Raw genomic sequence first — 288358 nt, 5'->3', positions numbered from 1 at the left:
TGTAATTTCTGGTACAGCCACATAGAAAAACTGTTTTGCAAGTATCCACTAAAGTTAAACCGGATGTAGTCCCAGCCATTCTTCTGCTGCTATATACGCACCTGAAGTAAGTACTCATGTTCACCAAAAGCCATGTACCAGAAAGTTCATAGCAGCCTGATTCATAACAGTCCTAAACTGGACACTACCCAAATGTCCATCAATACTACAATGAATAAATAAATTGTGGTATATCCACACACTGGAATACTACAGTATATAAATAAATATATATAAATTAATAGCATGTAAATAAACCTACAGAAATTTTGAAATAGTACAATTAACAGCCATATGTCTATCCTTCATCTAGATTCACCAGTTGTGAACATTTTGCTACAGTCACTTTCTCCCTCTCAGTTTGACAACTCATCCCTAAAGGATATTCTGCTACATAACCGAAGTATCACTGTCAGACCTAAGAAATTTAACATCAATATAATATTATTCCACATATGGTCCATAATCAATTTCTCTAACTGCTTCAGAAATGTTCTTTATAGATTCTCTCCATTCCCCAATCCAGGATCCTGTCATGGACCCATGCACTGCATTTGGTTGTCCTATTTCCTAAGTCTCTTTCAATCTAGTATACCACTGTCTCAAAATGGTCTTTTAAAATTTATTTATTTTTGGTTTTTCATGACATTAACAATTCTGACCCAATCGGTTTTTAAATGTTCCTGACATGTGAAACCCAAAAGTCTACACACAAATGATTTCTATTTACTTAGTGTCTTCAATCTTTAGTAGAGCAGAGGAACTAAAATACTCTGTATCCTAACAGACTGTATGCAGGTGAAAAATAATGAGACAGGTTAGTTCAATTTCATACACAGTTTATGATCATTCTGCTGTAACTCACCGCTGAGTCTGAACAGGCCACGGGGTCTGGTTTGGTGTGGGTACTGAATTCGTGGGACTCATTAACATAGCACTATAGATATTGGAAGCGACCACAAGTATGCAGAGAAGTATGGGCCCAATGATTGCTCCTTCCAGGCCCAGGTAGTACGCTCCACCAGCCACTGCCAAGCCTGTCAAGTAAGGATGGCCACCTCTAGAATAAAGAGCACACAGGTTACTCATGACTTTTAACAAACATAAACCTTGGAGTAAGTCGGAAATACATTCTCTAACACAATGTTCATTCTGTAATACACCTGCCTTTTGATTGCATTATCAGCTTTCTTCAGATTACCTCAATGCAGATAACAAGATGCAAAAAGTTTCTTGCCTACATGTGTGACGTTTGCCTTTTTATAGGTCCAGCAACTGAAGGAGTGAAGTCAGCAATGTTAACAGGTACCATTACAGGGCTGTCTGAGGTGGGTTAATGTCAGCTTACGACTCGTTATATAATCTACCTGTTAGGTTTACCTCCATCTAGAAAAATTAAGTGGGCACAATTAAGTGTGTAGTTCAACTAATTATGCTTTTTTTATAAAGATGATAACAATACAATGACATCCCTGTTATTCATAAGTTAGACTTCTAGCAACCTCCTAAAATACAGATTTTAACACAGGTAGTGATAAAAGGCCTCATGAGGAAAATATTTGATAAAAAGCCCAAGATTTTTATTTCATAGGAGAGTCATAACTGTCTTCCAGCTTATCACAGTGTCACTGACATAACTGGAATGAAATAAGACACAGGCAGACCTCAGAGATACTGCAGGTTTGGTTCCAGACCACCATAATAAAGCCAAATCTCACAATAAAGTGAGTCACATGAAATTTCTGTTTTCCCAGAGTATATAAAAATTATGTCCACACTGTACTGTAGTCTTTTAAGTATACAATAGCATTACATGTAAAAAAAAGTACATACGTTAATTTAAAAATACCTGATTGGTAAAAATGCTAACTATCATGTAAGCCTTCAGCAAATTGTAATCTTTTTGCTAGTGGCGAGTCTTGTCTTGATAGTGACGGCTGCTGACTGATCAGCACGATTGGTTGCTGACGGCAGGGGCAGCTGTGGCAATTTCTCAAAACAAGACAACAATGAAGTTTTGCTGCATCCACTGACTCTTCCTTTCATAGATGATTTTTCTGTAGCATGCAATGCTGTTTGAGAGCATTTTACCCACCACAGAACTTCTTTCAATATGGGAGTTAATCCTTTCAAACCCTGCTTCTGCTTTATCAACCAAGTTTATGTAATACACTAGATCCTTTGTTGCCATTTCAACAATCTTCACAGCATCTTTACCAGAAGTAGATTTCATCACAAGAAGCCACTTTCTTGGCTTATCCATAAGCAAAGAAAATTAAAGTTTTATCATGAGACTGCAGTAATTCAGTTACATCTTCAGACTCCACTTCTAAATCTAGTTCTCTTGCTATTTCCACCACATCTGCAGTTACTTCTTCCACTGAAGTCTTGAACCCCTCAAAGTTATCCATGAGGGTTGGAATCAACTTCTTCCAAACTTCTGTTAATGTTGATATTTTGACCTCTTCCCATGAAATACGAGTGTTCTTAATGGTGTCTAGAATGCTGAATGCTTTCCAGAAGGTTTTCAATTGACTTCACCCAGATCCATCAGAGGATCTGGGTAAAGTCTTACATAATAAGACTTGAAAGTTGAAATTACTCCTTGAACCACAGGCTGCAGAATGGATGTTGTATTACAGGCATGAAAACAACATTAACCTCATTGCACATCTCTATCAGAGGTCTTGGGTGACTGGGTACATTGTCAAATAAGCCAAAGTATTGTTTTGTTTTGTTTTGTTTTTGTTTTTGTTTTTGTTTTTTGCGGTACGCGGGCCTCTCACTGCCGTGGCCTCTCCCGTTGCGGAGCACAGGCTCTGGACGCGCAGGCCCAGCGGCCATGGCTCACGGGCCCAGCCACTCCGCAGCACGTGGGATCCTCCCGGACCGGGGCACGAACCCGCGTCCCCCGCATCGGCAGGCGGACCCCCAACCACTGCGCCACCAGGAAAGCCCAAGCCAAAGTATTTTGAAAGGAATCATTTTTTCCTGACCAGTAGGTCTCAAGAGTAGGCTTAAGATATTCAGTAAACCATGTTGCAAATAGATGTGCTGTTATCGAGGTTTTGTTGTTTCATTTCTCGAGCACAGGCAGAGTAGATTTAGCACAATTCTTAAGGGCCCTGGGATTTTTGGAATGGTAAATGAGCACTGGCTTCAATTTAAAGTCACCAGCTGCATTAGCCCCTAGCAATAGAGCCAGCCTGTCCTTTCAAGCTTTGAAGGCAGGCGTTGAAAGTCCTAGGTGGCATCTTTTTCCAAGAGAAAGTTGTTTCGTCTACATTGAAAATCTGTTTAATGTAGTCACTTTCATTATTTCTCTTTAGCTAGACCTTCTGGATAACTTGCTGCAGCCTCTACATCAGCACTTGCTGCTTCACCTTGCACTTTTATGTTCTGGAGACAGCTTCTTTCCTTAAACCTTACGAACCAACCTCTGCTAGCTTCAAACGTTTCTTCTGCAGCTTCCTCACCCCTCACAGCCTTCACAGGGTTGAGAAGAGTTAGGGTCTTTCTCCAGATTAGGCTCTGGCTTAAGGGAATGTTGTGGCTGGTCTGATCTTCCATCCAGAATACCAAAGCTTTCTCCGTATCAGCAAAAAGGCTGCTTTGCTTTCTTACCATGTGTGTGTTCACTGGAATAGCACTTTTCACTTCCTTCAAGAACTTGTTCTTTACATTCACAACTTGGCTAACTGACTCAAGAGGCCTAGCTTTCAACATACCTTCTTCACTAAGTTTAATCATTTCTAGCCTTTGATTTAAGTGAGAGATGTCTGTCTCTTCCTTTCACTTGAACACTTAGAGGCCACTGTAAGGGTATTAATTGGCCTTATTTCAATATTGCTGTATCTCAGGGACTAGGGAGACCCAAGGAGAGGGAGAAGATAAGGGAACGGCTGGTTGGTGGAGCAGTCAAAACACATACGACATTTATCAATTAAGTCTGCCACCTTATATGGGTGTAGTTCATAGCACCCCAATACAATTACAATAGTAACATCAAAGATCACTGATCACAGATCATCATAAAAAACATGATAATAAAAAAGTCTGAACTATTGCAAGAATTACCAAAATGACACAGAGACACAAAGTGAGCAAATGCTGTTGGAAAAATGGTGTCAATAGACTTGCTCAACACAGCGTTGCCACAAACCTTCAATTTGTTTAAAAAAAAAAAAGCAATATCTGTGAAGCGCAATAAAGTACAATAAAATGAGGCATACCTGTAGATTACAGCAGCACAGCACACTGATAATAACATATGACCACTGACATAAGACGGACTTAGAAATAAGGTATATTTTGTTTGTTTCTAGTTTCTAAACACAGATGATTAGAACAATTTAGTGAAGGGAAAATAACTAAATACCTTGGAAGGATATCCTGTACTCTATTACAATTCAGTAACATTTAAGGTGAGCTAGTCTTCAGGAAGCCAATAAATTATATTTGTAATTTATTTGTCTTCTTCATTCCAAAAAGGATTTAGGGCAATATTCCATGTTACACTATGTAAGCAAGCATTTTCCCTAAACAATACATTTAAGGAAAATTTTTATCAAAAATGCTTAAAGCTTAAAAAAAAAAAAAGTGTGGGAGCTTTTAAATAAAAGCTTAATTTATTACAAAATAAAATAAAGCAAGTTACGTAAAATTTTTCATTTCCTAATCATGTTGGTTAAATAAGGCGTTACTTTATTATTAAGATAGAACTATACCTAAGTCTTAAATTCTAGCTAAAAACCCTGATATAAAATTTACAGCAAAGTTTAAAGAAATGAAAACACTTAACTATAAATCATGTAACTACTCTTATGGTTTAAATTTCAACTATTAAATGTTAGTTAAGCTCACTATGAAGTTCTCCTGTTATCTTTAAATTTTAGGCAAAATAGTTCCCCTAAGGCTTGCTGATGGAGTTGCTTGTTTCTTGTTGCTCTGGAACTTTGGGGCTTCTTAGTTGTTCTATATCATTTATTTTCTATTTTAACTTACTAGAGAGAAAACAAGGTAGCATATGACTGGTCTCTTCATAATTTCAAATTAACTGAAGGGTCCTCTTCCTGTAAACTTAGACCCTGTCTACGCTTATTGTGATGAGTTTTACTTAAAGAAAATTTAAAATATTAACTATTATAATAGTTTCAGTGGGCCATATTCTGAATTTGAGTAGCTAAATAAAATTCAATATTTGTCACATCCTAGATTGTAATAAGCAATGTTAATCTGGATACGTGACTAAATGAGAATCAGCTTGATTTACTGAATGCAATTTCTAAGAGACATCAAAACCTACAAAAACAGATATTTATTATATTGCCAAAGTTTGGCTTCTGCCTTAAATTTAATCTGCATTCATCATAGAACCATACTATAATATCTAAAGAAAGCACTGCTTGTCAGATACGAACTTGATGAGGTTTCATTTTACATGGAAATCCTCAAACTTAGAACCTAATAATGTGTTTCTCTGAAAGCAAAGAAGTTCTGAAAATAACTACTAACTTGTTATCGTACTTAAAATATTTTTATTTTGAAGTATGTACAGTAATTCTTTTTTCCTAGGTTAAATGTCACTAAACCAGAGGATTATTCACAATTTTTAGTCTCATGTATTGTAAATAAAACTTATAACAAAATAGCATACCTTGCAAATGATATTAATTAAATTAAACTTTGATTATATCAGTGGGATCACAAAAGATTACTTCACTGAAAATCCTACCACCAGTCCTTTCTCCCATGCCCAAAAGGAAAAAAAAAAATCTTCTTAAAAAAGGCCAAAGAGGGCTTCCCTGGTGGCGCAGTGGTTGAGAGTCCACCTGCCGATGCAGGGGACATGGGTTTGTGCCCCAGTCCAGGAAGATCCCACATGCCGCGGAGAGGCTGGGCCCGTGAGCCATGGCCGCTGAACCTGTGCATCCGGAGCCTGTGCTCCGCAACGGGAGAGGCCACAACAGTGAGAGGCCCGCGTACCAAAAAAAAAAAAAAAAAAAAAAAAAAAAAGGCCAAAGAAATTCCTGGATATCATTCATCACCAACTTCAGAAGTTCTGTGGAATACTTACCCTGATATATCAGAATAGATGGCAGTATCTACAAAGTATGTTGGCAAGAGATGAAAAACCAACAGTAAGATGGCTTTGCATCCTAAGCCTTGTGTAAGCCACAGGTCTAGAACTGCAGGTACTGCTGCCCAATATGTGCCTAGAAATGGCACTGCTCCAAGGATTGCTGCTAAAGCTAATAAAGATTAAAAGAAGAAAAAGCAACTTATCATCAGCAAAGCAATAACAAGACAGCAGAATCTAATCACTAGCTCCTACTACTTAAAAATTTCCACCAGAACAAGTTAAACAAATACAAACTCAAATTTTAGGGGAATGATATGCCCTGTTTAACTGAATTTGCTAGTTGAATGAGGTCCAAGATCTTCAAACTGGATCATGAAAATCTTTCTGAAGTGTGTGTTTACTTCATGAATCTGTTCTTAAGCAACAAAATTTTAGTGTCCCACAGTTGTTATTCTCAATCAATGGTTAGTTAATACGTATGCAGGTGGTCCTCCACATCCTCAGATGTGGAACCTGCAAATACAGAGGGCCAAAGGACCTGAGCATCCGCAGAATTTGGTATCCTCAGGGGGTCCTGAAACCATACCCTCAGGGATACCAAAGGACAACTGTACAGTCCTATAATATAACTATAGAGCACTGGTCAAATATTTGTACTGATTCCAAAGCCAAATCAGAAATTAGTTTCTAAATCTCGGATAAGAATGTATATTCTTTACCTTGCTTCTTTCTAATAAAAATGAAGTGTAATTTCAATAAAAACACCAAAAATAACCCTGCTAACTGAAGGACCTTACTTTACACTCATCCCTTTCCAGAACAGTATGATCAATTAACAAATAAGTATTTGTTATTTATGCAGTGCTTCCTATGTGCTGGGTATTGTTTTAACTACTGGGGATACAGCAATAAATAAACATTCCAGATCATATTTCTGCTCCTAATCTGGACTAGATTAGATCTCAAAATTTAGCACTTTAAATTTAAGGAAGCTGACAGTATATGTAAAATGGCTTAGTGTTCCTTAAATAGAGGACAGCAGAAGTTATGATACAGTTGTTACCTGATGGTATGAAGACAATATTGATGCCAAATATAGTATGAGTCAGCCAGGTGTATAGTCCGTAGAAGCCAGCCATTTTGAGGGAAGCATCAAACACCCCTCTAGAACGTCCAAAGATAAAAGGGAAAGAAAATAAACACAGTATCATACTGTGATTCAGAAAAATCAATATTCCTAGGCTTCTGGCTACTTTATCCAAATCTGATAATAGCTTCAATTTTTCCAATGGCCTGAGAATGCTTTTTTCATTTTATTTCAGAGAAACATAAAAATCTTGTATTGAAAACTTGAAATAGATTTACTAAACTGTTCTTTAAATTTCTCTAATGAAAAGATAACTGAAATAAAACACCTTAAAATACCCTATTCACTGAAATAACTCATCAACTCTTCACTTCTAAAGCAGATCGCTCACCACCAAAATAAAGAGAAAGAAAAATAAGTGTGAATATCTTATTTCTGAGGATGTAGTTAAATTTGGAGACATCCAGGCTGTGGCCAGCCCTCCCCTTTGGGAGGAGCAAGTGAGGAATACTATAGCCGGTACTTCATCAGTCCTTCTTCTCGTTAACAAAATGCTCCCACACATCTTAAACCATGCAACCCAACCTACAAAGTAACTTATAAAAATGCTATCAAAGAATGCAGGTCATTGGGTGAGAATTTACAAAAAAATCTTATTAATTCCGAAGTAAAATCAGAGAGGAAAATACAAGAGGTGTAAAAACAGACAGACATATTCCGTGATTAATAGGAATGAAAATACGCAATCTCAGGTACTTCATTTTTGCTTTTCAGTTGGAAGACTAAGGTAGTACTGTATAAGGAGGAGAAATAAGGAACTGCTCAGGGAGAGCACAAAGGCAGCAAATCTGAAGTTATCCCAAGGTATCACAAAGTTACAAAAAACAGGAATCTGTGGGGTGCACGGGACGCACGCTTATATACTCATGAGAGAAGGAAAAGCTGTTTGTGATTTAAAAAAGCAGAGACGGTGGCAGCAATGTAACACTGTACACACAAAAGGACACACCAAGATTTTCCAAAGCATCCCAAGAGGTGTACTGGGAGAGTAAGTCAAACTCTGGAATCCAGTGACTCAGTCATTTCATAGGGTTCTGAGACATGCATTTGGGGACAGAGTGGCTCTCAAAATTGTGAAACCTTGTCATACTGACCAGCAGCTTTCACTGAAAAAAGTGCCGTAGGCTCTCTAACAATAAGGACACAGGCTAAAGAGATACCAAAAGACTTAAAGTAAGGGAGATAGCCCACAGGAAATATAAAAGATCTGAACAGTAACTGATTAGAAGACATGGAGGAAAAAAAGAACACGAGAGATTCAGTTTTAAACCTGAGGGAGAAAGAATGGCAGTGTCTCAAAGTCATGGAGAACCCCAGAATGGGCGAGGACATGGAAGAAAAGGGAACATGTTTAGTTTGGGCAGTGTTAAGTCGAAAAAGGATGATGAAAATAAATACCCTGGAGGTAGCTGGAAATAAGAGACAAGGCTTAATAGCGACCTTGGGACAAGAAATTTGAGATACACCAAATAATCATAGGATAGGGTAAGATATCCCAAGGGGCAAGCCTAGAAAGAATGGGGCAATGAGCTCTGTTCTCATAAGGGACCTAAGGACAAAGATACACCAGCCAAAGAGATAATGAAATCATTTCTCTAGTAGAAAGAAAATCACTAGAGTACACTATTCCCAGAGAGCAAGGGAGAAGGAAGCTTTTGAGAATGAGGGAATAATAATATCAAATATCATGGAAAGATTAATGAGCACAAAGTCTAAGAAAAAAAGTACAGAATCTGACTAGAATGGGGAAGGGGGGCTGGTGAGAAAAGATATAGATGTGATATTTCGATCAAACTTACGGTGTTTTAAAATTTTTAAGCCAAAAATAAGTTGACATCAAAGTGCAATGGAAATGTAAGGCCAGACACTATCACATTCTTAGAGGAAAACATAGGCAGAACGCTCTATGACATAAATCACAGCAAGATCCTTTTTGACCCACCTCCTAGAGAAATGGAAATAAAAACAAAAATAAACAAATGGGGCCTAATGAAACTTAAAAGCTTTTGCACAGCAAAGGAAACCATAAACAAGACCAAAAGACAACCCTCAGAATGGGAGAAAATATTTGCAAATGAAGCAACTGACAAAGGATTAACCTCCAAAATTTACAAGCAGCTCATGCAGCTCAATAACAAAAAAACAAACAACCCAATCCAAAAATGGGCAGAAGACCTTAACAGACATTTCTCCAAAGAAGATATACAGATTGCCAACAAACACATGAAAGAATGCTCAACATCATTAATCATTAGAGAAATGCAAAACAAAACTACAATGAGATATCATCTCACACCGGTCAGAATGACCATCATCAAAAAATCTAGAAACAATAAATGCTGGAGAGGGTGTGGAGAAAAGGGAACACTCTTGCACTGTTGGTGGGAATGTAAATTGATACAGCCACTATGGAGAACAGTATGGAGGTTCCTTAAAAAACTACAAATAGAACTACCATACGACCCAGCAATCCCACTACTGTGCATATATCCTGAGAAAACCATAATTCAAAAAGAGTCATGTACCACAATGTTCATTGCAGCTCTATTTACAATAGCCAGGACATGGAAGCAACCTAAGTGCCCATCAACAGATGAATGGATAAAGAAGATGTGGCACATATATACAATGGAATATTACTCAGCCATAAAAAGAAATGAAATTGAGTTACTTGTAGTGAGGTGAATAGACCTAGAGTCTGTCATACAGAGTGAAGTAAGTCAGAAAGAGAAAGACAAATACTGTATGCTAATACATATATATGGAATCTAAGGAAAAAAAAATGTCATGAAGAACCTAGGGTTAAGATGGGAATAAAGACACAGACCTACTAGAGCATAGACTTGAGGATATGGGGAGGGGGAAGGGTAAGCTGTGACAAAGTGAGAGAGTGGCATGGACATATATACACTACCAAATGTAAAATAGATAGCTAATGGGAAGCAGCCGCATAGCACAGGGAGATCAGCTAGGTGGTTTGTGACCACCTAGAGGGGTGGGATAGGGAGGGTGGGAGGGAGGGAGACGCCAAGAGGGAAGAGATATGGGAACATATGTATATGTATAACTGATTCACTTTGTTATAAAGCAGAAACTAACACACCACTGTAAAGCAATTATACTCCAATAAAGATGTTAAAAAAAAGTAAAATATTTATCATAAACCTTGGACATAGTAAGAATTCAATGAATCTTAACTGATTCTAAAAAAAAAAAAAAGAAAGTGCAATGGAATACCACAACTGAATCACCCCTCTAGGTGGCAAGTAAGCAAAGCTCAATCCAAAAAGGACCACTCGTAGGAGAACAGTCTCCTTCTAGCTCTGGGAATATTGACTGTTGGTAATATTCTCACTAAGGCAACTTTTAAGTAATTTTGTAGACCCTAAATGCACTACCTATTGTTCGCAGTAACTAAACGTTTTCACGTATCCCAATGAGGGAAGTAAAGACAATATATTTCCCCTACCTTATGATCTGGCACACAGTTTTTTAGAAAGCAGAGAAAAATCTTCTAATAATTTACTAAGAGAATTTTTTAACTCCTTCAAATTCCTAGCCATTTTTTCTCCTCTCTTTCTTCTACATAAGTTTTATTGAACTATAATTTACCAACAATAAAACTCACCAACTTTAAGCATATGATTCCGTGGATTTTGACAAATGTATACAGTTGCCTAACTACCACCAGAATCAAAATATAGAACGTTAGCATCATTCCCAAAAAGTTTCCTCATGCCCTGTTATAGTGAATCCCTCCCTGAGCCCTGGTCTCTGACAGCCACTAGATATGCTTTGTCACTACAGTTTTGCCTTTTCTAGAATTTTGTACTAACAGAATCATACATTACGTACCTTTTAAAAAGAAATGTGGTAAAATATACATAACATGAAACTTACTATTTAACCGTTTTTAAGTGTACAGTTCAGTAGTGTCAAGTACATTCCCACTGTCATTACACAGCTTTTGGTGTTTGGTTTCCTTAACCTAGTACAATGCTTTTGAGGTTCATCCACACAGTAGTTTGTTCCTTTTAAATTGCTGAGTAGTATTCCATTATCTGGATATACCACAATTTGTTTATCCATTCACCAGCTGATGGGCATTTGGGCTATTTCCAGTTTGGGGCTATTGTGAATAATGCTGCTATGAACATTTAAGCACAAGTTTTGGTCATATGCTTTCAATGCTTTTCAGTAAATGCCTTAGAGTGAAGATGCTGGGTAATATGATATCTGTTTAACATTTTAAAGAAATGTTAGCAACTGTTTTTCTCTCTCCATTCACAGAAAACCTATAGTCTATGGACACCCAGCCAGAAGTTACTGCCTGCTACCTCACACCACATCTCCTCAAGGTGTAAGGCTTAAACTTCATACTTATAGTATTACGTGGGCGGATGCTGGCAGAAAGAACAATTCAGCTCATGAAAAGCTAAATGACAACGCATCTGGAGTCCCCAGTAACTGACCTGACACACACTTGGCGCTCAATAACAGTGGCTATTATTGGAGCTACTGTTATCAGGTATCAAGTTCACCAGTCTCATATGCATGTAGCATACAGTCTTCCTCCACTATCCACCTCAATCTTTTTTTTTTTTAATATTTACTTATTTAATTTATTTATTTGGCTGCGTCGGGTCTTAGTTGTGGAACACAGGGTCTTGGCTGAGGCATGCGGGATCTTTCGTTGTGGCGCACGGGCATCTCTCTAGTTGTGGTGTGTGGGGTTTTCTCTCTCTAGTTGTGGCACACGGGCTCCAGGGCATGTGAGCTCTGTAGCTTGTGGCACGCAGGCTCTCTCGTTGAGGCGTGTGAGCTTATTAGTTGTGGCGCACGAGCTTAGCTGCCCCGCAGCATGTGGGATCTTAGTTCCCTGACCAGGGATCGAACCCGCGTCCCCTGCACTGGAAGGCGGATTCTTTACCACTGGACCACCAGGGAAGTCCCAATCTTTTCTTTTGAGTGGAAGAATATCTGCGTGTGCTCCACCTTCTAAGACACCTCTTTTCAGTGACTCTTTAAAGACTGAGAGTTGTTCTCTAACTACATCTCCAGGCTTTCCCAGCACTCAGCAGTTGGAGAATCAAATTCAGAAGACTCAGGAGGCTCTTTTCCTCCCCTCTTTCGGTAGCTCAGTTAATCTGGCTCAGCAGGCCTGATTTAGCTCAACAGATGAGACTGACACCAACCCCTGAGCTGGAGGCTCCCCCTTTCTAACAAGGCCACATCCTCACTCAGAGACCTTCCACTGTCAGACAGTCCTATAGATGTTCCCCTGCCCCGTGCCATATGGAGACTGTTACAAGGCAGGGGTCCCCTCTACTGAAGGCAGGCCATAGCGCATCCCATCCAGTTAGGCCTCATCTAAGCATACCTCTCTGTGAATAAAAGTTCCAAGTTGATACACAATCAGCTTTTTGTCTAAGTGTAATTATACTTGTATAATTATGACACATAAAGGTTTGTGTGTCCCTGCCTCGTTTACACAACTACATATCTAACTCCTCTGTACCAGAGACCTAAATTGACTTCAAATGACTGGTTAGAATTTTAATTCTTAACCAGCGCTCTGCGTTTATCCTTTATAAACTCTGAGATGAAACTGTTGTTTTCACAAATTTTTTACTTCTGCTCTCAGCCCCCTCTCATTTCTGACCGAAAGAGTATTTGTGTTACTTTTCCAAACTGAGTGAGAGAGAACTAGCCAGCCAACTCAGGATTTCATCAGATGACTTGCTTTTAATGGAGTGAGACTTGAAGCAAGGACATGGGTGGGGAGAATGAAAAACCATAGTCAAGAAGCTCTGTGCCCTCAGGGTACACAGGGCCCTAGACCACAAACAAGTAGGAAGCACAGTCTAAGGGAAAAGAAAGAAAAGGAGAGTAAAGAGTCCACAATCAAATTCTGCCTACTCCTGATATTTCCTTACACTGGTTCTGCCCTCTTTTCTTTCTAAAGGTCAGACAGGAAGACTATTAGACTATCATTCCCCAGGGAACAACAGTAGTCTACCCTCACTGCCACACAGTGCACCTCAAGTAGAAGGTGGGCTAGTGGGGAGGGCAGGCATGTTCAGAGACCCCGTGTATAAAATGACCAATCAGGGATCCCTTCATTACAACCCCCTCCCTTTCCTGATTCACTAGCCACCCCAGAGACCCAGCTCCACAGTAGAAGGTACAGAAACTTGGTTGACACTGGATTTCCATTCCAGAGGGGAATGGTCACGCTGTGCACGCAGACCTAGCGTGCTGGTGAGGGGCTCAGGGAGAGCTGCTCCCACAGACGCCTTCCATCCCCACTGGAAATAACTGTGAATCACACACACAAGCATACGACTATGGCATCACATTAAATCGTGTGGAGTCCTTGGCAGCAGTAAATACTAATTCAATATTTTTATTTAATTAACACGTTGTTTTGTGTCTTTGACAGTGCCTACCGATCATGGATACTTACTCTAGTGCTAATTAAAAAAATCAACAAGAGGTTGTTTCAATTACATACGCAAATAGCAAACATTTGTATCTCAACACTAGTTGTATTATGAGCCTAAGTTCATTAAAATGAACTTAGCAATTTTTAAAGCACCACAAAGAGAAACTAAATACAAGACAAAGTTTTTAAAAGTCATTTCCCTTGGAAACTTGAAGCAAAGGTTTAAGCTTATTAAACTGATCTTTAATCAAGTAGGTTAAAAAGGCATTATATTTACTGACTTGGTTATTATTTAAGAACTCTACTAATTTTAATTTTCCCAAACATGCATAAGAGATTCTGCCTCTCTATTTCAGCGTTAGATCTCTTCAAATAAATGAAAATATATTTTCTTACAGCTTTAAACGCTTCCTTATACATTTTAATTTAAACAAATAATGTTTATAACCTTCAATCCACAAGAATTTCTAATGAATATTTAATATTTCCAGTAAAATCTGGAAATACTGATTTACTAAATGATCGACGCTGATTTTTTTTTTTTAACCCAAATACTTTTAATTCTGCAAAACTGGAGGGAAGCATGTTCACCGAAAATCTCACAGTACACACATTCTCCCATCAAATTCATCACTAGGACTCCCACCCACCGGCCCTGAAAAGCTGTAATCCCACAAGCAAGAGCCCTACCCGTGTGCATGCACTCATGTGAAAATATCACACACACTAAATTGCACTGAGGCCGTGACAACATGCAACTTAGTAATGTGCAATATCTCCACCAGAGCAAGCAGAATGGAGCATCGGGGAAAAAGGGTGTGATGCAAACATTCAGGACACAACATGCTCTAAGGGGAGGAAAATGGTTTAGGGGTAACGGATGCATGCCACTAACTCAAAAATTCATGAAATGAAAACCCAATCACAAATGTATTCGGTTTAGAAGAATACTCATTCAGAATGGAGAAAAATAACTAAGGTTCAGAAATTCAATGAGACAGTGATTATCTAGTAGCCACATATTTCAGAAGGCAAAGCTTGAAGAACAAAGACACTTTCACTGTCTGGACATGCAGTTAACTCCCAATTTCAATTCCACTTTTAACTTATTAATGGATCATATAAAATGAGTTTAATAATTCACTTAACTGCAACATTGATGACAACTAATGACTGATGCTTATAAAACCCGACATCACTGATAATTCACACACTAAACTTCAGTCTCAGGGCATTATGATAATATTTTCATGATCATTTGTATAATATTTTCCCTCTTAAAATCTTTCTCCATGAAGAAACATATTCCATCTTGAACATAATCCTTAAGAATGAAAAAACTGACAGGAGCTTGTAGAACTAGAACTCATTGTTATCTTACATATATGAGAAAGTTCTTCAGAGGTATCTATGTATGACTGTATATTTTAAGCCTTGAATTTGACCCAGTAAAGAAATAAAAAGCACTCAGGCTGCTAAAAATCAACCTGAATTACAATCTATAATTTATATAACTTGATATAGCTGTGGTTAGAAAAATGGCCCAGCCTATATAACAAGTTATCTCGTCTGTACCATATTTTTCAGACTCACAGAAATCTATCAATTTTGAGAACAATTAGGATTGTAGTGTTGGTTGTTAATTTTTTTTCTGTATTAAAAATAAGTCCTCTATGTGACTTTTACCACAATAAAAAAACATTAACCTTTGCTCTGCACCTGAAACTATCACAGCATTGTTAATCGGCTATACTCCAATACAAAATAAAAAGTTAAAAACAAATTTAAAAAAATAAGATAAAATGAATGGTTTTTGTACGAGTATACATTAGAACCAAGACATGGGCTATTCTTATAGTACATAATTAGTGTGTACAATCCCAAGAAGATAAAGCAAATCTAACCTGTGAAAAGACATATATTTCCTCATATCTATGTAGATGACTGTACGCTCTCTAACCTCAAACTCCTTCCTGAACCAAAGACCTAATTTTTTTAAATTTTTATTGAAATATAGTTGACTTACAATGTTCTGTTAGTTTCAGGTGTAAAGTGTACAGTTATACATATATAACAAAGTTATACAAAGATTCAGTTATACATATATATGAATATATATATTCTTTTTTACATTCTTTTCCATTATAGGTTATTACAAGATATTGAGTATAGTTCCCTGTGCTATACAGTAAGCCCTTGTTATCTATTTTACATACAGTAGTGTGTGTATTTTATTAGCCCCAAGCTCCTAATTTAACCCTTCCTCCAGCCTTGGTAACCATAAATTTGTTTTCTATTTGTTTTGTAAATAAGTTCATTTGTATCTTTTTTTTAGATTCTACGTATAAGCGATATCATGTGATATTTGTCTTTCTCTGCAAAGAACTAAATTTTTAGCTGCCAGCCTCATGTGTCCATGTGAGTAACAGTACCACGAATTTAATTCATCATCTTTTGTTCCAACCATCTCCTGGAAGAAGGCATCATGGTATGCCAGAAGAATGTGTGATCTCAATCAGCTGAACTTAGGTATAAATCACAGCTCTGCTTACCAGTTCCAAGGAACCATGACATTAAAGAATAATCTTTAAAACAAAGGAGGTGGCATATTTGGTATAAAAAAAAAATGACTCAATGACAGACATTTAGAGGATGGCCAGCTGTGCTAGTAAAGGTTACTTCAGGAAAAAGAAGTATCTTTCTTGAAGTTCTTTATGGACAAGCTAGATACTTTTCTGTAAGACTTGGCTTAAGTCACACTGACTAGAGGATTATGGCAGCCTTTGATATGGCTGATTCCATAGCTTTATCCTATTGGGAAGATAGAAAGTTATTTTTCCTTTTTGGTAAAGTATTTGCATAAACTTTTTTGAGACAGATGTCACTTAGATACACTAAAGTTAATCTATTGATAGATTAATAAAGATGAAAACCAATGGTCAAATAGGCTTAGAAGGGATGCTAAAGCCAGCAAGTATCTTTCCTGAAGACAACTTCACCCTGAAAGCTGTTACAGTAGACAATATACTCCCAAACCCAGAATATTTACATGGATGGCTCCATGTGGATACCTGGGAGCACCAAAGGGGATAAGAGCTTTTTTGGTTTTAATCCCACCTACTGTCAAATAAAGTAGGAGGAAAAACAGAAAACCTAGCAAAGTTTCCAGAGAAAATATATTTTAGGTGCATGCATGCTATTTGAATGTAACCAAGGGTTTTCCAAAGATCAAAGTGGTATCCTCACCAGCTGTTACATGAACACAGTGAAAAAATAAGCCAAAATCAGTCAGACAGAATTATCAGGTCAAATCAACATTTCTGTGGCAGACTAGTTTCAAGAAATTCCCATTTTCTTAAAAGTATGTGGAAACAGAAATGCCAGCCAAAGATTCACTATTCAAGAGAAGCTTTAGACCACCTAACAGCTTATTAGAAAAAGGAGCTCTAATGGATAACATGAGGATTTCATTTGAGTAGCTATTCGTAAGAAGTCAAAATGAAGTAGAGTCTTATTAATGAGTTAGAGCAATGAGGGACAAAGTTTTGGGAAGGAGCTGAGACAAGGCTGCAAAAGGCCTCTCCCTACCTGACATGATGAAGAGGAAAAAGAAAAAGGCATCAGTGACTTGGAAAGAGGATATGAAGAATAAAAGCTGAAGAATCATCTCATTCAGAAATCAAGCCTGCAATACATAGACCCCAGAAGACATGATGGAAATTTCTGGCTGGAACCTGCGATACACACAGAGCGCGTGACTTGGAAATAACCCCAAATTTTGCATTTCCGGTATCCAAACTACCCTCTGCAGAGGACACAGCCTGGCTGCAGAGCGACAGAGGAAGAAACAGGAAGGCCACCTACTCTCCTCCCCAAGCAAAGCTAGAATTCCTGAGAATACAAGGAGGGTTCTGAGAGAAGCTGAGGTGTATGTGTGGTGCAGGGTGCAGGAGGGGCTTCTCCCGAGCAAATTATGTGACGATTAGAAGCTGCAGCAAGGGCCTGGGGACAGGCCATTAGACCTTCGTACATCACAGGCTTGACAGTAAGATATTAAAACTGTTTTACATTATCCTCTCAAAGGAGATGTTAAAAATCTGAAAATACCAGGGGTTTCCCTGGTGGCGCAGTGGTTGAGAGTCCGCCTGCCGATGCAGGGGACACAGGTTCGTGTCCCGGTCCGGGAAGATCCCACATGCTGCGGAGCGGCTGGGCCTGTGAGCCATGGCTGCTGAGCCTGCGCGTCCGGAGCCTGTGCTCCGCAACGGGAGAGGCCACAACAGTGAGAGGCCCACGTACCGCAAAAAAAAAAAAAAAAAATTTGAAAATACCAGCGTCCCTCAATAGCTTAGCACTGAATGTTACCAGGAAGGCTCAAGACAGAAAAATGGGCCTCTCATGGAGAGCAGTTTCTGAAGGAAGTAAGAACAGCATAAATCTTTTCCCTACCTGATAGCTTCTTCCACAGACTGGCCAATAATATTAGAAGAAGGACCTGGCTGAGATAGTGGTGTCAGGCTTATCACCCACTTCACTGGCTTGTAGTACTCATCACTGGAACTTAACAGATAAAATAGTGTGGTCAGGAAAATTATCTGCAAAACAAAGGACAGTACCTCCTAAAATATCACATTTGGAAACTACAGGAAGGAAACATAAATGGAACCAAGAATATGCTTTACTGCAGAAGGAGTGTGACACGTACTCATCTGTGTGTACATACCAGAGACAGAACAAAGTTGAGGAGGGCAGTCCCGCTGTAGAAGAGGATGGCCAGGAGCGTGGTGACAGTGGTGAAGAGCAGGCTCACGTTCCGGCTCATCACGATCCACAGGGACTCTAAGATCTGGCGAGGAGGGAAGGCTAAATATGAGAACTCATCCTCAGGAAAGAAGTTTCTACAGCTGTCTAGTGTGCTCTCATGGAGTGTTTTACTACCATAAACTGAAACAACAAGAACTGAGTATTATTTTATCTGAAAACATTTGAATGTTGATTAGTAAGGAAAATGGTTAAGTAAATTATGGTGAATGTACTACAAATAATAACAGGCAGCCATTAAAACATCTCTATTGGGCTTCCCTGGTGGCGCAGTGGTTGAGAGTCTGCCTGCTGATGCAGGGGACATGGGTTCGTGCCCCCATCCGGGAAGATCCCACATGCCATGGAGCGGCTGGGCCCGTGAGCCATGGCCGCTGAGCCTGTGCGTCCAGAGCCTGTGCTCCGCAACGGGAGAGGCCACAACGGTGAGAGGCCTGTGTACCGCAAAAAAAAAAAATCTCTATTATAACACAGAAAAATATTTTGTGATACAATGCTAAGTTTAAAGAACAGGACAAAAAAGCTTATTTATAGCATGATTATAACTATGAAAATGGCACGCATAGAAAAAATACCTACAGGAGAATATGCCAGAATGCAACCTGTAGTTGTATGTAGCTTGTAGGACCACAAGCACAGGCCAAGAAATTCTAACATTAGTCTGATTAGCTATACCTCCCCCACCGACTGGCCATCTTCAACTTAGAACCAACAACAAACACAAAAGCGTCACTTCAATGACTTCACTAAAGTCACAATAAAAGAAATGAACAGATGGGGTCAGAGCTCTGCAGCTGAAAACCTTTCCTCAGACAGATAATGACCCTATATCAAGACCTATTGAGTTCACCTGATCCATCACCTGCAAATTCACTAAAACCAGATGTTAATACATGTTAAATATTACTGAAAGAAGATGTATAATATCTATAACACACCTACGTGTTTTCACGTAGGTGTGTTATAGATATTTCCTATCTCTTCATGAACTTAAAGTCCCATATGATAATGTCTGTTCTATTATTCTCCCCAAGAGGACTATCCTTCCTCTTAATGAAAAACAAGGAAGCAAGATGATCAGAAAAACACCTTCCATTATAGTTTTCAAAATGCTCACACAAACCTCACAGCAATGCAGCGAGGGAAGCAATGTAGATGATATCATCTTTATTTTACAGATATACAAACCGAAGCTCAGAGATTTTTAAAAACTTGCCCAAGGGCATGAAGCTAATAAGCGGAACTAGACCCAGGACCAGAACTCCTAATGGCTGGTTTTATTTTGCTGCCCTTTCCAAAAGAGAAGTTCTGTTTTTTGTCATATGCTCAAGTTATACCATCTCTTCCATGAAAGGCCTATCCATTCCTTTCCTACCTCAAATGTACCACTTATAAAGGCATATTTTGTTGTCCTCAGCATTTCTTGCAAACCTCAGCTCAGCCTTCATAAGAGGGCTTTGGCAGGCTAGTTTCATTTACAATAACTCCTTACATAAAATCTTGAAAATGCTTCATGATGCCTACAAAAATATGCATGATTGACTGTTTGACCTTATGGGATAAAGAATGAATGAATACTGCCACTGATTCTAAGAAACAAACCAACAATGCCCTTACTTGTGATTTTTACAAACATTCTTTTGGGGAATTCAGTCACTTTGGAATTTCTATCAAAAAAATTTTTTAAATAGTTTCTGGGTCATACTGATAGGAAATACTCTGTGGTAATTCTTAAGAAATTAACTGAATACATTAATTGTAGACTGGTAGTCACTAACAATCTAGTAACTTTTCTATGTACTCAAGGGATTAGGAAGAAAGGTTCAGAAAAGAAGAAAGAGATGCTGGGTATTATAAAACCAAAAAGTTCAATCAAGGTCTGACCTTGACAGTTTCTTAAAATTTGTTCTGATGAGATAGGTGGTGATATTAAAGAATGTAACTTTTTTTAATACTGTATAACAAAACGTGTCAATATTTAGAATTAGATATTAGTGAACCAATATTCCAAATGACCAGTGCACATTACAAAATCATGTAAGGGTAGAAGATCCATTCCTAGCCAAGATAGATCAAGGGACCTTAATATAGGGGAGTAGAAAAAGTTCACTGATACGGTTTCAAATTCTACACTGCAACTAACCTTTAAGAAATGCCATTTGTTGAGTTTTGGTGTAGTATCAAAGAATAGTCACGATGATCTGAAAAGGTTATTAAAAGACTACCCTCTTTTCCAGCTACATATCTGTGTGAGGCTAGATTTCCTCATATACTTCAACCAAAACAACATATTCCAACAGACTGAATGCAGAAACAAATATGAGGTTTGCAAAATTAAACAGGTTTGCAAAAATGTAAAGAAAGCCACTCTTCACACTAAATCATTTTTTTTGTTTTGGAAAACGGTTATTTTTCAGACATAACAAGCATGCCCTTCATGTCAACAAGTAACGTTATTTTTTAGTGAATTGATAAATATTTTTAAAGTTCTCAGTTTTTTTTTTTGTTGTTGTTGTTGTTTTGCAGTACGCGGGCCTCTCACTGTTGTGGCCTCTCCCATTGCAGAGCACAGGCTCCGGATGAGCAGGCTCCGGACGCGCAGGCTCAGCGGCCATGGCTCACGGGCCCAGCCGCTCCGCGGCATGTGGGATCCTCCCGGACCGGGGCACGAACCCGTGTCCCCTGCATCGGCAGGCGGACTCTCAACCACTGCGCCACCAGGGAAGCCCTAAAGTTCTCAGTTTTAACTGCGAATACAATAAGTATCAATAGAACCTACATCAGCAAAAGCTCTTTGGAGTCTTCACACCAAAATCTGAGAGCCACTGGACTACAGAAAACAGAGGGAAGGGATTATCAAAAACAACATTCTTAGAATTGAAGGACACGAATTTCTAGATGTAATTTCAAACTGTTGTAGCTACATTAGGCCATTGGGAGAAAGGGAAAATGTGAGTGCAGGGATGGGTGAAGGGACTGGGTGAAGGGACCAAAGGAGTCGTAAGAAAACCCCAAGGGAGCTGTAAGGAAGCACTGAGGGACTTGTATCTTCATCTTCCATGTTAGGAAGCCAAAAGATAATATTGTAAAACCAAGAAAGAGCAGCATAAACATTATTTAAGAAATTTAGAGGTAAATACACAGAGAAAGCTAAAAGAATTGAGAGCTCTTTTTGGAGAATGAGACTGAAGTGGGGAAGCACAGAGCAGGGTCACTGCTATTTTTTATTAAAAACCTTAAAACATTTTTGACCTTTAAGCTATGGTCATCTATTATTTTGATAAAAATTAAATTTTAAAAATATCTAGCACAGCAAACCTCCACTTTTATTAACATGATGAGAGTTACACGTTTATTCACAAGAGAAGTCTCCTCATCTCTGTGAAAAGCCACACACCAAGATACCTCACAAAGTAGGCTATGGAATGAAGAATAGTCGCTGAAACTTGGCAACACGGCAAGCTGTTCCTTGCTGCCTTTGATCCTTCGGTAAACAAGGCAGAGGTGGGTGGTGCATGAGGGAAGGACAGGTGGGATGATAATAAGCGAAGCCTTTAAACATCCAGTCTCTCTAATGTGACTGGAACCATATTTCTATCTGCCAAAGGGCTTCACCCACCAAAGGTGGCTCCCTCTCTAGTGGTCCAACTGGGAACATTCTGGTCAGCCTAGGGGACAAGGATACCATCTCAGAATCTGAGAGCCACAGCATTACGTGTGCTACCTGAGTCAGCATCTCTTGGTTACTCTTCAACCACAGAGGAGGCATCAGGGAGTTACACCTGAGGCCTATGGCTTTTGAACATCTTTCTAGTGCATTTCGAACTCTCCAAACTGTAAATGTCATGGCATTAAAAACAGGGTACCGAAAGGCCTTTCAGTGTGTGAAGAAAACTGGGAATTAGAGTTTCTGTTTTTGTTTCTAAGTCCAGTTTAACTATAAATACTATTTCTTACCGAAAGAAATGTCTCAATGTTCTCATGGACAAAGGAAGCGATATCCTGCCAGTCCAGAATGTCTCCCAGCCAGCTATTCTGACGACTTATGTGCATCTTGTGTCCTTTGAGCCTTCCAGAGTGCGTTACATTCTATGGAATAGAACAGTTCAGACATGAAATCTCCATCTTAACCTAAAGAATAGGAGGTAAAAATAGCCTATTTTGTTTTAGGTCCACTTGAGCAATTTAGTAAGTGCACAAAGGTGAAAAACTTTTTATTATTTAAGAAATCAACAAAGAACTCCACCGAAAGACCTGAAATATATTTTTCTGTTTACATTCTAGTTACTGTGTCTCATTCTAGCTTAAAAGCTTCCCTTCTAAGTACGTTCATGAACACACTTTACTCGTCAGTATGTTCAACTGAACAGGAACGCAGCAGATACTTCCATCTTATTTTTCCCTTTTAGCCCCTCTAACCTTTCTCTTGGTCTCCCAGTTTTGCTTTTTTCCTCCTTTGCTCATCTCTCTTATTACTCCTCCATACACGCTAAAGGAAGCAGAGGGGAAATATGAAAAAGTACAGCTAAAACCAATATAATGTTATATGTCAATCATATCTCAATAAAACAGGGGAAAACAAGGGTCGGGGGGAATGTAGCTTGTCTATCTGGAAGAGAATTACATTGGCAGAAATGCAGGAATAACAGATTTGAAAGAGTGATGTGATGTATAAACAAAGTGACTGGTAAGGTTAAAATTTAGAAATAGAAGTAGATTCTTAACATTCTTGTGTTTCCATTCTCGCACTTTTTTCAAACAGCACTGTGATGCCTGCCTTCATTATGCAATGAAGACATTAGATCCTAGTAAAACAGGTAAAGAAAGCAATGCACTTACCCACTTACAAACCTATGCTTTTAAAACACTGACCACCCTGGCCCATAAGTGAAGCTCAAAGGGGGTGAGGGACAGTAAAAGCTGTTTGTCTGTAAGCAGAAGCCCCAGAGTCAGCAGAAGAAGTGGATACAACCTTTCCAATAGTCTGGCTCTTCAGCAGATATCTACCCAGAGATCCCCCAGTTAGTTTTTTTTTTTTTTTTTGCGGTACACGGGCCTCTCACTGTTGTGGCCTCTCCCGTTGCGGAGCACAGGCTCCAGATGCGCAGGCTCAGCGGCCATGGCTCACAGACCCAGCTGCTCCGTGGCATGTGGGATCTTCCCGGACCGGAGCACGAACCCGTGTCCCCTGCATCGGCAAGCGGACTCTCAACCACTGCACCACCAGGGAAGCCCGCCCAGTTAGTTTTAACTCCCAGTTTTGGAAAGCCACAAAAACCATCACTGTTCCTTCGACTCCTCCTGGGGCAGGAGTACACAATGCCAAACAGGTCACTGAGTAACAAATTCAAATTTAAATCAAGCCCTCCTACCCCCAAACCCCAAGTTAAGAGATTTATTTATGTTTCTCTTCTGTTTAGATCAACCCAGGGAAAAACCAACCACGAACTCTGCCCCACTCTACCTCCTTCCCCTGGATGGGCATCTTCCACAGCACAGCTCCTAATGGCCCACAGGCCTTGCCAACGCAGTGTACAGAACAGCCTGGCACAACCAGCTGCTTTCAAACCATCATTTTTACATTTAATGAAAAATGATACTATTTTTCGTCATAAATTCTGAAATTGGAGTACATCAGCACAAGTAGCATTAAAGGTTTACTTAAAATAAAATAAATCTCTCTAAACTTTTGGATCTATTTTCACTTCCTCAAAGAGAAAAGTTCTTAGTCTGAAGCTGTATTGTCCCAAATAGTAGCCACTACCCACATATGGCTACTGAGTACCTAAAATGTGGCTAATCCAAAAATGGAAAAAATTATATATATAAAACCTCATTAATTTTTTTTATTCATTCCATATGGAAATGACATATATTCGGTATACTGGGTTAAGTAAAATACATTATTAAAATTAATTTCACCTGTCCTAGTTTTTTTTTAAATGTGGCCACTAGAAAAATTAACATGTATGACTTGCATTCATTACATTTCTACTGTACAAATCTGGTCTAGAGGATGGGATGCTGTTGATGGTAATGAACAGAGGATGGAATACTGATACACCAGAGACTGGTGGGTTCTGCCATGGAGACTAATCATCAATTCAAGCTGACTTTTAGTGACCTGAGGTTTAAGAACCTGCAGCTTGGGCTTCCCTGGTGGCGCAGTGGTTGAGGGTCCACCTGCCGATGCAGGGGACACGGGTTCGTGCCCTGGTCCGGGAAGATCCCACATGCCGCGGAGCGGCTGGGCCTGTGAGCCATGGCCGCTGAGCCTGTGCTCCACAATGGGAGAGGCCACAACAGTAAGAGGCCCGCATACCGTAAAAGAAAGAAAAAAAAAAAGAACTTGCAGCTTAAAAATGTCAATAAATAAAACCCCAATGTTAACACAATCCTACCTAGTCAATGAGCCCATAAAATAAAAGGACACTATTAGTTTACAACTGAAATCCTTAGCTAAAATAACTTACCTTTACAAACCAAGAATGATACAGTCTGTCCCAAAGTTCTAGCACCTGCTTTTCAATTACAGCAGTATTGTTCACCTTATCTCCAAGAATTTTATGAAGCTGGAAGAAATACAGATATAATCTGGTTTAATATTTCAGGCAACAATTCAGTAAAATTAATACATGCCGGGTCTTTATATTTGTACCAAATCAAACTAAAATGTTCCAGCCTATTTAATTGCCTCTAACCACATTATGTTCTTTTCTTAAACTCTACTTCTCAATATCCCCAGTAAATTTCCTCTCTCCCATCTTTTTGCTTCTTTTTTCTTTCCTTTATTCTTAGGTCTCTAAGAGAGCTTCTTTAGGTTTTAAGAGAATTAAGCCATGCTTACTGACTTTTCTGACCTTAAGTGCCCTCAGTCTTCTCTGCTAGCTTACTCCTCTGAGCTTTAAAAGCTTAAGTGCTGCAGGAATCTACCTTTGGTCCTCTTCTAGCTATATTCTCCCCTTAGGCCATGTTATGGGCTTAATTGTGTCCCCCGCCCCTAAATTCTTATGCTGAAGTCCTAACAGCCAGTACCTCAGAATGTGACTATATTTGCAGATAGGGTCTTTAAGGAGGTAACCAAATTAAAATGAGATCATTGGGGTAGGTCCTAATTCAATATTACTGTGTTCTTATAAAAAGAGGACATGGGCTTCCCTGGTGGCACAGTGATTGAGAGTCTGCCTGCCGATGCAGGGGACACGGGTTCGTGCCCCGGTCCGGGAAGATCCCACATGCCGCAGAGCAGCTGAGCCGGTGAGCCATGGCCGCTGAGCCTGCGTGTCCGGAGCCTGTGCTCCGCAACGGCAGAGGCCACAACAGTGAGAGGCCCGCGTACCGCAAAAAAAAAAAAAAAAAAAAAAAAGAGGACATTAGGACATAAACACACATAGAGGAAAGACCATGTAAAGACAAAGGCCATCTATAAGCCAAGCTGAAAGAGGCCTCAGAAGAAACCAATTCTGCTGACTCCTTGATCTTGGACCTGTAGCCTCTAGAATTGTGAGAAAATTAATTTATGTTGTTGAAGCACAAAGTTCATGGTACTTTGTTATGGCAGCCCTACCAAAACTAATACAGTTCATCTCTACCAATCACATGGGTACTATATGATATTCAAACTTCCATCTACAGCCCAGATCTCTCCTTTGAGCTCCAGCTATGTATGTCCGACTGCATCTCTACTTAAGATATTTAATATGCCCTGAAACAGAATTACCAATCTACATGCAACACCTACACCGCACTACCACCTCCAATTCTTTTCATCTAAGTGTACAGCTATCCTTCTAGTTGGACAAACCAAAAACTTCCTTCCCTTGCACTCCATAACCAATCCATGAGCAATTCATGTCAAGACAACCTCAAAAACATATCCCAAATATGACAATTTCTCTCAATTCCCACTTCTGCGATCTTAGTCCAACTCGTCAACATCTCACCTGGACTATCAGAATAATCTTTCAATTGGTCTCCCTGCCTTCTTCATTCTTGCCCACTCCTCCATAAAGCAGCCAAGATGAGCTTTCAATATCCTAAATCTGGTCATATCCCTGTTTTAAAGTCCTCTGTAGCTAAATTAAAACCCCAAGTTCTTTATGACCTCAAGGCTTGTCTCATCACCACATCCCCTATTCCAGCCACAGTGACCTTCCTTTCCCTCATTCAAGCTCCTTCCCATCTCAGGGCCTCTGAATTTTCTATGCCCTCAACTTGAAACATTCTTTTCGAAGACCTTCATAAATTGCCTCCTTCTCACCACTCAAGTCTTAGTGAAAACATTACCTTCTCAGAGGCATTCTCTGGCCATTCTAGCTAAAGCATCACTTGGAGTTACTCTCTACCACATCACTCTGTTTACTCTGGTCACAGCACTTTCAGATCTGAAACTTTTGTTTGCACGTTTAATGCTGGTCTCCTTTCACCCGGAATGTAAGGCTCTAGGAGAGCTGTAACTCTTTCTGGTTTATTGCTTTTCGCCAGCATTTAGAACAGTGCCTGACATGTTTGTGCACTGGCTGTCATCTTCTTCATTCTTGTCATCAGAGAAGGGACACAGGAAATGCACTCATTACTTATTCTCTTGCTGTATCAGGGCAGTATCTCTAGGTACAAATTTTAAAAAGAGAATACAAGTAGAAAGGATAGTTAAAGCGAGGATGTTGTATGACACAGGCCTAGAGCCTGTGCTCTGCAACAAGAGAAGCCACCGCAATGAGAAGCCCGCGCACAGCAATGAAGAGTAGCCCCCACTCGCCGCAACCAGAGAAAGCCCATACACAGCAACAAAGACCCAACGCAGCCAAAAATAAAAATAAAAAATAAATAAATTTTAAAAAAAGAAAAAGATAAGGTGACCATATGTACATGGGTTTATCTCTGGGCTTTCTATCCTGTTCCATTGATCTATATTTCTGTTTTTGTGCCAGTACCATACTGTGTTGATTACCGTAGCTTTGTAGTATAGTCTGAAGTCAGGGAGCCTGATTCCTCCAGCTCCAATTTTTCTTTCTCAACATTGCTTTGGCTATTCAGGGTCTTTTGCATTTCCATACAAATTGTGCAATTTTTTGTTCTAGTTCTGTGAAAAATGCCATTGGTAGTCTGATACGGATTGCGTTGAATCTGTAGATTGCTCTGGGTAGCACTGTCATTTTCACAATGTTTATTCTTCCAATCCAAGAACAATGTTTATTCTTCCAATCCAAGAACATCTCTCCATCTGTTTGTATCATCTTTAATTTCTTTCATCAGTGTCTTATAGTTCTCTGCATACAGGTCTTTTGCCTCCTTAGGTAGATTCCTAGGTATTTTATTCTTTTTGTTACAATGGTAAATGGGAGTGTTTCCTTAATTTCTCTTTCATATTTTTCATCATTAGTGTATAGGAATGCAAGAGATTTCTGTACATTAATCCTGCTATTTTACCAAATTCATTGTTTAGCTCTAGTAGTTTTCTGGTAGCATCTTTAGAATTCTCTATGTATAGTATCATGTCATCTGCAAACAATGTCAGTTTTACTTCTTCTTTTCCTAGTTGGATTTCTTTTATTTCTTTTCCTTCTCTGACTGCTGTGTCTAAAACTTCCAAAATTACGTTCAATAACAGTGGTAAGAGTGGGCAACCTTGACTTGTTCCTGATCTTAGAGGAAGTGGTTTCAGTTCCTCACCACTGAGAACAATGTTGGCTGTGGGTTTGTCATATATGGCTTTTATTATGTTTAGGTAGGTTCCCTCTATGCCTACTTTCGGGAGAGTTTTTATCATAAATTGGTGTTGAATTTTGTCAAAAGCTTTTCCTGCATCTGTGAAATTATCATATGGTTTTTATTCTTCAATTTGTTAATATGGTGTGTCACGTTGATTGATTTGTGTATAATGAATAATCCTTGCATTCCTGGGATTAACTCTACTTGATCACGGTAGATGGTCCTTTTAATGTGCTGTTGGATTCTGTTTGCAAGTATTTTGTTGAGAATTTTTGCATCTATGTTCATCAGTGATATTGGCCAGTAGTTTTCTTTTTTTGTGACACCTTTGTCTGGTTTTGGTATCTGGGTGATGGTGGCCTCACAGAATGAGTCTGGGAGTGTTCCGCCCTCTGCTATATTTTGGAAGTTTTGAGAAGGAGAGGTGTTAGCTCTTCTATAAATGTTTGATAGAATTTGCCTGTGAAGCCATATGGTCCTGGGCTTTTGTTTGCTGGAAGATTTTTAATCACAGTCTCAATTTCATTGCGTGTGATTGGTCTGTTTATATTTTCTATTTCTTTCTGGTTCAGTCTCGGAAGGTTGTGCTTTTCTAAGAATTTGTCCATTTCTTCCAGGTTGTCTATTTTATTGGCATATAGTTGCTTGTAGTAGTCTCTCATGATCCTTTTTATTTCTGCAGTACAGCTGTTACTTCTCCTTTTTCATTTCTAATTCTGTTGATTTGAGTCTTCACTTTTTTCTTGATGAGTCCGGCTAATGGTTTATCAATTTTGTTTATCTTCTCAAAGAACCAGCCTTTAGTTTTATTCATCTTTGCTATTGTTTTCTTCATTTCTTTTTCATTTATTTCTGATCTGATCTTTATAATTTCTTTCCTTCTGCTAACACTGAGTTTTGTTCTTCTTTCGCTAATGCTTTAGGTGTAAGCTTAGGTTGTTTACTTGAGATTTTTCTTGTTTCTTGAGGTAGGATTGTATTGCTATGAACGTCCCTCTTAGAACTGCTTTCGCTGCATCCCATTGGCTTTGGGTTGTCGTGTTTTCATTGTCATTTGTTTCTAGGTATTTTTTGATTTCCTCTTTGATTTTTTCAGTGATCTCTTGGTTATTTAGTAGCATCTTGTTTAGCCTCCATGTGTTTGTATTTTTTACAGTTTTTTTCCTGTAATCAATGTCTAGTCTCATAGTGCTGTGGTCGGAAACGATACTGGATATGATTTCAATTTTCTTAAATTCACCAAGGCTTGATTTCTGACCCAAGATATGATCTATCCTGGAGAATGTTCCAGGAGCACTTAAGAACACTAATGATGAAAAATTTGAAAATGAAATTAAGAAAACACTCCCATTTACCACTGCAACAAAAAGAACAAAATATCTAGGAATAAATCTACCTAAGGAGACAAAAGACCTGTATGCAGAAAGTTATCAGACACTGATGAAAAAAATTAAAGATAATATAAATAGATGGAGAGATATACCATGTTCTTGGATTGGAAAAATCAACATTGTGAAAATGACTCTATTACCCAAAGCAACCTACAGATTCAATGCAATCCCTATCAAACTACCACTGGCATTTTTCACAGAACTAGAACAAAAAATTTCACAATTTGTATGGAAACACAAAAGACCCCGAATAGCCAAAGCAATCCTGAGAGAGAAAAATGGAGCTGGAGGAATCAGGCTCCCTGACTTCAGACTATACTACAAAGCCACAGTAATCAAAGTATGGTACTGGCAAAAAAACAAATATAGATCAATGGAACAGGATAGAAAGCTCAGAGATAAACCCATGCACATGTGGTCACCTTATCTTTGATAAAAGAGGCAAGAAAATACAGTGGAGAAAAGACAGCCTCTTCAATACGTGGTGCTAGGAAAACTGGACAGCTACACGTAAAAGAATGAAATTACAATACTGCCTAACACAATACACAAAAATAAACTCAAAATGGATTAAAGACCTAAATGTAAGGCCAGACACCATCAAACTCTTAGAGGAAAACATAGGCAGAACACTCTATGACATAAATCACAGCAAGATCCTTTTGACCCACCTCCTAGAGAAATGGAAATAAAAACAAAAATAAACAAATGGGACCTAATGAAACTTAAAAGCTTTTGCACAGCAAAGGAAACCATAAACAAGACCGAAGACAACCCTCAGAATGGGAGAAGATATTTGCAAAGGAAGCAACTGACAAAAGATTAATCTCCAAAATTTACAAGCAGTTCAGGCAGCTCAATATCAAAACACCAAACAACCCAATCCAAAAATGGGCAGAAGACCTAAACAGACATTTCTCCAAAGAAGATATACAGAATGCCAACAAGCACATGAAAGAATGCTCAACATCATTAATCATTAGAGAAATGCAAATCAAAACTACAACGAGGGGCTTCCCTGGTGGTGCAGTGGTTGAGAGTCCGCCTGCCAATGCAGGGGACATGGGTTCGTGCCCCGGACCGGGAAGATCCCACGTGCCGCGGAGCGGCTGGGCCAGTGAGCCCTGGCCACTGAGCCTGCACGTCCGGAGCCTGTGCTCTACAACGGGAGAGGCCACAACAGTGAGAGGCCCGCGTACTGCAAAAACAAACAAACAAACAAAACTACAATGAGGTATCATCTCACACCAGTCAGAATGGCCATCATCAAAAAATCTACAAACAATAAATGTTGGAGGGGGTGTGGAGAAAAGGGAACCCTCTTGCACTGTTGGTGGGAATGTAAATTGATACAGCCACTATGGAGGACAGTATGGAGGTTCCTTAAAAAACTAAAAATAGAACTACCATACGACCCAGAAATCCCACTACTGGGCATATACCCTGAGAAAACCATAATTCAGAAAGAGTCATGTACCAAAATGTTCACTGCAGCTCTATTTATAATAGCCAGGACATGGAAGCAACCTAAGAGTCCATCAACAGATGAATGGATAAAGAAGATGTGACACATATATACAATGGAATATTACTCAGCCATAAAAAGAAATGAAACTGAGTTATTTGTAGTGAGGTGGATGGACCTAGAGACTGTCATTCAGGGTGAAGTAAATCAGAAAGAGAAAAACAAATACTGTATGCTAACACATATATATGGAATCTAAAAAAAAGTTCACGAAGAACCTAGGGGCAAAATGCGAATAAAGATGTAGACTTACTAGAGAATGGACTTGAGGATATGGGGAGGGGGAAGGGTAAGCTGGGACGAAGTGAGAGAGTGGCATGGAAATATATACACTACCAAAAGTAAAACAGATAGCTAGTGGGAAGCAGCCGCATAGGACAGGGAGATCAGCTTGGTGCTTTGTGACCATGTAGAGGGCTGGGATTGGGAGTGTGGGAGGGCGGGAGAAGCAAGAGAGAAGAGATATGGGGACATATGTATATGTATAACTGATTCACTTTGTTTTAAAGCAGAAACTAACACATCATTGTAAAGCAATTATACTCCAATAAAGACGTTTAAAAAAAAAGTGTATTCTGTTGTTTTTGGATGGAATGTCCTATAAATATCAATTAAGTCCATCTTGTTTAATGTGTCATTTAAAGCTTGTGTTTCCTTATTTATTTTCATTTTGGATGATCTGTCCATTGGTGAAAGTGGGGTGTTAAAGTCCCCTACTATGATTGTGTTACTGTCAATTTCCCCTTTAAGGCTGTTAACCTTTGCCTTAAGTATTGAGGTGCTCCTATGTTGGGTGCATAGATATTTACAATTGTTATATTTTCTTGGATTGATCCCTTGATCATTATGTAGTGTCCTTCTTTGTTTCTTGTAATAGTCTTTATTTTAAAGTCTATTTTTTCTGATACGAGAATTGCTATTCCAGCTTTCTTTCGATTTCCATTTGCATGGAATATCTTTTCCCATCCCCTCATTTTCAGTCTGTATGTGTCCCTAGGTCTGAAGTGGGTCTCTTGTAGACAGGATATATACGGGTCTTGTTTTTGTATCCATTCAGCCAGTCTGTGTCTTTTGGTTGGAGCATTTAATCCATTTACATTTAAGGTAATTATTGATATGTATGTTCCTATTCCCATTTTCTTAACTGTTTTGGGTTTGTTTTTGTAGGTCTTTTCCTTCTCTTGTGTTTCCTGGCTAGAGAAGTTCCTTCAGCATTTGTTGTAAAGCTAGTTTGGTGTTGCTGAATTCTCTTAACTTTTGCTTGTCTGTATAAAGGTTTTAATTTCTCCATCGAATCTGAATGAGATCCTTGCTGGGTAGAGTAATCTTGGTTGTAAGTTTTTCCCTTTCATCACTTTAAATATGTCCTGCCACTCCCTTCTGGTTTACAAAGTTTCTGCTGAAAGATCAGTTGTTAACCTTACGGGGATTCCCTTGCATGTTATTTGTTGCTTTTCCCTTGCTGCTTTTAATATTTTTTCTTTGTATTTAATTTTTGATAGTTTGATTAATATGTGTCTTGTCATGTTTCTCCATGGATTTATCCTGTATGGGACTCTCTGTACTTTTTGGACTTTCTTGACTATTTCCTTTCCCATGTTAGGGAAGTTTTCGACTATAATCTCTTCAAATATTTTCTCAGACCCTTTCTTTTTCTCTTCTTCTTCTGGGATCCCTATAATTCAAATGTTGGTGTGTTTAATGTTGTCCCAGAGGTCTCTGAGACTGTCCTCAATTCTTTTCATTCTTTTTTCTTTATTCTGCTCCACGGTAGTCATTTCCACTATTTTATCTTCCAGGTCACTTATCCGTTCTTCTGCCTCAGTTATTCTGCTATTGATTCCTTCTAGAGAATTTTTAATTTCATTTATTGTGTTGGTCATCATTGTTTGTTTGCTCTTTAGTTCTTCTAGGTCCTTGTTAAACGTTTCTTTTGTTTTTTGTTTTTTGGTTTTTTTTCTTTTTCGTTTCTTTTATTTTCTCCATTCTATTTCCAAGATTTTGGATCATCTTTACTATCATTACTCTGAATTCTTTTTCAGGTAGACTGCCTATTTCCTCTTCATTTGTTAGGCCTGGTGGGTTTTTACCTTGCTCCTTCATCTGCTGCATATTTCTCTGTCTTCTCATTTTGTTTAACTTACTGTGTTTGGGGTCTCCTGTTTGCAGGCTGCAGGTTCATAGTTCCCATTGTTTTTGGTGTCTGCCCCCAGTGGGTGAGGTTCGTTCAGTGGCTTGTGTAGGCTTCCTGGTGGAGGGGACTGGTACCTGTGTTCTGGTGGATGGGGCTGGATCTTGTCTTTCTGGTGGGCAGGGCCGCATCCGGTGCTGTGTTTTGGGGTGCTGTGAACTTAGTATGATTTTAGTCAGCCTCTCTGCTAATGGGTGGGGTTGTGTTCCTGTCTTGCTAGTTGTTTGGCATGGGGCATCCAACACTGGAGCTTGCTGGCCGTTGCGTGGAGCTGGATCTCAGTGTTGAGACAGAGATCTCTGGGAGAGCTCTCACCGATTGATATTACATGGTGCAGGGAGGTCTCTGGTGGTCCAATGTCCTAAACTCAGCTCTCCGACCTCAGAAGCTCAGGCCCGACACCTAGCCGGGGCACCAAGACTCTGTCAGCCACACGGCCAGGTATGTGGGGATTTTCTTGTCTTTTGGGAAGTCTGAGGTCTTCTGCCAGCATTCAGTATGTGTCCTGTAGGAGTTCTTCCACATGCAGATGTATTTTTCATGTATTTGTGGAGAGGAAGGGGACCTCCACGTCTTCCTCCTCCGCCATCTTGAAGGTTCTCCAATTCATCCATTTAAGTGTATAACTCAACAGTTTTTTAGTACATTCACAGTTATGCAACAATTACCAAAATCAATTTTGGAACATTTTCATCCCCGCAAAAGAAAACTCCATACTCTTTAGTAATCAATCCCCCATTTCTCCCCAATCTCCCTACCCCTGAAAACGACTACTCTACTTTGTTTCTGTAGATATGCCTCTTCAACACATTTTACATAAATGGATGTGGTCTTTTATGACCGCTTCTTTTACATAGCCTAATGTTTTCAAGGTTCGTCCATGTTGTAAAATGTATCAGTTCATCCTTCCTTTTTATGGCCAAATAATATCCCAGTATGTGGATATACCACATTTTATTTATTCATTCATCAGTTAATGGAAATTCAATGGTTGCTTTTAGATATTATCCCTGTGTCTTGCAAAGGAGGATCACAAATATTTTACAATGTTTCGTAGCAATATCATCTCTCTTCAGCTGTCTTCCCTTTCAGATTCTTGAGCAAAAGGTTTCAAACCTATCTTTTCTCTAAGTAATTTGAAATTTACTTCTTTAAAATCTAAGGCACATTTCTCCAGCTATCCAAATTCCCCTTCTTTATCCTTTTCCCAAATACGTAAGAATTCCAGAATAAAAATTTCTCCTGAACAGATAATTCAAAAATTAAACGCTATGCTTTCCATAGAATAAGTCAGGCATATATACATATAAAAGTCTAAAAGCTTCTGCAATGACTGGATCTTTCTTCTATGATAGTTCTAAGATGCATATCCACATACAGTGGACCTTTGACCAACACAGGTTGGAACAGCACAGGTCCACTTACATGTGGATTTTTTTCACTAAATATGTACTACAGTGCTCCACAGTCTGTGGTTGGTTGAATCTGAGGATGTGGAACCAGGTATATGAGCACCAACTGTAAAGTTATATGGGAGTTTTTTGACCACAGAGAAGGTCAGCGCCTCTAACCACCACATTGTTCAAGGGTCAACTGTACTTAACTTTCATTTATTCAATAAATATATTTTTTAAAACTTCCATGTGACAGTTGATTTGGTTATCTGGCATGGACGCAGGAAGATTAGTAACATATTTTTCTCTTAACTTTTAAGTTGACCACAATTCCATCCTCAGGTTAGCAGATTACTGCATGTACAATGTCATTTCCAAGATACCTTTTTTCTTCTGAGATTTTGTTTTTGAATTTTAAACAAGAAATCACACACTAATACTTTTTTCTGGCACACATCTCACTGCAACAAATCTTGTCAATCCCTAGACAATCCTAATTACTTCAATACATTAAAACTTCAAATTACCTTCATTTCCACAGGCAAAACTAGGGGGAAAAAAAAAGAGATATCCCAAATCCATATCATGGAGTCTGATCTTAGCTGTGATAACTGTGCCTTCTCCTCTGTCTTTCATCTCCCCTTCACTAAGCTTCAGCTTCCTGTCTCTACATCTTGGATCACATAAATACCCCTTCTTAAAATACACTCTTCCTTCTCTATATTCATCCAGGACCTATCATTCCACTCCTTCAAGGTTTATCTCAAGTGCCACATTAAAGCACTAAACTCAGTTCCAGGCACACACTTCTAGCATACCACAGTAGAAAGAGCACGGGATTTGGAATTACTCTTCAGTTTGAAACCAAGCTCTGCAATTTACTACATGACCATAGGGAATTTACTTAGCTTTGCTAAGTCTGTTTCCTCATCTATAAAGGGGATAAAATAATTCAGACTACAATAAGTTTCTTGGAAAGATTAAATGAAACAAATTGGAAACTGCCAAGCACAGTTATCAGCAAATAATAAAATATAATATGTGTTAATACTTTTTTCTCCACAAAGCCTTATTTGTCCACCCAAGCTTAGTGATCATTCTGTTCTAAAGCACAAATAATGAATCAGAACTATCTTGAACATGAAACAAAAGGCCTACCTCTCAGATTGTTCAGGCTATCAGCACTAATCAATATGATCATCCAGAATGTTTAATTTCATCGTATATTGCTTGTTGACTTGCAGATTTAAGCCTATCTCAAAAATAGAAATTGTTCTAAACAGAATCTCCATTTTTGCTTTATCAAAGCAAGAATTCACTACCAATGAAGACCCTGCAAAGAGAAAGCCGCAAAAAGAGGCTCTTCCCTTACCTTGTGGGTTATCCATTCTCGTCCATACTGATACACATTGTTAGCCGCGGAATTAAGGGCTCTTTGGACTACCTGAGCCTCAGGAAGCCAACTAATTTAAAATAAAGAAAGAAAAAATGAAAAACTAATATAGTGCACTGCACCAAACTCTTGGAACTCAATTTTTTAAACACCGATTAACTGACATCACACACTTTACAAATGTAATAATCTTATAGTATAATAATATGAACAGGAAATTTGGATCTCTAAATAGAGATGTGACTTGGGAGAAATTAAGAGCTTTTAAATTACTCCCGTATTTATAGATTCATTAGTGGTTTGAAGAGACTGTTGAATATTTTCAGTTACATGGTACTACATTTTAGGGGAAAATTATAACCTGTATTATTATTCAAAAGTGTGAAATTCACAGAGGTATCTGAATAGATTCTTAATGACTAACAAACATCTATTAGGCCTGATAAAAAAATCTTGCTGGCTGCTGTGAAAACACTTTGCCACTGTATTCATGCAGGTGTCCGAAGAGCAACAGATAAAGAGGAGCTGCTGTGAGGCCAAGTCAAAGGCTTTGGCTCAGTCCAGACCTCCTCACAACCAGTGCCCTCTAGGAGACATGGGGCCAGAAACAACCTGAGCAACCTTTGCTGGGACAAACTGGGACACACCTTGGTCTTATACCAACCACGGCCTCTAAACTGAGCTTCTTGCTTCAGATATTTACTACATCAGCCAATCACTAACTCTCCTAGCCTCAGTCAAAAGGTATCCCTCAGGTGAAACCAAGCTCCTACAATTAGGACTGGCCTACCCTCACCTTCCTGGGTAAAGATTAATCTCTATCACAGTATGACCTACCAAGAGAACAGCCCCAATTAAAAACAGCTTCATCTACTGGGTTCCTCCCAAGTAAGGGCAGGGCTAAGTGACGTTCAGTACCATCGTAGTGCCATCTCCTAATGCAGGTCCTGAGAATCAGCAGGCTTGAGACTAGTGAGTAGTAAGTAGAAAATGAGTTCTAGACTAACAGTACTGTCCAGGGAAAGAATTAAGAGGTGTTCCAACTTCAACTTCATTTTCTCTGAAGCTCTACTAGGCTGATCCTACCCTAAGTCTTTCTAATTTATACTTCAGCTCACCAAGCACATCCACAGGAAGTCGAGGTACCTATGCAGGGCACACAAAATGTGTACCACCCTGGGAGACAGTATATCTAATCAATTCTTAACTGTATCACCGCCACTAAGAGCACCCACGTGAATTTCCCACGAGGTCAACCGCCATCTTCAGGACAAGAAGCCACTGAGTACTGAGATTTGCAAGAAACTATTCATTCATGACCACCCCCCGAATCTGCTGCAAAAGAATCAGACCTCCCACAAATTACTGGAGTCTAAATAGCTTTTAAATTCTTTCCTGCATAGAATATTATTCAGCAATAAAAAGGAACTTGCTATTGCTACATACAACATCTTCAGTGGACTTCAAGGGAATTATGCTAAGTGAAAAAAGCCAATCTCACAAGGCTGCATACTCTATGATTAGATTTATGCATCATTCATCAAACAACAATATTATAGATACGGAGAACAAAATACTGGTTGCCAAGGGTTAGGAATATGTTGGAGGAGGAGGTAGAGGGTAGGTGTGGCTAAAAGGGGTAGCATGAGGGAGCCTTGTGGTGATGGAACAGTTCTGTATCTCGACATGGTGTTGATAGCTAACGGGAAGCATGATAAAACTGCAGAGAACACATATAATATACACGCACGTATACATACACAAGTGCATGTAAAACTAGTGAAATGTTGATTTCCTGGTTTTGATATTGTATAGTTATATAAGATGACAACAACAGTAGAGAAGGTGGGGCGAAGAGTCCAGGGGACCGCCCTATACATTTCTTTGCAAGTCCCTGTGAACTTTATAATTATTTCCACATTTAAAAACAAAAACAACTGGGTTTCCCTGGTGGCGCAGTGGTTGAGAGTCCGCCTGCCGATGCAGGGGACACGGGTTCGTGCCCCGGTCCGGGAAGATCCCACATGCCGCGGAGCGGCTGGGCCTGTGAGCCATGGCCACTGAGCCTGCGCATCTGGAGCCTGTGCTCCGCAACGGGAGAGGCCACAACAGTGAGAGGCCCGCATACCGCAAAAAAAAAAAAAAAAAAAAAACCAACTTTCTGAACTACTCTGATCTGGGGCTCCCCAGTTTGTGTGTGCCTTCAAAACAATAGTAGAGATAGTACTATTACAATTGAAAGCCAGTACAGAAGGGCTCTGGACTTATTTCCACTACAGAAGAATGACCACCAAAGAAAAAGAGCCCTCTTCTAAGGAGATAATTAAGGCTGCCAATTTTTTAACTTCACTCCAGATCACTCTCCTGAACTGTACACCAACATGACCAATAGCCTACTAGATGCCTCTGTTGACACTTACCATAAACACCTCAAACTCATCAGGTAAAAAGTAAGTGAATTAGTTTTCCCACCGTATCTGCTTCTCTGTTTCCTATCTTGGTGAATCCACCATTATCCACTAAGTTCCAAAGCTTGAAACATTAGAGTCACGCTAGGTTTCGTTTTCCTATAGCCAATTAATCACCAACTGACCCCCTTAAGATCTTACAAATCTGTCTGTCCTGTTCACTCCACAACAACGGTCCACAATTAAAGAGCTTTACTGCCTCTCACCTAGTCTTACCCTAGCTTTTAACTGGTCTAAGAGGCTCAAGTCTTGGAACACCTTCCACCTTTTCTCCACAGCACAGAGGGAGACTGTTACAGAATAAAATCTGATCAATGTTACTTCTTATATCCTTCACTAAGACAATGAACATACCTATCACTCTCAGAAGTTTCCCTGCGCCCCTCTGTACTCCCTCCCTGGAACCCACCCCTATCCACACACAGCCACTGATCTATCTGTCACTAGATTAGTGTTTTCTAGAACTTAACATAAATGGACTCATATCATATAGACTCTCTTCTGCTTGACTTCTTTCATTCACCATAATTATTCTGAGATTCACCCACGTTGCCGCATGAACTGACAGTTCATTTTTGTTTAATGCTAAGTACTATTCCCTTGAATGGATATACTACAGTTTGTAACTAATCAGACATGTTGAGAACAAGCACTGAGTATGCTCTGGGTAATAGGAGATAAGTGGGTAGAAATATAACAGAAATCCTTCTGAGAATATTTAAATATGATTCTAAACCAAGTTCAAGGAATGTCCTATGCAGGTTTTATATAAAGAAATAAAGTCAAGTCAAAGGAAAAAACCAAGTTAAATCTCAATTTATAATCTTAAAACTGGCAGAGTATTTCCTAAAATAAATTAGTGACCACCCTGGCGTTAGTAAAAAAGGTCATGTAATTTGTCATCAAGTTCAATTAGGTGAACAGCATAGTCCAGCTGAACACTCTCCACAAAGACATAAAAACCCTCTCACAGAAGCCAAATTAAACAAGTACACAAAGATATCCTCTAAGACAGGGGTTAGCAGATTTCTTCTGTAAAGGGCCAGAATGTAAACAAATACTTTAGGCTTTTCGGAACATATAATCTGTATCACAACTACTCAATTCTGTCTGCCTTTGTAGCCCTAAAACAGCTACAGACAACATGTAAATGAATGTGTATAGGTTGTTCCAATAAATCTCTATAAGAACAGGTGGCTGGATTTGGCCCTGAGCCACAGTTTGCAACCCTGCCGCAAAAACGATACAATATGGGAACACTGCTGACTGTGCCATGGGGGACTGTCACAAATTCCTTAGCCTTTGATCCTGCATCCTCATCTGTGAAATGGGGATAATCTCTTCAACCTACTGAGGAACACATAACACAATGTAGGTGAAAGCTTAGTTAAGTCACAAACACATGGAAAACTGTGAATCTCAATTCAAATATACGAACTCCCCCCTCCCCACCATCCCATTACATGCTATTCTTATGCAAAAATGACTACATTCATCAAAGCCTTGGCAAATTCTTTTCTCTTCCAAGGTAACTGTATCAATGAAGATCATTTCATGCAAACAGACATAGAACCTTGGCCAACCATCTCTATTTTTGTCAAAACAACATTCTTACTTTGCCCACTCAGGGTGATTTGCTAGAGTTTCATTAATCAAATTGCTTGTGACTTCAATCATGTGTACACTCTCTTGATGTACCTGTATTATGGATAAGAAGAGAAAAGAATCTCAATAAAAATTAAACCCAATTTAACATTTATTTTCTACACTATTATTGGAACAATGCTTTTAGAGTCAAGTAATTATACATCTTAGTTTCAATTAACTTAGAGCCCTCCACTGAATAGCCGCTATCCATAATGTCCTAGGACACAAACTATGGGAAATAAATTGTGCAGAACAGCTCCTTATCTTCAAGCTCAACAATGGGGGGAGAAATGTAAATAGATACAAATACTTCCAAATATATACAACATAAATATATAGATATATTTAGTTCACATAAGTGTATGTGTGTATAGTGTATGTATGTGTGTGTGTGTGTGTATATATGCAATATCAACACTACATGGGCTTTAGAATTATAAGGCTATGTGAGACATACAGGGAAATAATCAACCGAGTAAGGTCTGTGAGTAAAGTAACCCAAGTGAAAATGAATCTCAGAATTTATCCCCCTCAAAATGAGGGGGATAAAAAAGGAGAAGCCAATGTCAAGGAACATGTTCTATATGATTTTACTATTTTTAAAAGTATTAAATGGAGATTGGTTCAAGATGGTGGAGTAGAAGGACGTGCACTCACTCCCTCTTGTGAGAGCACTGGAATCACAGCTAACTGTTGAACAATCATCGACAGGAAGACAATGGAACTCACCAAAAAAATACCCCACATCCAAAGACAAAGGAGAAGCCGCAATGAGATGGTAGGAGGGGCAGAATCACAATAAAATCAAATCCCATAACCACTGGGTGGGTGACTCACAAACTGGAGAACAATTATACCACAGAAGTCCACCCACCAGAGTGAAGGTTCTTCACCCCATGTCAAGATTCCCAACCTGAGGGTCCAGCAACAGAAGGAGGAATTCCCAGAGAACCAGACTTTGAAGGCTAGCGGGATTTGAAAAGGACTGGGGGAAACAGAGACTCCACTCTTGGAAGGTACACACAAAGTAGTGTGCTCATCAGGATCCAGGGGAAAGCACAGTGGCCCCATAGAAGACTGAACCAGACCTATCTGCTAGTGTTGGAGGGTCTCTTGCAGAGGCAGGGGGCGGCTGTGGCTCACTAAGGGGACAAGGACACTTGTAGCAGAAGCTCTGGGAAGTACTCCTTGGTGTGAGCCCTCCCAGAGTCTGCCATTGGCCCCACCAAAGAGCCCGGTAGGCTCCAGTGCTGGGTCGCCTCAGGCCAAACAACCAACAGGGAGGGAACCCAACCCCACCCATGAGCAGACAATCAGATTAAAGTTTTACTCAGCTCTGCCTGCCAGTGCAACACCCAGCTCTATCCACCACCACTCCCTCCCATCATGAAGCTTGCACAAGCCTCTTAGATAACCTCATCCACCAGAGGGAAGACAGTAGAAGCAAGAACTACAATCCTGCAGCCTGTGGAACGAAAACCACAATCACAGGAAGATAGACAAAATGAAAAGGCAGAGGACTATGTACCAGATGAAGGAACAAGATAAAACCACAGAAAAACAACTAAATGAAGTGGAAATAGGCAACCTTTCAGAAAAAGAACACAGAATAATGATAGTGAAGATGATTCAGGACCTTGGAAACAGAATGGAGGCAAAGATCGAGAAGATGCAAGAAATGTTTAACAAGGACCTAGAAGAATTAAAGAACAAACAGAGGTGAACAACACAATAACTGAAATGAAAAATACACTAGAAAGAATCAATAGTAGAATAACTGAGGCAGAAGAATGGACCTGGAAGACAGAATGATGGAATTCACTGCCACGGAACAGAATAAAGGAAAAAGAATGAAAAGAAATGAAGACAGCCTAAGAGACCTCTGGGACAACATTAAACGCAACAACGTTTGCATTATAGGGGTCCCAGAAGGAGAAGAGAGAGAGAAAGGTCCAGAGAAAATATCTGAAGCGATTATAGTTGAAAACTTCCCTAACGTGGGAAAGGAAATAGCCACCCAAGTCCAGGAAGTGCAGAGAGTCCCAGGCAGGATAAACCCAAGGAGAAACACGCTGAGACACAGAGTAATCAAACTGACAAAAATTAAATACAAAGAAAAATTATTAAAAGCAACAAGGGAAAAATGACAAATAACATACAAGGGAACTCCCATATGCTTAACAGCTGATTTCTCAGCAGAAACTCTACAAGCCAGAAGGGAGTGGCACAATATACTTAGGGTGATGAAAGGGAAAAAACTACAGCCAAGATTACTCTACCTAGCAAGGATCTCATTCAGATTTGACGGAGAAATCAAAAGCTTTACAGACAAGCAAAAGCTAAGAGAATTCAGCACCACCAAACCAGCTTTACAACAAATGCTAAAGGAACTGCTCTTACTGGGAAACACAAGAGAAGAAAAGGACCTACAAAAACAAACTCAAAACAATTAAGAAAATGGTAATAGGAACATACATATCAATAATTACCTTAAATGTAAATGGATTAAATGCTTCAACCAAAAGACACAGGCTTGCTGAATGGATACAAAAACAAGACCCATATACATGCTGTCTACAAGAGACCCACTTCAGACCTAGGGACACATACAGACTGAAAGTGAGGGGATGGAAGAAGATATTCCATGCAAATGGAAATCAGAAGAAAGCTGGAGTAGCAATACTCATGTCAGATAACATAGACATTAAAATAAAGAATGTTACAAGAGATAAGGAAGGAAACTGCATAATGGTCAAAGGACCAATCCAAGAAGAAGATAAAACAATTATAAATATATCTGCACCCAACATAGGAGCACCTCAGTACATAAGGCAAGTGCTAACAGCTATAAAAGAGGAAATCAACAGTAACACAATAATAGTGGGGGACTTTAACACCTCCTTTAACTTACACCAATGGACAGATCATCCAAACAGAAAATTAATAAGGAAACACAAGCTTTAAATGACACAACAGATCAGACAGATTTAATTGATATTTATAGGACATGCCATCCAAAAACAGCAGATTACACTTTTTTCTCAACTGCACACGGAACATTCTCCAGGACAGATCATATCTTGGGCCACAAATCAAGTCTCGGTAAATTTAAGACAATTGAAATCATAACAAGCAACTTTTCGACCACAATGCTGAGATTAAAAATCAATTACAGGGATAAAAACGTAAAAAACACAAACACATGGAGGCTAAACAATACGTTACTAGATAACCAAGAGATCACTGAAGAAATCAAAGAGGAAATCAAAACATACCTAGAAACAAATGACAATGAAAACAGGACGATCCAAAATTTATGGGATGCAGCAAAAGCAGTTCTAAGAGGGAAGTTTATAGCAATACAATCCTACCTCAAGAAACAAGAAAAATTTCAAATAAACAATCTAACCTTACATCTAGAGGAACTAGAGAAAGAAGAACAAACAAAACCCAAAGTTAGCAGAAGGAAAGAAATCATAAAGATCAGAGCAGAAATAAATGAAATAGAAACAAAGAAAACAATAGCAAAGATCAATAAAACTAAAAGCTAGTTCTTTGAAAACAAAATTGATAAACCTTTAGCCAGACTCACCAAGAAAAAGAGGGAGAGGACTCAAATCAATAAAATTAGAAATGAAAAAGGAGAAGTTACAATGGACACCACAGAAATACAAAGCATCATTAAGAGACTTCTATAAGCAACTCTATGCCAATAAAATGGAAAACCTGGAAGAAATGAATAAATTCTGAGAAAGGTATAACCTTCCAAGACTGAAGCAGGAAATAACAGAAAATATGAACAGACCAATCACAAGTAATGAAATTGAAATTGTGATTAAAAATCTTCCAACAAACAAAAGCCCAGGACCAGATGGCTTCACAGGTGAATTCTATCAATTAACACCCATCCTTCTCAAACTCTTCCAAAAATTGCAGAGGAAGGAACACTCCCAAACTCATTCTATGAGGCCACCATAACCCTGATACCAAAACCAGACAAAGATACCATAAAAAAAAAAAGAAAATTACAGACCACTATCACTGATGAATATAGATGCAAGAATCCTCAACAAAATACTAGCAAACAGAATCCAACAACGCATTAAAACGATCATACACCATGATCAAGTAGGATTTATCCCAGGGATGCAAGGATTCTTCAATATATGCAAATCAATAAATGTGGTACACCATATTATCAAATTGAAGGATAAAGACCTTCAATCATCTCAATAGATGCAGAAAAAGCTTTTGACAAAATTCAATACACATTTATAATAAAAACTCACCAGAAAGTGGGCATAGAGGGAACCTACCTCAACATAACAAAAGCCATATATGACAAACCCACAGTAAACATCACTCTCAATGATGAAAAATGGAAATCATTTCCTCTAAGATCAGAACAAGACAAGGATGTCCACTCTCACCACTATTATTTAACGTAGTTCTGGAAGTCCTAGCCACAGCAATCAGAGAAGAAAAAGAAATAAAAGGAATACAAATTGGAAGAGTAAAACTGTCACTGTTTGCAGATGACATGATACTATACATAAAGAATCCTAAAGATGCTACCAGAAAACTACTAGAGCTAATCAATGAATTTGGTAAAGTTGCAGGATATAAAATTAATACACAGAAATCTCTTGCATTCCTATACACTAACAATGAAAGATCAGAGAGAAATTAAGGAAACAATCCAATTCACCATCACAACAAAAAGAATAAAATACCTAGGAATAAACCTACCTAAGGAAGTAAAAGACCTGTACTCAGAAAACTATAAGACACTGATGAAAGAAATCAAAGGTGACACAAATAGATGGAGAGATATACCATGTTCGTGGATTAGAAGAAGCAACACTGTGAAAATGACTCTACTACCCAAAGCAATCTACAGATTCAATGCAATCCCTATCAAATTACCAATGGCATGTTTTAGAGAACTAGAACAAAAAAATCTTAAAATTTGTATGGAGACATAAATGACCCTGAATAGCCAAAGCAATCTTGAGAAAGAAACACGGAGCTGGAGGAATCAGACCCCCTGACTTCAGACTATACTCCAAAGTTACAGTAATCAAGACAATATGGTAACTGGCACAAAAACAGAAATATAGATCAATGGAACAGCATAGAAAGGCCAGCGATAAACCCACACACCTACAGTCAACTAATCTATGACAAAGGAGGCAAGGATATACAATGGAAAAAACACAGTCTCTTCAACAGGTGGCACTGGGAAAACTGGACAGCTACATGTAAAAGAATGAAATTAGAACATTCCCTAACACCATACACAAAAATAAACTCAAAATGGATTAAAGACCTAAATGTAAGACCGGACACTATAAAACTCAGAGGAAAACATAGGAAAAACATGCTTTGACATAAATCACAGCAAGATCTTTTTTGACTCACCTCCTAGAGTAATGGAAATAAAACCAAAAATAAACAAATGGGACCTAATGAAACTTAAAAGCTTTTGCACAGCAAAGGAAACTATAAACAAGATGAAAAGACAACCCCTCAGAATGGGAGAAAATATTTGCAAACGAATCAATGGACAAAGGATTAATCTCCAAAACATACAAACAGCTCATGCAGCTCAATATTAAAAAAAAAAACAAACCCAGTCAAAAAAATGGGCAGAAGATCTAAATAGACATTTCTCCAAAGAAGACATACAGATGGTCAAGAGGCACTTGAAAAGCTGCTCAACATCACTAATTATTAGAGAAATGCCAATCAAAACTACAATGAGGTATCACCTCACACTGGTTAGAATGGGCATCATCAGAAAATCTACAAACAACAAATGCTGGAGAGGATGTGGAGAAAAGGGAACCCTCCTGCACTGTTGGTGGGAATGTAAATTGATACAGCCACTATGGAGAACAGTATGGAGTTTCCTTAAAAAACTAAAAATAGAACTACCATATGACCCAGAAATCCCACTACTGGGCATATACCAAGAGAAAACCATAATTCAAAAAGACACATACACCCCAATGTTCACTGCAGCACTATTTACAATAGCCAGGTCTTGGAAGCAACCTAAATGTCCACTGACAGACGAATGGATAAAGAAGATGTGGTACATATATACAATGGAATATTAGTCAGTCATAAAAGGGAATGAAATTGGGTCATTTGTAGAGATGTGGATGGACCTAGGGACTGTCATACTGAGTGAAGTAAGTCAGAAAGAGAAAAACAAATATCGTATATTAACACATATATGTGGAATCTAGAAAAATGGTAAAGATGAACCGGTTTGCAAGGCAGAAATAGAGACACAGATGTAGAGAACAAATGTATGGACACCAAGTGGGGAAGGTGGCGGGGCGGGGGGATGAATTGGGAGATAGGGATTCACATATATACATTAATATGTATAAAATAACTAATAAGAACCTGCTGTATAAGAAAATAAAGTAAAATTGAAAAATAAATAAATGTATTAAATGTATTGAGCACATGGTTGATCTTGGTCAGTATTCCATGTTTACTTGAAAAGAACATGATCCTGTTCTTGTCAATTAGGTCAAATACCTTGACAATGTTTTTCAATGTTTTATATCCTTACAAATTTTATATCTACTTATTCTGTCAACTATTCCAAGAAGAGTATTAATGAATCCCCAACTATAATCATTGATTTACCTATTTTTCCTTTTAATTCTGAACATTTTGCTTCATGTATTTTATTTTTTAAGATTTTTTTTTTTTTTTTTTTTGGGCTGCACCAGGTCTTAGTTGCAGCACGTGGGATCTTTTGAGGTATGCGGACTTCTTAGTTGCAGCATGCGAACTCTTAGTTACGGCATGCATGCGGGATCTAGTTCCTTGACCAGGGTTTGAAGCTGGGCCCCCTGCAATGGAAGCACAAAGTTTTACCCACTGGACCACACGGGAAGTCCCTGCTTCATGTGTTTTAGAGCTCTAGTGTTAGAACACACATTTGTAATTTTTTTATCTTACTGCAGTATTAACTTATCATTATGAAAAGTCCTCATTTGTCTCCAGTAATATTTGTTTTAACTACATTGTTTGATATTAATATAATCACTCCACATCTCTTATGTTTACAGTTTGCTTCGTATATTTTTTCATCCTTTTACTATCAATCTTTTTGGTTCTGAATTTAAAGTATATCACTTATAGATACCATTTAGTTGGAACTTGCTTTTTCGTATCCAGTCTGAAAATCTGCCTTTTGTTTAGTTGCCTCATATTTAATATAAGCACTGATATGACTGGACACAGATCTGCCATTTTGCTATCTGCTATCTGTCCCATCTCTACTATTCCTCTTTTATTGCCTTCTTTTGTGGTAAGCAATTATTTTTTTAGTATACTGTTTTATTTCCCCTAAAATTTGCATTATGTAGTAGTTGCTGTTTATCTTAACCTTATCATACCTTTAATTTATCACAAGTTATTTCAAGTTAGTATTGACTTACTTCCAGTAAAATATCTATAGGAAATTCATACCAGTTTAGTTCCATTTCCCAGTCCTCTGCTTTATGCTACGGTTATACATACGTAACTTATCTACATATACTATAAACTCTACAATAGTGTTATAATTTTTCTTTAAATAGGCACATGTTGTCCAAACAAACTGAAGGAGAGGGAAGAATATAACTTTTATATATACTTATATATTTACCAAGTGCTCTTCATTTCTCCCTTTGGATAGAGTTATTTCTAGAGTAATTTCTCTTCAGTCTGAGGGAACTCCTTTAGCATTTCTTATAGTGCAGGTCTCTTTATTAACAAATTCTCAGTTTCACTTTATCTAGAAACGTTTTTATCTTGCCTTTACTTTTAAAGAATTGTTTCACTGATTATAAAATCCTTAGTTGACCACTTCTTTTTTCCCCAAGACTTTGAACATGTCATTCCAATGCCTCCTCGGATTCACTGTTTATTATGAGAATTAACTCATTGTTTTGTTGTTCTCCAGTGTGTGATGTGTAATTTTTCTCTGGCTTCCTTCAAGATTCTTTCTCTCTCTGTTTGGCTTTTAGTAGCTTGACTATGATGTTTCTAGGTGTGATTTTTTGTTTCTGTGTATTTATTCTACTCAAGGTTTGTCAGGCTTCTTGGATCTGTTAATGCTTTTCATGAAACTTGGGAAGTTTTTGACCATTATTTCTTCAAGTATTTTTCAACTTTTTTTTTCTTCTCACTTTCTCAGATTCCAATTACGTGTCTGTTAGGTTCTAACAGAAACGTTGATATTGTCCCACAGATCTCTGAGGCTCCAATATTTTTAAAATTTTTGTTCTTCCGATTGTATGCTTCTACTGATCTTTCTTCAAATTCACTAGTTTCCTTTTTCTGGATTGCAAATCTGCTGTTGAGCCTATCTAGTGATTTTTCGTTTGTTATTGTTCTTTTCAGTTTCAGTTCAGTCTAGGATTTCTATTTGGTTCTGTTTTATAGTCTCCATTTCTCTGTTGAGTCTGCATTTGCTTACTCATTATTAGCATACTTTCCTTTAATTCTTTGAACATATTTACAATAGCAGCTTTGAATTCTTTGTCTGCTAAATCCAACATGTGGACCACTTAAGTGTCTAATTCTTTGGGTTTTTTTCCCCTTGAGTCACACTTTTCTGTTTCTTTGTATGTCTAGTAATTTTTGGTTAAAAATTGGATGTAAAAAAGTGAGTTGTAGGGACTTCCCTGGTAGTGCAGTGGTTAAGACTCCGTGCTCCCAATGCAGGGGACCCAGGTTCAATCCCTGGTCAGGGAACTAGATCTCACATGCATGCCACAACTAAGAGTTTACATGCCACAACTAAGGAGCCCACTGGCCGCAACGAAGGAGTTCACCTGCTGCAACTAAGGAGCCCACATGCCACAACTAAGAAGCGTGCCTGCTGCAACTAAGACATGGTGCAGTCAAATAAATAAATGAAATACATTTTTTAAAAAATGTGTTGTAGCAACTCTGGATTATGTTCTATACCTCTGAAAGCTGTTATTTTGTTTCAGTAAGCAAATAACTTATCTGTAATCAAACTGCAAAGTCTGTCTTCCCTGTCATTAATGTCTCTGCTCAATGTCTTTTATTTTTTGAAAAGTCTAAGGGTTTCCCCTAGATCTGAATAGCTTAACAGACAGCAAATAATTTTGGCAGAAGTTATGCTCAGACACTTCACACTAGGAAGCTTCATCCTCTGCAGCCTGAGATGTGTGAGAGTTGAGAAATACAATCAAAGGCACAACAAATTTGCAAACCTCCCAGGTTTTCAATATTCACAGGACTCCTTGAGGTCTCACATATACCAGTCTAGAATGTGTGATTTATTAATCTCAGCCCTTCTATGGCTCTCTTGCTTCCAGAATCTCCCCCCTTTAATTCACAGCTTCTCTGTTGCCAGCCCCAAACCAAATCCACCACCTCCCATAAGAAAAACTGCAGGTTTTTGCTGCTCACACCAGGCAGATGAGGATAGGGAACTCCAAGCAAGAAAGCCACAAACTACGTGTTTTTACCAGATGTGGTAGCAGTTTTTCATGAGCAAATACTCCTCAAATTATTGCCTAACTGGTCATTTTCCAATGCCCTGATATGGTGTTTATAGTCATTTTTATACCATTTTATTCTTGCTTTAGGTAGAAAGGAATTACCTAACATCCTCACCCTGCTATTACCCCAAGATATATCAGGAAAATGGAGGCAAAAAGGATTTTCTGACAGACTGGCTGTGGATATAAGAGAAAAAAAGTAGTCAAGAATGACCCTGAGGTTTTTCACCTGAGCAAACAGAATGAAGCTGTCACTTACCAAAATGGGAAGACTGTGAGAGAACAGACAAGCAAGGGAGGTCTGGAATTCAGTTTTGACATGTTACATCTGAGATGTCTATTAGACATTCAAACGGATACTGTCGTGGTGTTTTAGAGAATTATCCTTTTATTGGTTGGGAGAATGAACTAGATAACCAGTAAATTTCCTGCAAAAGCTCAGTTTGCATGAGTTCTAGACCACAATGAAGTGGTTCAGTAATACTTGTTATGAAAGTTCAGGGAAGCAAAAGCTCACTGAAGCATGGAATGAACAAAGAAAAAGAACTTGAAAGATGAACAATTGAGATGGGCAGGCAAGAAGACCCTACTCAAAGGGATGAAGAAGGGAGAGTGGAACAGAAGAAGAGAGAGGAAAAAGAGAAAAACGGAAAACGGAAGACCATACTGGTGAAAGATTTCTCTAAGAACTAGGAACTCGTGCAGTGGCAGGTTTAGGTGAAATATGACAAAAACAAAGAAAGGTCTCTAAACAAGGCTGCAGAGTCTAAATAAGTGACTATACACGATTAAAATCTAAAGAACAGATAAAAACTGCATTGAAACTGAAACAGGTACAGAGAGAGCAGGTTGATAAGATCAGGGAATACTGAAGCTAAGAATGACTGAGAAATAGGACTGGCAAGTAGAAAGTCAAATAGCAGGAAACAGTGTAATCCTTTAGTAAATTGCTGCATATTAGATTATCTACTGATAACAGGTACTACCATATCTGTACAGCGCTACAGGAAAATTTTTCATATCCATGATTTCATGTAAGCTTCACAATTCCTGGAAAACATATAAAAATCTGGGATGCAGAGTTGAGTAGAGTCAATATAAAGATTTAATAGATTATAAAAGTTTTTTAAATAGTCCATAAGATACAACACTACAGAGAAAATTTTAGCTGCACTTTGGAGAATGATTTTCTTTGATGAAAGAGGGGTGATATGGACTAAATTTTTGTATCCTCCCGAAATTCATATGTTGAAATCCTAACAAGCAATGTGAGGTAGGGCCTTTGGGAAGTAATTAGGTCATGAGAGTGGAGCTCTCATGATGGGATTAGTGCCCTTATAAGAAGAGACACATGTTCTTTCTCCCCACCATGTGAGGACACAAGGAGAAAACAGCCATGTATAAACCAGGAAGAGGACCTTTACCAAGAACTTGACCATGCTGGCACCTTCATTTGGGACTTCCAGCCTCCAGAACTGTGAGAAATGCCAGTTGTTTAAGGCACTCAGTCTATGGTTTTCTGTTACAGCAATGCAAACTAAGAAGGGGGAGAGGAAATGCAAGCTGGAAGGATCTGGAAAGCGAGAAATATCCTAATGGTAAATCAGCAGAAAAACCAATGAGACATGAAGGAAAGGAATTGAATTCTGATCTAGGAAACAGGATCTACACTAGAAGTCATGAGATCAGATCATAGTTCTCCTATTGACAGAAGAAGCCACTTTTTCCTCAGTATCTTAATTTTTCATCTGCATTTACCTCAGAGGAATTTTATGAAATAAATAAAAATGCACATTAAAAAATATATTAGGCAAATTCATGGCAAAACTAGTAATACAAAAATCATAAATACTTTAACTGTTATACATACTTATAAGCAAAGTAATATTTCCCATGCTTGCATCTGCTAGCTTCTTACCTACATGACAAATTCTAACAATTAAGAGTTTATTAATGATAACAGTATTGTTGTACTCTACCTTTGCAGTCAGGAGTAGGGCTAAAAGAAGGGTTCCTATCACTAACAAAAATATGATGAAAATGCTAATTATTTTGTCTAACATCTTCTCCAGCCAGATGATCATCTGCACAGAAACGAAAAAGAGAATTAGTTATCTTTCAAACACAACTTAATAAAAACACATATGTATTCAAACATCATGAAGACAAGATATTCAGCATTGCAAAGCAAACTATGGCATAATGATTAAAGCAGGGAAAGCTTTAAACCACTTTAGAAAGTTAAGTAACAATATTAATTACAATTGTTGTTTACAGAAAGAGTTTATTATTGTCATATCTAAGAAAAGGCAGTCAGTTTGAATGTAAACAGTATCTATGCTTGGATTCTCATACTGTGGTATATTTACCTTTCAAATTATAATTTACAATCTGATAAAAATTCTAAACAAAATAATGACAATCCATTAGTGACCTCAAATCTCATGAAATTTTACTGTCAATTAGCAAATATAGATGACTTTAGAAAAAGTATGACTCTTACAGTACAGGTATGTCCTGAATTATACAGATAAAATAGGAGCAAATTAAAATGGGAATTGCATTCAAACTATTTTTTCCCTTTAATGTCACTAGGGTTATAAAAGCAGTAAGAATAAAATCTAATGTTAAGGTAATAATAAATACTAATTCAGAATAATAGTTACCCTGGGGGCAAAACGGTTGGGAAGTGGATGCACAAGCAGGGAGGGGCACACAATAGGCTTCAACTGCATAGGTAATATTTTGTCATGCTGGAAGATAGGCATGTGGGTGCTCTTCTTATTTCTTTATATTTGAAATATTTCATAATAAAATACTTTCAAACATCTGATATTCCACTTGACATTTCTATTCTTTTTAAAACATAAGCTTTATGACAAATTGTAAATGACTGTAAATAAAGAATAATCATTAAAGTAATGGTTATTCCTTAATCAATAATTAAAATTATGCTTTCCCTAAATGCTACTTGACGTTCTATTTTGAGTATAACTCCTCTCATCTTTCACAATCACAAATAATCCTACATTTATAAAAATTTTTGTTTTGAGATTATATAATTCTGATAGATTTCTAGAATTCCTGCCATGCCAAGCTACCACTTAACATTTCAAAAATACAATCAGACTGACGACTGAAATACCACATTGCACCCCTCAGCTCCAACATCAGCATTGCTGAATACGTTACTCTTAATTTAAAAATGAATTATGTTCTCCAAACAGTGAGTTAAACATCCAAGAGCAAAAAAATGGTGGTTAAAACAACATGCCTTCTAAAACATTTTCCACTCAGTGATTGTAAGCTTGCATCTCCTTATCTTTCATGAAGTACACTGTCATTAAGAGATCAATGCTACAGTGAACTCAAAGATAAAAAGTGCATCTTTTATCTTGGCAATTACAGCTTCAAACGGAAGAGTTAATTTTCAGTGCATGCTACCAAAGCATCAAAGACAATGCAGAGATTAAAAAAAGTAATAACAGGTTTCTAAGATATGGAAGGTCAGAGGTCATATTTTGAATGTAAGTTCTAAAACCAATGAAACTGAAAAGTTTCACAATCAGAAACTAACTCTACATCTAGCTCTTGATACAGTTTCCTGAGGAAAGAGCTAGTGCTGTATTACTCTTCTTTTTATCTCCAAAACCTAACAGTGCATGGCATGTGGTAAAAGCTCAGTTAATACATATTTGACTAGGCAAGATAAATAAAATAATTTCAGAATTAAGACCGGATTTGTATTCACAAGTTATGATTTCTGAAAATAACTTAGGAGCCTCAATTTTTTTTAGAAAAGTCATATCCTGAAATATGTTAACATAAAAGATATTTTATTTGGCAAGTATGAATATCTAAATTTATGTCTGGGTATTTTTAACATATAAAATGTGGAATATTCACAGACACGTTATATATAACAACATTACAAAAGTCAAATTTTGTTTTTAAGCCAGGGTAGAATTTTCCTATCACAAGCCTTATACCTAAGGCTTGGAATAAGAGGCACCTAAATAAAGATTTATTTTCAAGAGATAATACTGAGGGTTAGATGTTTCATTTAAAATTTAAAATACAGCAGACCTTGTTTTATTCTCCTCATTTCCAATTTACTGTGCTTTGCAGATAATGTGTTGTTTTTTTTTTTACAAAGTGAAGGTTTGAGGCAACCCTACATCGAGCAAGTCTATTGGCACCATTTTTTCCAAAAGCATTTGCTTATTCTGTGTCTCTGTATCACATTTTGGTAATTCACCCAATATTTCAAACTTTAATTATGGTATTTGCCATGGTGATTTGTGATCAATGATCTTTGATGTTACTACTACAACTCACTGAAGGCTTAGATGATAGCATTTTTTAGCAATAAAGTATTTTTAATTAAAGTTTACAGTTTTTTAGACATAATGCTACTACACACTTAATAGACTACAGTATAGTGTAAACAAATTTTATATGCACTGGGATCCCAAAGAAAATCATGTGACTTGCTTTATTTGCAATATTCGCTTTACTGGGGTAGTCTGGAATGCACCCCGCAATATCTCTGTAAATCAAGTCATTTAAGATGTTCAATACATAAGCAAAAAAGTTGGGGCGGGGGGGGGTCTATTCACATTACAGCCAGCTAAGATATAAGGTGAGAAAACACGAAAAAGAAGACAGCAAAAGCGAAAGAGAGCACAAAGAGTGGGAAAGAGAGACAGAAAAGACTTAAAAATGTGAAGAACTAAGGACCAATCAAGAGGAAACAAAATGGATAGAAAACTTATGGAGGAAAACAACTCCCTGAAAGAGTGAATGGAACAAGACTCATAAGGAAACAGCAACTGATAGACACAGAAAGAGAAACATGGTCAGAGGAAGCAAGGGGGAAGGGGAAGAGGAAGGAGGAGAGAATTCGTAAAGAAATGCCAGTGGCTCTGTCCCATGAGGGTCATCCTGTTCTGTGGTCCGCTTTGGGCAAAGGGAATAACACCACCTGTCAAACCCTGCCCTGCTCGTGGAAATTGCACAGTTGTCTAGTAACTTTCCCAGCCTTCCACACCAAGAGAAATTATTTCAGATTTTAAACTTTATTTTCTAAAAGTGGAAGGGGAGTAATTTTAAAACAACATTCTTAATGTTTCAAGTATAAATGAAGGGCAAGCATTTTTTTTTTTAATGTAGCAATGTCAGTAAATTTATAGTTATACCAAAAGACACTCTGAAACTGACTGGCCCTATTTATCAAACTATGAAGGAAGTGTCATTCCACTACTGAGTTTTCTATTTCGTTATTCTGGACCTGGAGGTTTTTATTTTGCTTTGTTTTTTTTAACCAAATTCTAGTAGTCTTAGTGCAAATAATAAATACTAAGAAATAAAACAAGTCTTAAGAAACAGTTACATTTCAATTAATCATAGACGTGTCTCTCACCCTCACTTCTCTTGAATTACTCTCTAATTCACTCCACTTGAACTTGGAATACCAATACCCAATGCTGCAAATTTTCTGACCCTGGATGAAATGTAACAAAACAGACCTCAACTTATTTACATGCTTTCCTCAGAACTTAAAGCAGTTACTCCTACTCTACACCAATGCTTTACCTACACTACATGGAATCACCAAAGAAAAGGAAAAAGTTACCTGATCTCTTAGGAATCTTTTAAAACTCACAACTAGTCAGCTATGAACTAGGTAACCTAACTCATTTAGTCATCAAAGGTTAAATCAGATTGAATCTAATGACTTTATTTTTTTTTCTAAAGTCTGTATTGAATTTGTTACAATATTCCTTCTGGTTTATCTTCTGGTTTTTTGGTCATGAGGCATGTGGGATCTTAGCTCCCCAACCAGGGATCGAACCCACACCCCCTGCATTGGAAGGCAAAGTCTCAACCACTGGACCTCCAGGGAAGTCCCTGAACCTAATGACTTTAAATCTCCTTTCTCTCATCTCTAGAGGACAATTTCATTTCAATATACACAAACTGGGAAAATACATAAAATCACCTACTTTAATCAAAGTAAGAAAATGTAACATATTTGCAGCACTATCATTTGCCAAGGATTGAACTCATTTACTCATACCAGGTTTTTAGACAGTGGAGGTATACATAGCCATTTGTGTATGTGTGTTTGTGTGTTTGTGTGTGTGCAGTGGTGGTGGTATGTGTGTGTATTTATTTATTTCACACACTGCTTATTTTCAATCCAATGTTTAAAAGCATAAGCATTGTCAAGAGTCCCCCCTTTCTTGTTTCAACAGAAAGAATGAAACCCTAATCTTTACACCCAAGAGTCACATTTTGATCTATTTCCAAGAGGTACCACATCTTTCTTAAGGCCTGCTATATTTTCACTGATGATTTTTAAGGCCTTATTGTGTTTAAAGACAATACACATGAATGATGTCATCTTTTGCTATCTGCCCTAGGGATCTAATGATATTAAGTCAGAACTACTGTATGTGGACAATATATCAGAGATACAGCACTCCTAATATATCTGCATTAGCCTTTATTGAAGTTATTGAAAATTCCATGCTGATCATGTGAGTCATTGACCACAGATACCTCACACTTTGGGAAATACATAAAATTAGATATCATAGGCCATGACTACAATCTTTTTTAAGATAAAAATAAAATTCTGGAATACTAGTTATTAAAAACGACAACATATAACATTACCAGCCAAGAGAATCAGACAAATATTTCACAAATTTATATTTTTTAAAAATTACTGTGTTATTTATAGAAAAAGTAGCCATAACGAGTTCTCTTTCCTTTTTAGTAACTTCTGCCTAATGTGCTCTCACACAACAAAGGAGATTAGAGTATCAGACTGGGTCACATTATAGAGCTAAAAAGGAATGGAAATCACAGTGAACAAAAGGACTACAAGACAGAACTTACACACACTTGGGCAAGGAGATATCATCCACATCCTAAATAAATAGCTTTGAGTTTTTAGCAAATTGTACTGTGACGATATTAATGCTTCATGACCTTCCATAGCTTATAATTAGAACTTTAAAAACAAAAACTTAGTTTGACATGTGGACAGAAACAGGGTGAGAACGGAGATTTGGGGGGAAGTTACAGAATTCAATAGCAAAAACCAAAATCCAGGTGTTTGTTTACCTTCTTATTTAGCCAGTGCCAGAGCTTGAGGATAGGGGGGGTAAGGTGAGAGAGAGAAGATAAGAACAGGGGCATATCATTAGAGAATACAGTAATAGCATGAAAAGGAAAGAAAAGAAAATCATTGAGAGCATGAGGAGGAAATTATCTCAGACAAAGGAAAAACTGGAAAAAAAAAATTGTAATGCATTAACAAAGTTTTTAAATCAAGTGAATGTAGCAGTCCTTTAAGATACACGATTGAAATGATGATAACCACAAGCTTTGTTGGCAATTCAATAATTAAAAATACATAAAAATAACTTGAATGCTTATAGTTGAACTTTCACACCAAATTCCAAAGATCAAAGTGATAATTAAGATTTTTCACATATCATGCACCAAAAGGATTTTCAGTCCCTGTATAAACTAATTTATGTTCATAAACTACATTTTCATTGAACTTTGTAGTTATAGCTTTATAATACTACTTATTTCACATTTCCTAGAGTAAAACATTTCAGTGCTCATTTGGAACAGTGAACACCTGGCGAAAAAGCAGACATATCTAAGATTCTGATCAGATTTGGTGCATTTCCTTCCATTTCCAATTTTTTAGGCACACATTTTTCTACCATATATAATATCCTTTTTTTCACATCAACATTATGTCATCTACACCTCACAATATTTAGCACTATAATAACTCATGCTGATTAGTGGATACATAATCTAAAAATCAGTAAACCTAAGATTTAAGGCATTATTAGTGACATAAAAAGCATAAAAACTAAGACGCATAATTTCATCAGAGTAACTAAATGCTCCTTGCAGAGTTTTCCCTAAAGTACACTCAATACATGTTTAGACACATACTTAAAACAATCTCCTGTATGTGGATCATTTCAAAAACACTGGTCCAATCAATTGCAATTAAACAGAAAAACAGATTTATTCCCCAAAGCAGGAGCCCACATACATTATTATACTACACAGAACATAATTTTGACATCAATTATAATTAAATATTCAGTTTGAGAGAGCCATTTATTCTGGTATGTATTACATATAACAGAAAATGCTAGTTTTATTCATTTTACTGTCTCTCTTCCTTAAGAAGGACAGATTGACATAAATTAGAATAAAAATGAAAAATTTTTACAAGGCTACTCCATAACAAATACTTTTTGACACCCCTGGAACTTCAACTGACACAACTGTAGAGTTTTCCTAAACGAAGGGCTCCAAATACAAGTACATGGGAACACTGAGAAGGGGATTCAGTTTCTATCCCATCTGATAGTGCTAAGACAAAGAAATTAATTGAAGTAAGAGTTACCCTCTTTAAACAGTTTGAAGTGATAAATCTGCTCTAATAAGATAAAGCTTCACCTTAATCAGGGAGATGTGATAAATATGTTGAAATTTGTGAGAAGTTTTAGCTTCTTTCTTATTTAAAAAATTGAAAAAAATCAATAAGAACACAATAGGCAAATTACAAAAGAAAAATATAAACAGCCAATAAGCAAATAAAAGGATGGTCAACCTAATTTTTATTTTTAAAATTTTCAAATTAAAACAACACTGAGATACTTCGCTTTACAAAACTAAAATGGACTTTTTGTTACACTATAACATCCAGTGTTGGCAAGAGCTCAAGGAAATGGGCATTCTCACATGTTGCAGTGGTGGGAATTGAAACTGGCAAACTTTCTGGAAGACCATCAGGCAATATGTAAGAAATGTATCCCCTGCATCTCCTTCGACTTCCTCCCCACTCACATGAACTCCAGTTACTGTTCTCATCTATATCTACATTTGTTTCAACTAACAGTGTTTCTCAACCGTAAGTCATGGATGGACCTGTTAAAGGAAGCAGTCACTAGCCCTGTGATGACGTCCAGGTTGCACAGCGTGGCACATAAAAAGGCCTTCGTGATCCAGTCTCACCTGACCCTCCAGCCTTGCCTCCCACTAATTACCATTTCACATATCCCAGCCATTGCCATTTTCCTGGTGTTCCCTAAGAACTCATGCTATGGGAGTCTCTGTGCCCTTGCACTGCTCCATCCACCTGCTCTTTTTGCCATGTCTACCTAATAAACTCCTGCTTGTGCTTCAAAATTTGCTCTGGCATCACCTCTGCTGCAAAACCTCCCCTCTCCCACCGCTCTCCGACAGTGAGTCATTTCTTGCTCAGTACTACCACTGTATCCTGTACACACTTCTCCTCCCCAAATTACAACAACAGCTTAACACTTATATAGAGCTTACTGTGTACCAGATGCTGATCTAAGAATTGTACGTATATTAACTCATTTAACACTCACAACCATTCTATGAGGTATACCTGCTATTATACTCATCGTATTGGTAAGAAAACCAAGGCACAGAAAGGTTAAGAAACTCATCCAAGGTCACATAGCTAATAAGCAGAACAGGGATCTGAATCCAGAGTTTGAATTCAGAGCCTATGCTCTTAACCACTAAGCCTCTGAATCTAACTCAGCCTCTAAATTTTAAGGGGTTGCTATCTCCCCATCAAACACAGCTTCTGTACCTAGTTTTCCAGGATTCATCTGATTTTCCCTAAGACTTAGCATAATATCTGACACATAAGAATTTTCCCAAAAATATTCACTGATCTGAGCCACCACCTGGCGATATAATTTTAGGCAAGTCACTTAACCCCTATAGATTTCAATTTGGTCCTTATAAAATGAGAGAGTTGAACTAGGTGCTCCTTGTCTCCCATTTTTAAGATGTAAAAATACTAACACAATACTTACTGAAACTAAATCTATCCCATCCTTATATAAACCATAATTCTAAACTTTAAATTTCATCATAGAATTAGACATTAAATGTTCTATCCACAAATAAAACATAAATACCAATATACCATAAAATGGAATATTTTAGACAATGAAATACATAAACCCCATTAAAATAGCTCAAGTTCTTAAAATACAATACCTTGCTATCAACTTTGAACAAGAATTTTCCAAGCCCGATAATTGGCCATGGTGCCAGGGCTTCCTGTCGCTCCTTCAGGAAGTGCTCTATAACCTGCCACCACACCAAGCAGCGCTTCTCCAGGAAGTTCACAACGCCAAAGTGAATAACGAGCTTTTTGAGTATCCATACTATAAGGAAGATGAGAAATACACACATAAAAAAGATAGAGATTACAAAGTTTTAACATGAATAGGTTCCTCAATTTCATATAACTTCCTAAAACAGTAAAGCTAGTGCTAAAACACTGTTTTTTAAAAAAGGAGAAGGGAGAGAAGAAAGTTCAAAATATTCCAAATTCATGTAACTGGGACAATTTTCACACAATCCCCACCCACCTATATTCCTCCTTCTCTGTGAAGTCTTAATCCTTGAAGCGGTCAGGGATTCACAGCCTATATAAACATAAGATACCCTGATCATGAAGATTTCAGTGACTACAACCTTGGCCCCTCACGCCTTACCCTTCCAGGGTAAAGAATACTAACCCCTGACATGTCCTAATCTCTTTGGCTATTATAGCTGCTCTTGCCAAATTTTGTTCTTTTCCTTAGATATTTCATGTTTAGTGACCAGAGGAGTATAAGGTATTCCACATGCATCATGATTATACCACTGCAGGGCAACATGTTCATTTGTTTCTATTTCTCTACTCGATGCTGCTCTGTACATCTGAATCTCTTACCGGGGTTTGGTAGAGAAGCAGGGTGAGTACGAGCAGGGCTGTCACAAACAGCTGTGTACTATGTAACTTCAGTGGGAACCACACAGACTACAATGTGAAAATACCCCTCTGCAGGTGGGCAGTGTGGTGGCCCTTCAAACAGAGGTTAAGCCTTCTGTTAAAGGCCAACTAAGAAGGTGGAGGGACTAGAAGGAAGTGCTATTTATCTGTGAGGGTTGCCTTGAAGTTTGGACCCTAGATAATGGATCCCAACCACTATAATTTCCCTAACTCAAGGGAGTTTTGTGTCATTAGTCCTGGCCTTATAATCTAATAGTTCACAGTTTACTATTTTGAACCATGAGGTTAGTGTTACATGCCAATTCAACAATTCCTTTATCAGCATTTTTAAATCTCTGGAGAGGTCCCAGGAAAGCTCTTATGGTCTCAAGAATAAGACCAGGGTAATCAGAGTTGTAAAAACTTTTAAGGGGCCACCTTGTTCACAGCCTGCTCTCCCTTTTTATTTAAAAAGACGGTAATCCCGTGAGCCATGGCCGCTGAGCCTGCGCGTCCGGAGCCTGTGCTCTGCAACGGGAGAGGCCACAACAGTGAGAGGCCCGCGTACCACAAAAAAAAAAAAAAAAAAAAAAAAGACAGTAAAGTTATCTCAAACATAAAAATCCAAAAGTTAAGAAAAAAGTCTTCCAAGGCAAGACAAGATCATAATTAACCAATTACCTGCAATAGGCACTGGCAGCAACTGTACAATCCACAGGTTCAACCAGATCTGGACTCCAACAATGGCCCAAAGGAGAGACACAAAGTAGATATCGCTAGTTTTCTTCTTTCTAAGAAATGTTCCAACTTCAGGCCTTTGTCTGCCCAAGGTGGGTGAAGGGGAGGAGGGTGAAGCAGATGAGGACAGTGTTGGAGGGGGTTCTCCTCTGTCCACGGTTTCTGTCCCTGAAGAGGGAAAGAAAAAAAAAATCCCCCACATATTAAAAATAAATAAATTATTTATTTATAAGTTATAAATAATAACATTAATAAACAGTAATTCAGAGAAATTGCTAGGCTATCCTAGTTTAAGCTTTCAAAATGCATTCTGACAGTATGATCACATTGGGTTAAAAAAGAAAAAAAGACTTGGATGTATGCTTGCATATGCAATGAAAAAGGTGTAGAGAATTAATGCTGTGTTTACATCTAAGGAAGTTAAGTTTTTTGGGGAGTAGGGTTGAGTATGAGAAATGTTTTACTTTTTACTTTATATACTTAACATTGTTCAAGTTTTTTGTTGTTGTTGTTGTTGTTTTGCGGTACGCAGCCCTCTCACTGTTGTGGCCTCTCCTGTTGCGGAGCACAGGCTCCAGATGCGCAGGCTCAGCGGCCATGGCTCATGGGCCCAGCCGCTCCGTGGCATGTGGGATCTTCCCGGACCGGGGCACGAACCCATGTCCCCTGCATCAGCAGGCGGACTCTCAACCAGTGCGCCACCAGGGAAGCCCTGTTCAAGTTTTTTTATGACATATATATCATTTATATTTTTATGTATATCATTTAGACAAAAAAACTGAAGAAAAACACAAGACAAAGTAACTGAGAATTATAATTAGCCCATCAAAATTACCCAAACCATATAAAGCAACAAATATTAACATACAGAATTCTTTATTTAAAAATTCCTCCTGGGCTTCCCTGGTGGCGCAGTGGTTGGGGGTCCGCCTGCCGATGCAGGGGACGCGGGTTCGTGCCCCGGTCCAGGAGGATCCCACATGCCGCGGAGCGGCTGGGCCCGTGGGCCATGGCCGCTGAGTCTGTGCATCCGGAGCCTATGCTCCGCAGCAGGAGAGGCCATGGCAGTGAGCGGTCCGCGCACCGCAAAAAAACAAAAAAAACAAAAAAAAATTCCTCCTCTTTTAACTTTACAGTAGATGTATTTATATATATTTCTGAAACAATACGGCTTTTCAGCGTCATTTTACCTAAATGGAGCCAACTGCCCTTACAAGAACCAGCCAGGGATTTGCAGCATATCTTTCTCTTAAAATTAGATATGAAAAATGACAGACTGCTGGCGATGAGGAATTTTCAAATACAGGATATCACTCAATTATTTCACAAGGCACTGTTTTCTAACAACGCGACTACTATTACATTTCACTATTACTCAGAATATACCATGATGATGGAAATGCATAAGATCCTAAAACCTGCATTTTGCCTTCCATAAAAAAAGTTAATGATAAAAGTATACCATATTTCTTAAAGTCTAGGTAAAAAAACCCCACGAACACCCCTAATCTCAACACCCTATTTGCCCCATTGTCTTTACATATTTTACATAGTTGTATCATGTTCCACTTATGACCCTTCCCACTTTCTCCCTTCAGTTGAATGTCAGCTCCAGGAGAGCTAAGACCTTGTCTATCTTGCACTCCCCTCCACCGATTTCCTAGCACACACAATAGTAACTGACATATGGAACATACTCACTAAATATTTGTTCTAACAATGCCTTCCCTGTTATTTCATAATTTTCATAAGTAACCACACAGTAACCTTCTGAGCGTTATGTCATAATTTCCTTAGTGTTTCTTTTTAATGTGAAATGATTAGTTGTGAGTACATTTTTACTACTGATATAACTAGCACCATGGTAAGTCAGCCCACCTCACCAGAACAAACATTCTACCCTGAGGTTTGGGGCTAAAGCGCAAGCTAATTATAACATGCTTCTGTTTGACCCTCTCTGAATATCTTCCTAATTTGGAACCTTCACGTTGGTGGATGTGGCAGATGTTTAGAAGAACAGTAAGTCCATAACTAAAACATCATCCCCTTTCCACGTTGAAAACATGATTCGATGTGCAAGAAAAATAACATTTTCCTACTACCCCAAATGCCTTTTTCTTAGCCGATCCCTTCTTTCAAAACTTCTCTGAAGTCCATTCTTCAAAAATAGCTCATGAAAAACATTCCTTAGCTCCCAAACCTCTGGCACTAATGGACCTCTTGGCACAGAGAGGGACGGCCTTTTACATTCCTGAATCCTGTGCAAGTACAGTGTGACTTTAAATCTGGTATAAACCTATCAGCTGGATCTTATAGGAGCTTTGCATGCAGAACAACCAGAGGGCTCTGTTTTAAGGGAAACAGTCAATATACTAACAGCATGAGGCATGCAAAGCAAACTTTGAGAATAAAAGCAAGAAATGCCAGAGAAATGAATGACTGGAAGATGGAAAATAAAAAACAAAAGAAAGAGCTGGAGAAAGGCAACAACAACAACAAAAGCAACATAAAGAGTCAGAGCAGGGCTTCCCTGGTGGCGCAGTGGTTGAGAGTCCACCTGACGATGCAGGGAACATGGGTTCGTGCCCCAGTCCGTGAGGATCCCACATGCCGCGGAGCGGCTGGGCCCATGCGTCATGGCCGCTGAGCCTGCGTGTCCGGAGCCTGTGCTCCGCAACGGGAGAGGCCACAGCAGTGAGAGGCCCGCGTACCACAAAAAAAAAAAGAGTCAGAGCAAAGTAGAACAATGGAGGAAAACTGACAGTTGCAGAAGAAATGGAAAATAAAAGGACTAAGTAAGAGAAAATATGGACAAAGGTAAATAGGACACTAAGAAAAGAAAAATAACACGAAAGTGAGAGAGAATAACAAAAGAAAAATAAGAAAAGCACTTTTAAAAAAAAGGAAAGAATGAAGAATCAAGATAAGAAACCTAAGAAGATAAATAATTAAATGTATGAAAAAAGTGATATATGAGAACAAAGATGAGAAGGAAAAAAGTGTAAAAATAGGAACCAGAGAGAAGAATGAAGGACCAGCAAGTAGCATTTTGTGGTGCTAGTGTCTTTCTTAATTTTATATTCTACATATATTTCATTTTCCGGAATATTCTGAAGGCACTCCTTCACAACGTCAGTCACCTGCAGGCTGGGTAGAGGGCTGGTCCTCAGTGCTCGATTCATACCCTGTGATGGAGATGGCCAAGGTTGCTAGAGTAGAAGCTGCCATGGAGATAACTTGCCCTGGTAACTCCGCTCCTGTAAAACAAGCATGCATTTTTTAAAAACTTTTTAAAGGCAATGGACAAAATGGGAAATAACCTGCACACTGAAACATACTCCTAAGTTTTCAACAGCAATAAAACAAAATGGTTATTACTGACCCACCAGACCAGTGGTTCTTCGCCAAGGGAGAATGCTTAAGAATCAACAGGCTACTGTACAGCACAGGGATCTCTACTCAGTCCTCTGTAATGATCTATATGGGAAAAGAATCTAAAGAAGAGTGGATGTATGTATAACTCATTCACTTTGCTGTACACCTGAAACTAATGCAACACTGTAAATCAACCATACTCCAATAAAAAGAAAAAAGAAAAGCAACAGGAAAGTCTGCTAAAAATGCAGGTTCCTGGACTCTCTGTGTATCTCTCCCATTTGGGAACTTGATGCTGGTGCACGTGGCAGATAGTAGATATATAAATGTGGAGTGCCATGCTTATATTTTTTGTACTTCACAGGTTAATTTTACTGCACATCTCTGTTGAAATACACTGCCACACCAAGTCTGTGAGCTTCTTGAATGCAGACTTACTTTCCTTTGTATTACTAGCTCCTAGCACAGCATGGAACAGCCCATACTTGCTCTCAATGACAACATTCCATGAGTGAATATGCAAATGTATGGGTATCATGCAAAACCATATACAGTTGATCCTTGACCAACACGGGTTTGAACCGTGCAGGTCCACTTATACACAGATTTTTTTCAATAAATATAGTATCTGTATTTTTATTTTACAGATCTTTAAATTAACTAAGTGTGGGGAAAAGTTTTTGTTCGATGAGAGATCACAACATGTGGAATCAAAAGAACTAGGATTTGGGCTTCCCTGGTGGCGCAGTGGTTGAGAGTCCGCCTGCCGACGCAGGGGACACGGGTTCGTGCCCCAGTCTGGGAGGATCCCACATGCCGCAGAGCGGCTGGGCCCGTGAGCCACGGCCACTGGGCCTGCGCGTCCGGAGCCTGTGCTCCGCAAGAGGCCACAACAGTGAGAGGCCCGCGTACTGCAAAAAAAAAAAAAAAAAAAGAACTAGGATTTGAATTCTGATTCTACCCAAACTGTTTCAGCTTCCTGCCCTTGGGTGAGTCATTTATCAATTCCTTTGTTTCTGAGGCAGAGACAGGAGCTCACAGATTTTTGACTGCATGGTGGAGTCAGTGTCCCTAACCCTGACATGGTTCAAGGGTCAACTGACTATCTATAAAGTACATAATTCAGCACAGGCGAAATCCACTGCTTGAAAATCTAAAAGATCATCACTACCCTGTTTCACGTTACAGGTTCTCATGTTAAGTTCCTAATAGGTAGTAAACCAAGTTTAACCATTTGCACGAGATTCAAAAAAAACATTCACTGGTCAATGAGGTCTGTCTATGATGGTCAGCCTTTAATTTGCTATGGCAGACAACACAGACTAGCTCACACAACACCTCATTCTAGTGTGCTTTCTTGTGCCCTAGAGACTGGAAAGCTAAGGACTGTATTTCTTGGACTCCTTTGCAGCTACAGTTCCACATGTGATACAGCAGAACACTTGTGCAGGCACGCCTGTGCAGACTTGGAAGCCCTAAGTGACTCACTGTAATTTGGAAGCTCTCATGTCAAATACAGTCCCATGGTTTTTCTGCAGGTACTTAGCAGAAGTTCCAGAGGTTCTGCTGTCTGATCTCCAACTTTGTGGCAAGCAGCAGCAGCTGTGGCATTTCTGCTCAAACAGTCCTTTGGTGTCGTTGAGCATTTCTCCTGGTTGCATTGCTTCTGCATGTCAGATCCAAGCTTAACTGTCTGCTCCTTCCAAAAATTCTGTATGTACGAATTCTTTATACTAACCAATACCTCTTTCTATTTAGACTAGCTGGCATGGATTCCACTGTCCAACTGAGAACGCTGAGTGTTCTCAGTCACTAAATCATACGTACGCCCACACTCATGCAGCTGGGACCTCTGGGTAGGCCAATATTCAATGTGACAACATAAAGCTCTGCCAAGCCGAAGAAAAGAGCCATGACCTTCAGAAGGTCAATGAATTACAGCTTCAGATAAACTCTGCACACCCAACAAATTCAAGGCTGGCCGTGTCCTAGAGGGAAGCAGGCCAGGGGTCTGAGATGGCTCTTCGGTAGCCTCAGCCATCAGGATCAAGCACACTCATCTGGCTCAATTATATCCTATCCCTCCTCTACTAAATGCCTCTGTAACCTGAAAGAGGTTTAATTTTTAGGCACTCCAAGAGAAACTCAAACTCATGATCTGGGAAGAGAGCATAAGCTAGATATCTGGATTGGAACCTATTCTCCTGGCCTAGGTAAAGGTGCTTTTTTGATGCCAGTAAGAGAACAAGGGCTGACAGAAAAACACAGTGTCTTTCACGTCTTACATGTTTCCATTACTCACTGTACTGAATGCTGGGGATGAAAACACAGACCCTGCCCCCATGGAGCTGAGTGGAAGAGACAGATATGAATTAAAGAACCACACAGATAAACGAATGTATACAAATTGTGATGATTGCTATAAAGGAAGAATACTGGGTATTTTATGAGCTCCTAACAGAAGAAATCTGACTTAGTCTGGAGAATCAGGAAAGGCTTCTCTTTAAGAAGTAAAAATGGGGACTTCCTGGGCAGTCCAATGGTTAAGACACCACCCTTCCAATGCAGGGGGCGTGGGAACTAAGATGCCACATGCCATGAGGAGTGGCCAAAAATAAATAAATAAATAAAATGGGGTTTTATTAAAAAAACAGAAAGTTTCCCAAATGATTCTTTAAAAAAAAAAAAGAAGTATAAATGAAGCTGACATATAAAGAATGAGGAGGAATTAACCAAAGGAAGGTAAGTAATAATATTTTGGATGATGCAAGCAAATAGGAAGGCTGTAAGTGAAGAAACTGGTATGTTAAAGACAGTGAAAGGTCAGTGTGTTTGGAGCACAGTAGGAAACTGGTATCAAATAAACAAGGCTGGAGATGGTAAGCCAGATGATGCAAGTCGCAGAAGACCATACTAAGGACTTTAGTCTTTATCCCAAAAGGAGCAGGAAAGCACTGAAGAGTTTTAAATAGGATAATTTTTTTTACTGAAATGTTATTGAGATAATTGTAACATCACATGCAGTTGTAAGAAACAATACAGAGAAATCCTGTGTACCTTTTATCCTGTCCCCACCACCCCGCAATGGTAATATCTTTGAAAACTGCAGTACGCTACCACAATCAGAGTATCAGCATGGATACAAGATACAGAACAGTTTCATCACTGCAAAAATCTCATGTTGCCCTTTTATGACCACATCTCCCCACTCTGTAAATAAATAATCAGTTTTGAGATATAAAAAGATCATTCCTACTGTTTGGTCAAGAACAGATTAGAGAAGACCAAGAGTAGGTAGAGGGAGATAAGTTATTGCAGTATTACAGGCAAGACATGAGGACAGCATGGTCTGCAGTGGTTAACAGGAAAGATGTTGGGAAAGCGGCTGCATTTAAGAGACATGGAGTAGTCAAAGTGGACCAGACTTGGTGACAAAACAATAAATGGTTCAACAATGATCCCCAAGTTTCCAGATTATGATCAGACAGAGAACGTGTAGGGGAAATGGATGAAGATTTTGGGTATACTGAAGTTCTTTTTAGACTTCCAAATAGAAATTTAAACACAAACTGATTACATCAGAGACCAGAGAGGTCTTAGGGTCCTGTGTGCCCACAAGAGATTTCTTGGGGTCCACTCAAGAGAAAAGGTTGGGAACACCTAATGACTAATGGCCTGGGACAGCACAGTAAGGTGGGGAAGGAGGAGGCTTCCAATCAAAACTCAAAGAAAGGGCTTCCCTGGTGGCGCAGTGGTTGGGAGTCCGCCTGCCGATGCAGGGAACATGGGTTCGTGCCCCAGTCCGTGAGGATCCCACATGCCGCGGAGCGGCTGGGCCCATGAGCCATGGCCGCTAAGCCTGCGCATCCGGAGCCTGTGCTCCGCGACGGGGGAGGCCGCAACGATGAGAGGCCCGCGTACCTCAAAAAAACCCCATAAAAACTCAAGGAAACAAAGTATTCTCTCATATAAGAGTAAAGACTAGTTCAGGGTCGGGTCCTCAATTACTAAACCTACCTCTTCACAAGTAATTTAATGAAGTGGTAACTTATCCTTGAGAAAGTCAGAGAAAGAAGTCCCCTGATGGTTAGGTAGCTCCAAAATAAGAAGATCATTTTATAGCTCCTCAAATACGGGCTTTCAGTTTGGCTGCATTTTGGCTTATACTTCTAAACTCCCACTGAGCATTCATTCATTCACCAAACAGGTGACTAGGCTATGTTGCTGGGATGAGAGACTAAGTTAAGACCCTAGTCTCAAGCTCAGTCTAATACTTAAACTATCAGTTATGATTCAGTATGTTAAGAGCTAATGTAGATATAAGTGTAGAATATTGGGGGAGCACCGAGGATAGAAACCTAACCTATGCCTGGGAGAACAGTTTCCAAAGGGGCTATCTGACAAGAATGGTAAAAGATGCCATCCTTTAAATCCATTTAAGCAAGTTAGATAAAGAAGACAGAACAAGTTTAGCTTGGGGAGAAAGGAAGAGGCTGGTATCTTAGAGGACAGAGGTAGAAAAGTTTTCCAGAAAGACAAAAAAGCAGGTGTAAAGACACAAAGGCAAGAAAAAGCAGAGCGTGCTGTTCAAAGAACTCTAGGAAGTCGAATAAGGATGAAACACAGGGTACAATGGTAAGAGTGGAGAGACAGGAGGATACAGAGGGAGAATGGAACCAGAGAGAATGGGACCTGTGCTCATACTTACTATGCACCGGGGCAGTACAATTCAGTGGTTGGAATCACAGGTGAGGAAACAAGAATGCCCAGGTTCAAATCTCAGGTCTATTTCTTACTAGTTGGATGACCACAGGCAGGTTACTTAGGATCTAGATGCCTTAGTCTCCTCAAGTGTAAAATGCAGCATACAGAAATTCCTATCTCACGTGAGGATTAAGTGAAACAATACATATAAAATGCTTAGAACAATGCCTGCTGTGTAGGACTCAACAGAAGTTAGCTCAATAAATGATATTATTATCACCATCACCGTTATCAAAACTGTTGGCTTGGACAGGATAAACTATAAGCACAAGCCACTAGCACTCCTACAGTATTTGCCTGTACCTCTCATCCCCTCCCTGCTCTGTACTACAGCCGTCTCCCTAAATCTTATCCTTACATTTTTAGATCTCCCCTCAGAGCTATGCAAAACATCTTACATACAGTCATCACTGAAAGACTTGAGGAAAAGTTAAGATCAACAGATTAAATCTTCACAACTACGGTTTAAAAACTTTCTCCAACTTGCTGATATCACTAAAATATACAATAAATATTTAATAAGTCTTAGCTAAATCAATGAAAACTACGCAATATCATCCTAGTTAATACACAAATGACTCAGCAAATTTTTCGAATGCCTGAAACTTCACAAAGGAACGAAAGGAATAGCACACAGAAAAAATCAACAGAGTATTTGAAAATTACGGATATAAGATTTGGCAACTGCTCTTACTCATCAAACAGATATGTACTTGAATGACTTTTGTCTAGTGATATCTTTCTGCACTTCAAAAACCCCAAGGGTTTGGGCAGAGAGATGATCAACTAGACAGAAGAATGCCAGGACCCGGAATCTAGGCAGACTCATGGTACTGGGAAAAAAGCCCCAGCTAAAAATAGGCACATAGACAAGGGAACATAATCTTGGGAGCCAAGAACTATAAACAAAGAAAGGAAAGAGCATCCAAGGTTTCAAGAGTCAATCTACCCAGGGAAAGGGCCAGTATTTTTTTTTTTTTTTCCTGGTACGCGGGCCTCTCACTGTTGTGGCCTCTCCCGTTGCGGAGCACAGGCTCTGGATGCGCAGGCTCAGCGGCCATGGCTCACGGGTCCAGCCGCTCCCACGGCATGTGGGATCCTCCCGGACCGGGGCACGAACCCGTGTCCCCTGCATCGGCAGGCGGACTCTCAACCACTGCGCCACCAGGGAAGCCCGGGCCAGTATTAACTGGAGGGCCAAACAGCAGGAATCCACACATGTCCAAATAAGCAGACCACTGACATTAGCAGCCTAGCACCAGGGGACAGAAACTCATACTCTGGTATAAGAAATAGATCACATGTTCAGATAATATCTGTTGATGCGGCTAAATCGACAATGGGCAAAATAATTTTTTTTTAATAATAGAGGGAAACATATTTTGAAGCCAGTCTAGATAAGGAGATACTTGATCTACTTTGTTCTCTTTCACAGGGACAGTTGAAGTTACCAGGAACACACCCAAAGATGCTTATTGGAAGGAGGCCCTTTACATCAAGTAAAATCTCCCCAGCATGTGAAGTTCCCTTTGAAGAAGGCTTCTGTTTCCATTACTAATGTGGAAAATACATCTCCTCCTCAACAGCTTCTAGTATCACTTCACTGTACTACTGGTCAGTAACAGGGGTTTGGATATGGACCACTAGGAGTTTCTCTAGGTCTATTTAACTGACAGCAGCAGAATTGGGGAATGACAGACAAGCAGTAAGAAATTTACTTTGCGCTTTTTCTTCCTCCAATTTGGGCTTAACTGGACCAAACTTGTTCATTCATATCACATGCTGTCCCAAACAATTAAGACAAGATGAAGCCTTCCTCACCAAGATATTTCTGGTCACTCATAAACAATTACCAATGTTAAGAGGATCAGGCCCAGGTGTAATTGCCTGTACCTCTCATCCTGGGTGTCCTGGCTATTAAAGATACACCTGACACTTGTCTGCCTAGCTTTAGAAGAAGCACTTCTCATACTCATAGTAAATGGCTCTCTGAGCCTAAGTTCCTTCACCTGTAAAACAAGTATAATACTAATCTCACTGGTATACTATGAAAATTAAATGAGATAGCATGTTTTAAGAGTCCTACAAGGCCTCACGCATAGGGGAGACTAACAATACTTATGTTCCTCCTTTCTCACAGGCCCGGGGAACACACCAAAGCTGGATTCCAGGTTTCTGCCAAGTTAAGACTTCTGGGGCCCGGGAGGCAGAGACGCTGGGTGCTGTGCCTGTGGTAAGCCACCGGGGCCAACATGAAGACTGAAGGAGCTGACAACTACAACTGAGTGCAAGACAGATCCGCAGGGCTTCCCTGGTGGCGCAGGGGTTAAGAATCCGCCTGCCAGTGCAGGGGACACGGTTCAATCCCTGGTCTGGGAAGATCCCACATGCCGCGGAGCAGTTAAGCCCGTGAGCCACAACTACTGAGCCTGAGCTCTAGAGCCCACAAGCCACAGCTACTGAGCCCATGCACCACAGCTACTGAAGCCTGTGCACCCAGAGCCCATGCTCCGCAACAAGAGAAGCCACCGCAGTGAGAAGCCCGCGCACCGCAACAAAGAGTAGTAGCCCCTGCTCACCGCAACTAGAAAAAGCCCACGTGCAGCAACAAAGACCCAGCACAGCCAGAAACAATAAATAAAATAAATTTATTTTTTAAAAAAAGACACATCAGCAGTCGATACTTTTTCAGGATGGCTGATGCTTGTCAAAGAGCCTGGTGAAAGGAAAGAACACTGGACGTAGGTTAGAGTCAAGGACGTAGGCTTAAATTTTAGCTCCACCAGTCACCCATGGGATTGTGGGCAAATCAGTTAACCTGTTATTAAATGTCTTCATCTGCAAAACGGAGAAATCTACTTTACAAGGTTGTGGGGGGAATGTTTTGTTTGTGGATTAAAAAAGATAGTACACTTAAAAGCATGGTAGACACTTAACATTTTTCCCTACATTAACTTGAGGTTCCAGGAAACACCAAGGAAGAGTTCCTAAGGTCTAAGAACTGAGTAAGGTCCCTGGGTTCAGAAAGAACCACTGAAACTAACTCAGCAATGATACATAAGAAGAGTTTTCTGGATCTAGGAACTAAACAAATTCATGCTTTGAAGTATGATGACATCCAAAGGATTAATTCTGTGCATCCAGCAAACCACAGATTGTAACAGCAAAAGATTCAAAGCTCAGAAGACATAGAGAAAGATGCCTACACAAGTGACTAGGTTACAAGAGCAGTCCTACAATGGGACAGTGGAGGTGACAAGGAAGGAATAAATGCACACAATGCCATGGCAGTACACTGAAGCATTCCCGTGCCTAACTATATTACAGTGACATCTACAGGAGGGAACTGACTATAAAAAAGGGAAAGGCTGTCCCAATATGGCTTGAGTTCTGATGCCTAAAAGAAACAAGGTACTAGGGGCAACAGGAAAAAAATATTCAGAAATTCAGAAAAAAAAAAATGGTTAAACAAATTTATTTTATGATGAGGATTATCTACACTAGAAGTCCATAAAAAGATTCTAAATCAAGAAAAGCCTATTCTGAAGTAGGCTGGAATAGGAGTAAACAAAACAAGGAAAACCAACATTTCCAAATCTGCTCTCAACATTTATTCTGTGTCTCTATGACTTCCTTTCTTGTAATAGTCTGGAATACAAATACCAGAAATCTGGGTTGCATGCCAACACACCACTATTCTGGGCTTATGGGGAATAATAATCAAACACAGCCTTCTTTTTTCCCAAGCTCAATACTTGGTCTTAGAACTCCTGTCCTCACGGCTCCCTAGGCTGCCATCACCAGCTGACTAGAATTTATACCCAAGAGAAAATCCATCTGAAACCCCTGGGTTAGACCTACTTTATTCGTATACTTGCAGTAAAGTACTTACTTAGCCCCGGACAAAAGCAGTCAAAAGGACAAAACTGTCCTCAAAATATTAAAAACAGAACTACCATATGATCCAGCCAATTCCATTTTAGGATATATATCTGAAGAAAACAAGAACACTAACTCGAAAAGACACATGTACCCCCATGTTCACTGTAGCATTACTTACAATAGCCAAGATACAGAAACACCCTAAGGGTCCACTGAAGGATGATTAAAGAAAATGTGGTGTGTGTGTGTGTGTATACATACACACACATACATATATATATACACATTCACACACACACAGGAATATTATTCAGCCATAAAAAACAATGAAGTCTTGTCACTTGCAGCAACATGGTGGACCTCAAGGGTATTATGCTAAGTAAAAAGGGTCAGAGAAAGACAAATACTGTATGATCTCACTTATATGTGGAATCTTAAAACAAACAGCAGCTCAAAGATACAGAGAACAGACGGGGGGCTGCCAGAACTGGTGGTGGGGGTGGGATAAATGAGTGAAGGGAGTCAAAGGCACAAACTTCCGGTTATAAAATAAACAAGTCCCAGGGAAGTAATGTGCAGCATGGTAAGCTATTGTTAATAACACTTTATTGTAGACTTGAAAGTTGTTAAGAGAGTAGGTCATAAGAGTTCTCATCACAAGAAGAAAGTTTTTTGGTAACTGTGTAAGGTGACAGATGTTAACTAGACTTATTGTGGTGATATATACAAACATGGAACCATTATGTTGTACACCTGAAACTAATATAATGATATATGTCAAATATACCTCAATTGAAAAAAAGAAAAAAAAGAGAGAGAGAGAGAAATGCCAGAAGAAAAAAAAAAGGAGAAAACTGTCCTGGGGTGAGGGGTGAAGGATAAGCAGAGCTGTCTGAACCGCTACTATTAAGGGAAAGGGGAAAAAAAAGAGACAAAGCTTATCAGAGGAACAAGTGGAAACCACCAAGCTTTCTACAGTAGTTGCCAAAACAGGAAGTTTACTTCTACTGGTTCAATATATAACCACACAGTCTAACAGATTGTGACCAGAAAGAGAGGCTGAGCAAAGAAAACTTAGAAAGACAGCAAAATATAAAATAAAATATTTTTTATTTTCTACTCTCAGAGAGATAAGTAATTAAAGTTTCTTTGTTTCAGATAGTTATTATAAAATTCTAAACAAATATTTATGAATAAAAGATGTCTTGGGGCTTCCCTGGTGGCGCAGTGGTTGAGAGTCCGCCTGCCGATGCAAGGGACACGGGTTCGTGCCCCGGTCCGGGAAGATCCCACATGCCGCGGAGCAGCTGGGCCCGTGAGCCATGGCCGCTGAGCCCGCGCGTCCGGAGCCTGTGCTCCGCAACGGGAGAGGCCACAACAGTGAGAGCCCCGCGTACCGCAAAAAAAAAAAAAAAAAAAAAAAAAGTCTTACAATTGTCAGACACTACTCATCTACCAAATAAAATAATAAACAAACAGCAACTTAATTTAAAAAAACTTCTGTAACGTAGCTATACACATACACGGAAGTGCCACAAATAGCCTTGTGATTAGCATGAAAAGGAGATGTGAAAAATAACATTGCAGAAGTATATTCATGGACATAGAAAGGTGCTCGTGACATAATTAAGTTTAAAATGCAGTTTACAAAACAATTTCACTATGATCCAGTTTTCTTGTGTCTTAAAAAGTCCAAAGGCATAAAAGTCATTAGTTAACATTTTGGTATAATCTGTGGGCAGTGGGATTTTTAATGATTTTTCTTTTCTTCTTTTTGTTTCTATTTTCTAACTTAACTGTAACACACTGGTATTTGAGAACTTTTTTTTTCCTCTAAAAAATCTGCTGCAATTAGTAATTTGCTCTTGTAGTTTATGTATAACTATCAGAAAGAAGCAAGGGACAAATGTCAATTACTGTGGAAACTGTGTGCTGTTCAAACCTACCTCTCTGCTCACAGCCATTTCCACATGGCTGGCTAACTAGAAGTCCAGTCTGATGATCTCAGAACAGTGACGATATCTGCCCCTGCACCCCACCCCACCACAAACCCCGTACAACTCATTAGAAACCTGTATGTTTAACAAAGCGCTCTGGATAAAGGCCACGTGCAACCAGGGTACCTCAAAAACAATCTTTAAAAAAAAAGATTATTTTAAAAGGTTAAAATAATCTTTTAAAGAATAATCTTTAAAATAATCTTTTAAAGAAGACTAATCTTTATTCAACATTGTAGTGGAAGTTTCAGCCAGAGCAATCAGGCAAGATAAGAAATAAAAGCACCCAGATTAGAAAGTAAGAAAACTATCTCCATTTGCAGAGACATGATCTTATATATGCAAAATCCTAAAGAAGTTACAGAAACTATCAAAGCTATTAAACAAATTCAGCAAAGTTGCAGGATACAAGATCTACAGGGGTAAATATTCATGACTTTGGATTTGGCAATGGTTTGTTAGGTGGGACACAACACATGGAAATTAAACAAAATACTTCTGATTAACCAATGTATCAAAGAAGAAATCAAAAGAGAAATCAAACAGTATATGATCCAAAGAAAATGGAAACACAACATATCAAAATCTATGGGAAGGGGCTTCCCTGGTGGCACAGTGGTTGGGAGTCCGCCTGCTAATGCAGGGGACATGGGTTCGAGCCCTGGTCTGGGAAGATCCCACATGCTGCGGAGCAACTAGGCCCGTGAGCCACAACTACTGAGCCTGCGCATCTGGAGCCTGTGCTCCGCAACAAGAGAGGCCGCGACAGTGAGAGGCCCGCGCACCGCGATGCAGAGTGGCCCCCGCTTGCCACACTAGAGAAAGCCCTCGCACAGAAACGAAGACCCAACACAGCCAAAAATAAATAAATAAACAAATATGGGGTTTAAAAAACAAAAAACAAAAAACCTATGGGATACAAAAGCACTTCTAAGAGGGCAGTTTATAGCAATAAATACCTTCATTAAGAAAAAAGAAAGATCTCAAATGAATAACCTAACTTTATGTAGCTGCTTAATGGGCACAGCACTTTCCTTTACGGTGATGAAGATGTCTTGGAACTAGATGGAAGTAATGGTTGCACAACACTGTGAATGTACTAAATGCCACTTTAAAATGGTTAATGGGGGCTTCCCTGGTGGCGCAGTGGTTGAGAGTCTGCCTGCCGATGCAGGGGACACGGGTTCGTGCCCCGGTCTGGGAGGATCCCACATGCCGCGGAGTGGCTGGGCCCATGAGCCATGGCCGCTGAGCCTGCACGTCCGGAGCCTGTGCTCCGCAACGGGAGAGGCCACAACAGTGAGAGGCCCGAGTACCGCAAAAAAAAAAAAAAAAGGTTAATGATTAATTTTATGTTATATGAATTAAACCTCAATTTAAAATGCAAAAAAGGGGGTGGAAATGGTCTAACCATCTAAAATATTTGAAAGAAATTTATTTTCTGTTCAGAAAATACCACCAATTTAAAGCAGTTCATCATAGTATGTTTTTTAAATAAAGTTATTCTCCCAAATACTTCTTAAGAGTAATATTAATAGAATGCAGTATTTCTTACCAGAAGACTCTTTTCCATTCTGTTTTTCATAGAGGGTGCCCACAGACATCAGGAAAACAATAACCAGGAATACTGGAATTCTCCATGAGCCAGCCAAGGATGCTGCAAATTATTAAGAATTAACATTTTTAGTGAAATAAAAATCTAGCACTTGTCTTTAAAAGACTCAGTTTAGTAGACTGACAGAACAATCTGGCAAATATGTTAATAACAAAATTGTTTCACAGGGAAAAAATTTTTTAAAAGGCAATTGAAACCTCAATTCAGGGCTCCTCTCAGGAAGTCCAGCCCTGCTCTCAGAGGCCCTGGTCTAAAGGATTGGGTATGTGCCAGCTTACCTTTAAGAGGCTTGTATCACCTGAAGAATCAAGTCCATTCTAAAGCACAGCCAGTGTTGAAGACCATCAAACCCCCTGTTTAACCCCCGAATGACCTGCATCAGGCACAGAACTTTAAGTCATGGTGCCTAACTTGATTTCCCGGAAATACCACTGGGTGTGAACTCTACCTCTCAAGAAAGGGTGGAATGGCCCACAAGAGCACGGCAAAAAGCTTTAATGTATCCTCAGTGTACAGAGCAAAAATGCTAACAAGTGGCCAAGGATCAAAAGCCTTTGCATTTCCCTGAGTTGGTCTACAGCCTTACGAACATACCTGCCTGCCTCCCTCCTCTACTCTACCTTCCCCAAATTCGAAATGAGTCCCATCAGACATTAGGGGATCTTGTTGAGAAACTCCTTTAGCATTCCAAGTCAGCAGAGCTAGAGAGTAATGCTTTATTCCATATCAGACTCTAAGCAAAGACACACTTTCAACCAACTCTGGTTTTTATTTTATTTTTAACAATAAGTAGCTCTAAAAACTACTACTAATAGGCTACCTACTGCTCTAGGTTACTGAATTTTGTTTTTAAATTAGAACTTGATGTTTCCATATAGTTAAGACTTGGAGGTAAATGAGTCCCTGAAAAATCACTCTACAACATCCTGGCAGCCACTCAGCTAACAGTGAAGAGTCTCAAATAACGGGGAACTCATTACTCTGAGCAGCTCTGACACTGATCATCCTTATGTTGAACAGAGACTTGTCTCTCTGAAGCTGCTCGCTGCTCTGACATCTCTCCCAAATGGCTACAGAGATCTGTTTAAACCACTCTTTCACAATCCTTCAAATACCTGAAACCAGCTTCTGTATTTGCTGTCTTCCTCACCTCTACCTCCTCCCCACCCCTGCAGCCCCAGTGCCCTTCTCTTATGGAGAGTAAACATCTCTGGTTCCCTTAAGAGTTTCTCTCCCATGATTTTGAGCACCTCTTATCATCCTTGACTGCTTAGCTATATCCTCCCTGAGTAAGACACTCAGAAAGAGCCATGAAAGTTCAAGTGTGCTCTACTTTATAAGATATATTTATTTTTAAAAGACCTTTTTGAAAATGAACATTCCATATAATTAAAAGTAGACATTTGAAAGTACAATATTTTCATTCAAGATTAATGAAAGATTAAGGCAGAATATTTTGAAGGATTATTTTAAAGAATTTTAAACGCAACACATAAAACTTCAAAAAATTCACTTTGATTCACACGGTCAGCCTCCGCTGACCTTAAGCTAGACTTTCTTAGAAAAAGGGACCCACCTAAATGAAAAAGCAATATAATCCAGACAGGAATTGACACTGCTCTCAAGTAGCGTTCAGTGCTAGCATTCCACTTGAATGAAACCGTCAACACATAGCCAACTACCAAGGTCCAGATCTTAAATAAATGAAATATAGACACAGTTGTAAAATACACATGCAATAAACATACAATTATACAAAACTTGCAAGCATCTACATGGCATGAGAGCTGTGGATACAACACAGATGACGGTTGGTGGTGCTAAAAGGAGTGTGCATACGTTTTCCTCCTCTGCTTAGATAAATCAAGTTTGGAAATAAACAGGTTTGAAATCCCATGCAGCGGTATTATTTAAATATCTTTAACAAAAAATACATAAATATAGTTTTAATTTAAGATATGTTAAAGTTCAAAAACTATTATATGCATAAAGATACTTACGATAAAATATTCAATTTTTAAGCCATGGATTTAAATTAAGCGCTTCACCTTGTGGAATTCTTAAAGTTTTCTCTGTAGATTAATATTTACAAAAGAAAAGAAAAAACAAGAGCGAATTCCCTGGTGGTGCAGTGGTTAGGACTCCGTGCTTCCACTGCCAGGGGCCCAGGTTCCATCCCTGGTCAGGGAACTAAGATCCCGCAAGCCGGTGTTATTATGAAAAGAATTTTTTAAAAGCTAAAAAGAAGGCAGCCAGCTGAAGTGTGACCCTGCTGAAATAATCTTGGTAACAGATGGTTAGAGTCCAGAGTTATACTCAGTTGAAGAAGTGTAGCTGAAAAAAATATTACCAGAGGAAGAAACAGCGAGACTTGAGAACAGAAGAACCAGCCAGGGTCCCCCTCCTCAGTTTTCCCTACAGTAAAACTAAATGACTCTACTAATCACAAAGCATCATACACAGAAACTCTCTAATAACCTCATATTTTAATAGAACATACACAAAAGATGGAAAGAATACATAACCTAGAACAAATGTGAGCACCAAGAATTTATTAAAACAACCTGAACCTTGAAAACAAATAGGCAAATTAAAACAAAAAAAGGACTTTATGCTGTAATTCAGAGAGTGAAGAAAAAGGAACTGATATGGTTACTACAAAAGCCAGAAAAAAACTACCTCCTACTTTATTTTGATCATATCTTCAAAATACTCTTCGGGTCTTAAAAATGTTTATAGCTTCAGACCTGAGAATTCAGCTTTGGGACCTTACTAAATAATGATAAATTCTGAAAAAGGGTTAAAAATAAAGAAGCTCATCATAGACTAATTTAGAACACTGAAAAGTTGATAACCTAAAAGTTCAATAACTGCGAAGTGGTTAGCTCTGGATGAGTCACTCAGTAAAATGTTATGCAATCATTAAAACAGGCTTTTTTAAACAAAGACTATATAACTTAAAATATTCCTAAGATATTATTAAGGAAAAAGCAAAATTAAAAAACACATGTGACATGAGTATATCTACTGTATGGTGGAGGAGGGGGAGGAAATGTACTAAAAAGTTGTATTTAGGTGATAAGATTTTGTTTTCCTCTTTTCCTTTTCTCTATATTTTCCAAATTGCCTTTAATGAGCACTAGTTCTTTTATAATGAAAAGGATATTAAAATATTTTTCTTCAAGCAACTAATAAGATGAAATATTAAAGAGATCTTAAGCCCCAGATATATGAGCACATGGGAAGTGAGACTACAGCTGCTTCCAAAAAGTTCAAGCTTGTAGGACCATACACATTTAACCCTGGGAATTTAGAGAATTTGAGATATGACTGTAGAGCTCAGAACAAAATCTGAGTGTAGTAACAGTACACTTATGTAACACTTTGCCTTGTTCTAATACTTTAAATACATGAACTCATTTAATCCTCATAACCACAGGAAAAAAGTACCATTATCACTCCCATTTTAGAGATGAAAGAAACTGATACTTCAGAGAGGTGACTTGCACAAGGTCACACAGCTAAAAAGTGACAGAGTCGGGAAAGATGGGTTCAAGGCCTCTGGGGCAGCGGACTTAGCCTTGGACAGGCAGTGAGACGGGAGGAAAATCCAGGTAGAAAGACAGCCAAGGCCAAAAAGCTTTGAAAGGATACCACCCAATCAGTATCTTAAAGATGGAAGAGAAATCAGTCAGAAGTCTCTCTTCTAGAACCCTGTCCTCCTGCCTCCAGGGGACATGGGTTCAATCCCTGGTCGGGGAACTAAGATCCCACATGCTGCAGGGCAACTAAGCCCACGCACCTCAACTAGAGAGAGAAAACCTGCACGCCACAACTAGAGAGAAGCCCATGCACCACAACGAAAGATCCTGCATGCCACAACGAAGATCCCGCATGCTGCAACTAAGACCCGATGCAGCCAAAAAATAAAACATAAATAGATACTATTTTTTAAAAAAGCAAAAAAAAAGAAGTGACAGAGTCAGGATTAGAACCTAGGAACCTGGCTCCAGAATCTGCTTTCTTAACAATAAGGAGAATAAAGGGTAGTGCCAGAAAAATAAAGAGGAAAAGCTGCTCCAGTATTCACAAGGGAAAATAAAAACAGTTGATTCTGATGACTACAAACTGCTGAAATTTAAAAAGAAAATGATCCTCAGCAAGTGGATGGTCTTCAGCAGTATGCTACACAGGGGTAATCAGCCCTGCCTTATTAAACATGTAGTCAGTAATTTAGATGAAAGACTAGAAGGCATATTAGCCGAACTTGTAGATTACACAAAATTGGGAATAGTCAATATAAATGATTCAAAAAGATATCCTGAAATTAGAACAATGGGCTAATCAAATAAGATTAAATTTAACAGAGAGAAATGCAAAGTTCTGCTTTTAGGTTCAAAACTCATCTATACGAGTATAGAATGGGAAGAGGATAGCTGGTCAGAAATGTAACTGGCATGAATGCCTATTAATAAAAGTACAATACATCAGGGAAAGTGATTGTTTCAGTGACTTACACTATCAAACCACAGTGGCAATAAAATTCAGACTGGGAAAGGAAATGGAAATCACAACACAGGAGACACAGATACAGCTGGGTGAAAAAACTGTTCAGCTTAGGAAAGAGAAGGAAATAAGATTTGATAGCTATCTTCAAATAGCTGGGGAAATGTCATCTGAGAGAGGAACAGACTTAATTATCTGTGGTTCTGAGGGCAGAAATAATAGGTGGAAATTAGGAAGCAACATATTTCAGCTTTATATAATAAATTTTTCTAATAAACTATAGACGTCTAAAAAGGGAATGAGCTACCATCGCTAAAAGTCTGAGCAAAAGCTGACTGGAAGTCAGGCATGACAAAGTAGGAGAGTGTGCCCTCAGTGAGAAGCTGAACTAGAGGATCACAGAAGGATATACTTTCAGATTTTAAGCCTATGATACTTTTCAACCAATCTTCAAGAAGTTTTTGTTTCTTATCTGTATTCATAAGGAACGAGTATCACTCGCAAAGAGAGGAAAAAAATGAGAGACTGCATACTTCAGATTTTTTCAAAGAAACTCATGATCTAAAGAGAGGTATGTGTTTTCACCCAGTAAACCTGAAACTCACAGATAACCTCATTTCAGTTTAAAATAGCAACTTATTAAATATACTCCCCAACTCCACTTCTACAAATTTGGTTTACAGAAGAACTACACACTGTGCAGATATAAAAATGTTCATTGTGGCAGTTTAAAATATTAAACAAACAAATTAAATATAACAAATTATATGTCATTTTATAGGAGACTGTTTAAATTATGGATCTCCAAAAATGAAATAATTATTCAGACTTTCAAAAGTGTGATAAATAACTTTATTCACTGACACAGTGTAAATTTATGCATGTGCACATTTATAATGGAGAAAATATACTCACCAAAATGTTAAAAAATATTGTCTCTGAATGGTTGGATTTCAGGGGGTAAGTCGCATCTTTACACTTCAAGTATTGAATTTTCTTCTAAGAGTAGTATTATCTTTATAAATAGTAAATGTCTTTACTTAAAAAAAAAACTTTTGACTTTTTTTCAGTATTTTCAAGAGTTTCCTCAGAAAAAATTCACAGAATATTATTAGTTGAAAAAGTATGGCCATTTATAAAAACACTTTAAAGTTTCTATTAAACCATAATGATTTTACAGTTACCAATGTTTAAAAATGTTTATCAGATACTAATACAAATTCAGTGCTAAAATAATTTGGTAGGAACACTTTCTAAAAGGCATCCAGGAAAAAAAACTTTAGACTACGCTACTATTAAAAAGAAAGAAGTATATCTGAAAGTACTATCAAGGAAAGATATCCACAATACAATGATAATGAAAGAGCAATGATAAAAGAAAATTTTATATATATATATATATAAAATTTTTGTTTTAAAAAACAAAACCCCTATACTTTATACATTCACATAAGTGTAGAAATAAATTTAGAAGGCTATTCACCAAACAGTTAACAACAGTAACATCTACACAGTGGGAAGAGAAAAGAGACAATTCACTTTTACCATATAAACTTACATGCTTATTAAATTTTTTTATATATATAACAAGCATGTTTCACTTGAGTCAATATTTTAAATCGCTAAATATTCTTTAACTTAATGAAAATAAGGATGTGTACATTCAAATTTCATACATAATTTCCAGTATGGATTCCTATAAGTGTGCCTTTATGAGAGCTTTTTATTTCTGTCTCTCTCTGAGAAAACCTGTTCAAGTATGAATTTTCTTCCAGGAATAAATCAATGAGCCACAGTTTAAACAGAAGAAGGCATACTTTCCCAAACTATGTTCTTCAGAGCAATGTGTCTGATCTTTTCAAAATATACATTCAATACTCATTTTAAAGCATCAATGTGTGCTAGATACTTAAGACTGTCCATAAAAACTGGCAACATTTATTTAGCACTACAAGTAAAGCATATTAATAATCACATTTTCCTTTCATTTGACTTATTAACCACATATACTTTTCTGATTAAATAAGATACTAAATGCATAAAACATAAGTAGACTTTGCCCTATAGACTATGTCTTTGTTTTATTTATTGTCATCTGGGTATTAACTGGAAAAGCAACTTGGCTTGCTTCTATTGCATGATTTTGCAGAACAGTTTCCTAAGTCTTTTACAGAGAGAATAAAACTACTTATTTCTTCCCAACTTAAGGAGCCACAGCCCTCATCAGCTACTGCTTCGGGTACTTCATTCTCCTTTAAAACTTCATTCTCCGGCTTCCCTGGTTGCGCAGTGGTTGAGAGTCCGCCTGCCGATGCAGGGGACACGGGTTTGTGCCCCGGTCCGGGAAGATCCCACATGCCGCGGTGCGGCTAGGCCCGTGAGCCATGGCCGCTGAGCCTGCGCATCCGGAGCCTGTGCTCCGCAACGGGAGAGGCCACAACAGTGAGAGGCCCACGTACCGCAAAAAAAAAAACTTCATTCTCCTTTATTCTAATTTGAAAACTTTCATGGTGTGGCAACTTAAGAGTCAAGACTCTTTTATAATCAGTCTTTAACTGAGAAAGAACCTAAGTACCGGAAACTTTCCTCCTTACTGTTGCCAAGCAAGTAAAACATCCCAGGAGTAGGCCTGGCCGGCTGGCTAATGTGCATTTCCCAAGAGCCTTGCTGGCAGTACTACCAAACTCTGGGGATCTATCTGTAAAACTGAATATCCAGGAACCTTAGAAATCATCCAAGCTAACCCCACACTTCACGCAACTAGAGTTGAGTAGCCCAGAGACGGGCCCTGGTCTGTCCAAGGTCACAAAGCAAGCTACTAACAGAGCTCAGTTTAGAATTTACACTCTTATCTTTCAGCCACTGTTCCTTCCACTTCATGCTTCTTTATAAAGTAAAATGGAAACAATGTGATCAGAGACCATGGAGAAAACAAATCTATTACTACTGCAAAAACTGTAAATGTCTTCAAAACGTTCTAACAAGTCTGAACTAAAGGAGAGAGGAAGACCCAAAACACTCCCAGCAAAGAAAAATGGTGGAGCAGGAAGGCTAGATTTTTAGATTTATCTTGACAGCTCTACACCAAGGAAAGATGCCAAGGACCCTAAGGACTGACTTATATGTGAGGTTGCTGCAACAGATGATTTTTTTTAAGTGTTTAGACATCACTAAGTCAGCACAATATTCTAATATATTTGAAACTGTTTTTAAAAATTGCTCACATCATGGATGGTTACTCTTTCACTTGCAAGCAGGATGGAGAATTAGCAGAAAAGAGCTAGGAGACTGAAGGAACCCCAAAGTGAGGTGAACAGGACCTGAACTGGAAGGATAAACTGGTAACAAAGGAAAACACAGGTAGTAAAGACATTACAAAGGAAAACGGGATAGGACTTGGAAATAACAGATACAAGGATAAGAGAGATGACTAAGCTTTCTAGATGACTAGAATCCAGGGGCCTTTGGGGGAATATGTGTGGTTAGTCCAATCCTAATATTCTTCTATTTTTTTTCCTGAAAACTAAAATCAATTTACACTATAAATAAATAAACACAATGTATTGGGGGAAAGCTTTTAAAAATCTTTGTTGAAGGTTCTGATGACAAAGGGCCTTCAACTGCTGACAGGTCCGTTGAGTATCATTCACTGACAGAATGAACAGATCAATCTCTCAATCTCACCTGAGAAATTCCTCGCTCCTACTTCACATGACTGTTGTGAGAATGAAATAACACACATGAAAGTGCCTACCAGTACATGGTAGATGCTCAAAAGCTGGATCTTAAATGCATGAATTGTCAGCTCTCCAAAACGTAGATTTCCTTAAATTCACTTTTCTCTCTACCTCCCCCAGCCATACCTCTCAGCGGCAGCAGGCTCCAATTTACAGGTTGTTTAGAAAGCGTAAGGACTCTTTTTCTATGACAGGCAGCCCTCCTTGGGCTCACAAAACCAAACCAGCTGGGAACTATGACAGAAAAGTTATAGAGAGGGCGCCCTACCCAGTCATATGACCTTTCACTTCTTGTCAGGCCTTAATCAGCGCTCCTGACTGAGCAGTGAGCACTCCCTGTCTCCGCTTCCCAGGTACACTTTTAGCTCACCTCCATCCAACCACCCGCTCCTGAGAACTGCTTCAAGAAAACACAGCCGCAAGCTTCTCTCCAACTCAGATCAACCTCAATTTAGGCTCCCTACTCACTTCTAATTAACTCATACTGTGTCTTTTATAATGGGGTTTTTTACCCCTTCCTCCCTTGCCCCCATCGCTTTAGGCAAACAGCTGAGTTTCAAGCCTTTTCAAAATTATTAATTGGCTTGACCTTCCTTCCCCTCTTCTAACCTAATCAATCTTGGCCCTTACTTCTCTTCTGCTCATCCACAACCCATTCAAGGGTATGTAAATAAAATACAAGGAAGGGGGGTTTATCTTCAGTAAAAAGATATTCATAGCTCTATACACGGAGCGGCAGGCACTTTTTCACATTTATTCAATTCCTCATCTCTTTCCACTATCTGAGAGGGACTGGCAGAAATGCCCCAGTTTCTGCTAATCATGGCAATTTACCCATGTATTCAATTCTTACTTTACTATGAAAATACAGTGTTCATATATGCTAGGGCTTTCTTTCCTAATTTCCTACAGTTTGGTGGATATGTTACTTGGTCTTGCCTACGGTAATTACAGTAAACTGCATTATCAACAGTCAAAAATGTTAGCAGAATCTAGAAATATGTCTGAATTTGACAAGATTGAATCTCTTGAGGACAGGAATCAAGTTATAGTAATCTTTATATTTCTTAACAGCATATAGTACTCTGCCTTCTATGTAAGCGGCATTCAGTCCACTTAACTGAACTGTGAAACAACAGGTAAAGGAGAAATAACATGGAACTGGGACTCCATAAAGTGAACCCTGGGTTTGTTCAAAGTCTGAGTGACTTTGGGACCGTCACATTCTCCGGATCTCAGAAACCTCTCCTGAAGAGCACCAGGCAAGGAGGCAAGAAAGAGTAGGATCACTTCCACCTGATAGTCTGCCAAGCCTCAGGAGGTGAAAGAGGGTGCTTCCACATCCCTCCCTCCTACCACAACTGAAATAACCAGGCCTCTTGGAGGCCAAGGATTCTGTCTGATAACTTCGCAGTTACACACACAAGCAGCATCCCCAAATTATGGATGAGGTGCTCCCCAATACCCTGCAATACCCTGCTGGCCCATAATTGGTGGGTAATGAACATTTATCTGTGTGTCTGTCATCTCCATCAGAATATGCTCACATATGATTATATGTACCTTGAACACAGAGCCTGCACCTTACTCCATTTAAAGCCCTCACAAAGCCCAGTACCTAACAACATACTCAATCAACTTTTAACTTGAACTGAGAGGTTGTATGGATAGAGCAAAAGCAGACAGGAGTTCTGGAATCAATCACCAACTCTACCAATAACCTCAGGCAAGTCAAAACCTTGCTTGACAGATAAAGGGAATTATTTTGCAACTTGACATAAAGGTGCATTGCACACTGACAAAAGTGAATACATTTATTTTTAAATGGTACTGCTTACTGATGAAATAGCATTCTTATGCATTAAACATCCACTTGTTTTTAACAGTCCCCAGTGAAATATCTGGATCATTAACTGATCTACAATCTGGTCTGAGTTAGGAAATGTGTCAGTAGATTATGCTTGAAATCCCTTCCAACTCTCAAGCTCCGTGATTTTCTAAGAATAAGCTCAGATGATCCAAGAATCACAAATATACCTTTCCTTCACCCAGTCTGCCTAAGTAATCCAGGCGGGAGGATAATGTTGCACAGCAGTCCCTGCACAATGTAAGCAGTTCCCAAGAATAGACTGTGGTGAGAAAGAGGCCCACGAGGCTCAGCAACCAGGTAGGTGCCTGGCACAAAGTACATTGAAATCACCTGAACTGAGAGGCAGCTCTGAACTATTAAGAAAGATTTGTTCTAGGACTTGAGAAATTTGCGTCAACCAGTGCCCTCTTTGTGCCCAACTAGCCCTAGCCTGGTAAGAAGTCACCTCTCCTATCTGTAGGATGACAGGTTGGATTAGAATCTCTAAGGTCCCTTCCAGGAAAGTCCCACGTGAGCAGAACTAAGATGCTGGAGGACCCACTCTCCCTGACCAGAAGTAAATTCATGTCCACCTACCGATGCACTGAAGCCCCTACCTGCAAAGCGGAACGGCGATTCCTCACAGGGCACACGCCCCGCTAAGTGGTTCCGTTAGGACGGGGGCGGGGAACGGGGAGACTGTTTCAAACCACACCCGCACTTTGGAAGGAAGTGAGCCAAGTTCCTAGGGTGCACGGGAAGGAAGGCTGAGATGGACACTGCCTGCGGCGCAGGTCTGGATCCCTGGCCGCCCCTGCATCGTGCGGAGGGGTTGGCAGGATCGCACCCCAGCGAGCTGCGGGTGTGGTGAGGGGCACTGCGCGCTCGCCGGGACCGCCCAGGGCCCGGGCCGAGGCTCACTCACCCACAGGCTGCTGAAGTAGTCCAGCCCGCGGCAGATGAACGCGCCGGCGTGCGCCAGCAGCACCTGCACGCCCAGGTAGCTGCCCAGGCTGTAGAGGCCATAGAGAAGCGGGCCGCCGGCGCCGAGCAGCAGCAGCAGGCGGCGGCGGCGCAGCGCCTGCTCTCCCAGGGCCTCCACGCCGTAGTCTGCGAAGCAGATCGGCAGCAGCAGCGCGGCCAGCACGATGGGCGTGTGCGCGCGGTGCAGGCGCTGCAGCCAGTGGCGGCCCAGCCGCGTCAGCGAGCTCTTGAAGGGGTGCAGGAAGGTGCCGCACAGCACGGCCCACAGCAGCGGCCGCAGGAAAGCCTCCAGGATAAAGTAGACGAGCACGGCGGCGCCGCAGCACAGGCACACGAACAGCACGGCCCCGGTGTTGTAGAAGGCCTGCTTGATGGGCTTGTCGAAGCGCAGCGCCAGCGCCGCCGTCCGCGGGGTCTCCCCGCAGCCGCTGCCGCTGCCGCTGCTGCCCGGCCCGACCGCACGCTGAACCCGCGGCGCCCGGCCCGGGGAGCCCCGCGGACTGGGCGGCTCTTCAGGGGAACCGTCGTCGGCCATGGTACCCTGCCGCCGCCGCCGCTGCCGAGAGGCGGTACTGGGATGCCCGGCGAGAGGCACGGGCGAGAGGCAGGGCGGGCGGCCCGCGGCATTGTGGAAGTCGTAGTTCCTAGCTGGCCATTGAACGCTTACAGGACCTTTGGGGAACTACAACTCCCAGAGAGCGTAGAGAGCGCTCCTTCGCCCTCGGGCTCCCTTCGTTCATTGGTCCCTGAGGAATCCAGGTAACAGGTTTCTGGGCTCAGCATCCTAGAAGAGGCAAAAAACAAACAAACAAGCCAAACTCCTCCTTCCCATCAATTAAAGTGTTATAATAGTCACAAACTGGGAGGAAAAATGTCAGATAATCTTCCCGAAAAACACCCTGAACTGTCATTAAAAACAACCCAAAACAAAACAAACGAAAAAAGCAACACGCCTCACCCACTGGTTAACGCCAATTTGGGGGGAGGCGGAATCCCCAAAGAGGCACGATGTTAACAGATTGAAAACCCAGGCTGCACATTAGAATCCGTGGGGGAGTACTTATGAAAGACCGATCACCAGATTCTATTTTATTGATTTATTTAATAAACACTTAAAGTGTGTGCTCTGGTGTGCTTGGCAGGATTTTAAATAGCGATTACCATATGGCAGACCCTGTTATAAATGTCTCATCCCCATTAACTCATTTGATCCTTAGAACAACCCTACAAGGAAGGCGGTGTTATTATCCCCACTTTACAAAGAGGAAAACTGAGGCACAGAGAAGTTAAGTACCTTGCCAAGGTACACAGCTAGTAAGTGGCAGAGGCAGGATTCAAACTCAGAATCTGGCTCCTAAGTCTATTCTTACGTACTATGTTAATTAATTGGTCTGACAAGGGATCCTTTTAGCATATTTTTTAAAGCTCTTCAGAAGACTCTTAGGCGCAGCTACTGGAACTAAGAGAAATGAAGGCTGAAGCACCAGAAACTCACTAGACTTACATTTATATGGCCTAACGCAAGGCTGGGTTCCTATAGGATTTTGCTCACCCCTCTATGATTGTACTTACTACACTACAGTCAAAGTCAGAGATTCTCATGGGTTTGCTTCATTTCTGTGTCCGCAGCACCTGACACAGCATGGGCCATTCATAGTACAAGTTCAGTGTTTGCTGAGCAAGTGAATGGATGATTTGCTATCCTTTCAAAAAAACTTGTTTGTGCTCCCTATGAGAAATAGTGTTGAAACACTGGGGATGTTTCTGCTATGTATTCCTATGGTTGAGAGCAGAGAAAAAATACTGGGATGTAGGACCTACAAACAGAATTTGACAGAAGTACACACAGTCTACTCAAATCTCTAGCTCACAGGATATATGCTTTTAGGCATCACCTCCAAAATGCAAGGCTACTTGGGTTTTCTTCTTTGGTCCCACACAGCAACTCACTCCAAAAACCTCAGGGAAGAACAGCCTCCATGGGCATCCAGGATACAGTGGAGGTGAAATAGATTCAGAGGAGTGAATCAAGCTGACCCTGGGACCACACTGCCTTTGGCCTTCCTGTTGCATGAACCAATGAATTTCCAACCATTTAAGCCAGTTTCAGTTCAGTTTTACATTTCTTGCAACAGAAAGATTTCTGGCTGATAAAACGATAACATCTACATCACTGGTTGCTGTGAGAATGAAACAGAAGAGTGTGTCTAAAGCAGCAGCACAGTACCTGGGACATGGTAAAAAATCTGATAGTGGCTCTCAGGGTAACTCTTCGTTTTGTCCTAGAGAAGCCAAGAGGCATCTCTTAAACATCAGTCAATGTCCACAAACTCCCAAGGTATCAAGGTAACAGCCCCAGAGGTAAAACAAACACAGGTGGGGAGAGGATTCTCCAGGGCTTTGTGTTTATCTTAGAGTGTTTACTTTAAACAAGGTCCAGTGCTTACAGTGGAGTGTGTACATCACATATAGAGCAGTATGTACAGTGCAGGAGAAGCCATGTGAAAATGTAATCAAACAACGTGCATTCAGATTCCAAATCTGAGTTACCGCTCTCTTTTACTAAGCCCGTAGAAGACATTGCTAATCAACCACTCAACTCTTTCTCACTGAGCCTAGACACAGCCTCAAAATCCTTCTCAGCAAAGCATTCTAGGGAACCACTACCAACTCCACAAAGTAAGCACCCAAGAGGAAACGTATTTGCCTTTTCTACACTTAACTAACCATCCAGCGTCTGAAACTAGATAAAATTGGCAGACTAAGAACATAAATAACTGGTTTAGAAGAAAAGAGTTTGGGAAGCTAAGGTTAGTATGAATGTGAACAGTTACTAAGAGATTTTTTTCTTACATCTCAATGGCTGAAGAACAAATGATGTAAACAAGTCTGATACCATCAGGCCCTGCCTGACTCCCTAACTACTCCTACTTCTCTCTCCTATTCCTGCACTAGGACACATGCCCCCACTTACAGCACGGGTCCTACCAGTTCACTGAGTGGAGTATCGCCTTTCCTGCCTCCAGGCTCCTGTTCATCCAGTCTAGGTTCCTGTCCTTCTGGTTTGTACCATTCAGCTATAGCTAACATTCCAAACCATGTCAATAAGGACAATTTTACCAATTCGTAAAAAGGTCAGTGAAAAAATTATCAAATTGATTCAACCAACCCAGCTGAGACCCATGTACCCAGGAAAAGACCAGATGAGTGAAAGAAAGCTGGGCAGTTCTTTTGGGGAAAACACACACACAAAATTCCCCTTTAAAAAAAAGGTCTGCGGCGCTTCCCTGGTGGCGCAGTGGTTGAGAGTCCGCCTGCCGATGCAGGGGACATGGGTTCGTGCCCCGGTCCGGGAGGATCCTACATGCCGCGGAGCGGCTGGGCCCATGAGCCATGGCTGCTGAGCCTGCGCGTCGGGAGCCTGTGCTCCGCAACCGGAAAGGCCACAACAGTGAGAGGCCCGCGTACCGCAAAAAAAAAAAAAAAAAAAAAAAAGTCTGCAGCCAAAATAGCTCCCCCTTTCTCTTCTAGGGTGGGAGGAAGTTTGGTAGGGGGGACTGGCATCTGCAAGCTGATTTTGTAATTAACACTTATTACCAAAAGCCAGAACTGCCTGTCCAAAAAGTGGCTGGCCGTAAATGTCCTTTCCCGGTAGCTCCTCATCTTCATAGACGTGATTCGTCTGGAACGCTTTATCTGGAGCTGTTGAAGTGTGACAGTTAGGGATCAGGATTTGGGATTCCCAGCCCACCCCTTCCTTGGCTCTACTCCCAACAACACACTCCAACTAAAGCTGAGGCTATGCAGCGTATAAACAACCAGCCTTCTGCTGCAAGTCAGAGCAAGACTGAGAACCAGGAGATGGTGGATGCATTTCACATTAGCCAGACGAATCACTCTCTATGTATAACTAAACTCTCTTCATTTGAGAATCAAGTCCTGATGGGTTTGAATCCTAAGCATTACTTGTTTGTACACTCTTGGTACCACACTGATGTCACTGCAGCCTCTAGCTGGTCCCTGTGTCTGCCCTCTTGCTGCGCTCTCTACAGCGCAGCCAGCGTGATCTTTCTAAAGTACAGTCTGATCCTTTCAAAGCCTCCTCACTTTGTGGGAAGGTTCCAAACTCTTTGCTATGACCTCCAAGGTCCTCTGTGATGGGGCCATGCTCACCCTACCTCACTCTTCCCACTCTCTGCCTCATCCTTTATCCTCCAGCAGTTGGGTGGCCCCCAAAGATATCCAGGTCCTAATCCCTAGAACCTGTGAAGGAGGTTACCTTACTTGTACTTTGCAGATATGATGAAGTTAAGGATTTTGATGTGGGGAGATTATCCTGGATTATATGGATGGGGGCTAAATGCAATCCCAAGTATCTATATCAGAGGGAGGGAGGGAGATTAGACTACAGAAGAGGAGAGCAATCTGACCTCTCTGACCACAGAGGCAGACACTGGAGCCATGAGACCACGGGCCAAGAAATAGCCACAGCTACCAGAAGGTGGAAAAGCCAAGGAAGGATTCTCTCCCCAGGAGTTCCCAGAACAAACCGGTCCTGCCCACACCATGATTGTAGCTCCATGTGATTCAGTTCAGACCTCTGGCCTCCAGAACTGCAAGGGAATACATTTCTGTTGTTTTAAGCCACTAAATTTTCGGTAATTTGTTACAGCAGCAATAGGAAACTAATACAAACCCTGTCAAATGACAGCGGTTCCCAAACACATCCTGCTGGCCTTTCTTCTGGGGTTGCTCTCCCCTTTCTTGGAGATGCCTCTCCACATCCTTTGCCTGCTTTGCTCCTATTCCTTCTTTAAGATTCAGCCTCAGTACTACCACCTGCTTTCACCTGGTTGCCCCAGGCTGGGTGAGGATCCCTACTCCAGGTTTGCACCACACCTGAGCATTTCTTTACACTGCAGTCACCAAAAAGTATTATCATGATATTTAGGTATCTGACTCCCCAAGTAGGCTATGAGCCTCTTAGGGGCAGAAATCAAGAGCTGTTCTTCCTAGAGTCCTCCATGAGTAGCTTCTAGCATAAGGACTGGTACATAAGAGTCCTCGATAAGTATTCATTGAATGAATGAATGAACGAACAAGTGGTTAAAGCTTCTTGACCTCCTGGATGCAAGTAACTTTCATGTCCACTTTACTTCAGCAGTCTCTTCTCACAGCTCATACCCTGGCCCTTGCACCTGGGACTGAGCCCTAAGAAACTTCCAAGTCAAACATTAGCCAGGGTCAGGTCGGACAGCTGGGCTACCCACTGAGAATGCTGCAAGATAAATACCACAGCAAACACCTAGGATACCAAAAAATAACAAAATACTTGTTTGGGGGGTGGGGTGAGGATTAGAGCCTATAATGCAGAATGTGGTAATAACTAACTCTTTCTTAACATGACATTCCTTGAATTTCTCAACCTAGTCCCAGTTTCTCAACCAGTTCAGCTACTGCATTCCACAATTTCCATACCACCTTGATGATTCATAAGCCTTTACAACTAAACCAACTGTTCTTAACATATAATATGATTTAGTTACCAGTAAGGCCTGTAATTGAAATTCTTAGAGCTAGTTATGCACTATTAGCCAATTAATACACTTTACATGGGATTACAGGCCTCCATTTACTATTTGATAAAGGTACTGAGCTGAAGCTATAAACAAAGATTCCTTTTGCAAATTGTTTCTCTGCAGGGATTTTTACCTGACTACTGCAACATGATTTTCTTCTTTGTCAGAATGACAGGCTGTCATCTTCTCCAAGGTTTACAACTTCAGGGAGACTGTACTGATGAAAGGGTGTAAAACAAACAAACAGAAAACCAAAGATGCACCAGAGTAAATCAATAAAGAATTATAAACTTTAATTACATCAACTGGAAGAATTTCAAACCATGTTGAGAATTTATATTTTAAAATTTAAATCTAGTTAATATATTCTAACTCTAACATAGCCCTCTAAAGATAGAAGTATTTGTGACGGCAGATGGGCAGAACAATCGTTTAGGTAGCATCTAGGAATATTGCTACAATTACTTTACATAAATAGAAATCCATGTCTTTATTAGTAAGGTACCACACATCGTAGAGTAAAAATCCACGTAGGACAGGCTTATAAATATACATAAATCTCAAAATCAATCACAATTGAACATTAAGTACACAATTATTATAAAACAAATATAACCCACCAATGTCCATCTAAAGGCATAGTTCTTACAAAATAGTATTTTACAGACAGTTGCAAAAAAGTATATTAATACTCCTGGAGCCAGACTGTTCCAGCATATGAGCACATCTGGGGGAATAAGGCATGTGGAGAAGGTGCATTTACTCTTCCAGGTGGTCAGGACATTCTGTGTGATGAAATGGTAACGGCTTTAGTGATCTGGGGGAATGGCACAACCGCCACGCACCCCGTAACCCTAGAGAATCCATGGCTCTCCAGAAGAATAGAACAGAACAGCTATTTGCCTAATAGCCAATATCCAGGGGAAAATGGAAAACATTAGTTGAATATCAGCATACTTTAACTGAAAAACCCCAAAGCGCTTGATGGTTCACTTAAATTTTTAGTCACATTTCAAATCACGTTAATAGCCACTATTTTCATGAAAAGGAATTTATATTTATCTATTAAATATGAAAACAACCAAGTACAACTTGAAACTAAGTAACTGATTAATTGAACAAGAAATCTAATTAAATATAAAACATGGATAAACCCGGTTGCATCTACATGCCATTGACTCAGTTCACACTAGGCTTAGTTTCTTAACTAACAGTATAGAAAAGTCAAACTCAACAATGATACTTTATTTTATATGTTCTTAACAAGTCATAGAATGTTGAATGGAGGAGGCAAGGTTTAATAACGGATCCAGGAACCCTTTCTGCAAACGAAATTACTATAAACTCAAGGGTAGTTTGGCCTGTAATACATACAATGTTTTATCTCTTGGTTTTTAAAGTATTCACAAGATCAGAAACAGAAACAATCCTGACAAAGACCTTCAAATGGCCATGGTATGTGTATATAATAAGCGTTTATGTATAAACACATACAGACCTCATCATGTATGTACAAATATATATACAAACACTCTGAGAATAATCAAACTATTCACTAAACATAACCAATTCTATTTAGAAAACAATACAGTTATATACAGCAAAGTATTCACATCTCAGCATTTGACCTATGGTGGTGGTTCTCAAACATGTTTCCATTATGATACACAAGGTGATGCCATAGTCACATGAGTAAAACACTCCCATCCCGGGGATGTAACAGATTTAGATAATACTTAAAAACTGTCTAGAGGAAAATAAACTAGTCTGAACATTATACAGTTGACCCTTGAACAACATAAGTTTGAACTGTGCAGGTCCACTTATACATGGATTTTTTCCAATAGTAAATACTACAGTGCTACATGTAGTAAGGTTGGTTGCATCGTTGGACCATGTGACCATGGATAGGAGGAACCGCGGACATGGGAACCACATATTATGGAGGGCTTACTATAAATTATAGGTGGATTTTCCACTGCCTAGAGGGTCAGTGCCCCTAACCCCATGCAATGTTTAAGGATCAACTGTAATCCACACCATGAAGAGCAACTGCACAGTGAAAGTCATTCACGATTGGCACAGCTTAGATAAAATAAAACTTACCCAGCTCTGACTTTATTGACACCTCTTTCACATCACCTCTGGAAAACATATTAGAATGCAAATTCTAATGGGAGTGCATTATCAAGATAACAACCCATCAACTATAATTTAGTTTACAAACAAATTACTAATGTCGATATTTTTACAATTAACCAGTAATACATTGTAATACATTACTCGCAGTGTCCTATACAATTGATCATGACACCTGGGCGTGCCTCTTAGCTGACAGCAAGGGTAGGAAAACTATAGTCCACAGGCCAAACCCAACCTGCTGCCTGTTTCTGTATGGTCTGCAAGCTAAGAATGGTTTTTACATTTAAAAAGTTTTTTTTAATCTAAAGAAGAGTATTTGTGACATGTAAAAGTTATATAAAATTCAAATTTGTGTCAAGTTTTATTGGAACACAGGCATGCTCACTGGTTTACATATTGTCTGCAACAGAGTTGAACAGCTAAGAGACTGCAAAGTCTAAAATATTTATCATCCGGACCTTTACAGAAAAATTTTGCTGACCCATAGGCTAGAACTAAGAATAATATACAACCTCAGTGGTAATACCCCTTAAGCACAAAATCCTGAATATAGACTGTAAACTTAATTACAGAAACAGTAGTAAAAAATATGTGGGATGGAAATCCATCCCTGAGTTGTCCAAACCTTCTGATTTCCTTGATGACAAAAGCCAACTTAAGATAATTAAATATGGCTCTTGCATTTTGTCTGAAATCATGTTTGCAAATTCACCTTTGAGACTACAGTGGAGCAAGAAAAGGGCATTGGACTCCAAGTTAGAAGACCTGGGTCTTAGGTAGTCACTTTAAAAAATTAACTAAGACAAATACATTCTAGTCTTGTCCAACCTGTGTATTATTTTTTAAAACTACTAAACACACTAAAATGACTGGTAAAATAAAGAATCAAAATGTTTTTAAGAAGAGAAAAAGCCGATAGAAAGTAAAATGTACCCCTTTCCCCAAATATAACTATAAAAAGTCCTTCTATTCATTGTAAATTGCTAAAGGGGAAAAAAAAGCACCTGGCTAATTTGAGTGTGGATAGTGGGTTCCACTTAATAAAAGTTTTAATGAATGTGCATGATGGAAATCACATCACCTCCCTAGGTCTCAGCTGCCCCTCTTTAAAATAAGTGCATTGGATAAAATGGCATCTAAAGTCCTTGCCAACACTGGTAATTTATGCCAAATGCCTAGCCTCAGTTTCTTCATCTGTAAAATTGGACTAATCATAGAATCCACTTCCTATGGTTGTTGTGAGGATTAAACGAGTTAATCCTTGTAAAGTGCTAAGAAAAGCACTAAATACACTTAGCAGACATTATCATTCTACTTAGGCATTTACAAAAACACACTGGTTGGGTTTCTCCCCTGTAACAAGTACTATGTTAGAAAATGGAATACAGAGATAAAATAGAAGTTGATTCTCCTACATTACGTAAGAACGAATAAAATTGGAGTCTACAGAGTTTTAACTTCAATATGCCTATAAATTGATGATTCTCTGGGATGACGGTTAAATGCTGTGCTGCATCCCCGGTCTGTTGAATTCCCACTTCCGAACAATGATTATTGTTAAAAACGTCAACTCTGTTTTACAGGGCAAAAGAGCATTGTTACGAAAGATCTTTCGATTTATGTTTCAAGGAACAAAAGTTCAGTGTTTGCTAAAGGAGTGATCACAGGTCGAAGAATATAAAAATGTTGACCAGTCTAGCAATGTATATGGAATACAAGCTTTCTGGACCAAACTTGCCATGGGAGTAGAGTTTCATTTATTTATTCATTCAACAAATGTTTGCTGGGTACCTACTATGCAGTCGTGTCTGTTATAAGGATGAGTAACAGGAAATGGTCCCTGCATTACGGAGTTAGCAGGGAGGACGAGCCAGCAATTACAGGAAAGTGAGATGAGTAAAATAATGGGGAAGCCGAGTGTGCTCTGGGAGCATTTGGCAGGGACCTGAACCTATTGATACTTAGTCCAGGGGACTGGAGGAAGAAATACTTACTCTGTGACCTGACAGGTGCATAGGAGTTCAGCAAGCCCAGGAAGTGGAGAATGTTTGGGCACAGGGAACGTCATGAGAGGTGAGAAAGCAGGTCTGAAGAACTGAGAGCAAATCAGTCTTGCTGGGACAGAGCAAGGTGAGGAGTGGTGACAAAAGATGATATTGGAGGTAAACAAAGTGGTTTGCATTTCACACTAATGGAAATGAGAAATCGTTGAAAGTTCTAAGCACAAATATGCAAAACTAGTAATCCAAGGAAAAACAATTCATGAAACAATTAGCTTGACTTGAAATGTAAGCAGAAGGAAAATCCCTTAATTTATTCCTTCCCTGCCTGCTACAGAGACTAGCTCAAGTCTCGATTTAGTTTTAACCTATTTATGGTGGAAATATTATACCCATAAGAGGGTGAAATACAAAAATATTTGCTTTCTTATTTACAACGTGGGTGCCTGCATACTCAGTGTCCTCACTGCTACACAACCACTGTAGCTTAGAAGGTGATGCACAGGCCATCTTCAGCCAAGGCTGGAGGGCTTGGTTATGAGTCAGGTGGAGCCAGGGACTTGAACCCGATGACTTGAGTTTGAATCCATCACTCGCTTGATGTCATTTCACCTCTGCCCACCTGCAATGAGGATTGTTTCTCCTACATCCCTTGGATGCACGCAGTAAATGTCACAGAATCTGGATGTTTTCCTTATGTTTTTTTTTTTTGTTGTTGTTGTTTTGTTTTTGCGTGGTACACGGGCCTCTCACTGTTGTGGCCTCTCCCGTTGCGGAGCACAGGCTCCGGATGCGCAGGCTCAGCGGCCATGGCTCACGGGCCCAGCCGCTCCGCGGCATGTGGGATCTTCCCAGACCGGGGCACGAACCCGTGTCCCCTGCATCGGCAGGCGGACTCTCAACCACTGCGCCACCAGGGAAGCCCTGTTTTCCTTATTTTTGTTCAGTGCCAGAACAATGTGAAATCTTCTCCCAAAGGAGAGGCGGCCTTTCACTTCTGACATGGATTCCAAGGATGGCATTAGAAATCACAGTCTCCAGTGTTGTTAATCACAAAAACCACAAAGTTGAAGCCAACTTTAAAGCAATGGGGTGGGGAGTTGGGGGGGAGCCAGAAGACTCCATAACTCTACAGTGGAAATGTCTCAGCAGCACAATTATACGCAGAGACTCTTCCTCTAAATGGGCTGTTAACTCAGTCAGTTGGAATAAAGGAACATTTGGGTTCCTTTGAAAAAAGAAAATGCATTAAGTCAAGACATTATTATAAATTATGCTGACTGCCCATCCAATTTATGTCTGAACATTTGAATGGATACTCTAAGTAAATTCACTTGATGGGTCATTTCGCATTTGCTAATTTAAAAAAAAATGTCATCTTTAAAATGTTTCTACTCCAAATCTCCACAATCTCCAAAAATGTTAATTTATTATCAAAATGCCTTGAATATTCAAGATGATTTGTCTATTATAATACACATTTAATCATACTCAATATATGGTGACTGACAACAGAATTAGCTGTAACCACAAATGAACACCTTAATTTATTAAATACAGTGGTAGTAGAGTCCAAATTCTAACTTCTAAGAATGTCCATTTTTTTTTTATCATTAATATAATTTTACATCTTCAGGAACACTCACAGTTCCATTTCTAACCTTTCCAAGCAGCAAAAAAAAATGTGTTCTTTTAGCTACTTACTAATCCAGAAGACACTTCAAATAAATATGAACCATTTTCATATCACTATTATCTCCATCATTCTCCTCATTAGCTGTGTAAGTATCCAAATGCCTTCATGCTTTATGAAAATTTGAAAGTTCTTCTGCCTAAAAGGCTGGCTGTGAACTTGGGCCATCCAGTGAAGTTCTCCTTAGTATTACTCCAAGTAACTCTCTTGAGCTGTAGTTGGAAGAGTAAAGGTTGTTTAGAGACATGGTTTCTATGCCTAGCTTTCTCTACCTTGCTATGTGTTATCTTACCAAGTAGCCAAGGCTACATGGCACGAGAGTCATAAAAAGGGAACCTTCCTGGGTCTCAAATCCCATTCAGTACGATGGCAATAATAATGTTCATCAAGCCAACTCAGAGATGTTGGGAAGCTCAAATAAGAAAACATATTTGAAAGTGAGTGCTTAGAAAAGTTTTAAGTACTTTCCCAAAGTATGGGGTCATTATTAAACAATCCTCTTCGCTTAGAAAAGAAACTTGCTCTTTCTTCCAGAAAGCTGAATCATATAAGTCTTTTTTTTTACATAATAGAAGCTAAAATTATACTGCATATTTTTAAAAAATACACTAAAGACTTTCTAATAATGCATTGAATCTGTTGGCTTTGCAGCTGTGGTTAAGGGGTTCCCATCAATAAGTAGAAGGTCAAGGCAACAATGAGAAGCAGACAGAATGGAGAGGAGAAGGTCTGATAGGCAGCTGATGGCATAAAAATGTCCTCATACTTGTAAATACTGACAACACGCTCTGAAGTCGGTGGTGAGTCTATATCGTGTCGGGTGATGGAGCCTTTAAAGAGGAAAGAAATAAAAAGGAAGGGGCAATAGAAAAAAGGTACAGATTTAAAATGATACATGCAAACCACAGAAAAACTAAACTTCAAAGAACAAGAGCTACTATTTTTTTTTCCAAATATATTTTTTATGTAGGGCTCATTAACCACTCCTGACCACATGGACTCCCTTGCAGATGGAAGTCTATGGGATATCAAGTGGTAGCCTGCCCAGGCCAGACCAGAGAGGGTGTGGTGTGCTGTGTGTCTGTATGTCTGCATGTCTGTCTGGCAGAGTGGTGTGGAATGGTACAGAAAGTAAGAGGATTAAGATACCAAACAAGCCTTTGGATGGGAAACATTTTTTGACCTGTATGCAAAGGCTGCTTAATAAGCTGAAATTGATAGGAAGGGCCTGACCTTTGGATTAACCCATATGAAATTTAGGAGACTAAGGCATATGAATTGAGAGCAGAGACCTTGGAAATAGGGCTCAGAGCGAGGGTTTTTTAAGGTACTATTTGCTAGAGAAGCTGTGTCCAACTGGACATGTCAAGCCCCTGCTGCAGTGTCCGTGCTGCCTCCTGTTAACACAAACCAAACTCCTCCGGCTGGCAAGAGTTTTTCTCTCAACTGGTCCCATTCACCTCTCCTCCCTAACCTCAATCATTGGTCACCTACATGAATTCCCAGGCTTAACTATGTACCTCCAATTCATACCTTTCTTGAGGGAAAGGCTAGATACAGCTACCAAGAGGCAGAACCAAACTCAAGCCCAGAGTTTTAGATTCCAAATCCCATCATTTAAAATGAGTTCATTTCTCCAGCCTAAGACATAGTTTATTTCCCAGGGCACTGAAAGTACTCAAAGGTATAACTGTAGGTCCACTGTCGGTAACCTGGGAAATAAGCAAATGGAAAAGGTGTCACAAATCTGGAGGCATCCATATGTTTTCCCAACTAGAAACAGGCAAAAAAAAAAAGGGTATAAAATCTCCAATCGATCAATGGGAACAATTTGAAGAGGAAAAAAAGATCAGATTAGGCAACGGATAGTTGATGAGAAAGATGTAATTCCCAGAATGAGTTCTCATACAGGGACTGAGAACAGCTCCCTTCCATCCTTGGTCAGGCCATCAGGCTGATGAACCAGGAGGAATGCTGTAGACACAGTGTAACTTGATTTTAGCAGCCTCTCAAAGGCTTCATGATATGCTTGGGTCACTGTTGGGGAAATGCTGAAGAGCCTTGCCGCCCAGAGTGAGGTCATCAGTGGACCAACTTGTTAGAAATGCAGAATCTCAGGCCCCACACTAGACCTACTGAAAACTGCATTTTAACAATATAGCCAGGCAATCCCCATACACATTAAAATTTGAGGAGTAATGGGCTAAACAATAGGATAATTTGGTAGATTTATGACCACCAGAATAGTCATAAAGTGAGTGTCAAATCTCTAGAGAAGTCGCCAGAGGCCCTTTCCTGTTCAGTATTTTTCTATTTAGAGCATAGGAGTTAAGAGTACTCGCTGATTTTGAAGTCAGACAGATCTAGGTTTGAATTTCAGTTCTTCCATTAATTAGCCATATAGCCTTGAGCAAGTTCCTTAATCTCTCTAAAATGAGGGTAATTCCTACAATTCTGGAGGACGTGGTGAGGAGTAAATGAGACCATTGTGAGAATTAGAGTCCACATATCATATACAGCAGACATATGATCTGTTTCATTAAGCACAGAGCTCATCATATACTATCTTGTATATCTTGCTCTAACTATGCATGTGTATAACTTGTCCATTTCTGTGTTCATGTGTATAAGTCCATTATCACATTCTGAAGGCAGAACATTCATATCGCCTTTCTCTCTTATGTTAGGCAAGTGCTTATCACTCTCTCGCTCAGTAAATAAGGACTACAAGCACAGCAGTGTCTGGTGTTTAATTCAGATACCAAAATGTAAGCTTACCCTGAATGGCTGGACCCCAAGCAAACAGATAATACCAACTTAAATGCAGATCAACAATTGTTTCATCTCTGGGAACATTCACAGGCCGTTTAAATCTGCAGGTGACCCGATTATTCTCAAAAACGCCTTCCTCATCTCTGGCAGGATTTCTCTGAATCTCCTTTGCCCACTGGCCTACGTTATAGAAGTGCTGTACACGCACCCTGCCGTTGTCGTCGTGGACGCAGGCCATGACATCATCACCACCCTAACACGAAAGATGATGGAGAAAAACGTCAAAGGTGTGTCTTTGGCAAACTTTTCTGCTAGAAAGAAATTTCACTCCGAAATATACGATCCATTAACTCTGTAATTGGAAGCCCCACCCCCAAAAATTGTTCTAAAAGCCATTAAAAATCTTTAACCAGGGACTTCCCTGGCAGTCCAGTGGTTAAGACTTTGCCTTCCAGTGCAGGGGGTGCGGGTTCGATCCCTGGTCAGGGAGCTGAGATCCCACATGCCTTGCGGCCAAAAAACCAAAACATCAAACAGAAGCACTATTGTAACAAATTCAATAAAGACTTTAAAAATGATCCACATCAAAAAAATCTTAAAAAAAAATCTTTAACCAAGTGACCAGAGTTTGTATCACCATAGCTGACATCGAGTGCCTCCTAATGAGCCATTTAGAGAAGAATACATCACCGGCTCTCCAGCAGTCCTGCCGAAAACACAGACACTAACCTAATCATAAGCCAGCAATCAGACAAACCTGAATGGAAGGTCATTCTACCAAAACACTGGCCTGTAATCTTCAAAAGGGTCAATGTCATGAAAGACCAAAAAGAAAAGAAAAAAGAAAAGATAAGAAACTATTTCAAAATAAGTAAGACTAAAGATACATGACAGCTCATGGTGTTCCTAGACAGACTCCTGAGTCATAAAATAAAAATTTCTGTAAAGGGCAGTATTGGGACAAAGGGCAAATTTGAAAATGGACAAGTATATTTGATAATACTATTGTATCTATGCTAAACTTCCTGAATTTAATAAACTATATAATGAAAAAGAATGTCTTTGATCTTAGGAGATACCCACTTAAATATTTAGGGTTAAAGGGTCATGATATCTTCAATGTAACCTCCGAAGTTTCCAGAAAATAATAAAAATAGTAAGTAGTAGCAGCAGTCAGAGTTGTTGTAGTAGCAGCAGCAGTAAAGAGACATAAAGCATATGTGGCAAATGTTATTGTTTGAGAAAAAGTGATAGTGGTGACAGTTCCACACCATGAATGTAACTGATGCCACGGAATTGAACACTTTAAAATGGTAAATTTTAGGTTATGTACGTTTTGCCACAATTAAAAAAGTTACCATTTGGTGAATCTAGGTGAAACATATATACAGGAGTTTATGGTCCTATCCTTGCAGCTTGTCTGTAGGTTTAACATTTTCGTAAAAAACAAACCAAAAACGTTATAGGTGTTCATCAGTTATAACAAATGTACCCTCCTGTGAGGGATGCTGATAATGGTGGAGGCTCTGCGCGTGTGTGTTGGGGGGGGTATATGGAAATCTTCTGTACCCTCTATTCAATTTTGCTGTGAACCTAAAACTGCTCTAAAAAATAAAATCTAACGAAGAAAGCAGTAATGCATCATTTCAAAAAAAGTTAAAGGTTATTAAAAAAGGGTTCCATTTTGCTTTTCCTGTGCATCAGGTTTGGAAAACTTTTCAATCTGTGCTTCTTGGAGTAATAGGAGAAGAAAAGAGAGACCTATATTTTATTTTTTTTGAGACCTATACTTTAAAGGCCTCTAGATAGCAAAATGTCAAACATAAAACCTGAACGCTCCTCACTCGACCTCCCTCCTCTGAGCCCCCTAATCTTAACAGCTGCATCATGAGTGCAAATGCATCCCAGGACAAGAAATGGTCAATTGCACTGCAAGCCAGCTTCTGGGATGACACACACACCTGCTGTTTCTCCTATTGACCCTAAAGTAGGAGATAAGTGATATAAATTAGTGTCCATGCCGTCTTACCAGGTGGACCCACTGTCTTACAGCCTGGACTGAGAAGTGCATTCTTCTAGTGACTCTCCAAGAACGAACTCACTGGAGCTCTGATTGCTTAGCCTGATCCCCCAGTCTCTTCTTACCGCCCACATACAACCTATGTCCAATCCACCAGCAAAGACTGTCAGCGCTACCTTCAAAACATATCTGAAATCTGAGCCCTTCCCACCACGCCTGCTGCCATAACCCTGGTCTGAGCTGCCCTTCTCTCATTGGAAGAACCTCAAAACAGACCATGTGAAGAGAAGCAGCAGCAGCACACGCAAAGGTTCAAAGGCCTAAGAAAGTCTGGCTATTTGGGAAGCACCTTGGCACAGTGAATGGCAAATGATGACGCTCCAGAGGAAAGAGAACGCAGCAGAGGCACAGACAGAAGCAGAGGTGAGGGATGGTCAGCTACCTGGGTTCCTGCCTGTTCCCGTTCACAGTCCTTTCTGAGGACCAGATGTGTTCCTGCCCATGCACACTGTGGAAGACTGAATCGTTGGACACAATTCTTCACTCCCCCGCTGTTATATTAGGTACATACACTTTCACAAGGCTTCTTGCTAGAGGGAGTGTATTTCCCTGCCCCTTCATTCTGGGCTTGGCTGTGTGAATTACTTCAGGCAATGCAATATTATCAGCAGATGTGATGTGAACACAGGTTTGAAATAAGCTTGGATGGCTCTTCTGCTTCTGCCTCTGCCATGAGAAAAACACGCCTGGGTAGCTACTGGTTCCAGAATGATTAGAGAATACCTGAATCCGGGCCATGGCCTGGAGCCGAGCCCAGCTGAGTCCCAGCCAATCCACACACATGTGAGCAAGAAAGAAATGCTTCCTGTTATCAGCCGTGTAGTTTTGGGGGCTCTCTTGCAGCAGTACTGTGGAAATAACTAATGAATACAGGTACCACGAGACACCTTGTATTCTCATAACCAACCCTTCCATCTCCGTTTAAGCTAGCTTGAAATTTTTTTTAACTTGTAATCAGAGAGCTGTAACTATTATAATTGTTATAAGGATTTGATCAATTTACTTGCTTTACTTTGAAAAAGAAAATTAAATGCCAGAAATCGGCTTCTCCCATTTAAAAGTGGCGTCATAACTTAGGGAAACACAACCGTGCTCATTCTCTAAAGTTTAAAGTAGCACAGCAAACTAAAGAGAAAAATTAGCTTCTATCATGCTTTGTGTCTTACCATTTTCTTGTCTGAAGAGAATCCAACTGCTACCCAACCATCTGTGTCTGCACTCAGCTCAAATTCCACATCAGCCCCTATCATCCGGTAGCTAAGGAAGTAGTCACAGGTCTCTGCATTGCAGCCCGGTTTGCCATATCTATAGGATATATCAAAACAGATATTACTGCTTCCTCAGCCACTTACTCAAAATACATCAACAGAACATCTGTGTGTCAGGCAGGACGCTAAGCAATATTAATAAATAAATTAGATCTTTGCTACCTGGGATCTCAAAACCCCAGTTTCACTCAGGAGAGACCATGGAGACGGAACGCTCCTCTTTATCTACCTGCAAACTGAGGTCCAGAGATGGGAAGGAACTTACCGAGTGAATCAAGCTGGAACAGGACTGAACCTGGGCCTCCAGGCCTAGCCAGGGTTCTCTACGTGTTATTAGAGTTTCTCAAATATTAATTATTACTGAATTATTTCTGCATCCCTTTTAGAGAAAAAAAATTCTCTGAGTTAATAATTTAAATAATTTAAATTACCAGTTCTTTTCACTTACAAATTTTCAATTAAACTACAAAATTAAACTAACAAAAATGGGCAAATTAAATATAGATTAAACTACAAAACCAGGAACTTTTAAATTCATAGCATTCACGTGACAAATGAGGTCATTTCACTGAAAGCGACTTTCTGCTTACCTGCATGTAGCGTGTCTGAGTGGACTCTGCAGGGTCTTTATTTTGAGCATGTTCTTACTACTAGACATGACTCCACTCCCCTCCACTTTTATCTGTCTGAATTGCTCCACAACACTTATACATACAAGGCACCAAACAAATGCCTCATCTGGTATTCACTGGGCGCGAATGCATCATTTATTCATAAAATTTGCTTTTGTTCTATCGGGCTACTTGGTGCTAATACAATTCAGACACTAAAGTATAGAGCACTGTAAGGTGGTGATCCAGATAATCAGATTATGCGTGTGTTAATCTGTTTAAGGAGCATCACTGAAATGAAAACATGAATTTAAATTTTCTTCCAGAGGACTTGCGGATCCTTTAAGGATCAGCAAGCCCTAGTTTCAGGAACACTGCTTTACACCATTTTCAGAAACGACAGAAAATTGTAGCAACGGGTGGGATAATCTAAGCTCAGATGGAAGGTATCTAAAAGTACAGGATGCAAGGCTGCCAAGTATTGACGGAGGAGGGAGACAAGGAACATGCAGCTCTGCTGGCAGATACCCTGAGAAGCTGGCAGGAGGTGTAAGCTCAAGACCACAGGAACGGGGCTGAAAAACCTGAAAAGGGTGAGGAAAGCTAAAAGAGGGGTGAGTGGGCCAGAAAGGAAGTCTCCCTGAAGCCAGCAGGGCACTAAAATGCCTTCGCTTCTCAAAAATATCCCCTAATCACCAGAAGTATTCTTTGCTGGCTATCTTCCCCAATAATCATATCACTGGATTTTTAAAAATTCCTTAGAAATACACTTGTAATCAAAGAAAACTCAAAACCCCCATGTTCAATTGTTTCTCTTTGAGCACTGAACCAAAAAAAAAAAAAAAACCAAAACATTCAGTGCAGTGGCCATCAAAATCTTTACTCAAGGACAATTTGTTTTAGGAAATAAAGGATTCAAAGAAAAGGAGGCTTTCCCAACAAAGCACAGCTGTCTAGACGGGAGGCCCACTGTCTACACTACTGTTTTCTAGCTCCAGCCCATCACGTCTTGACAGCATACTACGAATAATCAGGCAGGAACTCACTAGATCTGAGACAACTAGCTAGACACAATAATCAATGTGTAATGACTAGTTAGTATCATACAGCTACCCATAAGTCATGACTATTGATTTGAAAAGGAACTGGGTCTCAGGCACATCTATTACTGCCTGTCCCAACCACACCCCTGCTGAATAAGCAGAGACATCTGTGTTATGTGATTCTTTTTCCTACAGCCAACTGGTTAGACACCTGAGCCAATGGCGTACAGTCATAAATGAAGACCTAGAGAAGAACGTTCTAGGGCCAACGGGCATGCTACAGCTCAAGGCTTGGAAGACTGAAACCTGGGGTGGCCATCAGAAACAAGCCGCATCTCTGCTGAAGTTATGAGGGGTACAGGTCCCTGGTTAGAGTGAACTGCATGCAATTTAAATACTACCTTGAGAAGTAAAATCAAAGTCTTGGCTTTAAAGTTATCCAACTCGCAGATCTACCAACCTAAAGCATCCCTTAGTTTTTCCACAGTCATCCACTTTGATTTTGGCAAATGGATCCACAGGAGGAGCAGTAGGGAAAGGGTAACCTGGCCAGTGAGAATAAATAATGGTTAGAAAATCCAGGAACAACGTTTCCAATGAGAAATGCTTCTTTTTAGTAGGTTGACTATTCTCTAGCGCACGCGTCTAGAAATGGTGAAGGCCTCAGAAAAGAGCTTTGTTGAAGCCTAATCACCCTTCTCATGAGGGGCAGGTAGGGGCACACATCTTTGAACCCAGCCTTGCGTGTTAACTGAGAAAGGGCTTTTTCCTCATTTACAGGTAAGGAGCCTGAGGCACTGAAAGAGGACATAATATCATACCCACTGGCTCACCACTGTCCCCTGAGAGTGTGAAAATCACACTTTTATACAATACACATGTTCTAAGAGAAAAAATAAATGAAACATTTCTATATTTGATAGCAGAGGTTTTCCATTTATATCTATATGTTATAATATGATTTTTCTGTTTCTCTGAACTTCCGTTTTTCATTAAGCTGTATAGAACATTTTATCTCACTAATTCTTTAAACAAATCATTCCATGCATCTTTCTTAACATCATAATGCATTCAACCACACATCAAAGGAAAGCCTGCATTATGCTTCCAGTCTGTGACACAAATATTTTTCTTCTAGGCTGTCCACTCCCTGCACCATGTGTGATTCATCTTGTATTCTCTGCCCAGCACAGTGCTTGACACTGGACATTGAATGATTGTCAAATGAATAAATAAAATCACCCATAGATATGAGGCAGTGCGAATACACTTAAAAAAATTATTGTATTAGTTTTCTTTTCTCACTATTCTGAAGTCCTTTCTTTGTGATTTGTAATTTTTTTAAATGAGGTTTTGTTTACTTTGTTTCATTAAATTATACTTTAAAAAAAAAGCCAACAGCAGATGCAAACTATTACATTTAGAATGGATAAATAAGAAGGTCCTAATGTATAGCACAGGAAACTATATTCAATATCCTGTGATAAACCACAATGGAAAAGAATCTAAAAAAAGAATGTCTATATGTGTATAACTGAGTCACTTTGCTGTACAGCAGAGATTAGCACGACATTGTAAATCAACTACACTTCAATAAAAAAAAAAGTCACCAGGCCACATTTTCCTGGTTCATATCTGTGCTCTATGGACAGTTCATCTCTACTACCCTGGATCTTGATCACATACTAAAGTATAGCCCTACCTTTTCACCATCTTTAAGTACTTGGGCCAGATGCATTACTTTTCCTATTTTCATGCTTATTTTATGCTAAGTCGTAAATCCACTCAAGTACTATAGACTGAGTCCCACCTTGAATGAGTTTTTTGTTTTTCTCTTACTATTTATGGAGTTCGATGCTACTATGTTAAGCATCATCCTATGTGTTCTTCCTCTTATTTCTCACTACAATGCTGTGGCTATTTTTTCTCAGAGTATTTATCCAGGAATGCAATGACTACTTATGTTTTTAAGGTTCTATAGGTGTCTGAAAAAGACAATCTCTTGTAATGTTGCTTCTGACGCAGGTTCACCATTTCCTTCCATCATCCTTACTACTTCCTAGCATCTAGAATAATACATCAGCATATAGCAAATTTCCAACTCAATAAATGCCAGTAATTATTACTATTGGATTATTATTACTATTAAACTTTTAAACTAACCATTGGGTAAGATCGTCTCTAGAAGAAGAATGGGTTTCTAAGCTCCAAATAAGAGCAAGTTCTGGAACAAAGCTCACTTATAAATGTATTGAACTCGCTTATTAATGTTGGTAAATGGCTTATTTCTCAGGGCTTTTCTAGCACTGATTTCCTATTTTATATGCTTCTAAATCTTGGAATGAGAACTTTTGTTGTCAAATGAATTTGGGCATCATTTAATAATATCACATTTTCTTCTCATTTTGTAAGATGTTTTGTTTTTTTAAGTATAAATTTATTTATTTATTTCTCACTGCACTGGGTCTTCGTTGTTGCACGCAGGCTTTCTCTAGTTGTGGCGAGCGGGAGCTACTCTTCATTGTGGTGCGCGGGCTTCTCATTGCGGTGGCTTCTCTTGTTGCAGAGCACGGGCTCTAGGCACGCGGGCTCCGTAGTTGTGGCTCGCAGGCTCTAGAGCGCAAGCTCAGTAGCTGTGGCGCACGGGCTTAGTTGCTCCGTGGCATGTGGGATCTTCCCGGACCAGGGCTCGAACCCATGTCCCCTGCACTGGCAGGCGGATTCTTAACCACTGCGCCACCAGGGAAGTCCCTGTAAGATGTTTTGTAATAAAGAATTTGATTGGTTTTTGTCCCTGGTTCCTGGGAAGGAGACTCTAAATCCTTGGAATTTCCCAATGGGTCTTTCTTATTCCTGAGCCCCTCGGGTTCACGCCTGAGTTTATGCTAAGAGATAAGATGACTCAGAATGGGGACTGGTCACTAGAAAGACGAACCACGTGATTAGAGGTTTGGGGCTTTGAGCTAGCCCTGCCTCCAGGGAGGGGGTGAGGGGCTGGAGATTGAGTTCAATTCTGTAGCTAATGATTAAATCAACCATGCCTAGGTAATGAAACCCCAATAGAAACACTGGACACTGAAGCTCAGTGCAGCTTCCTGGTGGTGAACACACTGATATGCCGGGAGGGTGACAAGTCATGATTCCATGGAGAGGAATCCTCTCCTTCCAGGACAGGACATGGAAACTGCATTCATGAGCCCCCCAGACTCTGCCCTGTGTGTGTCTTCATTGGCTGTTCCTGAGCTGTATCCTTGATACTAAAACTGTTATTGTGTGTACAGCCCATTCCTGAATCCTTTGAGACATTGTAGTGAATTATAGAACCCAAGGTGGGTTGTGAGTGGCCCCTGGATTGGTAGCCAGTTGGTCTGAAGTGAGGCTAGTCTTGTTGTGGACCATGCCCTTTAACCTGTGGGGTCATTAGTGCCAGAACTGAATTTCAAGACACCAACTGGGGTTGGTATCAGAATATAAGCAAAGCAATATTATATTTTTTTTCCTGAAATTAAATGATCTACTATTTGGAATAAAATAAGTTTGGACCACATGCCAATATTTAAGCTCCTGTATCTCAGCTACAACCCAGCCTCTACAGCCAGCTGTAGGATGGGCTAGTACTCTGCAAACCACATCTCTCCTTTGCCAGCTGGCTAGGTTCTGCCAAAAGAAAACATTAAAGGGAGGTTGGGAGGCAGGAGGAGGGAAAGACCATTTGTTCCTGTTTGATTGCTGTCCAATATGCAAGTCCTCAGCAACTCTACTTCATCCTTGCATTGGCAGTTGGTTTGAGTTTACAGCTTTTTTCTAGACTCCCAGGACTAGCCTCTTCAAAGGAACCAGCATCAGCTGGGCAGACAGCCCATTCTCAGAGGATGGGCTGCACCTCTGGGGTGGGGGTGGGAGTGGGAGGTCCCTTGTCTGAGCTCTTGGCTCTCACAACCTCAAGCGCTTCTCTCTGCTCTCTCAGCCCCAGGGCCGGCAGCCGCTTCCCAAAGTGACTTTCTCTGAGCTCCCTTTTTGCTTCTGCAGTCCCCTCAATACCTTTTCAGACAGCTCCCTGGGCTGATTATCCTGTTTTAAAAAGCTTAAAAAATTGGTTTCTGTCTTTCTGACTAAACCTTGATGGGTAGAGAGTAAGTGTATTAATCCTTGAATAGCAATACAATGTAAATGTTTGTGAAAAACCATATCTTATTAGCAGTTATCATCTTGAAGCCTAGAGAATAAAGATATTCAACTGGATCTGTTTTACATGCACTGTACAATTTTATTGGAAAATTATGTTTATTGTAGAATTTTAATTTTTAAATACCCTAGGTACACAGAATTAACGATATTTCTTGATTTATGGAACACTCCGTTGTATGGATTACAACATTTTTTTATCCATTCAGGGGCTGACAGACATTTGGGTTGTTTCTACTTTGGGGCTATTATGAATAATGCTGCCATGAACATCTGTGTACAAGTCTTTGTGTGAACATATGTTTTCAGTTCTCTTGGAATAGAATTGCTGTGTCATATGTTAACTCTACGTTTAACTTCGTGAGGAACTATCAAATTATTTTCCAAAGTAGCCGCACTGTTTTACATTCTTACCAGCAATGTACTGTGGGGGGGTTGGGGGAAGGTCCTTTTTTTTTTTTTTTTTTTTTTATAGCCATCCTAGTGGGTGTTAAGTGGTATCTCATTATGATTTTTTTTTTTTTTTTTGCAGTACGCGGGCCTCTCACTGTTGTGGCCTCTCCCATTGCGGAGCACAGGCTCCAGAGGTGCAGGCTCAGTGGCCACGGCTCACAGGCCTAGCCGCTCCGCGGCATGTGGGATCTTCCTGGACCGGGGCACGAACCCATGTCCCCTGCATTGGCAGGCGGACTCTCAACCACTGCGCCACCAAGGAAGCCCTCATTATGATTTTGATTTACATTTTCTTAATGACTAATGATGCTGAGTATCTTTTCATGTGCTTATTGGCTATTTGTATATCTTCTTTGGAGAAATGTCTATTTAGAGCCTTTCTCCATGTTTTAATAGGGTAGGCTGTCTTTTTATTATTGAGTTGTAATGTATTAGCTTTTTTTTTTTTTTTTTTCCCCGGTACGCAGGCCTCTCACTGTCGTGGCCTCTCCCGCTGCAGAGCACAGGCTCCGGACGCGCAGGCCCAGCGGCCATGGCTCACGGGCCCAGCCGCTCCGCGGCATGTGGGATCTTCCCGGACCAGGGCACGAACCTGTGTCCCCTGAATCGGCAGGCAGACTCTCAACCACTGCGCCACCAGGGAAGCCCTATATTAGCTTTTTACTCTCTGCTATGTCTAGGGTTATTTCTCCCTTTTCTCATTCCTAATATTATTTGTCTTCTCTCTTTTTCTCCTTATCAATCTTGCCAGAATCCTATTGTGAGAGTTAATTTTATGTGCCAACTTGGCTAGGCCAGGTGCCCAGATATGTGGTCAAACATTATTCTGGATGTTTCTGTGAGAGTGTTTTTGGATGAGATAAACATTTAACATTTTGTATCAGTGGACTCTGAGTAAAGCAGATTGCCCTCCATAATGTAGGTGGGCCTCAACCCCAGCTGGACAGAACAAAAAGACTGACCTTCCCCAGGCAAGAGTGAATTCTGTGGCAGGTGGCCTTCAGACTTGAACTATAACATCGGCTCTCTCCTGGGTCTCCAGCCTGCCAGCCCACCCTGCAGATTCTGGACTTGCCAACCTCCAAAACTGTGTGAGCCAACTCCTTAAAATAAACTTCTCTCTCTCTGTCTCTCATCTATATATACATACACATCCTATTGGTTGTGTCTCTCTGGATAACACTGACTAATACACGTATCTACTTCATTCATATTTTCAAAGAATCACTTCTGGCTTTTTTCATCCTCTTTACTGAATATTTGGTTTCTATTTCATTAAATTCTGCTACTTCGTTATTTCTTTCCTCCTACTTTCCTCAGAGTTTTTCTTTCTCTAACTTCACAGTTCTTTGGCACTTCTCCTTTTCTTCTATCAACGTTTAAGCCCAACAATCAACTCCCTCCAGGGGTTTCTGCCTGGACATTCCACAAGCAAAACAATTCCAGACGCCCAACACTGAGCTTCTCCACCTCCCAAATGCCCTTCCTCCTATGTTTTCTATCTTAGTGAAGAATCCCACCACCCACCCCCAGTCTCCCAACCCTGAAACCCTAGATTCCTCCACCTGGAACATTTCCTCCGTCACCATTCCTTTCATTCCCACCCTGAAACACGAGCCTGCCTCTTGGCTATTGTACCACCTCCTATCTGATTCCCCCACTTCCCTTCTAATTCTTCCACCAGCGCCAGGTTTCTAAAACAGAAATCAGATCTTGTCACAACGCCATTTGAAGACCTTTACTGGCCTCTCCCCACCCCCTCCTATCTCCCTACACTCACTCGTCTTCCTTAGTCCTGAGATGTATGCGTCAGACACCCAGCCATGCCAGCTTCTGCTTTTCCCCTTAGCTTTATCCATGCTCCCACTTTTTTCTTCTATTGAAGTATAAGTTGATTTAGAATGTTGTTGCTCCCACCTTTTTATTACTGGTTTTTGGTGGTTTTGTTTGTTTGTTCCTTTCCCTCCACTTTCCATTTTAGTGCTTTCGAAAATTAAATTTTAGTGCTTTATCGAAAATTAAAATTTGGACGAAGACCAAATAATATTGGTTTGAGGCAAAAAAACCTTTCTATTCTCCTTCCCTTTCTTTCTTCTCACATGTGCCCTGTAAACCCCTCCAATTAACTGTTCTGTCTTGGAGGATGAAAGACATTTTTACCTCCCTTCAAGAGGCACGTATTGTCTTGGTTCATTTCTCCAGGTTCTCAACATGCCTCTGTTGTTTCCATGCTTGTCTAACACGCAGCCACTATCTGTTCCTCTTTTGCAATCCCTTGAGCCTATTTTGCCATACTCCACTAGGTGGATAATGGCTTCTCGTTTGCTATTTATTGCTTCTAATTAACTGCTTGGATCACAGCCCTCAGGTATTAATTTGGTACTCAATTCCTTGAAGTTTTAACCAGAAATTATCTGTTCAAATCTCTGAGAGCTACTGCATCAGCCTATTTCTCTTTCTGGACTGCCTGAATCGTTTCTGCTTATCAGAACCATATAATGAAGCAAAAATGTCAAGGGACTTTGTAAAATGGAACATTCCACCCACGTGGAGCCCGTTTAGCAAAGCTTTCATCATGGCACTCCACCACTCAGGAACCTGTAGTTCCCAACTGACTACCCCATCAATTCCAAGCCCCTCTTTTCAAGTTTGCCCATAAAAATGCCCCATCCCACCTGTTCCACTGCATTTCCTAGCACATGTGTTTAGAAGAGAGGTCCACGGGGGCCCTCTCTTCTAAGCACGCTGGACACCTCGCACCACCTTATCCATAAAGTCAATCAACAACAAACCCACCCGGTTCTCTGCTACTTTCTAGCTGTGTGACTTTAGCTACAATATTTAAACTTTCTGGGGGTCAGTTTCCTTAACTCCAAAGTGGGAATAGCAGTAGTATCTAAGTCAGTGTTGCTATAAAGATTAAAGTTAATATGGGTAAGGTACTTAGGACAGTGACTGGCACACAGTAGGCACTTAATAAAAGTCAGCTCCAGTTAGTGTTATTATTGGGTTAGATTCATGGATATGAATTAGATTATTTACCTTTAAATTATTTACCTTTTCTGTGATTTGTTTTGGTTTTATTCTCCTGCCCCCAAACTATATATATATGCTATTTCTACTTTGTCACTGAAAAAGGTGACACTATCTTTGTTCAAACCAACGTACTATAAATACTATAAATGAAATACTATAAATGAAAAAAATACGTGTGCATGTGCCTCTGTGTGTGAGTGGGGGGGGGGTCTTTTTATTCTCAGTACGTATATATGCACCACAAGGGGAAAAGCATCCCAAATGTTTATATGTATGGGGATGAGTTATGTATCCACGTACAATACACAGTAGACGCAGGAAGAATATAGGCAGATGAAGGAACTCCTGCCCTTCCCCCCAAGCTCTGTTCTTCTCTCTACTGCCTTACTAGCTCTTTCCCAAGATGGGAAAAATTGTGGTCAGAACTCAATGGTCAGAAACTCATTGATTGACTGGGCCATGTTTTACAAGTGGTCAGACTACTATGCCTTAAAGATAAGCAACCTTGAATGGTGTTCCTTGTTTCCTTCCAAGGTAGGATATGGCCCAAGGGCAAGCCAGCTACCATCATCCAAGTGGCTGGCTGATGAGTCTCAGGGTTTGCTCCTCAGACCTGGTCTGTAAATCTTAGCAGCAAGGAAAACGGAGCAGCAGGCTTCACTTAGGACTTAACCCTAAGCCAACACCCAACTCCATTTTTTTCAGAGAAACCTCAGAATAGGAGGTTTGCCCATAATCATGTGGTGATCTGTTTTATATTTCTACTGTTGTTCTGAATCTATAGATTCTGGCTTTGAGAACCTCAAGGGTAAGAGGGTATGAGTGATAGGAGTCAAGCACCAAGAACCTATCCAAGCTGTTAACCATAGAGAGCACAAAGGGTCACAGCACGGTTAGACAGTGTACTCTGGAAGAATATCTTGCCTAGTGGCAGGGAATGGGGGGGAGGAAAGCAGAGAAGCCCTCTGAAAGAGGCAGCAACTGAGCTGGGGCTGTAAGGCTGAGTAGTACAGGCTAAGACATTCTGAAATGAGAATGTCTTAGCCCGAGAATTCTGAAAACTAGCATCATTAAACTAAAATATAATTTAAATTTAAAAAAATGAACATGTTAGGGGGTGATGAGAAACATCAAATCAGCCAGTGTTCAGTCTGTGGCCTGGGGGTCTTGGGCAACCTGGACACTGGAGAAATGGTCTCTGGACAAGGTGGGTAATGGTCACTGGGCTCAACCAGAGTTTCAGGGAATTCTCCATGCCCACCCCATTATTCTAATTCCCTTTTTCTGATTTCATACTACTGGGCTACTTTTTCATTAAAAATTCAGTTTGTCGGCAACTTTGAACCTGAGAAGGGGGTACCCTGCATAGAGAAAACAGCCCAGTCACTAGAAAAAGACAAGCCCACTTGTACTGATAGAAAGATAGAATTGTTTAAAGGTACTATTTCTACCTCTTCATTTGCCACTTCCTCCAAAATCAACTGGTCTCCCTCCTTCCTTCTCCACTGAACTCATCCCAGGAAAATCCACCCATTACCTCTCATTTCCTGAATCCATCAACTATTTTAACTCTTCACTGGGCCTCCCCATGGCATGGGACACTCTTCCTGATGCCTTTTTCCTTCGTCTCCTGGGTGGGAAACCATTCTGGGACATTTCCTCGTTCTGCTTCTCCATCTCTGGCAGTACCCTTTTAAGGCAGTGTCATTGATTATTTCTAAGGATCTTGGGAAAGTCTCTACTCAGGACCCACAAGGCTAAAGCCTAGGCCTAGGGTAATCTAGTAGACGTGCTTCCCCTCGGAGGCTCACCCCACAAACATCCCCACTAGCACCCACCAGATGGTTGTAGGATCAGCCTTTGAAGATAAGTGAAAGGATCAGAGAGAAGGGTAGAATGGGCAGTGAAAGCTCAGAGTGAGGGAAAGGAAGGAGTGAGAGATGGTTGTAAATGAAAGTTGGGTCAGACAGAAAATTCCAGATAAAGGAGTTGAAGCTTCCTCCAGGGAGTAGGTTGGAACCATTGCAGATTTTTGAGGGTTAGAGCCAGGCTTCAGGTTGTATGTGCAGAATGGGTGAGAGTGCCAAGCAGACAAACTAGAGATTTGTACACATCACAGGCCCTGCTACCCCTGTAGGGTCACCTCACCTAAGTTCCCTCCCCCTTTTGTCTCACCAAAGTCTCTCACACTTCCTGGTTCAACTCTATAAAGCTTTCCTTTGGGCTGCAGCCCACCTGATGTCCATGTTCATAAAAGTGCCTGGACTATACAACTAACTTCATTCTCTCTATATATACAAACTGACATAGAATCTGACCTTGTTCTCCATTTGTTAGATGCATGTGCCCAATGAGAATATAATTTCTCATGTGCCACCTTTAAGTCACCTAGCAGTGTGCTAGGCTGACTATGAACAGAATAACTACGTATTACATGCTTTCAAAAAGAGATGGATTTTGTAGTATTTATTCTTTTATAGAGTGACAGATTCTACTTCTGCTTGTTGTTCCCCTACTCTGCCCCTGCATTCTTTCCTTCTCCCTGACCACATGGCTACCCAGCTAGAACACTCTACTTTTCAGCCTCCCTTGCAGCTAGGTCATGTAATTAGGTTCTTGCCAGAGAAATGTGAACCACAGTGATTTGTGCAACCAGCCTAAAAGGTAATTGTTTGTCCTGAACTTCCTCTCTTTCTCCTTTCCTTAAGCTTGAACAAAGACGTGCAAGCAACCTGACTTCCACACAGATGAGGACAAAGCCTTAGAGGGTGGGGGAACAACATCAGGGAAAGAACCTAGGTCCTTGAATGACCTTGTGGAACAGAGCTGGACCACCTGCCCAGACCAGCCAGACTCAAGTGAAAGAAAAATAAACTATCTTATTTAAGCCACTGTATGTTGGGGTCCCTGTTTCAGCAGTTAAGCAACTACCCAACTAATGTATTTCCCCAAATCCATTTCTCCATATAATACAGTAAGTCCAGCTTTTGAATTGGGCATATTACTTCCCAGAAAAAGGCTACATTTCCCAGCCTCCTCTGCACCTATGTGTGACCATATGACTAGGTTGTGGCTAATGAAGTGTAAGTAGAATTGTTACATGGGCCTTCTGAGCAATCTCCTTATAAAGTAGTCAGTGACCTTCGACTGCCTACTTCTAGATTTCTTTACGTGACAGAGGAACTTCTAGCTTATTTAAGCTATTAATGTTTGTTTGTTGTAGGTAACTAAACCTAATCTTAAGTAACAGATACATCCAGTGTCATATCATCTGCTGGGACACACAACATTTCAAAGCCCAACTTGATTCTTGGATATTCCTCTTAGCAGAAGAAAAGGAAAATCACTTTCCAAATTGCAGAAGTAAGAAGCCAGTTTCCATTCCTTCTGAAGAAAATCAGCTTGGCTTTTGTGCTCACTGAAACACTGCCTCTACAGGGAGGTCATTGAGGGAAAAACACCCTGTCTCTGGGCCCACCAGGCCCCAACAATGGTGGCTCACACTAGGGATGCATGACATGTGGGAAGACAGTAAAGAAGTGGGATGGAAGTGGGGAAAGAGAGGTGACCCGGCTCTCATGGGCAGGGCAGTGAGCACGAACAGAACGCTGAGCTTGGGACACTAGCCACTGCAAATTTAGGTCCATACAGACAGGGAGGAACTAAGGCAACATCTCTCTTTAAATTGGGATTTCTGCTTCCCACCAGCTGCTCTTATCCCACACACCCTAGGCCAGATGGCAGTCTCCTCCCTTACCACCCTCTACCCCAATCCCTGACAGAGACAGAGAGTGGAGGCCAGATGCTGAAAACTGGGGGAGCCTAGACTCAGCCCCACCTGTCCGCAGCTTCGCAGGACTTGGCTGACCACCTGCCTCTCCCGGCCTCAGTCTCCCCACCTGTAAAGCCAGCAGCGGGTGGAAGGCGCTGACAGCTCTTGAGACCACTTGTCCTGGCGGATGGGTAGTGGGAGCCACGCGCTCCCCGTCCGGGCCTCGGCCGTGCCGGCGCTGCCTCCATTCGCATCCTAACCAATCGCCCGCCCCCGCCCCCGCTCCTGCCGCCTCCGGTCCCCGTCCCGGGTCTCCGCTCCCGCAGCCCCTCATCCTCCCGCAGCCTCACCCTCCTCGGACAGGTAGCGTAGGTCGTAGAACTCCCCCGCGAAGGTGCCGTAGGAGGAGTCGTGGCGCGGCACCGCCTCGTCGGAGCCCGAGTCCCCCCGCGCGCGGCCCCGGGGCCCCCGGCCCCCGGCGCCCGCGCCGTCGTCCGCGGGGCTGGCGGCACAGGCGACGGGCCCGGCCAGCAGCAGCAAGAGCAGCGGCGCCCAGGCCCTCGGGCACTGCCGGCGCGGCCGCGCCATCGCTATCCACCGATCCCGCAGCCAGGCCGCTCGGGCCGCAGCAGGGGCGCCGCGGGCGCAGGGTCGGTACTGCGCGGCCGCCGCCGCCAGCACGCGTCCGCCCCCTCCCGCAGCCCGCGCAGCCGCGGAGCCGCCCGCACCCGCCGCCTCCCAGCCTCGGTCTGCGCATCCTCGCTTGCGCCAGAAGCCTCCCCTTCTTCCTAGCATCCTCTCCTCCTCGCCCGAACTCTCTTTCTCTGCCTCTGTTCTTTCTCCCATTTCTCCTCCCTCCCTCCACGAGTCTCTCACAGACACAGATTTGGCCCTTCTACCCTCTTGCTACTACTCAGAAAGTGGTCCACGGAGCAGCAGCAGCAGCATCCCCAGAGGCCAGCATGTTAGCATCACTAATCTCGGGCCCCACGGCAGACCCGTGACTCAGGATGCACTTTACCAATATCCCCGGGAGACCCCAGTATACGTTCACATTTAAAAAGTGCTCCCCGGAGGGTTCACCTTGAACACACCTTGTCAGAGTCACTGCTTCCCCCACCTTGTTCCAGCACTTTTTGGTTTATATAAAGCACTTACTATATCCATTACCTCTTGGGAGCATCACTGAAAAAGTTGAAATTGCAAGATCCGCACTTTATAGATAGGTAAACCGAGGTTCTTAGGGCCACTTTAAACATAGGTAAACCGAGGTCCGAGGTCCTTAAGGTCTAGTTTCCCGAGGGAAACTAGAACCCAGCTCTTTGGGCTGGATTCACATAGATTTTTGGCATGTGCAGTCAGCAGAGGCTGCCGGTGCCCTTGCGTAACGTGCCCCCTTCAACACCAGGCAACTGGTTTACTGGTTTCCCCACAGCGAGCACGTACAGGCCTTGGCAGGCCCAGACCGTGGAATTCCCGACTCTCTCAAATCCATTCCTGCCGCTTGCAGTTCACTTCCGGTTATTTACTCAGCCATTCACTCATTCATTCATTCACACCAAGCACTTAACTACATGCCAGGCCTTTCCAAATGATGGTTTTGGAGTGATAACACATTCAAACTGCTAAGCTGTTTTCCGCTAGAAAACATGGATACAATTCTTTTTATGCTAGTATTGCAGATCCAGCATTCTAGCTTGCTTTTAAATTTTATTTTATTGCATAAACAAACAAAACAATTATGGAGGCAGAAAAGCATGGAGGTTTCAAACGTAGGCTCAGAAGTCAGGCAGTGCCGCGTGGTGATCAGTAACCTCCATGATGCACTGGAGATTAGGTAAGATGATAGAGGTAAGGATCAGTGGTATTGAATGAATACCTATAGTATTAAACCCTATGACAATGAACGAATGAATATGCCTATGGTTCTGAAATACAAAAATTCAAAAGAAACTAGTGATTACAACCTTTTTTGGCCCAGGAGAGATGGGAGACAGGGGACTGCTGTGAGAAGTGAGAAGTTTTGTGCGACCCAGAGGTCAAATATTTGCTTTTAGGTATCAGTTAACACTGATGGTGGGTTGTCCAATTGGAGTTTAAACGTGTTTATCCTGACAGGTGAGTCAGGTATAAATTCATGGAAACCCTGGGCTTCACTAGGTCTCCCAATATCCCAGTCGTTGTAAGAAATATGTCAGATTTACTGCTTGAAAAAGGTAAGATGAACTATAATTACTTTAAAAATCAAAACAAAGACATTTCTTTCCCAAAAACATAGCTTTCAGAGGATAAAATTCTAAAATACAAGAAATCCAGTCAATTGAAAATCTGTTAGAGTATCCCTAAAAGAACAAAAAAATCCAAAAATAAAATCTTATTGTTAAAAATTGAAATGTCTTTCTTTTCATCTTCCTGTTTATCAGGAAAGATATGGCCAATTTTAAATGGACCAATGTTTAGCAAAAAAAAAAACAAGCATTGGACTTCTGATTCTGGTGTTGATTCACTGGTTTGGGAATCCAAGCTGTTATCTATTAACTTATTTTGTATTCCCTTCATTTTAATTAATACAATTAACAGTGATGGTGCCAGATATAAGGCAGATTAAAACCAGGTCATTCTTCTGGTAAACTGGTCTGGTAAAACCAGGTGGGCTATTTTGGGGGGGGCAGGGGATGTCGGGTGCTGGTGTTGGAGGATGGTTTGCACCCACAGCTTAAAATGAAGCTTGTAGGTAAACTGCAGATTTCAGTGAGCTACCCATGATCAAGCACCTGGGGTCCATGGACTCAAAGGCGGACATAGATGGGTTTCAGGGGTGGTGTGAGGATCCAGTGAAAGTGCTGGAATGATGTGTGACGTATAGCTTTTTCTAGGGAGAATACCCATAATCTTCATGGGTCACTTAAAAGTCTGCACGCCACCCCAGGGCCTTAGAACCTACTCTGGTTTCCAGTTCCTTACGGGCTTGGCTGCTTCCTTTCACGAGGTTCTCTCTCATCCACTTAAATTGCTTTTGGGATTTTCTTATTCTTTTTGTTTTCTTACAAGATTTCAGCCCTGGAGGGAGACCTGTTCTCACCCTCAGCACATATTCTCTACTTTGTTACATCCCAGGGTTTGCATAAAGCCTCTGCTCCCCACTGATGTGAACCCACAATACTGTGGTTTTCTCTTTTGTACATATTTTTCAAGGAAGAACGTTTCCTGAACATGCTGAGACCGCTGCCTGAACAAGAGTTGGGAATTCAAACAAGAACTTAGAGATGAACCTGAGTTTAATTTCATTTGCATTTTTAAAAAAAGATAGCACCTTTATTTTATCTTCTCAAAGCCATTTCTCTAAAACAATTTTTTTTCTGTTATAAACTTCACCCCCCACAAATCAGTGCTGCATCTCGGTATCTGACCAGTTTAACAACAGGTTTGCCCATGCTTCTGTCTGTCTAGTAATGTATGTTGATTTTTTTCACTTTTGATTGTTTATGAAATAAAAGTTGTGATCTTGGCAGTTCCTCAAAAAGTTCAACATAGAGTTGCTGTATGACGCAGCTATTCCCATCTCAGTTATATACCCAAGAGAACTGAAAACATAGGTTCACAAATGTTCATATTATTCATAAGAGTCAAAAAGTGGAAGCAAGCCAAATGTCTATTAACTGATGAATGGATAAACAAAATGTGGCATATCCTTACAATGGAATATTATATAGCCATTAAAAAGGAATGAAGTACTAATACATGCTACAACATGGATGAAACTTGCAAACATTGCGTTAAGTGAAAGAAGCCAGTCACAAAAGACCACATATTGTGTTATTCCATTTATATGAAATGTCCAGAATTGGCAAATCCATAGACAGAAATCCAAAGACAGAAAGTAAATTAGTGGTTGCTAAAAGATAGGGGGAGGGGAGAATTTGTAGTGACTACAGATATGGAGTTTCTTTCTGGAATCATGGAAATGTTCTGTAATTAGATAGTTGTGATATCTGTATGACATTATGAATATGCTAAAAAATACTGAATTATATACATTAAAATGGTTAACAGGGTGAATTTCAAGTTTTTTAAAAGCTGTGATCTTTGAGATGATGAAAGAAAGATAAAGATGGTAACAGAATATTCTTGTGCTATTCTGGGAGTGTATTCTTGGGGCACATTCAGGTGGGATCTTCTGAATGCTCTAGGACCTCATTTTTAAACTCTTTACACATAAGGATCTCCTATGCAATCTACAATCCACAAACCTGGGGTTGCAGGATTCCCAGGCCACTTGCATTAACCCTCACCCCCATACCCACCAGGAGTCTGTGGCTCACAGTCTGGAACACTTGCTCCGGAATGATTATGTCAGCAAGCTGATTTTTCTCCCCGGACGTAAGATGTGTTGTGTGACCGTATGGTACTGTTATTTTGGTTTTAAGTATATAAAAAAAAGGCGAAGTGATTGTACCAATTTACTTTTATCCCTATGAATCCACCCAACACAACGTCATCTTCTCAGGTCACAATGCCAAACACCCAACATACATGTACGTAGGCAAATAACCAGGACAACTGCTGAAACAATGGAATCCTCTTGATTTTACTGGTTAGGGTTGAGCTGCCAAAGGTACTGGGTTTTCATATACAGTAACAGCCAACTTGTTTGTGATCAGACTTCCAGTGACATCAACCTTCTGAAACATCTGTGAACCCAGGGGGACATGGGGAAGAAGCAGCAGGCTCAGAGCCTCCTGAGAACAATGGCCAAAAAGCCCATGCATCCCTCCTCGGAAGCAAAGCCAACCTGACACGTATGTAACACTGAGTTTCCTGGCTTCCTCAAGAAAACTTCAGTTTTGCCCTGGAGGTTTCCATCAGAGAGCCAGAAGTGAAGAGCAGAAGACTGAGAAAGCAGGTTAGAAGAGGAGGGATTGGCAAGAGGTGACAACCCCAGAAACAGATATTTCCCCCGTACTGTACAGGAACACATTTTGTATCGTGTACACAACATAAAGAACGGCTAAAGCTGTTTTAAGAGTACGGCCGGGGTCATGTAGTATTGGGGTGGGGGGTAAAAGTTCCCAAATACCACAATTGCCCCCAGACAGCTTCACCAATAGAGCAGACAGCAGTGCACACCATCAATGAGAAAAGCGTTAGTCTGTGAAAGGCAAGCCAAGCCCTGCACATCTGGATAGCGCTTGATGACATCACTGCACCACACCAAGGTACAAAAGGGGCTGATGTTTGTAATGATGACCATGATTCATCAAGAAAAGGTTAAATACTCTCCAGTATACTCTGTTTACTAAGGCAGGGAAGTGTGTAATATATTTTAGAAAGATTTCCCTCAAAAAAATATTAAAATTGTATAGATTCAGCACTTAAAGGGTTAATCCTCTGTTATCTGAATATTTGCGTACATTACCTCATTTTACAACGATGCTAGTCAATGAGGCATGACTTTTTTTTTTTATAATCATTAGTATCAAATTATTGGCACCATTCAGGTTTAAGGATAGGGACAGGAGAGCAAATTATACAACATAAAAATACAGTTCTGATACAAATATACGAGATCAATTCCACTTAAGTGGTCATAAGAAATGGATGGACATTTTACACACAAGGAAATACAGCTAGTAAGTCACCACATGGAAAAGTGCTCAGCCTTGCTAGCAATTAATGAAATAAAACCACCTTTCAAGAAACAACTATACGCACTTATTAAACTAGGAAAAATAAATAAAAATGGCACAACCCAATACTGGCAGAACTATTGGTAAATAGAAATGCTTATACATTGCTGGTGGCATCATAAATTGTAGAGGGGATTCAAGCATTCAGAGAGGATGGGGGGTTGAACTTGATGACCTTTAAGGTCTTTTCAACCCAGAGACTGGATCTTTCTAGAAAGCAATCTGGCAATATGAAACAAGAGCTATAAAATACCTCATGCTCTTTGACCTTGTAATCTCTCTTTGGAGATATTCCCAAGGGGAGAATCCAAAAGAAGGAACATTTTTTACAAAGACATTCATAGCAGCACTATTTATAAGAGTGAAAAGTTAGATATAACTCAAATATCTAGTATGGCAAGAAGTGAGGTTAATCATGTTACATGGATACAAAGAAATCAAAATTGGTGAGAGCAGGATCAGTGTTGAAAAGAGGAGCTGTGTGTTAGAAGGAAGTACTCAAAGACCACATACACACTGACCATACTGATGTAAAAATGTGGGCATATTCATTGAGAAAGCATGGGAAACATTTCAGAGGGCTAGTCTGTGGTTAGGGGGTTCTTAATTATTCCTGCAAAGTTGTTCAAGTGCATAATAAAAATTTAAAAACACATTTCTTGAAACTATATAAAAAGAGAGCAAAGTTTCTTCTGGTCAAGTTTCTATCAACAGGACATGAGTTGATCAACTTTAGAAATAATTTTCCTTTATGGAACACCCAAATGAATCCTGATATCAAGTCACTTTGTAAGGATTTTTAGACAATTTAAACTATAATGTCTTACTTTGGGTTCAATAATAAATTTTATATATCCCCAATAATATCATATACCATAAGTTCACAAGTTAAATTGTATTTCAGATTAAGCTGAAGTACCTTCAGCTCTGGTGATTGCAACTTTCCTTTTTTAGTTCACCTACTTGTGTCTGAATAAAAATGAATGTTAAAGACTTTATAAGATCTGTGTATTTACCAGTGTAAATGAAAAACCAGCAGTAAAGAATTATTCTCTCATTAAAAATGACTCTAACAAACAGTCAAAGCTTGGTGCAAGTGTCAATCATACAAAATCACATGGTTGAGATTGACAGCAAAGGATTCCGTGCCATATTAACCCCTGTGGTTATTAATATATACACACAGGTACTTCTGAAAAGGAATCCTGGTTTTCCCATCTTTCTTCTAGGTTTACCAAATCCTGTCTCAACTACACTGAGTAGCAGAAAAACCCTAATACTCAGGAGACATAAAATATCTTTTCCGATGGAAGTCAAGCCAGAAGTTGGCTTTGACTAACCACAGAGACCTGGGCCAACAGAGCACACATTTGTATGTCGTGCTAGAGTGATCACACAAAGCCCGAAGAAAGAAAACGGACAGAAGGCACCATGCCATCCTCCAGGCACCAAGGGGAGAATTTCACAGTTCGGTCATCAACAGTCTTTTCATCATTTTCTCTCTCTCCAGTTCCTGCCGGAGCGTCTCTGCACTGAAAAACAATAAGGTGACAAAATGGTGAGATACACGCTCAAAAACAGTAAGAGCAGTCTCAGTTTAAATGTCGTCTCCCAGATTCTTTCCCAATCTGAGTTCTTGACTTTCTTGTTCAGGCTCCTTAAGGACCCCCTACACTTGCTAGCATTACAGTGACCTGAAAGAGGCTTCCTATAGGTTTCCCCCACCAGACGGAGAGCTTCTGAAAGCACCGCTCCTCAGGGGACTGACTGTTAGATATGCCATTCCTCTCTGAAACCCTGGAGCCTAGCACAGGATCTGGCATATAGCAGCCTCTCAGTAAAGGTCATTTAAATGAATGCGAAAATGTCCAGGGGTTAGATTTCTTTAAATCATGTTCTCAATTGGTTTCATATGCACTTTCTCCCAGAATTACCTCCAATGTTTTAATAAATAAAATTGAATTGAATACATAAAATTGAAGTAAAATTGGCTGCTTTAAGAGGTTGCTGCTGAGTTCTTGGCCCTCGAGCCCAGTTGCCTATCTATGGAATTTATCTCCACTGTTTAGGTGCACGCACACACACACACACACACACACACACACACACACACGAAGTACACGTCTTGAAAGGCACAATCAATTTTTTAAATAATTTCATTCAGAGTAGAAAGCAATGTTTCTACTATGGCCAAGGAGGCTTTACACAATCTGGCCCCAGTTTCATGGGTTTCCTCTCCTGTCCTGCACTACCTCTGTGGCTGCACCAGCCCCCTTAACTCTTTCTTAACCATGCCAGGCTCACTCCACCTCAGAAGCCTTAGCACCAGCTGTTCCCTCTGACTACTATACTCCTTTCTCAAATACCTGCAGCTTGCTCCCCTCACCACCTTCAGCTCTCTGCTTAAATGCCACCTGGGTGAGACCATCCCAGCATGCTCATGGATTTATGTTTCTCCCTAGCACTTGTCACTATCTCACACACACATACACACACTCATTCAATGTCTCTCTCCCCTCCCCCCACACTAAATTGTAAACTCCGGAAAGGTAGCACTTTCATCTGTTTTGTTCACTCTACAGTCCTAGCACCTAGAATAGTGCCTAGCCTTTGACGACATTTCAATAAACACCAATATTCAGAGAATATTCAGAGAATAAATGAATAAAAGAATGAATAAGAGAGTGGTAGATGTCACAAACACAGTGCACCTAGTGCCTGGTTTCCTGTCATCAGAGTTATCTCCTGGTACCTGCTGATCTGACTCACCTGGCCACTGGAGAAACAGGCTTCCGAATGGTGTAGATGGTCTGCACTGTGGAGACGGTCTCTGTCAAAGGCCTCAGGGTTGCTGCTGGAATCAGTGGGGAAGACTGGCCAGGACAGCACTGTAATTTACTGTCTCTAAAGTCTGCCTGGAGAGGAAACAGAAAAGAGGAAATCAATCTCAGTTTGGGTTCCATTTTCACACTGTCAGCTGCTCCCTAAGACTTACCACACAGTCCCTGTTATTTTATTTATTTAAGAAATTTTATTTATTTATTTATGGCTGCGTTGGGTCCTCATTGCTGCACACGAGCTTTCTCTAGTTGCGGCGAGCGGGGGCTACTCTTCGTTGCGGTGCGTGGGCTTCTCATTGCAGTGGCTTCTCTTGTTGTGGAGCATGGGTTCCATGCGCATGGGCTTCAGTAGTTGTGGCACGCGGGCTCAGCAGTTGTGGCGCACGGGCTTAGTTGCTCCGCAGCATGTGGGATCTTCCCGGACCAGGGCTCGAACTCGTGTCCCCTGCATTGGCAGGCGTATTCTTAACCACTGCGCCACCAGGGAAGCCCAGTCCCTGTTATTTTTTAATAATAGTTAATCAACTACCATTTATTAAATGATATTGCTTAGTGCTAGCCGCTATGCTAAGCACTTGACATTCATTACCTCTGGACAATCTTAGAGGTAGAGGTCATGTTTCATCACATGTTAGACACCATCATTTGTAAGATGCACCATTTTTGCCCATGCCACAGAGAAAGAAAAAGTAACCATTCGAACTCTGTCATGTACACTATTGTAATAAACATTCTGATTTCAGAGATGTTAGAAGGTGGAAAAACGCACATCTTGGAACTGACTTTATGGAAAAGGAAAGTGAGGCTCAAAGAGGTTAAGTAATCTTCCCAAGGTCACACAGTTAGTAAGTATTAAGAACCAGTATTTAGAACCAGGGTTGGCTGACTTCAAAACTGGTGTTTTTTACCATTATAACAGTGGTTCCCAAAGTATGGGCCCCAGACTAGCAGCATCAGTACCATCTTGAAACTTGGTGAAAATGCCAAGTCTCAGGCCCCAACTAAGACCTTTGGAACCAGATGTTTGGGGACAAAGTCCAGCAATCTGTGTTTTTACGAGACCTTCAGATGATTCTGATATACGGTAGAGTTTGAGAACTACTGGTCTAGAGTACACTGCCTCATTTGGAGAGGATAATTTATTGTTGTTTTCATTACAAAGCAAGATATGCTTATTACTTCACATAGGAAACTCAGAAGATATATAAAAGTAAAGAAATGAAGTAATTCCATAATCCCTTACTATCACTGTCAGTGTATTTCCTCATAGCGTTTTTTCTATGCATACTTTTTTGTTTGTTTTATAACCTGTCAGTAGTACCAGCTATATATTTTATAACTTGAGTTTTCATGCTAGTTCCTGGCCCTAAACTTGGAGACATTTTTCACGTGGCTTTCTAAAGAAGAGGTTTTGATCATCAAATGAGCAATCTATTTCTAGTGATTAGACAGATGATGAGCTGTCCCTCCTAGGGAAACATGGAAAACCACAAAAATACCAGGTGTAGTTGTAGTTCGGTAAGGGTATATCTGGCTTGAGCAATGGGGAGAATCTTATCTTTGAGAGGTCCTGAAAGACTACTACTGAGAAATACAAGCCCTTGTTTGTTTTACAAGTGCCTCTAGAGAGAGAACTGACCTGGCCTGGGCTGGAGCAACGCCAAAGAATTGACCACGAGAACAGGAGCATCGTAGAGTGGCTAGCATGTGATGCTTGCCACAGGGAGCTTTCACAAACTTTGCGCTGTAGTGGTAACTTGTGTGGTTCACCAGATAATCCTGGCTCACTGATTTCCATGGTAGGATTACACTTCCCCACCCCACTTTGAAGTTAGGCATGACCACGTGCCTTGTTTTGGCCAAAGAAATGTGCTGCCATGTTTTATTTCACCTCTGCCACTGTGACTAGCAACGTTTCAGACGGCAGCTGCTCCATTAGCCTGGGTCCCAGACACAGAGCAACACAGAGCACAGTGCATAGCCCACCCCTGACAGACATGCAGCGTGAGTAGGAAATTCAATTTGTCATTTTAAAGCATGACTTAGCCCAGCCTTCCTGATACAGGAGCTGGGGTAAGAAGTTATTTTGTTGTTTCAGTGAAGTGGATGGAGGTTGGGCTTTTGATGCCAATTTTGATCCTTTCCAGAAAAAAGAGGGAAATTTACACTTACATACAAAGGCAAAAGTGGGTAAAAGTACCAGGGCCTTAGCATGAATCAGGGCAGTGGCACCAGACTTTATTAATAGTCATTATATTCTTTACTGCCATGCACTCAAAGTAGAAAAAGAAAGAGCCAGCTTCACTTAAGAATGACCTTAGGGGGGCTTCCCTGGTGGCGCAGTGGTTAAGAATCCACCTGCCAATGCAGGAGACACGGGTTCGAGCCCTGGTCCGGGAAGATCCCACATGCTGCGGAGCAACTAAGCCCGTGTGCCACAACTACTGAGTCCGTGCTCTAGAGCCCATGAGCCACAACTACTGAGCCTGTGTACCAAAACTACTGAGCCTACGCTCTAGAGCCCGCGAGCCACAACTACCTAGCCCGTGTGCTGCAACTACTGAAGCCTGTGCACCTAGAGCCTGTGCTCCACAACAAGAGAAGCCACTGCAATGAGAAGCTCGCGCACCGCAAGGAAGAGTAGCCCCCGCTCGCTGCAGCTAGAGAAAGTCGACTCGCGGCAATGAAGACCAACGCAGCCAAAAATAAATAAATAAATAAGAATGACCTTAGGGAGCAGTGAAAATTACTATTATTAAATCTCAACCCTGAGAACTTGTCTTCCTATTTGTTGAATGAAGAAATGAATGAACAAACTTCTGCTGGAACAAAGCAGGTAGCACAGGGACAGACCAGGTTAGGCAGAAGAACATGGGACAGAAATCTGACCAGAGCCAGGCAGGGGCCCTCATCTTAGACAGACCAAGGCCCTGGGCTTTGAGTTAACAGGCTCAAATACAAGACAGAAACTGGTCTCAGGATTAAGCAAGGAGCCTGGTTGTTGAAACCAGACCCAAGGTCAATGCTGGATCAACGGCCAGAAAAACTCTGTGTGGAGTTCCCTGGAGCTGCTGAGCTCCCCCATGACTGTGGTCAGGATAGGTGTGGAGGCCTGTGGAGAGGGCAACCCTGTAGCAAGGTCAAGTGTCTTGACCTTGGAGGGGAGGAAAAGATAATATGACACAGGGGGGTAAGAAAATTAGGAAGCTGAAGCTCATGAATTTGACTTCTGTTACCATCCGGCTGTTAGTAACTCCCTAATTATAATCTCCAGTCTAGTCCTGTCTCCTGATACAGACTTGGATATCCAGCTGCCCATTCACTGTTTCCATTCAGATGTTTCCAAGGCATTTCTAACACATCATGGCCAAAGGCAAACTCATTATCCCTCCCAATCCACTCTTCCCTAAGATTTCCTTATCTTAGTGAATGGACCCACTCTCCATCCACATTCTGCAAGTCAGAAATCTGGGAGCCCTTTTTGGCCCTCTCTCTCCCTCATCCAATCCAATTCCTTACCAGCCTCTTTTTTTTTTTTAAGATTTTTTTTTTGATGTGGACCATTTTTAAAGTCTTTATTGAATTTGTTACAATATTGCTTCTGTTTTATGTTTTGGGTTTTTGGCCACCAGCCATGTGGGATCTTAGCTCCCCGACTGGGGATTGAACCAACACCCCCTTGCACTGCAAGGTGAAGTCTTAACCACTGAAATGCCAGGGAAGTCCCCCTTACCAGCCTCTTAAATATCCCCCTGATCTGTGCACACCTCTCCACCTCCACCATCAACACCTCTCTGGATCACACTCTCTGCCTTCTCTCCCTTGAACTACTGTCCTAGATTTCTGGGCTACTTTCCTGAGTCCACTCTGCCTGAACCCAGCTCTGCTCCCACTGCCATCACAGGGCTCATTTCCAAATGCAGCTGCCCTGTTACTACCCTGCTCAAAGTCCTTCAAAGGCTTCCCATTGCTCGTAGGATCCAGATCAGGGCCCCTCCTTTGGCCTACAAAGCCAAGCATGGTTTTGCCCTATAGGGTTTGTCCCTGCTTTCCTCCCCTTCCTCCTCTCATGCCTCACACCCTTGCTCTCTGCCTTCTAGGCCCACTGGCCTTCATTTCATTCCCCTGAATGTGGGATGACTCCTCTGCCCCAGGACTCTGGTTCATGCTGTTGCCCCTGCCTGCTCCAGCTGCCTCAAAGCTCTCTTGCCCAGTTCTTAAAAGTCCCAGCATGGTTTCTGACATTGGCTTCCTGCTCCATCTTGGCCCCCAGCTTTTCAGGAAGGGCTTCCCTGGGTGTCTCGCAGCACTGCCAAGGCTGGGGAGCAGGCCAGAGTGCCCGCCACGGCCAGCAGAGGAAGTAGAGCCGGAGCTTCCAGCTGGGGAGCTGTGCCTAGCCCAACTGCAGGGGCCAGATGAATGTTGCGGCAGCAGCACTGAACCGCCCGGCCCAGCCCCTGTGTCTCTGCTCTCTGGCTCTTAAAAGGCAGGTTCTGGAAGCAGATCATGACCCTAGCATGGATTGTTCTAGAAACATGCTTTTGTTTCTGCATGGACTGCTGAACACCTTCCCAGTTCTGTTCATCCTCCAAAACATGAATCAGCCGCTGCTCACACCCTCCCTGTTCATGCGGCCGGCCACCTCAGGTAGCGACCATCACCTAACCCACGAGACTGCACTTCAAGCTACCCCTAGGCCACCTCACAGGTCCGCTAGACTGGCCGTTGGAAGGAGCCTCAGGGACCACTTGGTTCTTGGTTCTAGGAATCGCATACTCGGATCCCTGGGAGGAGGAGAGGGCGAGGGGAAAGAGGAGGGAGCCTCTTCTGCCCACCCCCATTTGAGCCTCCCCACTTCTGCTCAGTAGATGGTGAGCTTCTGCAGAAGCTTTTAGTTAAGGAAAAAAAGCTGAGCAGCTGAAAAGAATCCTGAAAATCATCGAACTCTTTCATTTTGCAGATGAGGAAACTACATTTAAATGTTTAAACACATTTCAACAGTTTGCAAAGAGTTTAAATAAGCTGCTCGGCGACACAGAGAGCCATGGTAACGGGAAAGCCAGTTGTCATGACTACCTGCTCTTGTTAAGCACACCACCTGCCTCTCCAGCATTGAGAAACGTCGTACTTGACATTTGTGGGGGTGGTCTGTGGTCGGTAAAGTACTTTCAAGTTCTTGATCCCTTTTGATCCTTGCCTCAACCAGATATAAGCAGGAGGATGTTCTTATTACTATTTCCACTTTAAATAAGACGAGACTGGTGCTCAGAGTGGTAAAATAACTTAACCTAAAATCTTAACCATTATCAAGATGCAGATCCAACCCAAAAGAATTAAAAACAGGGACTCAGACAAATATAGGTACCTGCATGTTCATAGCAGCATTATTCACATTAGCCAAAAGGTGGAGACAACCCATCAACGCCCATCGATGAATGAATGGATCAACAAGTTACGGTATAAAAGTACAATGGAATATTATTCCTCCATGAGAAGAAATGAAGTACTGATATATCTTACAGTGTGCATGAGCCTTACAAACATTATGCTAAGTGACAGAAGCCAGACACAATAGGTCACACAGTATATGATTCCATTTTTATGGAATATCCAAACTGGGCAAATCCAAAAAGACAGAATGGTGGTTGACAGGGGCCAGAGGGAAGGGGAAAATGGGAAGTGACTGTTTGATGGGTATGAGGTTTCCTTTGGGGGTGATGAAAAGGTTTTAGAATTAGATAGAGGTGGTAGCTGCATGACCCTGAATGTACTAAATGTCACTGAATTGTCACTTTAAAATGGTCAATTTTATGTTACATGAAGCTCACCTCAATAAAACAAAACTAGAAGATGCAGACCCCCAGGCCCCAGCTCCTTCCCAGCCTCACAGAGTTCACAGTGATCAAAAGAAGCTATTGGGGGCTTCCCTGATGGCGCAGTGGTTGAGAGTCCGCCTGCCGATGCAGGGGACGCGGGTTCGTGCCCCAGTCCGGGAGGATCCCACAAGTCGCGGAGCGGCTGTGCCCGTGAGCCATGGCCGCTGAGCCTGCGCATCCAGAGCCTGTGCTCCACAACGGGAGAGGCCACAACAGTGAGAGGCCCGCGTACCACAAAAAAAAAAAAAAAAAAAGAAGCTGTTGGCACTGCTGGCTGGTGAATCACAGGAAAGCACGCCACTTGGGAACAATATCTCGAAACACAGATCTGTTTTCCGGATCTACTTACGGTAAACTGTGGCCCTGTTATGAAAGGATCAGGAAAAGGGGTCACTGTATCAGCCGGGAATGTTTTTATCTTCAAAAAAGAGACAGAGAAGAGTGTTACTTTCAGATTAGAAAACAAAGTTTTGAAATCTTTGGCAGTGCATTTTTAAACGGAACTGAAGGTTTCAGGGGGACACACACCGAGCCTTCATTACTTGTTGAAGAAATACACCAAGGGTCGCTAGGAGTGTTGCCCAGCGCTCGTAACTGTGCCCACTGTTGTGCTATAGGGCCAGGCCGCTGCAAGGAAGACAGGCTGGAGTCTTCCTCGCCCTGACCACGACCAGGGCATATAATGAGGCAGGTGAGGGCTCCCTGGGGGCCTGCTGACGGCTCCCCTGCAGCTCTGGAGAATGGACTAGAGGCCGCTGAGAGGGCACATCTGGGAACACAGTATATCAGAGTGGACAGAGTACCAGGAGGCCTGGATTAATCAGGCCAGGAGAATTCCCTGTCCGTTCACTTTAGTTGCTGGGCTCCCTGTAAACTCCGGGCCATAGAGGGAAACCTCAGGGAAACCCATGTAAGCATGGGAGAATCCCACCACCGTGGCCTTGGGAACAGAAGGCATGGTGATCAGAAGTGCCCTGTCCTGGGGTCTGAAAGAGGGTGGACGCCCCGGCATGATCAGGTAGGGCTAAGTGGCCAAAAAGAGCCTTTGCTTCCATTTCTTTCTCTTGGGTCATTTCATCTTTGGCCTCCTGGAGGCCTTGGAGGATGGGGGGCGGGGGTGTGTGTATTTCTTTAAGCTGGCCTAGAGGACTGCCAGCAGGCCCAGGGTCCTGATGACTGTGGCACCAGCTTTGTCTGCAACCCACAGGGGCACAGAAACTGCCTGCTGGTGAATGCACATTGTGCCACCCGCCACCAGAGGGCTGCAGCCAAGACATGGAGGCCACCACTCCCTATGCGCCACCGCCTTAGTGTCTCTCAGAGTCTCGCCTATGGGCCCTAGAGTAGCTACCTGATGGCCTTGAGTCATTCTAATGGAGGGTAAGGTAGGGAGGGTCAGGAACACATCAGACCAGACCCAAATCTTCTGAGGGTTCTGAATGAGTTGAGTAGGTCTCAACTCAACGGATCTAGAAATGACAATGTTCTTGCAGTGGGCACTGAGATGTCCAGCCCAAGCCTGCTCCCCTTCCTCAAACTCTCCTTAGGCTCTTTAAATATCTCAAAATTCCCAGGGACTCAGGTGCCAACTCGGGTTGCTGGTAGTGACTGCCTGCAGCATAGCAAGAGAAGGACTGGGGGCAGCCTTTCTCCTCACAGGGCCTAACGTGGTGACCAAAAGCAAAGTGAAAGAAACATACAGATAAGACTCAGACCATCATGAAATAAAAGGGGAAAAGAGGATTATCATCGCTATTAAAGAAATGTACAAGTGGGCAACTTCAAAGAATTATTTTATACCTGCTCTAAAGAAGAAAAAGACATTCCAACAGTTACACTCTGGGTTGCCGGGCTCTGGCAAAGCACATTCACTCTTCTGATGATGGCGCTGATGGTCATTGGTATCACACCACTTTCGAATGACTTTAGCAAAGCCAAAGGTGCAATATTGAACCCAGCAGGGTCTGGCCTGAGAAAATACAATACCTGACACACAAGCTATATGTGTTCCCTTGAATAGTGACAAACTGGAAACAAAGCACACGTCCTGCAGTAAAGAGTTCGTTAGGTAGATGGTGGGCCATTCACTTGATGGAATATACAGTATGTGGTACCAAGAACAAGCTAGAAACAATAAAACATTAAGCAAAAAGAGGAAAACAGAAGATGATACGGATACTCTGATTTAACTATGTAAAATTATGAATGAATACAAATAAACATTAGAAGGAAACATGCAAAAATGAAAAAAAGTTGTGCTAGGTTGGGATTATGGGTGATTCCCTTCAAGTCATTATATAATTCTCATATTGTCATCTTGATAAATAGCAGGAAAACACAAGTTAAAAGCTTTTGTTTTAATAGAAATGCAACTAAGAATTTTTCTCTCTGCGGAAAGCATCTATCCTCAGCACGGCTCTAGGAGAACAAACTCTTCACGGTTCTTGAGACCTAGAGACGAAGGGGCGGGATCACAGCCGTGGGTCCCAGTTTGACCAGGGACGGCTGGACTCCAAACTCTGCAATCATCCTGGAGTGAGAGCCCCTGTGGCCCCAGGCTCCTCCGGAGGTCTGGTGCTCGTGCACACCCACGGGCTGCCTCCTGGCGGCTCCTGCCCGCCTCACCTCTCCTGGCCGGGCCCCTCTCCCTGCCAGGGTACCTACCAGCCTCGTTTTGATTGGAGGATGCATGCAAACTCCAGTGGTCTCTTCCTTCATGGGGAGAGAGAGTGGAGGAGAACAGCGAGAGTGGGCACAGTGGGGGGCGCTGGCGGGCTCTGCCTGCTCACGAGGAGAGGAGAGAAGGGAGGGGAAGGAGAGAAAGACAGCACAGTGCAAGATGGATCTGTGGACTCCAGACAGCTCTCAAGCCAGCCTCACCCGCAGCCTCCTTCCAGCCTCTGGCCACCTGGCTTCTGGTCCCTCCCTCTTCCCTCCTCTCTCCACCTTCTCTCCTCCTCTCTGGCCCTCCTCTGTCTTCTCCACTATCTGAGCAGAACGGCAGATCAAAACCCATTGCTGGGGCTGGCAGGTAGGGGCCCTGTCCTGTGCCAAGTGCACAGGACCGGGGTGCTGTTGAGGATTCTGAAGCATTGCCCAGGCCAAGCCAGAAAGAGCTCAGATGAATCAGTGAAGCAGCCATGGGGGCAAAATGAGCAATGGCCACATACTGGAGAGTCTTTGCCTTCCATGCCCCATGGCCTCCTGCACTCTGCTAAGTAAGGGCCCACATTATAGGTGGCTAAGTGAGTAGATGCCCAACAGAGAGCTACAAGAAAGAGGTACATCAGTGAGGAGGAACACAGAGTTTACCATTGAATCTGCCATGGCTCTTTATCTGTGTTCAGAAAATATATTGGCCGTGACCCTCCTCCCACATCTATGGACCCAGGCCTTGGCATCTCATATTGGCACTGGGGGGTGAGGGGACTTGCTGCTTACCTAGGCGATATCAAGCATTGTGAGAAAATGCCATGTCATTTGGGATACCGGGTTCCCTGGCCCCAGCCCTAAATAGTGCCATGCACCCAGCAGAGACCCAACAGCTTGTACCGGTGAGGATGAGAATGGTGAGGGAAGAATGCTCTGATGTCAGGGGAGGGAGCCACTGACAGGGTCAGTTTGGGTCTCAGGAAAGAACCATTACTCCAGGGAACAAATACATGCATCTTTTAGCTCATGAGCGTTTTCTTAAGTAGTTGGTATGATCCTGCCATAATGAATCCAGTAGAGCCTCTGGGAAAGTTGTTGCCTTCTTTTCCATCTCCAAATTGATCTAACTCCATCCTTTTTACTATCGTGCAGTCCCAGATGATCTCCAAGGGGCTTTTACAACCATTATTTACGATGGTCTCCATAATGGCCTTGTTTTACTATTCAGACGTGGGAGATGCAGAAATTGCATTTGCAAAATCTAAATCCATGGGTCTAGACCCTCTTGTTGACTGCTTCTAAATCCATTCTTCAGAAACAAGGGAGTCCACATTAGTCACCTAATGTGCAGTTAAGTTTTCCCACCCTACTTAAACTCCCCCTCCGGCTCTGGTCCTCAGGATAAATGTTATGCTCTATAAGATGCTACTAGGGCATAAATCACCAAGAAACAAAGACATTCTGCCTTGAGGCCAAAATGTGTACTGGCCACCAGTGTCTGTACTGAAGATTATAATGGATGACTTAAAGCTTTGCCCAGCATTGGACTTTTATGGTAAAGAAATGTTGGTCCATCCCACAAGCATCTCTGACCTTTCTAAATGGAGATTTAGATCTCAGATTTGAAACTCAAATTTCTAAATGCATCTAAGCGGATTTAAACAAAAGAACATCCCTGGGGCTCCCACACTTCTGACTTGTAGTAAATGAACAGGATTTCACATGCAATAGGATACTATTTTGAAATACCATTTATGTTTTCTCCTGGTATTTCCTTCCCTCCTTGGGTCTTTTCTACATTTAGGCACCTAGGTTCTATATGGCTTTTGAGTTCCAAAATCTGACTCTCTGGGGAACAGAAAGGTTTTGGCATAGATAAATGATGGTGAAAATGTGTAAGCCTTCATCCAGATAAGAAAGGAGATTGCCAGCTTGAGGATAAGCGAGGGAAGTCAGAAGGAAAGGGAGAACGGGTAGACATTAGTGAGTGCTGCACAAAGGGTCTCTGGGCCCCCCGTTCATAGGCAGAGGCTGGGGGACAGGGATTAAAGAGCAGTGGGGACCTGCACCCCTCTACTCAGGTAGAGATGGGAGAGCAGAGCAGAATGGCTGTGTGGTTGTGTCCAGCAGATAGGGATTCACATCCCAGCGGCACCGCGATCTCCATCCACCCAAAAGGGGCATAAGTGAAGCAGCGGGTGTCCCAGATGTATCAGCAAATAGGTGACTTCACGAACTAAAGAGACTTCCGTCCCTCTCCCCGTGCCCTGAAGAACACGGATGAATCCCCAGGAAGACTGAAGAGGCACCTGATTTGACTTGAGCTTAAGCTTCAGCTCTCCTGCTAGAATGAGGTTCAAAATAAAAACTAAGTTACTGAGACAAATGGAAACTCAGTTCTTCTGACACCCAACCCAGGGCCCATTCTGGGCCCTACACAACCTTCCTTTGGCCAGGCCATCTCCTCCCTGACACATGAACTCCTGACTAATGTCCCCTGACCCAGACGAGACCTGGATTATGATGCTCTGCAGCTGGGTGAGTGGTTCTTGCTGTACAGGGATCAGGGAGGGGCACGCCCCAAAGAGAGAGCATCAGAGACACAGAAGGTATGGGTGTTCACGGTCTGTGTTACCTGGGGAAGGAAGCTGGCATGACTGACCTGGAGTAGAGGGTGGGACTCTGCATCCCAAGGTCAACATGATTGATGTGTCCATGTGCCCACCTTCTAACACCCCACACTCTACCGACACCCACACCCCCCTGCACACCAGATGAGAACACCAGAGGGAGAGTGCGTGCTGTCTTCACTCACTTGCCTTCTTCCCTTCCCATTCTCACACCTGCTTCCCTCCCAGGCAGAAACTCTTATCTGATCTTGAAGAGTCTACGATGCAGATTCCAGGAACCCGCAGACAGCAGAGCTGCAGAGGTTGTAGGACTTGGATTGCTACATTGAGCTACATAATAACAGAGTTGGGGATTACAGAAGAAAAGAGCTGGGAAAAAGCAGGGGATGCTACAAGAGTGAAGCTAGAAAGAATGTTTTTGTGGAGAGTTTGGGGATGTAAGTCCTCGGGGAAGTGCAAGGTGCAAAAGAATTAAGAGAGAAGCAAAATGAGATTCAAGAACTGTTACCAGGAGGTGTTCATTTAATCTTCTTTCATTATCTTAAGAGATGCCAGTTAAAGACTGAATTTTTCTTATCATTCTTGGCTGTTTGGACCATGTTTCGTTCCATGCAGAGACTGGATCATAAGGGTAAAGAGACATTAAGGGTTAAACTAGCTCCAATAGTGTCTTGGTTTAATGAAGGCAAGAAAATCTGTCCCACTCCTCTCTCTCCAGCTCCCTGTCCTTCTAGCTCTGGCCTGAGGCACCAGGGCAGGGACACAGCTTTAAGACTTTCTTCCAGCCCCAGACCCTAAGTCTAGCCTTCCTTGGCTATCTTTAGAGACACAGATGTCATGCTCCCCATCACCCTAACATCAAGGGCAGAAAGGGCTGCAGCTCGCATTTCTTTGATGCTGGGAAGAACAAATGGAGGAGATGGAGGTAAGAGGACCAGACAAAGGGAGAAGCAGGCTGCTGGAGTCCCTCTTCCCCTCTAGGACACTTCGGCACTCATGGAGATAGGTCTCTGGAGTGAAGTAAGGTCAAAGCCAATGATGCCAAGGAAAGCCCGAAATACTAGCCCTCCAGCATACCTTCTGTGTGCATGTGCTCTGTGAACATGCACTTGTGCCTCAAATCCGCACAAATAAGAAGGATGCTTCATCTTGAAAAAAGGTATTCACTGCAAACTTCAGCTGTGAAGTGGGCAGCTGTGTCTTGTACAAAAACCTCAGCTGTCCCGTGGCTGGGCAGTGCAGCACCTGGACCCTGTTTCAGAGCTCAGTCAGAGCTGCCCAGAGACATAAGCAAAGTGTCCTGGGGACACGGAATAAGCTCCCTGCTGTTGGAGGGGTGCAAGCAGAGACTGGACAGTAACTTGGTAGGCATTGGCACCTGAGATCAGGGGATCTCTGGGTCCCTGCCAGATGCTGCTTCCTTTCTAATCTCAGTCTGTTATGCCAAACACAGAAAAGGTGAGGCAGTTAAATCCACAAGCTGGATCTGCAACACAATGGTTTTTAAGGGAATCCCATCACTCCTGTCAAAGCCATGATGTATTTTTTTGTAAACTAACCCTAGTTCTCAGATCCAGCAGACCTTTTAAATAATAATAAGTAATCATTATTTTGCTCATGCTGTACCTTCTGCATAGAATGCTTTGGTCCACTTCCTCCATCTGGCAAACTCCTACTCATACCTTAAAACCCTAGCAACATGAAGCCTTCTTTTTCCTAGTGCCCCCAGACAGGGTTAGGCACAGGGTCCCACAGCAGTAGCAGTTTATACAGACTCTCTTAGAGTGTTTGAAACACAGCCCTTCTTCCAGGCATTGCTCTTCTCCAAAATGGTAAGTTCCCTAAAGAAGAGTCCAGATTTAGTTCAATTAGATGCAAAGGGCACCAGAGAAAGAGCCAGAACATCTGGGCTCCAGCTCCAGCTTGGTCCCTGGGTGATTACCCCACTCTGGGACTCAGTTTCCCAATCTGGGCAAAGGGGCGATGAGGTGTTTCCGGGTTACCCTATCTTGGCAATCTGTCTAACAAAAAGGCCATGAATAACCAGCTCCATTTACTTGAGCATGGGAAGGAAGTAACTCTGCAGGTCCCCGAGCTGGGTGTTGCCCACTGTCAGTTCTCAAGCAGTTTATCTGAAGGCGCTGACTCGAAGCTCTCAGACTGTACCAGCTCTCCAGAAGAGAAGTATAGTTGCATAAATTACAGATGATTTCCTTGTGCTAGCTGAGGCAGGAGCAGTGATCATTCCTAAAGCCTGGACAGCATTTTGCCTCATTTGTCCCCTCTTGAAAGCCTTCCAGAAATCCTTCCCATCCACCACACCCTTGTCCAGGGAGCCAGTCCTGAATGACTCCCACTTCTGGCTTCTCCCCAAGCATCTTCCACACGTCTCTCCTGTTGATCCTGACCCTTTACCAACCTGAGCCCCCTCCAGCCTCTAGCTGCCCTATCCATTCCCAGAGCCTCGTACGCAGCCAGGCGCAGAGTAAGTTCTCAGGAGACAGTTTTTGACTTGGCTCACGTTTTGACTCACATGCCAAATTCATGCACCATGATTTATGCTCCAGTATACTTGGGTATTAGGCTGAGCCCAGCCTAAGATACATCCAATTTTGCCTGTGTCATCTAATCACGTTTATAATATCTTATACACATTTATGGTGCTTTATATGTGGGGCTCTCTCTCTCATGTGATCCTTACAATACTCTTAGGCAGACAGGGCAAACAACGACATCCTCATTTGACAGAAGATGGGGCAGCAACTATCCAATGACAAGGCTCTTAAGCTGAAGAGCGGAGAGTGGAGCCAGGTCTGGCCTGCATGACTCCTGGCTCAGTGCTCCCTTCCCTGAAAGGGCTTCCCACCTGCAGGCATCCCATCCTGAAGGAGAGACCTCTATGCAGAGGATGGAGGATGGTAGGGAGGCACGAGGGGCCTAGAAACCTAGGTGAGGCCTTGAGCTGGTACTCTAGGCCGGAGCATGTTGTTGCAGGAGACAGCAAGAGATGTCCCAGGGCAGGCATGCATGCGGGCATGCAGCCCAGGAAGCCAAGAAGCCGAGACGGAAGCACGGAGGAGCAGCAGACAGGCAGGGTGGGGCCCCTGCAGCCACCCTCAGAGGACAGGGAGCGCGGCCCTCCCTCGGGGGCTCTGTGAGGTGGAAGGACCCGTGATGCCTGAACCCTGGAAGAAAGCTGATCCCTGAGCCTCCAGGCTGTGCGCAGGACAAGAGGAAGAGCCTTCCCAGCAGCGATGCCCACCTCTGTCCATCCGTCCCACTGCCAAGGTGTTTCTATGGTCTGTGGCTTTTCTGGTTTTAGCAAAATGGGAAGTTTACCAGAGGAGTGGCTTCTGTGAAATCCATCAGCAGATCACCTGGCTCCAAGGTAAAGGCACCTCCTCGGTCAGAGGGGCTCTACAAAGGCAGACAAAAATATCCCAGTTAGCGCCGGCTCTGGACTGACAGTGGAATTTCAACAGAAGATACAGACGGTCCTGACCTCTCTCCTCTTCCCCTTTTCTAACACTGAACTCATTATCATGCCAACCCCCACCAGAGTTCTCTTAACTCAGTAGTGTACAAAATGTTGACACCAAACCCTGAGTTTTTCTGAAATCTTAATGGGTAGAAGTAGGGTATAGGGTGGAGAACTGTCTTTTTTGAAGCTGCAAACAATTTTTCTTAAATGCTTTGACTGCTCTTTGACTGGCCTTTGGGGGGAAAACACTTCAAAGACTGCTTTGAATATATAAACAGAGAGTAAAGACCTCAACCTGGATCAAGACCTCAAGGAGCTGAACTCATCTGCACAATAACGAGGAAGAGCTTTATGGTAGGAGAGTGATTTTCAGATGGTACCTCTGAAAATCACGTTCATTTTTTGGGAAAATTTTTTTTTCGCCTTGCCTTGGGGGTATCTCAGCAGCATGGGGGGCCTTGAAACCCTCTGTGGAAAAAAATAAGTCGCATTTACTTGGTGCAAGCAGGACCCTAAGGAGAGAGATGGCCAGAAGAGGGAGCCTTGTGGCTTCTGGTATGATGTTGCCTGCATCTCCACTGAATTCCCTTCTGTTTTGTAAATGTCTTTGCGTGGTTTTAACCATGGCCTGGGATATACAGAGGAGCCTGTGTCCACACTTGGGACAAAGCAGCGCTAGGGACTCAGCACAGTGGAGGGGAACCCAACTCCAGTTCCCAGGAGGTGATCTACAGAAAAGTGGGGAGCCTCAGTCTGGGCCAGTCACTGGCTGAGGGATCCAGCCGGATCCTGCTGGACACAGAGGTATTCCCAGAAACCCCGGGAAGGGACCCTGTGAAAGACTGTCCTCAGTCATATACGATGCGGCCTGGACTATTGGTACTTAGATGTTACCAGGAATCATGATCCCTGGAGCTACAGAAGCCTCGGGCATCCTGTTTGCACAAGCACTTTAATCTCTGCTGGACCCATGAGCTGGGCATCGTAGCAGATCTTATTCTCTTTTTTGGGAAGAGGAAACTGAGGCTCGGAGAAACAAGGGCTGTGGAGTGACTACTTGTTTCAAGCAGCCATAGGTGTTTGAAAGGAGCAGTTGGGCCCCAAGTCTTGGCCCCCAAGACTCTAAGGTTCCAATCTTGCATTAGGGGCCCCACCTCATGCACACAGTGTTCCTCAGCGGGGTCCACAGACCAAGCAACCTTTGACTCAGCATCTGCTTGGAGAGCAAGACATGTGACCGCCTTTGGACCAATTGCTGAAGAGTGACCACAGCTAAGCATCACTCAAAGGAAACCAAGAGAAATGTCTTGTGCCTTAGTAACAGCCCATTCACATCATTGGCAACTTCCTGAAATTTCAGAGTGACAAATAGAATAACATTTCCCGCTTTCAAACCGTTAACACAGGCTATCCCATAAAAGGAATGGGATAGGGATACCTCTACGTTTTTACTCCTCCAAATTTTCCATTATGGGGGATAAAAACCCATTTCTTGCTTTCTGTCTTCACAGTAGAGTAACAGCTTTTGCAGGGATGATATTCTAAACCTAAAATTGCCCTCAAAAATCTCTTAAATTTCCCTTCAAGTACAAAGTACATGCTTTTATATTATACCATTTGTCTCTCATACGTGGTTATCTTTCAGGGACAGGTTATATAAAACACACGCTTTGGTGGTTATTACTGTAGCTTTACAAGTGCACAGACTTGATGATGCAAAGTTTAAATGCATACAGATGCCACACACAATTTATGCAGAGTTCTCGGCAAGTATAGCTACTCCTCAGGGCTTTTCCGCCGTACCTTGGCCCCTGGGGACAGCTGGCCCTTGCCTTCTGAATTCTGAGGCGAGCTGAGTTTGTGGACCTTGGGGGATGCCAGCGGCACTGAGACTTGTGTGGTGGTGGCCATGGTGGTGGCCATGGCTGGAGTTGTGGTCGCTCCCGCTGCCTCGGCCAGGTCTGGAGGGAGGTCGTCTTCATCACTGCGGTTACTAGAAGCACATGAAGCTCTGCTCATTACAATAATAAACAGGCTGAGGGGAGTGGAGGGAGGTGGGGAGGGCTGGGACAGCTAGGGTGGGGATTGGGGGCTTCCCAAACAGATGTCTACCAGATGTCCAGCTTACAGGGGCCGATATGTTGACCTTCAGCCAAAGCAAGTCTGGGCTGGATTTTCTGTCACTTGCCCAGGGATTAAAACAATGTTTTATTATGAGAAAATATGTATAACGTAATATTTATCATTTTATCCATTTGTCAGTTTACAATCCAGGGGCTCAAACACATTCACAATGTTGTATAACAAGGACTTTATCTATACGCCAAACTTTTTTATCATCCCAACAGCAACTCTGCACTCACTGAACGACAGCTCCTCGTGGCCCCCTCTCCACAGACCCTGGTAACATTTGCTCTGCTGTTGAGGCTCAGGGTGGGCCACCCCCAAATATGCCACAATGGCATATTGATTCTTTTTTATTAGGATAGAGTTGTTTTTATTTTAATAAAATTACATGGAGAAAAAGCTTAATATGTTTTTTATATAGCATTTTTTTGAAGACCCTGAAGGAAAGATTGAATTACCATCATCATCGAAAATTTATTCCTGGAAACATCTGCAGGATTTTTTTTTCGTATTTTCAAAATTGTAATTAGGTATTACCAAATAAAGTAATAAACAACTTTTAACTCAGAGTGCAAAATGAAAGCACCTTGTTATTTTAAAGGTGCAAAAGCAAGAAAATACGACATAAACTTATCCATTTTTAAATAGTCGTCCGTGTGATGGGTAAATGCCATTTAAAAACATTTTCAATAGAAAAATGATTTATAAATCAGTTTTCAGAAGATCAAAAAAATCAATGTTTAATACCAACCTTAACTATAAATAAAAAGAATATTGTCATCTCTCCTGTTTTTGCTTCAACATTTATGTCTTCTGCTCTTTGCCTTTCAGAGAAAATATTGCATGGTAAGGCTGCCGTCTTTTTGGACGAGGAGAAGGATCAAGATCTTCTTCAATGTAACCTCTTTCCATACAAGTCTGAGTAGAAGGAAAACCAGCTTCCCAGAAATTCTCTGGTGTGTTGGGTGGAATGTAGCAAAATCGGTGGCTTGAGCAGGAAGCCAACTTCTTTTCTCTTTCTTCTGCTGGAAAATCTGCATAAAAAATTTCACATTACTTACACGTGTGTCCAAGCAATTTTCTTCTTTCTTCTTTTTTCCGGACCACCTCAATATGAGGAAAATTTTGTAAGCTAGTCTCCCTTTCATCATCTTTAAAATATGGCTCCACAAATGCTTTCTGTTTGACTTTATCTTGTTTATCACCAGGAGAGTTTGGTTTCTTTGTAGCAGTTGACAACTCTTCATCTGCTAGTTGGGGGAAGCTATCCACCAAACAGGATTCATATTCTTCATGTGTAGTCCGATCAAACATATCTTCCAAGCTATCATTCATTTTTCTTTCTCCATTTGGACTTTTTTCTCCCTTCTGCTCTTGATTCTTCTTTTTTTTTTTTTTTTTTTTTTTTGTGGCACACGGGCCTGTCACTGTTATGGCCTCTCCCGCTGCAGAGCACAGGCTCCGGACGCGCAGGCTCAGCAGCCATGGCTCACGGGCCCAGCCGCTCCGCGGCATGTGGGATCTTCCCGGACCGGGGCACGAACCCGCGTCTCCTGCATCGGCAGGCTGACTCCCAACCACTGCGCCACCAGGGAAGCCCTTGATTCTTCATTTTTAAAAGCATACTTTCACTAACCAATGGACAGTCCATGTCCACTGTCTCTCCTCCTGCTAATCTTGACTGACTGCCATCCTTTGTATCTACTACAGTGATATCCATTTTATACTGAGAAAGGTCTGCTCCTGGATCTATACTCCCCTGGATGTTTTCAAAGGATACATCTTGGTTGTTTTGTAGAGACTTTGTTTTAGCAATTCTACACGGATTTAACTGAAGAACTGAGGCAAGTTCACATGCTCCATGGACTGACCTGGTTTTTATTTTTAGAGGCTCACGAGAACCAGCACCCTTCGTGTCATCAAAAAGATTCTCTGTCTCCAAACTTTCACGTGGACGTAGAGGAATTTTAAAGATAGAATTTTCTTCCTCTATTTGTAACAGTGTTTTATTATCTGGAGATTTACTCAAGGACTGGGGGAGGGACTCCTGTAAACTGCTGGGCTCTTCTGGGGAATCTTTGGTTAACCCACAGCTCCCACTCAAGGCCTTACGGCTTGAGGAAGAGCCCTTTGGAACAGGCTTCAAAACCTCATGGAGAGTCACTTGCCTAAACCCGACTTTAGAGTTCTCACTTCCTTGGCTTTTCTCTTGACGCTGAATAGGTGAAAATCGATCAGACAGATCCAGAGGTTTATCCATCACATAGTCTCCATTCATGTAAGAATGACTATCTGGTGGAAAAGGAAAAGCATTTTCTTTATCAAAGGAGGCTTGGGGGCAGCTTACTTCATCTTCACTTTCTTCCTTGATTTTCTTCCTTTTGATTCGGCCTCCCAGTGATTTCATGTTTATCAGTAACAGTATCTTTAACAGTAACAGTATCTTTAATGTGATCAATACTATCCTGTTCACTTGTATTTTTATTTATAAGCACCTGCTTATTAGAAGATGACTGGTTAGTGATCCTCTTCACTTCAGCCCCGATATTATGATGTGTGAAAAGGGCACCATCTTCAGATTTTGATCTAGGTTTCTCTGGTCTAGAATTAGAAGTGTTGCTGAAAGGCGTTGTTTACAGATGGTGTTTTTCCCAGTCTCTAAAAGAGAAGGGGACAAACTTGTATTCAAACCTAAACTACTTTTCACATTAGGGGTAGCGCCAAATACAGGAGATGATACCCAAGTAGTCAATTCTTCTTGAGGAGGAGTCTTTGAATTCGAATCTAAAAATCTTAAACTATCTTCACTATTTCTTCTAGATTCCTCAAAACGTTTTTTGTGATCTCCTTCCAGACAGTGGTAGAGCTCATCACCAAGAAGGCTCATAGGACCTCGAGATTCAGACTCATCTTGAACACTAAGTCCAAGTGTTTCAGCAACAACTGCAGCTAAATCATCAGGAGGATAACTGCTTTTTCCATGTGTGTTGGCCACTGGAGCTTGACTCTGATCACGTGTCAGCCACTAGAATTTCACGTTCATTATGTTTATGTTGTGAATGAATTGAAGACTGTGGTACTTTTCTCCATTCACGTGCACACCGAGTGCTCCAGTTTAGTATGTGTTGGTTCTACGTGTCGGACGTGGAGGTTCTCCTTCCTTCGTAGTCGGTTAGCGCCAGAAAATGAAACGGTTGTTATTGGTGAATCTGGAAAAACATCTTCCTCAGATTCAAGACCAGGTGCTTGACATGGTTGATCATGCTCAATTTTCTGCTGCAGCTGTTCAGAAAGATTTTTATTTTCTTCCTGCATTCTTTTCATTCATAAGCTCTGTGATAAGTTTAAGATTCTGCTGTCGAATATTTTCAAACTCTTGCTGTTTCTTCCGCATATGTTCTTCAGTTACCGCACAGCGATCACATAATCCTGCTCTGAATCGATCTTCTAAAACTTTAATGGTGTCACGAAGGACTTTCCGTGGCTCTCTCAGCTGTTGATTTTTGGTGAAGAATTCTTCTAGTCTCTGTGCAACTAAACTTCGTTCCTTTTTCAGTTTGGTTACTTTTACTTGTAGACCTTGTACTTCTTTATCATGATACTCCTTTAGTTTTGTCCAAAGATCCTTAAAGTCATTAGATACATCTGCAGAACTGGGGCCTCCACAACTGCTTCCCGAGACGTTCATCTTACTTAATATGCTCACACTTCTACTGCCTAATGTTTTCTGACCTTTTCTGTTACATTATACAGGTCTGAAGTTGTCTTTGGCCAATTCAAATACGGCTTGCAAGATTGCCTCGAGATTCTCGAAAGCCCCAGCAGGAACGCAAGCACGCTCTGGAGCGGGGAAGAGACGGCCGTTTGCTTTTCTCCTCGTTCCCTCCCTAATCTGCCACACCGCCAGCAGCCAAGCTGCCCCCTTGGGGCAGCCAGTGTCTTCCAGGGCTGGGGGACGGCCCGAGGGCCCAGGATTTTTTAATTAATCCAGTAAGAGATAGTTTTACTATTAAGCAACATATGTATTAACTATGAGATGTAATATCCTAGTTATGAAAATTTGCATTTTTAAAACAACTTAGGGTAATTTTTTCCTGTGGTAGTAAGAAAAAGTAATTACTTTTGGCATTTAAATTAGAAATAAATATTTATCAGTATAGTTTGTACTGGTCTCCAAGAGAATATTGAAACTTTGTTTAGGGCCTCAAGTTTTCTTCTCCTCTTCATGATGTTAAATTGTAACCTAAAATGTTGTAAAAAGTTATTCCTTAATTTCTTTTTTTTAAAATAAATTTATTTATTTTATTTATGTATTTTTGGCTGTGTTGGGTCTTTGCTGCACGCAGGCTTTCTCTAGTTGCGGTGAGCAGGGACTACTCTTTGTTGCGGTGCACGGGCTTCTCAGTGCAGTGGCTTCTCTTGTTGCAGAGCATGGGCTCTAGGCGTGCGGGCTTCAGGAGCTGTGGCATGTGGGCTCGGTAGTTGTGGCTCATGGGCTCTAGAGCGCAGGCTCAGTAGTCGTAGCCCACGGGCTTAGCTGCTCCACGGCATGTGGGATCTTCCTGGACCAGGGCTCGAACCTGTGTCCCCTGAATTGGCAGGCAGATTCTTAACCGCTGTGCCACCAGGGAAGTCCCAGTTATTCCTTAATTTCTGACAGACTTTCTCCTTTCTGCTTGTTACGTGGTGTAAAGGTCTGTCATATTGATTATTTTGAATTAAAGTTACTTAAGAAATGGCCAACACTCTGACCCTCCTTTCTGTCTCCCTGAAAGCAGGAAATAAATCTCTCGTGTGACAGGTGTACTCCCTGCACCTGAAGATAGAAGGACCCCTTTATCATCAGAGTCAGGGGATTTGGGCCTAGAGGCCTGTATAAACAAACCCTGTTACTTCTTTAAGTTACTACCCCAAGCCCAAACTCTGTCTAGATTCTTCACTAAATGAGCACCCAAAAACTAAGTTTCTTTGTCCTGTCAAATCCTCACAACTTTATTGTTTCTTTGTCTAAAAAGTAGAAAAGCTGCCTGCTTTGGGCACTTCTTAGGTTCCATTTCTATGAGACCTCCATGTGCATGAATTAAAATTTCTTTCTTTTTAACCTTTTCAGTTTATTATTAGTCCAGCCACAAGAACTCAAAAAGGGTAAAGGGGAAATTCCACACCCCTCCCCTACGATGCTTTCTGTCCGGATGAATTTGACTACTCTAGGTACCTCGTATAAGTGGAATCATACAGCAAATGTTCTTCTGTATCAGGCTTGTTTGAACATAATGTTTTCAAGGTCCATCCATGTCATCACATAAGTCAAAATGTCATTCCTTTTTATGGCTGAGTAACATTCCATTGTATGGACAGACTGTATTTTGTTTATCCCTTCATCTGTTGATGGACAATTGGGTTGTTTCCACCTTTTAGCTATTGTGAATAGTGCCGTTATGAACACTGGTGTTCAAACATTTGTTTGAGTCTCTGCTTTCAACTCTTTTGAACTGAAATTCCACATAGGAGTGGAATTGCTGAGTTGTATGGTAGTTCTATGTTTAATGTTTTGAGGAACCACCAAACCAAGGGATGTTATTCTGAGGAGCCTCCCTTAGGAGGGTAAGCATAAGACTTGTAGGAACCTCCTGTTCTGAGCGAAGGGTGTAATGACTCCTTTCGTGGCCTAACAGCAACTGTCTCTTCGGTGTGATAAACTGATTATAGAGAAGGAGTTGCACACAATTGTTCTGGGGCCAAGCAGCTCTGGTCTTCGACCCTCTCTGATCGAGTGGGATGAGCCAGGATGGAAAGGACACTAGACAGGAAGTCACCATGTGGGAGAAGTCTCCCTCACGGCAGCTGGGGCTTATCTCCAGGGCCTGGCTTTGTTGGGAAGGCCTGACTTCCCACAAGGTACGTCAAGGCTGGAAGCTCTTCTGATCTGATCATCCCAGCACAGAGCAGCACCATCAATCCCCCACCCTTAGCATGGACAGTATTTTCTCAAATTTATAGAAATAGACAAGTTCCCTCTCCCCTGCTGCCAGCCAGATTGCTGCCTGCACAGGAAAGGGCTAACTCAGCAGGCCCCAGATGCTCAAACCCTGTACATTCCAAAGGAACCACTGGCCACTGACAAGCTCCTGAGAGAACCTCTGGACCCTTGAAATATCCTGCTGGATAAGTGTGTCTTTGCACACCTAAGACCTTGAGCTATGCCAGATAGCTTATGCTATCAATGTGATTTATGACAAACACCTGGTGTCTAAGGTAAATTCATGAAACATTTTAATAAGTAAAATTTTATGTAGTAGTATGAGTCTTTTCTTTGAAATGATTTCTATTTTAACAATATATGCATAGAAAAATGTCTAGAGTAATAGTCATAAATGTGAACATTGGTTATTTTTGACGGTGTGATTCTAGGGAATGAGTTACTTTTCTCTTTGGACTTTTCTGTCTTGCCTGAATACCTTTAGATTTTTACACTATGTTTAAATACATAGTTAAGTTATATATCTGGGTAAAAATTAAGCAGCCCATCATTTTCTAAACATACCAGCTGACATCAATATAAAGATGATGCTTTGACCTGCCTTCAACTGTTTGCAGAGTTTGCTTCTCCTTTCACTCTGCACACAGCAGCCACACCTTTCCTCCCTATGCCGTATTTCAAGAAAAGAACACAGCTGAGATTTTTGTTTATATCCTAAAAAGCAGCAGTTTGAAAACTTTTTCAGAGCACCTGAATATCATGATGCTTTGATGGAGTACCCTAAAACCCAAACAAGCACACATAATTCTGGCCTAGGAACTAGGAATACTGTAACAGCTAAAAAGGGCACACACACCCCTGCATCTCAAAACTAATGATGCAGAATTATTTTTTAGGAAATGGGACATCTGAGGTTTTCCAATCTGTATCCCCAACCAAGTGTTTATTAACTTTATCAATCTCTGTGAGTGGAAGAGATGAGTAAAGAAGTGGTAACGAGTGTCAACAGTACCATTACTATTTATGGGATGAAAACTTAAAACTGGGAAAATCTTATCCATCGATTTTGCTATTTACTACTAATGGGAAAAATGCTGCCATTCTTTGATTTTCAAAGCAGAATACTTTGGGGTATCTTAAGAAATACACATGAAGTTAGAGGTTTGACAATGGCTTCCTTAAAAGAGGCAATTTGGTGAGTTAGCTAAATTTTCTTTCCTTCCAGGTCAGGTATTAGTCATTGCTTCCAAAGTGATTACATATCCCGAATGGGTGATAATAACATTTTGAGTTCTGAAATGTGAAAGGTTAATCCTGCCAGCTTTATCCTCAGGGGAGCAGATTTTTCATGGTTTAATTTGTCCCCCAGAGATCATTAGGACTGCTAATTATTTGAATCTTACTCGTTTTGGCTTCCCTAGGAAATACAGCTGCTATACTGTCAAGAAACTTCTATTAACGCTAATGAGGTGGGATGTGTCTGCCCTGAAACTGCACTCCCCTTTCTTCTCCTTTTCACAAGGTGCAAGTGGCAGGCCTGAGCTGGCTGTTTGAGAACTGCATCTGGAGTTACACTCCTTGTCCTATACTCTGTACTCTCAGTACCTCCTAAACTTGACCTCTTCAGAGGCTTCAGGTCCATAAGAAAAAGGAAGGGGAACTAACTCATCTTTCAGCCAGGGCTAGGCTGAAAGCTAGGGCTTTACCCACACTATCTCATGTTTACCCTCACAAAATCCTTACCCATTTTACAGACGAAGGAGACGTTCAAAGAGTAATTTTCCCAAGAGCTTGTAACAGTAAACTAGAAGCCTTTCTAACTCCAGAGCCCCACGCTTTCCACTGCACCCAAAGATCCCCCTGCAGCTCTCTGACCAATTATACATCCAGGCACGATACCTGGGCCACAGCCAAGGTCAAGAAATTCTAACTACCATTGTGATTATGCTAATATACCACCACCCTTACTGTAGCATTTGCCTGTCTTCTTTGGATTATAATTAAAATTTATTAGAGGGAAATCTGTCTCTCCCTCTAATAAATTACGAGTCCTTGCATGGGAATTGTCAAAGTCACTTTGTTCTTCCCCCACAGTGCCTAGAATATCCCTGTGCACATGGTAGCCAAAACAACTTTTGTTAAGCTGCACAGAACTGGGCAGGTCCTGGCGGTTCTGGGACACTTTGGACTATGGCTCTTCCTACAGGACTATGGCTCTTCCTTCCTATAGCTCAGGGATCAGCTTTGGCTCTGTGGACAGAAAATGCTACTGTTCCACTACAGCACCATGGAGGCAGTATCTGATATGGCTCCCCCGATCCCCTTCTGCTACTTGTGCCCCTGAAGAAGCCTGTCTCCTTGAGTGTGGGCTGGATCTAGGGACTTGCTTCAAATGAACAGAATAGGGCAAAAGTGATGGGATGTCATTTCCGAGATGAGGTTATAGAAGACTGTGATGTCACCTTCTTAGCGCTCTCTCTGGCTCTTCTTGTGTGTTTTCTCCTATGGAGAAAGCGGCAGAGGTCCACATGACTAGGAACTAAGGGCAACCTCCAGCCAACAGTCAGCAACGAATGATGTCCTCAGTCCAGCAGCCCTCAAGGAACTGAATCCTGTCCCACACGGCATGAATGAGACTTCAGATGAGACTGCAGCCCTTGCCAACACCTTGAAGGCAGCCTTAAGAGACACTCTAACCCAGAAGAGCCAGCTAAGCCATGCCTGGATTCCCAACCCACAGAAACTGTGAGGTAATAAATGTGGATTGTTTTAAGCCACTAAATCTTGGAGTAATTTGTTACACAGCAATCAATGATGAATACATATGCCAATCATGTCATGTTTTCGGGGAGAAAGATCCAGTCCCACTATGACTTAAATTGGAAACAGACTCTATTTTTGGGATAGCTCTTTGGGAATGGTGTGAAGGGTTAAGAAGCATTTACAACTGGACATTTAGCATCACCTTTGTTGTTATAATTGAAAAACCTGCAGCACAGAACTCACAAGCTGTATTGTCTCGTTAACTTCCGCACTCGGGGAGGCTTGATTTCCGGCTTTTCCGCAGCTGGTTGGGTAGTTTCCACACGTATAGGAATAGGACTTCTAGAGACACACCAGAAAAGCAGAACACCACCAATAAAAAGGTTTATGGTCTGATTTTGGCTATAGGGACTGCTTTCTCAGTTAATTTATACCTTAATAACATTGACAGTCAAGATATCCTTTTTTTTCCTCCTCTTTACTTATTACATAAAATTATTTTAAAATACCACAGAAAAGCCAAAACCAAAAAAATCATAGGGAAGAAAATACAGCAAGCAGGAACTGAACATAATTGGGGTACCACATAAAATTTCCCTGCCAAAAACACCCACTCCTAATTTTAGGTTTTGGTTCATAACCAGGTTTTGCCAGTAAAATGAGTAAAGAGAAACCTGTGGATAACCCGTTTTTACTCCAAGTAATCTGGTAGCTATGTTATTTTAAACGTAGCACAGAATATATTTTTTAAAAAGAGAGATAAATAATGATTAGAGTGTTTCATGTGAAAATGCATAATCAGAAGACTCTTAAGACTTACTCTGAAACATTTTAATTCTATGTCTAGGTGAAAATGTTAAAAATTGTTTCATTTTTATATTTCCTCAAGAAAATATGCCAGATAACCAATGGGCTTACTCAAAACCAGTGATTTTAAGGTAAAGCTTTTACACATTTTTGTACGTGACTGATTTCACTTAAAACACCAGAAATTACCTTCAGGGACCAACAGGCATCAAAACAAATTGAGGTTCTCAGCAAGGGACCTCTAGCAAGTCAGTTAACACTTCTGGACCTCCATCTTCCCTTCTATTCAATGCCTAATATGGCGATAGGTAGGTGGCCAGTGTCCAGGAAATGTTTGTTAAAGAAACATGTGAATGAGCAAATACGAAATTGGAGTCAACATACTTTAGGTTCATGATTTCCTCAAGTTGGGACCCCAGAGTCAACGGAACGTGGTCCCCGGAAGAACACATAGGGGAGCACATAACTTTGCTTGGGTGAAATGGTTGGTGTACGGAAAGCTTCAAGGAGGGATTTACGCTCAACCAGATGGAGGTAAGACTTCCAAGGTGGGAGACAGAGTGGAGACCCGGAACTGCTGATGGGTAAGGTCCCATTGGAAGAGCAGGGGATTGTGACTAGAGTGGAAAGCAGGGGCCAGGGCCTGAGGCACCTCAGGATGAGCTGTTTACGCCGAAGGCAAAGGCAGTCACTGAAGGTTTTAGGCAAGGAGTGGCAAGGTCAGACTTGCATTTTAGAAAGGCCCTTAGAGCATCAAAGGATGCTGGTGAGAGCAGGCCAGTCGGGAGCATCTTAGAAGACTGCAGTAGTGGTTCTCCAGGATGAGAAATGGTGAGGCCCGGGGGTAGGCCGGGAAGAGGGTCCTGAAGAGCAGAGGATGGATGTGGGTGATAATATGAAAGTCATATTGGCAGGACTTGGGGACTAATTAGATGAGGGCATGAGGTAGGTAACGGTCAAGGACTCCCCGGCCTCAGGTCTGGATCACAGGTAGGTAACGATGCCACTGACCAAGATAGGAAAACTGGTGAAGGGACAGTAGGGTAGGGTGGGAAGAGATGAATTAAGGTTTTGAAAAGTCCAAGAGGCAGCTGGGTATGGGTCTCTGGAGGAAGACAAATTTATACCAAGAACATGGGCCAGGCATCATGAGATGACATAGAGAAATATTAGTCTTTATTTTTAGCATCAAGTATTCCCCAGGGTAGTGGTTCCTGTCACCTTGGGTGTTTTTGAAATTCTTATTCCTGGCCTCCCCTACCACAACCACGCTCCCTCCCCCCCCCTCCCCCCCCCCCCCAACAACACCCACCCCGTCTTCCACCAAAGGATCTGAAGGGTCTGGAGTAGGACCTGAGTCTTTGGTTTTAACAAAATATGGTTGCAGTGCTCCTTGGACCCATTTTAGGAAACTCTATCCTAGGGAGACCCCCACCAATGTTAGCAGGCTGCCAAGGTGTCAGTGGGGCTGCCATGATCTACAGGTTGTTACTCACTTGGGCTGGGAGGGGAAGAGTATCTGCTTTCTATGAGATCAGGAAAGGGAGGTTTTCCTCTGGGTTTGGGTTGGTGGTAGCCTGGAGGCTTTAAAGAACATTTGTGGTTCTAGTACTTCAAGGAGCTCAGATAAGGAGCGTGTGAATGGACCACGGGAAGAGGGATGAACTGAGCTGGGACAGGGAGCAGAAGCCAGGTCATAAAGGTCACCCTATGCTCTGTTAAGGAGTCCGGACTCCACCGTGACTTTAAGCAGGGGAATGACAAGGTCAGATCTACATGCCTGAGAAGCATCTCAAAAGTGATTTCTTTTTTGGTACATCAGGTAGAAATATTAAAACAGAATAAGTGGCATTTCTGAGGCATAAAGGAAGTTGTTTATGACAGTCCTCTTCTCTTGCTTCAGGCTCACATTCTCTCTGTTTTCTTTTTCCTCTTTATTTTATTAGCAAATGCCCTCATGAGTAATGTTTTGAGGATAATGCTGAAGGTACTACTGTTTCCCCATTCAAACAAGAAGCAACAGACCTTACGTTAGCGTCCTGAAGACTGGATTTCTTATTGATATTTACAAACGTTGATTCCTCTTTTCCAACCTGTTAAAGAAAACAGGAAGGTTCGTCAAAACTGGACATCTTGGCATGCAAAAATGTTTCCAAGTCTCCTACATTCAAAGGATTACAGAGATGTGAAGGTGTATCAAAGAGGTAGATCATCAAGTACTCAGTCAATAACAAAATTTTCCGGTGTTTATTTAACAAAAAATGTTTTCTTGAGTCATTCCCCATCGCAGGGATTAACACGTAATCATTCAAATAAAATCAATGCTTGCATTCACACTCATATTGAGCACCTGCTACGTGCCAGCTCCTGATGGAATGAGAAGAGGATGGTGTGAGAAAAGCCAAACCCACAGTTTAATCCCCCACTTCACATTTTAGATCAGGAATAATAAGCAGCTCTATGCTCACACAGCACTTACAGCTGACAAAAGAGTTTAGAAGCTGTCCTTTCACATCAGTGTACCGAGCCTGGGAGGAATTATGTCATAGGATTTTGATAGAAGCCTTGTCCTCTTCCCTCTGGCGAGTCCCATAAAGAATGGTGGGGAAGAAAAGGACACCCACTCAGCCAGCCAGGCCAGCTGAACACACACTGGAGGTCAACAGGAGATGCAGCAGCCTGTGGTCCTCAGACCCACCACAGCGTACAGAGCTGGCCCTTTCACTTACCCAGTTATAGCTATACCAGTTAATAACTCTTTATATTAAAAACTCTGTGCACATAACAGGTGTGGTTCCTATCTCCTGGCTGCACCCTGACTGACACAGCGTCTCAGTCCTAGAATGCCTCTTTCTTCTACGTGGCACAGAGGAAATCCCGCAACGTGAAATCAAAGGCTTGCATGCATGGTACGCACCTGGGCGCTCGCTCGGGAAGCATTCTCCAGCTGGGCTTTTAAAATGTTACACTTAACGTGATCAGCCACGGGGGAAGGCAAAAGTGGGGTCTGAAGAGTCTTCTCAGAAACCTTTTTTTCTTCAGCCTGAGATGAACCAAAATACACGCAACAGACTGTAAACAAAGAACTAAGAAAACACATACATTAATCTTTCCCATCAATCATCACTGCAAATAACCCAAAGACATAAACATACAGAAAAGTGTGTCACTAACTCCTTATGTTTGTACCAGTGCTTTTACTATTTGCAAAGGATTCACAAGCACATCCTCTCAATCCTCTCATTCTCACGTGAAGCAGGGAGAGGTTGTATTAGGAAGCCCATGAGTCAGAAGATGGGGAAGGTCCAAAGAGAAGAGACTCTTCCAGTATTCATGCAGGTAAAGCCAGGACTCAAGCTCCGAGTTTCCTACACCCAGCTGCAGTGCTATTTCCCCCATAACTGCTACTTCTTACATATAAAGACCCAATTCTGTGACTTGCTGGGTTAAGGGAAAGAGTACAAAATACTAATTGGTATTTTTACAATAATCTTGCTGAAAATTGTGATTCTCAATGAGAAATTTGTATCTATGTTGCCTCATTTTAGAGTGTCTCAGACTTCAATAATCTGGTACCACCTTTGCTATTTTTGCCATTTCTCATGTATTAACTACACATGTACCTATAATTCGTACAATCCGGTTAAGGTGGATTACGCTGGGACCACCAATTTTAAGTGTGTCCTAAGCAATAGTATCTTTGACATCATAGACTTGGTGGCTATTATATTTATTATGACATAAATTATGATAATTATGTAACTATTAAAAAATACTCATCCATGTATAGAACCTGAAATCGTCTCTGAGGGTACACACATCATACTCTGGGAAATAATGTCATATTGTTAAGCATGCCTATTGTGGCCATTGTATATCCCAGCGCTAATATGGTGCTCGGCACACAGCACGTGCTTAATACATGTCTACTGAAGACGATTATAATAATATATGGTTATTATTGGAAGATATGTGTTTAATAAGAAAGATACAAGACCATATGATTTCTAAAAGTCAATTTAGTGACTTAATACGGCACATTAGCCACAATGTACCAGGGCAAGAACAAAATGTTCTAAAGGCCTCCAATTCTGCCATTTCCAAAATTAATCTAATTCACTAATTCAAAAGTCCTATTGAGCACCTGGATACACATAGTAGGGGTTTTATGAAAGCTCCAGAGGAAGCATAGGGCAACTGGCTGGTTGACATCATTGAATAAAGAAAAGAGGGCCGAGAATGCAGTTTCCCAGCAGGACCTCCAAACATATGGAGGGAATGTGGTAGAACAAGCTGAACCCAGCAATTTCACAAAACAGTAAGATAAGCAGAGACAGAAGACCTGGATTTGAATCTCCGCTCTTTCCCTTACTAGCACCATAAACAAGATGATGATGATGGTGGTGGTGATGGAGATGAAGGACAAGGAGGGTAAGGGGCGGGCAGGGGGCGGATTTCATATGCACATCTCATTGAATCCTCTCATTTAACCATCCCATTTGAAGGTAGATACTATCACCATCCCCATTTTATAGATGAGAAAAACAAAGCAGAGAGATGGCAAGTCACTTGCCCAAGGTCACACAGGAAGTACACAGAAGAGCCAAGATTCACACCCAGACTGGGTGACTCCGAAGCTAGAGCCCCTGACCACCAGCCACACTGGCACCCCTTAACCTCTCTGAGGCTGTTTCTTTCTTCATAAGATTATCATGACAATCACATGGGAAAAAGGATATGAATGGCACTCTCACATTAGAATCTTTGGTTAGAAAACAATACATAACTACAAAGAGAGCATCGGATATGAGGACACTAATGGTCCTAAGATCAAGCTGAGTATAAAGACAATAGACTGTTTTGAATGGAGTCAGGATCCTAAGAGACGTAGCGTTCTCTGAAACAAAACAGTAACTTGTTTATTAGTTACAGTATAGTTTTAGTAGAATTTATCTTGTACATGTAAATCCTGTTACATTAAGATAATTGTTGAAAAGATATGTAAAAGATAATACTAGCATGGGTGTTTTCACTGGTGTATGATGAGTTAATTTTTTAATTAGATCTAATTTTTTGGAATGATATGCCGGAATACAAGAATTGAACTGGTCCTAAAGCCCATTTGAGATTTTTGACAATTGCTTCAGGGGATATGGTTATACTGACAGTAATGACCGAAGACCTACTTTAAAAAAAAAAAATTGAATGCTGCTAAAATAAGAGTGAGAATTTAGCATTGATTTTCCCCTTGAATTTATTAATTCTAAACTGCTTTTTGGATATAAATTCAAGCTGGCTTGTTCTGAAACGAAGGAGCTACCTTTCAGCTCTATAACTTGACTCAGGTGAAGACCAATATAAATTTTGGAAAATCTGAGTGTTATTACATGAATATGTTTGCAACAAAGGCATCTCTATGAGGGATAAACATGTGGATTACAACAAGACCATAATTACAGCCTGGAGGACGGCACCCAGAATGCTGTGCTTTCTCTCTTTTGCATGGCCATATTTTGTATTTTACATTCAATTTGAATTGAGAAAAGAGGCTTTATCGTTCAATATGGAAAAACAGATTTCAAAACATACAAATGAATGATAATTGGGCTTTGATACTATTATAATTGGAAATGGTCTTCTGTTTGAGGATGTCATTTGGGGATAAAGAAATGATCAGATGCAGTTTTCACTTGTTGATACAAACTGTTTACACATTTGAAATCTGATGAGATTTAAATTCCTGTGATAATTTTGGGTATGCTTTTGGAATTGGGCAACCAAACGTCTTCTCACCATTAACATATCCAAACCTTAGACAAATCAGAGGATTCTTCAGACCGCAAAAAACCTTAAAAGCCATCAAAACCATTGGTTCCCAAATGTGGTATCATGATGAGTTGTGAGGATTGTTTTATTAATGATAAAGAATCATAGTATGGGGCTTCCCTGGTGGCGCAGTGGTTGAGAGTCCGCCTGCTGATGCAGGGGACACGGGTTCGTGCCCCGGTCTGGGAGGATCCCACATGCCGCGAAGCGGCTGGGCCCGTGAGCCATGGCCACTGAGCCTGCGCGTCCGGAGCCTGTGCTCCGCAATGGGAGAGGCCACACAGTGAGAGGCCCGCACACCACAAAAAAAAAAAAAAAAAAAGAATCATAGTATGAAGTAATATACTTTGCTTATGCATTAGGACAAAGTCAAGGTTATCTGACATCACTCTAGCCTACTTGCTCACTGATGCATTTCTTCAAGTGGAGGAGAAAAGAGGGGTATTGTTGCTTGAGCGCCAGGGAAATGCTCAGTAACTCACAGCTGTCTCAGCTACATCTTAACCCAGAGCAAGCCATTATTGGTGATGTCCCACCAATATTCGTGCAACTACTAATTACCTGGAGCTTGTGAGTTCTCTGCTACTGTATGCTATACTTCCCTGCAAAATATTTTTGGATTTTGCCAAACTCCAGGTAAGTTCTTGTTAAAACAATTTATTGTGTGGGCTGCAGAAGAAAAGTTGACAGTCAGGATACTAAGAGAGAGAAGACAAATCCAGGGGCACACAATCCATCAGGCTGACTCCCAACACCTGGCAGAGGCCTGCTCAATAAAGATTTATTGACTGAAAGAATATAAGTGCCATCCTGCAGGAGGAATTTTTTTCCAGCTGGCTATCAGGGAGGGTAGTATCAAAGAAAAAGTGGGTGAACAGGGTGTTCTGAAGTTGGGGCCCTTTAGTGATCAGAGGGACTTTAGGCTGCCCCGCTGGGGTGTGGGATTGCAAGGGAGTGGAGGGTCTTCTGAGAAATGCTGGAAGTGTAGTGCAGGCTAGAGGGATGTCTGGGGTGGAGGAACAGCCCCGATAGGAGGTATAACCTTCCCACGTTCACCAGCGCAGGTAAGGAGGGGGAGCTTTCCAGGCCAGATCTCCCAAATTCCTCCTATTCCCTCTTATAAAGGGGCAAAGCTAAGCATTAGGGTGGAAAAAAATGACCCATGAGTAAAGAATACTATTCCTATAGGGATTTTAAAAATTAAAATATGTGTGCAACAGTGGATCTCGACCAGGGGCAATCCTGCCCTTCAGGGGCCATTTGGCAATGTCTGGAGACAATTTTAGTTGTCACACCTGGATGGGGGTTCTACTAGCATCGAGTGGGGAGAGGCCAGGGGTGCTGTAAAACATCCTACAACGCACAGGTGAGCCCCCCACACAACATTATCAGGCCAATATGCCACTAGGGCCTATGCTGAGAAATCCTGGTGTAGAAAATGAAGAAGCATGTTGGAGTGCAAAGGGCACTGGACCAGGAGTCGGGAGCCCAAGGCTTCACCACTGCTCTGTGACCTTGGGAAAGCCATTACCTTTCCTCTGGTCTCAGACGTTGAAAAGGCTGAACTAAATGACAGATTGAATTCAGCACCAGCTTTCTACAGTTCTAAGATAAAACTTGGCTTTTATAAGGCTACCCATTTGGATATAAGAACAGGTCTAGCCAAAAGAGAGCTTGGTTTCTGCCCTGTCCCTTCCTCCGCCTGCCCTCCCTACTTTCATCCCTCCCTTCCTTCCATTAGCAAACAGTTACTGAACATCTACGATGTGCCAGGTACTGTCTGAGTGAGATAGAGGGTGCTATGGACTGAACTGTGTTCTCTCCAAATTTATATGTCGAAACCCGAACCACCATTGTGATGGTATTTGGCACGGGGCCTTTGAGAAGTAATTAGATTTAGATGAAGTCATGAGGGTGGGGCCCTCATGATGGGATTAGTGGCTTTCTACGAAGAGGAAGAAAGAAAGATCCCTCTCTTCTGGCAAGTGAAAACACAGTGAGAAGGGGACCAGCTCCAAGACAGGAGGAGAGCTCTCACCAGGGAACCAAGTCATCTGGCACCTTGATCTTAGACTTCCCAGCCTCCAGATCAGTGAGAAATAAATATCTGTTGTTTCAGCCACCGGGTCTATGGTAATTTGTTATAGTAGCCAATGCAGACTAATACAGAGGGGTAAAAAACGGAAAGAGGTAAATGTGGATGCTTCTCTCATGGAACTTTCAGTTAGAAGGATGGAGAGACCACTAACAGATCCAGCCTGTTGGGCCTCAGCACTGGGGGCAGCCCCTAGTGCTGTAATCCACCCCAAAAGAATGTAAGTGAATTTCTGCTCCTAAGAGACATGCTGAGCAGAAAAAGATTGAGTAGAAATCCCTCCAAGACAAAGGCACATAGTTTAGGAGGCAGGCAGGGTAATAATGAGAGGTATGAGTGAACCCCAGGTCCATGCTCATTGCCCAGCTCCAGTCCTTGGCACCTTATTTATGTTGATGTGCAGAGCAGGCCAGGGTCCGGCAGCCTTCACAGTTTCCAGTTCCAGCTTCTTTAGATGGGCAGCGGCTTCGCTGAACAGGGCAGGTGTTCCTGGACTCAGTTCTGCAAGTGAATAAGGAAAGGTTGAAAGGGCAGAGAGATATAGGTGATAAAAGATGCTTGCCAGAGCCCGACTCCCAGTGCCTTTCTGTCTGGCTTCTCCTCTGGCAGCTTGAATCTCTCGGGAATGCACTAGCAGATGGGATGTGAGAACATTTAAGGTCGAGGTGTCAAGGCCTAACTCTCCCAAATATGAGCAGTGGCCCTGGGCAGGTTACTTTACCTCTCTGAGCCTCTCAGCCATTTTCAAATGAAAATAAAATTACTTACCTTGCAGGGCTGCTGTGAATATTAAGTGAGGTAATTCATGTGCCAATGCTTTATTAATGGAAAAGCACTATGCAAATGGGAAAGATTAGTGTTCAGGCTAACAGACAGATGAATGTGCCCTTAAAAACCATGCTATGGGCTTCCCTGGTGGCGCAGTGGTTGAGAGTCCGCCTGCCAATGCAGGGGACACGGGTTCGTGCCCCGGTCCAGGAAGATCCCACATGCCGCAGAGCGGCTGTGCCCGTGAGCCATGGCCGCTGAGCCTGCGCGTCCGGAGCCTGTTGCTCCGCAACGGGAGAGGCCACAACAGTGAGAGGCCCGCGTACCGCAAAAGAAAAAAAAAAACAACAAAAAAAAACCCATGTTATGCTTCTAAAACCAAATTCACTGATTTTGATTTCTGAAAGTTGGATTAGTTCACCACCACTCCTCCCACTAGCTTGTTTTTATCCATTAATACATTAAATATTCAATATTCATTACGTATTAAAGTTTGTGCCACGTACTCATAGCAATTGGGATCTGGGAAGCTAGAATAAAGAGATGAATGAGATACAATTCTAGCCCAGTGGGGGAGACAGATGCCTGTGCAGATACCCCCAATAAGAGCGACCAAAGATTTATTTAATTATATAGAGCAAGAGGGAGGGCACTCCAAAGCCAGGAATTGGGGAGGGGTGTAAAGAGAAAGTTTCACTGACAACCTCTGAGCTGGTTCCTGAAGGATGTGTAGGAGTTCATTAGGGTGGAGAAAAGCATTCCAGGCAGAGGGAACAGCAGGTGCAAATGACAGAGCTGGGACGTGGCACAGTGTTTCATGAGAGGAGAGGAGTTCCACGTAGCTAGAGTGTAGTGAGGAGTGTGGGGGAAGGCTGGAGACCTTGGCAGGGGCCAGGCTGTGAAGGTCTGTGTGTGGCCATGCTCAGAAGTGCTGGCTTTATCCCAGGACAGTGAAGTACCATGGAAAGGTCTTAAGGCATTTGGTCAGAGCTCTTTGGTGAGTGCTCTCGCTCTAGCAGCTATAATTTGGAGACTCCACTGGAGGAGGTGCCCGTAGAGGCCTGTTATAGCTGTCCAGATACAAAAGGATGAGGCCTGGCCCAGGGCCGGGGCAGTGTGGATAGTGATGAGGGACTGATTTTTCAACACCAAGTGGATGATGAGCTCCCATTTCTAGCTCCGCCAACCCAGAATTGCTACCTGTGATCTACAGGTAAAGGCTCAATGGCTCATCCTCTTCACCAGCCCACAGACTTATGAAATATCAGACCTGGAAGACTCCTTGGTCATCTTCTCAACACCCTCCACCACATTCCACAGACGAGAAAACCAAGGATCCAAGTGGGGACTTGGCTCAACAGTGAGAACTAGAATCGAAGCCTCTTGACTCTTGCCTCTACCTTGGCACTTTTTCAAACCATATGTGATAAAGAACAAGTTCTTCCCCCACCGCCTATCACAGACCGATTCTTTGGTAAAATATAATAAAAGTGATTTTCTAGAAAAAGAAAAGAACAGTCATACAAAATCCAAGCCCACATTTTTAATTAGTTTTAACACATATAAAATTGCTCTGTCAAGTTGCTAGAAACGTTTCTAATTTGCTTACTCTCCATTTCCGTAATTTCTCTAGCTGGGACCTTTAACAGTATGCACTAGATCTACTTGACACCTTGCTCTCAGAAAAGTGGGATGCCAGAAATGGGACAGAATGGGCTTTCTTGTGGTTGGGAATGAGAGATTCCAGCCACCTCACTCCCGTGTGTCCCTGTTCCATTGCTTGAGCCAGTGCTGGATACGGCAGAAGCAGAGAACCGGCATGAAATGAGGTGGAGAGACGTTTGCTCTCTTGTAACGAAATCAGTTTGCTGGTAAATCATAATTTTTAAGTGGCCCCTGCCTAATGCACAAGGCTCTTGTCAGCTCTTGCCCAGACCTGGTAACCCAGCACAGACATTACCACTGTTCCGAGCTGCACTGCAAGGGGCTGTCTTGAGCATCTAGGAAAGCCGCACACACCCTGCAGCATCTCTCCCCCACCCTGCCCCCTACACTCCTACTCACTTGTAAGCGATTTACTGCTGGAGTTGGGGGACCTCAAAGGCCCCTCCTTGTTCTCCAGGGTCAGCGAGAGGCCATAGTTAGTGTGGTGCTGGTGCTGGTGGTGGTGATGGTGGTGCCTTCCCGAAGCTTTGGTGGCAAACGGTGTGCCCCCATTCTCCTCGAGGCCAAAAGGCAGCCGGTCCGAGCTGCTGAGCCCTGGGGAAGGGAGCGGGTAGCTGCAGAGGGTGTAAAAGTCAGGATTTAGAAAAGCAGAGAGTCTTGATATTCCTGTCCGTACTTTAAAAGATGTTCTCCAAGCATTGAAAACCAGGAGAAATAGGTTCAACAAACAGATCCACAGGGTTATTGTAGAACAGGACACAAAGGCAACACTGCACTCAAAGGAAAAGCAGAAAGTGGAAATTTGTATATATCAGAGATGTTAACCCTTAAAAAAATCCTTAAGTTTCAAATGAAATAATTTCTATTTTAAAAAAGACATCATGGGACTTCCCTGGTGGCGCAGTGGTGGAGAATCCGCCTGCCAATGCAGGGGACACGGGTTCAAGCCCTGGTCAAGGAAGATCCCACATGTCACGGAGCAACTAAGCCCGTGCGCCACAACGACTGAGCCTGCACTCTAGAACCCATGAGCCACAACTACTGAGCCCACGTGCAACAACTGCTGAAGCCCGTGTGCCTAGAGCCCGTGCTCCACAACAAAAGAAGCCACCGCAATGAGAAGCCCGCGCACCGCAACAAAGAGTAGCCCCCACTCGCTGCAACTAGAGAAAGCTCGTGTGCAGCAATGAAGACCCAACGCAGCCAAAAAAAAAAAAAAAAAAGACATCGTCTAAGTGGGAGGAGGAAGTCAAAGGCAATCATCAAATTAAAAACTAACTTGTTAAGCATCCTACGACAAGATCATGATAGAAACTGGAAGTCTTGGAATCACTTTCTCCTCCTCTCCATCACCCCCACCAGGCAGAAAGCACCTATTAATGGTACTGCTATGACATCTTCTAATTCCAACTGCTCCTCCGGTTATTACTGCCCTAAGGCTCTTGAAACAGATTCCCAAAGCTCTCCCAGCCTCTACTCCTCCTTCAGCCCATCCTCCACAGAGCACTAGCCAGAGAGCTGTTCTGATTACGTTCTAGAGTGTGGCACTCCTCACTCCAGGAGCTGGAATACCTCTCTGTTACTAGTGATTCCTAACCATTTTAAGATAGAGAACCCTTTGGAAATCTAGAAAACTACGGAACTTCTCTGCAGAAAAAGGCACCAAGATGCAACATTTTACACTCAATTTCAGCCCTCTGTAGACGCTCCGTGGAAAAAATCCAAATTCCTTTCCTCACGGCCCCCCTGTGATCTTGTCCCATTCTCTTTTCAGCTCATCTCCTGCTGTATTCTTCTCTGCACCCTAGTCCTTCCCATCCTTGTGCCTTTCACCTCTGTCCCCTGGAGTCCTTCCTCATCCCTAAACCCAGCTAAAACACCCCTTCCTCCAGGAAGACTTCCAGCCTTTAAGACCCAGATCAAAGGTCTCCTCCTCACACCCCTAAGCAGAGCTAACCCCTCTTTCTGCTCATTCCCATAGACCAGATTTCTACTGCCCACTCCTTCACTCTGTCTTCAAGGAGCTCACACCTCAGCGTAGGAAATTCTGTCATTCAATCAGTTACAATCACCCTAGAACAAGCCGCTAGGTGAGCATAGAGGTAAAGGCAACTCGTTTTTCTGGGGCTGGTGAAGGTGTTGGGAAAGGAATCATAAGGGCAGGATCAACTGGGAGAGAGTCAAATTTTGGTAGACATTCTTGAAACAGAATCCTTCTTCTTACAGAAAACCACACTTCTTGTGTTTGTATGAGGTTGATATTTCCCCTCAGAGTGGGCCAATCAGACTTTTCCCTCCTTCCAGGTAGAGTGACTTTTTCTGGGATATGATCCAATCAGGGACAGAGTTTCCTATAGGTTTAACATATGGAAACGGAGAGAAAGTGTCTCTCTTCCTTTTTAGAGTCAAACAGGGCCTTATTGTGACTTTTGTGGGTCCTAAGCACTTTGGCTTTCACCTCTTCTCCATAAAAAATTTAAAATTATATTTTATGACTGCATTTGTATAAAAATGAATATATTATCGGATATTAAACCATTTTCCTCAACTAAAAGTTCATTTTTTTTCTTCTGACTTCAAAGAAATGAAACCATTTTTGTGGGCCCCTAAAAGTATTGTGAGCCCAAGGCACTGCATCTACTGTGACACACAGATAAGTCAGATCTGGCTATGAGGATGATATAAGTTGAGGCTACTTTATGACCATATTCCCTGGACACAAAGGAGTATCTGTGGGAAGTGGCCAATGTACAAAGGAAGACAAGATGAGCAGAGGGTAAAGCTAGATGGAAAGAAAGAAAACACCCCAATGGTATCATCTGAACCCCTGGTTCCAGCCCTGCCTGAGGCTGGTTCTACCACTGACCTTTTTAATTACAAGGTCCAATAAATTCTATTTATTTATTTTTGTTTGATGTGGTTGATTTTCTCTCATTTATAACTCACATGCTCTAAAGCAGTGAAGGTGTGTTACCTTGTTACTGTTTTTTATTTGTTTTGTGGAATGTCTTTCAAGTGAAAAGGTAGAAATGGCTATTACAGGCCTAAGGAACAGTCTGAGCAAAGGAATGATGGTTGAAAGCGCAGGATGGCTGGAGCGGAAGTGAGGAGTGGAAAGGGTTTAAGCAAAGGCAAGACATGACTGGAGTTCCATTTTAGAAAGTTCGTGCTGAGGGCTGCGTGGAGGACAGACACCCCAGTCTGTTCATTAGCAGACTGTGACGGGGTGGGGCTAGACAACTCACTGGATGGAAGAGTAGCCCTCTGAGCTGTTTCTGAAGCAGGGCAGGCAGGGCTTGCAGGCCTGGCATGTGGGCGCTGCGGGAAGGAGGTACGGAGGAGGCCTCTGCTGCAGATGCAGGATGCTTTCCGGAAGAAACAGCACCATTGTCCCCACGTTGTCCCGTGAGCTGGGTCTTTGGTCCACCCTGGCTGCCTTCTGGAGACTTGGCTCAGGACAGTCTCACATCGTGTGTGTGTGTGTGTGTGTGTGTGTTTGCACGCGTGTGTGCGTGTGCGCGTGCGTAAGAATGTGGAAGAAGGCGTGACTTTGGCTTCTGGGTTCAGAGTCCAGCTTCACCTCTCCAACCTGAAACATAACCAAGGGTATCCACCCCCCTCGTGGAGGCAGTAATGGTGGCAGCAAAACGTGCACCAAGTTGTCATCGAGACGCCTGGCTTCTTGTCTTAGTTCTGCCCACCTTTGTGCAGGAACCTCGGACAGCTGCTCTGGGCCTCAGTTTCCTCCTCTGTGACGTGACAGGGTCAGGTGATTTCTGGTGCACTTCCAGGTCTGAGAATCAGCCCTTCCCCCACCTATTTATCCAGTACTTGCTCTATCCCAGGCACTGGGCTAGCTATTTTACATTAAATATCCCATTGTATACATGTAGAGACTTTGACTAGCACATAATTGGTGCTCCATAAATATATGATGAAAGGAAGGAATGGAAGGCGGGAGGGCGAAAAGGAAAGAAGCAGCGAGAGAGGGAGGAAGGATGAATGGAAGCTGTGGAGCTGGGATGTGATGACAAAGGTGTGAACTGCAAATCCCATGGGCATCATTTTCCTGTGTCTCAAATATGTTGAAAATAATATCTGTCCTAAGGAGGCACAGAGACTGGGAGCTCAGAACAGAGAAAATTCCCTACAGCCTGGGACACTTTACACCTCAAGGCTCATCTTCCACCCTGCCCTCCTTCCACACGGCAGCCAGCCTATAAAAGGTCTGAATGGGGACTATAATGGTCTACGCAGCAGAGACAAACCAGAGAAACACTGAAAGGAAGAGAGTGACAGGATGGGGGGTATTGGCAGGATTTGAGAAGGGGAGAACACAGAGACATGGAGGGGTCAGAAATTTTTGAATTTTTTAGCCTGGAGGACCAGGCAAATGGCATGCCATTAATTGAAAAAAGGATGCTGGGAGTGAAGGCTGCTTGGAGGAGGGAAAACTATGATTGAGCTTCAAATGGGTTTCACTGAATGTGAGAATGAACACCCAAGGAACAAGATGTCCTATAGTAGAGATCTGGGGTACATTCAGGGCTGTACGTAGTGGTGCAAAGTTCTGAGCAAGAATTTCTGAGGACTGGTAAATAGACATCATCTCCCATGCCATCTCCAACTGATGCTCACTCTCTGCTTGGAATGTAAGGTGAAAAAGGATTCTGAGGTTGTGCCAGCTCAGGAGGAAAGAGTGCTGTGACTGATGAGTGATGTCTGCCGCAGACCTGGAATGAAGCTGTAGTCTCACGTACCTGCTTGTCTTTCCAAGTTAAAAGTGAGTGTGTGTGTGTGTGTGTGTGTGTGTGTGTGTGCGTGTTTTATTTCCAGGAAACCCAGAGTGAAAAGTTAAACAGGGAAATAAATATATGTGCAGAGAGTGATAAATTGTATTTAATAACGTGTGATTTTCACTTTACCATGACTTTTGGGGAAGGCTGAGAAAGAGACAAATGCGAAGAGAAATAGAGGGTCAGAGAAGCTGCCTGGATCTCTGAGAGTAAGTTTCTAGAAGAGCAAAGATTCATAAGCAGGCGTGGTATGACCTGGGTGTTTTCTCAGCTCATACACACGGAGGACCATCCTGGAGATCCTAACTTATGGCACTGTGTGGGGTTATGGGTCTGTTAAGGAAATCACTGTTCCTGGCCTCGTGGACTGTTCCCTGCAGAACTCCAGGAGGTGATATTCACATCAACTATGATGTAAATGGCATCCACTGGGGTCGTGCAGCTGTCCTGTCCACAGGGACCTCAGAGAAGGTCAAGCCCACCCAGAGGGTCCGGCAGCACTCAGCAGCCCACAAGCCTCGGGGCCCAGTGGCTAAGGTTTAGGAGATGAGGCCAGCTCTGTGCTCACCATCAATAGAGACTGAGATTCACCAGGCTTCTGGCATTCTGGAAAGGAGGTCACAAGTCCTGGTTTTCAGAGGGTGATGGACGAGCGGTATGTACACATCAGCTCCTGCTTCCATGAGGTGGCAATTGAAAGGATCTGGTGTGGAAGAAGGGGGCTGCTATGTGCCTAGCACGTGCTAGGCGCTTTAATGCTTTTCTTTTACAGTTACCCTGCAAGGAAGCTGCTGCCACCTCCTTTTACAGCGGGACTTAGTGAAGGTGAGTAACGTGTCCTGTTCGTAGATGTGAAGTGAGAAGTTGAACCAGATCTAGTTTCTTCTCCTCCCTTCTCTTGGGGGAAGCCCCTACTCCCATTCTACTTCCAACTCTAGAAAAGTTAGTGTTCCTACTCGGTGGGACTGTGTCCTATGGGATGTCCTTGACTGCATTAGGGGTGGACACGGCTCTGCAGATGCATGGCTGGGGGACTTTTACAGCCCTGCCTAATCCCACCAGAGTCTCTCCCCTGCCTGACTCTGGGATCCCAGCAGGCCAGACATGCGGTACTCAATCAAAACGCGTTGCATACTGAAAAATGGGATAATTATTGAGGTTTATAATATTATAACATTATAATCATTATAATATTATTATACCATTGTTATATTAATTATTATATTATAATAGTTACAGTATTTAGTATAATAACAGTATGATTATTCAGAATAATCCTCCAGAATCCATCGCCAGAACTATGACCTGCGCAGGGCAGGGATGGGGGAGGGTCCTGAGCTGGAACACAGAACTTAACGGCTTTCTCTTAAAACTAATGCTGGGAGTTATCAGGGTGCTCTGAGGAACCAATCATACACTACAGCTCAGCCACGTCTGGCTGACGTGGGCTTCTGTGGGCAGCCCTGGGGATCTAATCTAGGATCAAAAAAAAAAATCATAGCATTGTAGAAACAGGGCCACTCAGATATCATCCAGTTAGGTGGTTTTAAATTCTGGATGAATATGAAAAGCACCAGAGGAAACCCTCTGCACTGCTGGTGGGAACGTAAAATGGCACAGCTGCTTTGGAAATCAGCCTGGCAGTTTCTCAGAAAGGTTAAGCATAGACTTACCATACGCCTCAGAAATTCCATTCCCAGGTATATACCCAAGAGAAATAAAAACATGTCTATACAAAGACTTGCACATGAATATTCCCAGCAGCATTATTCACAAGAGCCAAAAGGTAGAAACAACCCAAATGTCCACCAACTGATGAACAGATAAATAAAATCTGGTATAGCCATACAACAGAATATTATTCAGTTATAAAATGGAATGAAATATTGATCCATGCTATGACATGAATAAACCTTGAAAACATAATTCCATTTATATGAATGGAATAGGTATGGAATGGAATAGGATTTACCAGAATAGGTAAATGCATAGAGATAGAAAGTAGATTAGTGGTTAACTAGCAGTGGGGAGGATGGGCAGAAATAGGAAGTGACCGCTAATGGCTTTGGGGTCTCTTTTAGGAGAAGTTAAAATACTCTAAGATTAGACTGTAGTGACTGTACTGCTTTGTGAAAACGCTAAAACTATTAAATTGTACAATTTGAATTGGTGAATTGCATGGTATCTAATTTATATCTTAATAGAGCTGATTAAAAAATCAACCAAGGGAGATTTTGTAAACTATCAGTGTACAACCCTTACCCTGGCTAATTACATCATCTATCTCTAAATCCAATGTGCAGCCAGGGCTGAGACACAAGGCCCTAGTCCAACCTCCTCACTTTGCATATGGGGAAACGGGGAGCCACTGGGGGGATGAGGTGACCAGGTCACACAGTGGGTAACTGGCTGAGTCTGGGACACAATCCAGGACTCGCACCTCTCTGCTTGCCAAGTGCCCCAAGTGCCGTCCATCTGCTACATCTTCCCATCTGCCTCGGCTTCTATTTAAGGCAGCAAATGCACTCATCAGGAAAATCCCAAGACCTCCTTAGAACCCCACTGCCTCAGACATCTTTGTGTACACATCTTGTCTTCCCAATGATAGAGACTGTCATATCACATGTTTTCATGTCCTTGGGTGATGTTAAGACAACTGGTTCTTCATTTCAGGAAAAAAGAGACCTTTGCCTCACAATATCTAAATAAATTCTTCTTTATTGGCTCCTCCCCAGGCTGGGTTGGACACCTCTCTCCTTACCTTTACCTTACCCTCCCTGAGTGCTCCTGACCTGCTGTATTTCCAAGGAAATGCATTTCCCAGTTTCCCTGCCCTTGGGTTTCTATGTAGGTTTGACCAATGGGAGGCACTGACAGAGACTGGAGGGTAGGAAAAGGAGCTAAGTATTTCTCCCTCATATCTTTCTACCTCAGGGGATGTTTTCGGCAGTAGTTGAGTCCCCTAGGGCTTCAGCTTTCACTAGACTGACTCCCTGTGGCTCCAGCTCCTGGGCTCTGGAATACTGCCATATTTCTTTGTCTCTTTGTCTCTCCAGCTCTAGGAGTGATAAGCAGGTTCTACTGTTGCTAATTTCTGGGTTGCCTCACTGGTCACTTTAGCTACTTAGTTCTTCAGCCCTTATGCAATCAATTCCCTGTATCAAATTCCCTCTGTAAGAAACCTGCCAAGAGTGATTTCAGTTCTGATTGTCCATGACTGATACACAATTATCTACCTGTATCTATTTCTGGATTCTTCATATTTTTTTTAATGATTTTTAAAATTTTTTATTTATTTATTTTTGGCTGCGTTGGGTCTTCGTTGCTGCACGCGGGCTTTCTCTAGTTGGTGGTGAACGGGGGTTACTCTTCGTTGCGGTGCACGGTCTTTTCATTGCAGTGGCTTCTTTTGTTGCAGAGCATGGGCTCTAGGCACGTGGGCTCAGCAGTTGTGGCTCACGGGCTCTAGAGCGTAAGCTCAGTAGTGTGGCGCATGGGCTTACCTACTCTGCAGCATGTGGGATCTTCCCAGACCATGGCTCGAACCCATGCCCCCTGCATTGGCAGGTGGATTCTTAACCACTGAGCCACCAGAGAAGCCCTGGATTCTTCATATTTTTATTGAACTATTTATTTATTGCTAAACCAGCACCAGACTGTCTTAATTACTTTTGTACTAATATTTGGGCTTTTTAATAACTGATAGTACAAATCCTGTTTCCTTTCACACATCGTTTTTCTTTTTCTTTTGTTTTTTCTTGGCTATTATCATGCACTCAGTCTTCCAGATTACTTTACAATTCAAGTCACTACCAAAAAAATCCCATTGGAATTATGATTTGCAGCATTAAATATAATGGATTAATTTGGGAGAATGTATTCATAAGGTATTTCTCACCATTTATTTAGATCTTCTTAAATATCCTTCAGTCAGAATTTTTAACTTTTCCATAAAGGTATGGAACATATCTTATTAACTTTATTCCTATCCATATATCAGTTTTGTCACAATTGAAAATGGGATCTCACGAATTATTACATTTTCTCTAATTTTTTTTTACTACTAGATATATGAAACTACTGACTTTAAGGTATTTCTACCTCTGGTCACCTTGCTGAACTCTTATTAATTGGAATTCACTTGTATTTTAGGATAATCACATGAATTTTGTTTCTTCCTTCCCAGCATTTATTCTTTATTTTGTTTTCCTGGCTTATTGCATTGGTAAGGTCTCTAGAATGATACTGAATATTAGCAATCATCTTTGCCTTATTTCTGAAGCATGTAGATTATCTTAAATCTACAATCTAAATTAAATGTTGATTTGTGACAAATTCTACTTATTAGGTAGAGACAGTCCTTCTACTGTTAGCCTACTAAGAATCTTGAAAGATTAGCATGACTTACTCTGAACAAATCCATTCTGTTCCTAAGTGAACATTACTTTACTAAGTGCTTAAAAAAGAATCTGTTCTCAAACTTTTCTTGGTATTACCATCAAGCTTATCACTCCAGGTTTTAGAATTCATTTTTCAAGAATCTGTATGACATTTCCCTGTCTATTCTTCTGGCATTTCCCCAAGACTCCATAGTTTTTCAAAGTGTGCTGGTGCTGGCTCAGCAATGACACATGCAAATTTTCTTCAAGGCCATTTTTCTCAACTTGAAGACTAACTGTAAAGCAGTAAAATATTTCCTGACTACTCTCTCTCTTATCTTGGACTTCAGTTTCATTCTCTTTGTTCTTTTCACCTTTCTGCAGTTAGTATACTGACTGGCTTCCTTGTTGAAAAAGAGAAGAACAAAACAGAAATTGAGCAGCTCTTCTTCTGTCCTGTTAATCTCACATATCATCCTCAAGATGGCTCTGCTATTAAATTGTTCATCATTTTGCTCTGACCAAAATGTGCATCTACAGAAGTCCTTTTAAAAAAAAAGGTCTCTGGGCTTCCCTGGTGGTGCAGTGGTTGAGAGTCCCCCTGCCGATGCAGGGGATGCGGGTTCGTGCCCCGGTCCGGGAAGATCCCACATGCCGCAGAGTGGCTGGGCCCGTAAGCCATGGCCGCTGAGCCTGCGCGTCCGGAGCCTGCACATCCGGAGCCTGTGCTCCGCAACGGGAGAGGCCACAACAGTGAGAGGCCCGCGTACCACAAAAAAAAAAAAAAAAAAAAAAGGTCTCTGCCCTTTTGTTTTTGGTCATATGTTCTACCTTCCTTCTCTTTAAAATACTGTTTTAAATTGTGGGCTCTGAATGCCTTCATCTTTCAGACTATCTGATATATTCATAGTCCATGTGAAAAATATTCCCTTTTAGATCTACCCTTGTTTAACATTTTTGAAATCTGATCTTCTAAAGATTAGAATACATGGAAGATTAAACCCTGAATTCCACTCATTTCATATTAATGATTCTAAGACACCAGGGTCATTTTCTTCCAAGGGTCTTGTCACTTATACACTTCCAACCCAGTCTTCCTTGCTGACCGGCAGGGCAGTGTTTCTTCTACCTTCCAAACAACCAAATCATCAGCTAGAAAGGCCAAGGCCTCAACAGATGCTCTGCTTTTAACGGAACTCCACTGTCTGGATGGCCAAGAAGTCCCCCATATGTGATGTGCCAGCTTGAAGTCTCTTAGGAGGACACAGGGAACATCCTCTCTGTCCAAAGTCGTCTGGCATCTTCTCTGGATTGCTCAGTTCACCCTTAGGTGCTGCCTGTACTCAGTTACTCTTTTACCTATCCTGGCACATGTCTCAACTTCATAGCAGGCTTCCTGGAGGCAAGAAGAGCTTCTGTGCAGCCCACACAGCAGCACATAAGTTCTCTAAACACCTTCCAGAAGAGCCTGGTTGGGGCAAACTGGCACCTAATTTACTTTTAGCCTAAGTGGGGACACCTCCATGTTCTGAATCAGAACTAAAGCATCAGGGAGTTGCTGACACACAGTAAAGCTTCCCAACTGATAGGCCTCAGAAGGTGGTAAGTGGGATGAACCGTTCATTCTCTCAGTTGCTGGAGCAAGGGGACAGGACCAGGGGCGCCGGGAGCCTCAAGCACCCTTGTCTGCTTACCCCAGTGTGCTATACAACAACACATTTCCTATGGGTGCCAAGGACAAAAAAAGCTGGGAAGCAGGGGCTTCCCTGGTGGCACAGTGGTTAAGAATCTGCCTGCCAATGCAAGGGACATGGGTTCGAGCCCTGGCCTGGGAAGATCCCACATGTCGCGGAGCAACTAAGCCCACGCACCACAACTACTGAGCCTGTGTTCAAGAGCCTGCAAGCCACAACTACTGAGCCCATGTGCCACAACTACTGAGCCTGTGCTCTAGAGGCCATGTGCCACAACTACTGAGCCCATGTGCCCCAACTACTGAAGCCTGCGTGCCTAGAGCCCATGCTCCGCAACAAAAGAAGCCACCGCAATGAGAAGCCCGCACACTGCAACAAAGAGTAGCCCCTGCTCACCACAACTAGAGAAAGCCCGTGCACAGCAATGATAACCCAACACAGCCAAAAAACAAATTAATTAATTAATTTAAAAAAATAAAGCTGGGAAGCATCATTACTAGTTCATAATTAAGCCCATTAGCCTGGAACTGTGACTCTTGATTGGGACTCTCTTAGCAGAATCCCCTCAAGTACCATGTTATCACAGCAGATGGTGTCAGCCAGAATCATACCTGCTGACTGAACACTAGTGCATTAATGCCCTCAGAGGAGAAAAAAAAGTGCTCACACTTCTGAGTGCCCAGCACTATGCCATCTATGAATTTACTTAATCTTCCAACATTTGAAGAAGGAACAATTATTACTCTCCTTATTTTACAGATAAGGAAACAGGAACAGAGAAACTAATTAACTTTCCCAAAGACACACAACCAGTAAATGGCAGAGCTGGAATTTGAACCCAGGCAACCTGACTATAGAGCCCTGTGCTCTCTTCAGTGCCAAGAGACACTGCTTTGCCACGTGGATGGTGAAAGCAACAGTATAATGACATTAAAAGAATGCTGGTTGGCACTTAGCTTTGGTTGTGCTGCCCCTTAGCTATGACCTTAGGTAACTGATTTCACTTATCTGCCCAGACACCGCATTTTCAGACAGTCATTTATTAAGCATTTATACCTCAGGAACTACAGATCAATGAAATCATTTGATCTCTGCCATGTCCAGATGAGAGACAGGAGAAGGTGCATTTACCCATCCTGATTTCCAGGATACCTGTCACTCATTTCCATTTTAATTTAGCAGAGACTAAACAGAGTAGGCATTACACCAACATGTTGCTACAAGTTCTTATTGAATTTAGCGCAAACATACTATCTGACGGTAAGAGTATAATTGAAAAACTGTACCTTTTTCATAATGGGTTTGAGAAGAAAATTGCACCAACATCTTAGAAATGTGACACATTACGAATGTTAGGTCTATTAATTTGGGATGATTTCTTACACTAACTTAGTGGTTTTATTTTTTTAAAAGCGACTAGAGAGAAACGATGCCCCTACCTCATTTTTCTCTTGTTTGAAAAGGTCAAAATTATGTTTTTTGGCATTATTTACTCTTTTATATGGATTACTAACTGGCAGAAATTTTTTTTTTCCCAATTTGTATTTCTTTCAACATTTTCCAGGCAATCAACTCGGAACTGTCCAGTTAGTGTTAGCACAGGTGCTATCTGAATCCACAGTAGACTGGGAGCTCTTGTTTTCATTAGTTTACTAGGTGCCTGGAGCCAAAGACGGTGTCTTCCTCAATAGCAATTCCCAGCATCTATACAGTACCTGGCACAGTGAGGCAGCGGAGTAAATATTTGTTGGATGAATGGTGTAGTGCATTAAAATTGAACTCTCCCTAGGTAATTTATCAAGTGTCAGTTCATAAAAGCTTCACTCTGGTCACGAATTCCCCAGTTGTTCTTAACAATACATGATGGTCTCGGCAAAACTGCAGAGTAAAACATTCCACATCTTAAGGAATGATGAGAGCCTTTACGATTTGTTCGGTGGTAACGGGGTCTCTGTCCCGTGTGAGCTACGGTAGGATGTGTACCTCCATCTCTGAGTCTGGAGTTTTCCTTTGGTGAAACTGGTATCCATTGGTGTCGATGAATGGCTGTAAGCAGACAAGCAGGCCTTGAACATTTTCTGCCGGAAAATCCATTTTACCTTGATATTGTTCTTGCTAAGTTTTACGATGTCTTATTCTAATTGTCTGTGTAGGAGACAGCAAGAAGCTGTGAGGAAGGGCTCTGTAACTTTGCGGTGAGATCTAGGACTTTAGCAATTCCAGATAAATTTCAGGATCTGAGTCCAAAGAATAAATATTTCATGAGTTCACTTTTGCACAGAGGCTCATGACTAAGAATGTACTCAATCTTTTTCCTGCCTTAAGGAAAAAAATACTGACATAAATATTGCTGTTTTCCTTCACAGCATTCACTTCTAACAAATCCAACACTGTTTTCCCTTGGTTTCTTACAGATTTTCTTTTTGCCTCTCATTTCTGCATATCAGTGCTCACTCTCTGCCTTAAAAGAAGATTCATTTTCTTTTCTTTCTTTCTTTAGGTGGGGAACAGCATTAACGGATTTGCCCCTAGCCACTGCTTTAAATGCATACCCCAATAGCATCACACGGGAGCCCTCAAGGAACAGTAAGACAAAATTATCGTTGCCATGGAAGCACAGCTGCTAGTGTGTAAAATAATGTCGAAAGAGCCCGTTCTTTATCACCCTTTGCACTCTGCAAGAGTTATGGCAGAATCGGACATGAGCTGCGAGTGTTATTTTTTTCCACTCGGCAGACACCATCCAACTCACCCAAATGAATGAAATGATGATTCATTCCAGAAAGAAGTTCAAGTGGGATGAATAAAATGCAGACTCTGTTCAGGGCAGGTCCTGGACATTCTAATTGCACAAGACCAAGTGTGAGCAGGAGCTGAATGTGGGGTACGAGGTCCTGAGGGGATACAGATGAGGATTAATCTATTTTGGTTTTCATTCGTGCTTAAAAATCTCTTCAAATGGTCCTCTCGCTGTTCCCCAATTCTTGTAGGTTCTTCAGAAGCTTCTATTACAAACTCCCCTAGTTAGCCTCTGAAGCCATACACTGGGCCTAAGTTTAAGGGCTTTTAAAATTGCCTTAAATATAGTTACAGCGTCTTTATCCAGCCACGGAATGCAACTGGCTAGTGGAGCCGTTAGCATAGCAACACCTCTTGCTTTTGAGGTCTCAGCGGTACAAAGTGGATGTTTAAACCATTCCCTATTCAGTAGGTGAGGATTAGGTAGGTTTCTGCAGGTTTCTTGTAACATGAGCCTACGGGGATGTTCCTCTAATTATTCTAACCCTTTTTAGTGGATTGCCTCGACTAAGCCGTTTGGTATTTTAAATTCTGCAGCCTTTCCCCAATAAAACCACTGGCGAGTCCTGCGATGTTGCTGTGATTTTAGATTCCATATATTAGAATGTTAATTGTAATTAAATGTAAATCCGTCCTTCCCTGATCAAATACACCAGGGAAATTCACAGTGTCTGAGTGTACAGTTCTTAATCAACTCCCAAAATGGAAAGGAAACATGGATATTAGAAATCAATTCCTTCATCCTGGCTATTATCATGCTGCCCCTTTTCCTTTTTCAGACCTCCAGGGCATGCAGGTATCATGCTGACTGTTACCTGAACTTCTGGAAAGCTGCTTTCACAGAATGTCTGGTAAAGATCGACTCTTCCCAGGCTTCCCGTTCTTCACTATAAAAAGGCTAAGATGACGGATTTTACTTCATCAGTCTGATCTTTATTAAAGGGTACGACTCAAGATTAGGGCCTCCAGATGTTCCACAGTAAACAAGGAACAAATGGCATTCAAAGTGATAAAAAGGTGTGCCACCTTGCTTACAGAGAAATACAACGGAAACAGAAATTCTGATTTTTACCCATCAGACTAGCAAGGTTTTAAAAAAGTTAGCGAAGGCTAGGCGCATGTCTCCTGTGGGATCACAGAGGCCCTGTCAAATAGCTGTTGTGTGTATAGTGTCGAGAGGCGTAATCAGGTAGGATATCTTTGGAGGGAAACTTCATTAGGCAATATCTAAATTAAATACGTGCATTCCTTTTGGCCCAGCATCTCTACTTGTAAGGAATTTATTCTGCAGATGGATTTGCTCAAGTGCACGACGTGTATAAGGATGGCGGCAAAGCTGTCATTTTAGAGATGCAGGGCAGCCTAAATGTCCATCAGTATCGATTGGTTAAATAAATATGTGCCTGTTTAAACACAGAATAGCTCTAGATTGACAAGAAATGCTAACAATGTTTGTCTCTGGGGAAAACTAGGGAATAAGAGGGTGGAAAGGAAAAGTAACTTTTGGATAGTTTTGAATTTTTACCACTGTCTGTATTACTTCCTAAAAAAGGTTGAATAGCACAGCAGTTCTCTTTATTACTTTCTACTTAGTCTCCAAATAGTTAAAAGCTTCCTCTGCTTTGTGTAAGATGAAATCTCAAGTTGGGACAGGCTGGGAACTGAGCAGATCTGTTTCAATTCTCTCAACTTCTGAGTCCCAAATGTCCCAGCAGAATGGATTCTCTGTGGTCTCACCAATTCCTTCCCTAGGGCCATTCTCCCACTTGCAGGTCGGAAAGCATTGCCCACATTCTGCCTGGACAGTTATTTCTTGGTATTCTCAGACAGAAATATCATTTCTATTTCCTTTTATCTCCTCTGAAAACATCCCCATGCTGTTTCTGCTTTTCACTTGTTAGAGTTTCAGAGTTGTGTCTTTACCTATTGTGTGAACTCTCTTCCATGTGACCTTTCCTTTGGAATGAAGCACCCCTTTCTGTTGCTAAACTTAGACCATACATCTTAACCCATCAACCTAGGAGATACACCATTCCTTGAGCTAGACTTTGAATCCCCTTGTCCTGCTTCTCACTACATGGACTGCTAAGGCCTTAAATCTCAAAAACTGCTAAAAATTGCTACCAGCTAGCATCAAACATTGTGCAAAGCACCTTACACATACAGTGCCATTTAATTCTCATAACAGTGAGACATTGTTAAATTCCATTTTGGGATGAGGAAAATGAGGCACAGAGAAGATAAGAAACTGGCCAAAGGTCACACGGCTAGTGAGGGGCAAAGCTGGGATTCAAACTACCTGAGATTCCAAAGCATGTCCAAAGTGCTCCAACAAAATCACCACTCCACACTGGATTCTGCAGTCTTCTCTCATGAGCCTGCAACATCCTGCCATTTTGCTTCCGTAAACTTCCACCTGTTACCCACCGTGGGCTCTAATCTTGGCACGGGTCCTTAGATTGGGGTGTGCTATGCCCTCTCCTCCTTGAGTGGTTGGAATTCACTAGCCTCTCAATTCAGCAGGAGGGCCCAACAATGACCTAAGTCTTGGTTTAACAGATTTTGGGGGAGGGAGGCTGTGATGAAATTAAAGCCATATAAAGAACCACTAGAATTCTTACATTCTTCTGCTTCACCATGAGCCCAAGGAAGTGCAAAGCTATGCTGAGGAGACAGATGTAGCTGATTATGATGTATCCGTCTGTTTACTTTTTTTTTAATTTATTTTTGGCTGCGTTGGGTCTTCGTTGCTGCGCGTAGGCTTTCTCTAGTTGCTGCGAGCCGGGGCTACTCTTCGTTGCAGTGCACAGGCTTCTCATTGTGGTGGCTTCTCTTGTTGTGGAGCACGAGCTCTCGGCGCGCAGGCTTCAGTAGTTGTGGCGCACGGGCTCAGTAGTTGTGGCTCACGGGCTCTAGAGCGCAGGCTCAGTAGTTGTGGTGCACGGGCTTAGTTGCTCTGCGGCATGTGGGATCTTCCCGGACCAGGGCTCGAACCCGTGTCCCCTGCATCAACAGGCGGATTCTTAACCACTGCGCCACCAGGGAAGTTCCCGTCCATTTACTTTTGAACATCATGCCTCTTTAAGAAAAAGAATATGTACATGTATAACTGATTCACTTTGTTAGAAAGCAGAAACTAACACACCATTGTAAAGCAATTATACTCCAATAAAGATGTTTAAAAAAAAAAAGAAAAAGAGTTGGTCTCTAATTAGTTAAAAATGGAGCCACTAAAATAAGGGCAAACATAACAAGACAGGAAGCTGTGCTTTTCCAAAGTGTGGTCCTGCGCCTGCCCACCTCAGACTCTCCTTGGAGTGACCACTAAAAGGAAGGTTCTTAGGTCTCACCCTGACCCCCTAAATAGAGCCTCACAATCTCCATTTTTAACAAGCTGTCCAAGCGATTATTTGGCTTCCTAATTTGGGGGGAAATGGGCCTTTTTGCAGAATTGTTGAGGATTGCTTCTTTAGTGGAGTCTCAGCTGAATGTCAATTTCACCTCTATTTCACCTTTTAGATAACGCTGGGGCTTCTTAAAACGTGCCACCTTTCATGTGCGAAGGGACTTTCCTTTCTTTAGCTGCAGTTTGCTTTTTCTCTATCTCTGCCCCCTTATACCTTGCCTAGGCATTTGTTGCCTCCTAGAGCAAAATGGTGGAAGCAAATCATTCTAGGGCTATTTAGGGTATTTACCTGGTACTTTTGGAAGATTCAGTCAGTCAGGGAATTCACTTAGAGCCGGGTGGGAAATACTCATCCAAATGGATCAATGCGGCTGCTCAAGGAGCTCTTTGATGAGCTCAGATCTTAAAAGACTAGTTAAAAGCTGGAAAAATTAAGGGCAACAAAAAGGATCTATCATTTGTTGTGCTCAGAGCAGGGCCCAGGAGGCTGGAGTCACTGACCTGGAAGCATGGTGGGATATTAACAGGCATGAAAAACAAAGCACTCCTGTACTGTCCTTACTCCTTCATCTTCACTGTTAAGGAGGACCATTTTCAGTGGAAGTGGTAGACCAAGAAATGAAACAAGCAAGAGGGTTTTGAAGGCCAAGGTAATTACCTGACATGATTTCAAGACTTCCAGTCCACATGAATTACATCAATGTGACGATACTGTCAATTCACTGTTAGATATTCTCAGGGGATCACAGAAAAACAGTGGATGATCAAGACCAGTAAGTAACTGAGTTTCAAAAATGCAAAGACCTAATCCCGTCAGTTTATGGAATACTGAGTTTGGTTTTGCTGGCAGGTAATATTCCAGAAGAAATGACCAGTTTGTGAGCTCTCGGGAAGGAAGAAGGGGATCATATCAAATGAGTGGCTCACTAAGAAAATAACGCTCAATCTCCGCTCCTTTGAAAAGGGGGCTGTTGGTACACGAATGCCTGCATGGACAGGGTGACTAGACTGCTGGAGGAGGGGTGAGGGGACGGGCGGGGTATTGGGAAGGGTTGCTAGCTCACTGGTGATGGTGATGAGCAAGGTTACAGACCACTGGTGTGGAGGAGAGACAGTCACTATACTGATAGTGGTGGAAGGTGGCTTTCTGGTAGTTCTGGATTTCAGTGGAGTGAACTCTTCAACATCATCTAGTAACAGCCTCCTGGAGATGTGGATGGACAGGGTCCCAAATGGTGGAATAATTAGCGGTGAGAGGCCTTAAAGCACAGGAGCGGAGAACACAGACTTTGAAGTCAGAATTCTGAGTGACCATGGGCAAGCTGCTTGGTTAGACCCTAAGCCTGAACTTCCCCACGTGTGAAAAGAATATCACCCACCTCACAGAGCAGTTGGGAAGATCAAGTGAAGTGACACGTGCAGAGTTTGAAGCGCACATCTGGCTACTAGCCCCTGTACGTTTCTGTGGATCAGTGTCAACCTACCGGCGTTTCCAGTATCACATGGCTGGACCGTCGTCTGCCCCACTCAAAATTATAGCGAAGCCTCCCATGAGAACGCCGTGGGCACAGTGAATAATATTCACATTTAGCAGATGAATCCAGAACGCACGTGGTGGGCAAAGTCCTGCTCAAAAGATGATGCTCCCAGCTGGATACAGTTGTTCAGATACCTTCAGACCAGCTCAGAAGTGATGTGTTCCTGCCTGCCATCTGGTTAGATGTTTCCTTTAGAATGAATGCAGAATAATTCATCTGCTGAGCAGACATTCATTGAGCACCTGCTACTCATCAGGCACCGGGGAACAAAGGAGAGTGTGACACAAAGCTTACACTTAAGGAACGTACAGTCTCCAAGATGAGATGAATAAGAAAGGCAGTTTTAACACAAAATAGTGAATACATCATAGATACACACGGGGGCTGGGGAAGTAGAGGAGCAGAGCACAGGAACTAGCCCAATTTGCAGAGGCGGGTGGAGGCAGTCAGAGTCCCTGGGAGAAGATAGCCAGCGTCTGAGCAGACGCTTGAGGGATGAGCAGGAGTTGGGTAAAGAGGATGGGAGTGACAGCATTTTCGGCAGAAGGAACAGTATTTGCAAAGGCACAGATGGGAGTAACAGCAGGGTATGGTGAATGCCAGGAACTACAAGCAGTTTGGTGTTGTAGGAGTTTAAACAGGAGGGTGAGAAATGGGGGAAAAATACGCTAGCTAGAGCAACAGGACAGGAGCAGATAGCTGGGGAATTCCAGAGAAGGCCTTGGACTTCATCTTGTGGGTCATGGAGAACCCCGGCAGATATCAAGCACTGCAAGGACGCAATCAGACGGTGTTCTAGAAAGATCACTCCAGTGATTGCGAGGAGAATGAGCTCGTCGGGAGACTGGAGTCAGAGAGATCAGTGCCAGACAGAAGATGCTACTCCAAGATCAGTGTTGATAAGGAGGGAGGAAGGGCTACATACAAATACTAAGGAGGCAAGCAGAACAGACCTGAGGACTGCCTGGACATGGGCGGCAAAAGGGAGAGGAGCTGTGGATGATGTATAAATGCTTACCCTGGTGAGAAAGAAGAGAATTCAAGTGAAGTTATTGTGGTTTGTTTTTTTCAGTAAAAGAGGATGAATTTAAGTTTTGCCATGTGACGTCTGAGGTGTACAAGGATATAGAGGTTGAAATGTCAGTATAAAACCTCACAGAGTAGTTTGCATTAGAGATAATAGCTTCAGAGTCAACAGTACTTATAAAATCTTGACAAGATGAGAAGGGCAGGTAGACTGTGATCAGGGAGAAAAGCAGTGGGCAGAGGAAGAACCCTGGGAGAACACCAATATTTAACAGGAAGACAGAAGAGGCTGTGACAAAGACAGAAGAAAAAGTCCAAGGGCTAGAGAAGCAGAGATCACAGAAATCAAGAGATTAGTTTCAAGAAGCTGTGAGTGAGTGGTCACCGCTGTCAAATGCAGTAGAGAAAGGTCCGCCAAGTTGAAGGATGAAAACCGTACGCTTCCTTTAACAATTAACATGTATGCACACTGGTTAGACCTCTTGGTTGCAGACAATTGAATCCACTCAGGGTACTTCAGGCAGAAAGGTATTTATTAGAGGTTATTAGATAAGCGTACACAATCTCCAGGAGGCCACAGACACAGGTTTGGAGGTCTCTCTCCCGGGACAGCAGCAATCACCAGGGCAAACACCCACCCTCACCACAGGACTGTTACAGCGGGAGCCCCACTGCCACCTGTGATCAGAACCTTCACCAAAGCTGCCCCAGATGAATAAACACCTCAGCCACGGAGTCTACAAAAAGGGCCACCCTTCCTAAGAGCAACCTCATTCCAGGATGAGTTTGCTCCATGCCACCTAACTGAATGTTCACCTTCAGACTTCCAAAGTCCCATCACCTACTTCATCCACAAATGATACCTCTTGTGCAGCATAAAAGGAAGATGGAGTCAAAAAAAAAAAAAAAGTAAGACTAATCTTTATTCCTCACAAACACATTTGTAAAAATGTATCAATGAAATCAAAAGATTCAGAACACAATTATCTGTATGCAGCACGTAAACTGAGGACCAAAACATCTGCTAAAAGGAAATACACCTGTAAACATGTATCTTAGGGAGCATTTATAGGTGATCAACTCCACTGTGCACGGTGTGCAGCTGATTCCCTCCTTCTGGATAGATTTTTGTGGTAACCAAAAAAAAAAAAAAAAAAAAGATCAGATTTTGGCAATAAACTATCTCAAGGGAGGGAAACACATTTTTTTTTAAAAAGGCTTAAAAGGGCCAAATTACAATTATATATATAAAAAATGGCACAAGAATTGATTTCACAAAAATACTAAGGAAAGTATCTCAGGCCTACCTAACAGGAGGAAAAAAAGGTCTTACTCGGGGGCTTGAAACGGGGGCGGGAAAGAAAGAGTTTGGTACGAGTTCTACCCTAAAAGGCAACGTATTGATTTCTGGTTCTACAGAAAGACTGTGCAACACCCTCCTATCCTCTTGCACGGGATGCTTTGGCACAACTTCACTAAAATTTTACACGCTTCAATTTGAGCCATAAATGCATCTCATATTGCATGTTGCTTCTTAAAAGAATGAAGCCTAGGATAAAAACCAACCCTTGAACTCTATATATTGACAGTGTGCATTCATAATTATGTCTTCTGAAAGCACGCAAGTTAGCAGCACCAATCGTTAAGACATTAAAAAATTATTCTTGTACTTGAGCAGCAACTTCTATAAAAATAAAGGCTATGTGATTTCTGATTAATAAACCTGCGAGAATTCAAAATGACTAAACTGCTTTAAGATAGGAAATTCAAAATCTCCCTGTATTGATATAACCTTTAACATGTTATATACTTTATTCAGCTTTTGAAAGAGGTAACCCTCTGTTAAAGAAGGTGTGAATGTTATGTCCTCAGCCTAAGAATATGAAACGTTGATAGATCACAGAACTGTAGAGCTAGAGAGGACCTTGTGATCGTTTAGTCCAACTTGCTCTTTTCAGACGGGGAAAATGAGGCCAACAGAGGGGAGATGGTCTGTCCAAGATCACACAATGGCAGAGGCTGGGCCCCCAGTGACCTCAATTCCCACCACTGTACTATATATGGTACTCTCTACGGAGCGATCTTCCCAAGTTTTTCTGGTTTTCTTTGGTCCCATTCATTAAATAACAAAGAAACAACAGGTACACAGCAATACGATAAACACAGACTTATACTCCAATTTTAAAATCACAATATCAGAACGATTCCTGAGCCTTTAACTACCTTCATTTTTTGAGAATGCAGTCAGTAAGTTAGGGCTACCTACTGGGGTTATTTTCAAATATTTACACAGACACGGAAAACACCTTTCAGAACTATTCCTAGAAGACATTTCTACAAACACGTCCACGGGATGCCAAGACACTTTCCATGGGATGTAACGAAACTATGACGGTGAATGGAAGTAAGACGCTTCAGTCTCTCAAAGTGCAGTCATGAGTTTATCTCGATACATCATACTTTGCATTCCTCCTAAGTTCTTCTGGTTCTGGTCGTGGACATAATCGAAATGGCTGTCATCTCCACTGGCCGATGCTTTCCAATGCGGCCTGTCATCCTGAAAGGATGGCCTGTTTTGTTCGCAGAGTGAGTGGTCAGTGGGGGTATGAAGACAATGCAGAGAGGTGAGTGAAACAACACAAGCACAAAGGAAACGGACAAGAAAAACCATGAACCACATAAATGGGGATGGCTTTCAGATGGAAATGAATGGGTTTCCTACTTTCAAGTATTTAAAAAATTCAGATGTGGGTCCTCTATCAACTTCCAAGTTGAGAACAGCTCTGCCCTTGGCTGTACCATCATCCCTCAAAGGGTGTCTGATGATCAAGTCGGTCTGGGGAAAGCGAGGCGGTGGTGAAAAAGGTTCCTTTTCTACGGGAATTCTCAAGAACTGTTGCCATGTGAACGGACACTGCGAACGCCTCAAGCAGCATTTTCCAAAAGTGCTGGACCAAATAATTCTCCTTTCCTGGAGAGTCTGATAAAGCACAATATGCTGGGAACCACCCCCAGAGATTCTGATGCAGCAGGTCTGGGGTGGGGCTGGGACTCTGCATGAACAAGTTTGCAGGTGACACTGATACTGCCAGGCAGCAGGGCCACCTGTGAGCAGCACCGGTCCAGCCTCCCTAGCATTCCCAGCCAGGTCTGCCTCACAAGGAAACCAATATGGTAAAACAGGCAAAAATAAGTGTTCAATTTTGTAAACACAAGGTTAAATTGAAAAGCATTTCTATAGATCTCTCTGTGTCTCATGTCTGGAAAAGAAACGGCCTTTGCAACACAGAAACATTTAGAAGTATTACTTCACTAGTTTTACTTGCTTTTAAATGTTACATGAATATCAAGTGCTTATGATCAAACTGCACTGTTGTCCTACAGGATCCCCAGCAAACTTGGTAGGAACTATCAAGAACTAACTGCTCTCATTTGCCCTGTTCTCAATGGATTTATTCCCATCACTCCATTCGCCGCACTTTCTCGAGGAGCAAGGCTAGCAATCTCGCTAAGAAATAACTTTCTGCAAACTGAATTCACCAACTATGTTTCTGAAAGAGCTTCACACATAAACACCAATTAAGACTGATCTGAAATTCAAATCATGAAAGGAACGTTTGCCTTTACAAAGCTGGCATTAAAAACAATCTCAAGCTTAACCGTAAATGCAACAAGGCAGGTGCCAGTTTACTTAGGAAGGGCTGTGGTAGGTTAGGGCAGAGGTGGGTAAACACGGCCCTCAGCCTAAATCCCACACTGTCTATTTTCATAAATAAGCTTTATGGGAACACAATCAGGCCCATTCACTTCTGTATCGCCTGTGGCTGCTTTCAAGCTACCATGGCAGAGTTGAGTAGCTGTGACAGAGACCACAAAGCTGAAAATATTGACTATCTGGCCCTTTACAGAAAGTTTACCGACCCCTAGGTTTAGAAAAAGATCCGTCACCACAAAAAGCAACCCTCCACCCCATCCCTGAAAAAAAAAAAAAAATCCCACAACCAAAAAAAAAAAAAAAATCCCACAACCAAAAAAAAAAAAAAAATCCCACAACCAAAAAAAAAAATAATCCCACAACAAAAGTCCCTGAGCCTTAGTCTTATTTTTAGTAAATGAATTCTCAGGACAGGAAAACGTTACTTCGAAATTTTAAGTAACATTTCAAACATAAAACCAAACCCAAAATATCTGAGGTTAGAGTGACTAAAACAAAACAAAACAAAAAACCCCACCCAGTTCATTTTTATTTCGTCAAGCATAACTTTAGTAAATCCAGACCCATCACCGGCTTATTTTGCTTTGCAAGTTATTCATCGCTTCCGGGACAAGACAACTCTTTAACAGTTGTTTCTGATACAGAATTTCAATTCATAACTAAGTAGAAAAGGAGAGCTTGGGAAAGGACGGCTCTGTGAGCTCAGGTACTTACCTGATGTTTGGAGAGTGCGGGTGCCACCGAGGCTGGCTGGGGTGAAGATTGGGGTGATACTGAGGCTAGAAATAAAACACCAAACTCGATTATTAGATGCCCTTTGCTTTCAATGGTCTTCACCGGCTGTGAATGGAGAGGCTCTTACTGAACCCTGGCTGGGGGAGCGCACGTTTCCCAGGATATCACGTTTCCCCCATGACAAAGGCTGGGGGCTGCCCTCCAAGAAGAAAGCGGAAGGCATCTGCCTTGAAAGGGTGCCCTAGGGCGCCCAGGCAAGGCAATATTCATCTCTCCCAAGGGAACCCACGGAAGGGGCCAGAGAGACGGAGAGAATGACGGTAATTTATTCCTTAGAAACAATTTCTGTCGTTGCTGAAAATGACAACAACTGTGTGTAAACAGTTACATCTGCCAACAGACAAGGACTGAACAGAGGATGCCAAGGCAGCAGGACTCTGGGCGAACTCTTTCTCTCTTGTTAAAAAAAATTTTTCTAAAATGTGATCCAAAACAAAACACACCCCCCACACCCCCCACACCCCCGCCCGGCCCCGGAAACAAACAAACAAAACCCCAAACCATCCAGGGCACCATTATCCTGATAAAACAGAAGGAAAGAAGTAGTCTGCCCATTTTAACATGAGAAAATGGATCCAGACTGATGACTCACAAAACGGCCCGGGGTGAAGATATAAGGCTGGCCTGGGTGGGTGGCAGGCTGCCTGCCAGTCCACTTCTGGCCTGCAGAGGGCAGCGGTCCCAGACTGTGTCAGAAGCCCTGGGGCTCTTCAAGGCTAAATTTTCTATGGGGCAAATTAGGTTCTCCTGACATTTAAGTCACCACAGGCTTGCCACCATTATTCTTTTAATTATTTCTTCCCCTTCTTCTTCTTCCCTGCTGTTCTGGTTAAGAAGCAGAAGTCCATTCTCTATTATGAAAAATTCTCAGCAATTCTGTTCATTCCATTTTCATGGACCTGAGATGCCCTCACTGACTCTTCTGTATTCCAGTGGCCCCTCTCCTTCAAGGATGCCTGCCGGCAATTCCGCAGCCCCACAGGACATCCTACTGGAAAGAGGAACCTGGAGGAAACATTTCAGTGGCAGAATCTGAAGGCTGACTAGGGCTTTAGAATCTCCTGGAAATAGTCGCTTCATATTTCTCTCTCTTAGGGGACACAGAAACCCAGAGGTGACAGATGATTTGCCCAAAGCTGAGCCGTTTCAGGCGTTTTGGCCATACAGCCAAGGCCCCAAAAGAGGCTCCACCAACTGGCTCTTGAACAAAAGAGAGTAATCTAGCATAGAAGTGGACCTTCTATTCTATATACCTTGTCTTCAAACACAACCAAATCAGATGCATTGGAGAGAGGTGGGCACCTTATCCATAGAGACTTGGAAGGAGGATATTCCAGAACCTTCCCTGGTCTCCTTTGGTAATTTATACACCCTCTAAAGCTGTCAAGGAGTATTTTTTAATGTTAACCCACATGGTTCTCAACCAGGACCGTTACATCTCCCTGGGGACAACTGGAAATGAGTATGTGCAGTTTTGCTAGTCACAATGACTGGAGGGTTACCTGTAACTCTTGGGCAGAGAAGAGGGAAGCTAAACCTCCTGTAACTCTAAGGACAGTCGCAAACAATGAAGAACTGCCCCTCTCCAAATGCCAATAGTGCTCCCATCAAGGACACAGCAATCCGTCCTTTGCATTCGGTTAAGCTTGCTGAGCTCACAGTAACACCAAGGATGCAATACCACCTTCCTGGAAACCTTTCTCAGCGCTCAGATGCTTACCGGGCCACCTATCAGGATGTTCTCTTCCTGGTCAATGTACTCCCATCATGGCACCTCTAAAGGCTGGCAAGGAGCAGAGGGCCAGTGGTTGCCAAAGATGTTAAGAGAAGAACAACATCCAGGTGACAGTTGTCATGGATTTGATTTCAACGAACAATCGCCTCGACGTTCCCTCTACCTGCGAGGCTGCTGGGGCAACGGCAGCGCTGAGCTGGGAATGTTTTGCTTCGTTTATTTTATTTTATTTTCTCTCCTTCAAGCACTAATCACCCATCAACAACATTCTAGCCACTCACACCTGAAAGTCCGACCAAAAAAAAAAAAAAAAAACAAAAACTCTAAGAAGATTCAAGAACCCAAAGCCAGCAGCAAGGAGATCAGGAAAGCTGGCCTTTCCCCTTCCAGGTGCAAAGCACTTTTTACACTCATTCCCTACAACTCGGAAGTCACGTCCAGGCTCTGCGCATTGGGAATAAGACTTCATGTACAGAAGACGATATCACAAAATTCTTCGGAAACATAATTTGGAGGTCTCATAGAGATAATGTACACTGGGATCCCTGCCCCCAACTAAGGAGTTAATATCTACAGTAATGAGACTGATTAGATCCAGAAAGAGACGGATTAGAATAAGGCTCCAAAGTGAACTCATCATGGAGTAGTTTTATTGTGACATTCAAAACCAGACTGGCGAGAGGGCAGAGAAACTCAGGGGAGGAGTGTCCCTTGGACATTCACACCCACCCAGGACAAGAAAGCTGGCCACCATGTTAGGGGGTCATCAGACATGGGTGCTGCCTCTCAGCACACGATAACCCGGGAAGCCAGGGACACATCATTAGCTCAGGGCCCCCACCTGGCCACTCATCAGAACCACCTTAGAGAGGCACTGCAGCTTGCCAATACCCAGATCCCACCCACTCTAGAGTTTCTGATTCAACCAGTCCAGGCTGAGGCCCAAGCACCAATTATTTTTTTAAAGCTTGCCAGATGGTTCTAACATGCAGCAGGGCTGAGAACCACTGGTGCTGGTGATTTCTAATCAAGGGGCTGAGAGAAGGCTTTGTGGAGGTGACAGCTTCCCAGCAGACAAGTGTGGGCCAAGGAACAGTGGGAAAAAATTATGGGGCAACAGTGATGTGATTCTCCCTAAAGATGCTACCAGAAAACTACTAGAGCTAATCAATGAATTTGGTAAAGTAGCAGGATACAAAATTAATGCACAGAAATCTCTTGCATTCCTATATACCTAATGATGAAAAATGTGAAAGAGAAATTAAGGAAACACTCCCATTTACCACTGCAACAAAAAGAATAAAATATCTAGGAATAAACCTACTTAAGGAGACAAAAGACCTGTATGCAGAAAACTATAAGACACTGATGAAAGAAATTAAAGATGATACAAATAGATGGAGAGATATACCATGTTCTTGGGTTGGAAGAATCAACATTGTGAAAATGACTCTACTACCCAAAGCAATCTACAGATTCAGTGCAATCCCTATCAAACTACCAATGGCATTTTTCACAGAAGTAGAACAAAAATTTTCACAATTTGTATGGAAACACAAAAGACCCCGAATAGCCAAAGCAATCCTGAGAGAGAAAAATGGAGCTGGAGGAATCAGGCTCCCTGACTTCAGACTATACTACAAAGCTACAGTAATCAAGACAGTATGGTATTGGCACAAAAACAGAAATATAGATCAATGGAACAGGACAGACAGCCCAGAGATAAACCCACGTACATATGGTCACCTTATTTTTGATAAAGGAGGCAAGAGTACACAGTGGAGAAAAGACAGCCTCTTCAATAAGTGGTGCTGGGAAAACTGGACAGCTACATGTAAAAGAATGAAAACTCCCTAACACCCTACACAAAAATAAAATCAAAATGGATTAAAGACCTAAATGTAAGGCCAGACACTATCAAACTCGTAGAGGAAAACATAGGCAGAACACTCTATGACATAAATCACAGCAAGATCCTTTTTGACCCACCTCCCAGAGAAATGGAAATAAAAACAAAAATAAACAAATGGGACCTAATGAAACTTCAAAGCTTTTGCACAGCAAAGGAAACCATAAACAAGACAAAAAGACAACCCTCAGAATAGGAGAAAATATTTGCAAATGAAGCAACTGACAAAGGATTAATCTCCAAAATTTATAAGGAGCTCATACAGCTCAATAACAAAAAAACAAACAACCCAATCCAAAAATAGGCAGAAGACCTAAATAGACATTTCTGCAAAGAAGATATACAGATTGCCAACAAACACAAGAAAGGATGCTCAACATCATTAATCATTAGAGAAATGCAAATCAAAACTACAATGAGGTATCACTTCACACCGGTCAGAATGGCCATCATCAAAAAATCTACAAACAATAAATGCTGGAGAGGGTGTGGAGAAAAGGGAACCCTCCTACACTGTTGGTGGGAATGTAAATTGATACAGCCACTATGGAGAATGGTATGGAGGTTCCTTAAAAAACTAAAAATAGAACTACCATATGACCTAGCAATCCCACTACTGGGCATACACTCTGAGAAAACCATAATTCAAAAAGAATCATAGGGCTTCCCTGGTGGCGCAGTGGTTGGGAGTCCGCCTGCCGATGCAGGGGACATGGGTTCGTGCCCCGGTCCGGGAAGATCCCACATGCCGTGGAGCGGCTGGGCCCGTGAGCCATGGCCGCTGGGCCTGCACGTCCGGAGCCTGTGCTCAGCAATGGGAGAGGGCACAACAGTGAGAGGCCCACGTACCGCAAAAAAAAAAAAAAAAAGGGTCATGTACCACAATGTTCATTGCAGCTCTATTTACAATAGCCAGGACATGGAAGCAACCTAAGTGTCCATCAACAGATGGATGGATAAAGAAGATGTGGCACATGTATACAATGGAATATTACTCAGCCATAGAAAGAAACAAAATTGAGTTATTTGTAGTGAGGTGGATGGACCTAGAGTCTGTCATACAGAGTGAAGTAAGTCAGAAAGAGAAAAACAAATACCATATGCTAACACATATATATGGAATCTAAAAAAAATGGTCATGAAGAACCTAGGGGCAAGACGGGAATAAAGACACAGACCTACTAGAAAATGGACTTGAGGATACGGGGAGGGGGAAGGGTAAGCTGGGACAAACTGAGAGAGTGGCATGGACATATATACACTACCAAATGTAAAACAGATAGCTAGTGGGAAGCAGCCGCATAGCACAGGGAGATCAGCTCAGTGCTTTGTGACCACCTAGAGGGATGGGATAGGGAAGGTGGGAGGGACACGCAAGAGGGAGGGGATATGGGGATATATGTATACCTATAGCTGATTCACTTTGTTATACAGCAGAAACTAACACACCACTGTAAAGCAATTATACTCCAATAAAGATGTTTCTAAAAAAATGATGTGATTCTCTAAGAACTGAACACATGATGTATGCTAAGGAGCAGGGACAATAAGCGTAGAAAAGTTAAGCTGGACCCAGGTTACAGAAGGCTGCGAACAGCCAGCGAGAGCTACCCACAGCAGTGGCTGGTGGGCAGGCAGGGGGTTCGGGCCTTGATGGTCATCCTGTGAAAGAGCAGAACACCAGCCATGGACACCCACCTCCACTCCTTCTGCAGCCAACAGGCCTTAGCACAGTGCTTTACAAAGCAGGTTCTAGAAACCACTATTCCACTGATGGAAATGAACACACCACCAACAGAAGTGGTGGGGGAAGCCACCTTTTCTTATGGGGGGAAGGTTGTCCAACAGTCAAATGATTTGCGGAAACACTGGATTTAAAAAAATAAAACGTGTCTTCCTTGAAGGATTTTTCAGCACTTTTGGCATCCCAGCGGGCACCATAAGATCCAAGAAGGGAATGAAGGACGCAGCATTTGCCAAACATGTGACCAAGACATCCTTCTCCTGGGGGCACACCTCCAGGGACTCATGTTCCCTGGGCCTAGAACACACTTGGACAAAAAATGGCCTCACTTGAGTGCCCCCGAGAGGCTGTGTTTGACCACCCAGAAACTTAGAACATATATCCCTGCCGCTTGCCAGTGTACAGGGTTAAGAAAAACAGGCAGCTCAGATGACCAAGAGGAAGCAGGGGTCAGGGGAGAAGGCTCTCCTCTTACTGTTTTCTCCAAAAAACATGTACTGCTGTTATTTCTTCCAAACCTGATTATAAGTGCAATGACTGCTCTGTGTGGAAAATTTAGACACTTTAAGAAGTATGACATGAAAACCTTTAAAAGCAATAGCTCACCTGGTAATTATGGACTTCAGGATTTGTTTTAGAGCTAAAAAAAAGAAAAGAAAAATTGTAATGTAACAGGTTGTAAAGCGGCATTATTACTGATTTATTTAACAGTTGTAAACTAATCCTAGGTGCTAGCTACTCTGTTAGCAACTTTTACAAATACTATTTCTATTTGGTTACTAGCAGCTTAAATGAACATATAACTGGGGAAACCAAACAGCAGCCCTCATTCGTCACTTTAGAGTTCGCAAATAGAAACACGTAGGTAATATTCCAGACCCGTGCTTATAATGTTATATTTTGGTGGCAAAAAGGAGGTCCTTTCAGTTGGGCAAACTAAATAATTTTAGCTCCCATTCCAGGCCTGCCCTGGCATTGCTGGGTGGCCCATGGTACCGGGCAGCTCCAGTGATGCCCAGGGCTTTCTCCAGCTCAAGGGAGGGCCACCAGCCACTTCTGAGCATACACCACTGTGGGTCCCACCGCTCTCAACAATGCTGCCATGACGTGGCCACCACTCTGGAATGTTCATTCCACATAAGGCTCTGTACTGGGAACTTCACATCTGTTATTATTTAATCCACACAACAAGGCTATGAGGTCAATAAATGTTACCACCTCATTTTATAGATAAAGGAACGGTTGCCTAACAGAGAAGTTAGGACACTCGCTAGCTAGCCCATGGCTGCACCATGACCGGAATTGACATTTGCAAAACCCCTAGGCCAGTATCCTTTCCGCCAAGCCACGCTGGCTCTCTGAGAACCTGCAGAAAGGTTCCAGGCTCCTCATGCATGATCCTATTTTGATAGAATCTGAAGTATAACTACTCTGGTCAAAAGTATGGGCGGAGACGGTTGGTGCAAAACACAATGTATTTAATATGCAAGCTCGGCATCTGCCAGAAAAACCAGACCAACCCAGCACCATCATCGGGCTCGGCTGCTAGGGTGGCGTGTTCAAAATCAAGGTTTACTGCTCCTCCAGAAATGAGAGGAAAACATTTCATGGTTATGAGCCTTGCTTAGGGTCTAAATAACCCTGTGTTCCAGTGTTCTTAGAGGGCCAGTGCACAGAGCCAGGTTCTGGGCCAGATTCACCCCCGGCTGCATTTCACCAGGAGGGCGAAGTGTTCTGCAAGGTGCTATTTTCCTGGCATCACCTCTGCGCCCAGAGCACAGTTTCGTCCCCGGCTCCCATAGAAACCCTCCCCACCCCCAGGACCCCACAGGCTATGAAGAGCAACTGAACAGCTGCGAACAGTGGTTATTAGCTCATTTGTTCCTAAAGGGTATATTTACTGGGTGGTTTTTTGTGGGTGTGGTGGAGGTTTGTTGTTTTAGTTTATTTTGGTTCTCAATATATATAATCTCTCCTAGACGCTAAGAGGAAAATGTAATTTTATTAGGGGAAAACAAACAAGCAAAAGAATCACTTCCTTAGAGAGCAAAGGAAAGAAACGTAACTCACAAGCCCCTGAGAATTAAAAACAAGACATGCTGACAGGCATACTTTCAGCAACCCAGACGGAAGAGCCAGACATCTGACGCCCAGTGAATGGCACTGCAAGCAGCGTCTGCCATCAGAGGGCCAGGCTGAGCTTCCAGCCATGATACCACGGCCAGCTACGTTCTCCAGGACCTCGGGGTCCTTGGAGGTGTCTTGGGGCTGCCTGTGGGATGCGGGGGGTGGGTGAGCAGCAGGCGCCAGCCCTGCCCTCCCTGCTCGGTGTCACCCAGAGCAGTCCCGCTTTGGTCTGTTCTCTGTACTGGGCTTCCATGGCAGGTCTCTCCTAGTGGGCCAAAATCAAAAGCTACAAAATTTCGAAAAACACTTGATCTAGCCCGACCTCTTTGTTTTCAGATGAGAAAAAGGCCGCCCCAGAGCTGAGTTAAGAGAAATGCCAGGGCTGGGCGGGAGGCCTCCTGATGCCTCATCACTAACCCACTCCTCCACACGCCGCACTCTACCAACTGCCCAGGGCGTACAGCGCACCAAGATAGGCTGACCTCAAAGACCACCCTCCCCGGTAGCCTGAGACCTGTGCCTGGGATGACCAGAGACTAACCAGATGGGGCTACCAGTGGCTGGAGCTTGGACACAAGGGCCGAAACAATTACATAGTCTGGGATTCTCTAGCATGACAGCTGTCCACTGAGGTCGAAACTCACATAAGAAAACAACCGTTTCAGGGAGAGAAAGAGAAGTACACACCAGGTGGGACAGTGTCCTCTTGGGCAGCACACGAGACTCACCTGGGAGCTTTAAAACCACAGATGCCCAGGTCCTCACCCGGAGACTGATTCGATTAGCCTGGGGTGTGGCCTGGCTGAGGGTTTCAAAGCTCAACAGGTGATTCCAATGTCCAGGAAAGATCAAGGCCACCTGTGCTGGAGAAGGGGGTGGCCAACCACGCCCCATGGGCCGAACCTGGCCCACCTGCTTTTGTGAGTAAAGTTTAATCAGAACACGCCAGGAGTCGTTCATTTACATACTGTCTATGCTGCTTGCATGCTCCGGGGGCAGAGTGGAATGGTCCTGAGAGAGAGAGCAGAGCCTGCGATGTCTAAAATATTTACGACCAGGCACTTTACAAAAAAAGTTTGTTGACACCGGTGCTAGAGTTTCAGTCTTGTGACAAGTTCTCTTCCTACAGGAATTTCACTGGGCATTGATAAAGGTCTTCTACGTTGTATGACATGAAACCCGCACGTCACTGAGTGGATCCAGTTTTTGTTCTCGGGGAGCTTTTGCTCAAGAGCACGGCCTTTCTTTCCCATCACTGCCTGCAGTGCCGTTAGCACACTGTGCCACACACATTCCTATCACCTTTATCACCCACTGTTACAATACACAAAGCACAAAGCCACTCAAACAAAGCATCTGTGTTTTCCAAAATAACAAACTGTCTTGGAACATTCTACTGTGTACTTATTGAAAGCCAGGTGGACGGTATAGCCAGGCAGCAGAAAAAGGGGGTGGAGAGGAAACCATCAGGTGCTTCACTCTGTGATTTAACTGTATTAAGGAAAAAGTCAACATTGCAAACAAATACAGTAATTCGAGAGCAGAGCCATACCCGGACTCTGGGGGCGCTTACCAGAACTGAGCTGCTATCATCGGGTTGCTTGCTTTAAGGGAAAAACAGAAAAGTATGACACCTTAGAGAGCTTTACCACTTTTTACCATTTTTACCACTTGTTACCAATGCTCAGGTTAGAGGTTCCTGTGATCTCAGAGCAGTCCCAACCCCAGGAGGCAGAATCTTCATCTTGGCTACCTCTCCTTTCTGGAGGAAAAGTAAATCACCTCCCGCTGTGCCCCACCCTCCAATTCACTCAGAACAGGCTCACTGAGCTAGTTCCCAGGGCCAGGAGTCCTAGGAGGCAGAGACAGACAGTCCCTGCTCTCAAGGAGCTCACAGTCTTGACACAGACAGAGACAGAGGCGTGAAAGATCGAAGACAGGCTGAAATACAAGCAGTAACCTGTGCAGGGGAGCTCGGGGCAGACACCTCCGACTGGGTTCGGGGTGTGAGTCTGCGGAAGGGGCCATGGACAGAGGTAGAGCTTGTGTACCTAGACACCATTTTGTTTTTTGAAAAATGGAGCATGGAAAATCATTAATGGTTTCACAAAGATGCTGGAACTCTGGCTGGAGAAAATGTCAGTAAAATAAAGGCGGGAAAGAGGATGAAGACCAGGAAGGGAAGTGGAGGAGAAGCACGGAGCCTGGAGTCTGGAAGAGCTCTAAGGCCACCTCGGGGCATCAAGCACCCTCCCCTCGGCAGCAGCCATACCGCGGCGCCTTTCCCTTGGTGCCTGTACCCCTCCAAGGACTGGGCGCTCACTCTGTCAAGAGGGGGCACTATCTTTGGACGGCCCCACCAGCAAGTTCTTCCTTCGACTGGGGTGTTTCTGGGCAACTTTGACCCAACTGGCTACGTGCACAAGCATAATAATGCTCACCAGGGAGGTGAACACAGCCCTTGGGACAGAGAGCTTTCTCATCCCCCCACACCCCGGCCCCGCCCCATCACTCATCACTCCCAGTTCCTGCAACCAATCACCCTTCACGGACCTGTCACCCTCCCTGGACCCAGCCCCACCCTCTCAACCTCTGGTCTTTCTTGAAAGTGAGGCCACATTCCTTGGGCTCTGGGCAATTTTTTCCCCACGAAAGCAGCCAAGAATGGCTTTGGAGAGTTTCTGGCTGCCACGCTATTGTACCGTTGGTTCAAAAAGGAAGGAAACAGTGGGGAACACAAGGTTAAAGATTCTAGATGGGAAAGCACAGGTGCCAGGTCCCACAAAGGCCCACTAAGTCCTGAGTTATACAAGAAAAACATATGAAATGGCCAGTACAATGATATATGGGAGGGAACAAGAGTGGGGTGGGGAGGTGCAGAGGTCCTGCTATGAAAGAACAAGATAGTCCTGAATGGAGGAGCAATCAAGTGTGGACAAAGGAGAGCTAGGAGATGGGATCTGGAGGCCGGGTTTAAACAGAAACGAGCCCAGCTTGCTCATCTGCTGACTGAACCTGTAACTGGGTACCAGGCCTCATGCAGGTTTGAGGCCACAGTAGTAAATGACAGACGAAGCTCGGGGAGTTCGGGAAAGGGGTGGGGTGGGGAGGGCAAGCATCCTGGGGCCTGGCTAAATTCAAGGACACGGTGTGCTTGGATTGACTCTGGGCCCCGAGTCCAGTCTTTAATTAGTTCTGGTTCTGCTCTTAAGTGGTCAGAATTCTGGTTAGCGCAAGACTGATGTCCCCAATTGAAACTGGAAGATGGAGGGGAGAAGGGACTGTTCTTCCCTTCGAGACATGTCATCATCTTCCACGGGCAAGAAACATGTTTACCTATGATATCCCTAAGGTCCCAGGCCCAACAGAAGCAAAGAGGTACAAGAAAAGAAATATGGAAAAGGGGGAGAAGGAAATGAACACATCCAATGGGAAAGACTAAAGACAGCTGGATGGTGAGAGTAGCCTGATTCCCACCAAGAGAAGCCCACTGGGGTTTTGTCAAAAGCTTCAGAATGACAGAGAACAGCAGACAGTTCCTTCACAAACCGCTTCGCCAAACTCCTTGGGGCTTATTAACCAACTTAACCGTGATGTAAAATTCCAAGACAGAACGAAAAGCACACCACCTTTGAATGTCGAATGTCTCCGGGACGGATAGCGTTTACTAGGCTTCCTCTCGAAGGTGCTGGTTCTCCGTAACCTGGCGCCATGTGTAGCCTGGTATTCCGTCCGGCCACTGGAAAGCAAACATTTCACTGCATGCTACCAATATCAGAATGTCAGTACATTATACGTATTTGGAAGTGAACTTTTATTTCCAAGAGCTCCAATGTAAATTTCAACTTATCTCAAACTCGTTTGGCAAAGACACACACTAAATTTAGCCTTCCGCTTGAAAATAAAATCACTGTTGCCAAATCCAGGCTGTATTATATTTCCGCCAAAGGACAAAACCTGCAATTTAGGTACCAGCCACTTGACTGCACAAAGCAAGCAGGTCTGAGTACTTGGAATATTTGACTAAGAACACTGATTCACACATAAAATACCTTTCCTAAAACGTATTAGGTAGGCATTTAACTCTTTTAAAAGGCTGTTATCAATGACCACTTAACTAAACCTTGGCTTTCCCTGCTATGCCAAGAAAAACACTGCTGCTTTCACCAAGGCTCTCCATCAACCCAACGTCCAGCTTCCAGGAGGCAATGCTGTCTCTGTCTGATCTATCACTGCCTCATTCCAGCCACCCTCAGCTTATGATTTATCACATGGAAGGAGCCACCTGCCACCTGCTTTGACTGCCTCCAAGGGGCAAACTCATCTCCAAACTCCCTTCCTTCTCACGCTGGGCTGGACCAAGTCCCACGGGAAACCCTGCCTGGGCAACCTCAACAGTGCGGTCCTGCTCACTTGGAGCACAGCAGACGTCAGCACACCGTGCAACGTCTCTGCCAGGCTTCGCAGTTATGACATCTTCCTTCCGTCCTTCCTTCGCAGGACCCATGAGTCGATTCTTTCTCAGAAAGGACTTGGTCCCCCCCACTCCCCTCTGCAGCATTTAAAAATACATTCAAACCAAGCGATTCTTTAAACACAAGTGCACAGACGTTTCCGTGCACAGCAGAAAAATGTGAAATGAACAAATCGTTTGGCATCTTAAACAGAGTTCAAGGACGTGCCATGTGTGAGAAGAGGTTATGAAACCATGTGAAGTTTTAGATCTTGTAACAGCAATTCTCAGATCTGTAAACACGCCTCAGGAATCGACCCTGGGCGTGCATTTTAAATGCACATCCCCAGGCCTTGTTCATACAGCCACACGTGAGCCCCCATAGATTCTGATTACAAAGGCCTGAGATGTAGGTCCTAAATCCGCATTTTAAAAAAACACCCAGGGAGGTCTCGTGCACTTTGAGAGACATGGTCTTAGAAACGTAAGTAGAAATATATCGGAATAAACCTCTCTTTCTTCAGGGTCTTTTCAGATTCAAATATTCCTGAGCCCAGCCTGGGTCACTCACACACACAGTGACATCCGCTCTCATTCTTAATTGTCACCAAATTTCTTGATGTTGGCGTGTGACAGGCGATAGAGTAGTGGTTGAAATATAAGACATAAGACCCAGACAGCCTGGGGTTGAATCTCAGCTCTACCACTGACTGGCTGTGACTTTGGACAGATTCTATACCCGCCCCCGGACCTAGTTCCCTTATTTGTACAATGGGTATAATCTGAGGGCCCATCTCATTAAGGCCATGGGGAGGATGACGAGTTGGTACATGAAAAGCCCTAGGGCAGTGTGGTCGACAGAGCTTTCCAAAACGACGCTCATGTTCTACATCAGCACGGCCCAATGTGGCAGCCCCCCATCTCACTTGTACCGGGCACCTGAAGCGTGGTTAGTGAGACCAAGGAGCCACATTTTTAAATGTACTGAACATGAATTAATTTAGATAGCCACATGTAGCTCGCACCTACTGTATGAGACAGCACAGTTCCAGCTAAATGTCAGCTGTTAATAATTTTGTGATTATTAGCTTCATCTTATCCGTGAGGATGCGGAGGCTAGAAGAGCTCCGGCGACTCCACGAAAGGTCAGATGCTAAGAAAGAAGCAGGGGCAGGACGTCCAACCCAAGCCTCCAGATGCAGGTCCACTGCTCCTTTCACCAAAACATCACGGCTCCCCTCCTTCAAGACACATGACCGTGTTGTAAAGACGGTGCCTACCTGAACCTGAAGCGAGAGCCCAGTCTGATAAAGTCCGATCTGTTGGACTTGCTGTTTCCCGGCGTCCGCAGCCGGAAGAAGGCATGGTGCTCCACGGCGCACTTCCACAGATGCTTGCAGGTCCGGGCGCTGTCCAGGCGGAACACGAACGTGTGCTCCTGTTCCCGGCCCTCGGAGGTGAAGCACGGGGGTCCCGGTGAGCAGGGATTTGTAACACTGACTCAGGATGACTCACAGCAAGGCGGAGGGACGGAGGCAAGGCTTACCTGGTCATCGTCCTCCACCACCACCAGCGTCAATTTGCTCTTTTTAAAATCCATTTTGGTAATTTTGGGCCTGGCCAGAAAGAAAGCATTTTCAAAGCACAGTCTGCAGCAGCGCCGTCTACCCATCACACCGCCGTTTCCTTTCTACCGTTTAAGCTCAGATTTGCTCAAGGAATCACTCATTCACGTTAAGTGTGATTATCCAGAAGCGCCACTGCCATTTGTCAGACACCCACAAATGCAAGAGTACGTGTGTTTTAAAAATGAATCTGGGTGTTGCAAATATCCCTCGATAATCACCCATCACATATAATTCCACCACAAAATAGGAAAAGACATTTTTAATATAGGACAAAACTAAATTACCAAAAGAATAAGCCTATTTTGTTAGCTCCTTCAAAGATTAAAATGCCTGTCGGGGTCAGTCCAAGAGAATATTCACAGCCATCTCTTCCCTACAAATAAACGAAGGCACAGTCGGTAGAGGGTTCTAACAGGTCGTCACAGAGCAGAATGCAAAACAGTTTCCTCACCGCATTACTTAGTTTGCACATGTTTACACGTTTTTCAGTCACCGGGAAAACCAATTACTTAAACGCACACGGTTCTTACCCTCACAACGTGCATGTCTACCCCATACATTTCCAGCCACTTCGCTTTATTCAGATAGGAGAGTTCCGCCTGGGCAGGGCTCTTTCCCCTTAGAAAAACCAACGAGACACATGTGAACTGCAACGCGTACACCCACACAAGCCTGAAGGGCACGGCCACATGAAGGGGTGCTTGGGGCAATTAAAGGGATGAGGGCTACCGATTTACATCAACATGACACGACCTCCAAGAACAGACTGTTCACTGAGCGGAAAGAGGACAGAACAGGGCTTCTAATAGGAACGCTTAGGGAGACGCCTCTGTGTGTGTAGATTCGTGCATGCGTGCGCGAAGGAGAAAGGCTGGAAGGATACACAGCCGGCTGCTCACCGCGGCTTCGTGCAGGAGGGAGCGTGGGTGGGGTGTGACAGGGACTGGGGCAAGACTCTACGCCCGCCCGCCCGTTTCTACGTTGTTGTTTCAATGGGATACGAGAATGTGCTACTGTCACCTTCCATCTGCAAAGGAGCCAGAATGGCTGCGGGACCACGGGAAACCATGCTCGGTTTCTGAGTCAAGAGTGACTGGGCACAGGCAGCGTTTGGGGAAGATGGGCCGGGCGGGAGGAGAGGCGGTGGCCCTGTTATCCAGGCATAAAACTGCTAGACTAGGGTGACTAAGGGAGGAAAGAGGACAAAGCAAGAGAGAAGTGGCAGGGCTGGATTTAGCTGTGGTGACCACGTGTCCTGAAATACAACTCTGTACAACACATGGTCTCAAACGTGAGTGTCCCTGTAAGCAACCCCAGGACACATTTCTAAAGGGTTTGCCCTAGCAGTCCAGGCCACGGACACAGCCCCAGGTGTGTGGGACCGGGTGGGTCAAGGCAGCACCCCTCTGCCTTGGTTAGGAGGCCGGGATGGCCATGGCGTCCCTGGCTATGCGACGAGCAAATCGGGACCAGGCCCTGTACTTCAGAGGAAGAAACAGGAGTATGGCTTGGTTTTTACTGTACATCTCTGGAAAGAGAGATGTCCTGTGGGCCTTTCAAAAACAGGACTGAAGCACGGGAGGGAAAGAAGTGAAGAGCTGGAGCTGCGATTTTATAGTCATCAACAGAGCCACTCTGCCGTGAGATAAAAGAGTCTGACAAATGCTTACAAATGACCAAATGCATACATCAGAATGTTAGATGGTAGCATCAAGGTACCTGCACTCTTTCCATCTCTGGAAGATATCAAATTCCATCGCTTCTGTCTGATTTGGAATGAACCGAAACTCAGACACAAGCTCTGGTGTATGTTCTGGAAGCTCGCACTCCCCAAGCTCGGCTGCAGGTTTCATAAAAGGGAGAAAACAGGAGACAGTGAATGCTTTTGGTTATTGCAGCACCAGGTCCAAAGGCACTTTGCCTACTGTAAACAGCACAGGTACCCCCTCCTGTATAACCAACTCCCCGCTTTCAGGAGGACTTAACTCCCACTCGGTCCCCACATGTACGTTCAGAGTTCCCATGAATCACTCCAGTGCGCTCCCCACTGGGCCATACACCATCATCTCAGTTATGACTGTCCCTCTCCTGACTATTTCTCTGGCCCAGGGAGGCCCTGATTACATTTCCCCCACAAAATTGTAGTGCCTGAATTTGCAATAAAAGGCAACTGCAGGCAATGGGGACCCACCCAGAAACATCCATGTAACAAGGCTCTCGTCAAGGGTAGGTCTGAACAGCACTCCAGAGTCTGCAGTGCTGGAGAGGACCAATCAAGAATTCGGTACAGGCAGAAATCAGGGAGAAAAAATCAGGCAGGAGGGAGAAGGAAGGAGTGAGGAGTGAGGGAGGAGGGGGTGAGAAGGCCCCGGGAGCAACTGCGGCAACTCAGGCAGAAGCTGGGAGGGAGCCGGCTGTGCAGAAAGGAGCAGCGGCCACGCAGGCGATCCCAGCAAAAAGCCCGAAGCCGCCGCTTGGTCCTGGCTCTTGCCCAGTGCCCCTGGGAATGCAGGGCCCGAGGACACAGGGGGCCCATTCCTCCAGGACATGAATGAGAAAGCTCACTCTCTCCACTCCCCCCACCCTGGCAGTGCAGGAGGCAGACCTCAGAAGGAAAAGGAATCCTCCAGGGGTTCCTCTGTACCTTGTTTGCTATGAACTCTAATTACCTCTGATACCTTGCCGCACAAAGTGTGGTCCGCAGACCAGCGGCGTGGGCCTGCTCACCATGCACAATCGCAGGCCCCACCCTGGATCTGCTGGAGCAAACCCACCACGTCCCCAGGAGGGTGGTGCACACGTTACTTTGAAAAGCACTGGTTTTCCGAATGCGCCAGAATTGCCTGGAGGGCTCGTTCGAACACACGTTGCTGGCCCCCATCCCCGGAGGTTCTAAATCCATAGGTCTGGAATAAGGCCTGAAAACCTGCATTTCTAACAAGTTCCCAGGGGATGCTGACGCAGCCGATGCAGTATGTTCCCAGGGAACACACTCTGAGAATCACTGCTTAACACGACATCCCACCGACCAGCCAGCAAATGACCGAACACCCCCAGTGACAGCAACTCACTATGGACCCAGCAGCCCTTTCCAGTGGCTTCTGAGCCCCAATCCCAGAGCCCACCTTTCAGGAAAGGGACTCCAGTTGGCTCGCAGGAGAAGAGGTTAAAATGTTCCTGTCCACACAGAGGAAGCGGCAATACCATACTCGGAGGGGTGGTGGGAGGACTGCAGGAGACGGTGTCTGACACAGGGCGGGGACCTAGTGACTGTCCCCTCACCTGACTGCAGCCCCTCATCTGCAGCTCTCAACTGGACGGCACCCCTGATACCACCAGGTGGTCTGGGTCAGGATGTGCAGCTGCTTGGCGCCTTGGGCAAAGTCACAGATGAAGATGGTGACATATTTGCCCAGAAAAGGTGAGGGCTGGGCTCCCAAGGCTGGGGGCCACGACTGACCTCTGACCAAGATGTCACCCTGAAGCTAGGGACCTAGCAAAGCTAGAAGGGCAGTCTGGGAAGAGATCTCCTGGATGTGAACCACATTGCACCCATGGGCCAAAGTGAGCCCTGTGTTTACTGGTGTGTCTGCACAAGACTGGGTTAATTGTGCATCTGACATCATCAAGCACAGGAGGGAGAAGTCAATGACGAGGTTTCCCCGAGACCAGGCAAAGGGGACACTTTGCTGCCTGCCTTCCAAGAACCTGCCGGCAAGAGGACACTTTGCTCAGTCTTTGAACTCTGCAGCCAGAGTCCCAGCTGTGAAGGGTGTGGGGCGTGGTGGAAACAGCTCAGAGGCAGGAGGGCTTGACTACCAACTTGACCATATACTACCTGTGTGACCTGGGCAAGTCACTTCACTGTCCTGGGTCTCTGATGCCTTATCCACAAAAGGGAAACTGACAAAGATGAAACAAGATCATGGACACACAACAAATGACTATCCCATTCTTCTCCTCCCTTCTTCTTCTTTGTGCCTGAAATGATTCCCAAAGCAACCATAAAATTAGTTCTCAAAGAGCAGAGCCTCCAAGCAGGGCCACTGCAACACAACTCATGAGGCATCAATTCAAGGACAACTGCCGCAAGACACGTATTCAAGGCTCAAGCACGGGAAGAAGTACACAAGCTTTCACTGTGCAAACCCACAGAGGCTCTTAGCGATCATAGTCCAAGGCAAACCGGCTTCTTTGCGGCTGAACTAGAAGCATTTACTGATGGGCTGGGGGGAGGAGGGGACACGGAGAGACAATGTGACAAAAACTTCCCCATTTCTGTGTCCACATCTTCAGTTTGTCTTTGTACCTGACATAATGACTGCATCTTAAATTACACTAATGTTGTGGTTCCAACTCAGACAGGTAATTTCTCCAAGAAGGGTTCAAATGACAGCTGGTATTCTTGTCTGCTTCGGCGGCAGGGCAAGGCAAATGGCTCTCCTAGAGCTGGGTGATGCCTTCACCACTTGGGGGCAAGCAGAGTGGTGACCTCTGTGCCTCATCGTCATCTAATCATTTAGGACGTGTGCCAATGGCCTTAGGAAGAACCTCTCAGGTGGACTGACGGCCCCAGGTCTGACATGGATGCTTTCATCCCATTAACTGCACCCTGCCATCTACTGCTGGGCCACCAAGCCTGACAGTATGACCTCCTGGCAGCTCAGAAACTCTAGGGTGGACGCAACTTGGCAAGCTGGTGAAATACAGATTGGTCAAAGTGGACAGTCCATTTCCAAGTTCCCCAAAGCCATGAGGACCATAAGGACCACTGTATCAGGAAAATATGGATGTGAAGCACTTAGCATTGTATTTAGCACAGACGGTTACCTCCAACACAAGTACCTTCAGACCACATGGGCAGACTGCCCTTCAGCCAAAGTCCATTGGGGGGGGCGCTCTTCAATTTCATTCTGCACTTACTGAGCACCTATTATATGCCAAGCCCCCACTAGATAATAAGTACTAAAGTGGTAGATGGACCTAGAGTCTGTCATACACAGTGAAGTAAGTCAGGAAGAGAAAAACAAATACAGCATGCTAACGCATATATATGGAATCTAAAAAAAAAAAATGGTTCTGAAGAACCTAGGGGCAGGACAGGAATAAAGATGCAGATGTAGAGAATGGACTTGAGGACATGGGGCGGGGTTGGGGGTGGAAGGGTAAGCTGGGACGAAGTGAAAGAATAGCATGGACATATATACACTACCAAATGTAAAATAGATAGCTAGTGGGAAGCAGCTGCATCGCACAGGGAGATCAGCTCGGTGCTCTGTGACCACCTAGAGGGGTGGGATAGGGAGGGTGGGAGGGAGACACAAGAGGGAGGGGATATGGGGATATATGTATACATATAGCTGATTCACTTTGTTATACAGCAGCAACTAACAAAACAACGTAAAGCAATTATACTCCAATAAAGATGTAAATATATATATATATATATATAAATGAAAAAAAATAAGCAGTAAAGGTGACTAAGGAATGGAAGTATCAGGGAATGAGAGTAACCTGGTCACTAAAAACCTTCTTTATAAGTACAAACATGACAGAAAGAATATATGTACTAAAATTACCAAGTAGAAAATCATACAAAAAAATTTGTGTATGAGTCTGATCAGAACTACATTTTAAAAACTCAAACTCATAGACAGAAACTCTGCTTGTCTGTGGGTAGGACCGTAGGTTACTTTCTTCCTTCTACTTGTCTGATTGCTGTCCTGATATTCTATAATAAGCCTGTACTGATTTTATAATTTGAAAAGACTTAGATCAACTTTTAAAACTTGGTAAATACAAAAGTCAGAAGCCAAATCTTACTATGGCACTCAAAAATAGTTAGTAGTTATAAATGAATACATCATAATTCATTATCCCATAGAAGCCCTGATAAACGAGTCCGCAATATATGTCTATCCGACGCGCCGATGAAATTCCTTATATGCAGTTACACATTAGTATCCTTTTAATTAGTGCTGGCAACTTGAACAAGTGTTTCTTGCGCATGTTAAACTAAAAATCCACCAGTGCATCAGACAGATGGAACAGTCAACGCTGAGACACAGGCAACCCTCTTACCGTCCAATTCCCACCCACATGCTGATGACTCTCCCCTGTCAGTGCTTCCAGCCTGACCTGTCTGGTGGAGCCAGATCTCTACAGACTCAAGAAGCTCCCAGAGGCCCCACTGGCCCCTCTCAGCCAAGAGACCCTACACAGATGTCCCCCCACGGGAGCCCAACTCTTCTTCTAACCATTCACTGTCACCACCTCCCATCCTTGGTAGCAGCCTACGAGTCATCTCTGTCTCCTCTCTCAACACTGAGCCTAATGACCAGGTCCTTCTCCTTGTACCGCTGATGCTACTTTGGGGTGTGTGTTTAACGCCCAGCCTTAGTTTCGTTTTGTTACAGCTACACCTCCTCACTTCACCCCCAGCCCCAGTCTTGGTCTTGCCCCCATCCCTTCTCCCCATCACAATCACTGTGGCCTTTCTAAAATGCACGTCTGACCAGGCCTGCCTCCCGCTCAAGAGCCTTCAAAGACGCCGTGTTGACAGCACGAAGTTCATGCACTTTAAATGGGGTCGAGGTCACCCGCCGCTCCAGGTTTTTGAACTTGGCCCTCTGACACCAATCAACTGCTAGTGCCTCTCCACACTTTTCTACTTTGTGCCTTGGTTCCTCTGTTCATCTCCATCTACCCTTCCCCCGACAGGCCTCCACCTTCCAAGCCTCCTGCAGGGCTCTCTTCCTGAAGGAACCACAGTGTACTCTGTACGTACACACGGAGTATGTGATCCGGCCATGAGGCCCTCATGGGACTGAAAGCTACTTGGGGACGGAGACCAAACCAGAGCACTGTGCCTGGTACACAGGAGACCCTCATTTGTTGAAATGAAAAGCAACAACTTTAAAATGCTAATTACCACTAAGGAAAAATGTACCTTGTAGGCAGAGAGCGGCTAACTCCACAGCTGTTTCATATGGGCATTTCAACCTTGGAAGGGAAAAAAAGAAAAGAAATTAACTGTAAATATGAACTTTAATATTCATAACTATACAAAATGTCAGTAACATCATTTCTCAGGAGGTAGTGATATTCAGATAATGATTTTTGTTCTCGGTGGTTTCTACTTTTGCTGTCTACATTAAAAACTGCGAACAAGCTGACTTACACTCCCTGTTTCCCAAAGTCAGCTCTCATCATATGGTGAAATAACCCCATCTAGGTATAGCGCCTCTCAACTCTAAGTAGAGTGGGCAATTTTACTGAATCTGGCAAGAACTGGGAAGTTTGGGAAACTGAATGAAAAGCCTTCCCTTTGCCTTATTATTTTTCAACTTATTTTATCTTGGTCTAGTACATGCATCTTTTGAAGCTGCCTTCACTCTCTCTTGAAACGAGGTCATAGTGTTACAAATAAACAGAAACCATATCTAAGATGGCCAGGACAGCTGGATACACTCAAGCAATCGAATAACTGAGGCACCGCCACAGAGGTGTATTACTACAAATCCAGTGATCTCATTCATATTTACTATTACAAATTTAGTTAGAAAAATAATAATGACACACATTGGCCTAGCACTTCATAGTTTTCGAAGCCTTTTCATATATGTATATTATCCAGTTTGGTCAATGCATCAAGTGTGTCAACCCCCTAGGATGGGGGTTGCCTGTGCTCCCCATTCCCACCTCAGAAATGAGGAACTGAGTGTTCAAGTGTCCTGGCCACAGACGGCCAGCTGGTAGAGGCAACGCTGGGGCCGCCAGAACACCATTCTGCTAGGAATGCAGTAAACCAGGCTGACGTGCACGTAAACTGCAAAGTACTGTACAAACGCGAGGCATCGCCACTAATGTGTTTCCAGACCAAAGACAATCACCAGTTAAGAGGCTCTTAGTATGAGAAGCACAGTATGGAGAGAGAGAGAGAGAAATACACACACAATCAAAGATCCGTATTGCATGGCTGAATAAGGCAAATGTATACACTGTACAATCGACTTGTTCTATAGTGTACCTTCCACTAGGATTCTCATAGCACATGTTCTACAGAGAGCTTCCAAATTCGGAAATCACATTTTGAATCTCCTTCAGATTATATTCAAAATCAAAATGTATTCCTGTCAGTAATAGCAGGTATTGCTTTTTAGATTCAGTATATCTTAGTTTTTCATGTAACGGAAAACAGTCAATATGGCTGGTGAAAAAATGACACAACTGTAAAAGTTATGACTGATGAAATCTCATATCCTTAAAATACATACTGCCTGTGAAACCAACCATTTCAGTGCCAGTGGTTCTTGCGCTCAACAATCGTTGTATAGCCAGAGGCCTAGTGTTTAAAGACCGTTTTTAAGAGAGGAAAAGGAAATGAGATGAGATGTCTAAACCTCTTTCTACTAGAATCAGAACATAACCTCTTTACATGACTTAAATGCAGATGGTGATGAGTGAGACTTTTGGATGGTCCAAAAACTTGTCAGTGTATACATACTAATAACGTATCTTGCTTACAAATACGACAAAAGCCGTTATGAATGGGGCAGTGATGTGATCAGGGAGAGAATTATTCCCAGATACACATCACTTAAGATATTAAATGCTCTTGGAAATGCTTCAAGCCATATAGTAATCACGTGAAATAAGATGATGATGACTGTGATCCAAGTATTAGACTCACTTTACAATGCCTGGTGTACTTTTTTTGAATTTTGAAAAGGGAACAAGTGTAAAGAGTTAAAAAAAACACACACACAGTGAACTATTTAGAAAATATACTATGATCTATCCTGAGTTAAGAGTTAGAACAAAAACATACTTACTTTCCTGAAAGAATGTCATGCCTGAGTTGTAAAACAAACAGGTACCTGACAAACATATACAAAAGTCAAAAGAGGGTAACTCTTCCCCAGCCGCTTCCAGTCCCCAACTTCCCATCACAAATCCCACCCCACACACAGCCCGGAATTCTGCATTGTAAAAAGGGAGTCCAAATCAAATGAGAACTTGGGTGGAAGCATCTCCTCCTGTCTTCAGGAAGGCAGCCCAGAATCTAGCTAGGAAGGTGAGCGCATGGAGGAATTCGCAAGATACTTGGAGGATGGAACATGGAGCACTGCACAGTCCAATGACACCTCCACACACCCTTGGGGCTCCAGGAGAGAGAGAGACACACACACACACACATGCACACGCACGCAGGGCTCACACGCAGCATGCAACGTGTCCAATCCAACAGGCAGGGTAGAGCCACTGCATTGGGCCCTCAGCCTGCCCACCAGCAGATTCCAGAAAGGCTGCAGCTGATTGTATCAAAAAATTTACAGCTGACTGTAGTTAGCAACCACTGGAGGCTTTTTTTCTGATGCAGTTTAACTGCAGACTCTGCCTTTGAAAAAACAAAGTACACGTGCGCACACACACACACACACACACACACACACGAAACAAAAGTCCTGGAATTGGATGGCAGCTGGTCACAGGGGTAACGGAAAATGGGGAGGAAGGCAGCAAATAACACAAGTGCAGTTCACTGAAGTAAAAGATTAAGTAAGTGTTCTTTTTACCAGGAAGACGTGGGCATCAGAACCACTTACAGTGCTTTGTAAAAACCAAAGCTGCCCACGCTCCACTCCATACCTACAGAATGAGAAGCTTACACACAAGAGTGGTCCCCAGGAATCTGATTTGTTCAAAAGCCTCCCAGGTGTTTCTGATTCACAAACCCTGGTTAAGAATCACTGGCTCTGATGACAGCTAGAAGCAGCACACTTCATAAAGGACTCTAAAGAGAAACACTAGGATAATGTAATTTGTTTGAACTTTGAAAACAATGCACACGGTCACTCTCTGTGGAATGGATATAGGACAATGTGGGTGACGCAGACATGTGGGTGGTGGTGAAGGTTCTAGTACATTCCAGAATGTTACTACTTCTGAGAAGTGCTCAACCACCATTAAACTGAGTACTCACATCAAGGAGGACACAACGCTGACGTGGCCAGAACTTCCAATTCCTATAGGAAAACCTAACCACAGAAGCCCCCAGGCCGCTCCCATGGGGGACATGGCGATAAAGTCGGTCTTTAAAGTATTACTTAGGGGGTCACCTCCAAGCCAGCGGCCACCACCATGCATCACCCAGAAGCTTACATGTCACCACAACTGTCCATCACAGACAATGACAAGGAGATTCTGGGGACATCAAAAGCAGCAGAAGGCTGAGTAGAGAATCTCACTGATAGAAGGGTGGCTGGAGGGAAAGTCCACACGTAAAATGTTCTTTAAGCCTCTTTTGCTTTGACGCTATTTCTGAAGTCTAAGAGACAGGCAAGGGCAGGCGCACTATAAAAGAAATTCGGTGGGGCGGAAAGATACCGTGACGGAATTCTAACAACTTTGATATTATAACCATCAAGGGAATATTTTGCAGTTGCTTAAAAAAATAAGGTGGCAATTTTGGAGGCAGAGATGCTCTTCTAATATCTGCCTTCTCTTTTTGTATCTGAGACAAAATTAAAGTGCCATAGACCAACTAGCCAATCTACCCAAGGTCCAACAAAATAGGAACGTGACAAGAAAATAAATTTTAAAATTCTGATTCACTATGAAAAAGGTCCAGTCAAGCAAAGTGTGGATTTTCAACAGAATACAGAGATAAGCACACACAAAGTGCTAATAACAGTTGCTCGGAATATAAAGACAGCAGATGAAAGAGGCGGCAAACCCACAGTTTAGAAGACCCGTGGATTGTAAGTAAGGCAGGTGCTACGGGGTGTGGGTGGGTAGGAGGATCTTGTTTTGCATCTTGTCCTACCTTGTAAACTCTTCACGAAGGTTGTTCGGTTCTGAAGAATAATATTTAACTCGAAAGTGCAAAGCATAAGCAGGTCCAACTAAGCATTTGCAGATGGAAGGTTGAAGATGTTTTTCCCCAATTTTGAAGATCACAGAATGGACAAAAGGAAAAACATGTTAAATCTATTAACATATCCACCACGGACTCTGGGAGGTAACAACGGAACATACAAAGCTAGTAAGTTCTTTTCAATACTAGTTTGGAAAACTAAAATGGACTTCGGTTTTGACAAAAGATAGTTTAGCTAGTAATCTCATTCTGGAAAAAAACCCTCATCATCTAGATGAATTACTAAGAGCTAACCCTTTACTTTCACCCCTGATTGCCAAGATACTCCAAAGTGATACTAACTTTTAACAAAATACTAAGTGGGCTAAAGGAAAGTGACACATAAACAGTCAAGTGTTCTGTAATCTAAAAATACTACGGTAGGGCTTCCCTGGTGGCGCAGTGGTTGAGAGTCCGCGTGCCGATGCAGGGGACACGGGTTCGTGCCCCGGTCTGGGAAGATCCCACATGCCGCAGAGCGGCTGGGCCCGTGAGCCATGGCCGCTGAGCCTGCGCGTCCGGAGCCTGTGCTCCGCAACGGGAGAGGCCACAACAATGAGAGGCCCGCGTACCACAAAAAAAAAAAAAAAACCTACGGTAAAAAAAACCCTTAAAAGTATTAAATTAAAAAAAATTACTCATACATAAACCACACTGAAGAAATCTGGTTACCACAACTATAAAATCAGAGAGCTGGACCAGACTGTCAAAGATCCTTCCTGCTCTCCCATTCTCTGAATCTACTTCATAACTCACGAGAAAATGAATGTCACAGGTATAAAGTCATGTTTCTGAACAGCATATTTATCAGTCCTCATTGGGAGAAGTGTCTGATTTCAAATGAGGGCTTAGTCTGTTTTTTCACATCTACTAAAAACTCTTATTCAAATTTTAAACTCTAATATTTAGCCAGCCTTAGGAAATTAAAAGTCATCCTTAAAATTGAATCCATTTGAAAACGCTCCCAAGTTCTAATGAAAATGTAATACCTCAAAGCATTGGCAAAGGAGTTTACTCTCTGATAAAAGAAGGTAGTAAACTAAATTCTGCTTACTTACTTTTCATCTGCTTTTTTATGGGTTTGGAATGATCCAGCCAGTGCTGAAAGAAAGAAAAAAAGTTTTTCTTAGAAATAGTTCATCAGTAAGATTACACAGTCCCTTGGAGTTACCCTGCCCTACAACTCTTAGTAATTAAAACCAGGGATTGTACCAGATCACGAGCTCTTAGGCTGGGGATCTGCAAACAGCTTGGAATGGTATAAAAATACCTGTGCTACATGAAAAGATGCTCAACATCACTAATTATGAGACAAATACAAATCAAAACCACAACAAGGTATCACCTCACACGGGTCAGAATGGGCATCAACAAAAAGTCTACACATAATAAATGCTGGAGAGGATAAGGGAAAAGTGAACCCTCATATACTGCTGGTGGGAATGTAAATTGGAGCAGCCACTATGGAGAACAATACGGAGGTCCCTTAAAAAATGAAAAATAGAACCATTTGATCCAGCAATTCTACTCCTGGGTATATATCCAAAAAAACTGAAAACATTAATTCGAAAAGATACACACACCTCAATGTTCATAGCAGCACTATTTATAATAGCCAAGCCAAGTGCCCATCAGCAGATGACTGGTTTAAGAAGATGTGTGTGTGTGTGTGTGTGTGTGTGTGTGTGTGTGTGTGTGTAACAGACTATTATTTAGCCATAAAAAAGAATGAAATATTGCCATTTGCAGCAGCATGGATGGACCTAGAGATTATCATACGAAGTGAAGTAAGTCACAGAAAGACAACTATTACATGATATCACTTATATGTGGAATCTAAAAAATAATACAAATGAATCTATATACAAAATGGAAACAGACTCACAAAAATAGTAAACAAACTTATGGTTACCAAAGGGGGAAGGGGAGAGGGATAAATTAGGAGTTTGGGATTAAACTACAGATGCAAACTACTATACATAAACTAGATAAGCAACAAAGATTTACTGTATAGCACAGGGAACCATATTCAATATTTTGTAACAACCTATAATGGAAAATAATCTGAAAAAATATATATATATAACTGAATCACTTTGCTGTACACCTGAAACTAACACAACATTATAAATAAACTATACTTCAATTAAAAAAAAGAAAAAATATCTGTGCTTATGCACATTAAGAGCATTTCTCCTGGGGAGAGTTAGCTTTCCAAAGAGGTACCTAAAATAACCTAACATCCTTTACCTCATTGATCTATAAAGTCCCTTCTAGTCAGCGGAGCCACCAACTGCCTTTTCCTTCTGAGTTTTCTCAAGTTACAACCAAGTCTCCGTTAATCTAGTAATGACTACAAGCCCCGCCGTCGAAAATCTCTGCTCATACACAGGTCTTGGCATTCTGTCGCCCTAAACTCTAAAATTTAAAACTAAAATTCATGACTCTTTAAATGACCCGCACTGAAGATGGAAAGACAGGAGGGGATTTGCCTGAGAGAATTCTGCTCTGGTCCATGAAGGCATTTCAACTTCCTCTAGTTTTCACCAGAAACACCACTTCAGTCTTATCCATCCAAGGAAACTGCAAAACCATTTCCCTCATTTAAACGTTCAAGTTGTTGACACTACAGTCCTGAGGAGCCTCAAGAGCTTGACTTCCATGGAAAGCAACATTTAGGAACATGAAACTGTGAGCCCCTCCAGGTGAACACGAGCCTCGAAGGGCAGGGACCACACACTCAATCATCTCTGAGTTTCCTGTGCCAAACACAGAGCCTGGCACCCAGCAGGCCCTTATCAGATGCTTGAGAAATACATGTTCAACATAATTTTTTAAATGAGGCAAATAGAGACCTTCCCATCCCTTTATGTAAATCCCATGCACGTGGAACATCGCTGTTAGAACAACACAGCCCGCAGCAGGTTTCTCACTAGCTGTTCAAAATCTGAGGCCATTCTGCTGACCGTCAAGATACTTGCAGAAGCAATCTAAACTCTGCACATTCTAATAATGAGAAAGGGTGGGACTAAGTGAGTACAGTGCACTCTACCACTCACCAAAGAGCCCACTCTGACTGTGTGGGAGGAGGGGGATAAGGAAACACAGAAGCAAATAAGAGATGAATTGTAATACCATAAGCTGGGAGCAGTGCAATGGGAGACCGTGGGCTCTGTCAACCCCACTCCCCAGCTAGGCAACCGTGTGATCAAAGCACCGGATCCCCATAGCCGGATGCCTATCTCAAAGGCTCGTGGACAGGATGCTTTATCTCACTGTTCATAGCTTTGAATGGAAAATGACCTAACTGTCCATCAATAAAGATGGATTAAAACAATGGCTCCTCCATATAATGAAATACTATTCAGCCTTTAAAACTATTTAGGCCTATATTTATTGACGTGGCAAGAGATCCACGGCACAATGTGAGATAGAAAAAAAAAGGCAGGTGGGATCCCTTTATAGAAAATTATTATTTCCTATCAACATGTCTAGAAGAATTTATAGAGGTTATTTCTGAATGTGGGACTGAGAATGACGTCTACTGTTTTTCTTTTTAAATTTTCTGCATAGTTTTTTTCCTTTGAACGGGAATATTATTTTCACGGTGTGGGGAGGTGGGCTGGGTTGCCAACTTCCATCATTCATTCATCACTTGCCTAGCGGGCAGTTTCTGATGATCAATTTGTATCATTAGAATTCAGTCTCACTGCTGCCCTCAACGAAGCTGGAAATGCTGGACCTTAGCCCCTGGGAGGACAGATAAAGACTTGATACAAACATAATATTTACCTTCCTGCCAAAGTAAGTATCATGCTAATGGCTTGGCTAAACCTGTTCTTCGCCTCACTTTCAAATCAATTTATACTTAGCAGGCAAGGAAAGTTCTCCCTCCAACCAGCCTTCTAATCTTATTAGCCCCAGAGGCTCAGAGATTAAAGGAGCTTGTCCCATCTCTTTCCCTTCTCAAGTCTCCTTATTGTATTTGGAATAGAACAAACTTCAGCCCACTGTTCCTCTCCCTCTACTGTCAAACTCTAATCTTGATCCAGGCCCAACCTGTGTCATTTCCTCAGCTGTGGTTTTCAACCCTGGCTGTGTGTTTCAATCACAAATGCCCAGGTCCCACCCAAGATCATTAAACAGAATCTCAGATCGTTAGTGTTTTTTAAAGGCCCCCAGGGTCCCATTAAGTATTTAGTGTTGAAGTTTTCCTGCATCCTCTCCTACCCAAGAATATGTCCTAATAATGATCCTGGGGAAATATCCACGACCCCTTCTGAAAACTGCTGTCTAAAATCTCAAGCAATTTCAGGGTTTATTAGCCAGATGTCTACAACCCGTGTTAACTGACAGGCAGATCATGGCTAGATGCTCCTCCTGGACAGCAGACGCCTTTCCCTCTGACCACACTGCTAAAGAAGCCCCCCTATCAGGGACTTCCCTGGCGGTCCAGTGGTTAAGACTTCACCTTCCAATGCAGGGGTGTGGGTTCGGTCCCTGGTCGGGGAGATAAGATCCCACGTGCCTTGCGGCCAAAAAAACCCCAAAACATAAGCAGTATTGTAACAAATTCAGTGAAGACTTTAAAAATGGTCCGCATCAAAAAAAAAAAAAATCTAAAAACAGAGAAGCCCCCTTATCCATGAGTGCTGGCCTCCATCCTTCCCGCCTAGCCACCAGCCACAGAGCCCCGCACAGAGCAGGACCCGCCAGGATTGAGGCCTGTGAAAAGTCTGGGGCTCACAAAGCCGAGAAGAGAATCAGAAACGGCTCCATTTAAAGAGCTCCTTGACCCTGTGGTGTTCAGATCAGGTTTGCTCATCTGCATCAGAGGTGCTAAGAAATCCAGTCACAAGCCTAAAATGAGAGATGATAAAATCTATCTTGTATCCAACCAGCTCAAAATGACCCGACTTTTCTTCTTAGCTGTAGGAGCTGACCAGACTCGGATCACTCATGCTTAATCCCATAAGACCACCCTGGGACTTGAAGACGCTGGGGGCACTCAGGCCCCATGTGGCATTTAATAAATTATATCCTATACTTGGCTTGAAGCCCTATTCAGCAGCAGCAGGACCTGTCTTGGATGTTCACCTGCATTCGACTAAGTACGGCCAGGCCGCCTGTCGGCAGAGGCCAAGGCAAATGTCTCCAGCCCTCTTAACAGACCATTAAACCAGTCACCGGAAACAGACAGGTGCCTTGCTGAGTTCAAAGGGCAAGACATTTAACTCAAACACTCTAACAGGTATTAGGTGGTTTCTGATCTGAATTTCTCATCCGAGTCCATCTGGCAAAACCCTTCCCACAAATCGAGATGTGAGATGATCCGGCAAAGCCCATCTGTTCTGATAGTACATCAGCTCTAGAATTAGAACATACATAAGGCTGGTTAGAGAAGTTAATTGTCTAAAATCTACACAGAAGCACTTGAATCACAATGGCCAGGAGAAGCTCAGGGGTTGAAGAGGGTCTAAAAACTCTGCCTGTACAACCCTGGGCCATCACGTTTGAGTGATGGAACTCATAAGTGGCTTTCTAGTACCTTTAGATTTTCTTGGCTTGTAAAAAGTGTCTTGTAAAAAGTTTGCATTTAAATTAGCGCTGGAAGGAATCTGAGAGATAATCATATCCAAAGGATGTAAAGAGAAAGAAGAGAATGAACACTTTTGGAGCTTATTGTGTGTGATGTTGTGACTCATAATAAGAAATGTATATATTCGGTCTTTGTCGGTTTCTGGCACAAAGCTCCTAAAACCCTTGTAATTTCCTAAGTGGTAACAGCAGTGAAAGTGTCTTAACATTCATAATGAAACCCTTTCAATGATACCTGAGTTTACGTGAATGAGGTGACTTTGGGAAAGCACCTAAGGATGGGGTTTGTTGCCAGGGAAACCAAACACATGATTGATTACAGGGTTAGAACTTTCAGTCGCCCGCCACCTCCCCAACCTCTGGGAAGGGGAGAGGGGCTGGAGGTTGGATCAATCACCAATGGCCGATGATTTAATCCATCATGTCTATGTAATGCAGCCTCCGTAAAACCCCAAAAGGACAAGGTTCATAGACCTTCTGGGTTGGTGAACACACGGAGATTTGGGAGGAGCGGCGTGTTCAGAGACGGCATGAAAGCTCCACACCTCCCCACCCCCTATACCTTGCCCTATGCATCTGTTTCAAGTGGCTGTTCCCGAGTTACATCCTTTTACAGTAAACTGGTAACCTAGTAAGTAAACTGTCCCCCTGATTTCTGCGATTGGCTCCAGCAAATTAAACCCACGGAGCGGGTCATGGGAAACTCCTACCTATAGCCAGTAGGTCAGAAGCACAGGTGACAACGTGGACTTGGGATTAGCACCTGAAGTGTGTGTGTATGTGCGGTGCGGGGGTTGGTGGGGAGTCTGAGGGAGCAAGCCCTTAATCCGACACTGTCTTCAGGCAGACAGTGTCAGAATCCATTGCTTGTAGTGTTGGAAAAAACACCCCTTACATTATGTCACATCCATCCCTTTCTCAGGCTTCGAGCAGAGGAAGGTGGCCGTGGAGAGGGCTCAAGGTACCCTGGGTCACAGCGCTAATGAAGCAGGATTCTAATTCAGGCTGTGTCAGCATCCGGTGCTCTGGGTCTCCGCACCACACCCCAGCAGGACACACCTCCTCTGCCTACCGGAGGGATCTCTCCTCATCCTCCAGCATGAAGCCCCGTCAACCCATTCATGCCAGCTACTCGAGCTTTCCTTGGGGATTCATTTAAATCAATTGCAGAGACCCCTTCCCTTTATCAATAGCTACCCATTCAGCGCCAATACCTGCACGTGGACAGGAAAACACTCGCTCTGCCAACATTCAGAAGCAGGCTGCTGGGAGGCCTGAGGCATTTCTTGAGCTGTTGCACACGTCTTTGAGAAGGAGGCAGGAGATCAGAGTTCAAGTCCCAGTCCTGCCACTTGCCTGGCATGTGGCCAGGAGCAAGCCCCCTGCCCCATCCCCTCAGCTTCCTCATCTGTGCACTGAGCGGTCCCCTAACACAAGAATCAACTCAGTGTCCATGGCAACTGTAATGAACTGTTCAAATGAAAGGAAGGGTTTAAGATGCTTTCTCTGACAGTAACATGTCCCACTACTAGTGTTTTTTTGTTTGTTTGTTTTTAACATCTTTATTGGAGTATAACTGCTTTACAATGGTGTGTTAGTTTCTGCTTTACAACAAAATGAATCAGTTATATATATAGATATGTTCCCATATCCCTTCCCTCTTGCGTCTCCCTCCCTACCACTACTAGTGTTTATACTCTCCAACCCTAACCCCACATACATCTGAAACGGTAGGAGCGCCGGCAGTGTCCACACAAGTGGCAAATGTGATGACATTCCAGGCACCCATCAGGGTGAAGCCACAACAGTCCCTCTGGCGTCCACAGAGTCCTTCCAGCAGTCACCATGTCTGTGTGTCAACCTCCCCTCACAGCCCTGGGCCTCTAATCACCCATCTACCCAATTCCGTGCTGCAAAAACCAGATGAAAAACACCTCACAAGTCTGAGACAAAGGCCCAAAACCACCTTTTCCAGATTCCTTGCTGCAAAACGGACCACCATGAAATGCTCCCTTTTCACGCTGGGTGGGGCTTTGGAAGGGACTGAGGATGGCTACACCTACCCTGTAGAACGCCCACCCCGAGATGGGGACGGAGACTTCTGCTTGGTGGGGCTATGGTTACTCCAGCCCCAAATCCCTGCCGCTCCTCTGCCTGGCAAAGTCCTCTCATCCTCTGTGGCTGCGGCCCACCCCATGTTCGCCCTTTCCCTCTGATACCCTGATCACCTCATCAGCAACACTCAGCCTCCGGGCTCACAGACGGGAGGGCAGTGAACAGTACGGTCTATAACCGTGAACAGTATAGTCTGAGACTTAACTTTCCAGGTTTCAGGATCTTAACACTGAAATTCTGGGATTGGTTTTCTGCTCCAAGACTCTGAGTCCTAAGATACTTTAAGTACACTAACTGTGGTGGATATTTTATTGGGTAATTTTATATTTATCATTAAAAAAAAAAAACTGAGCCCCCAGTTTTCCAAGGGACCACTTGTCTGTCTCCCTCACCAGAATGTGGCAGGTGGGGACACTGTCCAGCCTACCTCTGCACCACAGAGCTTGCCACTGAGTAAGCTCCAAGTCAAAGTTTGCTGAATGGCTACTGACTGAATGTTTTCTTTCCACAGGTGTGGCTGTGTGGGGGTGGGTGTGATGTTCCCTTGTGTAATGGAGTCAGTATAACCCAGTGGAAAGTGCTGGCCTTTGGAATGAGAGACCAGGTTCTGAATCCCGGCTCTGTCCCTTACTTTAGCCTTTACAAGGTTTCTAGTGAGCCTCAGCTTCTTCATCTGTGAAATGGGTCTGCTTTATGGCCAGCTTTACAGATCAACGCTGAATGTTAAACAAGAGTTATATAATGCCTCTAGTTTGATACCTGCCTCAGAGCTCATCAGAGTAGAAACTCAGTAAACAGCATCTACCAGAACAGTCTAAGAAAGCTGGGTGGGTGTAGGCCAGAGCCCTGGGCTCTCGGAAGAAAGCTTTGATATGTACAAATAGAACCCCTGCCCCTGCTTTGAGCTGTGTCAAAGTGAGAGCTACAGAGTGGGTTCCTGGGTGGCTTTCCTGCTTTGATATAGAAAAGGGAAAGAGGAGGTCCCCAGCCCCAACTGCTAAAAATAGGCAAAGCCAATAGACTTTGACCTTGTTTCAGGGCTGGGTTGCGCACTATGGAAACCAGGCTTGGCTTTCTGCAGCAAGCTGGGAATATAAGCTGGGGATGCAGACAGCCAAGAGCCCTGGAACCCCCAGCCCTCTGATTTGCATATTAGGGGCTGGGTGGGGACATCATTCCTTGCAGGAGCCTCGATTATGGGGCAATAAGCCAATGGCCAAGTGGACCGTTCCCTTCTGAGCCCCCATCTATCACACCTGCCACCAGATGCTTTGTCCCAGGCCTTTGGGAAAAATCATTGGCTCAGCGAACTTTCCCAGAGGTCTCATCTAAATCGCTAAGGTCTCTCCCACGGACAGGGCAGCCTTGAGGTTCCAGCTAACCTCAGGGCATCAGCTCTGGGGGCCATGATGACATCTGGTCCCCCCCGGCCTGCCCAGCTGGGAAGAAGTGAGACCCACACCCATGCTGGATTACAAAACCCTTTCTCTTCCATTAACTCAGTCCTTCAATTTCCCTCTGAAATGGATGTTACTACATTCACCTTGGTGTTAGGAAAACTGAGGTTCCAGAGTACAGTGTACCGAAAAGAACACTTAAAACCCGAAATCGGAAAACCTGGGTTCGCCCACAAGCTGCGCTACTCGCTGAGTGACCTGCCAAGGTCTAAGGACTTTGGTTTCACCACCAGAGATGGAGAAATTTGACAAATGGCTCCTAAGGTCCCTTCCGGGGCTAAGGACGAAAGTTCTAGGTTGTATGCCTTTGTCACCAATAGTCACCAAGCTAAGAAGAGGAGGACCTAAGTCTTAGGATCTAATCAGAAAGGTTTGTTCATATACACAAATAATGACCCTGAGGCCAAATGAGCAAACTGCCAGGGAGGGAAAAATAAGCTCAGGTCTACATAGAGGAAGAAAAACATTTTGGGAGTTGAGGACACGCTGCACAAAGGGCTGTCATCAGAGGTGGTCTTGAACGATGGCCAGAAGTTTAAACGGGATGAGAAAGGGTGTCCCGGGAGGGGAACCAGCACAAGCAAGGCGCGGGCAGTACCAGACCCAGCCTACAATGAGCCCAGCTTAGATGTCAAACCGATGAGCAGAAGAGGCCTGGGAGCTGTTGCTGCCCCACATCTCTAGGATCCTCAGAGTTCGGCAGACGAGGACCCTACGCCTGCTCCTGTGGGGAAGAAAAGCGCATCATATTCACAGAGCTGCATGCTTGAAAGGCTTTAGCACCTGCAGAATCTGAGCGTCTGCAGGTGTATGGCCTGGGAAGGACGCCTGGATCTCACCGTGAACATCCCTCCCGCTGCACAGGGCCAGGGCACCAGCGGACGGGAAAGCCCGGCAGCCAAGTGAGCAGAGGCTCACAGCAGAGCCTTTCATAGTGGAGTCACATCCTCGGCTTTCTGGGAACCCGTGTGGCTGGAAAGCAGTCGCCTGGGGATGAGGACACGCCACCAGAACAACAGGTACTTGGCTCTAATGGCAGAAATAACAGGTACCTTCTCCCTGACTAGAGAAGATTTGTGGGGCAGACACGCCTGCCTCTTCTTTAGACTCAGATCACTGGACATTAGAACTAGAAGAGCTCTTGGGAGAACAGGTCCAAGAACCCCATTTTAGGGATTTTCCTGGCAGTCCAGTGGTTAAGACTCCATGCTTCCACTGCAGGGGGCGCGGGTTTGATCCTTGGTCGGGGAACTAAGATTACACATGCTGCCTAGGGTGGTCAAAAGAAAAAAAAACAGGCGCTTCCCTGCTGGCGCAGTGGTTAAGAATCCACCTGTCAATGCAGGGGACACAGGTTCAATCCCTGGTCCGGGAAGATCCCACGTGCCGCGGAGCAACTAAGCCTGTGCACCACAACTACTAAGCCTGCGCTCTAGAGCCTGCGAGCCACAACTACTGAAGCCGGCAGGCCTAGAGCCTGTGCTCTTCAAGAGAAGACACCGCAACGAGAAGCCCGTGCACTGCAACGAAGAGTAGCCCCCACTCGCCGCAACTAGAAAAAGCCCGCGCAGCAATGAAGAAACAACACAGCCAAAAATAAGTAAACAAATAAAAGAGCCTCATTTTACAGATGAGGAAACTGAGCCCAAGGGAGAAAAGGTGGCTTATCTAAAGCCCATCAAATGAGTTGGGGCAGAACCAAGAGTAAGGTCCAGGTCTGACTCAGTCCAGGGCCATAAACAATCTGAAGCCAAAGATACCACACATGTTAGGACAACAGGAGAAGGCAGAAGAGAGAAGAGTTTCCGGGATGAGGAGGGCTGGCAAGTGTCAGATGCTGGGGACAGCAAGGAGGACTCTGAACTCAGCACCCAGGAAGCAACCGGAAATGGAACTCTGACGCAGGTGTAGTGAGTAAATGCTGGAGAAACAGGCAAACTCCCTTCAAACAAAGTAGTAAAAAGGATGGACAGAGAGAAAAGAGAAACTTTGAGATGCAGGGAAGAAAACTCAAGGCGTTTCAGCTCAATGACCCGGTCTTCTCAGTAGGTGGCAAGGCCAACCATGAGACCAGTCTTTGTGGGAACTGGATTACGGGCCTGTGATCCAGAGTCAGGGGGGAACCCTGGGGCATTCCAGAGTTGGGATTAACCCCCAGAGCCCACTGGGGGATAATGAGGCTCCAAGAACAGCTCGGGGGCTTGGACTCTGCTGAACCTGTGATCTGTGATTTGTGCTGGTGCCAAAACGCACAGCCCGTGGCTCTCCAGCAACGCCTGGCAGCCCGGGAGAAGCAGCAGAGGAAGCATATGGGCGTGCGTGTGTGTCAAAGGGAGGCCAGGGGACAGTCAGGGGAGCAGGAGAATCAAAGGGCAAGAGGGGACACAGGTGAGACAGCTGAGCTTCGCCAGGCCGGGAGGAAGGACAGAGTAGGAGGAGTTGTCGTGGGCCAAGGCCACGTGTAGAAGAACTGGAAGGACGCGATCACGGGACGTTGTCATGGGTTGAGAAATGACAGAATTCCGGATCTTGGAGTGACTGTGGTGGTGAAAGGACCAGAAGTGCATCTGTGTGAGGTCTGCTCAACCGAAGCTTCAGTGAGAGGAAACCATGTCTGGAATGTTTAGAGGGGTCAGCAATTTGAGTTCTGAGGTTGCCCAGGGAAGAGAAAAACAGGCACCAGAGGCCTTGAAGGAGGGGAAGGAGAGCGCTGAGGTCAGAGGGCACAGCACTGGGCAGTCCAACCTCAAAGGAAGCAGAACTGCACGGGGGAGGGGACAGGGAAAAGCTGGTCTGCCCTCCTCAGGGCCACAGTGGCCACAGTGAGAGTCTCCGGCTCACAGGAAGGAATCAGGACCACGAACTCAAGGAGGCAGCTGGGGTGTTTGTGGCAACAGTCAGGGGGGTGGGGTAGTGGGCTGTCAGCAGACAGGAGGTCCTGAAGGTGGAGAGGAAGTCAGTGGTGTAGAGGGGCCATCCAGTGGGAGCAGAGGGGAGTGTCTGCCCAGCAGGCACTGTAGCCCGGGCGCACTTAAGTCCTGGCTCCACCGTTATCACTGCAGACTGAGCATCACAGTAACCATCTCAGGCAGATCCAATTTCCAGGCATCGACTTTGAGCATCTCCTTACAACCATCATGGGTAGCCCCCCAGAAGTCACTAAAAAGTGTCTTTCAGGTAGAAAGGCTTAGCCACAGATGAGGAGCTCCAGGTCTCAGCTCAAACATCTTCTACCAGGGAACTCACCCTTTCATACTCTGTCTAAGATAGCACTGCCCCTTACTCTGTCTATTCCCTCACCCTCCCTTTACTTTGTCTAACACCTCACTCTGCTTTATTTTTCTTAACACTTATTACCACCAGTCATGTTACATAGGTACTACATACATCCACTGCATTATCCACTGCATTATCCACTGCTTGGAACAGGACCCAGTGCATAACAGGCACTTAATAAATACTTTTAGGTTCCTGAATAAATTCTCTTTGAAACCCAAAGCTAGATTTTGTTGGGAAGGGAGACCCTGAAGTCTTTCCTGCTTTTTAAAAGAACAAAGCTGGAGGTACCACATTCCCTGATTTCAAGCTATACTACAAAGCTACAGTAATCTAAACAGTATGGTGCAGACACAAAAACAGACACATAGGTCAATGGAACAGAATAGAGAGCCCAGAAATGAACCCACATTTATATGATCAATTAATCAATGACAAAAGAGGCAAGAATATACAATGTGGCAAAGACAGTCTCTTCAATAAATGGTGTTGGGAGATCTGGACAGCTACATGCAGAAGAATCAAAATTGGACTTCTATCTCACACTATGCACAAAAATAAATTCAAAATAGATAAAAGACCTAAATGTAAGACCTGAAATCATAAAACTTCTAGAAGAAAACATAGGCAGTATGCTCTTTGACAGTGGTCTTAGTAATATTTTTTGTATATGTCTCCTCAGGCAAGGGAAACAAAAGCAAAAATAAACAAATGGGACTACACCAAACTAAAAAGCTTTTGCACAGTGAAGACAACTATCAGCAAAATGAAAATGCCACCTACTGACCAGGAGAAAATCTTTGCAAACGATACATCTGATAAGGGGTTAATATCCAAAATATACAAAGACCTCATACAACTCAACATCAAAAAACCCAAACAATCCTATTTAAAAATGGGCAGAGGATCTGAATAGACACTTTCCCAAAGAAGACATACAGATGGCCAACAGAAACATGAGAAGATGCTCAATATCACTAAACATCAGGAAAATGCAAATCTAAACCACAACAAGGTATCTATCACCTCACACCTGTCAGAATGGCTATTATCAAAAACACAACAAATAACAAGTATTGGCGAGGATGTGGAGAAAAGGAAACCCTCATGCACTGTTGGTAGGAATGTAAATTGATGCAGCCACTATGGAAAACTGTATGGAGGTTCCTCAAAAAATTAAAAATAGAACTACTATATGATCCAGCACTTCCACTCCCAGATATTTATCCAAAGGAAAAAAACACTAATTAGAAAAGATATATGCACCCCTATGTTCGTTGCACTGTTACTTACAATAGCCAAGATATGGAAGCAACCCAAGTGCCCATCAATAGATGAATGGATAAAGAAGATGTGGTATCTATAATACATACGCAATGGAATATTACTCATGCATAAAAAAAATGAAATCTTGCCATTTGGGACAACATGGAGGGACCTAGAGGGTATTATGCTAAGTGAAATAAGTCAGATAGTGAAAGACAAACATGGTATGATATCACTTATACGTGGAATCTAAGAAACAGAACAAATGAACAAACATTACAAAACAGAAACAGAGTTACAGATACAGAGAACAAACAGGTGGTTGCCGGGGGGGGAAGGAGGGAGATAGAAATAGGTGAGGGAGATTAAGACATACAAACATCTAGTAGTTGCAAAATAAGTGAGTCACAGGTATGAAATGTACAGTGTGGAGAATACAGTCAGTAATAAGGTAATATCTCTGTACGGTGACGGGTAGTAAATAGGCTTTCAGGGTGATCATTTAGAAATGTACAGAAATACTGAATTACTACATTGTGTAACAGGAACTAACATAGTACTGTAGGTCAGTTATAAAATAAATAAAGAAATTAAAATAAATGAAAGAGTGGTTCTGAGCTGTGTCGAGTTCACGTACTTGAGCACCTCCACTGCACACAGTTCTGTCTCAGGCAAAGCAGGGGAAGTCTTTGCTGACCTAACGCAACCTGCTGGAGCCTGCAAGACGGTTCTCGAGCAATGCCAAGACCCGCTCCGACTGCCCAGCCCCTGAGCCCACTAAGCCCGGCTGCAATTCAGCTGTGCTCACAGCACCTGCTTGCTACACCTGGCAAGAGTCCAGGAGAGGAGGGTAGCACAGCCTCTTCTGCTGGTTAAATACAAGCAGCATCCTTGAAAGAATTTCTATAATGATATTTCTTCTCTCTACCTACTCTAGAGATGTGCCCACACTGCATCCCTATGCTTGGAAAGGTTCCCCTAGTGCATCCCCATGTGTAACAGGAACACATCTTCCTCTTCCTTTCGCAGGTACTGGCCATCTCCAGGGTGGGGCACCACGGATGCATCATCTCACATGGGTGCCAGCACCTCCATCCCCATGCTCCTTACTGCAACAATATCACAGTTTTACTCCTGTTTTTCTCTACCAATTTCTAGCAACTGTGGATCTGTGATTAGCATGAAAAGCCAATCCATCCTGTAAGGAATCAAAGGCATACATACCGCAGCCTGGGCAGAGTCAAGGAACTGGAGGCCAAAGTAATCTGTTTCCACCAGGTCCAAGTGGTACACAATCTGATCAAACAAATCCTGGCCTTTGGCATGTTTCTGGAAGACAATTGGGTAGATGAAAATTTAGGATGTGACAACTGGATAAGAAACAAGATTAAAAAAAGAAAAAAACAAACCACAAAATCACTTTTCTCTCTCTATTGCATACATGTGTCACAGTACACAAATTTTTTAAAACGTAATTATTTTTATTATAATACAAACTCATGATGAAATCTAAGCATACATACATAACGACAAGAAAAACCCCCCAAACTACAACTTCATAGGATGATTAGGGAACCAATGACTTATTATGATAAATGGTAAATAAATGGGAAAAAAATCAAGCATTGATCCTGCCTTTAGCTGTAGCACTGGGTAACCAAAGAGCGGATGACAACATATACAAAAATTAACTCAAAATGAATCAAAGACCTAAATGTAAGAGTTAAGACTACAAAACTCAGAATAAAACACACACACAAATCTTCATGACCTTGGATTAGGCAACAGTTTCCTAGATAAAACACCAAAAGTGCAAGCAACAAAAGAAAAAACAAGCTGCACATCATCAAAAATGTAAAACTTTTATGCTTCAAAGAACACCAAGATATCAAGAAAGTACAAAGACAACCCTGAATGGGAGAAAATTTTACAAATCATACTTCTGACAAGGGACTTCTATCTAGAACATACAAAGAATTATTACAACTCAATAATAAAAAGACATATATTCAATAAAAAATTAGGTCAAGGAAATAGAGATAGATAGATAGATAGATAGATACATGGTTCTCCAAAGATAGAAAAACAGCCAATAAGCATATGAAAAGATGCTCAACATCATTACTCATCAGGGAAATGCAAATCAAAACCACAATCAGACACTTCACACCCACTAGGAGGGCTATAATAAAAAAGACAGATAACCAATGTTGGAGAAACTAGAAGCCTCTTATACTGCTGACAGGAATGTCAAATGGTGTAGCTGATTTAGGAAACAGCCTGGCAGTTTCTTAAACGGTTAAACATAGAGTTACCATTTGACCCAGCAATGACACTTCCAGGTAAATATCCAAGAAAAATGAAAACATTAAGCTCACACAGAAACTGGTACAAAAATGTTCACAGCAGCATTATTCCTAATAGCCAAAAAGTGGAAGCAACCCAAATGTCTATCAACTGATGAATGGATAAACAAAACGCAGTACATCCATACCATGGAATATTATTTGGCCATAAAAAGGAATAAAGTTCTGATACATGCTACAACATCAATGGATACTGAAAACATTACACTAAGTGAAAGAACTTGGTGACAAATGACCACATATTATTTGAAATGTCCAGAACAGTAAATCTACAGACAGAAATTAGATTAGTAATTGCTTAGGGCTGCCAGGTTTGCGGGGTGACAGTCAAGATGAGTAGGAGTTTTTGGAGGTTAATGAAGGGTTCTAAAATTAATTGTGGTGATTGATGCACAACTCTACGAAAATACTAAAGACCACTAGATTGCATGCTTCAGATAGGTGAACTGTATGGTATGTGAATCTCTATAAATAAACAATTAAAAATAGTAGAGAGGCCAAGTTTTTCTTTATAGTAGTATTCCAGCAAATAAATGAAGAAGGAACAACAGAACTGCAATATCACGATTTTGCAACTTCTAATGAATGGCAGGCTCTAAGCATTGGATGCCAGTGGCTACTAACATCGCAACAGGAGACAGACAGACAACCATTATGTACCTCGCCATGAAGAACGTCCCACCACCCAAGATATAATCTTGCTCCCCACACCTCTCTTTCCACAGGAAAAAAAAAAAAAAAATCAACCCTGGGACTGATTCAACCACCAGATCCAACTGCCAACTGTAGGAAATGCAGAGGAATGTTCTAAACTACGTGGGACTGCAATTGGTGAGATCCAGCCTGTGGAAAATTCTAGAAACTCCTCAGGACAAATGACCTAGTTTCTTCAACCAACAGACTATAGGGAAGAGAAGAGATGGAGGGAACACCTACAGATTAAAAGAGCTTTAAAAGACATTTTTTTAAAAAAGGATAACTTAACTTGAAATATCTAGGGATGCACACTTGGGTGAGCAAACTTGGAAAGATAGTAAAGAAGTGACTGTAATAAAGTCAGAGCAGTTGTTGCTCTTGGGGCTTGGAGGGGGCACAGGGAGGGGGCAACGGTGGACTTCTGGCTGGCTGGCAGGGTTCCAGCTTTTGACGTGGGTAGTGGTACAAGGGTGTCTGTCTACCTTCTAGTAGTTCATTAAACTGTACCTTTGTTTTATGTGTACATCTGTACTTACGTTATACAAATAAACAACAATAACAAAAAAAAATCAAAACTACATCAATGAATTACAGTCTCTTTCCTTCCTGGAAATACTCCTCTGAAGGTATCAGTTCAACAGAAGCAGAAGACCTGACGTGCAGTGGTGTTCTCTATAAATTAATCTACTGGAGAAACAGGCAGGATCACGGGAGGGCAAAAAGAAGAACAACTGAAACTCCAATCACAGAACACAGCACTGGGGCCCACCAGCACTCCAGAATACTATTCGGCCATAACGAAAAAGAATTATGAAGATGAGACCGAAATATGGAAAATTCTTATGAGAAATGTTAAGTAAACACAGTACTTAACTCTGTTAATAGAAAGCTGTGATCCCAACTACATAAAAATACGTATGCACTGTACATGGACTACTTGATAAAAACAGGAAATTGGCAAAAACTAAAACAGCTGTGTTAGCATGGAGACACTATAGATGGTTTTCTTCCCAAGTTTTTTTTTAACACTGGTCTTTTGGCAGTTGTTAGGCAGCAAATACAATTTCAAAAAAAAAAAAAATCACAATGCTGGCACTCTTCCTCCTTGCCCATAACAATCCATCTTCTGGATGTATTTCTTCCAATTACTATCCAGTGCTATTGGCCCCATGCAACACCTATTATCACGGTGCCAATGCTTCATTAGTGGGTTTCCTAGTGGGAAAAAAATAGTTAGAGTAAAGCTTTAGCAGCAGGATGTGGCAGAAAGAACTGCGCTGGGAGAAAGCAAGAGACCTGTGCTCTAGTCCCAGATACACCATTAACTCCAACCTTAAGCAATTCATAATTTCCCCCAAACCATACGGTCATCCTGGACTTCCCCTGCAGCTGCAAATCAGACGTGGCCATGGCGCCCTGAATATACAGGGCCACCAAAACTCAAATGACCCCAAATCCAACCTGCTCCCCACCTGGGTCTATTTTGGTTCAGGGCTTACCATCCAGGTATGTAATTTTAACACTCTCAGAGTATGAACTGAAAAAGCACAGTTCCCCACATGTAAAATGAGGGAGGTTAGCCCAAGTTTCTGTCTAGGTCATTCCAAATTTTACTTTTCTGATGTCTTTCTAAAGTGGCTCTTAATTTAGAATGAGCTCAAGGTGGCGGTTAGGAAAAGAACCTTTCTAGGGGCAGTGAGTCCCTTCTGCCAATGCCAGACTGGCTCCTCTGCTGACAGACCCTCACTCAGCTGGACTTGGGGGTGGCATACAGCAGGGTCTGGTGGATAGGAGACACTATTTTTACTCACCTATAAACACTTCCCCCCACTCACCTTCCTCCCTCCAAGTATGCTCTTTGGTCTTTTCTGCTGGAAAAGAGAATTCCCAATGGCCCTTTCCTGCTCTAAAAAGAATCTGGTGAAATTATGAGGGCTGGAATGAACAGAAGGGTCCTTGAAACAGAGGTCCCAGGGAGTTAAAGGCAGGTTGAAGATAGGAGGGTCAAGACCACAGCCCATGAATCAACCATCTTTCACGCCTCCCAGCCCACAGAGTGTCCATTCTCAAAACTGAGAAGGTTCCAGATAACTCGTCTGCACTGCCAGCCAGGACATCTGACTCGGGGCAGCCCCTAGCAGCCCACAAGCTGTCATCCCGGGCTTACTGGCCCAAACATTCCCTCCTTCGGCAGCTTCCCCAGCTCTACTCTCTCCGTCCGCTCCAGGGCAGTAAGTGCCCCTCTTCTGGGTTCCCACAAGCAGGCCCATGCCTTCATTACATACACACTTATCCCACTGCACCATAGCTGCCCATGTTCCTGTCTTATTCCTGCTTCAGACTGAGCACTCCCAAGGGCAGAGACCAGCTGTGTTCACCTGGATACCATTCTCTCTTCCCTCCATCCCCAAAACGCAGGCACTCCACAAATGTGTTTGCTGGCTGGCTGGCTGGCTGGCTGGCTGGCTGGCTGGATGGATGGACGGATGTGTGGATGGATGCGGATATGTGCATGGGGGATGGATGGGGCCAGGAAACAAATCTTCTGGATGGGCCATGCCAAAGCACGAAAAACAGACTGATATTTCACAATGGGCAGGGCTAAAAATGAGAATACACTCACTAAAATCTTTTCAAATCAAGTTTTCCATGAACAAGCATCTAGGGAACTGTGCTCTACTTCCAAGGCCATTTACCTAAACACAATTTCGCGGCTATTACGTGAAGTGCTGTCTAGTGGTTACACCAGGACATCTGTTAATGTGACAAGAATGGAAGCTGCTCCTTGTTGCCTCATCGTTAACTGGGTCTCCCCCTCTGTGATGAATCCATTCATTCATTCATTCAACAGATATTTACCAACTGCTCATCAAATGCCCGCCACCCTCTAGGCATTGGGGTATGCTGGGGTCCCAAAGTCTGGAAGGGAGCAGCTACAGGAAGCTACAGAAGAACAAGTCCTTCTTGCGGAGCAACGTCGTCCTAAACAGCTTAAGACCCGAGCCCATAAGTAGCAACACCACTTACCTCCCTGCCTTCCCAAACAGAATATACTCATTGTAAAACCTTACAAAGTCCCCGTCACCATCCTGAAGTCTACCAACTACAAGACACGTATGGAGAGCTGTTCCCAAACACAGCAGGATCTAGAGAGCTCTACCCTCGAGTTCTTACATCCACGTTGCCTAGTTTTTCTTCCTCCCGTCTCAGCACATCATTTTTTACAGGGACCAGCAACCAGTGGTTTGGAGACAGTATGTCTCTCTAGAGCAGCTCCTTCTGATCTGAGAGGAGCTAAAAATAACCACGTGCATGAAAATCATGTGTAAAGTAAGAGTACAGAGTCGCCGGTTAAAGACTGGGTCAGGCAGCCAGCCAGCAGGGAAAGGTATGGACATCGTGAAGTCTTTGTTAGCCAGTCAGAGGTTCTGATTTTGCCTATTTACTGGTTCCCAGACACGGTCCCGATAAGGAAGACTGCTGGACAGCGGATGTCTTAACTGTCCCCCAGATAAATGAACCAGCCTGACCCTCTTAGATAGATGCAACTGGCAACGTCTTACTGTAACCTGACCCCCTTGCAATGTAATAGGTCGACTGTGGTCCTGGAAGAACAGAGAAGATAGAAGCCAATCCGTCCAAATCTCATTAGTCTCAATAGCATGAGATGCCGTGCATCCCAGGTAGGTTTGAAAGGAGGAAATAAGCTGTGTGAGCAAGTGCTAGTCAAGCGTATACATCCTAGTTGGAAAGCATGACATCTGGGCAGAGAAAGGATTTCAGGAGGCTTGCAGGCACACGAGGCTCTCTTCCATCCACCAGTTCCACATCCATCAGATGGCACGCCCCTCTGCATCCATCTTCAGAAGGCTCTCTCTTTCCTCTCCATTGTGGCTCAGGCCACATCACCTCATATATGGACCTCAGCAACAGCCCCCGAGTGGTCCAACTACCTCTAGTGTCTCCCTCCTAAAGGCCATCTTCCTTGTGTTTGCCGGAATGGTCCTCATACAACACAGCCCTCATCTCAGTCACTTTTCTGCACAGAAACATCCACCAGAGGGTGAAGCGCAGGCTTCTTGGCCTGGTGCTAGGGATTCTGCATAATCTATGCTGCCCAACCCAATACTCCTTCTCCCTCCCACAGGCCTCACATGCTCCAGGCAAACGTGTTCTCCAACCACGCCGCCCACTCACCACAGACAGCAGGTCCCACCCCTACAGTGTTGCCTGTGTCATTCCTTTGCCTAGGCGTCCTCCTCCCCTACATCCCCATTGCTATCCCCACCTGCAACGAGCCAATCCCCATGGCCACTTTCAAGTGACAATCATCATCACTAAACTTCCTGTTGGCGGCACCCTGTCCTGTTCATCTTTGCTTCTTTATCATTCGACATTCTAAAGCTCGAAAACATAACTGCTGATGCGGGTTTAGGAGAATCCTCAGCTCCCAAGACAGTCTTCAAACAACCCACTTTGCACAAGTCTGATCTTCCTGGTTCATCTTCATTGGGAATTCTCTACAGCCAGCTGGGACCTGGATGGAGAACCCTGGTACTACCATCTCCCGTTCCCGACTCCCTGTCTGTTCTAAAGCAGTCTAGAACACTGGTGTTTTGAAAACCATACCACACTGTGGCCTGCCCTTTTGGCTGATGAAAATGCTATGCCTTCTACGAAATATTATCAAGTTCTGGATTTTTATACATGGGTTAAAAAATAACCAAAATAAGTGTGGCGATGGTTTGAAACCTGAGTGCAGACTTTTGCATGTGCTCCAATTAAATGTCATCTTATTTAAATTGGCCCACAATCTATCCTTTTAAGAACATTATTAAAAGGTTAACCCCCTTGCTTGTTATCCCATATACCACTTATTGATCTTAGTTTTGCAACATATGGGAAATCTGATAATCAGGAAGGGGTGAGGGGTGGAGGGTACGGGGTGGGGGAGGGGCCGTGTCTTTATTTCTACAGTAGTAAGGCACCCATCTGATGGTGGCCACAGCCTGGTTATAAATACACACGGTTTTACCACGGGGGGGCCATGCCCTGGAACCCTCAGAGGCAAAAATGTTGGGTTGGGGGCTTCCCTGGTGGCGCAGTGGTTAAGAATCCGTCTGCCAATGCAGGGGAATTGGGTTCGAGCCCTGGTCTGGGAAGATCCCACATGCCGGGAGCAACTAAGCCCGCGAGCCACAACCACTGAGCCCGCGCGCCACAACTACTGAAGCCCGCACGCCTAGAGCCCACGCTCCACAACAAGAGAAGCCACCGCAACGAGAAGCCCGTGCACTGCAACGAAGAGTAGCCCCCGCTCGCTGCAAATAGAGAAAGCCCGCGCGCAGCAACAAAGACCCAATGCAGCCAAAAGTAAATAAATAAAAATAAATTTATTTTTAAAAAAATGTTGGGTTGGAAAACCAGCTCTGTTTCTTTTCTAGCAATATGACGGTGACCCTAGGCAAGCCCCACCCTGAGACTCAGCCTCTCCATCTGAAAAATGGGGTACTCTCCTCCGCCCCATCCACCTTGCTAAGTCATTATGTTAATAAAAAAGCAAGAAAGCAAATGAGCGTGCACTGTAAACTGCGGTGTCCTATACACACAAAGGAATTATTATCACTTTCGTCCGAACCTTATTTCTCTCGCGTGTCCACAGGAATAACACGACATACTTTTTGCCAAATGCCGAACAAAAACTGAGATACAGGAAGTCTGTGATCTAGTAATGCCATTTAAAGAAACACTGAGGCTAATGAGGCTTTGGTATTTTTGGTAAATCCCTGTTGGTCCCTGGAGATCAACTCCTTCCTTTCCAAGTTCGTAAACACCCCTGTTTAAACAGCTCCGGGAACTCTACCTGTTCTCATCGGTGGGCTTCCTGGCCAGCGGTTCCCAGAAGGCACCTACCTCAAGGTATCTTTCAACTGTTTCTAGGAAGTTCTAATTCATGGTGAGTTACTAGTTCCTAACCCCACCCCGCAACTTGATAACTTGCTAGTTTTCTCTGAGCCTTAGCAGGAAACTAGCTCTCTGTTACACGCACATAAAGTGGCCCAGGGGTCTCTGTCCCCATTGCCATCACTACTAAGTCATCACAAAGAAATATAAACTGTTTACACCAGGACGTCGTAAAGACAAATATCTGAACTTACCCAATAAAGTTACCTTGAAACGTCATCATGAGTGAGAAATAGCATCTCAGCCATCGGCAAGACCTGGTGACTCAAAACTGGAATCTACTGATGCAAAGACTGTGCAGAAGTATCCCTACTCTGCTGGACTGAAGGCCAGGCTCTCCAGCTTATAAATTCCACCTCCCAGTTGAAGAGGATCTCCATGTTTACAAAGGTTCCACGACCCCATTTTACAGAGAAGGAGCCTGACCCTCAGAGAGATTACGTGACCAAGTTCATATTGCTTACAAGTAGCAGACCTAGAATCAGGACCCCACCTTCCGGATTCTTAGACAGGTGGAGTTCTTTCCACCTCATCCCGCTGCATCTCTGGTCAGCTCATTCACCTCTTTGGCTCCAAACACATGAGCCATGTCCAGCAAACAAGAAATGTTTCTTAAGCCCAATTCAACACATGGCTGCTGAGAGCCTACTTCACATGTGGCCTCGGCTACAGCTGGGATACAGGGCCACATGGTCCGACACAAATAGATCTTATGGTGGGGTGGGGTGGGGGCAATTCCAGTTTTGTCTGGAGGGCAGGGAAGCTGTGGCAGAACGCAAAGTAGTTGATTTGCTCACATACTGACACAGAAGTCAAGACACGGTGCGTGGGGGACATCCACAGGCTGGGCAGCTCCTGGAAATTCAATTCTGGTAAAACAGGGCACATGTGATTAATTTCCTGATTTGCCTGGCTAACAACCTCTTAGAACTCAGAGGACGCAGCAAAAACAACTGCCCTTGGGGACTTCCCTGGTGGCGCAGTGGTTAAGAATCTGCAGGGGACATGGGTTCGAGCCCTGGTCCGGGAAGATCCCACATGCTGCGGAGCAACCTAGCCCGTGCGCCGCAACTACCGAGCCTGCGCTCTAGAGCCCGCGAGCCACAACTACTGAGCCCGGGCACCACAACTACTGAAGCCCGCATGCCTAGAGCCCGTGCTCTGCAACAAGAGAAGCCACCGCAAGGAGAAGCCCACGCACCGCAACGAAGAGTAGCCCCCGCTTGCCGCAACTAGAGAAAAAGCCCACGTGCAGCAACAAAGAACCAACGCAGCCAAAAATAAAATAAATTAATTAAAAAGAAAATTTACAGAAACAACTTCCCTTGATTTTGATCAACAAGGAAGTGAGAACAATCTTAGAAGAAAGTCATCTTGGTATGTGAGTCAGTGAAAGGAGGCAGTGACGACCAGGGTTTGCTTTCAACCAGGGGCATGGGGCTCTCCACGTGCAACATGAGGTTGTAGGCTTAAGGGGTCCAGAACAGAGCACCACACTGGCTTCAACTGATGGAGAGACCAATCTAAAACACTGAGACTTCGTGTTGCATTATTAATTAACTACTGATCAGCCCCTGTTCCAGGCTGATAAACCATCTTCAGGCCAAACTGTATTTATATCTCAGCAAAGAGTCAAAGCTCTCATTTGTTTCTGCTGTGAGAATTAAATGGTCCCAACGGCCATGAGCCTATGAACCTTCTTTCAATCCGTGTGGAATACCTAACACCTCCTAATGACTTCAGTTTCTGTCTCCCTATAGCTCCTTCCAAGCATGCCTACATGTGACTCAGCGGTTAGTTGAAGGGAGGGGTTCCCTTTCAATCCTCAAGATGCTGAATGAAGTCTGGATACTAAAGCTACTTGATCCTGGAGGACCAGCCCTGAAAACTGGTTTCACCCAACACTTCAAATATTATACCTCCCACTCTCAATAAGAAACACTGAAACAGCGCATGTTGAATACTCTTTAATTTTGGGGTAGCTAGTATCGGGCACATTTTCATATGCGATCCCTACAGACCAGGACAAAAATATCAGACAACCTCCCTAACACGAAGGTCCACTGGACAAAGGACTCTTAGAATTCTGGATTGCGAGCCTCTCCTCACCTTTATTATTAAGCTAGGTGAGTCATGAACCAGTCACAGTACTCTCTGCCCAACTGAGTCCACTCGAAGCCCTAGAGAATGGGATGGGGGCAGGAGACTGCCCTGAATGACCTCTAAGGCAGGGGCTTTCCATCCCAGTGCCCTCCATCTTACATCAAAAGAGAAGCAAGTACATGGGGACTTAAAAGGTCCCTGGTGGCAAGTACCTACAGTGTTAATTTTTGTGTTAATCTTTTAAACTGTGGCCACTAAAAAAATGGCTGCAAGGTCTTTTTCTTTTTCCCTTGCATATGGAAGAGGCTGGCGCTGCTTCAACCAAACAGAATATGGCATTACTGATATTCTGTGATTTCCAAGGTGAGTGACAGTTCTCTTGGGATGCTTGCTCTGTGGGAAGAGCCAGCCATCATGTGAAAAATCCAACTACCCTAAGACTACCATGCTGAAGAGGCCATGAGCAGATGTTCCTCTCAACTGTCCCAGCTGAGCCCAGCCTCCAGCCATCCCTGTCAAGGTGCCAGATGTGAGTGCAGCCATCATGGACCCTCTACACCAGCCAATCTTGCAACTAAGTACTCCTGGGTGATCCTGGTTGACGCCATGAAAAGCAAAAGAAAATCCTAGCTGAGCCCCACCTCGACGGGTTTTTTTTTTTTAAACATCTTTATTGAAGTATAATTGCATTACAATGGTGTGTTAGTTTCTGCTTTATAACAAAGTGAATCAGTTATACATATACATATGTCCCCATATCTCTTCCCTCTTGTGTCTCCCTCCCTCCCACCCTCCCTATCCCACCCCTCTAGGTGGACACAAAGCACAGAGCTGATCTCCCTGTGCTATGCAGCTGCTTCCTACTAGCTATCTATTTTACATTTGGTAGTGTATATATGTCCATGCCACTCTCTCACTTCATCCCAGCTTACCCTTCCCCCTCCCCGTATCCTCAAGTCCATTCTCTAGTAGGTCTGTGTCTTTATTCCCATCTTGGCCCCTCAATGGGTTCTTGATCGACAGAACCCATGAACTACGATAAATGATTGTTGTTTTAAGCCACTAAGCACTGGGGGAATTTGTTATTCAATAGATAACCAGAATGAAAACCATATAGATACACATATATAACACATGTGCGTGGCATGTGTGCCCACTTTATAAAAGATTTAGTATGTAAAAGTTTTTCATAACTTTAAAAAACGTTGTTTAGAGTGATGCTAACTTAGGTATCATCTGCTTGGAGACGAGGAATTAGAATAATACATATATTAATTCTTAAAAAAAAAAGGATCGACAAACCAAAAAACTGTTCTTCAGAGGCCACAAACTCTGCTCAGGAGACGGACATTAAAATCAAGGGCTGAAATGTCTGAGGCTGCCTTGCTCTACATTTACCAGCTGCATATTCAGAACTCAATAAATTGCACTGAAAAGGAGGGAGAGGACTATTATGGATTCAAAGACACTTAAAAGACATTATTGACCAAATGCAGCCTGTTGTCTGCAGTTGGCTCCTGATTCAAACAAGCCAACCACCGTCCACAAAAAGATTTTGGGGATGGCGAGGGAAAGGTGAACAAGGACTTTGTATCAGACGACATTAAGGAATCATTGTTCATTTTGCTGAGTGTGATAACGGGGTGGTGAATAGATATATATAGATAGAGAGAGAGAGAGCTACCCATTTAGGTGTTAACAGGTGAAATGATAAGTTGTTTGGGAGTTGCTTTAAAATACTCCAGAGAAAAAAATAATATATGGGTGTTGTGTACATGACAGTTTCATCCTACTGTTGTATGATGAGTCATACGAGTTGTCTCAACTTGTGTATTTGAAATTTTCCATAAAACTTAATGAAAACTTCACAAACTACAAAGGAGTTGAAGGTTGGAGGGTGTCAGCACGGTCTGGCCTGAGCCTTGCCTTCGAGCATCCACGCCAGTGGCTGGGAAGAGAAACCTTTGTCCGCAGGGAAGGTGATGGTGCTATGCGATGCAGAAGGTGACTCCAAGCCAGTAACAGCTAATTTTCTGCCATGTCACTAAAACAAAATACAATATACAGACGTCCGTCCAGATTCAACTCAATACCTACTATGGACCTTAAGTCACATTTCATCCCCACCCCCAGTCTTCGGTGCGGCTTACAAAGGGGCTGCACTGCTGTACTTTGTGCCCAATTTTGCAGACACAAATAACATACTTTTACAGCAAGAAAAAAAGTATGAGCAGCAGTAAAAGCTAATTTTTTAAGCTTTGGACACCAAGGTTCACATTCTACCTAATTTCAAGGGAACAATGATTTTTATCCCTTAGAACGTTTCTGAGGGATACAGCGTTGATTCTTTTTCTCTTTTCTAATTTATTTATTTATTTTTGGCTGCACTGGGTCTTTGTTGCTGGGCGCAGGCTTCCTCTAGTTGTGGCGAGTGGGGGCTACTCTTCGTTGCAGTGCGCGGGCTTCTCATTGCGGTGGTTTCTCTTGTTGTAAAGCATGGCCTCTAGGCACGCGGGCTTCAGTAGTTGTGGCGTATGGGCTCAGTAGTTGTGGCTCATGGGCCTAGTTGCTCTGCAGCATGTGGGATCTTCCCGGACCAGGGTTCAAAGCCGTGTCCCCTGCATTGGCAGGTGGATTCTTAACCACTGTGCCACCAGGGAAGTCCCTGGGGTTGATTCTTAATCTTGAACTAAAGTACCACCATCTGCGGCCCAGCAGAATACAAACATGTGATATGGGACAGGACAAGCTCCTCGGCCAAACTCCAGACAGCCATGGTGACAAGGGTCCCATACAGAACCCTTCTCGGCATCCGAGTTACCAAAGAAGAACACAGGGATGGTCCAGAAATCGGCTCATTCAAGTCCCTCATTTTACAGATGGGGAAAAACGAGGCCAGAGGCAGGTCAGGCAACCAATACAAGGCCAGGAATAGAACACCAGCCTTCTGACCCTGAGACCAATACAATTTTCTTTCTTAGGACTATCTTGCGACAAATGCATTATGTTACTTGAATAGGAAAGAAAAAGACCAGCCTAGCATTTCTGCTATGAAATGGTTAAGAACCAAATAGGCAATACGAAAAATTTCAGTGTTAAAAACTCCTTGACTATAAAAAGTGCTTGGTTTGAGCAAATATTTTTGGCTTTTTAAAAAGGGGGTTCAGAAAAGGAAAAAAAAAAAAAAAGAAAGAAAGAAAGAAAGAAAAAAAACCACAGGAGAAAGGAAAAAGAAAATGAAACAAATTTGTGCCTGGCTAAACAGTAACATGCAATTAAAATGATGGATGCCTTTGTGCCAGAGGCTGAGTTTGAAACAAGCTGCTGGAAGAAGGGCAGCCCTGAAAATAAACTACCAAATTACTTTTTGCTGCCAGATTGCAGATTCCCCCTCCGTGTAATTCTGAAAGGAAATAACTCCATATAAATAAATATGCAACGAATTCCCAGGAAACCCAGCCAAGAAACATGAACAGAAAGAACTAATTTCGGGTGGACGACTGCCCCCACCCATCCTGCAACTTAGGAACACGACTAAATTTGCAAAGTAAGGCAGGTCAGTGCTACCTCACATACTTCCCTAAATTATTAGGTCCTATAATGACCATTCCCTTTTTCTCTGTGGAGCCCTTTACAGCTCTGAAATTTCTGGGTGTCACAACACACCCCATGATGCAGTGGCTGAAGGCGTGGACTCTGGGATCAGTGTGGCAGGGATCTGAGTCCCAGCTCTGGTACCCAGCTTAGGCCGAGATTGGTGTCAGGAAACATCTTACCTGGTAGGGATGTCTGAGGATTACACGAAATGAAATGATGAATTTAACAGGGCTTGGCCCCGGGGTTCACCCATAGGGCAGGTCCGTGGATGCAGATGGCCTCATTCTAGGTAGCATATCACTCCCAGAAGATGAGCTTTACAGAGGTGGAGTGACCGGGGAGTGTTATGAGATGAACTGTGTCTCCCCAAAATTCATATGTTCAAGACCTAACCCCCCAATGCTTCCAAATGTGGCTATAATTGGAGACAGAGGTAATTAAACAGGTAATTAAGTTAAAATGAGTTCATTGGAGCGGACCCTATCCTATGATTGGTGTCCTTATAAAGAGAGAGATTAGGTCACACACACAGACAAGAATGCACACAGAAAAGAACATCTGAAGACAGAGGGAGGAGGGGCAGCAAGAGAGCGGCCATCTACAAGCCAAGGAGAGAGGCCTCAGAGAACATGACTCTGCCGGCACCTCGATCTGGAAATTCCAGCCTCCAGAACTGCGAGAAGACCAATTTCTGTCATTGAAGCCACCTAGACCATGGTCCTCTGTTACGGCATCCCGATCTGACTAGTACCGGGAGGGACACAGCTTCAAGTTAGGACCAGTTTTGAATCTGGGCTCCACCACTCAGAGTCAGCATGACCCCCACTAAGCCCCTTAACCTTCCCAAGCCTGTTAACCTTTCCAAGCCTGTTTCTGGCCTGTGAAATGGACATAACCACAGCACGCATCCCACCAAGCAACGGTGAGGGTGGGATGAAAATATGCACAGAGGACCCCATCCAGCATGGTCACGGCTGTGCCTAGGACCTTGGACCAAGCCCTGGGAACTTCCCACCATGTCCCTCTAGGGATCCAGAGCCTGTGCTGGGTGGCGGCCCGTAGACACTCTGCACGGCACTCCCCGGGAGCTGATGGTGAGACATGTTCCCAACAGCCTGGATACTCCTCGAGCCACAGCCCAGTCTTAGATCCCAAATTCCTCAAGTCCCACCCTGGCTGGGATTCCATAAGGATGAACAATGAACACAGCTAGCAAATTAGCCTGCATTTTAGCACTTTTAGTGATCACACCAACTGCTAAGGCACAGAATTTCAGGGCTTAATTTACTTGGCTCTGTGCATAGAAGATTTTCAAAAAAGGTTAATGAGTGGAAAAGCACATAAAACTTTTAACCTTGTCTCTGGTGAGCTTGGCTGTTAGGGTCATAAAACTATGACTGAGGCACCACCGTCCATGCACCTGATGGAGGGGTATACAAACAAAGCTGTCTTTTTATAGGTGGCCTTTGATTTTTTCATTCTTTTCTCTCTTTTTCCTTTGGTGAGTCAGTAGTCTTAAAAAAGTCTCCTGCCAGAAGAAGGCAGAGAATAACCCATTCAGAAGAAGAAAAGGAGGGTGTGATGCCTACAGCCTCTCCATAGGTTTGGATCTGTAGAGACAGCACTGTCAAGATTATCTCCCTGAGGTATGTAGTTTGTGGTTCGTGTGAGCTACAGTGAGAAGAATCTCGACTGCAAGTTCACCACACAGAATGTGAGCCTTTCCTTACTCATGAACTAAAGAGAAAATGTTCCAATCATATATGCATTTTCAAAAGCAACAGCTGAGGACTTCCCTGGTGGCACAGTGGTTAAGAATCCGCCTGCCAATGCAGGAGACATGGGTTAGAGCCCTGGTCAGGGAAGGGAAGATCCCACATGCCGCAGAGCAGCTAAGCCCGTGCACCACAACTACTGAGCCTGTGCTCTAGAGCCCGCGAGCCACAACTACTGAGCCCACGTGCCACAACTACTGAAGCCCGTGCACCTACAGCCTGTGCTCTGCAACAAGAGAAGCCACCGCAATGAGAAGCCCGCTCACTGCGACGAAGAGTAGCCCCCGCTCGCCGCAACTAGAGAAAGTCTGCGCGCAGCAACGAAGATCCAATGCAGCCAAAAAAAAAAATTAATAAATAAATAAATTTATTTTTTAAAAAAAAAGCAACAGCTGAATACCAAGCAAGGTAAAAGCATTAACTAGTATTATGGAATGTTACTTTAAAGTAGAAGACACAAATAGGAAATAATTTACAGAACTAAACACCTAGGTACAAATGCAGTAACTCCTCAACATTTCTAACTGCTATGGATTGGTCGTAAGCGAACCCCAACTTCCCCCAGTTCAAGAAGAACTAACTCGCCTGTGGTGGCTTCACACACAAGAGGAGACCTCAGCACCCAAGGACTTCAAATCCATGTCAAAAGGTATTCCTACAAGACTGACTCTAATCCAGGCATTGAACCCCAACCCCCACACCTTCTCAGGGACGTAGGGAATGTAAAAGTAGGAGGAAACCCTGTATGGGGTTATGCAGGTGCCACCCATTCCAGGGGGTTCCTGCAGGATGGTATACACAAGTGAATGGGGGTCAGTCACCACACAGATCTAGTCAACTACTTGGAATTCAGACTGTGCTATCAGACTTCCAGTTTTTCAAGAAAGCTACAAAATCCGAATTTCTTTATGTGAAATGCGGGAATTTTCAAAAGCCTTGTACGGACCTCTAGTCTACTTTCTAAATGGAACATGACATACACAGACAAAACTGCACAGGTCCCACGTGTACAACTCTAGGAATTATCAGAAGTGACCATAGCTATGCAACCACCACCCAGGTCAAAACACAGAAAGTTCCCAGCCTCCTGGAAGTCCCTGTGTGCCTCTTCCCAATGTCCCTCCCTCCCGCCCTCCCTAAGGGGCTACAGATTGGCTGCGCCTGTCTTGAAGTTCTATATGTAAATGGAGCATGTACTCTTTTACAGCCAGGTGGGACGTGGGGCTGGCGTCCCTCCACTCCACAGATCTCGATGGCTGAACAAAGGCACGCAAGCGGCACTTCACAGCCCTAAGTGGCTGGGAAATGAGGCCCAAGTGAATGCGCCTTTGTGGATTCACTCACAGCTGACAAAGACCTGGACTCAGCAGAGGAGGAGTCCATGAGAAGCACCAGGTGTGGGTGGCGTGGGACGGTCAAAGTCACAAAAGGGGAGGGTCTATTCCCGAAGCAAAAGGACAGAGGACAAAAGGACAGGGGAGGTGGCAGGTGCCCGGGGAGGAAGCCAAAGTTCAGAGCCACAGACAAGGCAAAAAGTAAGCGTGTCTGGAGAGCCCACAGCCGGGGGCAATTGGGACCAGCCACACTGCCCACCGAGACGGCATTTTCCCCAGAGGACACCAAACAGGCTGAATTCCTGGCAGGAGGCGAAATCAACAAAGATAACCTAGTGCGCTCTTGCTTTTAAAACCCTTTTTCAGGGTCAATTTCAATAAATGCGAAGTAAACATAATAGTATAGTAAACACCTGTCACTCAGCCTTAACAATGATCAACATTCTATGTCATCTTTTCCTCTACTCCTTCCTTCCCCCGCCCTCCATTAATTTTCTCACACTTCTTTTGCGGGGATGGTGGTACATTCACTTACATCTAAATGTGCAAATCTGAGCTGTTCCCTTCTGACAGATGGCAACATTTGTGTAACCCACACCCCTGTACCGTTCAGCACATTCCTCTCGCCCCAGATCCTGGGTGCCCCTTCCCAGTCAATCCCTGGCCGTCCCCACTCCCTCAGAAGCAACACCTATTCTGAATTGTTTCTTCCCCAGATTAGTTTTGCCAGTTCTGAAACCGCACAGAAATGGAATCATCCAGAAAGGTACTCTTTTGTGTAAGGCTTATTTCACTAGGCATAATGCCTGTGAATACAGAAAGACGGGTTTTAAAATTCACCTTGGGCCACACAGTATAGACATGTCTTCAACACCCTTCTCATGCCATCTTCTGTGGATAAACTATAAAGCTTTGAGATAAACGTTTGAGATAAAAATAACCTGCACTGGGATTCAGAGCCATGGTTTTCAATGAATTACTCAAACCCTGCTTTCCTCCCTGGGTCCCATGTTCCAGATACCAGTTTCTGCACCTAAAATGTGCAGCCACAGCCACCCCAGAGCTCTGGACTGCAGTGTCCTCTGAGAAGCAGGGTGGACCACTGGGGTTTTTTTTTCCTGTCTCTTGCCCTGGCTCTTCCTCCCTAAGTGAGAAAACTGGGTAAAAGTGGGTAAAAGCAAGGAAAACCCGCAGCTTTCTCTGCCAATGCAAAAGACACATCTTCTCACTAAATAGCAGTTACCTGAGGAAAGAGATGCATCCTTGACTCAGTCTTGTATCCACCTGGCCCCTAGCGTGGTTCTGTGCCAATAGGAGGCCCTCAATAAATGCCCGTGTTTCTTGTTATTCACTCTTCCTTGAAGATATCAAGGCCAACCAGGTTTGGGAGGCAACAGAGCAGAGGGGCAAGAGCTCAGGCTGCCTTCCTTTGCTCACGTATACAATGGTGACAGGAACCCTAGCACCTGTGCTCGGGGACTGTGTGGGCTGACCCAGCCCAAAGCCTGGCCGAGAACAAGCTTCTACAAGTCTATGGCTGGCAGCATCTGTTCCTCTCCGTCTTGGCCTCATAGCTGGCCCCATGGGTGTGACTTGCACTGAAACTCTTACCACACTCCTCTCCAAGTGTCTGACCCACTGGGTCCTCACACTGGCCTCAACTAAAATACAACCAGGAGTAAATCCAGGCTTTATGGCACCTTGAATTTATACCATTTGGCGGTCCTCTTAAAGAAACAAAATGCAAAAAAAAAAACCTTACATTTGCAAACTTGAAAAAAACCAAGGACCCAGCAAGCCCAGTACTAGGGCCCCTTCCCACTGCCCCTCCACCCCCAGGTTCTCAACCCCACCAACCTGCCATGCACAAAATGGGGGGATCACGGCTTGGCTTCCCATCTATCCCACTGCTAAATCCAGCCACCAAATCCATCGGATTCCATGTCCTCAGACTCCATTGCATCCGCCCCTCTGTCCATGGCCAGCACCACCCTAGTTCAGACCCGCAATGCAGCTAACAGCCTTAGTCTGACTCTACCTTCAACCACCCCCGAGCCAAACTCCAAGCGTCCAGTGGTCCTAGCCTCCCTTCCCATCTCCCCCGCTTCAGCATCCCCTGAGCTGCATTCTGTTTCCCAGACACATCTTCCTTGTACCCTCCTCAGTAAGGCTGGTCACGCCGTTCTTCCACCTGGACTGCCAATCCCCCATCACTCAATGTCAAAATCAACCCCGCAGACACCTCCCCTGAAGCCCTCCCCAATGGAAATCCAGCTCTCCCTCCAGCCAACCCCCGCAAGGCTTCAGTTGTCCGGCTCTGATGGTGCCCAAGCCATTCTGCCTGCGATTAAGGCGATCTGAGAAGCAAAACGAGGCGGCAGAGCTCCCAAGGGTCAAAAGAGCAAATACACCTGTCTGGGCTCAGCCACCTTCCCAGCCAGATGGGGATGAGGCACGGCACTGCTGAGCAGTGAGGACCACGGCAAGGGTCAAGTGAGATGAAGACTAAGAACGCACGTGAAGGCCCCACATTCTCAGCAGGATATCAAAACCTGTGGCCAACCTTGGTTCGGCATGAGCCATAAGTTCCCAGTAATGGGCCTTCTCACACCACAGCCATTTCAGACGCTCCTATACCAGGGAGCAGCTGCTCCCTAGGCTGCAAGGATAAGATTTCTCCTTCCCCCGGCAAGGTCCAGATTGCCCCAAGCTTTTCTTCAAATATAAGAGGTAGTAGAGTGTAAAGATTAAGAACACGTTTTACCACAATTAAAAAAAAAAAAAAGCATACAGAGCACGATCGAATTTTTGTTGAAAGAAACTTCTTTAGCCATCCTCAGCAAAAAGGTGGTAGGGACACCACCAAAGTGTTATGAGGTGGTGATGTCTTACTGGAGGTATTATATGATTTTTATTTTGTACGTTTTAATCGACAATTCCTAAAAATTCTAAAATAAAGAGGTATGCTTTAATTTTTTTAAAAAGTACAGGGCTTCCCTGGTGGCACAGTGGTTAAGAATCTGCCTGTCAATGCAGGGGACACGGGTTCGAGCCCTGGTCTGGGAAGATCCCACAGGCCACTGAGCAACTAAGCCTGTGCGCCACAACTACTGAGCCTGCTCTCTAAAGCCCGCGAGCCACGACTACTGAAGCCTGTGCGCCCAGAGTCCGTGCTCCGCAACAAGAGAAGCCACTGCAATGAGAAGCCCACACACAGCAACCAAGAGTAGCCCCTGTTCGCTGCAACTGGAGAAAGCCCACGCACAGCAACAAAGATCCAATGCAGCCAAAGATAAATAAATTCAAAACAATAAATAAAAATTTTAAAAAGTACAGAACTACTAATGACAGCGTAACATTTCTTTTTTATAAAACCAATATTTTTCTCATCGTTTTCTCCTTTTTTCCTTCCTATTCAAGCAACTAGGCTGCTCTGTTCTCACTGCTCCAGGAAAGGTATGTTATAATCAAAACCAGAAAATGAAGATTAAAAAAACAAAGATGAAGACCATGGATGCTGGAACCACACTTCCCGGGTCCACCACATTCTAGTGGCAAGGCCATGGAGGGGACATTAAACTGTCCTGCACCTGTTTCCTCATCTGTGCAACAGGGCAGTGGCTACCTTGTAAACTTTTTGTGAGAATTAACTGAGTTTAAGTATACGAGAAGCACTCAGAACTATGTCTGGCACATAGTAAGCTCCACTTTTGTAAGAAATCTTCTAGTTGGGATCCCCTCTACCTTTCAGGAGTTCTTAAGACTCATTCCTCAACATGTCTATGATCCTGGAACATTAGCAGGCTTCCGATACTAGACATATAATCCCTACTGGACCTCTGACACTCGTGAGAAATCTGTAACAAAACTGACCACTCCAACTAAGACAAGAACTTTCACTGTAGAATCCACCCCCTCCCCCACTAATTCTGTTCTGCAGTCCTTGTGGGGCACCTCTGGAGGTTTCTGCTCCTGAAGCTGCATCATAGTTTGTTCTTTTGCTGTAGATTAATTCTGTCTTGAATTTTGTTTTTGTCCTTCAAATTCAACTTCATAGGTTGAGCTTATACCTCTAATCTCTAAAGATCAAGGTCAAGAGCAGGAAGAACAGACACCAGCAGGACAGCGGAGGGACCAAGAGCATTTAAGTGCTGTGTGTGCTCTAGCATGTGGCTTAACCTCTCTGTGCCTCAATCTCTTTATCTGTATGATGAGGATGTTAATAGGAACTATCTAACGCATAGGGTTGTGAGAAGTCAATGAGTTAAGCCAGTAAAGTGTTTAAATCATAATGTAAATGGTCAATATATTTTGAAAACATTATGATGCGTGAAAACCAGGTACAAAAGGCCACACATTCTATATGATTCCACTTACCTGAAATATCTCGAGTTGGCAAATCCAGAGACAGAAAACAGATTAGTGGTTGCCAGAGGCTGGGAAGAGGGGAGAATGGAGAATGACTGCTTAATGCATCCAGGGGTCACGAAAACGCTCTGGAGCTAGATAGTAATGATGGTTGCCTAACACTGTGAATGTACGAAATGGTTAAACTTTGTTGTTATTTGTATTTCACCAAAATAAAAAGAAAAACATTTGCAAAACAAGAAGTCAGCAATGTTAGTTATTACTCAAATTACTACATGAATAACTACTATGACATGAAATGTACTAGGTCCCAGGCAAGGCACGACGCCCTGCAGCTTCCCAGGCAGGAGAGGGAATACGACACAGGAGGAGCAGGGTGGGTGGGTGGCAGGGGCGGGGGCTCAGGACAAGCTTCACAAACATGGTCACATCTGACATGGGTCCTCAAAGACGACTGGACTCTTATGAGATAAAGAAGAAAGGGAATACACAGCAAAGGTACCCAGGCAAGAAGTGAAGTGTGAGGAGTGAGGGTGCAGCAGCTCGAGCACCACTAGGGTGACAGCCCTGGGGAAGAACTGGGGAGAAGTGAACTCAGAGCCCAAAAAGGGCTTAAGGTGTGGTCCTGTCATTTACCAGCTGTGGGAAGAAACCCACATTTACTAGCTGGGCAGAAACCCTGCTGCTGAACTTGCGATAAAACTGGAACGCCCACAATTCTCTCAAAGAGGTGCTACGAGTGGGATTACATTAAGCCACGAAAGGCGAAAGCTCCGTCTCAACCTAAAACACTACACACACGTAAAGCACGTGACCCTGCAGAGCCCTGGTTCTCCAACTCAGCTGCACGTGGCACCACATTCTGATGACGGGGACCCTCCCCCCACGCCCAGTGATCCTGGTGTAGAGTCGCAGGTATGTGCCGGCAGAGCCAGGAAGCAAAGCAACGACGAGGTGAAGGCTGGAACGGGATACACAGCCCACCTGAGTATCCGGACGATGGGGAGGCCTGGAACCATGGCGGGGTGGGGGTGGGGGGGTCTTTTAACCTTGACATCCTCAGCACGCTGACCCTGGGCTACCAAGGCAAAGCTGGGGGCCAGGAGACGTGCAGGACGATTCAAGGACAATCCCACACCCCACAGCAAATGAGCTCCTTAGACGCAGGGCCCACATTTTTGATCATTTCATATTCCTCGCATGGTGCCTTACACGCACTAGATGATCTCTCTGTTTCTGTAGTTTGATCTTGCATTCTGCTGTGTTTTCGTTTTGTGTTGTTTTAAAATGTTTACTTTATATTGGAGTACAGTTGATTTACAATGTTGTGTTAGTTTCAGGTGTACAGCAAAGTGATTTAGTTATACATATATCTGTTCTTTTTCAAATTCTACTTCCCACGTAGGTTATTACAGAGTATTGAGTAGAGTTCCCTGTGCTATACAGTAGGTCCTTGTTGATTATCTATTTTATATATAGTAGTGCGAATATGTTAATCCCAACCTCCTAATTTATCCCTCCCCGCCTTCCCCTCTGGTAACCATAAGTTTGTTTTCTAAGTCTGAGTCTGTTTCTGTTTTGTAAATAAGTTCATTTGCATCATTTTTTGTTGTTTTTAATGAATAAATGAAATAGCTGTTATAAAACAGGTCTTGTCAGTAAACGGAAAGAACTGCTGCTCTCTGGAAAACTCATCTGTGTGGAAGTGCTCATCCCCTGAAGTGAGTTAATAAGATAAATGACATGTTACAGTAACCCAAGTACAGGTAATTCTTCTTTTCCTTTCAGAAGACAGCACGTAATTTTTGCATTTTTCTTCAGGAGTCTCTTTAATGAAGAGGAACTATCTGTCACAGCTTTTAGAACAAAGCTAAAAGCTTCTGGACTTCAAAGCAAAAGACATCCTATGTAGAATACTGAAGCATCCTGAACAAACACTTTCGACCTTGGATTCCCCGCTTGCCCACTGAAACATCCCACATCCAGATCCCCTCTTCTCACTCTCTCCCTCGAATACCCACGGGATCTGCCACTGCCAGCCTGTGTGCGAGAACTGGGGCCAGTCCCAAGCCAGCCTGGGGCCCTCCCTGGACTCTGACCGGCCACTGTCGCTGCCACCTAATACAGACTGCAACTCACTGGGCAGGTGACTTTGGCCCCAGCAAACAGGAGCAATCAAAGGACTACAGCCAGAGAAATGCTGTGGAAGGGGCTCTCAGAGTGCACTGCGGGTTAATAACTAACCCGCAGGAGGCTTTACAGTGTATTGGGCTTCCCTGGGTGAAGCCCATGGCCATTTCACCGGCAGGCAATGCAGCTTCTGGGCCAGGGGAGAAGCACGGCTTGCTTTCGGAGGAGGGAGGGGGGCCTCGGAGAGGCGAACAGGCCTGCTGCTGTCACTGGGCCACTGAGCGCAGGGGCCAGGAGGGCTGTGTGCAGGAAACTGCGCTTATTACATGCTAATTACTGCTCATTTGCCTCAGATGAGCAGCAGCTGGCTGCATGTTCCCAGGCAGGTAGCAAAGACCTGCCATCCCAGAATGAGGCTCTGGACCATGAGGCTTTCAAGCGCTCCTTTAGGGGTAAAACTCAGTGGTTCCCGCTGCTCTGCCATCTGCCCCGTCTCCCTTCTCTCTGCAGTGTTCAGTGACTCTGCTCCTTAAAATGTCTGCTGGCACCTCTGGCCAGGAGATGGATGGAAAGGGCTCACTAGGGGCCTACGGGAGAATGTAAAGGAACCCAAACGGGAGTAAGCTACCGAAAAAGAGAATCTCAAGGTCAAGGGAGACATTCAAAACTACAGTTATGGAGCTGATGAAGAAACAGAAGAAAAAGAAAAGACACTCTTTTAATCAAATCTACTGAAAACATTCCAATGATGAGGAATCTGGACCTTTTCAAAAAAGCAACATCCAATGAAAGATAGGATAACAAGGCTCACAGGCAGGGGCTGAACAAGGAGCGGGACTCTTGGAAGTATTATTTCCAGCCTCAGTGCCTTTGCATGTGCTGACCTGGCCACCAGGAAAGCTGTTCTCCACTTGTCCTCAGAACTCAAAGCTTTCTCTCTGAAATCTTCTGGTTGCCCATTTTCCCCTCCCAGTCCTCCCACCTTAGCCTTTCCTTTAAGCTTATTTAAAACTCCCTAGGACACTTTTCACACCAGGTGTAATGACCTGTCTCCTCTCAAGCTTCTCGAGGGCAAGGAACCTATCTTATTGTTCTCTGTGTGCCCTGAGTCAGATGCTTTAAATAATGCCTGTACCAACTGTACCCCAAGGTAACCAAATGTTGAGGATGCCATCAAGGAAATCCAGAGAGGGGGAAACTCTAGGACAGAAGGCCCAGCTTCTTCAACAAATAAATGGGGAAAAAGGAGGGGAGAAGGGAAAACTCTAGACTAAGAGCTTTAGAGAAATTGTGGGACAGGGAAAAATGAGATAATGTTGGTCAAAGGACACAAACTTTCAGTTTTAAGATAAGTAAGTTCTGGGAATCTAAATGACAGCATGATGATGACAGTTCATTATAACGTAGAGTATCCTTGAAATCTGCTAAGATACACATATGAAGAAATGGTGACTGGCGAGGTGACAGATATGTTAATTAGCTCGATGCACAGTAACCATTTCGCAATGCAAACGTATATCAAATCACCATGCTTTACGCCTCAAATATATACCATTTTTATTTGTCAATTATGCCTCAAAAGAGCAAGGAAAAATAACATTTAAAAAAGTTCTTAAAGAGCTTTAGATAGAATATCAACCAAATACAATGAAAGGACCTTGTGACAACCAAATAAGAAAATCTGAACACTGACTATATATCTGAGACTAAAAAACAATTGTTAATTATTTTTAGGTGTTTCTTTTATGGTTTTTATTCATCAATTTGATAATATGGTGTATCACATTGATTGATTTGCATACATTGAAGAATCCTTGCATCCCTGGGATAAATCCCACTTGATCATGGTGTATGATCCTTTTAATGTGTTGTTGGATTCTGTTTGCTAGTATTTTGTTGAGGATTTTTACATCTATATTCATCAGTGATATTGGTCTGTAATTTTCTTTTTTTGTAGTATCTTTGTCTGGGTTTGGTATCAGGGTGATGGTGGCCTCATAGAATGAGTTTGGGAGTGTTCCTTCCTCTGCAATTTTTTGGAAGAGTTTGAGAAGGATGGATGTTAGCTGTACTCTAAATGTTTGATAGAATTCACCTGTGAAGCCATCTTGTCCTGGACTTTTGTTTGTTGGAAGATTTTTAATCACAGTTTCAATTTCATTCCTTGTGATTGGTCTGTTCATATTTTCTATTTCTTCCTGGTTCAGTCTTGGAAGGTTATACCTTTCTAAGAATGTGTCCATTTCTTCCAGGTTGTCCATTTTATTGGCATAGAGTTGCTTGTAGTAGTCTCTTAGGATGCTTTGTATTTCTGTGGTGTCTGTTGTAACTTCTCCTTTTTCATTTCTAATTTTATTGATTTGAGTCCTCTCCTTTTTCTTGATGAGTCTGGCTAATGGTTTATCAATTTTGTTTATCTTCTCAAAGAACCAGCTTTTAGTTTTCTTGATCTTTGCTATTGTTTTCTTTGTTTCTATTTCATTTATTTCTGCTCTGATCTTTATAATTTCTTTCCTTCTGTTAACTTTGGATTTTGTTTGTTCTTCTTTCTCTAGTTCCTTTAGGTGTAAGGTTAGGTTGTTTATTTGAGATTTTTCTTGTTTCTTGAGGTAGGCTTGTATAGCTATAAACTTCCCTCTTAGAACTGATTATGCTGCATCCCATAGGTTTTGGATCGCCATGTTTTCATTATCATTTGTCTCTAGGTATTTTTTATTTCCTCTTTGATTTCTTCAGTGATCTCTTGGTTATCTAGTAACATATTGTTTAGCCTCCATGTGTTTGTGTTTTTTACGTTTTCTTCCCTGTAATTCATTTCTAATCTCATAGCGGTGTGGTCAGAAAAGATGCTTGATATGATTTCAATTTTCTTAAATTTACTGAGGCTTGATTTGTGACCCAAGATGTGATCTATCCTGGAGAATGCTCCATGCGCACTTGAGAAGAAAGTGTAATCTGCTGTTTTGGGATGGAATGTCCTATAAATATCAATTAAATCTATCTGGTCTATTGTGTCATTTAAAACTTCTGTTTCCTTATTTATTTTCTTTTTTTTTTTTTTTTTGCGGTACGCGGGCCTCTCACTGTTGCGGCCTCTCCCACTGCGGAGCACAGGCTCCGGACGCGCAAGCTCAGCTGCTCCGCGGCATGTGGGATCTTCCCGGACCGGGACACGAACCCACGTCCACTGCATCCGCAGGCGGACTCTCAACCACTGCGCCACCAGGGAAGCCCTATTTTCATTTTGGATGATCTGTCCATTGGTGTAAGTGAGGTGTTAAAGTCCCCCATATTATTGTGTTACTGTCGATTTCCTCTTTTATAGCTGTTAGTAGTTGCCTTATGTATTGAGGTGCTCCCATGTTGGGTGCATATATATTTATAATTGTTATATCTTCTTCTTGGATTGATCCCTTGATCATTATGTAGTGTCCTTCCTTGTCTCTTGTAACATTCTTTATTTTAAAGTCTATTTTATCTGATAAGAGTATTGCTACTCCAGCTTTCTTTTGATTTCCATTTGCATGGAATATCTTTTTCCATCCCCTCACTTTCAGTCTGTATGTGTCCCTAGGTCTGAAGTGGGCCTCCTGTAGACAGCATATATATGGGTCTTGTTTTTGTATCCATTCAGCAAGCCTGTGTCTTTTGGTTGGAGCATTTAATCCATTCATATTTAAGGTAATTATCGATATGTATGTTCCTATTAGCATTTTCTTAATTGTTTTGGTTTTTTTTTTTTCTTTTTTTTGCAGTATGCGGGCCTCTCGCTGTTGTGGCCTCTCCCATTGCGGAGCACAGGCTCTGGACGCGCAGGCCCAGCGGCCATGGCTCACGGGCCTAGCCACTCCGTGGCATGTGGGATCTTCCCGGACCAGGGCACGAACCCGTGACCCCTGCATTGGCAGGCTGACTCTCAACCACTGCGCCACCAGGGAAGCCCCACCTTGGGTTTGTTTCTGTAGGTCTTTTTCTTCTCTTGTGTTTCCCACTTAGAGAAGTTCCTTTAGCACTTGTTGTAGAGCTGGTTTGGTGGTGATGAATTCTCTAAGCTTTTGCTTGTCTGTAAAGTGTTTGATTTCTCCATTGAATCTGAATGAGATCCTTGCCAGGTAGAGTAATCTTGGTTGTAGGTTCTTCCCTTTCATCACTTTAAGTATATCATGCCACTCCCTTCTGGCTTGTAGAGTTTCTGCTGAGAAATCAGCTGTTAACCTTATGGGAGTTCCCTTGTATGTTATTTGTCATTTTTCCCTTGCTGCTTTCAATAATTTTTCTTTGTCTTTAATTTTTGCTAATTTGATTACTATGTGTCTTAGCGTGTTTCTCCTTGGATTTATCCCGTATGGGACTTGCTGTGCTTCCTGGACTTGGGTGGCTATTTCCTTTCCCATGTTAGGGAAGTTTTCGACTATTATCTCTTCAAATATTTTCTCTGGTCATTTCTCTCTCTCTTCTCCTTCTGGGACCCCTATAATGTGAATGTTGCTGCGTTTAATGTTGTCCCAGAGGTCTCTTAGGCTGTCTTCATTTCTTTTCATTCTTTTATCTTTATTCTGTTCCGCTGCAGTGAATTCCACCATTCTGTCTTCCAGGTCACTTATCCGTTCTTCTGCCTCAGTTATTCTGCTATTGATTCCTTCTAGTGTAGTTTTCATTTCAGTTATTGTATTGTTCATCTCTGTTTGTTTGTTCTTTAATCCTTCTACGTCTTTGTTAAACATTTCTTGCATCTTCTCAATCTTTGCCTCCATTCTTTTTCCGAGGTCCTGGATCATCTTCACTCTCATTATTCTGAATTCTTTTTCTGGAAGGTTGCCTATCTCTACTTCATTCAGTTGTTTTTCTGGGGTTTTATCTTGTTCCTTCATCTGGTACAGAGCTCTCTGCCTTTTCATCTTGTCTCTCTTTCTGTGAATGTGGTTTTTGTTCCACAGGCTGCAGGACTGTACTTCTTCTTGCTTCTGCTGTCTGCCCTCTCTAGGTGTTTTAATAATATTGTGACTATTTAAAAAAACACAGCCCTTATCTTTTAGATAATTGGGACTTTGTTTTGGAATTTGTTTTAAAAGAATTGGGAAGTAACAGAGGTGAAGATATAGATGAAAAGAGAGGGGCCACATTAAACAAAAGATGAAGCTTAACAATGGGTACTCGGATTATGTTCATTATATGATGGGTACTTGGGGTTCTCTGTGCTTTTGACTGCATTTAAAATTTCAATTAATAAAAACTGGGATAAAAACGTAGGCAGAATTGAATGAATACCATAGACCCTGCAACTGCTCACCAAAAGCCACCAGCAGCAACAGACTTCAGCTCATTCACAGAGAAATGGAAAACAAAACGTTAATTCCTGCTTAGTGAGGAAAGGCCCGCAAGGGGGACTTACAGAGAGGTGTTCTCCTTTGTTCCACTGAGGTGACCTCAGAAGAGGAAGCGGGTATAGGAGACAACCTCATCAAAGCCAGCAGGCAGTGAGCTGAATGCGACGAGAAAAATACAACGCAACTAAAAAACAGGCGAACATCATAGAACAAGGCATACCAGGAGGAGATACGTTCATGGTTCATAACACAGGCAAAGATACTCCACCCCATGAACAACTGGGGAAAAGTGAAGACCACAGTGAGTTCCCACTAACTCCCACGAGACAAACAGAAAAGCTGTCCAATGCCAAGGGCTGAAGAACGGGTTAGCAGACGCTTTTATGTGCTGCTGGGACTCTGGAGAAAACAATTTCGCATGATCTTAAAAGGCCCTGCCCCCCACCCTCCCAGCCACCGGTACATACCCAGGAGAGACGCTTGCTAGCATATGTGCACCAGGAAGACCAATTCCAGAAGGTTCAAAGCAGCATTTTTTCCCTAACAGCTCCAAACTGAAAACATCCCAAATGTCCACCGACAAAGGATAACTATATTCCGGTATATTCATGCAGCGCAGCAAGAACTACAGTTACCTCATCAATATGGATGAATCTCTCACAGACACAGTATTGAGTGAAAAATCCATTTACTATAAAGTTCGCTAACATGCAGGACTAACAATAATCATTTAGGGAAACACACATATGAGGCAAACTCATCAAAAAAGGGATGAGAGACAAACTTCAGGAGAGCAGGAGGGAGGGAAAGGTCATTGGGGAGGAGCATGGGGGGGCCATTAACAGCACTGGTGATGCTCTTTGTTCTTAAGCTGGGTGGTGGGTACCCGGATGTTCACCGTATTATTTTTCTTTAAAACTAGTCATGTTACAGACACTCTTTTGTATTTGTATTTCATCATTAAAAGATGTAAAGAATGACTGGACAGAGGACTTGCCAACACTGAGCACCTCAGACAAAAGACCAGACAACTGGGAGGATGAGTCCAGGGACTTCCCTGGTGGTCCAGCGGCTAAGACTCTGCGTTCCCAATGCAAGGGGCCCAGGTTCGATCCCTGGTCGGGAAACTAGATCCTGCACGCGTGCTGCAACTAAGAGTCGTACGCTGCAACGAAGATCCCGAGTGCTGCAACTAAGGCCTGCCACAGCCAAAATAAATAAAATAAAATGAGTCCCAGGTGAGCGGATGCCAGAATGCCAAGAACAAAATCCCCAAGGAGAGGGCTGGGGACATCCAAGTCTCTGACGGCAGTGCCACTGGTGAACGGGCAAGGCCTGGATGTGCAGCAAAGTCTGAAACTTGGATGAATGGGTCAACAAAATGTGGCATATCCATACATCGGAATACTATTCAGTCTTACAGAGGAAGGAAATTCTGATACATGTTACGACATGGATGGACCTTGAAGACATTATGGTATAAGTGAAAGAAGCCAGACACAAAGAAACAAGTACTGTATGATTTCACTCACAGGAGGTACTAAGAGTAGTCAAATTCATAGGGACAGAAAGCAGACTAGAGGTCACCAGGGGCTACGGGGAAAGAGGAATGGGGACTTCGTGTTTAGTGGGCACTGAGTTTTAATTTGGGATGATGAAAACATTCTGGAGATGGAGAGTGGTGATGGTCGCACAACAGTGTCAATGTACTCAATGCCACTGAACTGCACACCGAAAAATGGTTACAATGGTAAATTTTATTCTACTTAGGTATTACCACAATTTTTAAAAATCCGTAACTCAGGGAAGGTGCAGTTGAGCAAGCAAACCGGTAGGATAAAGGAGAGGTGCCATTGGGCCCACCTCAACGCCCCTGAGCGCAAGTGAGGTAGGACACGGATAGCAACAGCACCCGGACGGGAAACGGGCATGGAAGAGACGCCACAGAGCCGAGGGATGCCGACCCCGCAGGCGCCCGGGGAGCCTGCCAGTCCACGTCCTCCCAGCCGGGCCAGCTGCCTGGGCAGTTCCAGCCCTGGGACCAGGCTCAGTGCTGGGAACCAAAGATGCTCCGGATGATGCCACCGGTGGCACAGGGCCCCAGGGAGGTAACCCTCCAGGTCTCAACTTCAAGAAGGAAGTTCTGGGCACTCAGCCAACTATGACTTTGGGGAAAAGAACCTGCAAAAATTGCTGAGAAGTGGTAGACAGAACCCAAATGCCAGAGATGCTGAAAAGCAGAAAGTTTCAGGAAAGACAGGGCGGTTGATGGCATGAAATTCTGACCCATCAAATTACAAAGGATTCTGACCTTCCCCAGGAGTTCCAAGGGGCATACCTTTCCAACAGGAAGGCCAGGTGTGCACCGCATGGGCTGGGGGAAGAGCACTGGAGGACGAGTCAGGAAACCTAGATTCAATTCACCACACTTATAGCTGGCCCAGGACCAACTGCTCCCTGAGACCGTGAGTAAAGGGGATAGTAACATCTTCCCGGATGGTGGCAATTAAGAGAAGTAACACAGACTCTGCGAGCCTGAGGGAGTAGGCATGCCTAACAGGTAAGATATCAGGTGCTTTGCATATCAACCTTCAACCCCAAGAGACAGGTAGAGACAGGTATTATTACACACCTACACACACACACACACACACACACACACACACACACACACACACACACACACACACACACACACACACAGAATGAGGGGCTAATTTAAGTAGTCCAGAATAAGCACAAGAGGGCACCAAAGGGTGAGAAGTATGTCTGGAAGGCTCGGATAGGAGGAAGAAAATTTTAAACAATTAAAAAAGGATACACAAGGATGCACACCATGTTTATAAACACGTATGCAAAAGCACAAAGATTGAGGGGAGCAGCGAAGCCAACCAGTTGCTATGCAGCAGGATGGGAATATGTAAAATGCTTTTCTTTGTGATAACTTTAGTGTTGTTCTATTAAACACTTTTAAAAAATGTAGGCTACTTCCAACCTCAGTGCTGAAGAACTATGGGCCTCAAACCAGAATGCACTCTGGGCGAAACTACACTCACTGAATATGAGTACAGATGTGAATCCGATGTCTGGAAACCCCAAGTGGCCTGGAAAGGAGGACAGCCTTCTGAGGCTCAGGGTCCCCACCCACCTCGGGGCCTCTGGGGCAGGCTCAGAACCCCGCCGCTCCCACCCCTCGCATGCCCAGTCCTGGGTCAGAGGACACAAACCTTCTCCAGGCAGACTATCTGAGCTCGAAACTAGAGTCCGCCTTTGCTGTGTGACACGGGCAAGTTTCTTATCCAGCCTGCTAAGCCCTGATTCTCCCCCTCACAAATCAGGGCTAACAACAGTAACCACCAAAAGAGGTTCTGTGAGGGTCCAACAAAACAGTCACTTAGGCAATTAGCACAGGACTGACACACAGTGGCCCCTGGCTCTTACTAGCCTGAGACCCTCCTCTGTGCTTCACAGGTTCCTCACTTACTCCTTCAAGACTCAGGGACATAGCTGGAGCTCATAATCCTCCCCGACCCCAAGGAGCCCCAAGTCCAGCAAGTGGGGTTTTCTGGCTCCCATCCTCCATGCGTCTGCACCTGCCCCAACGCCTCTGACCAAATCTAACAGCTGAACTCCCAGGCAACCTTCGGGACAACTCGATGTCACTTTGGGCATCAAACCTTCCCCAAATCCACTCCACAGTTCAATCGCTCACACCCGTACTACCTCATGTGGGGTTCCGAGTTATCTAGTATATTTACACTGTCTCCCCTTCTAGACTGGGACTCTCTCATCCCTCCTGTACCCCTCCCGAACGCTTCCTGCAGGGTAAGTGCTCAACAAGTCTATGCTGACTGAAGAAAACAAGTGCGCGAACAAAAACATTTTCGAAAACAAAAATAAACCAGAAATTAAAATCAAGTGGGACTAGTGAGATACATCCAGCTGCAGAGAGAAGCCAAAGAGGCTGCAGAAGGAGATGAAGGGGCCCTAGGGCAAAGGGGGCACACCTGGGATGCTGCCAGATGAGCCCCAGATTGTAGGAGAGCCTGGGCATCCCTGGGCAGGCGAGAGTGGTCACCACCCCAAAGCAGGTGTTCAGAACACAAGCCCTCAGATGCAAGGGGACTTTGTGGCCCCATCAACAGGACATTAACCTGCCAGAGAGCAGAGGTGATTGGTGGGGAAGGGCTCCAAGGATGGGGAGCCCTCTTCTTAGGCAGGCAGTAGGTGGCACACAGCTCAGACGGCCACAGGGGGCTCCCCGCCCCAGCTAAGGTCCCAGGGACTGTAAAGGGGGGGAAAAGGGTCCCACCCTAAAGAGACACAAACTTGGGGTCTAGGTCCCGATTCATTTGTGCTGAAGGGGTGGGGAAAGAGACTTTACTTTCACCAACCCATATAAAGTCGTCACTTAAAATAACATTCATATCTAAAAACAAAGAGAAAAGTACAGATGGACACACACACCACCATTTTAAAAGTGGTTATTATCTCTGATGAGATTTTAGATCTTTTTAACTTCCCTTGCTTCTCTATATTTTCTGATCTTTCTGCTGCCAACATGTTCTCCTGTGAAATGCAAGTGGGGGAGGAAAGCACATGCCAACCTGCAGAGAAACACCAAAATGAATCAGCAGCTGACCCTGCCCGCAGGCAGCTGCCACGGGCCCGAGGGGGAAACCCAAGTGCAAAGAACCAGATTCCTGCAGGAGAAACGCTCCAGGCACCGTGGAGGAGGCTGGCAACAGGAGTCAGGCAGCGGAGAAGGACGGGACACGTGTTTTGAGGACAAACTGTGGGCGGAGGATTTCTGTGGTGAAGGAGTGGATTTTTTTCTAAGTCCCTATGCAAGAATGTAAGGGAAAGTTCTACCTCCCCATGCCCGCGCCCCCAACCTTTTGCTATTTCAGAACTAAACAGACCTGTACCTTCATCCACAACAGTGCACTAGCAACAGAATTCAATGAGATTATGCACGTGAAAGTGCTTAGCAAGTTAATATTTGTTCAGTCCTGGCCCAGCGCAGGGTCATGTTACTGGCACTGGAGAGGCTGGCAGACTCCCCCTCCCTGCCTATTAACACCAACAACCCAGCAAGTGGGGAACCAGAGTTAGAGATCGCATCTCTATCCCACTTGGGAAGGATGTTCACCACCCACCTCTCTTGCCCACTCCCCTCCTTCGCCAGCAGCCCTCCTTTTAAAACAAAGGTATTTTAAAAAAAAATACACAACTCCATGACGCACACAGTTACCCAAAGCTCCCCATGGTCTCATTCACGGTCTGGGGGGGGGGGTTGGAGATGGGGGCAGGGTAAGCCCTGGAGGGCCACCTTGAGCCCATACCTTCCCTCAGGAGCAGGAAAAAGCAAGCCACCCAGAGGTCTGGGATAAGGCAGCGTGTCCATGGCAGCCAGAACCCTGGGAGAGAATGGAAATGAGAAGCTGCCTTCTCCTATTTCCTAGGGCCTTATGTAGTTCCCCATTTCTTCCCACCATTGAGGGTGAAGATATCCTGCCCTCCAAGGTAGAATCCACTACTCAGTCCCCCCACATTCAATCAAGCCCCACCCCCAGCCCCGCCACACGGCACTGGGCTCTGTTTAGGCTTCCTGGCACCGCTTTCCTTTTGGGGGGGGGCGTGGCACACCGCACATGCTGTGGGATCTCAGCTCCCCGACCAGAGATCGAACCGGGGCCCTTGGCAGTAAAAACACAGAGTCCTAACCACCGGACCACCAGGGAATTCCCAGCCTTTGTTTTTTTTTCCTTTAATGTTCATTTCTAGAAAACTTCCCAATCACTTTTCACAGGCCAAAGAGGAGGCACTGAGATGTGTGTAAGATTACAACCTACTAGCAACCCTTCAGCACCCTGCTGTTTCCTGAGGCTTTTCATACCCTTTTTGTCACGTAATCATCCCATTTTAAAGACCAGAAAATCGAGATTCAAGTAACCCAGGGCTGCACAGCCCAGCTGCCAAGACTCAAACATGCATCTTCCTGCCCTGAAACTCTCGGTGCTTGCCCTGTACCATACAAGTCACTGCGGAGCTCCAGGGACAGTGAAAGCAACTGCAGCAAATGCAATACCGGCCAATGGACGGTGCCCTCCAAGGCATGGGGGCGGGGCGTGCTGACCAGCCAGCCACATGCCCTCCCGGCTTTCCACACAGAGCTGCTGGAAGACTGTGTATGCAGGGGAGGGGGGCGACGGGGCTGAGCAACAGCCGCGCGAGCAAAAGCGATGCCAGGGCTTTAGTCAACAGAGAACTAATATGAGTCAACAGCGGGTACCGCTGCCAAGCACACTGATGGGATCTTCAGCTGCATTAATAGAAGGGGAGAGTCTCAGGCAGGCCGAGGGAGTCCTGCCTGCTCTGACCTGACCACACCTGAGGGCAGGGCAGGGCTGGGCTACGGACACGGAGGCACCTTGCAAGGCAGCGCCAGGGTTTCTGAAGAGGCGTGGCTCAGGGTGGCACTCTGGTCTGTAGGGTGGAAGCTGGGTTTGGACAGCAAGCCCACTCCAGACTGCACATTACCGCTGGATTTTTTTTTTTTAAATATCCTGTCTATCCACAGCAAAGGTTAAGAACACTCAGGCATGTCAGGGGACAAGGCCACCACCTGGGGGAGGGGCCCCAGGCCCTGTCATTTGCTTCCTCCTTTGTTATATATAACAGCTGGGTCGTGGCTTGACCGAGAAGTGGCCCTGACACAACAGGTAATCTAAAAATGGGGAATTCCCTGGTGGTCCAACGGTTAGGACTCGGGCTTTCACTGCCGTGGACCCGGGTTCAAACCCGGGTTCGATCCCTGGTCGGGGAACTAAGATCCTACAAGCCGCTCAGTGTGGCCAAAAAATAAATTAAAAAAAAATTTTTTTTTTGAATGCACAAGGGACACTGGATTTGACATCCTAGAGCCTCAAGTGTCAAAGTCTCTGGGAAGTCCTCCCAATTCATCCACCAGCACCCTGTCCCGTGAGCCTGTCGTTATCACTCAGCATCACTTAACAATAAAAAGACGCTCTGCTACACGTGTTTCCCAAGAGCCTCAAGGCCACCTCTCATTCACCTTTGGTTCCACAGCCCAGCATTTGGCACACAGAGACGCCCAAGAAATGGTGACAACTGAAAACCGAGGTGCCCCAGCACGATCACAGTGAGGGTGTTGTGTTCGAGGCAATTCTGGAACATAGGCATTCTGACTAGAGCGAATAAAGCGGCTTATGACAATGTATAACCACCGTTAGTATACTGAGCGACGAATTCTCGACGCTACCAACCACTACCAGAGGGTTTTAATTACAAAAGAGTTATCGTTAGCCTGGCAAGTGTGCTTTGTGCCCGTGCGAGTGACTGGAGACAGACAATCCAGCTTAGGGAGATGGCAGTCAAAGGTAGATCCTGTGCGCCATGCAGCAAAGCAACCCCGGGGCCCAGGAAGCGCTAAAAATCCAGGAACGCAGGAGACGAGAATAATGACCAGTGGGACTAAATGCCAAAAAGGACAGCATAAAAAGTGAGCTTGGTGAAACGGGCTGAGAAGGCACACGCATGCCACAGATTCATGGGGAGCTGGCCGCCTGGAGCTCACCTTGTAACTCTGAGAATTAAATACAGGAACTAAGACTCGGATCTGGGAAGATGAGCACAGGAGACTGTGCGATGCAGTTCTAATGCCTAATAAATCTTTAAATCGATGAGCCGTGCTCACTGTTTATTCTTCTCCATCCTTCCTCCCCAGGCAAGGGCTCACATGACAAAAGCCAGCATTTGCTCTGGATTTGCCTTTGGACGGGGTATATATACATATGCGTGTCTGTATAAATAAAATTGGGAGTTCACTAAATAACATCTTAAAGCATCAAAAAATCTGCCATTATAAGAAAACCTGGTGAATTCTTTTGTCAAGTAGCCTTTAATAAAGTGAAGAAACCTCTTAGGATGCAAAATCCCCCTCCCCTCACACTGGGCCAGGGTTCCACCAGCTGTGGTTAAGTCAGCATTCCCGTCCCAACCTGTTCATTTGGGTACCTGTTTGGGTCTATTCACTACGCATGCATCTTACTGGGTTTGCATTTTTCATCCCAGAAACACAGCTTAAGCCTGTCGCACAAACCTGACAGAAGCATTACATTTTATAAATCAATCATCCCCGGGGAACAGACAAGAAAACCATCAGCAATGAGCGTTGTCAAAGTTCCAAACCAGAGCATTCCTTTCCCAGATCCGAGATGCAGAATACGCCACATCCTCTCCACACACCAGCTGCCTGCTCCAGAAGCAACACACTCACCTCACCACTGGCTGCCCCCCCCGACCGCCCCTCCCGGCCCCTTCAGGCCTCCTCTCCCAGCTGAATAAAAGCTGGAGAGACCCGTCTTGGGGAAGCAGTAACATTTTAATACTACTGTAAAGACAACTGCTCTAAGCACTGGAATGTTGGCTCCTTTTCCATGAATAAAAAGGCCCCCAAAGGGTATTATCATAACAAAATGATATCCTATGGAGAGCACCAGGAACCACAAAAATAAAATCGCCATAAACTGACACTGTCTCAAAATTAAACCTACACAAGGAAACGTTAAACCCCAAGCCAGGCAGGCTCTCATTTTCCCATCTAAAACCCTTACAATATTCCCAGTTCTCTCATGACGTCCAATTTCCCCCACCCGAGGAGGCCTAAATGCTTTCTTTCGAAGTCCCGGTATGTTATTTTTTTTCCCTTGAAACCCTCGAGATGCTCTGTAACATTCATCTAAAGCTCAATCGTGGCTGTGTCCTCGGTCACACCCAAAGATTCCCAAAGGCACCGTCTGCCGCAGCGCCGGGTGCACAGCAGGCGCCCCACTAATGTGCGGATTTGATTTGATCAGATCTGGCCCCTTCGGCTAGAAAGACACATTGGTAGCCAGACGCCCAGGCGGGGACAGCAGCGCCAGCCTAGCTCTCTGCCGGAGGCGGCGGGGTGCAACCACCTGTGGGCGGGTGACCGGGGCTCAGGCCGCGGCGCAGCTGCCCTGGAGTGCCTCCGCGGCTCCACGCACAGACCCCGGGGAAAGTCCGGCGCCCCAGGCCCGGGAGCACCCCAGGGCCGACTCCCAGCGCCCCAGCAGGGGCTCTGCCGGTGCAAAGTTGGCCTGGTCCGCGAGGATCCATTCTAGAGTTAGCTCCCAAGTCGCCCGGCCGCCTGTGAGGCAGCGAGCCAGAGGGGCTCTTTAGGATGGGACCGGGTTGGGGGGTGGGGCGGAGTGGTACACCAAGATGGGAACAGAAGAGAGAAGTGGTCCCCCGACTCGCTCCCAAACTTGGGGCACCTGCCGGCCAGCAGGCGAGGGGGATTCTCCGCCTTGCCGTCCCACCAAGGCCTGGTGGCGAGTTTGTCGGGGCAAGCGGGCCACCCCATGGCAGCCCCGCATTGCTTTGAGATTTTCTAACCAATAATCCAGCACCGAGAAGGCCGATGCAGGAACCTGGGGGATAGAAGGGGAACACCAGTCACCCGCGCCAGGGGGCGGGGACTTGGGACTCGGGGGCGCGGGCCAGGGATGGGGCCCCGGAAGAGAGCAGGACGGGGTGGCCCGAGAGGGAACCAGACTAGGAGTGCTTGCAGAAGGGGGAGGGGATCCCGGAGAGGTACAAGGGGAGCGCCCCAGAGGGAAGCATCGGGGGAAGGGAGCTGCCCCAAGGGCCGCGGGGTGCCAGTGTCCCGGACCGGCCCCGTCACTCACCGGCAGGTCCACGCTCACTTCGGTCCCGTCGAGCAGGAAGACGCGGCAGTAGAGGGTGGTCTTGGAGGCCCCGGCGGCGGAGATGTGCACGGCCGCGCAGCCCATGAGCAGGGGCCCGCCGCCGGCTGGGAACACACTGCCCCCGGGCGCGGCGGGCAGCGTGGACACGGCGGCGGCGGCCGGGCCCCCCCGCGGACCCCCGTCGCGCTCGTCCCCCAGGCCGGCGGTCCCGCGCCCTGCCGCGCCCCGCGCGTAGCGCTGCATGGAGCGGCGGCCAAAGGTCCGGCGCAGGAACCGCAGCATCCTGGCTGGGGGCGTCCCCTGCCTCCGCCCCCTGCGCCGCCGCCGCTGCTGCGCCGCCGCCCAGGAGCGCCCCGCGCCGCCGTCAGTGCAGGCGGCCGCCCGCGCCGCCTCCCGCCGGCTGCGGACCGGGGCTCGCTCCCGCCGAGGACGAGGCCGCGCTTCGGCTGCCCGCGGGGCGCGCCGGCCCAGCCAGCGCCGGCTGCGAGTGGCCGCGGGCGGGAGGGCGCGCTCGGGGCGGCCCAGGAGCCGTCCCGCCGCCGCCGCCGCCGCCTCCGCCGCCACGCGCCCTGGCGGGCCGGCGGCCTGCGCTCGCCGCCAAGGGGGCCGCTCCCGACTGCCGGCCGCCGGCGGCCCGAGGACTGGGGGGGCGCGGGGGGCGCGGGGGCGGGCTGCGGGCTGCTCCCGCGCCGCGCGCCGGCCGAGGGCCAGCCGGAGCAGGGCGCCTGCGTGCTCCTGGCGCGCTCGCTCCCACTCGCCGCGCCCAGGCCCGAGGAGGCCCAGCCGAACGCCCGCTCCCCAGGCGCCTGTTCCTGCGCCCGCAGCCCCCGCCTCCCACCTGGGAGGCTGCACCTATAGCCGCCGCCTCCGCCGCCACCGCCGCTACCACCGCCGGGACTGCAGCACGCCCTCCTCCCTCGGGGCTGCGCCGGGTATTTGCAAACCGGGTCTGTGCTGCCCCCTGCCGGCCAGAGCGCCCCCTGCTGCTGTAGGTGTGCTCACGTGTGTACACGTAGGTGAGCACACACGTGTTTCCGGCGCCGCGAGCCCTGAAGACGCCGGAGAGTCTCCCCTTGCCTAGTTAGGAAAACGCGCTGCATGCCCTCGGGGGAGCCTTGCCTGGGAGGCCCGAGAGAGAAGCGCATTAAGCGAAGGCCCTACCAGGCCCTCACTTTCCCCTTCTGGAAAAGGATAGGGGTGAACTAGGTAATCTACCAGGTCCCTGCTACTTAAAGTTCTGTCAGTTTAAGATCTCAGAGCTGGAAGGGCCCTTTCTGCCGTCACAGTCCAATGGGCTCATTCCAAATAAGGAAATTGAGGCCAGGCAAGGAGGGGTGTACTTTTCCAACCGACTACACAGAAGAACACCTTTCCTCAGGGAATTCGTGTCCAGTATCGAGGCAGAGGCCTGCATAAATAGCCATAACTGAGAAGGCTAGTAAAGCTTGCACAAGTTACTGAGAAGCAGAGTAGAACTGAGGCATGAGGAGGATAGTATAGGACACACAGAATATCGGAGGCGGAGGGAAGGATTTATAAACGGTGCCCCTCAGGTATACATGTTCAAGGCCTGGTTCAGGGAGAAGTGGGTTTCAGTGTGGCTGAAAGGAGGCCAGGCCTCTTGAGAAGAATAACACTGATTTGTGTGTGTGTGTGTGTGTGTGTGTGTGTGTGTGTGCCTGACACTATGCTAAGCCCTTCCCATTCATCATCTCACTAAATCCTCAACACAGCCTGGTTCCATAGTCGGTTTTATCCCCATTGTACGGAGGAGGAAATTGAAGCTTAGAGAGCTTAAGAGACTTGCTCCAGATTTCATGGTTAATAGGGGCTTGTTTGCTGGGATTTAAAACTGTTGCTCCTAACTACGGCCAAGCTGAGGCATGTGACATGATTGGCAAGCGATGATGGTTTCTGACAGTCCTGGACGGAGGCAGTGGCCACAGCAAAGGGGCAAGAGAAAGGGAGGGGTGAATTCAGGAGGCATTCCAAAATCGCCATTTACTGAGGATCAGGCACTGTCTTAGGTGATTTCATGGATGATATTTTCATTATCCTCACTCCAACCCTTCCAGGTAGTTCTATTTGTCCCCATTGACTTAGGTGGAGTTTGGGACTTCTTAGAGAAGTAATATCCTTGCCCGAGGTCTCAGAGCTCCTGAATGGCAGCAGCCAGGACCTTCACTTGTTGCCTAGTGTTTCCTTTATGACTCTACAGGGATCTACCGGGTGACAGTGTATTCTGAGGGGGCACCTGCAATCAGCCTTCCAATACCCACTCTGCTCCCCTCCCTCAAGACTTGACTTAATAGAATACCATCAGCAAGCTGGTGTTCAAAGGTAGCCCAGTGTGCTTACTGGTTTCTAAGGGTAGCCCATTTCACACTATATAGCCCAGGAGTGCTGTGGTAGACTGAATAATGGCCCCCCAAAGATGTCCACATCTCAATCCCCAGAACCTGTGAATATGTTCCCGAACATGGCATAAGGGACCTTGCAGATGTGACTGAATTAAGGAGTTTGAGGTGGGGAGATTATCCTGGGTTATCATCTAGGTGGGACCAATATAATCACAAGGGTCCTTATAAGAAGGAGGCAGGAGGGTCAGAGACAGAGAAGGTGATGTGACAATGGCAGCAGAAGTCAGAGTGAAGCATTCAGGAGCCAAGGAATGCAGGCAGCTGCTAGAAGCTGGAGAAGGCAAAGAACAGGTTATTCCCTAGATATTCCAGAAGGAACGTAGCCTTTGTTTTTAACGCAGACTGTAAAATCCATCTCTGACTTCTGAGCTCCGGAATTGTAAGATAATACATTTGTGGGGTTTTTTTTTTTTTTTGCGGTACGCGGGCCTCTCACTGTTGTGGCCTCTCCCGTTGTGGAGCACAGGCTCCAGACGCACAGGCTCAGCGGCCATGGCTCATGGGCCCAGCCGCTCTGCGGCATGTGGGATCTTCCCGGACCGGGGCACGAACCCGCGTCCCCTGCATCGGCAGGCAGACTCTCAACCACTGCGCCACCAGGGAAGTCCCCTTGTGTTGTTTTAAACCACTAAGTTTGTGGTGATTTATTCCAGCAGTGATAGGAAATGCATACAAGTGCAGTGGTAAATCATATTAGTTTGGTGCACTGCCGTTTTCAAAGCCTCTTGGCACTGTCATAGTGCCATCCCTCTCAAAGTAAGTGTCATTCAATTTGCAATTATCCTCTGTCCTTCCCTCCTACTAAACGCTGAGCTCCATGAAGACAAGACTTTTCCTTATTCATCATTGTATCCCCACCCAGCACCTAGCCTGCCGTCTGGCAAGTAGTCCGCGTTCAATAAACACTCATTGAATGAATGCAGGATCACATTTCATTGTCGTAATAGCCCCGTGGGGTAGGTATTGCTTTTGCCTTTTAGAGACGGAGAAAATGAAGACTGGATTGGAGCCCAGACTCACACTCATGTCTCCTGACTCGAGCTCCCATGTGCTGCCGACAATACCATGTCACTGAGAATCCCATGGGGACTCCAGATTGCTTTAATTTTACCTGCACCTCCTCTGTGCCAGGCACCGTCACCTAACTGATCTCATTCAGTCCTCATCACAATAGTGATTTAAGCACTATTTTCTCCACCACACAGAGGAAAAACAGAGGCTCAGGCCTTCCTTTGATTAAATTTCCTGTCACCCAAGTTTCCTCCCCAGAATTTCCACATTTGATGAGTAAGTTTGCATTTCGTCTGCTCAGTGTTACATATTTCAGTGATTGCTCTGTCTTCATCTTTGCCTTTTGGACCCTAAAAATTTCCTGTCCCTGTTATCCAAGCTCTGTACCAGCCCTTCAGAAATTTTAATGGCCGTTTCTCAGACCTCCTCTATGTTCAATGAAAATGGGCCAGAACTGTGCATGTATCCTGTGTGCCAACACATCATTCTTTAACGGGCCTCTTGGTCCTCAAACGATTATTTAGTGTTTCACCTGTGTTCCTGTCTAGAAACAGGAACTGTCTTGAGCTGAAGTTCTCAAGAAACCGTCTACACTAAATTCCAGGTCCTTTCCTTGGCCATGAGCAGTAGCTTGAGTTCCTCAACTTCATGGGCAGTAGTTAGAAGCTGACCCCTAGAGTCACTTCTTGCCTTCCCCTCGTTAAAGCTCAGCCACCACTTCCTTACCCACCTCCTCAGGTTCATGAGAACTTCCCGTCTTCCTTCCCATCCCTACTCCCAGAGTTCTGTCATCAGTAAACCCTGAGAGTTCCTTCTATACGCCCTTCCTCCAGAGCAGTTTTACATGTTAATTAAACAGCCCTTAGCCCTGTCTCTAAGGAGCTCCCTCAGAAATGTACCATTTATCCCTATCCTTTGTCTCCTGGCTTGTTTCCTAGACTCAGTCAAATCGCGCCCTCGTTCCCTCCGATGCCTTTTCTTTTCCCATAGAACAAGATTACCTTTGAATGTATGCTTCTGTTTTTTCACACATTTTTCCTTCCACAAACACTTATGGAGACCTTACGATGTCCCACAAAGCCCTCCCTACCCTTCCAAGCGTTTAGTAAATGTCGGCTTAAACTTTCTGCTATGATTTTACAATAATAATAGCTATCATGGATTAAAGACTGTGTAGTGGGCAGCTATGGCCAGCCTAGCGTCCGTTTTCCTTCTCTGGGTTACAGAGTTTGGGTTGCTTTGCAGAATTACTTCACCTCCACTCAGAGGCCTAGTGGTCTAGGTGAAGCTGACCCCACCTCCTGCCTCAGGTATGGTACATGATCAGAGCTGGCTAATCAGAGCATTATGTTTCTCAGTGACCTGTTATTGGTTCAAAACTGGGCAGTAACCCATGTCAGGCCAATGAAGGTCAGCCCTGGAACTCTTGTTGAAATTGTTGGGAACCAGCAGTGTTAAGCCTGCTGCTTCAGCCATGCCTGAAGCTACCCCTTGGAATTTACAGTTTAAGGAGTGAATCAGATTAGAATAAAGATTTTCCAGGTCCCAGATCTTTCGCTGGCTTCACTTGTTCTCTCTCCTGAACACAGAGCATAAGAATTATTTCGAATAGGGACTCACTTTGTTCATTCTTTAAAGGACTCATCTCTAAGCAAATCATTAGCAAAGCAATTCTCATCACTGAATTTACAGAAATAAATGAAGAGTTCATAAGTCATCTAAACTTCTAGATTCAGAAGTGGCAGTGACAAAAGTGACTTTTTGGCAACTGCAACTGAGTCCCAAATTTCTGACTCCCTCAACATCTAATCCCTAGGTCTCCAATCCAAACATCTACTAACCCAGCCCTGTGTCTAGACACAGAGATCAACATACGGAGAGAAAGAGGGGTGTCCCCCACTTCGCTGATGCCCACCCTAGCATGTGTATCCTATCTGAGGACCCATTTCTTCCCTGAAGGATGTGCATCCCGCTTTGGGGAAACACACGTGGCTCTGATGCGATAGCCCTAACATTCATGCTGCCGATGACCACAGAGAAGGGAAGGGGTGCATTTCTATAGTGCCCGCCCACCTTGCTGCCTCCCTGCCTTCATCTTAGGTGTAGCCCCCTCTTTTTTTTTTTTTTTTTTTTTTTGCAGTACGCGGGCCTCTCCCGTCGCGGAGCACAGGCTCCGGACGCGCAGGCCCAGCGGCCACGGCCCACAGGCCCAGCCGCTCCACGGCATGTGGGATCCTCCCGGACCGGGGCACGAACCCGTGTCCCCTGCATCGGCAGGCGGACTCCCAACCACTGCACCAACAGGGAAGCCCAAGGTGTAGCCCCCTCTTACCTGACATGCTTGATGTGCTCACCTATCTCTTACTCTCTCTTAGCCAACTGCTTACCTTTGGTTCTGTATCCAATGGTCTAAAATCACTGCTGTCCAACAGAACTTTCTGCAATGATGGAAACATTCTACATCTGTGCTGTCTAATATGGCAACCACTAGCCACATGTGACTATTGAACACTTGCAAGGAGGCTAGTAAGATATTAAATATTTAATTTTATTTCATTTTAATTTATTTAATTTTTTATTTTTGGCTGCGTTGGGTCTTCGTTGCTGCATGCGGGCTTTCTCTAGTTATGGTGAGCGGGGGCTACACTTTGTTGCAGTGTGCAGGCTTCTCATTGCGGTGGCTTCTCTTGTTACAGAGCACAGGCTCTAGGCACGTGGGCTTTAGTAATTGTGGATCGCGGGCTCAGGAGTTGTGGCTTGCGGGCTCTAGAACATAAGCTCAGTAGTTGTGGCGCATGGGCTTAGTTGCTCTGCGGCATGTGGGATCTTCCCAGACCAAGGATCGAACCCGTGTCCCCTGCATTAGTAAATGGATTCTTAACCACTGTGCCACCAGGAAAGTCCTCATTTTAATTTAAATATCAATCTGATTAGTGGTTACCATATTGGACAATGCAGAACTAGATATCACCCCTACCCCATCACGTACAGCTGGGTTTGTCTCCCCGGTCCCTGTTCCACTCCTATTGGGAGAGTCTACGTCCAAGTAGTGACCCTTTTTCTCTGTCCCAGACTTCTGACATTAACCTTCCCAGGCCCAGCCAAGTCATAAGATATGACAGCTCTGAGCCTATTTGCCATCAAATCAAAAACCCATCTTCTGCCAAGTTGGTCAAAACCAAGGTAACTTGTTCTTTCGGGGAAAGCCCTTGGCAACTGAGCTGCTGCTGCTGGTGGGATGGACTTTTGAAATCCTGCCACCGCTCAGAGCACCCTGTGGAGGCAGATTTCCAAAGTGAGGGTTCCATGATGCACCTGGGTTAACATCACACAACCAAGTTACAGGAACCACAGACACAAAAGGAACTCTCTCCATCACCTCCTTCTCTGTGGTGGATGTCAAGCTCTAGTTCAAGCCAAGGAAAGAGAGAATTTGAAGAAAGAGAAGGCAGTGGGTAGGCTCAGATGCATGCCAGTGAAGGTTTAAGAGGAGTAAGGTCTGCGAGGGGCCTCTGAAGTGGGCCAGCTGGCGAGGAGCTATTGGCCCTGGTGACCTTGAAGAGAGTCCAGCGGTCCAGCGGTTGAAGCAGTGAATGGATTATATGGGGTTACGAGAAGTTGGAGGCAGGGAAATGGAGATGGCAGATCCAGGCCTCTCATTTAAAAAGCTTAGCATCAAAGGGAGGCAGTGAGGTATCAAAGAGAGAGCTAGGATTCTGCTGGACCCTAGTCTGATACTCACTTTCTCATCTGCAAAACTGGGCGAGCACTATTAACCTCAAAGTTTTATTCTGACCTTAATGATATGACAAAACACATAATGGGTGCAAAAAAAGGAAAAAAAACTTTATAAACTGCAAAAGCCTGTAAAAGTATAAGTCTGGGAGAAGGAGGGGATAGGGTAGTCGCTAGAAGGGGCAAGAGGACTAAGCAGAAGTGTGTGGGGGGGTATAGTTCTTATTTTAATACCGGGGAGACCAATACATATTAGTAGAAAAAAAGGAAGAAGCCCGTGGGGAGGGAAAGACCAAAGGGCTAAGGATCAGAGAACAAACATAGAGAGAGTGTTTGGGGGGAAGGAATAAATGGCATTGTTTTGAAGCTGGAGGGAAGGCTGACTGGAGAGAAGCTGGGTGGAGCTGAGAATCGCCAGATGTTTATCAGAGGCACCCTGCTTTTTATTCCCAAGGGAAGAGTGAGAAGAATGACACGTCTTTATGGTCTTTATGCCTGTGCAGAGGTTTATGGTTTATTAAGCGCTGTCACAGATGTGACCGCATTTAATGACTCTGCCAGACAACCCTGGCCGTGAGGTGTTCTTTGCTCATTTTATTTTATTTTATTTTACATCTTTATTGGAGTATAATTGCTTTACAGTGGTGTGTTAGTTTCTGCTGTATAACACAGTGAATCAGTTATACATATACATATGTTCCCATATCTCCTCTCTCTTGCGTCTCCCTCCCTCCCACCCTCCCTATCCCACCCCTCTAGGTGGTCACAAAGCACCGAGCTGATCTCCCTGTGCTATGCAGCTGCTTCCCATTAGCTATCTACTTTATGTTTGGTGGTGTATATATATCCATGCCACTCTCTCGTTTTGTCACAGCTCACCCTTCCCCCTCCCCATATCCTCAAGTCCATTCTCTAGTAGGTCTGTGTCTTTATTCCTGTCTTACCCCTAGGTTCTTCATGACATTTTCTTTTTTGCCCCCAGTTCGTAGCCGAGGAACCTGGGGCCTGGAGAAGTGTGGGACTCGCCTGCGGTGAGTAGCTGGTACGCAGCCGCCGCACTGGGATTGGAGCCCTGATCCCAGGGCTGCTTGGCTGGGCCTCTGTCCCTCCCTCGGCGTGCTCTCCAGACTGAAACCTGGCCCTTGCCCACAGTTCCCACCCTCACTGACTCACTGGGAGCCCCCCCCACCACCCCCCGCCCCGTAGCTCTTTACTCCCTAGAGCCAGTTTCTGACCTTCAAGACTCCACCCTCTCTTTCATCCCTTCATCTCCCCCTCCCCTAGCCCTTCCCTTCCTCTGGACTGAGCTGTTAGAATAAAGGCAGGGGTTTTGAGGACGTGAAGACTGCCAGCCACTCCCCTCTCTGGCCCAGAGATCCCCAAGGGAAACAGGCACCAAGGGCAACGGCGGGAGATACAAGGTGTGCTTTGTTTTTCTAGACCTGCCCAGTGCCCAGGGCTCTCTGATAAAGCTGGGGTGGAGCCCAGGGCCCAGGCTGAAAGAGGACCTTTCCCTCCCCCGCAGCCCTTGTTTGTTTTGGGTGCGTTTCCTCCTTTGCTGCCTAGAGAAGCAAAGGCGAGTGTACTCAGGTATGGATGAAGGGAAGAGAGTCACCCTCCTGTGTGTCTTTTTTTGATGCTCAGTGACCCCACCACGCACAAGTAAACCTGACCTCACCACCACCGTGGAATTTGACCAATCAGATCAGTGTTCTATCTTCTTAAGGTGGAGAGCAGAGAAGAAGTGGCAAGGAGACTTTCCTTGTGTGGGGAGCTCTGTAAGGCCTTTCTCTGCCAATCCATCTAAGCTAGAAACTTACCTCATTCTCCCTCATTCCTCAACATCTATACCCCCATCCCCAAATTTCTACCACCACTACCTGATCCCCCAGGCCATTGCGCAGCGTCCCCTGCAGTCTCTCCCTCTCCAATCCACCCCTTACTCAGCCCCCAGAGCGCCCATTCTGAAAAGGAAATGGGCTGAGTCATTCCCCTATTTATAATCTTTCAGCAGGGCTGAAGACAAGGGACAGTGGTGAAAATGACAGAGTTCCAGGAGCCTGGACATGGGCCCAGGGCTATCTATGTTTCATATCTGGACAAACTCCATGTAGAAATCTTTAGCCAGCCTATGTTTATTTGCTGGGGAGACAACATAGTTTCAACCAGAGCTCCCTCCCCCACCTCCCCCTTGGAGACTTTGTGGTTCCGTGGTTCCTCATGGTCTACAGGGAAAAGGCTTAATCTGCCCTGCCTGCTGATGCAGCCCCACTGTCACTTCACCACCCCATCATGAATTCTAAATTATTGCCATTCTTCAGACACCCTAAGGGGCCCTTCAAGACTTTATGCGCAAAGAACCTACTGTGTAGCACAGGGAACTCTTCTCAATACTCTGTAATGACCCATACGGGGGAAAATAATCTAAAAAAGAGTGGATATAGGTATATGTATAACTGATACACTTTGCTGTACAGCAGAAACTAACACAACATTGTAAATTAACTATACTCTAATAAAAATTTTTGAAAAAAAGATTTTATACTGGAATCTGATGCCCCTCAAATAGGTTTTCCCACCTTCCCACCTGCAAACTCTTATTCACCCTTCAGAACCCAGATCGCCCCCTCAGCAAAGCCCTTTCTGACCCTCTTTAGACAGATCTGGTGGGTTCCCTTTCCTGTCATCTTACAATGCCATGTGCACACACATCTCCCTCTGCTAAGAGCTAGCATTTGCAGATCATGACCGCTTGGATTAGAGAGGAAAAAGTGGACAGAACTGAGAGGCAAGAAGGAGGTAAACCCAGTACGATGTGGCGATGGGTATGCTGTAGGGCAAAAGAAGCAGGTGTTGGGGGATTGACTCCTAGGTCTCTGGCTGATGAGTCCCCTTCCCTCCCAGACTGATAATTCCTTGAAGGTGGAAACATGTCTTGTTTACCTCTTCATCCCCTGCTCTGTGCAGGCCTGGCTGGTGGAACTTCTTCAGAATGGGGGCAGGCCTGAGCCTGCTAGAAAAGCAGTATCAGTGAGTCCAGCCAGGAGGTGCTGGGAAGACAGAGCCAGAGAACAGAGCCAGGCCTGAGGAAGGGGGAGGGGTCCCAGTGAGGGGTTCTGGTAAGTGTTCAAGAACTTTCATAAGTTACCTCAGTTGTTGGCTTTCTGTCCCTAATCTGCTCCCCTACCTCGGTAAGAGGGCCAATGGCCATTGGTTACAAGAAAGTCTGGAGTTTGAAAACTAACTTTGAGACCTAATTCTACCCCTGCCTACTATCCCTTGGCCTTAGGAAGGTCATTTCTTCTCTGGGGCTTCATGTCCTGAGAATAGTCTCTTTTTCTTTCTCTCTCTCTCCCCGACCACTGCTCTCTCTTACACACACACACACACACACACACACACACACACACACACACACACACACACACACACCCCACAATGGCTGGCACACACAGATGTTCATTAAATGGCCATGGTCACCAACCAAGAGTGGGCATCAGACAGTCCAGCTCAGAAGCATTTTTGGGAGGTGGTGTTTGAATCCTGGCTGTGCCACTTACTTGCTGGGTGACCTTGGGCACAGAATTTGAGCCCTCACACCTTAGTTCTCATCTGTTAATGGGACGTAATAATAGTATTGGCCTCGCAGGTCTGCTGTGAGGAATAAATGACACAGTATGTCAACTATGTCTGGGAAGTACCCAATAAATGTGAACTGTTATTGTTAGCATTTCTGGGCATGTAATTATTGATAATTTTATGTCCATTAAAAAAATAGAAACTTCTGGGTCAGAGCCTGGCTGGTTTGGCAGGGGGCCCAGGGCAGGAAAGGGGCCCCCAGCCTTGGGCATGGGTGTGGAAGTGAAGTGGGGGGCCCAGGGCCTTTGGCCTGGGGGTTGGCAGGGACCATGCAGGGACTGAGAGGGAAGAGAGAAGAGAGAGGAAGAGAGAAGAGAGAGAAAGAGAGGGAGAGGAAGAGGGAGAGGGAGAGGGAGAGAGAGGGAATTTGAGAAGAAATACAGCCAGAAAGAGAGAAAGAAAAAAACGCCACCATTGTGGCCAGGGAACCAGCTCCCAGTGAATAGAAACCCTGCAAACTGGTCTGGGCAGTCCCTGAGCCAGGCTGGGTCAGCTGGCGCGGCAGCCTCAGGGAGCAGCCTTGGGCGATGTCTGAGGTCTTCTCACCCTACATGGGAGGCATGTCAGGAGCTCTCTAGGCCTGGCCTGTGACAGTCCTTCTGGGTCTGAGAAACAGAGACTGCTTTAGAGAAAACTGGGGCACACACTCCACTACAAAAAAGTGTAACACATAAAGTCCAACAGAGTGGGATTCCAAACTCTGCTTCAACAAGGGTGCCAAGACTATTCAAGTAGGAAAGGACAGTGTTTTCAATAAATGGTGCTGGGAAAACTGGATATCCTCATGCAAGAGAGCGAACTTGGACCCGGACCCTTAACGTTACACCATATACAAACATTAACTCCAAATGGACAAAAGACCTAAACGTAAAAACCAAACTATAAAACTCTGATAAAGGTAGTTGGTATATCAGGACCCACAAAATGGTGGCCTCCTCCGGGGCCTGGCCTACATCACAAATCTAAACCCAAGCCAGCCTACACTTATGGGAACTGCCTCTCTGTCAAGGAAACCTCACATACACCAATCACCATCTTCCAACTCAGCTTCGTTTAGCTATGTTACCTAGAAAATAGGACCTGCAGGCCTCATAAGAAACTTCCCGACCTCCTAGCCAATCATGTCCTGTTTCCGAGTTGCCTCTGTTGATACTCTATAAAACTCGCTCTTGGGACTTCCCTGGTGGCACAGTGGTTGAGAGTCTGCCTGCCGATGCAGGGGACACGGGTTCGTGCCCCAGTCTGGGAAGAGCCCACATGCCGCGGAGCGGCTGGGCCCGTGAGCCATGGCTGCTGAGCCTGCGCGTCCGGAGCCTGTGCTCCACAACGGGAGAGGCCACGACAGTGAGAGGCCTGTGTACCGCCAAAAAAAAAAAGAGTCCACCTCCCAATGAAGGGAACACGGGTTTGAGCCCTGGTCCAGGAAGATCCTACATGCCACGGAGCAATGAAGCCCGTGTGCCACAACTACTTAGCCTGCCCTCTAGAGCCCGCGAGCCACAACTCTGGAGCCCACAAGGACAACTACTGAAGCCTGTGTGCCTAGAGCCCATGCTCTGCAACAAGAGAAGCCACCACGAGGAGAAGCCCGCGCACCGCAATGAAGAGTAGCTCCCGCTCACAGCAACTAGGGAAAGCCCGTGTGCAGCAATGAAGACCCAACACAGCCAAAAATAAAAAAGAAAGAAAAAAAAAAAAAACTTGCTCTTGCCCAAAATTTCTCAGGAAGTGTGTCCCACTGCCTGAAGGCACTGTACTCGCGTCCATTGATTGTTTTCCTTTTACTAAAGGACATCAAATTCACTACGAAATTGTATTATTTTTGTCATTTGACATCTCCTAGAAGAAAACATAGGACAAAGTCTTCATGATACTGGATTTAGCAGTGATTTCTTGGCTATGACACCAAGAGCACAACCCAAAAAAGAAAACAAATAGATAAACTGGACTTCATCAAAATGAAAACTTTTGTGCATCGAAGGACACTATTAAGAGAGTGAAAAGACAACCCACAGATTGGGAGAAAATATTTACAAATCATGTGTCTGATAAGGGAGTAGTAACCAGAATATATAAAGGACACCTGAAATTCAACGATGACAACAAAACAACCCAATTCAAAAATAGGCAAAGGCTTTGAAAAGCCATTTCTACCAAGAAGATATACAGATGGCCAGTAAACACGTAGCAAGATGTTTAACGTCACTAATCATTAGGGAAATGCAAATCAGAACCACAATGAGACACCACTTCACACTTACAGGATTGCTATTATAAAACAAGACAAAACAGAAAATATATGTTGATGAGGATATGGAAACTTTGTGCATTGCTGGTAGGTAATGGGAAATGGTGCAGATATGAAATATAGCTTGATGATTCCTCAAAATTTAAGCATAGAATTACTTTATGTTCCAGCAACTCCACTCATAGGTCTACATACCCAAACTAATTGAAAGCAGGGATTCAAACAGAGGCTTGTATACTAATGTTTATAGTAGCATTATTCACATTCGCTAAAAGGAAACAAGACAAATGTTCATCAACAGATGAATGGATAAACAAAATGTAGTATAACAATACAATAGAATATTATGCGGCTATAAAAAGGAATGAAGTACTGATACACACTATAACATGAGTAAACTTTGAAAACATAATGCTTTCACTTAAAAATGGTGAAAATGATAAATTTTATGTTTTATATATTTTATCACAATTTTTAAAAACCCCTGCTCCACCACATACAGTATGATCTTGGGCAAGTCAGTTAACTGCTTTGTGCCTCAGTTCCCTTATCTGTAAATGGGCATAATAATTGGAAGGATTAAATGATATCAGATAATTGCTGTGCCTGGGCACAGTAGATGCTCAAATGTTACTTTTGCTATTGCCTCTTTTTACCCCCAAATAAAAATAGCTTTATTTTTCCCTTTGTTTATAAAACGAACACACACTCTTTGTGAAAACATTCTTCTCAGACAATATGTAATAGAGAGAAACAAGTTTCATAATAAATTTAATTTAGTAATAACTTTTTAAAAGTTTAATAAAGTTTATTTAATAACTTTATTTTTTATTGAAATATAGTTGATTTAATTTCAACTAGTGTTAGTTTCTGCTGTACAGAAAAGTGATTCCATTTTACATATATATATATATATTTTTTTTAATAGTCTTTCCATTACGGTTTATCACAGGATATTGAATATAGTTTCCTGTGCTTTACAGTAGGACCTTGTTATTTATCCATTCTATAAATACTAGTTTGTATCTGCTAATCCCGAACTCCCAATCCATCCCTCCCCCACTTCCATTCCCCCTTGGCAACCAAATGTCTGTTCTCTATGTCTGTAAGTCTGTTTCTGTTTCATAGATAAGTTCATTGCAGTCATATTTTAGATTCCACATATAAGTGATATCATATGGTATTTGTCTTTCTTTTATGGCTTATTTCACTTAGTATGATAATCTCTAGGTCCATCCATGTTGCTGCAAATGGCATTATTCCATTCCTTTTTATGGCTGAGTAGTATTCCATTGTATATATGTACCACATCTTTCTTTATCCATTCATCTCCTGATGGACATTTAAGTTGTTTCCATGCCCCGGCTATTGTAAATAGTGCTGCTATGAACATAGGGGTGCATGTATCTTTTTGAATTATAGTTTTGTCTGGATATGTGCCCAGGAGTGGGATTGCAGGGTCAGTTGGCAACTCTATTTTTAGTTTTTTGAGGAACCTCCATACTGTTTTCCATAGTGGCTGCACCAACTTATATTCCCACCAACAGTGTAGGAGGGTTCCCTTTTCTCCACACCCTCTCCAGCATTTGTTATAATAACTTTATTATTAAGTAAACAGCATTCTGCTGGTAAAACAAAAAAAATTGATATAATATAAACACATCTTAAAATAAAATATAAAGCATAAAACAGGACAGTGCAATCAGCAAACACAATAGTCTATCAATATAACCACACCCTAAATTTAAACAAACTCAGAATGGGCTGTGTGATTGGACATTTTTGTTGTTGGAAACATATTCTAGTGGTGGTGGGGATTGGAGGGGACAAGAAGTAATCAATAAGACATACCTTTTTTTCTAAACAAAAATGGGATCCTTTTCCACATGCCATGTTGTAGCTTTCCTTTTCACACCACAAAATATCTTCCTGACATCCTTGTTGACTTTTCAAATATATTATTTAAAGTATTTCTTGAGATAGGTGTGTATTTTGTCACTGTGTATCAGTGTCTCACATGGAGTCACTGAGAGATGCCAGAATTTTTCCAGCTTCTGTCCACACACTGTGGGCGTGACGTCTGGGCCAGAGAGGGTTTCTCAAAGTACCCTCTTCGGGACACCATTGGTCAGTATGCTTCAGCGTACAAGGATTCTACGGCAGGCAAAATAGATTTGGGAAATGTACCTCATGCATGTTCCTCTTTACATGTTCACCAAGCATTCGTTAAAGGAGTGTTGCAGGTTCTAAGCAGTCCTGCAGTTACGGAATTGGTTTAATTTTGTTTAATCCAGTTGTCTTATCTTTATAGGACCACTGAACAGCGTGGCCACATAACCAGAGGGTTACAGCTCCTTGATAAGCGCATGTGCCAGTCATTGTGTGCAGAACACTGCTGGACAACACTCCAGTACAACAGTCCAGTAGAGGTTTAACTAACATGGCAAAAGGCTGCTCTTCTGACCGGTGGGGTTTTACGATGCTGCCACTGGAAATGTTGAATGCTATGTCGTGTTTTTGAAAATATTGGGGGAAAGGTTTAATAGCAGGAGAAGGCGGTATTACTTCTGGAAATGGTGACGAGGAAACACACCTATGGGAAACCTTATCTTAACGATTATCTTAATTATAGTCAAAGATAATGCAAATGAAAGCAGACTTGAGGCACTTTCTGACATTTACTGAAAAAATATGGAGAATCAGGAGGGAAATGCAACATGGTGTTATTCCCAATACTGGCAAAGGCTGTGGTGAAACTGACATACCCAGTTATCCAATGATGCTGTAAATTCACACAACCCATTGGAGGGCACTATGTAGCAAGAACCATAAAGATAAGTATCTCTTAGACTAGGAATCCCACTACTAGCAATCTCTTCTCAAGAAATATTAAATAGAAAGGCTTACACTGAAGTACTACCAACAAAATACTGGCTGTATCCGATGTTAAAGTTGCAAATGGAAGGTGTAAGGTGAGGTAGAAGCGTCCTCTTGGAGGTGACTAAGTACATATGGAATTAAAACAAAATGGTTATCAGTGTGTTTCAACCACCTGAGGGATTTTAAAAGCAGATTCCAAGGCTCTACCCCATTTGTGCAAAAACCAGTCCCTGCCTAAGCCACTAGGCTCCTGCCTTCTCATCCCCCACCTGCAATTTCTAGTGTCAGAGTCTCTCTGCTTCCAGTCGAGAAAGAGGAACTCTGGTTGGAGGACATTCTTTTGTGCCAAGTCATAGGTCACTGGCCAGCCTGTGAAATTGGCAGCTCTGAGGTTAATGCCCAGCCCTGATCCAACTGGCTGTAGATGGTTGAGCAGAATAGTACAAAACACAGTCCCCTAGGCCCACCCGCCTCCCTCTTCTCATCAGTACTTTTGTAGGGGACAGGTCACCTGGGTTGCAAAGGCAATCATGAAAACATCGTGTGGATCCTTGGAGGAAAAGGCAGATTATGTGAGTCCAAATTTCCAGTTAACAAGAAATCAGGCTGCATCTTTGGATTGGGGCACGGTAGAAAATCTCAGTGAACTAGCCTGCCTTTCTGGGCCAAGTGCTCTGACAGAGAGGAATCAATATTCCATAGCCATTTAATAAATGACCACCGAGACGATTAGCAAACATAACCTCCAGTAGCATGGACTCTGGCCTCCCATCAATTTCAGAAATGCGGCTTTCAGTCATGTCGGGGTTTGAAAGTAGCACTTTCCCCAATTATTTTAGCAAATTAGCAGTTTGGTATATCACACTCAGCTTCAGCAATGCTTGCCAACCTCATCCTGCTTGGAGAAAGCCATACTTGGTCTTTTCAAAGCAGATAATGTAATGTTGCTTCTTGCTGAAGTTTGGCCAATGCGGTAGGGTTAACTGAGGAGAAGCCTTGGTGACGAAGCTGCCAGAGATGGATGAAAAAGGAGAAGCTGAATATCCAGGGAAGTAAGACAAAAGAGGAGACCCGGAGGAACTGAAGCTGCCTGCCCTCTCTTAGCAGCTCAAGATCAGACAACTTCTAACTGTGCTAATACGAGAGCCACTGGCCATGTGTGGCCATTTAAGTTTAATTTTTTTTTTTTTTTTTTTTTTGGCCACACCTCAGGGCTTGTGGGATCTCAGCTCCCCGACCAGGGATTGAACCTGTGCCCTTGGAAAGTGAAAGTGTGGAGTCCTAACCACTGGACCGCCAGGAAATTCCCTTATATTAATTTCAATGAAACACAATGAAAAATTCAGTTGCCTAGTGGCACTAGCCACGTTCAAGCACTCAGTAGTCACAGGTGTCTAGCGGATATGGTACTAGAGCAGCTGTAGACCATTTCCATTACTGCAGAAAGTTTGCTTGGATAGGGCTGTAGAGAAAGCCATGTCCCTTTCCCTCTACCCTCCTGCCAAACGTTGGCCACACTGTGCCCACCCTGTGGGGACAGATGTCATAGAGCCAGTTTGGAAATCTCTTGCTGGTTTAGCATTTGTGCCTGGAGATCTAAAGAGCCAAAATCATGTAATAAAGGTCTTCTGAGGACGGTTGCATCACTCTAAGTCACCACTCGCAGGTTTCTTGGATGGAGAACTTTGAGGTTTTCTCTCACTTTGCAGAGAGCGAGAGTTCATGGGTTCATCTTTCTCCTTCTTTTCCAGCAATGCAGCCATAGTTGTCATTTCAATGAACTGGTGATTTGTTTTGTGTCCCTATACGAGAGAGAAGCCTTGAAAAGGGCAACCAGTTCAGGGTTCAAATGTCATTAAGGTTTGGGGAAAACATGAAAGATTATAGCTTAAAAATAAACTAAACCAAACTTCCCACTCCCACCAGGCCGACGCCAGTACCAGGCGTCCCTGGGAGGCCTTATTGGGGGATCTGGTTGACCCCCTTACCATGAGCGGCCATGCCCCTAAGAACAAGCCTCAGGAGAGAGTTTCGCTCAGCAGAGCTGAGCCGCTACCCTCAAGTACACTGTTTGGAAGATTACAGGGACATGCTGGGGGGTGTCTGAGGCCCCACTTGCAGCCACATCTTCCCTCTTCCAGTCCCAGGTCTGGAGACACAGGCACAGCTGTTCCACTGCGGAGGGCACTGGACACTGGCCTGGTGGATGCTTCTGGCCTCTCCTGCTTAACATGCCCAAACAGGACTGCTCCCTCTCCTGCCTCCCCAGCCTGCTACTTCCCAGCTTGCCTGAACCTCAGAACATGCTGAGCGGAGTCTGGCTGATTTGTCTGGAGCAATCCCGCCAGCTCTGCTGCAAAACACACTGATGATATCGACCCACGTTTCCCATTTGAAAGGTTTGACTTTTTGCCAAGAGAAGCTGTAATAGATTAATTAGATCTTTGCCTCTCAGGGATCTGGCAAATAAACAATGTTGCATTTATACCAACAATAGGTATAAAGAACCAGTGTTTATCATCAAAAGTACCCAACCTGGGTTTAACACGAGGGGTGATAGAGAGTTAAAAGCAAGCAGGCATGGGAGGTGGGTGCAGGATAGGTATGGAGGTGAACTTGCTGCATCCCTAACGCCCAGGCCCTTTAGATACAATCTGGCAGAGTACCAATCTAAAGGCTTTTATACTTTGCCTCCATGTGGGCCCACATGTCTTCATCTTAAGGGAGCGGAACACTATCCTGGATGACCAAATAGATCCCGTTTCTGAGAGTTACAGCCCTCTTTAGCATTTGAATATGTTGAAAATATTTGTAAAATTTGCTTTTGACATCTTGAGGCTACAGGAATTCTTTCTTTTTTTTAATAGTGATTTTCAAGGATCTGTTTCCTAGAACTTAGTGTGACACCAAACTTATCAGAGGAACTTCCCTGTGATTAAAAAATAAATTTTCTTTGTTTCTAAATACATTTCTATTTCTGGTGATTAAAAATATATACAGATAGATAATGATAGATAGATTCAAAATTCAACCAGCATGAGGTCCAGCCGATATATGGATTAAACATTACTTGACATGCAGTAACCAATATGGAAAAGTTTCCTAACGTTTATAGGAAATGAGAGTTTTCTAATGAGGAGGAAATCATATCATAGAGTCTTAAGGGCATTTTTCTCTGTGATTCATGAGGCAGGATCAGAATGCTTCAAGGCCATTGCAATACGACCAGATTATCTTTGCAAACTCCTCTGCTTCCAACCCCCTACCAATGTCAGTTTCATCTTTAACTGCCCTTTGACATAGCACATCCTCTATGCTTCCAGCTCTTTGCACATTCTGTTCCCTCTGCCTGCACGTCCTCCTTCGCCCAGCACCATTTTCTTCTCTTTTTGGCCGCACTGCGTGGTATGTGGGATCTTAGTTCCCTGACCAGGGATCGAACCCGCATCCCCTGCATTGGAAGGCGGAGTCTTAACCACTGGACCGCCAGGGAAGTCCACAGTGCCATTTTCTGATGACTGAGCATACTTCTACTTGCTGTTTAAAATGTGGACAATAAATAGGTACTTGAAGTATAAGGTAGATACACCACAGCGAGTTGAGGAGCATAGCAGAGTGCACCAGTTTTGCTGGTTCCAGTGCAGCCTGGTTTCCCTGAGTCCTGAACTGCTGAGGCCCAGGTCTGTCAGCTCCTGTTCCCCCCTCCCCACTTCCCTGGCCTTTCAGGAAGCACTGCTGGTTTTCTAGGTACCATTCCTGAGCTCAGGCCAATGTACCTAGAAAACCTCTGCAGAGAGCCCTTGGTGTTCCCTCCCTGCTTCCCAACCCAGAAATCTCCCTCCACAGGTCTCTACAGATCACCGGACACCTGTGAAGGCCCGGGTTCCGGAGGCCCCACCTGCCCTGAGGCTGCCTCACCCCAGAGCCACTGCAGAAAGGGCCGCAGGCTTCCTGGTTGGCATAAGAGTCATTTTGAGGCCAGAGTTAACTGAGGGATTGGAGCTCAGCTCTCAAACGTGGATCAGCCTCTCGGTGAAAAGGTCTTGAGGGCATGAAAGCTCCAGTAAGTCAAAACAGCATGAAGCTGCAGCCTGGAACTGAAAAGAAGGAAGGTGGTGGCCCTACCTAGGGAAGGATTCTCTTCTACAACTGCATTTTTTTAGTAACATTGATGAGCTGGAAGGCAAAAGAGAATCATCCTTACTGAGCACCTACTATGCCCTCATATAATTTTTCACATTTAATCCTCACAACCTAAATGATAATAGTATTGTTTCCCCCCAGGGCCTGCCTGTAACATTTGCAGGATAAGAGCACAAATGGAGGTCCACATACCACATGCCATATGCGTCAATGGTTTAGAGTTAAAAATTAAGTGAAGAAGCTGTTAAATAAAGTATGTGCTAACCTCATAAACTGACATATATCTTTGTAATGGACCAGGAGGCCAAGTTCGAATTTAGAATTCTGAGGCTCATCAGAGTTCTGAGCTGAAGGGTGGCGAGGCCAGGAGAACTGCCTCTTCTCTTCTCAGGACTGACTCTGTCCTAAGCCACGAGGAGGACACGCCTGTGAGGAAACCAGATGTCCCTGCTCTGTCCACCTCCATCCCTATCACCCCCTCCCTAGCAGCTGCCCTTGGCCTCCATCAGGCCTCAGGCAGGCAGTGTAGTACATCCAGAGAATGGATCTGGGGACCAGCCCCCATAGAACCTGAAGTGGGTTCAGGCCCATTTGGACAGGGAATTTCAGGGTCCCAGCCCTTGTAATATGGCCTAGATGGGGAGCAGGGTTCCAAGGGGCTTTGGCCCCATGAATCCCTCACCCAACAGGAAGAAGTACAGGCAAAGGAACACCAGAACAGGACGCTATAGCTAGGGGGGGACCAGGGTAGGGGCCCCTCTTGCCTGAGCCTAAAGATTTTACTGACTTTATCTCCTGCAGAAATAAACAAGTCAAATACGGCTGGCCGGAGGGGCTAATCCCTGGGAAGATGAACCCGGGTGGAAGAGGCAAAGTCCTTAATCCAAGGGCAGCAGAAGATCCTACCTTAATCCATGGGCTAGTAAGTGATGGACTTAGGCTGTGAACTCATGTCGGTCTGACCCCAAGATCCCTGCTCTTTCTGGACCCCACGCTACTACTTGAAAGACCAAAGAGGAGGGTGGTGGGGTTGAAGAGGAAAGAGGGTGCAGAAAACAGAGGGCTGAATTTTGAGGCTCTAGGATTGGATGAATCTTGGCTTTCCTGCCTGTCATGCCAACCAGAATCCAGTCCAAAGGGTTCCTGAATGCCGGTATGCCACCCCAGTAAGCTCCCAACCCTGTGCGACCCTCTGGCCCCAAAAGGCTCTACTAATGCCCTGAAAATGCAGAATCCTTCCCTTGAGTGCTTATCTGAGGTTCCCCCAGCTTCTCAACCTGCAACCTGCCATCTTTAAGTTTTCACTTTGATGACCTTTCCTCCATTTTTCCAAGCCATCTGCCTGCTCAGTGGAAGAAGGTGACCTTGCATGCGCCAGCTAATGAAGCTTTCTTCAGACAGGGGTAACTCACCGAGCACAGTGACACAAGGTATTTTTTCCTCATTAAATTTAACTATTAAAATGATAGGTTGTTTACAGATCCTCTAATTTGCTTTGCCCATGAAGGTTAGGATGCATTATAAGGCAAGACTTAAAGAAACAAAACACCTAAGTATAGACTGGAAACATGGCCATTAAATTTATATGTCCATCAATTCATTAAAGCCTTGGCCTTCTTTCATTACCCTTTCAAGGCCATTGGTTCTCAACCTTGGCTACACACTGGACTCACCTGGAAGCTTAAGAACCACTGATGAATGGGTCCCATCCCCAGAGATTTTGATGTGCTTGCTCTGGGAGTGGGGATTTTGTAAAACTCTCTAGGCGATTTTATGCAGTTAAGATTGAGAACTGTGGTTTTTAAGGGAAAGTCCTATCTTAACTCTACCTGTGTTGCCTTTAGCATTTGAAAGTACAGGTCCCTGAACCTGGCTAGATCCACCTTTCCCAAAGCTTACCACTTCTGCCAGCTATGAAAATCCTGCCTTCCCAGGTCCCGTGAGCACTCTGGTATACAGTCAAAATTCTATGTTTATAGTTTCAAGGAAAGAAGGTCTTAGCTTATCTCCTGCACAAATGAGCAAGTACGGTGAGGCAGGAGGGGCCAACCCCTGGGAAGATGGAGCTGGGGGCGAAGAATAGGCAAAGTCCTAGGTCCCAGGGTCCCAGGGCAACAGATGTCACCATCTTAACCCCTGGGGGATGTAGGGTTGACACAGAAGTTCCCCACAGTCTCAGGCCACTCTTCCTTCTCTTCTCAGCTGCATTTGCCCAGCCGCTGTTGGCTGCAGGGCCTCTGGAGGGCTCGCCCTGTGTCAGAATCTTCTGCTATAAGAACCATCTAGAAAGGTGGGAGGGGCCACAGAAGAGGCTCAAAGGTTGGAGAGCTAGGCCCCTGCCCCCACCTCCTCCCAGTCAGTCCAGGAGCCCTGGTCACACGGCTTGTCACCCACACATTTGCTGGTGACCCTGGTCCCTGGTTAAGGACAGTTACCCACCACAGTGTCTCAAGTGCAGCCACGACAGCAGCAGAGAAGCTGTACAGTGGGCTCCATGCCAGGTCTGGCCTGTGGCTCTGGGAGCTCTCTGGGCACTGTGGCTCTCTGGGGCCGGGTTGGTG

The 288358-nt window shown here is 43.5% G+C and overlaps 3 protein-coding genes and 1 pseudogene across 8 annotated transcripts in view; all 4 read right to left on the bottom strand.

Annotated features, from left to right (window-relative positions):
• TMEM245 (transmembrane protein 245) overlaps window positions 1–88633 on the bottom strand; it is a gene marked incomplete at its 5' end in the record, with an annotated part of 99429 nt that extends 10796 nt beyond the window's left edge. The window contains 17 exons of one of the 2 annotated variants that reach the window (XM_082656573.1): window positions 905–1099; window positions 6116–6290; window positions 7185–7285; window positions 18163–18308; window positions 18437–18559; window positions 22492–22623; window positions 25008–25106; window positions 36119–36209; window positions 40223–40305; window positions 51779–51883; window positions 56934–56957; window positions 59889–60058; window positions 61333–61557; window positions 64530–64646; window positions 76963–77064; window positions 78599–78716; window positions 88040–88633. In XM_082656573.1, the coding sequence (XP_082512699.1) occupies window positions 905–1099; window positions 6116–6290; window positions 7185–7285; window positions 18163–18308; window positions 18437–18559; window positions 22492–22623; window positions 25008–25106; window positions 36119–36209; window positions 40223–40305; window positions 51779–51883; window positions 56934–56957; window positions 59889–60058; window positions 61333–61557; window positions 64530–64646; window positions 76963–77064; window positions 78599–78716; window positions 88040–88633 (2600 nt within the window). The remainder of the gene's footprint in view (window positions 1–904; window positions 1100–6115; window positions 6291–7184; window positions 7286–18162; window positions 18309–18436; window positions 18560–22491; window positions 22624–25007; window positions 25107–36118; window positions 36210–40222; window positions 40306–51778; window positions 51884–56933; window positions 56958–59888; window positions 60059–61332; window positions 61558–64529; window positions 64647–76962; window positions 77065–78598; window positions 78717–88039) is intronic. The other variant, XM_082656574.1, reaches the window with a different exon arrangement.
• An 11536-nt stretch (window positions 88634–100169) lies between these two features.
• Window positions 100170–119335, bottom strand: FRRS1L (ferric chelate reductase 1 like; the record flags this gene model as incomplete). The annotated part of the gene is made up of 5 exons (XM_082657213.1): window positions 119083–119335; window positions 107747–107831; window positions 105531–105669; window positions 102291–102537; window positions 100170–100342 (listed from the first exon to the last, which is right to left on the bottom strand). Exons 1-5 carry the CDS (start codon window positions 119318–119320, stop codon window positions 100170–100172), a joined length of 882 nt encoding a protein of 293 aa, XP_082513339.1. The 5' UTR covers window positions 119321–119335.
• A 6143-nt stretch (window positions 119336–125478) lies between these two features.
• On the bottom strand, window positions 125479–266003 carry EPB41L4B (erythrocyte membrane protein band 4.1 like 4B; the record flags this gene model as incomplete). Of its 4 annotated transcripts, XM_082656501.1 has the most annotated exons (26): window positions 125479–125951; window positions 127189–127334; window positions 133485–133553; window positions 135800–135916; window positions 141757–141834; window positions 143702–143882; window positions 153012–153110; window positions 155601–155668; window positions 156493–156618; window positions 161879–161997; window positions 164329–164543; window positions 187997–188061; window positions 194072–194105; window positions 197166–197196; window positions 199222–199331; window positions 201326–201495; window positions 201592–201661; window positions 201958–202046; window positions 202204–202291; window positions 203393–203513; window positions 208623–208675; window positions 210508–210552; window positions 212502–212580; window positions 213650–213692; window positions 227528–227632; window positions 265701–266003. In XM_082656501.1, the coding sequence occupies 26 exons, from the start codon at window positions 266001–266003 to the stop codon at window positions 125882–125884; spliced, it is 2694 nt and encodes an 897-aa protein (XP_082512627.1). In that variant the 3' UTR covers window positions 125479–125881. The 4 variants fall into 4 exon arrangements, with proteins under 4 accessions (XP_082512627.1, XP_082512628.1, XP_082512629.1 ...); XM_082656502.1 differs by lacking the exon at window positions 135800–135916 and having other exon boundaries at window positions 143702–143891; XM_082656503.1 differs by lacking the exon at window positions 135800–135916.
• LOC309823877 (DNA endonuclease RBBP8-like) lies at window positions 144830–147713 on the bottom strand (annotated as a pseudogene). The gene is made up of 2 exons: window positions 145607–147713; window positions 144830–145398 (listed from the first exon to the last, which is right to left on the bottom strand). The product of its transcript is annotated as a DNA endonuclease RBBP8-like (transcript).
• Window positions 266004–288358: the final 22355 nt, after the last annotated feature.

This window comes from Grampus griseus (assembly GCF_964374135.1).
Source record: "Grampus griseus genome assembly, chromosome: 6".
In the NCBI taxonomy this organism is placed as follows: Eukaryota; Metazoa; Chordata; class Mammalia; order Artiodactyla; family Delphinidae; genus Grampus; species Grampus griseus.
This window is presented reverse-complemented; position numbering and strand designations above follow the sequence as displayed.